Source organism: Maniola hyperantus, chromosome 17 (genome assembly GCF_902806685.2).
Source record: "Maniola hyperantus chromosome 17, iAphHyp1.2, whole genome shotgun sequence".
Taxonomy (NCBI): Eukaryota; Metazoa; Arthropoda; class Insecta; order Lepidoptera; family Nymphalidae; genus Maniola; species Maniola hyperantus.
In genome coordinates, this window is record NC_048552.1 from 11,638,445 (window position 1) to 11,926,802 (window position 288,358).

Sequence of the window (288,358 nt, forward strand, 5' to 3'; positions counted from 1 at the left end):
AAATCGAATTGAAACTACAGGTTTTTGTTTCAAAAATCAAGTATTATTAATTAAACAAGTCTTACATTATGTACGTATTATAACGCCACAGACCTTTACCAAGTTGATTGTCGTCGCCTTTATTCCCTTTCTCGGAATTCTCAGTTTCATTGGACTTGGACATGATTCATTTATTCGTTACCTGCAAGTATGTATTTAATGTGTACTTGTAAGCAAATGTTCACGCCACATTACGACATATTCCCATTTACGGGCATAATCAGCATATAAAATAGCACAAAACAAAAAATAAATAGAATACATTAATATACTTACGTTAAACGCCGGACGGTGAATACGAAAACACTCTGTCTGTCACATACAGAAACGACGCGCGAAGCGCACGGTGGTCATAATCTATGGTAGTCGGTGAGTCTATGTGTCACTGTGCGAAACGGCAACGTCGTGCTCGAGCCACTCGCTTTCTTACGCAAAACTTCACGAATGTTTTAGCGGTAAATTTAAATTTGCGGGATCCGCGGATCCGCGTTTTGAAGGTGCGGGATCCAGCAGATTAATAAGTGGAGCGGGATCCAGCAGATTAATAAGTGGAGCGGGATCCCGCGGGAATGCCGGATCCCGTTTTGCGGGATTGCAATCCCTAGAGCCACTGCACCTACGAGTGACTCCACAGACTGACCTTCTTCTTCTATGCAGGATGTAACGCTGGCAAAAATGAAGACAGGTGCTAGTACTGATGATTACCGATATGAAACCACAAAAAAAACGCGAAAAAATAAATAAAAAACCTTATATTTTGTAAAGTTTACGATATATTGCAAATAAAACATCTGACTGAAGCTAGAAGTCAAGGAACGTTGCGTAAATAGGCCACTCGGAGTCATTGCCGCGTCGTGGGTGGGGCATTGATTCAAGTTTTGCACGCTATATATTGCTGGTTTGAAAAATACGAAATCATTATAACTACGAAATGAGGTAAATGGTTATTGGTATTGAATTGTGTTTAGGTAGTATAACAATAGCGCTTAGTTTTTGACAGCGTTTTGGTTACTCCCTCTATATATAAAAGGATAAGCTGACTGACTGACTGACTGATTATCTATTTGGCGTGCAGATAGCTATTATGACGTAGACATCCGCTAAGGAATTGTTTTTGAAAATTCAACCCCCAAAGAGGTTAAACAGGAGTTTGAAATTTGTGTAGTCCACGCGTGATATTTTTTTTTTTTTTTTTTTTTATTGAAAAGGTTCGCTAGCGATTTTTACAAAAATGATCTTAAATTACATAAAGTTAAATTACATGACGTTGTATGTAAAATCATTTGAAAGCAAACACTACATGCACATTCACACACTTTACATGGAACAATTATTAATCATATAAGTAAAATAATACAAAAAGTAGCTAAAACTTTCCGAAATAGTGAAAACACAAAAAACAAAAATTATTCAAGGTGCAATGGTAATTGAATAAATCTAAAACTATAGTAAAGTTAACCTAGGAGTAAGAATAGTTAAAAATGTTGTGTAGAATCCATACTAATATTATAAATGCAAACGTGGTATGTATGTCTGTCTGTCTGATAAATCCGGGCTGTATTTTATTCCGAAAAATCAAAGCGTAATGGGCATTATCTAGTAGGTAATTAAATATGTAATTTTTCAGCAATATAGGTAGGTATATCCTGACTTGCTCTAGACAAAATTTTATAGTAGTTATATTGTAGGAGTCGTTAGTAATTTAGTCTATACTGTCCAAAAGATGTCATTTATCATCCTGAAAGTATGTTAGGCTATTGTTCACGAGTAATGGACGAAGTTCTCAAGTGATAAGTGGTCAGCACTTTATTGGATCTAATAATTTATTATGGTCTTTGTTACTATTGTAGAAAGTAGGTATATACCTAGGTGATTATAACTAAACAATGGACATTGCGACTGAGGTAATAGAATCAGGGAACCCATAGTCCGCGCCAGCGAGCGTTGCAATAGCATACCGCACCCTGTATTCACCATCTGCATTAGTGTGAGTGCTACATCCATGCACAGTACACGAGTGCGTGGTAGACTATGGCCAACACCCTCCTCACTCTGATAGGAGACCCATCCTCTGTAGTGAGCCAGCGATGGGTTGTTCATGATGATGATGATGAAACCGAAACGCGTCAGCGAATATCTAATATCTTTAAAATTCTTTACAAAAAGTCGATATTGCAACTTTAAACATTAATAATATTATCTAAACTTCTAAAACTGTTTCGTAAAGTTAGCGAGCCAACGGACTACTAAGACGTATGAGCAATACATTTATCAAGACTCTCACTTACTTTGGCACCAGCTGCGCTTCAGAAACGTTCTCAATTTTATAAAATAGCACACGCTCTCTGCGTCTGTGAGAGGAGTTTATTCGAAGCGCGCTCCAAACAAACAAAAGAACTATTCAACCTGGTTCGTCCTTCACCCTTCTACTATCGGACCGCAAGGCATCGCCAAGGTCTGCGCCCGTACGTAGTCGAAATACCACGGACACGTACGAAGCGATTTGCCTCCTCATTTCTAATTCGAACCTCTAAGATTTGCAACAAACTTCCAGCATCAGTTTTCCCCTCCAATTGTAATATGGGTACCTTCAAGACAAGAGTGAATAGGCATCTTCTAGGCAAGCATCTTAGGCTGCATCATCACTTGCCACCAGGTCTGATTGCAGCCAAGCGCTAGTTAGGCTAGCTAGGCTCATTACAGAGGGTCTCGCACGGGTCTCCTCTCAGAGTGACAAGGGTTTTGGCCATAGTCTACCACGCTGGCCATGTGCGGAGTGGTAGACTTCACACACCTTTGAGAACTTATGGAGAACTCTCAGGCATGCAGGTTCCTCACGATGTTTTCCTTCACCGTTAAAGCAAGTGATATTAATTAATTAATGAAATCGCACATAAATCCGAAAAGTTAGAGGTGCGTGCCCGAGATCGAACCCCTGATTAGAAGGCGGACATCCTAACCACTGGGCTATCACAGGTTTTTGTCTGAAACGTCTGATTACGTCATTAGTTTTGCTTCGATAGGTCTGATTCAGCTGAATTCTGCTAAAAGTACCTTCGACAAAGTTTGTATGCTATTAATAAGGGCAGATACAATTTTATGGCTCACTCTACTTTAAAGACTAACTGGACAACTTTATGGTTCTTTCTAAAATATCGTTCAAGCCTAAGTGTTCACCTGCGCCCAAAAACGAGTAGGCGGCGATATCTTATGCCAATTTTGTATTACGAACTCCGTACCTGTACAGTACCTACGCGGAAGAAAATAATTTACATCGGCCTTTAGAATGACATTTCGGCTTTGTAGAGCATTGTCTCTGTCACTCATACCTATATGACGTTTTGTTGGTTTCAACGACAGAGACAATGCTCTACAAATCCGCTATCTCCTTCTAAAGGTCGATGTACATTATTTTCTGCCGCGTACGTACTAAACGGTTCTAATTCGTGACCCGTGCCCAGTAAGTAGTGATGATGCTTTCCTAGTAAAATGACTAAATAGGTAAATAGTTATTATCATAAAAGCCAATTTATTTAAGCCGGAGTGGAATGAAAAGCACTAAAGCGAAAAGTGAAATGACGTCATTTATTACGCGCGTAGCTCGAAAGTGGACTCCACGATGTGATTTGTTTATTTTTAGTGCTACTAATTAATAATATGAATGTTTCACCTACTGCAACTTTATTTCCACTTACCAAAGGCAGTGGTAGCATGGTGGTTAAGACGTTCGCTTCCTATTCGGAGGGTCGGGGTTCGGCACAAGCAATTAAATTCTTTATTATCACTTAGAACGGTGAAGGAAAACATCGTGAGAAAACCTGCATCCATGAAAATTACTTGGCTTAAAATTACCCTCGACCCCCAAACTAGGTTAAAGTAAATGCTTAAGTATCATTTAGAACGGTGAAGGGAAACATCGTGAGAAAACCTGCAAGCATGAGAGTTCTCCATAATGTTCTCAAAGGTTTGTGAAGTCTGCTAATCCGCTCTTGGCTAGCGTGGTGAACTATGGCCTGAGTTGTTCTCATTTTGAGAGGAGACCCGTATTTAATAGCGGACCGGCTATGGGTTGAGTTGATAATAGTAAAACGACCAAATAAATAGTTATTATAATAAAAGCCAATTTATTGAAGCCGGAGAGGAATGAAAAGCACCGCAGCGTAAAGTGGCTATTTATTAAACTGGAGCGAAAAGTGAAATGGTGTCATTCATTACGCGCGCAGCTCGGAAGTGGACTCCAGGACGTGATTTGTTTATTTTTAGTGCTACAAATTAATAAAATGAATGTTTCACCTACTGCAACTTTATTTCCACTTAGCAAAGGCAGTGGTAGCATGGTGGTTAAGACGTTCGCTTCCTATTCGGAGGGTCGGGGTTCGGCACAAGCAATTAAATTCTTTATTATCACTTAGAACGGTGAAGGAAAACATCGTGAGAAAACCTGCATCCATGAAAATTTTCCATCTTAAAAGTGTGTGAAGTCTGCCAATCCTTACTTGGCCAGCAGTGTGGTGGACTATGACCTTGTGGAAGCTCTGTCAATTTTTTATATTTTCTTTGAATTAGTATTAGAAAATAGACTTTACACTTTGATGTAATTTTTTTTTTAATTTATTTATTCGTATTAATTGTACGGGTTTCTTACATATCTATCTCGCCAAACTGGTGGGCCAGTTTGTTGGCGAGGTGACGCTCTTAATACTATGTACATAACTTACTACTATATTTCCTTAATGCCTATGTCATAATAGCTCCAGAGTCAGTCAGTCACCTTTTCTTTTTATATATTTAAGAAGCTGGCTCTTAGTCCACTAGGTATATTTTATTCGGGTGAACCTGCGGGCGTCACTATTATTTCATATGAATTAATTAAGTACGCGCCATCCAAATCACAAAGATGGAGGAACTAAGATGGTTTCTCAATAAAATGTAAATCGATCGCCACCTATTCTAAAAGGACATTATTCAAATAGGCTTTCACAGGGCCCTTTTGAATTATCGAATGTCTATAGACATTAGACAAGGAGTCTAGCACCCTGTCGGAATGTTGATTATATTGACGAAATGAGCCTCGACGGCTTTGAACATCTTTTTAATTTAGTCGTATAATACACTAGGTGACCCGCCCCGGCTTTATCAGTCTTTATTCTTTGTTGATCAACACATACCACTTTATTTACACCACTACCTTTGATGACCTCCCTGGCGCAGTGGTAAGGACTGTTTTTTGGTAACTCCAAGCATACTCTTTTTATTGCCCGCTGAGTGACTCTGAGCTTTCTTATGAGATCCATAGCTAGCGACCATAATATCTGTAGGGTCCTTTAAGACCAATAAGATATTGTGAACATGCAATATCTTAACACAGGGTAGACTCATAACGTGGATCTACCTACTCACCCCAAAATCAAGTCTTCAGATTAGAGAGGATTAACGGCATAACTCGCAGTAAATTGTCGACTAAATGACTGTTATTCTTGTCTGTCTTATCCTGTTTAAAATAAGACGACTTAGTGCTTTCGCTGATAGAATTGGGAATTCTGGGATAGACTGACAGATTTAGGTTTTTAAAAAATCCCGTGGGAACTCTTTGATTTCCCGGGATAAAAGGTAGCCCATGTCACACTCCAGGTCTTTAACCCATGCAAAAAATCACGTCTATCCGTTGCTCTGTTGCGACGTTATTAAAGGACAAACCAACAAACCATCAAACCAACAAACTAATAAACCAACAAACCAAGAAACAAACACACTTTCGAATTTATAATAGGGGTAGGGATAATAGGGGTAGTGATAATAGGGGTAGTGATTTAGTTGACGGTTTGAAGTACGGTACAACGATAGTGTGGACGAAGCTCAAAACTCCAGAGTACCGGAAATATGCCAGCAAAGCATAAAGTCGAACATGTCAGGAACCACGTCCCGTTTGTCCTGTAATGATATAGATTCGATCCGGAAACGATATATTAGGCTGGACTCTTGCAATAAATCCGCTGACCGAGTCACACGGCCCGTAGCTAGGGGGTACCATGGTGGGGCAATACCCTACCTTAAAATATCAATCACTAGCTGATGCAAGCGATTTCTTACGGGTGGATTTAGGGTTTTAAAAAATCTAGCGAACTCTTTGATTTCCCGGAATAAAAGGTAGCCCATGTTACTCTCCAGGTCTTTAACTCTATTGCAAAAATCACGTCTATCTGTTGCTCCGTTGCAACGTGATTGAAGGACAAACCAACAAACAAACACACTTCCTCATTTATAATATGGGTAGTGATTATCATTAATAACTGATAGGACATAGGTCTCTTGTAGAGACTTCCACACACCATCTGAATCCAGCGGCTTCTTGTGACTCACGTGATGTCGTCCTTCCACCTAGTGGTCTTCCAATCCAACGCTGCGCTTTCCGCGGCGAGGTAGCTATTCGCGCACCTTGGGACTCTAACGTCTATTGGTTTTTCGAACTATGTGCTCTGCCCATTGCCACTTCAGCTTCGCCACCCGCTAAGCTATGTCGGTTGCTCTGGTTCTCCTTAAAATACCAATGTCCCTACCTTAAAAGTGACATAAATCAATATGCTAAGTAAACTGTTTGTTCAGAGTATGATATTATGATGGAAAAAAACCTGCAAAGTGCGAGTCAGACTCGCATACCGAAGGTACTACAGTCGTATTATTTTGACTTTTTACACGATAAATCCAAAAATAAATAAAAATCTGTTTTAGAATCAACAGGTAAAGTCCTTTCATATGATACTCCACTTGGTAGAGTAATCTTACTTTGAAAGTTCAAAATATTTGTTCATGAACACAATGAGTATTGCAATACGCGCAACGGACGTGGGACCAGAGAGACGAGGCGGGGAGGGGTAATGCGTTGCAGTATCATACTTCTACCGGAGCGGAAACGCAGTGCCCATATAGCATCCAATACTGAAATCTAAAGCGGTGCGGAGCCGCAACGCACCGAAAACGCATCGTGTGGCAATAGTCTTAAACTTAACTCTAGCTACGGCCCTGCCGAGTCAGCAAATTGAAATTTTATCTCTGTCCTTGGGGGGATAAATTGTTGAAAGGATATTTCTCATGGTGTATTTTCCTCTGCGGTTCCATAGATACTAATTTTCTTTTCCTGGTTTTTCGCCTGCGGCATACAAGGAGGCAGGGCAAATCCTTTGATTTATTTCATTTTGATACGAAGATTTAATACGTTTCCTGTCCCATAGATATTCGGAACACAGCCGAAAACCGGTTTCTATGGCTTATTATTATTATCAGAAATACACAGCATCTGTGTGAAATCTGTGATTATACGAGTACTATACTAGTTCATACCCGCGACTTCATCCGCGTGGACTTACAAAATTTCAAGCGCCTATTTTAACACTTTGTGGGGTGCATTTTCTAAAATCCTTTCTTAGGGGATGTCTACGTCATAACAGCTATCTGCATGGCACATTTCAGTCCGATCCGTCCAGTAGTTTGAGCTGTGCGTTGATCGATCAGTCAGCCAGTCAGTCAGTCAGTCACCGTTTCCTTTTATATATTCAGGCTATAGGTACGTCCACCCAAACATAAGATCTTTCCCCTTCGGTTTTAAAATTCTATAACGATATTTCAATAAAAGCGAATAAAGATCTTAAAGAGTACCTAAGTCAGCACAAGGCCTTAAATATATTACATTTATAATATAAAATCTTTTAATTATCTCGCCATTCTGATGCCTAATAATAAAAAAGTGTAATTTAGTTAAAAATCTAGTTAACTTATTTAACTATTCTTCGCGTTCTTTCCTCTCCTGTCTTCAAAGTATAATTAACTTAGACAAGCTGTGGGGTATGAAAGTGCAAGAAACTTTACTAAGTGTCATAATGCCTTTTTATTACGAAGGCTTTCTCTCAGCATTATTGCAGTCCCGTAGAATCATTTGGAGTTTCATGCAGTCCGTCTGTCCGTATTTTGTGTGTCACAGGCCACAGCCAATGTTTAAAAAACTCCGTGTGAACTGTGGATTTCTGCGAAATAAAAAATAGCCCATGTATTAATCCAAGGTGTAATCTATTTCCATTCTAAAATTCAGCCTAATCCATTCAGTAGCTTTTGCGTGAAAGAGTAATAAACATACACACACCAAAACATACACACATACAGTCTTGAACACTTAACTGGCATGTCACACAGAAAAAGACTAGGTAGGTACATAGGTATGTATTTTTTATTTAAAAGTTTTGTAAACTTGCTGTGGGTGTACCGAAATAAATAAATCTAAATATATAAAAGGAAAAGGTGACTGACTGACTGACTGACTGACTGAATGACTGACTGACTGACTGACTGATCTATCAACGCACAGCTCAAACTACTGGACGGATCGGGCTGAAATTTGGCATGCAGATAGCTATTATGACGTAGGCATCCGCTAAGAAAGGATTTTTGAAAATTCAACCCCTAAAGGGGTGAAACAGGGGTTTGAAATTTGTGTAGTCCACGCGGACGAAGTCGCGAGCATTAGCTAGTCTAAATATATAAAAGGAAAAGGTGACTGACTGACTGATCTATCAACGCACAGCCCAAACTACTGGATGGATCGGGCTGAAATTTGGTATGCAGATAGCTATTATGACGTAGGCATCCGCTAAGAAAGGATTTTTGAAAATTCAACCCCTAAGGGGGTGAAATAGAGGTTTGAAATTTGTGTAGTCCACGCGGACGAAGTCGCGGGCATAAGCTAGTACATAAATAAACACTTAAAAAGAGCAACCGCCGAGTTTCTTGCTGATTCATCTAGGTAGGAACGGCATTCAGTAAATTATTTTGACGATTCAAAAGCACTTGTACAAAAATACTTGAATTAAAATAATTTATTCTATTTTAATACTTATATAATATTTGTGTGATGTAGTGAAATTATTATTCTTTCACCGAGCACGTACCTACATCGTTTTCATCAGCTTAACAATTAACTACACCTTTATTCAACTTCAAAGAAAACACGACAGAGAAATGAGGTTTTACAAAAGAGCGCTAGGGTTCCATTCCTTTTGCTCTTTTGCAGTATAATTAGTTTTTACACTTGAGCGATTTCGTGTTCACTTTAAATTAATTTACACAGATTTCAATTTATTATAATTATTACTTATACACTTTATTTGTACCACCACAAGAAGGGAAATAACATTAAAAGAAAAAAAACTGAAGTGGAGAAAAAAGGCGACCTTATTGTTTATTAGCGTTTTCTACCAGGCAACGTTAGTGATAAGAAAATAAACGGAAAAATAGACTGCAGGTGGCGTCTAATTATAATATACTTACATACATTATCGGATTTAGCGTTCCGGTACGATGCCGTGTAGAAACCAAAGGGGTATGGGTTTAATAAAAACTGCCAGATCCCTTCCAGGTTAGCCCGCTATCATCTTAGACTGCATCATCACTTACCACGGTGAGATTGCAGTCAAGGGCTAACTTGTATCTGAATAAAATAAAAAATAAAAAATCATTTACATTACTACATATAAATACACAGTCCATACATCTGACCTCTTCTCGAAATTGGACCTACCCAACTGGATTGTGTGTTCTAGGTACCTATCGTCTACAATTTCGAGTGCAGAGTTCTCAACGATTACTGGGTATTTTCGTCTTACTCATGTTCATTTTTAGGCCTACCTGCTGATTAGCTCTACTAAGGTCATTGAGCATTATATTGAAGTCTTCCAGAGTCTCTGCAATAACGACTATGTCATCGGCAAATCGACTGTGAGTTATGTACTCGCCGTTGATGTTAATGCCAAGTCCGTTCTTATCCAGAAGCTTAAAGATGTCTTCCAAAGCTGCGGTAAAGAGCTTCGGGGAGATTACGTCTCCCTGTCGAACTCCCCGCTGCAATTGAATTGGTCTCGTAGTCTTGTCCTGTATACGGACTTACATGGTGACATGGTGGTGGATATAATCATAGCTATAAATAATAAATAATACTTCTAATTTATTATTACATCGATGTTTTACCACGTTATTTAATTTCATATCAGTATTGGGTACCTAAAATTTAATTCGCCAGGACATTTTACAGTTACAATGAAAAGATTCGATTCGGCTCACCGTTAGCTGAGAAATTAGTCTGCGATATTTAGATTTTAATTGTTGTTTTCCAAATAAAATACAATTACAATTTCAACACGGCTTCGTAATATAATCACATAAAATTTAAGACACAATTGTGAACGCTTTCATGGCATCAAACAAATATAATAATACAACGACAAGCTTTGTTTTTGAAGAGATCAAAGAGTGCTATCATTTTCACCTTTTGTACGAAATTAACGATGCAAAACGTTGGTGTTAACATAGAAATATCGAAATACAAATTGCGGCGACTACATTAATTTACGCACCCATAAGTTTTGGAGACACAACAAGAGATAGAAGGTGACTGACATCGCCCAAGCCTCAATAGCTCAATGGTTAAGGAGCGGACTGAATTCCGAAAGGTCGGAGGTTTAAACCTCACCCTAGCACTATTGTCGTACCTACTTCTAGCACAAGCTTTACGCTTAGTTGGAGGGGAAAGGGGAATATTGGTCATAATAAACCCATTCTGCCATCCTGTTGTAGGAGTGATATTTTCATAAGAATCAACAATTCTTGTCGTTGAAATGGACTAACACTGGAATCCAAAGTCATCATATAAGGGTTCCTTTTTTCTTTAGCGGTACGGAACCTTAAAAACTATCATATATCCCGGAAAATCTAAAAAAATCCAAGAGATTTAAAAAAAAACTAAATCCACTTGATATTACATGACAGCCAATCTAAAGCGTTCATAGTCATAAAACACAAAGATAAGTAGGATAAGTCGCGTGAACCCTGAAGGATGCTATATAGCGGCCAAGTTTCCGCGCCTGATCTTATTACATGCGCCCCCACTACTTGCGGCGGAAGACAAATCCCTGAATAATAAAAGGATTCTTCCAAACCTAATGTATGACTCTTTGTACGTAAAGAATGGATATTTATTTCTCTAGCCTCCAACGGGAAGTTTAAGGCGACGACTATAAAAGTCGTGATCTATATTATTTAATGAATATGGATTATTTAAAGTAGGAACTTAATCCAATTAATCATCCCCCTGTCCGGTAAATACTTCACGCAACGGAAGTCGAGCAAGCTCCTCTTAATTGCAGATTAATGCTTTTCCGCGGTAATTTTGATTTCCCTTCCGAGTTTTGACACTGACCTTGTACTGATGATTCATTACTCCTTGCGCTCGCTAATTGAAACTGAAAGTGACATCTTCTCTATATATAAAAACTAGAGGATGCCCGCGACTTCGTCCACGTGGATTTAGGTTTTTAAAATCCCGTGGGAACTCTGATTTTCCGGGATAAAAAGTAGCCTATGTCCTTCCACGGGACGTAAGCTGACTCTGTACCAAGTTTTATCAAAATCGGTTAAATCGCTGGACCGTGAAAAGCTAGCAGGCAGACAGACAGGCAGACAGACAGACAGACACACTTTCGCATTTATAATATTAGTATGGATGAATCGCTGAATGTGTTGATCATCGCAAATCTCGATCGAACAGCTGAACCGATTTCGCTAATTCTTTTTTATAATATTCCATGAAGTACGAGGATGGTTCTAACGGAGAGAAAAATTAAAAAAAATGTATAAAAAAAATTAAAAATTAAAGAATCGACTGTTAGGCGGTACGAAGTTCGCCAGGCCTCCCTGTGTTGGAATAGAATAGAATAGAATGTTTTTTTATTCATGTAAACTTTTTACAAGTACTTATGAATAGTCAGTACCCGTAGTACAAGATTTTACGTCTCACCAAACCAAACCAAATTCGAGAGTCGAAATACTTCCGCGTTACAGTAAACTGGATCTTAAGGGCCTTGTTTTAAAGCTCAAGTTTGTCTACACTTGTACAGCCAGCGCTCCAAGCGGAAACATTGCGAAATTAAAATCAGTGGCATTGAATATTTGACTTCAATTCAAGGCTGTTTAGGTCCATTTTACTGTACCGCGGAAGTATTTCGACTCTCGAATTTGGTTTGGTTTGGTGAGACGTAAAATCTTGTACTACGGGTACAGGTAGTTTTAATTTACCACTGGTTCGGAATGCCGACTGGTTGGGGACAATGCGCTGAGAAACTTTCAGCTTTTATACATATAATAACGAAGGCCTGGCCCTCACAGGCTCTTTCTCTAAAATGAACACTCGTGTCATGCCAAACACAGCCTTCAATAGTAAGTATACTACATAACAATAAAGGCAATGAAGTCTGAAATCAAATTCAATTTTACCGCACAAGTACGTTGATTTGATGGTACCTATCGTTCATACTTCATAGCACATTAAAGTCACGTATTCGATTCAGGAGTGAAACAATTATTTCCTTTAATGGCACATAAATACACTCACGCAGGCGTAAATTTTCCGCCAGACGGCACGCGTCCCGAATTTTCAGCAATTTGCCTTTTTTCGGTATGTTTGTCTGTTTGTGTATCACTTTCAGCCTGTCTGTTAAGAAACCTACAGGGTACTTCCCGTTGACCTAGAATCATGAAATTTGGCAGGTAGGCAGGTCTTATAGCTGACATTCGGGGGAAAATCTGAAAACCGTGAATTTGTGGTTACATCACACAAAAATAAATAAATTGTGGCCATCAACTAAAAATAATTAGTATTTTCAATTTTCGAAGTAAGATAACTAACTAATTGCAACGAAAATTTTACAAAAAAAATTTTTGCAACTGAAGACACGTCATAGAATACATTTTATCTTGGGTAAATGAAGAAAACAGGTTGTATAAAAGTCCCTTATTCTTCAAGATAGGTATAGGTAGGTATATCGTAATTTAAGAAGTGTCGTTTCGTATTCTAAAGTGTCTGGAAATGCATGACGTGATGTCTAATAGGTACCTAGGTCCTACCCTACATATTCCGAATAAATATTTACGAAAGATTTTATACGTCTTTGTCATCTATTATCTCCCAAAGCCACCATAATCTAAACTTCATAGTCGCTGATCGTTCCTCCCAGTGTTGCGGATAATTCGCAGAGAAACTTTCAGCGTTTATGAAATAACGAAGGTCTCGCCCTCACGGCTTCTTAGGCCATTACACAATATTGTGCGGATAAAAATGTTTTGATCATTTATACTGCATACTAATATTATAAATGTGTTCAGTAGTGGACTGGCGATGGGTTGGTCATGAATAGAATAGAATATGTTTTATTCAAGTAAACTTTTTACAAGTGCTTATTGAATAGTCAGGTAGTTTTAATTTACCACTGGTTCGGAATGCCGTCCCTACCGAGAAGAACCAGCAAGAAACTCGGCGGTTGCTCTTTTTAATTTATGATCATGATGTACTTACTACTACGTACAATAACACAAACAACTCATACAAACTACAGTAGTTGAAAACTTCGTGAAGTCTCGAAGGAAATTATGAAAAACGTTCCAATCCGATTAGAGTCGGTGTATCAAACTTCAAGTACGGGAACTCGGTTGGATTTGTTCGAGAGTTTAATCGACTACCAATCGTTCCCACCTGGCCAATTATACTGTTCATTCAACTTGTAGGTGCTGGTGGTTATTTTTTAAAGGAACTATTTTGCTTTGATACAGTTCTTTACCTTGCTCTTTTGTATTTTTCCAATTTATAGAGAAAACCAAACAACTTTTAGGGTTCCGTACCTCAAAAGGAAAAACGAAACCCTTATAGGATCACTTTGTTGTCTGTCCGTCAAGAAACCTACAGGGTACTTCCCGTTGACCTAGAATCATGAAATTTGGCAGGTAGGTAGATCTTATAGCTGACATTTTGGGAAAAATCTGAAAACCGTGAATTTAGGGTTAGATCACACATAAAAAAAAATTGTGGTCATGAACTAATAATTAGTATTTTCAATTTTCGAAGTAAGATAACTATATCAAGTGGGGTATCATATGAAAGGTCTTTACCTGTGCATTCTAAAACAGATTTTTATTTATTTTTATGTATCATAGTTTTTGAATTATCCTGCAAAATGTCAAAAAAATACGACTGTAGTACGGAACCCTCATTGCGCGAGCCTGACTCGCACTTGGCCGGTCCTTTTTTTAAATTTTTACACGACTTGCTAAAAAAAAGAGTGTAATATTTTCAGGATTAAAATGGATTCATGTCCACACATAATAAATTAATATGTGACTTGCGAGTTTCTTTATTTCAAGTCCAAAATAGAACATGAAAGACGTTAAAACTAGGTATTACAATAAAATAATTGAGATTTTCCTTAAATTGTTTAAGATCACATTTAATTCCCTTCAATATTAAAAACATATATAATAAATCTATTGAACTCGTAATAATCTAAGAAATAACCAGTTTTGAGAAGAAAATTAATTTAAAATTTTCTATTAATAAGGCTATAATTACAAAATGAAAAGGTCTTGAAATAAGTAGCAAGGGTGCGTCTCCACTTTCCAAAGATTTTTTTAATTTTACTGATATACTTTATAAATTTTTAAATTAATTTAAGTATTTATTGCTAGATGATGCCCGCGACTTCGTCCGCGTGGATTTAGGTTTTTGAAAATCCCGTGGGAACTCTTTAATTTTCTGCGATAAAAAGTAGCCTATGTTCCAGATCTCTGGAAAAACCCATGCAATAAATCATGTCTATCCGTTGCTCCGTTGTGACGTGATTAAAGGATAAAACAAAAAAACGCATTTAGCATCTATATTTTCATATATAAAAGAAAAAGATGACTGACTGACTGACTGATCTATCAACGCACAGCTTGAACTCTGGACGGATCGGGCTGAAATTTAGCATACAGATAGCTACTACGACTTACGCATCCGCTAAGAAAGGATTTTTCAGAATTCAACGCCTAAAAGGTTAAAATTTGTGTAGTCAACGCGGACGAAGTCGCGGGCATAAGCTAGTTTATAATATAAGTAATGTTACGTATAGTCTATCCATGGATGTATTTTAGACAGTAAGTAATTATTTTCCTCCGTGCTGAACTGTTTCTTTTGAATCCGATGTGGATTTTGAAAAAAAAATCTGATAGAAAGTTTTTTTTCCGTGCATGCTTACTTTATTTGGTATTCTTCGTCTCAGTGGAAACAGACCCTAAGCCTGAGTACCGAGGCCCAAGACTAAGTAAAGAGGGAACAAAATTACCTAAATAAACAAAAGCCCTTGTATATTTCATTTCGTAAAGTACACGGGTAAAGAGAACACGATGGGCGTATTATAATTAGATTCAAGAACAGCATTAATTAAAAATCCATACAGTTGGGTATACAAAATTCACGCACGATCCACGATACTAGTGGTCCCGACGTTTTGTATCATTCATCATTCTCCAAAAGTTTTTAGGGTTCCGTACCTCAAAAGGAAAAACGGAACCCTTATAGCATCACTTTGTTGTCTGTCTGTCTATCGTGTCGGTCAAGAAAACTACAGGGTAGGTACTTCCCGTTGACCTAGAATCATGGAATTTGCCAGGTAGGTAGGTGGGTCTTATAGCTGGTATTAAGGGAAAAATCTGAAAACTGTGAATTTGTGGTTACATCACACAAAAAAAATTTAATTGTGGTCATAAACTAATAATTAGTATTTTAAATTTTCGTAGTAACATAACTATATCAAGTGGTGTATCATATGAAAGGTCTTCACCTGTGCATTCTAAAACAGATTTTTATTTATTTTTATGTATCATAGTTTTTGAATTATCCTGCAAAATGTCGAAAAAATAAGACTGCAGTTTGCAACCCTCATTGCGCGAGCCTGACTCGCACTTGGCCGGTTTTTTTATTTCACTTCAATACTTGCAGTATTTGTCACGAATGAGGTCTCATCATTCACGCATCAGTTGAAACGATTAGCCGAATTCAGTTTTATTGGGATTACCAATAATTTCTTAAAAGGCATTTTAACTAAGAGCCCATACGTTGACAAACTAGATCGCATTCAGACTGGAGTGAGAGCGAGACGGACAGGTATGATAAACGACGCGCGATTGTGTACCAGTAGGGCGATTGTCTAAAACCTGCATCAATCATTATTACAATCTCAATTGTTCTGATTGGCTGAGTGTGAGCGAGCATTAACCAATCAGAGATGATTGCGATCGTGACATTGTAGCTTTCAAACAACCGCGGTAGGGCCACAGTGTCGCGCTATTGTCATGTCCGTCATCTATCATGGCTAACACCCACTTGTCGATTGACAAGGACTTTCATTGAATTCCCTCAGATAATTCCTCGACATCTAATGACTGTTTCGAAATAAAGGACATAGAAATACAGTTTCAAGAACTATACCTAATTGTCAATAGGCTACTTGACTCATTTTCTAACTTGACTAATTTCGTCCAATAAATGATTATTTATTATAGTATTTTGCTTAAGACAACGAAATATATCAATAACAATTATTAAAAACGCAGGATGGATATATAAATCCAATTTAAAAAAATACAGTTTTTATTTTTATTTGAAACTCAGAAAACGCTGTCAGCCATGATGTGACGTGTGTTAAATATGTAAACAAACAAATGTCATCCCTATTGACTAACGTAGTATCCATAGGTATATATAAAATTTCAAGTCCTGACTAACTTATATATCAACGCACAGCCTAAACATCTATACGGCTGGTTCTAGATACATGAAATTTGGTGGGTGTATTCTTTGTAGGTAAAGAGAAGGTATCCACTAGGAAAGGATTTTTTGAAATTCCACCCCTGAGTGGGTTAAATGGGGGTTTGAAATTTATGAAGTCCACGCGGGCGAAGTCACGAGCATAAGCTAGTTTTTATATATTTCTAAAAACTCATAGTAAACGTAAAAAATTATCGTTTTCTCTTTATAAAAGTTATTAAGTAAGACTTACAACAAAGTGATCTTTGCAAAAATAAATTTGGGTTGCAGTCGTTAGTGATATAGGATCCCTTTAAGCAAGTCTTCGCGTGTTACGTATATTTATTTCACTGGGCACTCTAATCCACAACTTTCCTGTGGTCTTTATCGATGCGTTTTTACATTCTCGGATGATACAATAACGATAATTACTATATTTTTCATGTAAACTAGTATAGAAGTCATGTTTATTAAACTTTGGTAGGTTATGCTGTTGTTTACAAATGCATGACGTCAGAGCACAGATAATCTATCGACCAAACATGGCCGACAGTGTTTTCACCTGTCTATGAAAAATATATTTTTAAATTAAAGTTTTACGGTTTTTAGGGCGCAAAAAAATATAGTGTTAATTTTTTTGATCTAATAGGACAAATATTAACCATTTAAGACCTACTTAAAAAAAGTGTCAACTAGCCTATTGAACCACATTTCATTTAAAGTTGATTTTAACTTACCCGACCGTTTTAGAAGATATCAACGAAACGCCGAAATGAGTATGGATTGTATAAGAAAGAAGTGTAATAAAGATTACCCTAGCAATCAACGCAATGCCTTCATCTCAGTTGGAATGATGAGATAAATTCGGCTTGATTGGGACTTCCAATAATTTCTTTAAAGAGCCCAGACAGTGACAAACTAGACCGCATTCAGACTGAAGTGAGAGCGAGATGGACAGGTTTGATAAACGACGCGCGATTGTGTACCAGTGTCCCGCTATTGTCGTGTCCGTCATCTATCATGGCTAACACCCTCTTGTCGATCGACAAGGACCTTCATGCAATTCCCTCGGACAAATCCTCGACATCTAATGACTGTTTCGAAATAAAGGACATAGAAATACAGTTTCAAGAACTATACCTACTTGTCGATTGAAACACATTTCATTTACCGTTGATTTTAACTTACCCGACCGTTTTAGAAGGTATCAACGAAACGCCGAAATGAGTATGGATTGTATAAGAAAGAAGTGTAACAAAGATTAACCTAGCAATCAGCGCAATACCTTCTCAGGTTTGATAAACGACGCGCGATTATTGTACCAGTGTCGCGCTATTTTCGTGTCCGTCATCTATCATGTTCATGGCTAACACCCTCTTGTGACAAATCTTCTATATCTTATGAATGCTTCGGAATAAAGGACGAAGTAAAACAAGTCAGACTCACCCACCGAGGGTTGCGTAGCTTGAAAAAAACCAAAGTATAAATAGTTATTTGGTTAAATTCATTGATGTATACCGTCCCAAAAACAAATCCCTTTTAGTTGGGATCGCAAAACTATATTTATTTGTAAAGGTTTATTGCTGATTCTTGAAAAACTATTCTAGTTTGTTTTATTTCTATATCAGGGTCTATCTATGTATATTATACAGGGTGTAACCAGAACGCTGGCAAAAACGAAGACAGGTGATAGTACCTACTGATGATTACTGATATGATACCACAAAAAAACGCGAAAAATCCTAGAACTTTGTAAAAGTTTACGATATAATATTAATGCAAATAAAACATCTGACTGACGCTTTGGGTCAACGAAGTTTGCGTAAGTGGGCCACTCGGAGTCAATACCGCAATACCGCGTCGTACTGTTATAAATTAATAATTTTAACATGACGTGTTAATTCGCTGCTTCAGCATTTCAATTTATATAAAGCGAACAATCCGCGAGGCGGCGAGGCAGTCCACATTTCCATATTGAATAGTTAACACTGAAACTACTGTATTCGCGTGAAGTAAAAGTTCCGTGTGTGTGAATTTCCAAATTAAATTCGTTGGACATTTCTTGTGGTTTTTTTTTCAAAAGACTGTCGAAGCGGACCTCCTAACAATTGGTGTCAGAAGTGGGATGCTAAGAAGGTTCACGCAAGAGGACCCTTAGCATCCAAAGAATCCTGAGGTCATCGCAGTCGTGATCGACGATAAGCCTCGCCCCCAGGGTTGAGCCCGCATCACAACCACTAAGCACCGGTTCTACTCAAGATCGACGATAAGTCTCAGCCTGCCAGACTGAGCCCGCATCTCACACGAAGAACGCGAATATCCTGGACTCACTTAAAAACATCAGTGAAATAAATTTTAAGCCTTCAAAATTACGAAATACAATTTCTTCAATATCTTCAGAAACCTACTCGATATCGTCGCCGCGTGAAATACGAGACGCATTCCGTACAGTTCAAAGCCTTCACGTGTCGCAAACGCATCGACCTAATTTAACTTTCAGTGCAGTGACATCAAAGTGAAAACCTTTTTGTGAAAAATAAATCGTGATGTTTGCCGTTATCCTGTAAGTAGTTTATATTAATTTTGTATAAAAAGCGTAAATTGTCTAAATTGTATATTTTCGTACTGTATTTTAAATTTAAATCCTTTTTTTTTTCTCTCCATATCTCAGTTTCAGTAATCAAAAATGAGTTTAAAGTCAGAAAGTTCGGACGCAAAAGTGACTCTCTCTATACTCACTAAATTCGTAAGGTCTTATGATGGGAATCGGGAAACTCTTGCCGCGTTCCTAACTAACTGCGATAACGCAATTAGTTTAGCTGCTCCCGACCAGCAAAATATCTTATGTAAATATATAATCTCCCAACTTGAGGGCAAAGCTCAATTAGCCTGCAGCCTTAAAAATTTCAATAATTGGGATGAATTAAAATCATATTTAAAAAGCACGTTTGGCGAGAAAAAACACTCGTCCCATCTGCTACTTGATCTCCAAAACTGTAAACAGGGCCAGTCCGAAAGTGTGACACAATATTCTATCAGACTCGAAGCATGCCTAACTCGACTTCAAGCTGATATTCAAAATTCATGCACTGATCGTAATCTCCTTCTAGGCAAAATCACAGCTATGGAAGAACTCGCCTTAAGCTTATTCCAATTAGGTCTTAACCCTAATATTTCTAATATTGTCCGCTGCAGAAACCCTTCGACACTTAATGAAGCAATTTCTCTAGCAGTCGAAGAAGAAAAAATTTTCAAACTTGTAAAAATTACTCAACCAAAACATCCAACTAAATTTTGTTCCTTATGTAAGAAGACCAATCATAGTTTCTCAGAGTGCTTTAAGAAAAAGCACGATTTCACACAGAGATCATCTTTCCATATTCCTCCCGCTAACCCTCAATATTCTGCAGAAACAAGTCAAAGTTCATCAAAGGACTCAAATTTCGTCAAAACCTGTGCCTATTGTAAACACAAAGGACATCTTATCTCAGAATGTCGTAAGCGCCAATATAATAATAATCAGCGTCGGATGAACTCTCACCCTCCGTCGGGTCCCTCTCATAGTAACAATGCTAATATCAACATGTATGAATACTCAGAATCCTTAAATGAAGTGACGAATAGTTACGTCCCTGAATCAAAAAACTTAAACTGATTTTGGATGCGTGCCTGCCGAAATCAACAATCCAAAATGGCACTCGAACTACTAAATCCTTTTATACTAATTCTCCCAAATCGTTTATATCTCGGCAATCGCTACATGACTGTCCGAGTCACACTGAATCTTATACCAAATCTTTTATATCCCGGCAATCACCAAAAGACTGCCAAAATATCGCTGAATCATATCCTAAATCCTCACTGATTCCTACAAAATCGAATACAAAGCATTCCAAAGAAGATTGCTCAAATAATACTATATCTCATTCTAATTCTTATACTAGCTCTTATACTACAAAATCCTTTAAATCTCAGTTTCCTTCAAAGGATCAACTGAGTCTTACAAACTCTAAAGTCATTCAAAATGACCCCCAAAGCAACGCAAGCAAAAGCTCATTGCCTCTTAAAGACGTCCCGATCTTCGAAACAAGCACCCTGAAAAAGTTGGTGTCCTTACCTCATGCATTTTTACAAATAGAATGTAATAAAAAACCTCTCTGTTTCTTAGTTGACACAGGCGCAAGTGTCAGCATTATTAAGCGCTCGTGTTTACCAGCAGAGCCCCAATTGTCTCAAGAAATTATAAAACTCAAAGGCATAAACGATAAGGATTCCTATAGCGAAACTTTAGGAACAGTTGTGCTTAACCTTATTATAAACGACCACACCATTTCTTTTAAATTCCACGTCATAACTGACGCTCTGAATCTGGAATCAGACGGTATCTTAGGTACCGATTTTCTACATTTTTTCCATACTAATATCGATTATAATACTAAATCCCTTACTATCTCAAATTACACTTTACCAATTCATTATTCGAGCCCTAGATATATAATACCGGCTCGCTCCGAAGCTATTGTTGAATGCACTGTCTCAAATGACAAGTTCGAGTTACGTCATTTAAAAGACGCACTCATATTAGATCACTCTATATCCGAAGGTGTATATATAGCAAACTGTATAGTAAGTTTGAAGCCTAATTATAAAGTCAATGTCTCTGTTTTAAATACCACTGAATCTCAAATAGAAATCCAAGACTTCAAGGTTCATTTAACTCCTATAGACTTCTCTGAACTACGCCAAGTGTCTCAATCCCCCGAAATTGTCAACCACGTTTCTAATTCTTCATCAAATCGACTCGATCGTGTTCTAAGTCTTATAAGACACTCACATCTTAACGATGAGGAGAGAAAAGTTCTCTTAGAGTGCTGTTCTGAATACTCTGATATATTTTATCTCGAAGGAGACACTCTAACTCATACTAACGCTATTCAACACTCTATTGACACGGGTAATAGCTCTCCTATTAATGTAAAATCTTACCGTTTTCCCGAATGTCATAAAAACGAAGTCGATTCCCAAATCCAGAAAATGCTACAACAGAAAATTATTAAACCGTCTATCTCTCCATGGAATGCTCCCGTTTGGGTGGTTCCCAAAAAAATGGACGCATCCGGGAAAAAGAAATGGCGAATAGTTATCGACTACCGCCGCCTCAATGACGTCACTGTATCCGAAGTATATCCTATTCCCTTGATCACAGATATCCTAGATCAACTAGGTCATTCCAAATATTTTAGCACACTGGACTTAGTCTCCGGTTTCCATCAAATTCCGCTGAATCCTTCAGATGCACCTAAAACTGGTTTTACTGTAGTCAACACAAATGGTTCAACAGGCCACTACGAATTCACTAGGATGCCGTTCGGACTTAAGAACGCTCCCAGTACTTTTCAACGTCTTATGAACACAGTGTTATCAGGTCTTCAAGGTTTACATTGCTATGTCTATTTAGATGACTGTATCATCTATAGTGCAGATCTCAAATCACATTGTGAAAAACTGAAAATGGTATTCAACCGTTTCAGAGATTATAATCTCAAATTACAACCGGATAAATGTGAATTCCTTAGAAAGGAAGTCACCTATCTAGGTCACATTATAACGGATAAAGGTGTCTCTCCAAACCCAGAAAAAATTAAATCAGTCTGTGATTTCCCAATTCCTAAAAAACCTAAAGAAGTAAAATCATTCCTCGGTCTCGTTGGTTATTACCGCCGATTTATTGACAATTTCTCCAAGATCACAAAACCTCTAACATCTTTACTCAAAAAGGATGTCACTTTTCATTGGTCTATAGAACAAGACCAAGCTTTTAACCTCCTGAAGGAAAAGTTAACCTCAGCTCCTCTTCTCCAATACCCTGATTTTTCTCAACCATTTATCGTTACCACAGACGCCAGCAACTACGCCGTTGGCGCAGTGCTATCTCAAGGCCCTGTCGGCAAGGACAAACCAATAGCCTATGCTTCTAGAACCTTAAACAAACAAGAAGGAAATTACTCGACCACAGAAAAGGAGTTAGTTTCTATTTTATTCGCCGTTAAAACTTTCCGACCATATCTCTACGGCACTAAATTCAAAATCGTAACAGATCATCGGCCCTTAGTATGGCTCTTCAACGTCAAAGATCCTGGTTCCAAACTCGTCCGTTGGCGCCTCAAACTTGAGGAATACGATTACGAGATTATTTACAAACCTGGAAAATTAAATTCAAATGCAGACGCTCTGTCTCGCATCCCAATTCATGCTATAAATACAGATAATCTTACTAAGCTTTCCTACGAGGCATATTTTAAGAAACAACTTACAAACTCTTTACCAGATTCTAACACAAAAATTGAAGAACACTCACAAGCTTTACATCTTTCCAAATGCAAAATTATTGCATGCCCCGTTTCTCTAGATTTCGACAACTCAATGCCACATTGTGAGGAATTATTATCTCAGATAACCGACACCGCTTCATTGTTAGAAGCCGAACGTGAACAATGTTCGGTAAGGTCAGTTACAAAAAATAATAAAACATATTATTTTCTTTTTACCAAGGTTCATCATTACGATGAGACAACTTTTCGCTCCATTTACGACACTTTGATGATGCTTCGTGATGAACTTATATCACATCACCCTAGCATTGATGAAATAGCTATCTCCGATTTCTCTGAACCTTTTACTAAATTATCCTATACCAAAATTTATAATATGATTTCCTACGTATTTCATAACACTGATATCAAAATACATATTTATAAAAATCAAATAATATTTCCAACTCCAGCTGAAGTTCCTACAATTCTCAAAGAGAATCACGACACTCCCATAGCAGGACATCCTGGTGTGAATAGGATGTATAGTCGAATTAAAGCCTCATACTACTGGAAAGGAATGAGAACTGACATAGAACGCTATGTGAAGTCTTGCAAACTATGCCAAGTTAACAAACCTTTACGAGCCTGCAATAAAGCTCCTATGGTTATTACATCCACGAGCACAAAGCCTTTTGAACGATTAGCTCTGGACATAGTTGGTGTCTTACCTGAAGCAGGTTTCCAAAAGTTCAAGTTCATTCTGACTCTGCAAGATGATCTTACCAAATTCCTATGTGTCTATCCTATGATTTCTTCAACAAGTGAAGAAGTAGCCCGTAATCTGGTCCACTTTATGTCCTTATTCGCTATTCCTAAAATGATCCTTACTGATCAAACCATGACTTTTACATCAGAACTGTTTAAACAAGTTACCGATATTTTCAAAATCAAACCCTTACTTTCTAGCCCTTACCATCCCCAAACTAACGGTGCGCTGGAACGCAGCCACGCTACTCTTAAAGAATACCTAAAATCCTTTGTAAACGAAAATCAAAATGATTGGCATTGCTACCTAGCAACAGCTGTTCTCGCGTATAATACAACTCCTCATACTACTACTCAATTTACTCCGTTTGAACTTCTGTTTGGACAGAAACCAACCCTTCCTAATTCTCTCTACGACACAGATAATAATGTTACATACCACGAGTATGTCCGTGCGCTTCAGTATAGAATGAAAGTAAGCCGCGAAAAAGCTTTAGAGTATATTAGATCAAGTAAAGAATCTTCAAAACAAATCTATGATTCAAGTTCTAATCCTAACATAGAATATAAAGTTGGTGACATGGTATATTTAAAATACCATCACAGACTTCGTAAAGCCTTATCTCCAATATGGAAAGGCCCTTACAAAATCGTTAAAATAAATGGAAAACATAATGTTACTTTATTAATAAATAGAAAACATGTTAAGTATCATACTAATTTAATTAAGCTCGCTGTAACTTAAGCTTATCATTCTTTTCAGATTTTTCTCCTACGTCTCGTCTGAGCCAATGATTACACCCATAACGCATAGCCCTGGAATATATTTCGACCCCATTACAAAAATTTATTTCTACAATGATTATTGGAGAGTAATCACGCATCTCAACACCGTCTCATTGGAACCACAGCTTGACAAAGTTGACCGGTTGATTGTTAAAACCTCTCTAGTTTGTGCTAAGTTGCAACCAGAAGAGTACTCTAGCTGCAAAAATGTTTTTAGTCCAATTGAAGTACTTCTAGAATCCAATTATCTCAAGGCTCAATCTCTATCTCATATTATCTCAAGCGAAAATCCTGCTAGATTCAAAAGATCTTTAGAATTTGGTGGTGAAATCCTTAAGTTTTTCTTTGGCACTTTAGATGCTGAAGATGCCCGAAAATATGATGCTGCAATTAGCTCTTGTCAGAGATCTGAATCTGAGATATTTCATTTAATGAAAGATAATATTCATATAGTTAAGTCGTCTATTAATACTTTTAATTTTACTATTTCTAGGTTAAATCAAAATGAGATAAAGTTAAACTCTCAGATTAATAAATTAAACGATATATTGTCTTATGTTACTAGTGATAATGAAAAATTAATGTATTTAACTAGATTTAATAGCTTAGTTAATATAATCGAAAGCTCTTTACTAGCTATCTCAAATTTTCTCGATACTTTAATAAACGCAATTTTGTTTTCAAAAGTTAATGTTCTACATCCTTCTGTTCTAAGTCCTGTAAAACTGTATGATGAACTGTCTAAACACAGAAACTCAATCAATAAAGGTTTAGATTTTCCTGTAGCACTAAGTATAGAAAATATACATACCATTATAGATATATCTAAGTTAGTCTCCTATTTCTATAACAATAAGATAGTATTTGTAATACAGATCCCTCTTGTCTCTCCCGTTAAGTATAACGTCTATAAAACAATCCCGCTCCCGACTCCTCATTACGAAGGACAATCCAAAAGTTTTGCCTTAATCAAACCTACTAAACCCTATTTAGCTATAACTGACGATAGATTAAATTACGTATTATTAGATACTTTAAGAGATTGTACTATTTTAAATAGTGAAAATTCCATCTGTAAATTAGAGTCAATTTATTCTGTAAATTCGAATCCTTCATGCGAGACAAAACTTTTAACTGAAGTGACTCTATCTTTACCAAGGGAATGTGAACCGAAAATCCTATATGGTCTTATTGACATATGGCATAAATTAAAAAATAATCAATGGATATTTGTACAGTCAAAAACAAGCAAACTAACTATCAATTGTAATGATAACTTTAAGGATTATTCTATATCTGGCACTGGAATATTAAAACTGAACAAAGGTTGCATTGGTTACTTTAAAACGATTCAATTTATACCTTCTACCATTTCAAATTTAACTATTGATAATAATAACTTTAATATTAATTTTGATATAACTAATGATAACTGCTGCAACCAAGAGATTGTTAACAAAACGATTCCTCTTCTATCACCTATTAACCTAAGTAATATTAATTTAGATTCCTTAAAAAATTCGATAAACCAATTCAACGATCTTGAGTTGCAAATCAACAGGATCCAAGAGGAATCTCATTTTATAAAATATAGCTCGTATTATTCTGCTTTTACTTATATAATTATTTCGTTAATTTTTCTATTTTTATGTTATAAGATTATCAGATGTTTTAAACAACGTAATTGTAACAAATTCTGCATTCAATTTTTTTTCCAATGTAATCGCAAAAAGATTTCGCATAAAGAAAACAAAGCCCAAAGTTCTATTGAAATGTCACAGATAACAGATGATGAAGATAACGCATCTGTAGACCTTCGAAATCGTAGTGCATCAGTGCAAAGAAATCTTTCAAATAATTAAATTATGTAGAATATTTTACCATTTCTCTCCTTTTCCTTTTCTTTTTTTTACTACGCTTTATTTTAAATTAAAGCTTCGTCTAAAGGGGGGAAATGTTATAAATTAATAATTTTAACATGACGTGTTAATTCGCTGCTTCAGCATTTCAATTTATATAAAGCGAACAATCCGCGAGGCGGCGAGGCAGTCCACATTTCCATATTGAATAGTTAACACTGAAACTACTGTATTCGCGTGAAGTAAAAGTTCCGTGTGTGTGAATTTCCAAATTAAATTCGTTGGACATTTCTTGTGGTTTTTTTTTCAAAAGACTGTCGAAGCGGACCTCCTAACAGTACGTGGGGCATTGATCCGAGTTTTGCACGCTATACATTGCGGGTTTGAAAAATGCTAAATTTTTAAAACTACATAATGAGGCAAATGGTTATTGGTATTGGATTGTGTTTAGGTAGTATAACAATAACGCTAAGTTTTTGCTAGAGTTCAGCCCCCCGAATAACCATTTCATCGCCATCGCAATCGTCAAGAAATTCTGCCCTTTGATTGGTTGATTCGCTGTTTACATTTTTTCACAGCCAATCAAAGGGCAGAATTTCTTGATGATTGCGATATTCTTACACAATTGGGGGGCTGATTACATCCTGTATACCTACCTACATCGATGATCAGATCGCGTTCCATTTCGAAACATATAATAAGTTTTTCCACATTTACTGTTCTGTGTGAAGCTTCTAGATAACATGGATATCAAAAGGAGGCTCAAAAGAACCAAGCCGTTCGAATTAGTGTTAAAAAGTACATAAGTGCAGCGTTTGTGTAATAGTGCTTGTGCTACTTTATTTTTCTAGGTCACAAGAACATAGTGAACTGTAAGTACGTGTTAGAATAAACTAAGGACAGTTATTGGACTGTAAATTAGATTTAAAAATTAATCATAAGTAGAAGTTTAAGCTAGAATAATATTACTTATTAGCCCATAGGCTAGATGGTAGTAGTAATAAAGCTGCCATTTTATAATGGTGCTTTGTGGTAGGAAAAAAAAAAAACATTTACTGTTCTTCGAAGTAACATTTTCCTTTTGCGATTAATTTCCCTAAATACGTAGCCCATGAAATCGGAACTCAGATTTAACTTACTAAATTCTTACTGAGTAGCATTTTAATTAGAGTGCCGCGTTTAGGATTTCGTTTCGAGAAAATAATTTACCTCTCTGATCTCTGTTTTAATTTGGGTTTAATTGAATTAAATGGTGTATTCATTATTATCTGTTTGATTATTAGGCTTTTATGATTAAAATTTACGAATAATTTAATTATTTATTAAGAACCTAGAGGTTTCTGTATTTACCACACAGAGATGATTACAATTATTATTTTAATAATTTACAATAATTTACGATTTTTCTTTTCGTGTTTCATTTTCTCCCTTTGTGATCTGCCTTAATTTTCTTAACTTTTTGATTTATGAGATACTAGCTGATGTCCGCGACTTCGCACGCGTGGATTTAGGTTAGGATCCCACGGGATTTTTAAAAACCTACATCCACGCGTACGAAGTCGCGAGGATCACCTAGTCTATAATATAAAAATGAATCACTAAATCTGTTGCTCATCGCTTATCTCGAGAACAGCTGAACCGATTTCGCTAATTCTTTTTTTATAATATTCCTTGAAGTACGAGGATGGTTCTTAAGAAGAGAAAAATTTAAAAAATTTGAATCGACTGTTAGGCGGAACGAAGTTCGCCGGGGCAGCTAGTAATAGAATAAAATAGAAAACAAGAGACCCAAAATTTTTTCGACAAACAAAACACGCTAGCGAACTGTTCAATAGCAACGAAGCATGAAATGGACGAATAAAATTTATCAAACACAATAGACCCATCCGACAATGGTCCGTATTGAACCCCCTACCCTTTCGGACACTTGACATACTCTGTAGAGCACTCGCGCATATCTAGTAAAGCTTGACACAAACACAACACTGGCCTGCAGCGTATTCAACGCGGTTTCGTTGTATTAATGTCATTAGAAGTTGTATCAAAATCCTCCCGACCAAATTTCAGCCACGGCGATCAACCTCCACAGATATTATATTTTATAGTGCACAAGTATGAGCGTAAACACAGGTAAAGCACGCAGCCGAAAGTCATGGGCCTTTAGAATGACATTTCATCTTTGTAGAGCGTTGTTGTCACTCATTCCCATATGACGCTTTATCGGTCTTAACGGCCGAGACAATGCTCTACAAATCTGCTGTCTCCTTCTAAAAATCGATGTTCATCACTTTTGGCCGCATACTGTACACTCTCTTTTCCTTCAATCTAATAGGGATGGCAATATTTCGATACAATCGGAAAGAGTTCAAGTGCAGGACTCAACTGCGGTATGAAACGCAGGACCTTGTCATCCGCAGTAGAATAGGCATACAACTACGTAACGTAAGGTAGAAGTCTGCCCATTCGCACTTGGCCAGCGTGGTAGACTGTGGCCAAACCCTTCTCACTCTGAGAGAAGACCCGTTCTCTGTAGTGAGCCGGCGATAGGTTGATCATGATGATGATGATAAAAGCCTGACCAGAAAAATAAAACACCTCGCCATATTGCGGAAAACTCGTGGAACTAATTTATACAAGACATTTACTTAGTGATCATAGACCATATACTAGATGGTGCCCCCAGAGTAAGGTTTTTATATTTCTGGCCAGGCTTTAAAAAGAGTTATGCGTATAGGTACTATACTTTCATACTGAACAGAACAAATGACAGGGGAAACAATCGCGTGATGGCAGTATTATGGTTATCTGCTCGTTTGCTCGCTATTTATATTTATAAAGCCATTGCCACCCTGCCGCGGTGCCGCTACGTGTTCTGTTTATTTCAGCCCTTATTGGTAAAAGCGCGCTAAAAGCTAGCGAAAGTTATTGAATTGAAATATCCCCTTTTGTTATGCTAATATAGAGTAAAATACTTTTAGCAAGCTTTTATGGGCTGTTTTATATAGCCAGAGGCTGTTTTGTCTGATTAATCGAAGTTTTTTTTAAGAAGTGGCAGAAATTCCAATTTATTGTCTCAACGGTAATATGTACGCTGATCAAAAACCGAAGAGGTTATATTTTATTTTTTTATAAAAGCTTTTTAGTAAAAAAATGGATCATCAATGGATCAATAGATGCGGGAGTTGGAAGATGAACGAACTCTCTAGAATAGAATAGAAATATTTTTTATTCAATTAAACTTTTACTTTTAAATCGTCACATGCATCTATCACAGTACTGGTTCGGAATGCCTTTCCTACCGCGAAGAACCAAGAAACTCTAATATTCAATAATGTTCAATTTAGTCTCTCTAATAATGTTCAATCTGGACTCATTTGGTTTGTTTTCATGAGTAAGATGCAATGACAATATGGCCTGATGGTGGAAATAGAAGGGTGCTGGAACTCTCTAACAAATACAAAGCATGCGTTACTTTGCGGAAGTCCATAATATACAATGAACCAAAAGCTTAATTTGCTATAATCCGCTGAAACAGGTCGAATCTGTATGGTACAACAGCTTGCGAAATGTACCGCCCGCCCTCCCACTGCTAAACATGCAGGAGGAAGCAGAGTTTATAATCCCCTGACTTTTGGTGATTGTTTAACCTATCTTTCCCGTTACAAATACTTCTGAGAGTATTATTTGTTCTGAAGGCTATTTATTTTCAGGAAGGAATATTTTATTTTCAAGAGTAAGTTTCAATCCTTTTTAGAATATTAAAAAAGGCTTTACTTTTGAACAGTTTTTTTTTCGATTTCGTAGGTAATAGTACATTACTGCACGAGACCGGGAACTATGCGTTTTCTGGTCGAGTGTGAGTTATACGGCCGAGCCTTGGCGAGGACGTCTATAACACGAGGCCAGAAAGGGGAGTGCCTTTCTGGCCTCGTGTTATAGACGTCCTCGCCATGTATAGTGCTTTTCTAAAAAATTAAACTAGTAATTTATTTTAAAAAGGTAGATATATGTACCCTACTACGTATTTTGTTAATTCGGCCTCCTCTCTCAAATTAGGTGTGCAATTAAATTCCATACTATCCTCACTTGAACTAATTTTATTTAAACGGTAACTTGCTTTTAATAAATAATTTAAAACGAACAGTCAATTCGCGCCTTTTAATAAGAAGACAAAAACAAATTCAAACTTTTTAAACTTTTGCTCCGAATGAATGACGCTTACAGCGCTCGCAGCGCAGTACAAAATCCGATACCGTGTTGTGAGCGCTGAAAACGCAATTCGGTAGAGTTCCGAATTCAAACTATTTAAGCTTACGAAAAAAATGAATATTAAAAGTATAATTACAAGATATTCAGGAAGAAATATTATTCCAAATTCAAACTTATCATAGTAACTTTTCTGAACAGTAAATAATTGTGAGGAACAAACATTATTCCAAATTCAAACTTACTTTCCTGGATCGCTATAGTAATACCTACTGTCCATAAAAGAAATTCCATACTTACTTTTCTGGACAGTACCTAGTGATACTGTCCGGGAAGTTTAACTTTCGAACCGATCTACAGGGTATGAAATGTGCACATTTCATATCATTTTTTAGAAAAGTGTATTAACTTCACGCGGACGAAGTCGTGGGTAAACATCACAACATTTTGGTACACAAATTCATATTTAGACACTTCGCCGCCCACGCGACGAAGCGCCAATGTGTTCTACTTGTACAGGTACACACCTGCGTACGCCGAGAAGATTCATTGGAAAAATTTAATGATTAATCACTTTTCTCCCTCTTTATAAAGTGGATCGTCGCGTAACAGTAGGTACGGAAAGTTTTTAGAGATATACACACATTGTATACAGGCTGTTAATAAAACGCTAGACGAAGACAGATGATAGATAACACCTACTTACTGATGATTACTGAAAAGATGCCACAAAAAAAAACACGAAAACAAATTAAAAGTCTGAACGCATTATTAAAAGAGAAAGGCCGCAAAGAACTCAAAGCAGTCCATTGTAGGATTGTTGACAATATGAAGCCTCACTTCGCGCCTTACTCGACAGGCTTTTACACTAAACAATAGAGCCACGGAATTACTTACACATACACACACACACACACACTTAGTTACACACTTTGTCTTATGAAGTTATGAACATGCAGGATTTTCTTTACGGGTTGTTTAACGCCACTTAGATGACGTCTGATGCTTGAAAGCTTGGCTCGCTGAATTTCTCAGGATTTTTAAAAACCTAATTCCACACGGACGAAATCGCGGGCATCAGCTAGTGTATAATAAAGGAAAAACTCATTGACTGAGTGACTGACTGACCTATAATCATAGCTCAAACTACTGGACGGATCAGGCTGAAAGGAATGAAGATAGCTATTATGACCTAGACATCCGCTAAGAAAGTATTTTTGAAAATTCATCCCTTAAGGGGGTAAAATAGTGGTTTGAAATTTTTTCAAAATTTTTGTCCTAGTATAAAGAGTTGAATGGGTTACCTAAATGAACAAGAAACCTACTTGTATGTCCGTGTAAAGCTGTTTATTTCCGTACCCTCGTCAAGCCCAGGCGCCCGTTAGGTCGTAGTCACGTGTTAAATTGGGGGATTTCTTTACTTTTTCTTGTTTACTTACAACTACTAAAGTCTGTGAGAGGTTGAGATGGCAATCTGGGTATGAGGCGGGAGGGATGCCCCGGACACCCGCATGTCACCCGCGCTCACCCGCAGCGGGTTAGCGCAGGGGCTGTGCGGGTGTGCAGGACGCTCTCTTCCCGATTGCCATGTTCACCTGTCGCGTACTACGTTTATTAAGATATAGCTGTAACACAGTATAAGGAGAGACACAGTAGTCCGACCCTTTGATCTCGTGGTAAACGACGCGACGAAACGGGGGTCGCTTCCCCCGCCCCGCTCAGGCTTTATCTCATGAACCGTGATAGTTAGACAGTTGAAATTTTCACAGATGGTGTATTTCTGTTGTTGCTATAACAAGAAACCCTCAAAACAGAATAAAATAAATACTTATTTAAGGGGGCTCCGACACAACAAACGTGATTTGTTTTGCTCGTTTTTGCTCGATAATGATAACGGCAACTAGAAGCTTGAAATATTCACAGAATATTTAATTATATATTCACTTTAAAATTAAACAAATATTTAAGTAATAATTTTAAAAAGTAAGTTTATTATACCTACAAGTGGGGTATCATAATTATGAAAGAGCTTAACCTGTACATTCAAAAACAGATTTTAATTTATTTTTATGCATAACAGCTTTTGATTTATCGTGCAAAATTTCGAAAATATTTGATTTTAGTACGGAACCTTCGGTGCGCGAGTCTGACTCGCACTTGGTCGGTTTTTACAACAACTTTACACTCCTTTATTTTGGGCAATTGTGTAAAAAGCCGTATTTCCTTCAGCCGTAGGTACCTTCAGCAAGTGCGAGTAAATTAACTTTCAAGACGCTTATCCAATTTCAGAGAAACAAATTAAATGTCTAACGTTTCAGATACCATAACTTCTGTTGGCAATAAATCTGAAGTTTAATTAAGCGGGGCTCCGCATTGTCGCTATCTCAACAACGAACACCCAACTGTGTCTGCGAAATGATCAATTTTAGGTAATCTTTTACGGTAGGGGTTCCTTGGTTATTATTAATGCATATGGCATACACGCTGTGTTTGATAAACACAGCTTCGGCCATGCGACTGTGCGTATGCACAACGGGGACAACGTGCCCAACAAAAAAAGCTAAACTAGGACAAAGACAAAAAACTGTGTTTTTGTCTCTATCACTCTTCAGAGCTCTTCTATACACCTAGCTTGCTCTAACAAGGTTTTATTATTTTAATGCCAAGTCTCCTTAATTTAGAGCCTCAATAGCTCAACCGGTAAAGGAGTGGACTGAAAACCGAAAAGCTCGACGGTTCAAACCCCGCCCGTTGCACTATTGTCCTACCTACTCCTAGCACAAGCCTGAATCTTAGTTGGAGAGGAAAGGAGATTATTAGTCATTTAACATGGCTAATATTCTTTTATAAAAAATAAAAAAAAATCTTAGTCTGAGTGTGAAAGATACATAATATGATACGATACACGAGTAAAATGAAATAGCGGGAAAAGTGAGTCCTCGACTTTCTTGACTCACTCTATAGTATAGGTACTCTGATTGCGGATCGCTCTTCATTCCAGACTTTCCCATTTTTTAGGGTTCCGTACCTCAAAAGGAAAAACGGAACCCTTATAGGATCACTTTGTTGTCTGTCTGTCTGTCTGTCTGTACCTACAGGGTACTTCCCGTTGACCTAGAATTATAAAATTTGGCAGATAGGTAGGTCTTATAGCAAACATTGGGGAAAAAATCTGAAAACCGTGAATTTGTGGTTACATCACACAAAAAAAAATTTGTGGTCATAATTAGTACATATTTTCAATTTTCGAAGTAAGATCTATATCAAGTGGGGTATCATATGAAAGGTCTTCACCTGTGCATTCTAAAATAGATTTTTATTTATTTTTATGCATCATAGTTTTTGGAAAAATGGAAAATACTCCATCACAATATAAAAATATACCTAAAAGTACAGTGTATCCGAAACATATATTAAACCTAATAACTGAAAAGAGAAGGGCAAGAAATAGATGGCATCAGACTAGATCTCCATTAGATAAAAGAATATTGAATAAACTTACAAAAAAAATCAAGCGCGAAATCAAAAAGTATGAACAAATAACTATGGACAATTACCTTCAAAATTTGACAAATGACCGGAGCACCAATTATTCACTCTGGAAAGCGACAAAGAATATGGACAAGTCACTAATGCATATTCCCCCAATTAAAAAAGAAAACAATGAGTGGGCGATAAATAACGACCAAAAGGCTAAACGATTTGCAGACCACTTAGAGAATATATTTCAGCCATACGAAGGAGAAGAAATTGATAAAGACTCTACTAGGGAAATCAAAGAAGATGTAGACATCAAACTAGTGACACCCAAAGAAATATGTAGAGAAATAAAGCTCAAATTGGGTCCCAAGAAAGCTCCTGGATATGATTTAATTACGAGAGAAATTTTATTAAACCTTCCAAGGAAAGCCATAGTTAAGCTCACCACAATAATAAACGCTGCATTTAGACTCAGGTACGTGCCTGATGTGTGGAAAGTGGCCGAGGTCATTATGATAGCTAAGCCAGGAAAACCACCTCCTGAAGCAACATCATATAGACCTATCTCATTGTTGCCTATTATGTCAAAACTATTCGAAAAGCTCCTACTGAAGAGGATGAAACCAATATTAGAAAACAAAAACCTGATACCAGATCATCAGTTTGGATTCAGAGAGAAACATTCAACTATTGATCAAGTACATAGAATTGTTAACACCATAGAAAAAACAATTGAAGAAAAGAAAGTTTGTTCCACGGTATTTCTTGATATTGAAAAAGCTTTTGATAAAGTTTGGCATGAAGGTCTTATTCATAAAATTAGAAACGAGCTACCCAAATCATTCGCAGATATCCTGGAATCATACATAACAGATAGAGCATTTAGAGTAAGACAAGAAGATGCCTACTCTGAGCTTAAATGTATAAAAGCTGGAGTTCCGCAAGGGAGTGTTTTAGGGCCGGTCCTGTACCTATTATATACCTGCGATATTCCAGACCTTGAAAACAATACTATTGCCACTTTTGCTGATGATACTGCCATTATGGCCGTAGGAGGCACACATGAAGAGGCAGTGGGTAACGTACAAATAGCGCTAAATAAAGTCTATAAATGGACTAAAAAGTGGAGAATAAAGCTAAATGAATCAAAGTCAGTTCATATAGATTTCACAAATAAAACAAAAAAGTATCACGCTGTCTTCATAAACGACCAAAAAATCTCCTACGTGGATACAGCTAAATACCTTGGTATGACACTTGATGTGAAGTTGCGCTGGAAAGCTCATGTCAAGAAAAAAAGGAAAGAACTTGATATAAAGTATAAACAGATGTATTGGCTACTTGGTAGATATTCCTCGCTGTCAATACACAACAAGATTCTTTTGTACAGACAAGTCCTGATGCCCATTTGGACTTATGGCATACAGCTGTGGGGCTGTACCAAAAAAAGTAACATCCAAATCATCCAACGGTTCCAAAACAAAGTACTCAGGAATATTGTAAATGCACCCTGGTACATCAGAAATGATGATATTCATAGGGACCTTCAAATTGAATACGTCCATAAAGTTATCACCAAATCTGCTAAAGCCCACGACTATAGGCTTCACCACCACGTTAACGTTGAAGCAATCCAGCTGCTTGACGTAACGGAGTCAGTGAGAAGACTAAAAAGGACCAAACCTTTTGAGTTAGTGTATAGTGATTAGTGATAGTGTACATAGTGTAAGTGCTGAAAGAACACGTGAACAAAGTGTCATATCTCAAATCAAGAAAGACTAAGATGCGTCAGTGGACAATTTCTTAGTATATAAGATAATTTATAAGTTTAGGTTAAAATAAAATTACTTATTAGTCATACATTAGGCTAGATCGTAATATAATTGAGTAGCTAATTGGCACTCAACAATAAGGAAAAAAAAAAAAAAAAAAAAAAAAAAAAAAATCATAGTTTTTGAATTATCGTGCAAAATATTGAAAAATACGACTGTAGTACGGAACCCTCGTTGCGCGGGCCTGACTCGCACTTCGCCAGTTTTTTTTACCATATCTCATTCCACTGATTGTTTTCCCAAAATATGATACACAACTTGAGAGCAATCGAATCGGACTCAAAATCTAAGCGTGAGTCTAGCGAAAAAATGTGGATCTTTTTCAAGCAACTTAGTTGTTTGAAAATTGGTTTGATATCGGCCATGGTTTCACTTCATCATCACCATGTTCAACCCATCGCTGGCCTACTAATGAGCATGCATCTCCTTTCACTTTTAGAATGAAAAGGGTTTGGGCCTTTACGGGGTCATTAGATAGTCCGCCATGCCTGGCCCAGTGCGGGTTGGCAGACATTAAACACCTCATGGAACGTTATGGAGAACTCTCGATGGAGGTTTCTCCATGATCTTTTCTTTCACCGTTAAAGCAAACTTAATGGTTCGACTTATCAATTAGAAATATGAAAGATATTCGCTAGCAATTTCTACTTTAGCAATTCCTAGGATGAAAAGATTTCGTTCGCAAGATTTTTAAAGAAAGTTTCGCAAATCCGTACCTATGCATGAGGCGTAGCATAAGCGAATATTCAAAAAGCCATTCGCTATAAACCTCCGTCAACGCAAAGTTGCTATAAAGTTAGCCATAACGCTTTGAAGATCAACTATTCTAAACTTCATGTCACACAGCATAGGCGAAAGCGTGAGTCATTGGGATATGTAAGTACCTACCTTTTTATTCAGCAACCCTCCACTTCCCATGGCCCCACCAACCTCTCGGTTATATGGGCCGAATCGCGGGAGGGCGCCCGTTCGGTACTTGCTCTTGGCATTTTTCCCGGGGCGCCTTCTTGACTCCCTACAAATTATTTTTGTCTCTTCCTTGTCCCTTATGCTCACTCTCCCCCCTTGGGGGCTAGACGTCACTAACACAGCTGTGATCTCCGCTGCTGCTCCTCCGTGGTGCCGGCCTGGCACCTGCACGCTCCGAGCTGCTTCGCCTCTTATGCCAATGGTGCGCGAATTCCCGTAGCCGGTTGTAGTTCCCCCAGTTTTTTATTCAGCAGTTTGAACTTTTAACTTTGCTGTAAGTCAGGCTCATTTGGTCATTCGAAAATACCCTTTATTGACACTTGTGTAACCCCTTAGGCGCCATGGCAGCGGGTCGTCGCGACTCGCAACAAAACGCCGCGAGACCGCAACGGATCGCCGCGTGACGTGACCGCAACGCCTCGTTGCGCTTCTCAACTGTGGCGTAACGTCGCGGTATCGCTGCGAGACTCGACAGTATCGTCACATGAGTAGATGTCCCATATCGTCGCGAGACTCAATGGTATCGCCGCGAGACACGACGGGTCCGTCACGCTATACCTAATCCAGAGTCATTCGTCGTATCCGCCGAGTTCGTATCAAATTTAGTCACACGGCGAGACTATCGCCGCGATTTTCTCGTCCGTGGAGGTGGCGCCTTCTTCCACGGGCATCTCCATGGTTTGTGCACAATTGAAAGTTCAGTCCGTTGTTTCCACGCAAGTTTGTCTAAAAACCGCTTCTCTGACACGTAAATGCACCACAACTTAGCAATGTAACGACATTCCAGCACGTGATCTCCTAATTTGGTTGAAAGAGAATTGACGCGAGGCTTCGGTAGCGGCTAGTTACCACCCCAGTAAAGCTATAGATTTACTACTTTTATTGTATACAATCGAGCGATTTAGAATTTGAGATGCTCATAGCAGTCTTAACAAAAAAAAAAGCATATATACGCAATAAGCGTAACATCGAGTATTTAAGCATTTTGACGCAGAGTAGTCAAAACTACAAAAAAACCGGCCAAGTGCGAGTCAGGCTCGCGCAATGAGGGTTCCGTACTACAGACGTATTTTTTCGACATTTTGCACGATAATTCAAAAACTATGATGCATAAAAATAAATAAAAATCAGTTTTAGAATGCACAGGTGAAGACCTTTCATATGATACCTACCCCACTAGATACATTTTACCCACTAGATTTTTTACACAATTTTTTTTTTTTTGTGTAATATAACCACAAATTCACGGTTTTCAGATTTTCCCCGGAATGTCAGCTATAAGATCTACCTACCTGCCAAATTTCATGATTCTAGGTCAACGGGAAGTACCCTGTAGGTTTCTTGACAGACCGACAGACATACAGACAGACAGACAGACAGATAGGCAACAAAGTGATCCTATAAGGATTTCGTTTGTCCTTTTGAGGTACGGAACCCTAACAACCTTTAAGTAGGTAACATCGAGCAATTAAGCATTTTGACGCAGAGTAGTCAAAACTACAAAAAACGCTTCATCGCTATCAAAATGCATCACACCTTAGCAATGTAATGACATTCCAGCACGCGCTCTCGGCTGAGCTCACGAACTAAATTGAGATAGCTATTGAACACGTCAAAAGAGCAGCCGCTCCAACGCTTCTAACGTATTCCAACAACTCTTGCATACAACTTTTATACAGCTTTTTCCTACGAACTGTGCGGTGAGAAGTCGTATTTGAATTTTGTTTTAAATATAGTTTTTCAAGTAAGTATTCAGTGGCCAATCAGTTATCAGTACCTATTATAAATGCGAAAGTGTGTTTGTTTGTTGGTTTGTCAAAGTCAAAGTCAAATGATTTATTCAAAATTGGTAATAAATTACTCTTATTGATGGTCTGGTATGGTGTTAGATTTGTAAGATAATATAGTGGTGATAATTATAACGCAAACTTAAAACTGCCGAACTGTAGAAGAGCCCACAACAAACTCAGTCTGTCTGTCCTTCAATCACGTCGCAACGGTGCAACGGATTGACGTGATTTTTTGCATGTGTATAGATAAAGGCCTGGAGAGTGACATAGGCTACTGTTTTTCCCGGAAAATCAAAGGGTTACCGCGGGATTTTTAAAAATCTAAGTCCACGTGGACGAAACCGCGGGCATCAGCTAGTTTTACATAAAAAAGATAACACTTGCTGACTCGCCACGGTTCACTCGGCTGAAATTTTGAAAAATCTATGAGAGGGTGGAATTTCTGAAAATTAGGAAATAACTACGTATTTCTTTCTCGAAATTTTTCTTTCTTAGTGAATGCCTACGTAATGACGTCATAAACCCAGTTGTTTTTCAGGCTGTACGTTGATAGATCATCAGTCAGTCAGTCAGGTCGTCTTTTTGTGGACAATATCAAAATATTCGTGCTATAAGTAATTCAGTTCCTCAGTTCTACACAAAACTTAAACTAATCGCAATACCTAGTTGTAAATTATTAACTACTAGCTGATGCCCGCGACTTCGTCTGCGTGGAATTAGGTTTTTTAAAAATCCCGTGGGAACTCTTTTATTTTCCGGGATAAAAAGTAGCCTATGTCACTCTCCAGGTCTTTATCTATACCCATGCAAAAAATCACGCCAATCCGTTGCACCGTTGCGACGTGATTGAAGGACAAACCAATAAACCAACAAACCAACAAACAAACACACTTTCGCATTTATAATAAGGGTATTATTAACTATTTATATTTTATGTTTGGGAAGGCACTGGCCCCTAAGACACGGGATTTCCTAGTTTAGGGGTCAGGATTCCACAGAGATGAACTGTACTGAGTTGTTAAAATAAATAAATTATCTTATCTTATCTTATCTTTAATCATGACCTTACCCATAGTACCCACGGTCACTACCTAATTAAGTTAGTAAATACTTAAAGCGCCTACTTATTTATTATTCTTTTACCTATATACTCAGCTGAAGTTAGTTAGAAGTCTGAGTTGATAAATAAATAAATCAGTGGGGAATGACTTCTATTTTTTCGTGAAATTTTTAAACAAGGTTGAAAGGTCGAACATGTTATTATTATTCAAATTTTTAAAACTAGTTTTTCAAATTACCCTAAGTAAGTAATTAGGTTTCCTTTGAACAATTTCATGCATCCAAAGTGTGAATGGAAGCGGCAAATTGAAGTTTTGTACCCAAAACAAAAACCGGTCAAGTGCGAACCGGAAGGGCACCAAGGGTTCCATACCATCGTACAAGATACAACGTTAGTTTTAGTTAAAACAAAAACCGAAACTAATCGAATATTTTAACATAAGGAATACCTAATTTCAAAAATATTTAATAAAAATTTACTGTTTTAGTTGTAAGCCTGTTGTTTTGAGTCGTTGATGTCGCAAAAACATGGTCACTCTAAGCGAGCGGCTGTGAGCGAACGGGACGGATAGCATCAATCATGCGCGCTCCCGCTTGGGCGGCTCGAATCAGCTGGTGCACGCGGTCATTCAACCACATAGGTGTCCAAACTTGCAAGATTTTAAAGTATTTTTTGATCAAAATATAACACGTTGTAAAAATGATTGCAGTCGATTCTGTTACTGATTCTGAAAAAACTATTTTCAGGTTTTGCGTATACTTAAACTCACGTTGTGTAATATAAATATAGTAAATAACATACTAAGTATGAACTTTAAAAAATTTGCATGGTTTTGAAATTCGCCGTCTTGAGTTTTCATTATTTGTAGTTACGAATATAGCGGCAATTGGAACATACTCTGTAAAAAATTCAACTCTCTACCATGAGATACAGCCCGCTGGCAGACAGACGGACGGACAGCGGTGACAGGCCGATGGCACCCTTCGGTAACGGAACCCTAAAAAAGGAGGTTTTAATGACCTTTGCCTGCTGCCTTGTATTATGCAAGTTTTAATTAGTTTAACCTCTTGGGAAATTTCGAAAAATCTTAGCGGAAATAAAATGTTAATTCACAAACTTTCACAGAAAAAGAAATGACTTTTTTATGAATTATATTAAGTTTTTTTTAATCAACTGCTGCGAATATTTCGCTAAGTTTTCTACTTATACTAACTTTGATAGCCTGGTGGTTAAAACGTCCGCCTCCTACTCCGGAGTTCAGGGGTTCGATCCGGGCACGCTCCTCTAACTTTTCAGAGTTATGTGCCTTTTAACTATATGAAGTAAAACATCGTGAAGAAACCTGCATGTCAGGCATGCAGGCAGGTTTCCTCACGATGTTTTCCATAATGTTCCCAAAGGTGTGTGAAGTCACTTATTATCCGTAGTTGACCATGTGGTGAACTATAGCCTAAACCCTGAGGAGATCCGCGATAGGTTGATCATGATGATTTACACTTTTAGGGGCTGAATTTTCAAAAATCTTTTCTTAGCGGCCGCCTACGCCTATATGCATGCTAAATTTCAGCCCGATCAACGATCCGTCCAGTGGTATGAGTTGTGCGTTGAGTGATCAGTCAGTCACTCAGTCAGGCAGTCAGTCACCTTGTGACAGTCCTTTTCCTTTTATTAGATTAAGCTTATACAAGTTCCTTGTTTTACAAGGTCGTTTTCGGCCTGCACACCCGCAAATGGGCCACTTTACCGTCATTTATCTGTGGTACATTTATCTGTGGTACATTTATCTGTGGTACATTTATCTGTGGTACATTTATCTGTCGTACATTTTGAACAGTTGCCGTGTTTCAAATTACGTGTGGAATTAATCAGAGTTTAAAGCGATTTGTTCAACAAGCTACCATTTGCATTGTCGGCGTGTAAAGAATGTGTTGTGCACGAATAAGGCTGTGCGCCCACTGGCTCTTTAGGTGAGAAAAGTGCTTTTTCACACCAATGCCTTATGATAGACCTGCTAGCTAAGGGTAAAGTACGTCATAACATTCCTATGACTTAGCTGGGTTATAATGTTTGAAATCCATTACGTGTAATTTGAATTTAGAACATCCCGCACGCGAAGCCAATTCTGTTCCTTACAAGCAATTTTAATTCAAGCTGCTACTGTTGTCTCGCTTCGACTTATGATGGTGTCCCTCTCACTCACCATGGTCTCCTAGATTCAAAAATCTATGAAGCTATGGTGAAGTGAGAAAGTCGCTCCAAAACTATCTCCGAAACGTTGTATTGTGGCCATACAAAATGACTGCTATTTTTTGTGCCGATTCGAAGTGCCCCACCGAGCGTACCGAAAATCTAAATTGACATTTGTGTCAAATGGTCTTCGTGTACAGTCCGTTCACTATAACTTTTTCCCTGCCGTCAATGTTGGCACCATTGCTTTGTTTGCTTTATTCCATAGAGCTTAGGGTTTATTATTGTCTTGATTAGATTAGATTAGATTTATTTATTTGCTTTCATGTACATTTACATTAATTGATGGTGGGTGCTGTATTGTATGGGGTGGGTTATGTAACTTTTGAGTCCACCAATCACAACAAAGCATTCTCCCCTGTCCCTCGCCAACATTTTACGATTTTGTTTTCATGCAAAACCTTGTATATGCTCATCACTAACATTTAGTTTCGAATACGCTCACATTACGCTTATACGCGGAAGAAAGTAATATAAGTACATCGGCCTTTAGAATGACTAGAGCGTTGTCTCTGTCACTTATACCTATATGACGTTTTGTCGGTCTCAACGACTGAGACAATGCTCTACAAATCTGTTATCTCCTTCTAACGGTCGATGTACATTACTTTCTGCCACGTACTGTACCTACTGCTGTAATCAGCGCCAAAATGGAAATATCAAGTATTTTCAAAAACAAGTTGGCAATAGCTGGTCCAGCGTACCTACTTGTATTAGTACAGGTCAGTGGCCTTTGATTGTTAAAAAGGTTAAGCTACCTACAAAAAATAAATAAGTACAAGTACCTAATAAAATTTTATTTTCAGGGCTAAAACAATATTAAGCAGAACGTGATTAAATACCGGGAGAATATTAAAATAGCCTATTGAATTTTCCTAATCTACTTTTTAATACAGTAGGGTTTACAACAAAGGCCATAATATTGTTTTTTCCTCAGTTAATTACGTTACGTGTTACATGTTTATCCTTTGATTAAAAAAAAAATTGGTTAAGGCCGAGTCGAATTCGCACACGAAGGGTTCCGTACCATCGTACAAGAAATAACCATTCTTATTTTTTTTTAAATTTCATGATGGCCATTTTGTAGTATTTATTACTAGATGATGGCCGCGACTTCGTCCGCGTGGATTTAGGTTTTTCAAAAATACCGTGAAAACTCTTTGATTTTTCGGGATAAATTGTCTATGCAAGCTACCTCTGTACCAAATTTCATGTAAATCGGTTAAACGGATGGGCCTTTAAGAAGCCCGTGGGAACTCTTTGATTTTCCGGGATAAAAAGTAGCCTATGTCCTTCCGCGGGATGTAAGCTAACTCTGTACCAAATTTCATCAAAATCGGTTAAGCCGTTGGGCCGTGAAAAGCTAGCGGACAGGCAGACAGACAAACACACTTTCGCATTTATAATATTAGTATGAATTTGTTGTTATAGCGGCAATAGAAAAACAAATTCTGTGAAAATTTCAAATCTCTACGTATTACGGTTTATGTGATGCAACCAGCTGACGAACAGACAGACGGACGAACGGAGAGCGGAGGTTTAGTAATAGGGTCCCGTAGGCACCCTTCGGGTACGGAACCCTTAAAACAATACTTACAGTAATTGGATAAAGACATCGTAAAAAATAATGGTTCAGTATAGGCCCGGGGCAAATCTACTGAAAATCGGCGACTCAATTTTTCTCTGGCATTTTGTTTGCGCAAAGATTGCTCCTCTCTAATTATTATTATGTTTCAAGAAGCGGTGATAGTCTAGTGGTTAAGACTTTAGCCTCATATTCGGAGGTCCAAGGTTCAACCCCGCATTATCACTTGCTTTAGCGGTGAAGAAAAACATTTTGAGGAAACCTGCACGGGCGGCGGTAATCACTTGTCATCAGGTGACACGCCTGCTCGTTAGCTCGTATTTTGTATAAAACTAGCTTATGCTTGCGACTTCGTCCGCATGGACTACACAAATTTCAAACCCCTATTTCACCACCTTAGGGGATGAATTTACAAAAATCCTTTCTTAGCGAATGCTTAAGTCATAATAGCTATCTGCATCCCAAATTTCAGCCCGATCCGTCCAGTAGTTTGAGCTGTGCGTTGATAGATCAGTCAGTAATTCAGTCAGTCACCTTTTGCTTTTATATATTTAGAAAAAATTAGTAACTCGATGCATTTGACTCGGTAGATTATGGCTAAGTCAGACACGATTTAAAAGATTTGGTAGCGAACCCTAAGAATAGGCACCACTTCATAAAATAACAGTCGGGGAGTTTTATCAACCCTTAATAAAGGCCGAAACAATACCCTCTTATTTAATTATAGTAATTACGTTTGAGATTTTCTTCAGGGAAATTTCTTTTCTTTCGACCCGTGACTTGTAATTTTGTAATTTCTCGTGGCTTTGGTTCAATCCGTTAATATTTAATAGGCTCTTAAATTAAGACTTGTTTGTACTAAATGGATTTGAATCACGATTTATTTGAGGGTCAGGGTTTTTTTCCGTACTTACCTACCGTGCCTAGGGTCGCGAGATTACGAAGGGGCGCGTGCGATCATGTAGAGTTAGGTTTCTATGCAAAATCTTCTTCTAATTCCTCTTCTTTAATGCAGCAAAGTGTGAAGTCTTCAGTCGTTCGCTTAGTATAATCACCAACTAAGTATCAGCTTTGCAATTATAGTATGTGACAGGTCGAGATGGCAATCGAGGAGGAAACGGCCCCACACCCACACATCCCCCGCGCTGACCCGTTGCGGGTGAGCATGGGATAACGTGCGTGTGGGCGGGGCGTCCCCCTGCCTCATACCCCGATTGCCATCTCAACATGTCGCGGAACATACACGATTCATCTTTCTTTCGAAGTTAGTTTTTTTTAAATGGCTGCTAGAGGGGCGCCTATGAGATGCTTGCCTAGGGCGCTTTCGACATTTGATCCGCCTCTGGTCCCTACTAATGTCAGACCTTCGAAAAAGCGGTGATAGCCTAATGGTTAAGACGTTGGATTGCTATTCAGGGGGTCTACGAGTTCGATCCCGGGCATGTACCTCGAAGTTTTTGGAGCACTTGTTTTACCGGTGAAGGAAAACATGAGGAAACTTTCATGTCTGAGAGTTCTTCATAATGTTAATAATATCAATGAAAGTATACCTTATAGGTACTTGTATTATGAGAAGATCCGTAGTGAGGATAGCTCAACGGGTTGCAAAGTTGAAGTAGCAATGGGCAGGGTACATAGTTCAAAAATCGATAGAGGTTGGGGTCCCGAGGTGCTAGAATGGCGACCTCGCACCGGATCGTGGATCTAAAACCTACTGTGTGCGTTGACGTAAGCGATATATTTTGACCCGTGATTTTGACAGACGAAAAAGTACCCCGAGGACTGTGCCTTGTCTATGCAGAATACCCACTATTACGTTACGTACCTACCATAACATGTATTGTCAATAATATTATCATAGTAGGCAAGTACTATGCCTTGGAATATTGAGGAACTGCCAATACCTGTCAGGTTTATATTAGTCAAGGGATTAAATCATATCTGAATCTATGTAACTGTCCGACCATACCTGCCAAGATCAATTATGTAGAGCCAAAGTAACTCACGTGTGAAGCCAAATCGGGATTTAACAGGATTTAACCTAAGTCGATACTACTAACTGAGACTGGGGGCACACGATGCGTTGCGGCGCCGCACCGCAAAGATTTCACCGTATCAGCGGGCACACGAGCGGTGCGGCGCCGCAACGTTATGTCGCAGCGGCGCCATAGCAGCGTTGGACAGTGTCCTTTCTTGTGACGCATAAACAACTGAGCGGTGCCGCTCCGACGTCGCAACGCATTCACCCCTCCCCGCCTCGTCTCGGTGGTTGCAAGTCCGGTGCGGCGGCGCCGGAGCGCATCGTGTGACATGCCACAGATATTTCTATGTAATACGACGCACCGCCACCGCAACGCATCGTGTGCCCGCGCTCTAACAGGGATGGTGCCTACTAGTCAAATTAGAAACTTTTTATGAAACGTCAAAACGCGCCCTTTCGCTCTATCGAATCTAGGAAGTGAATCGCTTCGTATAGCTACAAGTCCGTGGGATTTCAACCATGTAGGCGTGCACACCTTTGCGATGCTGAAAGAGACATTGCAACGCATGCGGGGCATTAACCAGTCTTATACCTAATACTATAAACATACCAGAAGTGAAATTAAATATTCACCACAACGCGCAGAGGCTTATCGAGAGTTTTACCGTAACTGCAATATTAACTTGATTAGGCCACAATAATTGCTATTCCAACCACTCAATCAAAATGGCGACCTAAACACAAAAAGCATTTAATAGTCGGTCGAGTCTCGAGTCGGAATGAGACTTAAAAACCAACCGCATTTATATACAATCGACTCAAGATGGCTTCCGCAACAGATCAAGTGACTTCTGTTTCAAAAGGCGGCAACTACAAGTGCGACAACAATACTTTGTGCAAAAAACGGTGTGCAAGTTATTTTATGAACTGCATGCATCGTTGCTGTTGAACCCAACCTTAAAATTGTATATGCAAAGAACGACATCTTTTATTAAGAAATTCTTGGAAATATTAAGTTTAAGTCATAAAATCTACACCAAAAACAAAAAGAAAATAGAATCCAACGCGAAATATAAGAAATCTACGAGATCTAAGGTATTTACGAACTACCTTTACTAGTGTACGACGCAGAGCAGATTTTTGACGTAAAAACTACCTTGACAGGTTGATTATAGAGTTTGAAATGGCCTGAGAATGTGTGAATGAGTACCGAGAGGAGATATTCTGAGATACCTAGCTTGTTTAGCGAGATACTCGTGGGTGCTGTTATGAAAATACCATTAAATGTGACGACACGACTACTATAAATTGTAAACTAAAATCATAGAGTGACAAATAAATCGTTTTGATAACTTCACATCACGTACGTACCAACGCTTTTTTTTCCGCGAGAAAGATGAGGCTCGAATTGGTTTGCTAAGCTGGTATCGGTTTATAGATTATAGCGTTACATCGCTTTTGCTTATCCACATAGGTTGGTCGCAAGTATGTCCATTACATAATTCTCAAACTCCCAAATGTATAAATTGAAAATATACTCTTTGGTAGTCCCTTGCCAGTTAACTATGGTATAATACTGTTGCTTCAAAGTAATAGAGAACAGGTATGATACATGATAGCACTTTCTATTGCTGTCCGTGATTCGTTATTGAAGTCAAGGAGCTGAGCCATCGTTGTGTCAAATATCACTGCGTGATTTTTTCCGCGGAATTCTGTGACATAACAATTGTATGAAGCTATTTGCACATATTTTTTTCGCAGTGCGTTTGATGAAATTTGTATGATATTTTGCACATGACCTACATATGCAACATCTACATAATAAGGGACACGCCGGGTACGGCCTTGACAAAATGGCAATTCACGATACCGTATGAATAGTTACGACATACGACATCCTAGATAAAGTCGTAGCTTGTAAAACCTTACGTTTGTTCTTTTAACCGTCGAGGGGAGTCTGGTGCGATGTAGGTACCTTTTCAACTTAGTGGCTGTCGGTATCAAGAAAATAGGAAGCCAAGGAAATACGTGACTAGAAGGCTTTTAAGGATACCTACTTATAAATCTTCCTTTATTGTTCTAATCTATAGCGGCTGCGATGGAGTAAAAGCTAATAGAGTTAGAGCATGTAGGTAACTAACTGGATTTAAGAAAACTGTTTTGTTTTATTTACTCGGTGAAGTTAGTCTTGATTGTAACCGCATATGTAAGTAACGATATTATAGTCTTGATGTCGTTTTTTATTAAGTCTTTGCCGGTAGAGTGTTAACTAGCCACGGCCGAAGCCTTCCACCAGACCAGACCAGAAACAATTTAGAAATTATAAAGTTACATTTATCTAAATATATAAAAGAGAAATACCACTCACTCACTGACTGACTGACTGACTAATCACGAAATCTCGGAAACTATAAAGCCTACAAACTTGAAATTTGGAAGGTAGGTTCTTTCTAGGACGTAGGTGTCAGCTAAGAAACGGTTTTGAAAAATACAAAAAGGTTGTATGAAAGTCCTATGTTTTTGGAGTTAGAGACGTGAAAATCGACATTTAGGTTACTAGCTTTAAATAATAAAAATCTGTATAATTCAATTTGGGAAATTCCCCCTTAAGGGTGGTAAAATAGGGGGGCAATGTTTTTATAGAAAAGTTTTAACAATTGTTATTTTTACTTGAAATTTGAAATGTAGGCTATTTCTGGGGGGTAGGTATCAGATAAGAAAGGATCTCACTAAATTCCCCCCCCCCTAAGGGAGTAAAATGGGGGTGGAAGGGTTATATGAAAATCCTACGTTTTTGAAGTTAGAAATATGAAAATTGGCATTTAGGTATTCTGGGTTCCGTGTCTTAAGGTGAGACTGAGCGAGTAGGTAAGTGAGGCCTATTGCAGCGGGAAATTTTCAGATCTCATGTGAATCCAGTACGCGGGCGAAGTCGCGGGCATCTGCTAGTTATTATAATAAACCCGGAGACTGCCACGTATAAGGTCGCAACGCTCACTAACGCGCCAGGGAGGCTAGGAATAGGTCTTTATTCCGTAGTAAAATATTATTTTGCAATCAATGAAGTTCGAAAAACAAATCCAGCCTACAATAAAAGAACTTAGTTTTCCCCCTAGTATCATTATACAAAGAGCTTTATGTGTGTGAGCCAACATATTTTCATATCGAATAACACGCCGGCCGGTCGCCCGTGAAACCTAGTATTATATGTATAAGCCCACTACAATCCAATATCACACATACCCACAATAGATTTCCAACAAAGCGGAATTGTATAAATAAGCCGATCCAATTTCTTGTATTGTATTTTTATTTGAAAATGCTTCAACGAAACGAAAAGATGGTACAGTTCTTGCAATTCACGAAGGCGAGTGGACTTTACTTGTGGCTGTGTGCATGTCGGACCAATCAGTCGCGAGCAAGCGCTCGCAAACGAACACATTCAGTGTACGTTACTTACCGATACGACTTAAACACAAGCATGAGCCACTGGCTGTCGTGAATTGCAATAAACTGTAGCTGGTTATGCCCGCGACTTCATCCGCGTGGACTACACATATTTCAAACCCCTATTTTACCTAGGGGTTGAATTTTCAAAAATACTTTCTTAGCGGATGTCTACTTCGAAATTTCAGCCTGATCCGTCCATCAGTTTTAGCTGTGCGTTGAAAGATACGAGTATGCCAGTCCATTTAGCTTTTCCTTTTATATGTAGGTACAGATTTTTATTTGATAGGAAGCCAACGGTATACAAAGAAATATTTTTTAATATCTAAATTAAACGGAACCCTTATATACGGAACCCTTTGTTCCCGAGTCAGATTCGAACTCCCACACGAAGGGTTCCGTACCACTGTAAAAGAAATAACACTTTTTATTTTATTTTTAATTTTCATGGTGGCCATTTTGAATTTTTTATTATTTTGTTGACAAAGCGGCAATAGAGAAAATAGTGAAAATACAAATTCTGTAAAAATTACAACTCTTCCTATGACGGTACGAGATACAGCCCGCAGACAGACGGACGGACGGATAGGGCAGGCATAGTATCCCGGGCTCCCGGCAATAGGATCCCATTAGTACCTTTGGGGTACGGAACCCTAAAAACACAATTTACTCAAAGTGAAGTTCCACAGAAAACTCAAAAGTGCTTGCTCCAAAGATTCCAAGTTTCCTTCGTGCGTCGCATTCTGACAGCTAAGCTCACATGGCGGTGACGATTTATTCAGTATTCCGAACATAAAATACAGATGTCGCTGTTTGGGGATGAGCGCACGACAATCCAATTTATTGCGCCCACTTCCCGTTTACAAGTCTGAACAAAGCAGTGCCACAATTTAGCTAACCTACAGTTCGGAACTTGAATATCAAGAGCAAGTAACAACGTATTTTGATAGCGAAACTCTTATAAAGCTGACTATTTAAGATCTTAGTTCATTAGAGTCAGCAAGCGAGGCGATCCGCTGACGCTACGGAGTTCGAAATCCTGAATTAATACAGATGAGATATCGCTGCGGGCTTTACTGTCACTTTTTACAAATCTGTACAAAACATTGCCACTGTAAATCGATCAATCAGTTTAAAACTGGGTGCTTTGTAATCTTTCAAATCGTGATACAATATTTCAAATTGCTATTAATTACGACCCATTTAGAAAGGTTTGAGTAAATTACTCTTATATGTTTTATGGGTAAAACGAAATGCAGCTCATTATGATGAAAGCACTGACTCAAAAGGGACATTAAATCTGTTTTGAATGCGGCATCGCACCGGCATACCAAACCGTTTGTGTGCTTTGTTATTAGGGTGGTAGCGGTTGATCAGCCACAGCCAAAGCCTTTCAAACATGACGACAGAAGGAAGTCGTCCGAAATATTATTACACTGACCTTTCCAGACTGTATGATAGCTAAACCATGTTAGTTTTGTATAAATTGACTGACTCGTAAGTCGTACAGCGTTACAAATACCTATTGTATTCGTGAAGTTACTTGAAGTACCTAACTAAAGTATAACGAATATGAAAATTCTGAAGAGACTTAAGTTGGTACTATAGCGTTATATTTAATTAGGTTTGTAATTTATTATTGTGTACCTATTGTTTCTAACTACTATCTCATTCAGTATAAGTAACTAGCTTATGCTCGTCTTCGTGGACTATTCAAATTTCAAACCCCTATATTACCCCTGGGTTGAATTTTCAAAAATCCTTTCATAGCGGATGCCTACGTCTTTTAATAGCTATTTGCATGCCACAGCCCGATCCGTCCAATAGTTTGAGCTGTGTGTTGATAGATCAGTCAGTCAGTCAGTCACCTTTCCCTTTTATATATTTAGATTAATAAGGATTTATTATATTATTAGGAATTGGGATCGCATAATTATACGATACTATGGCTGGTCAGCCCCGGATTCGCTCGGGTGGAAAATTTGTAAATTCTTTCTTGCACGTGCAATTAATGTAATATAATATTAATACATGATATATATGAGATAAACTGAATTCTTATATTAATTTATAATGCAATTAATTGGATATATACAAATTTTCCTTAGGTGTGGTTATTTCAGTACTTACAATATTCATAAAAGAATTTTGGTTATTTCAGTACAATTGCTCAATTGAAACATTGTAACGAAGTATTTACACAGAGTCGCTTTGTCTAGATTCTTTTGTTAAACGGAAATGCTTGCTATAAATTGGATTGCGGAGTGGCCACCTACATTCTCGCACTACAAAATGCCCGCAGGGTCTGCCACGACGTGGCCACTATATATGGGTTTTAGGCCACTTTTATGTCAAAACAATGGAATGCGAACTAGTAAAAAATCGGTCAAGTGTGAGTCGTACTCGTACACGAAGTGTTCCGTACCATCGTACAAGAAATACCACTTTTGGTTTGTTTTAATTTTCATAGCAGCCACTTTGAATTTTTTTATTATTTTTCGTTACAGCGGCAATTGTTTCACAGCCTTATTTCACAAACATGGATCATTCATCATCATCATCATCATCATCATCAACCAATAGACGTCCACTGCTGGACATAGGTCTCTTGTAGGGACTTCCACACGCCACGGTCTTGCGCCGCCTGAATCCAGCGGCTCCCTGCGACTCGTCTGATGTCGTCCGTCCACCTAGTGGACATGGATCATTGCAGAGCATAAACAGTCATTATATTCCTTAAGTACTGCTACTGACATTGAAGGATTTATATGTATTACTTTATCTCCTAGACAATAAATTAAACTCAAGTTTATTGGCGATATAAAGTTTATTGTTGCTGTGGGTTAATTTATAGGCTCGGTTAACATAGGAGTTAAGATAACAGTACGGTACAGATTTATATTTAAGCATGCTACTAGGTAAAAAGCACGTAAAAGTCCCGCAAATTGCTATTGCGCTGGAACCATGTCTCATTTTAACATCGAAATGACGTCATTTGACGTATATTTGAGTAAAATATACCATCAGCTCGAAACTTCAGTCTAGTGTGCTCACATCACAAAAATGGCGGCTACACGCATTAGCAATTTGCGGGACTTATATAATAATAACTGACTATTCTATTAAATAAACTGAAATCTAAATTAAAAGTAATAAAAAAACTTTAAATTAAAAGTAAAATAAATTAATTTAAATCTATAACTACCGTGAGTGATTTCCATTATAAATAATATCTATCCCGGCTGTACTCCGGGGCCCTTTTTCAAGGGAGTCAGTTCGCGCACGCGCCGAGGCTGTGACTGCGGGCCGCGCGCGCCGCCGCGCCGCCCCGGATATGTTCGAAACTAGTCGGGCTAACGTCGACTAGACACGTGAGTACAGCCGGGATAGATATTATTTATAAATCTAAAACGTCATCGAGACCACTGCGGCAGCGAGGCATTGATGCAAGAGGCAAGATGCTGCCAGCATTACCCCTTTGGATGGCCAAACTAATTCTTTGTTCAAGATAGTTGCCAGCTCTTGGGTCCCCGGTTTACTCGATAACCCTTTTCGCATTTCGAAATTTAAATTGCACCTAATAACTAACCATAGGTAGGTATAGCGCATACTTAACTGAGGAGGCTCCTGCGGTAGTGGAGCGGAGTGGAGCGGAGTGGAGCGGAGTGGAGCGGTGCGGGAGGGTGATAGTTGTCGACAACGATGACTGTCACAAATAGTTTTTAGCTCAGAACAAGGACTATTAGAAGTAGCCCTAAATTGTGACACTTACTGTTAGAGCGAGATAGCTAAATGCATTTAAGCTCTTGTTAGAAAGTGACAAAATGATTATGTTTTGTCCTTATCACCGCGGCCACTTTTTTTTGTTTGTCAAAATGTATTTGTACGTGAGTATTTGAAAAACAACGTGAAGTGTAGAAGGAATGACATTTCACAAGTAAGAAAATCTGCTTGAGCGAGAGGGACTGAGAGGGCCACGCTAGTTGCAAATCTGACATTTTTTTTTTTTTTTTTAAAGAATATTAGCCATTTTTTAAATGACTAATATTCCCCTTTCCTCTCCAATTAAGCGTCAAGCTTGTGCTAGGAGTAGGTACGACAATAGTGCAACGGGCGGGGTTTGAACCGTCGACCTTTCGGTTTTCAGTCCACTCCTATACCGGTTGAGCTATTGAGGCTCAACCGGTATAGGAGATATTATATCTGTGACACATGTCGTTTGAATCGGCCCCTAAAGAAGCCTCTATCTCTGTGAATTCCAGTGTTAATCACTTGACTATCATCGCTATCTAGTTATTCTCGTAATATTAAAGCTTGATAACAAATGATACGCACTTCGTTCCCGGGTTTCGGAATCTGGAGCGTTGGAGGATTTTCCGTAATTCCGGACAGTAATGAACGCTGCGTGGGTGGGAACTGAGATGCCGTGAGGGGCTGTCGTAATTTGACGCAGTCATTAATTAAATTTTTGTCTAATGCCCGGGAACCATAGATCGCTACCCCTATTATAAATGCGAAAGTGTGTTTGTTTGTTGGTTTATTGGTCTGTGGTTTATTGGTTTGATGGTCTGTTTTTTTGTCCTTCAATCTGGAGCGTTGGAGGATTTTTAGTAATTCCGGACAGTAATGAACGCTGCGTGGGTGGGAACTGAGATGCCGTGAGGGGCTGTCGTAATTTGACGCAGTTATTAATTAAATTTTTGTCTAATGCCCGGGCACCATAGATCACTACCCCTATTATAAATGCGAAAGTGTGTTTGTTTGTTGGTTTGTTGGTTTATTGGTTTGATGGTCTGTTTTTTTGTCCTTCAATCTGGAGCTTTGGAGGATTTTCCGTAATTCCGGACAGTAATGAACGCTGCGTGGGTTGGAACTGAGATGCCGTGAGGGGCTGTCGTAATTTGACGCAGTCATTAATTAAATTTTTGTCTAATGCCCGGGCACCATAGATCACTACCCCTATTATAAATGCGAAAGTGTGTTTGTTTGTTGGTTTGTTGGTTTATTGGTTTGATGGTCTGTTTTTTTGTCCTTCAATCTGGAGCTTTGGAGGATTTTCCGTAATTCCGGACAGTAATGAACGCTGCGTGGGTTGGAACTGAGATGCCGTGAGGGGCTGTCGTAATTTGACGCAGTCATTAATTAAATTTTTGTCTAATGCCCGGGCACCATAGATCACTACCCCTATTATAAATGCGAAAGTGTGTTTGTTTGTTGGTTTATTGGTTTGTTGGTTTATTGGTTTGATGGTCTGTTTTTTTGTCCTTCAATCTGGAGCTTTGGAGGATTTTCCGTAATTCCGGACAGTAATGAACGCTGCGTGGGTGGGAACTGAGATGCCGTGAGGGGCTGTCGTAATTTGACGCAGTCATTAATTAAATTTTTGTCTAATGCCCGGGACCCATAGATCACTACTCCTATTATAAATGCGAAAGTGTGTTTGTTTGTTGGTTTGTCCCTCAATCACGTCGCAACGGTGCAACGGATTGACGTGATTTTTTGCATGGGTATAGATAAAGACCTGGGAAGTGACATAGGTTAGTTTGCAGACTTGCGTACAGTGCCACTGAAATGTATGCGATGGCTTGGATCACCACTAATCCATCCATACTAATATTATAAATGCGAAAGTGTGTCTGTCTTCTAGCCTTTCAAGGCCCAACCGTTCAACCGATTTTGACGAAATTTGGTACCTACAGATATAGCTTGCATCCCGGGAAAGGACATAGGATACTTTTTATCCCGGAAAATCAAAGAGTTCTCACGGGATTTTCAAAAACGTAAATCCATGCGAACGAAGTCGAACAATAAAACTTTTTAATACTACGCTGAAATGAAAGGTTGATTGACGAACCAATAATGCAGCGGTACATAGACACCCTCATGTACTTAGTAATTCGTACTAGCAAATCTATCAATAAATAATCACCTGCGCAGATTTAGCCTAGATACACTTTGGATGCGTGTTCGTACGAATTTAATTCGTTCGAACACGCACGAACAATCCCTATCTACCAAGTAGACAGTACTGTAGGAGTGCGCAGACTGGGTGCGAGTTAGTCGTACCCAGTACCCACCCAGTGTTAGTTCCCATAGTTTATTATCCATATTATCCTATGGATTAGACAAAAATAGGTACCTACTTATCCGACATATTGATTTTCGTCGCAAACGTTTTGTAATTACGAATAGAATAGAATAGAATAGAATGTTTTTTTATTCATGTAAACTTTTTAAAAGTGCTTATGAATAGTCAGGTAGTTTTAATTTACCACTGGTTCGGAATGCCGTTCCTACCGAGAAGTGGTGTGGTTGTATTTGTGGTACGTCTAAACAGACTCTTACCGTTTGTAGAATTCATTCTACGTTCCAAATTTGAACATGATACGTTGAGTTCACAGATTAAATTGGGACCTTAACAAAACATTTCCTTCCGTATATACCTAATTACTGAAATCCTCCCCTTTGTTTTATAATGGAATCAAATTTCTTTGCACTCCCCTTGCCATTTGATAAAACACTTTATCTCTTGAAATAAAAAACCGGCCAAGTGCGAATCAGACTCGCGCACTGAGGGTTCCGTGCTACAATCGTATTTTATCGACATTTTGCAACTTACTAGATCTCGTTCAAACCAATTTTCGGTGGAATTTTTTTATTTAGTTTTATCATTCTCTTATTTTAGAAGTTACGGGGGGGGGGGGGGGCACACATTTTATTTATTATATTTTATTACCATTTGGCTACGGAACCCTAAAAACCGTTGTGATGTTAACGTCGTACGTCATTCTTTCAGCTACTTTCCTAAAGATACAAAAAGTGATAGATAGGACAAGCAAGTATTATAGGGCATGTGCTCAGGAACACAACAACCTTTTTACAGCGGTCGTGATTGCTGGCATTCTTATGTCATCAAACCAACTCGCAAAAAACGTTTCTAATATTATAAACTGCTAAGTGAGTAATGTTGTTTCGAAGTCCTAGTCACCTGCCACGGACCTATAAAACTGAATTGATGATTGAATGCCTTCAAGGCCAGACTAAAATAAATATAATAAAAGCACCTTCTAGGGAAGTGGTGCAAAAATTGCTATTATAACGCAAAAAATATTGTATTAAATACTAGATGATATCCACAAGTCCCACAACAACGTCCGCGTACATTTAAGATGCATTAAAAAATCCTGCAGAATTGTTTGATTCCCGGGATAAAACGTTTCCGGTATAGCACGATTCAGAGATAACAGCCTATATTTGTCTTTGGGATGCAAGCTATCTTTGTACCTACCAAATATCGTTACAATCGTTCAAATAATATTTATATTTTTTATGATAGTGTTTTTTTTCTTACACTTCCACTTCTACGGATTCCACAATTTTTGATATGTGTTTAAAAATCTAAATTTAAGACTGCCCGGCTACTAAATGCAAGCTACGAGTCTGCACAAAATTTTGACAAAACGGTTTAACGAATGAGCCGTGAAAAGGTAACAGAAATACGGTTTATTATATTTTTGTATCTATAATATAAGTATGGATTGCAGAAGTAATATTATGTAGTTCAACAGATGTACTAAGAAAACCTAGTTTTATGAGCCAAATGTCCTAATTTTATGAGCCAAATGTGGTTCACAGGACAGAAAATGTTCCCAATAGCCTCTCTATTGCAGGTAAATCTCATTGATGGTTAACCACATCACTGTTTAGGATTGCTTTGTCTGTTTTTGTCAAATATTGTGAGGGGGAGAGATGTAATGTTCATCTTCTCATCTTGCATATTATTTATGATAATAATATTCTTTCTTTTCATCTGACGTTTTTATTTTGTTTCTTTGGCGTGACGATGATGTACTGTTTTTTTATTAGGAATATTTTTTGTGTAGCGAAACTAGATTCCTATGTCTAGTTGCCTCAATTTGAGAAAATACATTTTCTTAATCTATCTCATATGTATAACACATATATAATACATTTTCTAATCTACATCTCTGGTATTTACTAGGTCATTCAATAAGTAAAAAGACAAATGGCTATAGCTCAAAAACGGTTTAAATTGTTCTGAATGACATAGTGAACAGTTCTTAATCTATCTCATATATAACACATATGTATATAATACATTTTCTAATCTACATCTCTGGTATTTACTAGGGTCATTCAATAAGTAAAAAGACAAATGGCTATAGCTCAAAAACGGTTTAAATTGTTCTGAATGACATAGTGAACAGTTCTTAATCTATCTCATATATAACACATATGTATATAATACATTTTCTAATCTACATCTCTGGTATTTACTAGGGTCATTCAATAAGTAAAAAGACAAATGGCTATAGCTCAAAAACGGTTTAAATTGTTCTGAATGACATAGTGAACAGTTCTTAATCTATCTCATATATAACACATATGTATATAATACATTTTCTAATCTACATCTCTGGTATTTACTAGGGTCATTCAATAAGTAAAGAGACAAATGGCTATAGCTCAAAAACGGTTTAAATTGTTCTGAATGACATTCTGAACAGTTTTAACACTTACTTGAACTTCCTCAGCTATCATTTCAACAGGAATTCTTCTGTTATCACGAATAAGTCCGTCGATCCTCGATTCCAACGAGGGATCAGAAACTTCCACTGGACGTCCACATCGGGTCCGGGTTCATCACCTACACTTGTTCGGCCACTTTTAACCAGTACCCACTTGTAAAAATTCGCACGGTTCATACAAATTTTACCGTACCTACTGTATCAACATTCTAGAAAAAAATTCACTTGGTTTTACACCTTCTGCGGCTAAAAATCTAATGACGGACCGCTGCTTTTTAAGGTGCAATCTTCTAGTGGACTTGCCATGGTGAACTAAAAAATTTGAGATTATGTTGACTTAAAATGATGAAATGCTGAGCAGAGCATATCCCAAGGTTGCCAACTAACACCCCTGAAAAGATTGTACACATTCATCGAATAGTTTTAAAATAATTATAGAATTTGTCTCTTTACTTATTGAATGACCCTCGTATATACGACTTGATTTTTCTAATATCGCATTTTATCATTTTATAGAAGCAGTAGATGATACCGCGACTCGGTTCGCGTGAGTTAAGGTTTTTTCAGGTTTAGGTCACGCACAACAGTCGTCTGTTCGGGACGTCATCGCCCCTCCCCGCCGAAGTCTTCACTCCAGCCATCCAAGCTCGCTCCAGAAACCGAGTAGACCGGCCAGGTTGCCGAGGGCTTCATAAAGTGAGGTTGGGGAACCCCAAAATGGCGTTCGCGTAGATGTTGCAATATCAATCGCTTCATTCATTTGCAATCAATTTTCTGAGCTGACGATAGTTTTACAAATCAAAACCCAAATACTTTATAATTAAACTTTATTTCCAATATAACTATAATAACTATATTTTTACACAATTAACACAAACCAGGATATAAAGTTTACTTGACGACTCGACTAGCGAGTAGCGAGAATAATCTTTCACCTTGCCTTTTTCACAAAGTGACTAGTTCCCCCCCCCCCCCCCCCCCCCACATAATCTAATCGTCTTAAATCAAAACGTTCTGATTGGCCAAAGGTCTGCGTGGCGAATGGAGTTATTTTCAAATTGGCCAATCACATACAAGTGTAGCATTGCTACGACAAGTACAAAATGCAAAATAACTCCTAATGAAATACCTGAAATATAAAACCAGAAAATTCATGACAATAGCAACGCCGTAGTAAGCCAGTATATTCCTACAGTAGAAATATTGGCAAGCAATTACATAGTGGCATATCTCGAGGGTACCTACGGCATGACTCACGGCATGCATATGTCGCACAGTGGGATTTAAGTACGATATTGTGCTACTTCAATAGACCCGAGTATTCATGGCAGGCACGCCAAACGTTCCATATTCAAGAAACACACGGTAGAACATTTAGTTCGTAAAAGCGCGTTAAAAAGTATTTAAAAATGCTAAAAATTACATTTTGACAGTTAATGCAGGCTAAAGCAGTGATACCCTAGCGGTTAGGTCATCTGCCTTCTAATCGGAGGTGAGGGGGGGGGGGGGGGTTCCAATCCCCGGCACACACCTCAAACTTTTCGGAGTTATGTTCGTTTTAAGTAATTAAATATCACTTGCTTTAACAGTGAAACATCGTGAAGAAACCTGCATGCCTGAGAGTCCAAAACCCTTCTCACTCTGAGAGGAGACCCGTGCTCTGTAGTGAGCCGGCGATGGGTTGATCATGTAGATGATGATGAATGCAGGCTAACAGATGAGCTAACTGTTCAACACTGATAATGATAGCCACCATACTCATTTGACATTTATTTCTAATCCTCAATGAAGTAGCAATGTAGAACCAATCAATGTCAAATGAGCTCAGTGGCTGTCATTTAGTGTTGAAAATTAAGTTAGCAAACCCGCTCAGACCTATCTAATGCAGAAAATCTAGACCCTTTTTGTACGTCAATGTAATTTGTAACATAACTAAGACACGGTATTGGTGCCTTCAGAAGGATTTCACGGTAACTCATTCGGTAAAGTTAAGATGCTACTGTCACGTCTATAATATACACCCGTATGTTTCCACGGCGCGTATACATGTGAAAGGAATGTGCTAAGGTAAACTTCACTCAACGCTTTGTACGGATGGAGTGCTTTGTCGAGAAATTTTGTCACGTTATTGTAAAACTAGGAGGTAAGAGTGACGCCATGTTAACAAACAAGTTGTGATATTAGTTTCGTAAAAAACTTCTCGAAAGCATCTCAAATTATTAACTTGTAATATTTATTTATTTATTTATTTTTATTTTTCATGTACCAAAATTATAGTTACAAAGTAATAATAAATTAAGTTACATTGGAAATGCTTATCTCTAAACAGAGATTTCTTCCAGCTTCCCATTCAAGGTTGTGAGTAAGGCGTATCAAGAAGTGGAATAGGTCTACGGTACTAGAATCTAATAAACTACATAAATATCTTATAATAAATACCCAAATCAACTTATATACAATAATAATACTTATAATAAATAATTATATACATAATATATGAAAAATATAAATACATATAATATATAAAATACTCTATTGTAATGATAGGTAATACTGCTTCACTCTGTATTTGAATGAGTGTACTGAGTGGCAGTTCTCATAAATCATTGTTTCAGAAATATTTTTCTGGTTGACACGTCTATAATATGCCCCCTTAATATATGTTTCCACTTATCACAACTCAACCTATCGCCTCCGGCCCACTACAAGCCCGGATTTACTCTCAGAATGAGAAGGGTTTCACAGTACCTCCTTCGGGTAAAGTTAAGACGCTACTGACACGTCTGTAATATGCACCCGCATGTTTCCACGGCGCGTACATGTGAAAGGAATGTGCTAAGGTAAACTTCACTCATACGCTTTGTACCCGCTTTTTAGCTACGGGGCGCTTTGTCGCGAAATTTGTCACGTTATTGTAAAACTATACGGAGGTAGGAATTACGCCATGTTTACACTGGCAAGCAAGTTGTGATATTAGTTTCGATATTGTAGAATTTTCTAGAAGATATTGAGAGTTCCGTACTACAGTCGTATTTTTTCAACATTTTGCAGGATAATTCAAAAACTATGATACATAAAAATAAATAAAAATCTGTTTTTGAATGCACAGGTGAATACCTTTCATATGATACCCCACTTGATATAGTTATCTTACTTAGAAAATTGAAAATACTAATTATTAGTTCATGACCACAATTTAATTTTTTTGTGTGATCTAATCTTAAATTCACTGTTTTCAGATTTTTCCCCAAATGTCAGCTATAAGATCTACCTACCTGCTAAATTTCATGATTCTAGGTCAACGGGAAGTACCCTGTAGGTTTCTTGACAGACCGACAGACAGACAGACAACAAAGTGATCCTATAAGGGTTCCGTTTTTGAGGTACGGAACCCTAAAAATCGGGCAAGTGCGAGTTAAACTCGCACACGTAGGGTTACGTACAATCCTACAAGATTCAATCGCACAAATATGAAGTAAATGAGTATTTTTGACCAAAGTTTTATGGAAAACATGTAGATGCATAAATGTTATGCGCGCAAAACTCATTACTATAAATAAGCCTTCGATGTATGATTAGTCTACTGTTTTCGAAAAACTAATTAAAATTTGAATTTTTGCGGCTGGATGTATCAAACCTTATCTTTCAATCAATCAATCAGCCTGTTTGTGTCCACTGCTGGACATAGGCCTTCCCTTTCTTTTTTTCTTTCTTTACTAATTCTAAAATTTCATTCAATTCTGTATCAAATTCAATACCCAGGTGTATGTTTATAAACTCTATAAAGCCGTCCTCCAAATTCCTTTATAATTGAAATTTTTTATCATAAAAATCTAATCAAAAATGAAAGCAATTTACAAGGTAGACCGTAATTATGTTGTAAACATACGGGTATCAAAATCCCTGCGAAATTCATCAAAACGGGATCCTGAAATTAGATAGACACTTTTTATCCATTAAGGGTAAGCTTAGGCCGAAGAGTGAAGGGAAACAGTAGACGGAGCTCTCATAGAGAAAAACGAGTCGTTTATGCACCCACACACATTAAATTAATATGACGTAAGTGTACAATAGGTACAATTACAAATGTCCAATTTGTAGCGTAGGTATGTCAAAAAGAAATTATTTCTTAGTGATGATTAAATAGAGGGTCTTCCAAAATATAGTTAAAAATTTTTTTCAAATCAGTCCAGAAACATACACAAAAAAAAACTGGCCAAATGCGAGTCAGGCTCGCGCACCGAGAGTTCCGTACTACAGTCGTATTTTTTCGACATTTTGCATTGCATTTTGCACGAAAATTGAAAACATATCATGTTAAAAAAAAAAACTGTTATAGAATGTTTTTCATTATGATACCCCACTTGGTATAGTTATCTTACTTTGTAGATTTGAACATTTTTTTTTGTGATGTAACCACAAATTCAGAGTTTACGGATTTTTTGCTTTAATTGTGCTATAAGTCCTACCTACCTGCCTTTCATGATTCTACCCGTACCCTATAGGTATTTTTTTACAGACACGACAGACGGATAGACAGACACAGAGAGACAACGAAGTGATCCTATAAGAGTTTTTTTTTCTTTTTAAGGTACGTAACCCTAATAAAACAACATCAAGTATACCTATTATTTTAATGTCAATCTTCAACTGAATTTCTTAGAGTTATTAAACCTTCAGTTTCGGCCAAAGGTTGTGGCGATAGCAGATTAATCAGCTTCGGGTTCAGCCTTGACTCTTTCTTTTTATATCGAACTTTTCCTTGTCTGTGGAAATGGCACGAACCCCTTAATAAAACCTTTCTGACACGACCCTTTCACGTTTCCTCTAATTGAGAGATTTGTCGCTAAAGGGACACCGGGTTTAGGAAGGTATAATTAATTTGTAGCTTCTGTCCTGGCAAAAAAAGAAAGAAAAGAAAAATAAAATCCGAATCTAGCTATTAACCAATTTATGGGAATTCTAGTGCTGCTATATTAGATTAGTCAATGCTATAATATTTAAGTGATCCGTAAACAAGGAATCCGTACACAAATCTCAGTGGACGCTAGCCATTTTGAGGCACCAACCAATCACAAACGAACTATGTTATCTAATTGAATTACGAATATTTTTTGAAAACATATTTTAGTTGAATTTTGAATGTTTTTGAAGACATGTTTGTGATTGGTTGGTGCCTCAAAATGGTTAACGCACACTGAGATTTTTGTATTCACTTCTTTTTGCGGATACTGTATAGACCTTTTGCTCTGTTACTCAGCCATAAACCTATATCACAAAAAAAACAGAGGAAACAATATTATGTAGGTTAGGTAAATCAATATTCGATGGCTGCCTCGTTTCACATAAAATCATCGCTTGTGTCAACTTCGTAACAGTTTGATGAGTTTGATAAATTGATTCACGTGCTTTATCTCGGTGAGGCGGTGAATTTGTATTCAGGGGAGGGCCAATGGTGACCTGAATATAACCAACCTACTAGCTAACCCGCCCCGGCTTTACTCTTGTGGATTTTTTTAATGAGGATAAGGGGGTGATCACACTCATATTATAAAGGCAAAAGTGTGTGTGTAGTGTGTATGTATACTTGTTACTCTTTCACGTAACAGCTTTTGACGACCTCCCTGGCGCAGTGGTGAGCGCTGTGGTCTTAATAGTGGGAGGTCCCGGGTTCGATTCCTGGCAGGGGTTTGGAATTTTATAATTTCTAAATTTCTGGTCTGATCTGGTGGGAGGCTTCGGCCGTGGCTAGTTACTACCCTACCGGCAAAGCCGTGCCGCCAAGCGATTTAGCGTTCCGGTACGATGCCGTGTAGAAACCAAAGGGGTATGGGTTTAATAAAAACTGCCATACCCCTTCCAGGTTAGCCCGCTATCATCTTAGACTGCATCATCACTTACCACCAGGTGAGATTGCAGTCAAGGGCTAACTTGTATCTGAATAAATAAATAAAGCTGCTGTAGGGATTTGGCTGAAATCTGGAATGGGGGTAGCTTACACCCTGACTTAACACATATGCTACTTTTTATCCCGGAAAATCAAAGAATTCGCGGATAAAAGCTGATGCCCGCGACTTCGTACGCGTGGATTTAGTTTTTAAAAAATCCTGTGGGAACTCTTTGATTTCCCGGTCTTTAACTATACCCATGCAAAAAATCACGTCTATCCATTGCTCCGTTGCGACGTGATTGAAGGACAAACCAACAAACCTACAAACAAACACACTTTCGCATTAATAATATGGGTAGATACTAGGTACTGATTTTGCAATATTTTCCTAACAAAACAGTATTACAGTGATTTTTTAAATATTATAGATGTATTGTGAATTAAGTAGGCCAATATGCACATTTTAGCCACATTAGAGCCTCAATAGCTCAACAGGTAAAAGAGTGGACTGAAAACCGAAAAAGGTCGACGGTTCAAACCCCGCCCGTTGCACTATAATGTCGTACCTACTCCTAGCACCAGCCTGACGCTTAGTTGGAGAGGAAAGGGGAATATTAGTCGTTTAACATGGCTAATATTCTTTAAAAAAAACATAAAAGCATTTAAAAATATGTGCTCAGATAAAATTTATTAAGGTTCTCTAAAGTTATTTTTAGTTAGAAGTTAGAACGTTATGTAACATAACGTTATGTTATATACCTACGGGTAACATAACATATCGGTAAAAATAATGTAACGGTAAAATCTCAGATTTTTAATACTTAGTTAATGTAACGAGTTAACCGTTAAGAAAGTTAGTAAAAGGAAATTATTATTATGTGCCTTTCTTGAAAATTACCGCGAGCTTTCACCGCGTTTCAAGTTATAAAATACGTCAACGAGGCAATCAACATAAACCTCTGTTTGTATTTCCAGATTGTAATAGTGGACTAAGAGCCAGCGCGTGCCAGACCTTCGTTATTTTATAAAAGCTGAAAGTTTCTCTAACAACACTCTGCCACACGCCATTAAGTTTAAAGGTGTCTGGCAGGGAGTTGCCACTATACTAAGTGTCTATCAATGCATAACGTGATTTCTAATACTGTAAAAATAGACTTTATACTTTGACCTAATTTTTTTAAATACCTTACCCGTTACAGTTCTTGCAATTCACGAAGGCGAGCAGACTTTACTTGAGGTTACGTTGGATACACAGGCATTGCGTAAGTGTGCGTGCATGTCAGACCAATCAGTCGCGAGCCAAGCGCTCACAAACGCACACATTCAATGTACCTTACTTATACCGATACGACTTGAACATAAGGATGAGCCACTCGCCTTCGTGAATTGGAAGAACTGTATCTCCCAAAGCCACCGTGATCCGAACTTCACAGTCGCTGAGCGTTCCTCCCTGTGTTGAAGATCCTCGTCTGAGGGGATATGCAGATGAACTTTCAGCTTTTATGAAATACCGAAGGTCTGGCACGCGCTGGCTCTTAGTCCACTCTGTTTGTATTTCCAGATTGTAATAACGTAACTACTATGTTATGCTCTTTTGACATTCAATTTTAATCCTTACATTCATAGTCGTAAGGTCTGACATTTTCATTATGAATGACAAGACGGAGCTATTTACAGTGCTGAAGATTTTCGCTTGACTCCTTTGCCTGCAGATTGTAGTGTCAGCAAATGTTTGCTTTAAGATATTAAAACGATAAAGCTAATTGCACACTATAAGATGATACGTTGAAGGCGCAAAAGTAAGGCGGAACGCACACCGGTAGAGCCAAGAAATGATCTCTTTATCGATAACAATTCAAATCAAACTAAGTAAGCTTTATCTCTACATGTGAAAGTGTATTTGTTTGTTAGTTTATCCTTCAATGATGTAACGGGTCGACATGACGTTTTCATGTTGGAAAGCGAAAGTATGTAAACAGAACGCTAGCAAAAACTTAGCGTTCATTTTCCCTCATTTTGTAGGTTAAGTGGGTTAAATGGGGGTTTGAAATGTATGTATTCCATGCGGACGAAGCCGCGAACATAAGCTAGTATTTATAATTTGTGCGTTATCTCTGCTCAAAACCTATTATTTAGTACCTACTAAGGTGCGCTTGGTAGTTACTAAATTTTTACGTTTAATTGATAAGAATTTTAAGATTATATAAGAAAAACAATATAATGGGTCTCATAAGAAAGCTCAGAGTCACTCAGCGGGCGATGGAGAGAGTTATAGTTAGATGCTTAGAGTTACTCCACGTGATCAAATCAGAAATGAAGAGATTCGTAGGAGAACTAGAGTAACCGACATAGCTCAACGAGTTGCGAAGCTGAAGTGGCAATGGGTAGGGAACATAGTTCGTACAACCGATAGACGTTGGGGTCCCAAGGTGCTGCAATGGCGACCTCGCACCGGAAGTCGCAGCGTTGGAAGACCCCCCACTAGGTGGATGGACGACATCAGACGAGTCGAAGGCGGCGCAAGACCGTGGCGTGTGGAAGTCCCTACAAGAGACCTATGTCCAGCAGTGGACGTCTATTGGTTGATGATGATGATGAAGAAAAACTATAAACCGTTGTTCAGGATTGCTTGTTTAATCATCATCATCATAAAAGATAAATATAAATTATATTACCAAAGAGTCCAAAAGTATAGAATCGCTATTGAAATCATGTTTTGATTTCCTAACTTTTTGTAACGACAACGGTATAGGACATAGGTATAAGTACGCGACAGGTCAAAATGGCAATCGGGGTGGGGACTTCCCGCACACCAACACAGCCCCGCGCTAACCCGGTACGAGATAGCGCGGGTGACGTGCGGGTGTGCGGGGCTTGCCCCCGCCTTATACCCCATCGACCTGTCGCGTACTATACCTACTTGAATTCAGTAACTATTTGTTTTAAAATTACTGCATAGGTACTTTTACAGCAGCAGTCTCACTAGGATCTTTGCAACGATTTATCTCTATCAGTTAAAAACCAAGCGCTAGAAAAAAAGATCTAGTAAGTAATTGCTAACATTTGATTTGACTCAACTTGCGTCAGGTATTTCATAAGCGGGTTACCAGCCAGGTAACCTCCCCGTGTGCCCGAGTGTTGCGAGTCCTTTCCGGGGGAAGAGCAGCGCTTGGGCCGGTGTACCCTGGCAACATGTTTAATAATTTCTCTCCATGGGATATTGTTAGCCATGGCTAATTGACCTGGCGAGGCGGGGGTGTTGTCCGCGCGTCCCTCTGAGTGAGCAGAGGGCGCAGTAGATGCAACCACGGGGAGGAGGGTGTGGCTATGGTGGGTGGTTGGTGATGAGTGTTTCATCACCCATTCAAACATTGGCTGCCCCACCGGTGTCTCGTCTGTCTAGTTTGGTGACGGGCGAGGAAGATGTTGAGGATAGGGAACGTGGAGAGGGAATGGCCCTCCCCGCAAGCAATAGCCCTCGTGAGGATCCGTGGATGATGGACACGGGGGGGTCCGTCGCTCACAATGTGGTCCTCGGGTTGGTTGGCGTGCTGTGGTTCCGGCATGCCTCTAACGGTGTTTGGGAGCACGTAGTGCCTCAGTGGTGTGTCTGCTGTGGCGGACATCCGCTGGCGGAGCAATGCAACGGGGCGTTGTTGGTCCCTTATGCTCCGTCGTTAGCGGTGGGGTGGAACTTCGTGAGGTTTTTAGTCGGTAGGAGTCCGACATAACCACTGTGTACCCCCGTGGCCGGTGGTATCCATGATGGATTTTCAACAGTATTTTAGCGTAACAAGTAGATATGCTTCCTTTTAACTTTAGGCACATTATCCTATCTGTAACTAATAAATATCTCCAAGTTTATGCTAATATCGCGTGGTGCGGCTCCATCCATTGCCTTTCCTGTGAGTCGCGAAATCATTAAGACGTTTCAGCTCATAAGTTATGCTTACAGTGAGTACATTAAGCTTAAAATATGCTCTGTATTTAACAAAGTGTACACGCCCTTAACAATGATCTAAGTTACAAGCGAAAGCGAGTAAATGCCGTTAAATATTATTTTGATTTGTTGAATTACTTGCTTATTCGTTGCTTTTACAGTGAGTCGCGAAATCATTAAGACGTTTCAGCTCATAAGTTATGCTTACAGTGAGTTAGTATGTTATGTTGCGTGTGTGTGTACCCGCCCTAGAAGCCAAAGCGATTTTTTTAAATTGAATTATTATCTGCAAAATCATAGGTAGGTACTGCTAAGGTACAGGTTTTTTTTTGTTTTTTATTTATCATCCGTCGCGAAACTTATAGGGTCATTCATAATAATATCATCTCTTATATTATTTTTACCTATAAAATATAAAAATTAATATTTATCTATCCGTCTGTTTTTCTGATCGCATGTACCGCGCGGGCTACGATCATCTTTTTCATTGCATACATCACACATAGACGTGGCGTGTTGGTGAGAGCTCGTGACTGAAACCTGACGATCACGGGTTCGAAGACTGGTGCGTCACTATATGTTTTGTTTTTTTGCCGTCCCTCGTAAAAATATAGTCATTCATAATTTATCATTTCTAATATTATTTTTACTTATGAAATAGGTATACAAATTAATGTTTCTGTCTGTCTGATTTTCTGATCGCATGTAACGCGCGGGTTACGATCATCTTTTTCATTGGCTACAGTACACATAGACGTGGCGTGTTGGTGAGAGCTCGTGACTGAAACCTGACGATCACGGGTTCGAAGACTAGTGCGTCACTATATGTTTTGTTTTTTTTTGCCGTCCCTCGTAAAAATATAGTCATTCATAATTTATCATTTCTAATATTATTTTTACTTATGAAATAGGTATACAAATTAATGTTTCTGTCTGTCTGATTTTCTGATCGCATGTAACGCGCGGGTTACGATCATCTTTTTCATTGGCTACATTACACATAGACGTGGCGTGTTGGTGAGAGCCCGTGACTGAAACCTGACGATAACGGGTTCGAAGACTGGTGCGTCACTATATGTTTTGTTTTTTTTTGCAGTCCCTCGCAAAAATATAGGGTCATACATAATGTATCATCTATAATATAAAAAATGAATCACTACATGTGTTGCTCATCGCAAATGTCGAGAACAGCTGAACCCATTTCGCTAATTCTTTTTTATAATATTCCTTGAAGTACGAGGATGGTTCTTACGGAGAGAAAAATTTACAAAATTTTCACTGACTGTTAGGCGGAACGAAGTTCGCCAGGGCAGCTAGTTTCTAATTTTATCCTTAGTTATAAAATATACAAATTAATGTTTCTTTCTGTTTTCTGAGCGCATGTACCGCGCGGGCTACGATCATCTTTTTCATTAGCTACAGTACACATAGACGTGGCGTGTTGGTGAGAGCTCGTGACTGAAACCTGACGATCACGGGTTCGAAGACTGGTGCGTCACTATATGTTTTGTTTTGTTTTTGTTTTTTTTTGCCGTCAGTCGCAATACTATAGGGTCATTCATGATTCATCTCTTTACTTCTTCTTACTTATCTATATGCGATTTTTTACTTTAAAATACTTCTATACGCACGTGTCGCGTACTATACTTAGGTACTATACTATACTAGAAATTAGTGGTGGGTATAGTACGCGAGGCCCATAGTTAGCGACCATGTCTCGGATCTATATGTCATCACTGGCAACACGCACTGTTCGAAGACTTTGGTCTTCAAGCACTGAAGAATTTTGGGCAAAAAGACATCTCGAAGCGCGGACGGACGACATCAGACGAGTCGCAGGAAGCCGCTGGATACAGGCGGCTCGGAGCATGAGGCGGGGGGAACGTCCCGTACACCCGCACGTTACCCACGCTATCCCGCATCGAGCCAGCGCCGCCGCCGGTGCTGTGTGGGTGTGCTGGGCGTCCCCACCCCACCTTAGGCAAACGCGTCCCATCTTAGTCCCACATCATCACTTCCCATCAGGAGTGATCGTAGTCAAGCGTGCGCTATTAATTAATAAAATAAAAAAACTCCGCTTGCCCTCTTGACCTGTCGCGTACTTATAGGTATATAACTAAATGATGACCTCGACTTTGTCCACGTGGATTTAGGTTTTTTTAAATCCCGTTTGAAATCTTTAATTTTCCGGGATGAAAAGTAGCCTATGTCCTTCCCCGGGATAATATAAGCTAACTGTACCAAATTTCATCAAAATCTGTTGCACTGTTGGGCCGTGAAAAGCTAACAGACAGACAGACACACTTTCGCATTATTAATATTATATGGATATGGATAGTGGTAGTGATATTAGTATGGATATGGATTGTATACTATAGATATACCTGGGCGCGTTTGGAACCCACGTAGCTTTAGTTTTAAGTTTGCGTTATAATTATCACCACTATATCTTACAAATCTAACACTATACCAGACAATCAATAAGAGTAATTTATTACCTACTAGCTTATGCTCGCGACTTCGTACGCGTGGACTACACAAATTTCAAACCCCTATTTCACACCCTTACGAGTTGAATTTTCAAAAATCCTTTCTTAGCGGATGCCTACGTCATAATAGCTATCTGCATGCCGAATTTCAGCCCGATCCGTCCAGTAGTTTGGGCTGTGCGTTGATAGATCAGTCAGTCAGTCAGTCAGTCAGTCAGTCAGTCAGTCAGTCAGTCAGTCGCCTTTTCCTTTTATATATATAGATTTTGAATAAATCATTTGACTTGACTTGACTTGATAGATGGATTAGTTAAAAGGGTAAAATTCGCTTATGTTTCTGAATTAAAGCAGATCACTTGAGCACAAACGGATTGCTTCCCCGCTCCGCTCATTGTTTGCGTGGTTCCTACTTCCGGGGAGTTATATTATATAATTTCCACAAGTAGGTACGAAATGACGACTCTGAATAAAACTTTCCTGAACGGAACCTGCAAATGCTGCTTTATTGTTTTAAAACGATATTTCTTGTGACTTTTTGTGCAGACAAAAACATATTTCAACCCGTATTTAATTAATTTAAGAGCCTCAATAGCTCAGCGGGTAAAGGAGTGAACTGAAACCCCCGAAAGGCCGAGCGACGGTTCAAACTAAGCCAGCGTGGCGGACTGTGGCCAAAACTCTTCTCATTCTGAGAGGAGACCCGTGCTCTGTAGTGAGCCAAAGATGGGTTGATCATGATGATAATGTTGATGAATATTATCGCAGTGAAAGCCTAACTTATCGTCAAATAAAAATATTAAATTTTTTTTTCAGTTAAGTTAATAAATCAGTACCCTTATTATAAATGCGAAAGTCTGTTTGTTTGTTGGTTTGTTGGTTTGTCAGTTTGTTGTCCTTCAATCACGTCGCAATGGTGCAACGGATTGATGTGAGTTTTTGCGTGGGTATAGATAAAGACCTGGAGAGTGACATAGGCTACTTTTTATCCTGGAAAATCAATGAGTTCCCACGGGATTTTTAAAAACCAAATTCCACGCGGACGAAGTCGTGGGCATCAGCTAGTAATTAATAAGGTAGCTTAGTAATAGGGTCTCGTTGGCACCCTTATAGTACAGAACCCTATAAACGTGTTAAAAAGGCTGATTACAAGTTCCAAATGCAGTTGCAGAGTTCCCCATAATATTCTCAAAGGTGTGTGAAGTCTGACAATTCGCACTAAGCCAGCGTGGCGGACTGTGGTCAAAACTCTTCTTATTCTGAGAGAAGAATTCCGTGCTCTGTAGTGAGCCTGCGAGGGGTTGATCATGATGATGATGTTGATGAATATCGCAGCGAAGAGTTTTTTATTTGATGACAAAATCATCAAAAAAATAGTAAAAAAGCTTTCGTGTAAAAGTTAATCATAATTAGGGAGCTAAGTACCTAATAAGGTCCCGCCGGCACACTTATGGTACTGAACCCTGTTTATGGGGTTCTGTACCGTGTTAGAAAGGCTGATTACAAGTTCCAAATGCAGTTACAAAGCTCAAAAACAACGCCAGTCAAAGCTTTGAAAGCCATGAATGTATTCAGCTATTAATGATTAGGGAGCTAAGTACCTAATAAGGTCCCGCCGGCACACTTATGGTACGGAACCCTGTTTATAGGGTTCTGTACCGTGTTAGAAAGGCTGATTACAAGTTCCAAATGCAGTTACAAAGCTCAAAAAACAACGCCAGTCAAAGCTTTGAAAGCCATGAATGTATTCAGCTATACAGCCGTTACGACGTCATCGACGCCGGTTAAACTGCACAAAAACTCGGCCAGGGCTAATGCCATTCGCTTGAATTGCTCCCAAATCGCTTTATATGAAGAAAAAAACATCGTGAGAAATTTGCATGCCTGGGAGTTCCCCATAATATTCTCAAAGGTGTGTGAAGTCTGACAATCCGCACTAAGCCAGCGTGGCGGACTGTGGTCAAAACTCTTCTTATTCTGAGAGAAGAATTCCGTGCTCTGTAGTGAGCCTGCGAGGGGTTGATCATGATGATGATGTTGATGAATATCGCAGCGAAGAGTTTTTTATTTGATGACAAAATCATCAAAAAAATAGTAAAAAAGCTTTCGTGTAAAAGTTAATCATAATTAGGGAGCTAAGTACCTAATAAGGTCCCGCCGGCACACTTATGGTACTGAACCCTGTTTATGGGGTTCTGTACCGTGTTAGAAAGGCTGATTACAAGTTCCAAATGCAGTTACAAAGCTCAAAAACAACGCCAGTCAAAGCTTTGAAAGCCATGAATGTATTCAGCTTTTAATGATTAGGGAGCTAAGTACCTAATAAGGTCCCGCCGGCACACTTATGGTACGGAACCCTGTTTATAGGGTTCTGTACCGTGTTAGAAAGGCTGATTACAAGTTCCAAATGCAGTTACAAAGCTCAAAAAACAACGCCAGTCAAAGCTTTGAAAGCCATGAATGTATTCAGCTATACAGCCGTTACGACGTCATCGACGCCGGCTAAACTGCACAAAAACTCGGCCAGGGCTAATGCCATTCGCTTGAATTGCTCCCAAATCGCGAATTGTACCGTGCAGTAGGACTTGTAGAATGTAGCTACAAAATAAACTTTTATGTAACGCCTCTCGTGGTATGGGTTGAATGTCAAATGTTATTTTTTAGGGTTCCGTACCTCAAAAGGAAAAACGGAACCCTTATGGGATCACTTTGTTGTCTGTCTGTCGGTCTGTCAAGAAACCTATAGGGTACTTCCCGTTAACCTAAAATCATGAAATTTGGCAGGTAGTTAGGTCTTACAGCTGACATTCGGGGAAAAATCTGAAAACCGTGAATTTGTGGTTACATCTTTTACAACTATTAATTAGTATTTTCAGTTTTCGAAGTAAGATAACTATATCAAGTGGGGTATCATATGAAAGGTCTTCACCTGTACATTCTAAAACAGATTTTTATTTATTTTATGCATCATAGTTTTTGAATTATCGAGCAAAATGTCGAAAAAATACGATTGTATTACGGAACCCACGTTGCGCGAGTCTGACTCGCACTTGGCGGGTTTTTTGTATATTATAATATACCTACATGTTATCTAAGGATTATTGTTTTCATTTAATACTATAGTACCATAAGACATAATTATTACACTTATTAATTTGCCTTATTTACGATCTTGAATGGGAAGCTGGAAGACATCTCTTGTTAGAGATAAGAATTTCCAATGTAACTAGATTTATTATTACTCTGTAACTACAATTTGCCGTGAATCTATGGTAGCCTAGTGGTCAGGGCGTCCGCCTTCTAATCGGAGGTCGGGGGTTCGATTCCGGGCACGCACCTCTAACTTTTCGGAGTTTGCGTTGCAATTAATTAAATATCACTTGCTTTAACGGCGAACGAAAACATCGTGAGGAAACCAGCACGACAGAGAGTTGTACTTCGTAATGTTTTAAAAAGTGTAAATTCTACCAATCCGCACATGGCCAGCGTGGTAGACTATGCCCAAAACCCTTCTCACTCTGATAGGAGATCCGTGCTCTGTAGTGAGCCGGCGTTGGGTTGATCATGATGTTGACGATGAACTACAATTTTCTTACATGAAAAATAAAAATAAATAAACTGCCTATCTCTCTCCCTATTCCTGCCTATTCTGCTCTATCAGAAGTGACCGACAGCTCAAAGGATTACCGTGATAAATTGTGAAAAATAATTCCGGTCAAAAAAGTGTTAAGGTACTGCACCTAATAGCAAGCGGTCGCGGTGAGTGAATAAGATGGTAACGATTGCAAGGGTTAACCGATTTTGATTAAATTTGGTACTGAAATAGATTGCAATATAAATGTCCCGGAACATGGAAGAGTTTTCAGATCAAAGTAATCATGGGCCATCAGGTAATTATTATTTTTATCTGATTGCTAAATTACCAACCAATTTTAATTGTTGGATTCATTAGGTAGCTCTGTAGATTTACTATAAGTATTCTGTAGAGGTTCGATAAGAAAAATAAGCTACGGAATTTAGATTTTTTTTTAAATTAAACAACACTAGTATTATAATGAAATTTTATTTCCAAGTAACTATAATATTATTATAATAATACGATAATATTTAAAAATATCTCTTTAAAATATTTAAACGATAATATCGTTGATAATATCGGTTGTGAAAATAACGTTTTAATAAATAACGTTACGATCGTCCTTAACGATGAGTGAACTGGTTTCGCCCTGACGTGATAGCTTGCATCCCGAACATACCGGAACAATGCAGAATTCCCAGATCAGAGAAATCACGGACATTATCTAGTTATTTATTTTATGGTTGCTAAATTACCAACCTACTCACAAAGTTGGGTTAGTTAGGAAGTAATGTAAACTTACTAAAATTACCCATTCTGTAAAGGTTCGAACTGTCAGAGCAATAAGCTACGAAATTAAGATTTCTTTAAAATAAAACAACACTCGGTATTATATAATGAAATTTTATTTCCAAGTAACTATAATATTATTATAATAATAATATGATAATATTTAATAATATCTCTTTAAAATATTTACACGTTATCACGTCGGTAACAACATAACGTTACAATTATAATTACAATGTTCTTTCGTTTGACCTTGGGCCCTAGTGCTACGTGCTAGACGCGCGAACGTAATCGCGGTTGATAATATCGGTTGTGAAAATAACGTTATAACAAATAACGTTACGATCGTCCTTAACGATGGGTGAACAGATTTCGCCCCGGCGTGCAGCTCGGCGAGGCTTTCTGCTGTAACAAATGGAAGGCATTAGTAGGTTAAATTATGACTGTACAGTAGTGGTTCTTTATCCTAGAGTGGAACACTGCAGTTACGATGTCGCACAGGTTATTAGGGGCATTTTGTTGTAGCCTAGTTGCAATGATGAGCTAGACCACACTATTAGAACTTAAGAAATATTTCATTTTATTTATTTGTTTTAGTAACGTGAAATCCTGGTTGAAATTAAATTATTTAAAATCTTTGTTTTTTTATTAAAATTCATTCTGCTAAACACTGTTTATTTTGTACCAAACTACATCTTTCAGGTGAAGTTGCAGTATCTGTATTTAAAAAATCCGATGAAAAAGAAAAAAAAATTGTTTTTAGATTCTGTTACAATGTTTAAACGAACCAGTGCTACCACTGAACTGGTTCGTTTAAACATTGCTGTTTAGTTTTGTTTATTTTTAGTCCGGTGTCGGGGCGAAACGTCCGTCGAGTGTGTTTTGGGATTTCTGTGGTGCTGCGTGGTGGTCGTGCATATTGCCTGCTTGGTGGCTGCGGCAGCGACCGTGGCGTGTGGAAGTGCCTACAAGAGACTTATGGCCCAGCAGTGGACGTCTATCGGTTGATGATGATGATGATTATGATTTCAAAATCTAGTGCAAGGTAGAAAGGTCCATGCTAATTTCCAATACTGTTATTAGTCGATGGTAATAATTTAATAGGGCATTTTGAACGGAACAATATTCCGATATTTCCCGGATATTACGGAGGCTTTCCGTCATGAGTACGAGCGTTGTTATGAGCGCTCACAGCTGATGACGTCATAACCTCTAATGCAGCTGTAGCTTACGATACTTGGCTTGGTGAAAATGTTGCCATAACTTGCTATGTAATTTCAAGTTGATTTTTTTAGTAGGTATCTAAGCGTATATAGGGACATTTTTGCAAATTGAACGAACAAGCTTATAACCATGAGTGGCAACAAAAAAAACCTGACAAGCACGAGTCGGACTTGCACACGAAGGGTTCCGTACCATCGTAGAAGATATACATAACACTTTTATGTAAGTATAACACCGCAAGTTAATGACGGACAGATCAATACTATGTGAATTTTAATAAATAAATTTTTTCGTGATCACATTTTTAAGGCATCCGCTAAGAAAGGGTTTTTCAAAATTCTACCCCTAAGATGCTGAAATAGTGGTTTGAAATTTGTGTAGTCCACGCGGACGAAGTTGCTAGCATAAGCTTGTAATTTTAATAAACCATAATAATATGATGCTTTAGGTAAGTAAGTTATGTTTTAACAAGAAAAAAAACTTAAATAAAGGAAAAGGCATCATACATGTTTCTCTGTAGTTTCGCTGCATTCACAAATCAAAAGTATTTCATACATTTGTACCTGTCAATTCAGAAATTTCATTTTGAAAGCTCTTCGCAAAATAGATTTGAAAGCCAGTTGAAAAATGGATACACAACTTCATATCGTTTGTAAAGAGCATACGTGACTTTCGAATGTTGAAGCGGATTCCAAGTTGAAATCCGAAATAAAATTCTCATTTTTCGCAAATTTGCGGTTACATGTATTTGACGGCTAGAGGCGCTACGTCATCTGCATATTCTACATGAACTCGGCTGGGAAAGGGTGACATCATAAAGTTATTAAAATAATCCTTTTTATTTATTACTAGCTTATGCTCGCGACTTTGTCCGCGTGGACTACATAAATTTTAAACCCCTATTTCACCTCCTTAGGGGTTACATTTTCAAAAATCCTTTTTTAGCGAATGCCTATGTCATAAGCTAGTAGGAATATACACGGAATTTTGTTTTATTTTCTAATTATTTTGGATGTATTATACTAGACTACGGCGAAGCGAGAGAAAGGTAATCTATATCTATATTATCTAAATATATAAAAGGAAAAGGTGACTGACTGAATGACTGACTGACTGATCTATCAACGCACAGCTCGAACTACTGGACGGATCGGGCTGAAATTTGGCATGCAGATAGCTATTATGACGTAGGCATCCGCTAAGAAAGGATTTTTGAAAATTCTAAGTAAAGCTAGTATTATATAAAATTCAAAGTCCTGACTCATTGACTGACATATATATCAACGCACAGCCTAAACCGCTGGTCCTAAAGACATATAATTTGGAGGGTCTATTCTTTGTAAAGAGTAAGTATCCACTAAGAAAGGATTTTTCGAAATTCCACCCCTAAGTGGGTTAAATGGGGGATGGAAGTTTGTATGAAAGTCCGTCATTTTTCAAGTTATTTGCATGAAAATTGGTATTTGGGTTCTCGGTTAGAAATTAAGAAATACGTGTTTCAGGATTTTTTGAAAATTCGCCCATAAGGGTGGTAAAATAGGGGATGAAAGTTTGTATGGGAGAGTTTTAATTATTGATATTATTAACTTGAAATTTGGAAAGTAGGTTTTTTCTTGAGGCTAGGTGTCAGCTAAGAAAATACCCCCCTAAAGGAATGAAATGGGGGTTGGAAGGTTACATTATCGATCCTGTCCTAATTTAAATAGTTATAGATTTTTTGCTAACAATTAGGTTTAAGTTTCGTGTAATTACTAACACCAATATGATCCTTGTTGGTCGAAATAAAAATATTTTATTTTTATTTTTATTTTTATTTATTTATTATGTGTTATTAAGTGCTGTTCAGGGTGCGCGTCCTGATGTTATAATGTTTGTTTCTGAAAAAAAATGCCATTTGTTTCCTGTAGGCCACGCGGGCGAAGCCGCGAACAGAAGCTAGTGTACTTATGTAATTTATACCGCCTAAAGTCCAAAAATATTGTAACCAAGTCCAAAGCCTATCATAAGTTCTAAAGCCAATTTTTTACTTTAACTTTGACAACTTTTTACTTTAGGTTGAACCTGTACCATATTATTCTGTGCTTGTACCCACAAAACAAAATGAAGCAAATATACAAAGAAACCCGGTTAGTTTCAGGAACACGAGTTGTTGACACAATTCCGAGGCTACTCTTTCTTTAGTTTCTTTACTTATTTCTTTTTGTACAGTACAGTAGGCTTATTCTACAACTCTTTGCTCCCCTCTAAGCTTTTATTAGCCGTGGTACTTTTGAAATCATTTTTACTTAGGTTTTTTTAATATTATAGACCAGCGCTTGGCAATCAGACCCGTGGCCCTACCGCGGTTGTTTGACAGCTACAATGTCACGATCGCAATCATCTGTGATTGGTTAATGCTCGCTCACTATTGGCCACAATGCATTGTTGCAACAAGAATCGCACAAATTCAGCCAATCAGAACAATTGAGATTGTAATAATGATTGATGCAGGTTTTAGACAATCCCCCTACTGGTGGCAAGTGATGATGCAGCGCGCTTGCCTAGAAGATGCTTATTCACTCTTGACTTGAAGGTACCCATATTATAATTGGAGGAGAAAACTGATGCTGGAAGGGGAAGGGCCAAATCTTAGCGGTTCGAATTAGAAATGAGGAGGCAAATCGCTTCGTATGTATCCGTGGAATTTTGACTACATACGGGTGCAGACGTTGGCGAAGCCTTGCGGTACATAAAAAGCGTGTTACTGGCCCAAAAAAGATGCGTGAGTCATTTGTAGGTTGTCCCAGCGAGATAGCTGCGTACCTTACTTCCAAAAACTTCGTTTATTAACAGTACCTTCATTATATATCTATGAAACCATTTTGTTTGTTGCTAATAATAAAAATATGTTTACAGAACTTAACAAAAGACAAAAACATAAATTAAAATTCCCATCACATAAAACCGCTCTCATCAATAATAGTTTTAACGTTATGGCAGTAAAAATTGTTAACGTTTACCTTTGGAAATAAGAGAACTTGTAAATATAAATAAAATAGAAAGCCTTAAAAAGAAGTTATTCGAATATTTAATTAAAAGCATTTTTTATAGTGTTGACGAATATCTAAGATGACATTTTTTCCTTTAGTGTGTATTTGGTTACCTTTTGACATATTTTGTATTAAGTACTATCTTGTTTTTTTATTCTTTTGTGACTAAGTATTAAATTTGGCAAATTTTATCAAAACTATGTACACGTTTGTTAGGAATATCATATTGCATGCTAATAGGCAGAATTTGGCTGTACCTTTTTGTTTTGTAACATCTCCACTGTTTACCCAGATTCGCAATAAAGAAATTTGTATTTGTATTTGTATTTGTATTTGTACGATAGTAGAGAGGTATGGTGGGTGGTTTTTTCTTGCGAGCACCAATTTTAGCTTTTTGGTAAACGAAGCTCTTCACCAAGGTTGGCGTAGGTCAGTCAGTTAAAAAAGTTAACTAGCGCTTCAAATAGTCTGGACAGAGGCATTGGCGCTTTTCTATACAATTAAGTAACGCACTGGCCCCACGTGCTCTCCGGAGCACGTAGCCTACACCGGTATTTATAAAATGTCCAATTATTATTAATAGTAGGTAAACTATTGTATCAGTAGCACTCGCTTTTTTACTTTACAAATTTAGTAGTAAATTGTTTTGATCGTGTATTAAAGTTAACGTCAATGCCCAACAACGCCTTAATCAACGCGATAATTCCACCGATAGTCAACGCGTTAAACCGAGTGGCCACACTTGAGCGGTTAACGTCTAATGCCAATTGAATTGGGGTTAAAATCGTTTAACTCCAAATGTCGTTGTTCAAATTATCGCGTTAACCGTGGCTACACCTACGGTTAACGGCCATTAACGAGTTTTTCTACGGCGTTTCCCGTTAATGTACACCTTCCACCTTCTTTGTAATGTTTGACGACCTCCCTGGAGCAGTGGTGAGCGCTGTGGTCTTAATAGTGGGAGGTCCCGGGTTCGATTCCCGGCAGGGGTTTGGAATTTTATATTTCTAAATTTCTGGTCTGCTCTGGTGGGAGGCTTCGGCCGTGGCTAGTTACCACCCTACCGGCAAAGCCGTGCCGCCAAGCGATTCAGCGTTCCGGTACGTTGCTGTGCAGAAACCAAAGGGGTATGGGTTTAATAAAAACTGCCATACCCCTTCCAGGTTAGCCCGCTATCATCTTAAATTGCATCATCACTTACCACCAGGTGAGATTGCAGTAAAGGGCTAACTTGTATCTGAATAAAATAAATAAATAAAAATGTAGCCGCGGCATTATAAACATATTACCGTTGAGCACATGAACGGAGACAGTGTGAGGGCGTGCTCCCCGCACAGCGCACGTGTAGTTCCCCGCGTCGCTGCTGTTCACACGTGCTAACCGGAGCACGCTGTCAGCACCGCCGGGCACTTGCTCCGTTTTCACACTGTAACAAAAATGTTCAGATACGTGCTTTAAGAGTAAGTAAGCCTACTTTTCCACCAGATATGTGCTATACTATATTTCGCGACAGGTTGAGATGGTAATCAGGGTGTGAGGCGAGGGGACGCCCCGCACAGCCGCACATCACCCGCACCGGGTTAGCACGGGGTTGTGCGGGGCCTTCCCTCCCCGATTGCCGTCTCAACCTGTGGCGTACCAGTAGGTACGCCCTAAAATTCGCCGCGAGCAAATCGGAACGAAAATATTTCAATTTTTCAGTAAAACCGCTGTGAAAGGCTAAATCTGTTTAGGCCGTGTTTCTGGATCAATGTATTTCAACGTTGATAAATGATGCCTTTCACTCCGCAAAAGAAGCTGAAATCATTTTGAATGCTCCACATAGGTTGCCACATGCATTGGTGGAAACGGGTTCAACGAAGCTATATCTAAATATATAAAAGGAAAAGGTGACTGACTGACTGACTGACTGAATGACTGACTGACTGACTGACTGATCTATCAACGCACAGCTTAAACTACTGGACGGATCGGGCTGAAATTTGGCATGCAGATAGCTATTATGATGTAGGCATCCGCTAAGAAAGGATTTTTGAAAATTCAACCCTTAAGGGGGTGAAATAGGGGTTTGAAATTTGTGTAGTCCACGCGGACGAAGTCGCAAGCATAAGCTAGTTTTTTATATTATGGAACGATGAGAGCTACGGATTGGAGCTACGGATAGGAGCTACGGTTGAGCGAGTGGTGTAGCTATGTACCGCCGCGCCCCGTGCTCTCCCAAACCGTCGATTTGCACATCTACCTCGCACAGCTATCTCGTGGCGGCGCATCTACATAGCACATACCCGCTCCACTACAAAACTTAGCATTAGTGGAAATGGTCACGTAGTCTTAGCTTTGACCTCCTCACAGTATAGCTGCATAAAACATCTCTGGTGGCAAAATAGCGTATCCGCAAAGAATCATCGCTTTAAAAAATCTAAAAAACGTACGCTCTAAAATTCGTTGCAAGCAAATCGGAACGAAAATATTTCAATTTTTCAGTAAAACCGCTGTGAAAGGCTAAATCTGTTTAGGCCGTGTTTCTGGATCAATGTGTTTCAACGTTGATAAATGATGCCTTTCACTCCGCAAAAGAAGCTGAAATACGTTACCATAATATTAAAAACTAGGTAATACGAAATGTGATGTGACATTGATAACGGTAAAACTATTCTATCCATATCCATAAATGCGAAAGTGTGTCTGTCCGAGTATCTGTCTCTCTGTTTGTCTGCTAGCTTTTCTCAGGCCATCCGTTTAACCGACTTTCATGAAATTTGGTACAGAGATAGCTTGCATCCCGGGGAAAGACTATCAGACTGTCAATTTTTTTAAAAATTTAGCTCAACGGACTGAAAATCAAAGGCTCGCCGGTTCAAATCCCACCCGTTGCACTATTCTCGTACCTACTCCTAGCACAAGCTTTACGCTTAATTGGAGGGGAAAGGGGAATATTAGTCAGCAATTAACTTGGCTAATATTCTTTAAAAAAAGACAAATTTATTACTTATTTTGATTAAATCATTTGACTTTGACTTTGACTTATTTACAACTAGATGATGCCCGCGATTTCGTCCGCGTGGATTTAAGTTTTTAAAAATCCTGTGGGAACTCTTCAATTTTCCGGGATAAAAAGTAGCATATGTCCTTCCACAGGATGTAAGCTATCTCTGTACCAAATTTCGTCTAAATCGATTAAACTGTTGAGCCGTGAAAAGCTAGCAGACAGACAGACACACTTTTATAATATTAGTATGGATGTTATATTCTGTGCACGCACAAAAAGGTTTAGCGGTGTCACACTACCGTATCACGTTTCACAGTACCTACTTACCTGGCAGGTAATATGAAAATGTATTTGAGCTCCTTTTGCCGTGAATGTGCCATCTATCAACGTTGGAACACAGTGAACCAGAAAGACGACGTGTTTAGATTAACGTATTACCGTTTTCATTGTGTTAACTATATATTTGTTTATATCGTTACTAGCGGTTGCCCGCATCTGCGTCCGCGTCCCGCGGGAACCGGTTTTCCCGTGGCTTTTCTCTTTTAGTTCTCTGCATATCAGGGCTAGTATTTACCCCGTTTCTTAGTATTCGGTCTGATATCACTGCTTCAAGTTGTCTATGTATAGGTGTTCTTACGTAATCCCTCTTTAGTGGTAGTGGCACATGCAAAGTTTGACTCCCTTTCGTTGTACCTACCTATTCGGTCACTCATGGGTCATGACTGCTTTTATCGCCGCCCTTACCTGATCCCTCCTCTAGTGGTGTCAGCATTCAACGCCCTCCCCTCGTGCAGCCAGGTCAGCACCACCGGCGTCCGCTTCGTAGTATTCGGTCACTCATGGGTCATGACTGCTTCTATAGCTGCTCTTACCTGATCCCTCCTCTAGTGGTGTCAGCATTCAACGCCCTCCCCTCGTGCAGCCAGGTCAGCACCACCGGCGTCTCCACGTGGCGCGCCCTGCACATCAGGGCAAGGGTTGACTCCGCTTCGTAGTATTTCTCTTGAAGAGGCCCACCAGCCTCGTCCACCACCCATACTTGTGGCGCTGTTAAAATATATACGAGTTTAAATTATATAGATACACCATTATATGCACTGGATGCATGTTCAACTGCAAATGACGACGGCCTGTGTTGGGACAAAAATACTTAGGTATTGGATTTTTCTGTTAAGAAAATCTGTTCAGCCTACGAGCCTGGAGTTAGGAAGTGCCCCTGTGCCTCGGAGAGCACGTAAAGCCGTCGGTCCTGCGCCTGATTTCTCTCGGGTCGTGTCGAATTTCCGTCCCATCGGGCTATGGGATTGAGGGTATAGAGAGTGCACCTGTGTTTGCGCATCAATAAAGCACCAATAAAACCTGCTTACTGTTTACATGTAGATAAGTTCTGCTAACTCTAGGGGGATGTGTTGATATCTGGCACTCGTATACTCCTTCGTCATCCGGCTTCACCTCCCTGACCAGTAGCCTCCAGTTCCCAGGGTACCGCTTCGCTACTGACACCCTGTTGTCAGCTGCGTAGGTTACTGCTCCCACTGTCAATAGCTCTGGTATGTCATCTCTGCCTCTACGACGGACCCAGGACACCTAGAAATGTTAAATGGCTTAAGCACAGACAATTATAATAGTCATCAGCTTACAGTACGCAGCAGAAAATAATGTACATCGACCTTTAGAATGAGATTTCGGCTTTGTAGAGCGTTGTCTCTGTCTCATACCTATGTGACATTCTGTCGGTCTCAACAACAGAGACAATGCTGAAGAGAGAAATAGCTATCCAGCTATTATGACGTAGACATCCGCTAAGAAAGGATTTTTGAAACTCAACCCCGGGTATAAAATTTTATTGGGGTCTGAAGTTTGTGTAGACCATGCAAAGTCGCGGATTTAGGCTAGTGGTACCTATTATATGTTGACCTAGCATATGTGATTTTTTTATGTGTATAATTCTGTTGGTGGTTCTATTAAAATTAGAATAAAATGTGAAAACACTATGATACAAATACGATACCTAAAAGGTGAAAACTAACACAACTTCTTTAAGTAAAAATAAAAACTACAAACAAAACGAACATAACTAACTTAAAACAAGGTATTTATGTTTGTGTATACTCCGTCTGCTTTAGCAAATACAAAGAAAATTTAAGTTTCTCAGTACGCTTAGTATAAGATTTTACGTCTCGCCAAACGTTGCTAGAATTCGAAAGTCGAAACACAATATGGTCAAAGTAAAATTGACCTAAAAGGCCTTGAATTGCAGTCAAAAATACAATGCCACTGATTTTAATTTCGCACGTTTCCGCTTGGAGCGCTGGCTGTAGATGTGCAGACAAACTTGAGCTTTAAAACAAGGCAGTTAAGATCCAGTTTACTATAATGCGGAAGGTTTTCGACACTCGAATACAATCAACGTTAGTGAGACATAAATTAATCTAGTACTAAGCGTACAGTCGGACAGTAAAGGTCGTTGTGTTAAACTTATTAAGACAAAGTTTAATTTGCTAGTTCCATGAAGTAAAATACAACAACGACGACGACAAATGTTTTTGTTAACTAACTGAAGGAGAACTACATGTTCTAACATTTGACTTGCCTCATAAGTACCTAAATTAGGTTTTATAAGTAGGTATACTAGCTGATGCCCGCGACTTTGTCCGCATGGAATAAGGTTTTTTAAAAATCTTGTAGGAACTCTTTGATTTCCCGGGATAAAAGGTAGCCTATGTCATTCTCCAGGTCTTTATCTATACCCATGCAAAAAATCAGTATGACTTGTAAATGATAAAAAAGCTTGGATTTGACTCGCTCCAGCAATGCACGGGGCTGCAATGGCTTGTATAGTACGGTATAATAACATTGTAAATTGAAAAATTAAAAGGAGCAACCGCCGAGTTTCTTGCTGGTTCTTCTTGGTGGGAACAGCATTCCGAACCAGTGGTAAATTAAAACTACCTGACTAATCATAAGCACTTGTAAAAAGTTTACTTGAATAAAACATATTCTGTTCTATTCTACTGTATTGACGTCAATTCGTTGCACCGTTGCGACGTGCTTGAAGGACAAACCAACAAACAAACACACTTTCGTATTTATAATATATTGAACATGTGGAAATGAAATGTTCTATAGAAGCAAGCGTTATTTTGCGGAAATCCAATGTATCCAATGAACCAAAAGCTTAATTTGCCATAATCCGCTGAGTCAAATCTGTATGCTGCAACATGCAGCATGATGCATCAGCAGTCAGTCAGTCAGTCATGCAGGTTTCCTCACGATGTATATTTAATTACATAAAATGCACATAACTCTGAAAAGTTAGAGGTGCGTGCCCGGGATCGAACCTCCGACCTCCGATTAGTAAGCGAACGTCCTAACCACTAGGCTATCACAGCTTCAACGTACATAATTTAAATTCGTTTAAATATCAATCTATCTAATGCTTGTTGAATAGAAGCAGCTGGTGTCTTAAATTCCGCCTTTATTTTCACATCATGTTTTCTTTTGCCACCCCAATAAATTTGGATTGGGAATTATTCAAGTCCGCTACGAAACCGTGTTGTACAGAAATAACATCTTTTTCTTATCTCAACAAGCACGGGGAGAATAAATTCAGGGAATCCTTTCGTAATTGGTGTTTGGGGAGTTTTAGCCAATTTTACACGAGGATCGGAACAATTTCAGTAATTATCTGGAACGCTCTGAATTAAATAATGAAGCCTCCTAACATTATTGCGGATTTTGGATTACCACATCTTCCGAATATAATTATAAGAACAATATCTAAATATATAAAAGGAAAAGGTGACTGACTGACTGACTGGCTGATCTATCAACGCACAGCTCAAACTACTAGACGGATCGGGCTGAAATTTAGCATGCAGATAGCTATTATGACGTAGGCATCTGCTAAGAAAGGATTTTTGAAAATTTAACCCCTAAGGAGGTAAAATATGGGTTTGTTTGTATAGTCCACGCGGACGAAGTCGCGAGCATAAGCTAGTTTAAAATATGAAATGGATAAGCAAAATAAACTACCTGGCTAACTATGGGCCTCATAAGAAAGCTCAGAGTCACTCAGCGGGCGATGGAGAGAGCTTGGAGTTTCTCTACGTGATCAAATCAGAAATAAGGAGATCCGTAGGAGAATTAGAGCAACCGACATAGCTCAACGGGTTGCGGAGCTGAAGTGACAATGGGCAGGTTTGTAAAACCCATGAACATTGGGGTCCAAGGTGCTGGAATGGCAACTTCGCACCGGAAGACGCAGCGTTGGAAGATCCCCCACTAGGTGGATGGACAACATCAGGCGAGTTGAAGGGAGCCGCTGGATTCAGGAGGCGCAAGACCGCGGCGTTGTGGAAGTCTCTTACGTAAATTTGTATGAACTTACCGTCTTATCTTGTAGCAGACTAATCCGACAGTTCAGCTGTGCGTCATCACCTAACTGTACAGTTATTTTCGTAATGTTCCCATCAGGCGTGTCTTCGAACGTCGGACCGTATCGTCGATCGTGATCGAAGTAAGTATTCTTGACTGAAATGACGTGTGGTACCTGTGAACAACATGCCAGCTATTATTTTCAACGTACCTATCAATACGCGTATATCAAATACGCGTATTGATGTACGCGACAAGTCGAGATTGCAATCGGGGTGGGAACGCCCCGTTTACCCGCACAGTCCCCGCGCTAAACCCGGTGCGGGATAATGCGGGTGACATGCGGAGGTGTGGGGCGTCCCCCCCGCCTGATACCCCGATTGCCATTTCGACCTGTCGCGGAATTATGTAGGTATAAATTGAGACATCCTCAAATATAAAATATATCACTCATCGCATATATTTCGATATCTCCCACGTAAGTTGTTGTATCCCAAAACCGAAAAGTCGAAACGATATTTTATGTCGTCCAGATGTGGTGAGAATTGAGATGAGATGAGGATAATGATGACTTACCATATCTAGGTTAGCATTAACTTGGTTAATTTGATTAGGTGGAACGGTTAACGTCCCCGTGTCGGGTTCTGTTGATGGTCGGGGTACTTGGGGCACTTTGAAGGACTTGGTGCTGTCGATTGTGGAGTTCCCTAGGCGCAGCATCACAGGGGCTGGTACGATGCCTGTGCTGAGCGCGTAGTAGGGTGTTACTGTTTGGTCCTCTTCTGTTGTTGATGTTAGGTTATCTGTAAAATAATTGTTCATTAGACATGCAAGTTCCATACATCTTCCAAGTTAGTCCACTTCCACCTTAGACTGCATCATCACTTAACACCAGGTGAATTCAAAAGCTAATTTGTAATAAGAATTAAAAAAAAAAAACAACTTTGACAATCTAAGAGTCATCATCATCATCATCATCATCATCGTCATCATCAACCCATTGCCAGCCCACTACCGAGCACAGGCTTCCTCTCAGAATGAGAAGGGTTTAGGCCGTAGCACCGCATTGGTAGACTTCACACACTGGTAGGCTATAGCCAAACTCTTCTCACTCTGAGAGGAGACCCGTGCTCTGTAGTGAGCCGGCGACGGGTTGATCATGTATGTATGTATGTATATACTTTATTGCACCACAGAAACACAAATGACAGGTTACAAAAAGAAATCTTAATAAGTAGGTACAAAAAGGCGGTCTTATCGCTAAATAGCGATCTCTTTCAGACAACCTTAACGCTAGGGAAAAAACGAACAAATGGACAATGGGAGGTGGTGTAAAATAAACCTAAATACCAATAGCTAAATAAACTAAACCATATAATAAGAATATAAAATACATATTGTTAATACACTAATACATGATGATGATGATGATTCTCACGGATGACGGATAGAACTCGGATGACGGAAATGCAGTAAAACGACAATTCTTGAAAATACCTTGTTTGTAGATACTATGTAGATATTCTGTGGTATTGTATAATGTTATGCAAAGTAATTGTACTCGTACCTGTGGTGAATTGGCAAACAGCTATCTGGGTGAGAAGAAACACGCCCACACTCCACATAGCGCCGGAACGAGGCCGCGCCCCACACGGCCCTTCATAATCTGGAACAAATCAAACACACTAACTGACTGACGTCTGTACCAGTAGGGCGATTGCCTAAAACCTGCATCAATCATTATTACAATCTCAATTGTTGTGATTGGCTGAATTTGTGCGTTTCTTGTTGCAACAATGCATTGTAGCCAATAGTAAGCGAGCGTCAACCAATCAGAGGTGATTGCGATCGTGACAGTGTAGCTGTCATTCTCCCGCAATCGCCCAGTGGCCCTACCGCGGTTGTTTGACAGCTACAATGTCACGATCGCAATCATCTCTGATTGGTTAATGCTCGCTCACTATTGGCCACAATGCATTGTTGCTCATTGTTGCAACAAGAATCGCACAAATTCAGCCAATCAGAACAATTGAGATTGTAATAATGATTGATGCAGGTTTTAGACAATCGCCCCGCAGCAGTACGCTTCGTACGAGATTTTATGTCTCACCAACGTTGACAGTATTCGAGTGTCGAAACACTTCCGCGTTATAGCAAACTGAATCTTAACTGCCTTATTTCAAAGCTCAAGTTTGTCTACACATCTAAGGCCAGCGCTCCAAGCGGAAACGTTGCGATTAAAATCAGTGGCATTGAATTTTGGACTTCAATTCAAGGTGCTTTAGGTCCATTTCACTTTGAAGTTATTGTGTTTCGACTCTCGAATTCTAGCAACGTTGGTGAAACGTAAAATAAGGTATGATTCCGAACCACGCTGCACGCAGCAGCGCTGCCGCAACAGTGCTGTCACCAGCTGTTACAGTGCTGTCGCGGCACTACTGGTCCCCATACAATCTCTATAAGCTTATAAGACATTACATTCCGAGCTAGGCAGCAATGTCGCGGCAGCAATGTAGCGGAACATTGCTACCTAGCAAAACTGCATATTTCACAGAGTTCCGCCGAGCAGCGGTTTAAAAGGCGAACCAATCTCTCAATTACACTTTCATGTCCAGTAGAAGTAAATTGTATGAAACCGAAACGGTTGGTGCTTTTTATCTTCCCTTTGCATTCCCACTTTTTCCTTTGCTGCGGAAATTCACTTGTGAACTCGGTGTTTTTCTACCTATATACAACGAAATCTCCGAGATTACTGATCCGACCGAACGCGATCCGACGAAGTCGCGGGCATCAGCTAGTTATATCACGAATCTTTCAGTATAGTACGGTATAATAACATTGTAAATTGAAAAATTAAAAAGAGCAACCGCCGAGTTTCTTGCTGGTTCTTCTCGGTAGGAACGGCATTCCGAACCAGTGGTAAATTAAAACTACCTGACTATTCATAAATACTTGTAAAAAGTTTACATGAATAAAAAACCTTCTATTCTATTCTTTCATATTGCATAGCTGCAGTTACGTACTACATACGTCAAAGCTACCTATATTAGTTGCATCGCGCTATATTCAGCCATCAATCATCATGGCTTCGTATTGAAAGCTCAGTCAGTCAGAGAATCCTTACGTGTTCATAATCCTTCAGTACACTATGTTCACTATATATGTAGGTTCACTAATAATATTGTAGCCAGCTACAATATTCATCATCATCATCATCAGCCTGTGGACGTCCACTGTTGGACATAGGCCTTCCCTAAAGAGCGCCACCACACCCGGTCCTCAGCCTTCCTCATCCAGCCACTTCCCGCCAGCCTCTTTATATCATCGGTCCATCGTGCTGGAGGGCGTCCAAGGACTTTCCGGCTCCAACGGCCATCGCCTCTACGACAGGCATGACCTGCCCACTGCCACCTCAGCTTGCTAATAGTTTGGGCTATGTCAGTGACCTTGGTTCTTCTGCGGATCTCCTCATTTCGGATCTTATCCCTCAAGGAAACTCCTAACATATCCCTCTCCATAGCTCGCTGAGCGACTTCGAATTTGTGAACAAGGCCGTTTGTCAGTGTCCACGTTTCAGCACGATAGGTGACGAAGGGAAGAACAACGGGACAATATTACCATTTCAATAATGGCGCCCACCATCTGGATTGTGTGTCCTAGGTATATATACTAGCACAACCTTGACGCTTAGTTGGAGAGGAAAGGGGAATATTAGTCATTTAATATGGCTAATATTCTTTTAAAAATAAAAAATAAAATACTCGTCTAATTATAGGTAGGTAGGTACCTACCTATAATTTTCTCACTCACAAACTTCCATCTAAGTTGATTGGATTAATACGCCATTCAGAGTTGTTAGTTTCGTGAGTTCGTAACACAATTAGAGATGGTATCTGACGATTTCAATTAACGTACATGGAAAGTTCGTATTAATTGTAAGGATAGGTAGATATTTCTGTACCCGTAGTACAAGATTTTACGTCTCACCAAACGAAAAAAAATACTTCTGCGTTACAGTAAACTGGGTCTTAAAAGCCTTGTTTTAAAGCTCAAGTTTGTCTACACTTCTACAGCCAGCGCTCCAAGCGGAAACATTGCGAAATTAAAATCAGTGGCATTGAATATTTGACTTCAATTCAAGGCTGTTTAGGTCCATTTTACTGTAACGCGGAAGTATTTCGACTCTCGAATTTGGTTTCGTTTGGTGAGACGTAAAATCTTGTACTACGGGTACTGAGGAGACATGGAGGTTATATTCGGAATACGTACGTGATTTGGTTAAGCAATAGTTAAGTGTTTAGCAAGATTGGGGTGAATTAGTGCGAACTTAAACAGAAATTTCTTTAAAATATACCTATTATATTTAAAAACCGGCCAAGTGCGAGTCAGGCTCGCGCAATGAGGGTTCCGTACTACAGTCATATTTTTTCGACATTTTGCACGATAATTCAAAAACTATGATGCATAAAAATAAATAAAAATCTGTTTTAGAATGTACAGGTGAAGACCTGTCATATGATACCCCACTTGATATAGTCACTCACTTCGAAAGTTGAAAATACTAATTATTAGTTCATGACCACAATTTAATTTTTTTTGTGTGATCTAACCCTAAATTCACGGTTTTCAGATTTTCCCCCAAATGTCAGCTATAAGATCTACCTACCTTTTTTTTTTTTTTTTTTTTTTTCCGCTGGTAAAAATGCTATTAGGCATGCCGCACAAGGGTGGGTATGTGGGACTCACTCGCGGTTTGTTTAACCGCCATCAGCATACCCACTAAAAAACCCAGCGGTGCCGTCCGCGTCAAGTATAAGACGTCTCAGGATCCCGGATATCGGATGCGACTGAGACGTCCATTTCATGATTCTAGGTCAACGGGAAGTACCCTGTAGGTTTCTTGACAGACAGACAACAAAGTGATCCTATAAGGGTTCCGTTTTTCTTTTGAGGTACGGAACCCTAAAAACTTAGCAAACACCCACATGTAAACGGCTCACCGGATTTTGACGACCTCCCTGGCGCAGTGGTCTTATTAGTGGGAGGTCCCTGGTTCGATTCCTGGCAGGGGTTTGGAATTTTATAATTTCTAAATTTCTGGTCTGGTCTGGTGGTAGGCTTCGGCCGTGGCTAGTTACCACCCTACCGGCAAAGCCGTGCCGCCAAGCGATTTAGCGTTCCGGTACGATGCCGTGTAGAAACCAAAGGGGTACGGGTTAAATAAAAACTGCCATACCCTTTCCAGGTTAGCCCGCTATCATCTTAGACTGCATCATCACTTACCATTAGGTGAGATTGCAGTCAAGGGCTAACTTGTATCTGGATAAAAAAAAGGATTTCAATAAAGGTTTCATATATTTGCAAACACACTATTTCGAAACAAAACACATTAGAAGCAGGTGCTCCGAAACGGAATACACTAAACTAAACTAAAACTAAAACAAACATCACGTCTATCGTATAAAAACTAACTTTTTGCGCCGCGGGGTGAAATGAAGTTAATATTGTTATTGTGAGATAAAAATAGCTATCATTTTGTTTGGAACTTTTAGTTGTGGTGTTACGTTCAAACTTCAAACCTAAGTAATAGATGTTGGTATCATCATCATCATCAACCGATAGATGTCCACTGCTGGACATAGGTCTCTTGTAGGGACTTCCACACGCCACGGTCTTGCACCGTCTGAATCCAGCGACTCGTCTGATGTCGTCCGTCCACCTAGTGGGAGGTCTTCCAACACTGCGTCTTCCGGTGCGAGGTCGCCATTCCAGCACCTTGGGACCCCAACGTCTATCGGTTGTACGAACTATGTGCCCTGCCCATTGCCACTTCAGCATGTTGTTAGTAATACCTACCTACCACCTAGTAGATACCTACTTACTTATTAGTGTATTCCATACAAAATGAGTTCTCACACAACTGTCATGTCAAAAGTACGGTTCACCTTCAAAATAAGGACTAAATTCGAACTTTTGACATGACAGATGACACACAAAGTAAAATGGCGCGTGTGAACTCATTTTGTACGCATTATAACACTTGATTACTTTGTCTTTAGTGTCTTTATGTCTTTAGTGCTAAAAAAATTTTACCAGACATTTCACCGCTAGCCTCATCTGGTGAAAGAAAGGCTGGCTAATTCTTTGCGCAAAGGCTGGCTGTCCAACGTGGAAATGCTGCCAGTATTCTTGGCACCATTGCACGTGGGCTTGATTTATACAATAGGTAATTAGATGCCTTATCTAATTACCTACTGTATAAATCAAGCCAAGCCCAAAAATCCTAGTAATATTATAAATCACGCAAAAGCTACGAGATGGCTTTGGCTGAAATTTGGAATGGAGATAGATAATACCCTGGATTAACACATAGGCTACTTTTTATCCCGGAAAATCAAAGAGTTCCCGCGGGATTTTGAAAAACGTAAATCAACGCGGACGAAGTCGCGGCCACCAGCTAATATTACAAAAAAGCTTTAAGATTTATTGTATTATTTTCAATAGAAGTAAAAATATTTACTTAACGAAGCCTTAACAAAGCTTCTTAGCGTTTACAAATCTCTTAGGAATAGTAGCGCCAAGTGGGAAATTTAATTTAAAACATAACCTGCTTTTATCTCGAATTTTCCACTCTCGGCACCATATCCACTGTGTGAAATGTTTTTAATTAACATTTACCTGGAATTTAATTTTAGATTTTGTATTTTAGAGTTGCCTCAAAAACTTTATCCCTCTGAGTAAGAGAGAATGAACTGGAAGGTGGCAACTGGCAACTAGCAAACGACTAAAACCTCCCACCAGACTAGACCAGAGACAATTTAGAAATCATAAATTCCGGAATCGCCAGTCAGTCAGTCGCCTTTTCCTTTTATAGATTAAGATTTCGGTATTTTTTCTGTCTATGTGACACGACTCACGAGTAACTCCCTGAAAATTAAATGCTTTAGGTAACGTTCTATGACGCTCTTAAAAATAAAACATTAAAAGGGACAAAATTAGAAATTTTCTTGTTACTTTGATTTAAAAATAAAAATAAACCCGTACTTGACATGAGATTAATTATTCATGTATTTATGTAAATTTATTCCAGCCTCGACACTTTTCCGCGCCGTCATCAAAGTTTAAGAGACGCGCCGGAATTATCTCATGGAACACGAGTGTCGCGTTGCGGATTACCTTTGATTACCGCTGATTACCGTTGATTACCGCAGGTTACCGTTGATTACCGCTCGTTTAATGTGGTAAGCGAAAATCGTGACATTGCTACACTGACCTATGGGGTATTAATATATAAGCGACTAGCGTTTTATTGCTGCCTTCACTTTAACTCGAGGATGCGATTTTAACAATTTCAAAGGTCTGTATCTGAAGTAAAACAAAACAAAGAGCATTTATTGTGGACCTTTTTATAATAATAATAATTTATTTATTTAAATAACTCAGTACAGTTATACTTTGTTTCCCCATTTTATTTCACCAGATTCAGGTTACCTTTATATTGACGACTTTTGTTCAATTTAAAACTTAGGTACATTCAAACTGCAAAAGAACGGCTAAGCTAGGAATTGGTTTAATACAATTATTTACCTATTTCTAGATTTTCTTTACCCTTTTATCTTAAACCTGCTTGATGCCCTAAATTTTTTTTTTTTTTTATTCGTTATAGGCGCACGCTTGACCACGATCACACCTGATGTAAAGTGATGATATGGCCTAAGATGGGACGCGTTTGCCTAGAAGGTGCCTATTCACTCTTGTTTTAAAGATACCCGGATTATAATTGACAGGAAACACTGATCTAGGAAGAGTATTCCAGACCCTAGCCATGCGTATAAGGAATGATGACGCAAAGCGTTTCGTACGCGAAGATGGAATGTTGACGACATAGGGGTGAAAACTCGCCCGGTGTCTTGCGGTACGGTGGTAGAAAGGTGAGGGAGGGACAAGATCGAACAGCTCCTGAGCACACTCTCCGAAATATATCCTGTAAAACACCGATAGGCCGGCAACTATAACATTAAATAACTGCCGCTGAAATTAAACGCTGTAAGCTTATCACTTTAATCTTTGATATAATTTATCTGTTTAGTTCCTTCACGAACCGTGACCGCGATTCTTTTGGTAATAATTTAAAATATTCCGGGCGGATAGTGAGATCTAAATTAACGAATTTCGCAAAAGTCACGAATTACGAAAGAAAAGAAAGCTGGCAACATTTGAAATTAAATTACATCGCATACTTTTCTCTCCGGAGACTTCTGGGTTCTACGGTTTATAAAATAACACGGTTAGTATTTTTGTTAATCCCCTTAAGAAATAAATTAATAGAGTAAATACTAGCTTCTTTGTACGACTTCGTACGTGTAGACTGTAAATTACCTTTTTTAGGGTTCAGCACCCAAAGGGTGCCTACGGGACCGTCCGTTCATCCGTCCGTCTGTCAGCGGGTTCTCGTGAACCATTAATATCTAGAAAGTTTTTTACTGAATGTAATGTATTTCTATTGACACTATAACAACAAATAATAGAAATTTCAAAATAATGAAAATTTAAAAATTGAAAGTGTTATTTAGTATGGAACCCTTCTTGAGCGAGTCCAACTCGCACTTTTCCGATTTTTATATTCATAGACTTGTACTTGGCTGTGATAGGCTTCCTTCGCTTCGAGAGGTCGGGGGTTCGATCCCGGGCACGCACCTAACTCTGACTTTCCAGAGTTATGTGCGTTTTAATATCATTTGCTTAGCTGTACAGAAAACATCGTGGGGAAACCTGCATACCTGTGAATTCTCCATAATTTTCTCAAAGGTGTGTGTGTGTGTGAAGTCTGCCCATCCGCACTTGGCCATCGTGGTAGACTATCGCCTAAGCCCTTCTTACTCTGAGAGGAGACCTGTACCTACTCAGTAGAGGGTCGGCGATTGGTTGATCATGATGATGATGAATATTAACTTTGTACCGCAATTTTCAATTTCGCAATTGGAATACTTCCCAAGCACAGAGTCACTCGAGTGATACGAACGCGCGCCCGCCCGCCCGCCCGCCCGCCCGCCCGCGCCGTTGCGGCTTTGAGCACATGGAGCGTTGGCAGAAAAAATAAAAATGGAACGAGCAACCGTCCCAATTATATCGGCTGCATAAAAGATCCAAAATGGAGTGCTATATCCCAATGTACAAGTATATTACACAATCAGCCACTTTTATCAGTTTTTTTTAATATAATGTAATATTGAGATAAAAAATGTTTTTTTTTTTAAATTTCAATTTTAATTAACAACTTACTTACCTACTCTTTCTTTCGTACAACAGCTTATCTACGTAATAAAATTTAAGTTAGATTTGGCAGACTAGTAAAAACTGGAAAGAGCAACCATGCCAATGCCAATTATGTTGGCTAAGCATTTGTTTAGCCAAATATTTACTACGTTTTAGTAAAAAAATAGACTCGTAACAGTATTTACTGTTAGTAGTTAGTAGTTTTTTTACTTTGTTTTTTACTAAAACATAGCAAATATTAAATACAAATTAAACTTCTTCACCTAAACACATCGCTGGCCTACTAAGACTAAAATTTTAATCTAGCCTCTTGCGTCCCTTGTATAAACAATTCACAGCCAGAATAGCGCTACACGAGAGCTGTCTACGAATATAATTCTTTCAGGGGTGCATTTTCGGAGTTTTTATTTTAATTTCTGTACACCGTTGAGCTGTTCACACAATGGAAACGCGGCTTAAAGAACAAAAGCATCTTACGCTTTCATATTTTTCTCCAAAACTAAGATATTTTATTGTGTTTTTGATCTTATAAATGTGATTATGTTACAAAAGCAACAACCTGTAACTTTTCGAAAGTCACAAAGCAAATAAGAAGAAGAAGAAAAAGAACTTTTCGGAGTTATGTGTGTTTTCTTGCTATAACAGTGAAGGGAAACATCGTGAGGAACCCTGCATGCCTGAGAGTGACCTCCATAATGTTCTCAACTGTGTGTGAAGTCTGCTAATCCGTACTCGGCCAGCATGGTAGACTATGGTCAATACCTTTCTCATTTTGAGAGGAGACCCGTACTTTGTACTGAGCCGAGATTATTATTTTTAAAGAATATTAGCCACGTTAAATGACAATGTAATTATTTTACAAATATAGCGGTTTCACTACTTCGGTTTCGTATTGGAGATTTGCTACAGAAGTACTCGGTCGAAAATCAATTTGGACGAATTTAATTTTATTTGTAGCTTTTAAAAAGTGAATCTACAGAAGATGTACTCGGTCGAGAATCAATTCGGTTTCGGATGAATTAAATTTTTATTTTTTACTTTTAAAAGTAAATCTACAAAAGATGTACTTGGTCGAGAATCAATTCGGTTTCGGATGAATTTAATTTTTATTTGCTGCTTTTAAAAGTGAATTCGATAAATTATAGTCGACTCAGCGAAATAAACGACTATTTGATGGCCGTTTTAAATCCGCTTAAATGTTTTAAATTTTCGATCTCGATGATTCATTTGGGCGATAACCGTCAGATAAAAATTTAACTACAAATGTTTTTACACTTCGTATTAAATTTATTTTGATACTTTATTTAGTTTTAATATTGTAAATTATGTTTCAAGTAAGAAAAGTACCGTTAACGTTGACTTCAAATTCAAATTTTATTTATTTATGTAGAAAACAAAACAAGAACCCTATAAGTAGTCTATGTTTTCTTCTTCTCCGGTTCAGAACAAAATCTATAAAAGGAAAAGGTGACTGGCTGACTGACTGACTGATCTATCAACGCACAACTCAAAGTACTGGACGGATCGTGCTGAAATTAGGCCTGCAGATAGCTATTATGAAGTAGACGTCCGCTAAGAAAGGATTTTAAAAATCAACCCCTAATGGGGTAAAACAGGGGTTTGAAATTTGCGTTGTCCACGCGGACGAAGTCGCGAGCATAAGCTAGTCGTTAATAAAATAATATTTCGTGCATAACGAGTAAAATAAACATCCGAAATGTGTAATTACGAGTTTAAAAAGTAGCACTAATCACATATTATTTAAAAGACTTAAAGAATAATTAGTAAAAAAAACAAAAATACAAAAATAATTTACCTAAGGAGTTTTTCAATAGTATGTAAAACTCATAAATTGACAATCATCCCATACTTATTTCATTTGAATTGGATTTAATTTTAACACATTTTGTTGTCTCATTTCACATCTCATAAGTAAACTATAAGTAATATAACTATAACTATAAGTATTTTATCGCTAAGTATCGATTGCACCACATCACTATTTAAGAGCCGTAAAAAGCAGGCAACACACGAAACGTCATTTTGGTCTGCGGAATTAAAAAATAGACTATAGCCGTCCATTTCGTCTGCGTATCACAACCATTTTGAAAAGAAATAATGACCGGCAAAGCTTTTAGCAACTATCATGGCTACGGAATCTAGCTTTACGTGAGTTTGGACTAGTTTTTGTCGTTCCTTTTTAAAATTAAAACAATACTGTTCTTAATCTTCTGAATAGCCTTCTTCTAGTAGGTACTACGACATCAATAAGTTATAGATAAGTATATTATCAAAATATAAATTGTACGCCTTTGATGAAGTTTTTAACAGGAATTGTTTAGAAAGAGGGATTATGAGTAGGAGAAGTAATGGGGTTTTATTTATTTAATATAGAACCATCTACAAACCTACATACGCATAACACACACATATTAGTATAACACATAATATGGTTTTAGGTTCTATGTTAACTTTATTTTATGGTCAGTTACACAGCGCATAAGACAAAAAAATCGTAGTAGACTTGTTTAAAGTTAAAACTAGATTAAAATTAAAATTTGAAAACCTAATATTAAAACAAGGGGGCTTAGTGTATATGCATATCTATATAGATAGGTACAGATGATAGAGTTTAATAAACTCTGCCTAAATATGCATACCTACTCTTCTAAACGAATTATTTATTTATGAATTCCCTTTTAATAATAGCCACCCTCAAGTGAAATAATTTAGGTACAATCTTCATTTTGAACAAAGCACGAACAACAAACTTTGCCTAACGGAACAACATTGTTGCCTTTATGAATTTCAGCCGATGTTTCACCAGAAAGTAATTTCTCAGCCCAGCTGAACCACTAAATTTAGAGGCTTTTAAATATTATCTTGCATTTACCTGCGACTTTGACCACGAGTAACTAATATTATAACCTTCTCACTCTGAGAGGAGACCCGTGCTCTGTAGTGAGCTGGCGATGGTTGATGATGAACTAATATTATAAAAAGAAAAGCTTGCCATTTGACAGTTGTTCTAATTGTCTGTTACAAAGTTAACGGACCTCTATACCTGTGATTAAATGTAATGCTTTGTTAGGGAAATAAACGCTCGCTAGTGCGTGGTAGAAGTTAGAACACTCAAGTCCATTAACAGTCTGTTAAACCATTTGACTGAATGTTAAATTAAGAAACAGGGTAGGTATGTCGATATTGGGTCTTAACCTAAAAACAACTAATAAACGAAACTTAAATCAAGGACTTATATCGCCATATTATGTATGATAATTGACGATATTTCTTAGCCCAAAGAAAAAGGCCAATACCTTATTATGCGGCCAATATTAATTTTGTGGAGGCCCATTCGAGTGCTCTCCAAGTCTTATTGTTGTCTGAAGTGTCGGTTTATTGTTGTATTTGACTTATTCTTTTCATATGCCTATTGACAGTGGGCCCATATTGTCCTAATAATATTCTTTGTTTTGGTTGAGGACTCGATATTAGGTACGTCATTTAGATTTCAGAACAAAAGTGGTTGACATAGCTCAAAGAATAGGAATGATGGCTACTAGTCAAATCAGCGACTTTTTATCAAACGTCAAAACGCTCGCTCAGTAAAGTAGCTTGTATGAAATAAACAGCTGATAATGAGAAACTTTTAAGGTCGACAATTGACATGTTAATGTTATTAGCTTTTAAAATTTGTGTCTTAACGTTACCTATTAATAAGGTTCAATTTTAATGAAAGTGTGAAGTATGATTAAGTTTTCACTTCTGTCAGCCGTCTCCGCACTGATTGCCATTTTTTTTGCAAATATAGAAAGTTTGCTTGTTTCATCAATGTAAAAAGTAAAGGAAAAAGTTAAATTGAGCCGTATCTTGATGACTTTTGAATAAATAAAGGTCTTTGTTAACGCAAACCTTTTTGTAAACTAATGTCAAGGGTAACTTTGAAAACAAAGTCACCAAAACTCTGCGTAGGGTGCAAAACTTTTCAGACTTCACTTATAACAATGTCCCAAACTTTACAGTTACAAGTTACAAAATAGTTAATGTGTAGAACTATTTTGGAGAAACTTTAACTCGGTAGCGTCTAATAAATTATTTTGTTGCGGATTCTTTTAGACATTTCCCTTGATGGTTAGTGAAGATGGAAGCGCGATACGGCATCATTCCAGAACGCGGAATCACTAGACGGTTTTATCTAGAGGTTTTACTTTTTATAATAACCTAACTGAAATATTAACTTGACTAGGGCACAATAATTGTTATTGCGACCAGTCAATCAAAATGGCGACCTAAACACAAAAGTATTTAACAGTCGGTCGAGTCTCGAGTCGGATCGAGACTGCCTTAAAAACCATCAACCATCCGTATTTATACAATCGACTCAAGATGGCTTTCTCGCGACAGATCACGTGACTTCCGTTTGAAAAGGCGGCAACTACAAATGCGACAACTCATACCACCATAAGATCAAATCAGATTGAAAAATCCTAATACAATGTAAAGGATTATTTGAATGATAAGAGAGCTTGGGAATAAGTTGCTTAACAGCTTTGTGTTAGTTCTAATAAGTTTAAGCAATTTTGAAAAGTGGTGATAATAAAAAGAATACCCAGATGAGTTTGTTGTGGGCTCTTCTCAGACCTGGGCGCGTTTGGAACCCTCGTAGCTTTAGTTTTAGTACGTATTAATAATCACCACTATATCATCTTACAAATCAAAATTCTGACCATCAGTAAGCGTAAAATTTTACCTGTTCTGAATAAATATAATTTTAGTTTTGAGTTGTTTTTTGAGATCACTTTTACGGGCTAATTTTCAATTTAAAAATAACTTAACAATAATAACGCACTGTAAAATTTAAAACGGAACGATACTTAATGTAACTTTGTGAAGCTAAAAGCATGGAGAGAAGAAGGAGATTGCATCTGGTTTCATCACGCGAGATGCTCGTTTAAGTCCACCAAACGAGCATTGCGATCAAGGGAACGTTGTTGCAATTTAGATTCACCTAAGGAATTTTTCAATAGTATGTAAAACTCATATTGAGAATCCATCATCATCATCATCATCAGCCAGTGGATATCCACTGTTGGACATAGGCCTTCCCAAAAGAGCGCCACCACACCCGGTCCTCAGCCTTCCTCATCCAGCCACTTCCCGCCAGCCTCTTTATATCGTCGGCCCATCGTGCTTATGCGTCCCACACCACGCTTGGTTAAACGCGGTCTCCACTCAAGGACTTTCCGGCTCCAACGGCCATCGCCTCTACGACTTGCTAATAGTTTGCTAATCAGCCCATACTTATTTCATTTGAATCGGATTTATTTTCAACACATTTTGTTGTCTCATTACACATCTCAAAAGAAAACCTATAAGTAGGTACCTAAGTATTTTATCGGTAAGTATCGATTGCACCCAGTGGCGTGCACAGTGTTTGAAGCCAGGGTAGGCATTAGTTAGGTAGGAACCTGTTTACTGGCAGATCATAATGAAAAATATGCATTGAGCTAAATAATATCTGTCCCGGCTGTACTCACGTGTGTAGTCAACGTTAGCCCGACTAGTTTCGAACCCATACGGGGTCCTTTTTCAAGGGAGTCCGTTCGCGCACGCGCCGCGGTTTGAGTTTAAATGCTAAAATGCATTGAGCTATTGCAACTGGGGTAAGCAGTGCATTTATGCCTCTATGACCTGCACGCCACTGATTGCACCACATCACTATTAAAGAGATGTACAAACAGGCGACACACGAAACGTCATTTTGGTCTCCGGGATTTAAAAAAAGACTACCTATAGGGATTACGGAACTTCTATCAAAACATCGAGGCTTCGACGTCACTGGCAGTCATCAATTAATGTTAGTATAGTACACAACAGATCGAGATGGCAATCGGGGAGGGAACGCCCCGCACACCCGCACAGCCGTCGCGCTAACCCGGTGCGAGCGAGCGCGGGTGACGTGTGGGTGTGCAGGCGTCCCCCCACCTATGAAAAAAAAAATGAAAATCTTTTTTTTTATTCGTATAAACTTTTACAAGTGCTTACGAATAGTCGGATGCATCTACCACTGGTTCGGAATGCCTTTCCAGCCGAGAAAAACCAGCAAGAAACTCGGCGGTTGCTCTTTTCAAATATTTGATATAGGTACAAGATTATGCCATGTATAAAATAGTATTTGCAGTCTTGTGCGTTGCTGGAACGAGCTGCAGGTCAAATCCACGCTCTTTTACCATTTAGATAATCTTCAATTGTGTAATATGCTTTTTTCAGGAGCATATTACCCTGATTGCCATCTCAACCTATCGCGGGCTATATATTTGACGCAGGTAATGTAGCCCTATTTTCCTCTAATTTCACGTCATCATAGACTAATTAATATAAATTGACATATCGTCGATTCAGGATCAAACCGAAAGTTCCCTCATTCTAGTTCACTCTCCAATGCTTTTCTTATTCCCCATCTACGAGTGTGCCTCTTACCATTTAAGTCAATTAAGGAATAATAGATTATACTTAGTTAATACAGCTTGCTGATTTATAGGGTCCCGTACCCCAAAAGGAAAAACGGAACCCTTATAGGATCACTTCGTTGTCTGTCTGTCTGTCGGTCTGTCCGTCTGTCCATCTGTCCGTCTGTCTGTCGTGTCTGTCACGAAACCCTATAGGATACTTCCCATTGACCCTAGAATCATGGCAGGTAGTTAGGTCTTATAGCACAAAGGAATAAATCTGAAAATCATGGATTTGTGGTTACATCACGCACAAAAAAAAAGTGTTATTGAACAAATAATTAGTATTTTCAATTTTCAAAGTAAGATAACTATACGAAGTGGGGTATTATAATATGAAAGGGCCTTACCTGTATATTCTAAAACAGATTTTTATTTATTTTTATGCACAATAGTTTTTGATTTATTGCAAAATGTCGAAAAAAAACCCGAGTACGGAACCATCGGTGCGCGATTCTGGCTCGCACTTGGACGGGTTTCCTCCCAATATCCCTCGCAAGTATCCCTCACTAATCAGCGCTAACTTAGTTCGATGTGGCCAATTGAATAAACCCTCGTGGAATACGCAAACTGTGTTACCAACTCACGTAATAATTTAGTTCTGGATATTTTCTGCGTAAGATTTTCCCTTTATACAACGCACACTAACTTCTGTACGTGTAAGGAAAATTACATTATCGGGGAGTTGTGGGGGAAATTATTTTCTGAAGGTCACTAAAAGTATGACTTTGGCGAAAGTATCGGCGTAAATCACTACATAATAAGAAAATCAACTTGTTCTAATAACTGTTACTATTGTGTATGTAAGCGGTAATAGCCTAGTGGTGAAGACGTTGGGGAGTCTGGGGTTCCATCCCGGGCACGTACCTCTAACTTTTCGGGGTGATATGTAGGTACGTTGAAATTAAAACACTTGCTTTAAAGCCGCGTTTCCATTGGACAAGTCTTGCATGCAACTTACATGCAAGTATGACGTCACACTTATGTGCAAGTGATTTGTGTTTGGCAACTTGTTTGCAAGCTGTGGTTTCCACTATACAAAAGGCATGCAACTTGCAACTTGTATGCAAGTCATTCGCTAATGGAAACGCGGCTTAACGGTGAAGGAAAACATCGTGAGGACACCTGTATGCCTGAGAGTTCTCCATAATGTTCTCAAAGGTGTGTGAAGTCTGCCTACGGTTCTCATTCTCCGTGAGAGCCCGTGCTCAGTAGTGAGCCGGCAAGGCTTGATCATGATGAAGAATGAATTCAGAGAAATTCGAAAGTAGTTTCTAAAAACCTAAAGCAACGCGAAGTTATGAGCATCAACTAGTAATTAAATACAAAATGTGTAAAGGTACAAAAAAACCAGACAAGTGCGAGTCGGACTCGCGCACTTAGGGTTCCGTACAATTATCTATAAAAACGAGCAAAAAAAGACACGAGCCCCCTATAATATTGATTGTATTCTGTTTTTTAGTATTTTTTGTGATAGCGGCAACAGAAATACATCATCTGTAAAAATGTTAACTGTCTAACTATCCTGGTGACAGACGGACATACAGACGGACGGACAACGGAGTATAGGGTCCCATTTTGCCCTTTAGGTACGGAACCCTAAAAATGCCGCAGTAGAACATTCTCCAAAATTTATTATAACACTGTAACCGGAAACACTTACCCGCATGAATTATTTTGATCGAGGGCAATAAAACAATATACTGATGCTTACGATCTCAATAAACTTCCTACAGCTCTCGGAGGGCATTCGCGGGATTAATATTGCTCTGGCTCTGGGTTAAATTTTGAGCATGGTAGGTACATGATTATGTCAGTCAGTCAATTTTTTGTCATTTCATGGTTCGTCACTAAGATTCATTATTAAGTCACTAGCTGCCCTAGCGAACTTCGTTCCGCCTAACAGTCGATTCAAGTTTTTTTAAATTTTTCTCTCCGTAAGAACTATCCTCGTACTTCAAGGAATAATATAAAAAAGAATTAGCGAAATCGGTTCAGCTGTTCTCGAGATTTGCGATGATCAACACATTTAGTGATTCATTTTTATATTATAGAGATTACAGGAAAAGTCAAGAAAAATGACAGAATGATTTTACCTTTAGAGGTACCTACGCAACCTTAAAAAAAACTGGCCAAGTGCGATTCAGACTCGCGCACCGACGGTTCCGTAATCCGTTATTTTTCGACATTTTGCACGATAGGTAAATCAAAAACTTTTATGCATAAAAAATAAATAAAAATATGTTTTAGAATGTACAGATAGGGCCCTTTCATATGATACCCCACTTGGTATCTTACTCTGAAAATTCAAAATACTAATTATTTATTCATGTTCATGAATTTTAATATTTCTTTTGTGATGTAACCACAAAGTAACGGTTGTTAGATTTTTTTCCTTTACTTGTGCTATAAGACCTACCTACCTGCCAAATTTCATGATTAGGTCAACGGGGAGTACCCTATAGGTTTTCTTGACGGACACGACAGACAGACAGACAACGAAGTGATATATTAAAAATATGTCCTGAAAAAAGCATATTACACAATTGAAGATTATCTAAATGATAAAAGAGCGTGGATTTGACCTGCAGCTCGTTCCAGCAACGCACAAGACTGCAAATACTATTTTATACATGGCATAATCTTGTACCTATATCAAATATTTGAAAAGAGCAACCGCCGAGTTTCTTGCTGGTTCTTCTTGGTAGGAAAGGCATTCCGAACCAGTGGTAGATGCATCCGACTATTCGTAAGTGCTTGTAAAAGTTTATGCGAATAAAAAAGATTTTTATTTTTATTTTATTTTATTTTATTTTAACGATTCCCTTTTTCCTTTTGAGGTACGGAACCCTAAAAACAAAGTAAAGACTGTTTTTCCATTTGGATCACGTATTGTATCGGCATTACAGCTATTAGGGCGTCCATTTGGACGAAACTGCTGGTTGAACCTCGGATACTTCCTACGCGATTACTTCAATTGGTACTAAATTGACTGACAGATAAGCTTGTATACTGTTAATAAATAATAATTGAGACAAAACTTATTTACTGCTTCTTCTCTATCTATCTCTAGTCTCTAGATAGTATAAAATAAAGTCGCTTCCCGCTGTCTGTATGTTTGAACGCGTAGATCTTTTAAGGCGAGTCATCGAGGCGGGCAGTGCGGCTTTGAAGTAAACCGCTTGGCAACGTTCAAATTCTGTGTTTCAAACGTTAAATTTGAATTTAATAAATTATAGAAGTCCTGTTAAAAAACCAAAATTTTGCAGGTTCTCTGTAGTACTTAAAGACAAATATTTCCATATAAAACTTATTTGCCAAGTCAGAAATTTTAGTATTAAATATTTCGTTTTAGACTTTTATTTCGGCTTATTTCAAGATTTTATTTGATCGAGTGAAGTACTTCCTATTGTGTATCAAAGTAGCACATTCTTTAGACAATGTCTTTAAGTATATTGTATATTTTTAGCAAGGCCATTATTTAATAGTAAATACCTAAAACATTTGATCTAGCAAACCAGTTTTTTCCGCTTAGCCTCGGTGACTCGCCTTAAACTACGCAACGGATTTTAATGCGGTTTTCACCAATAGATAGAGTGATTCAAAAGGAAGGTTTATAGGTATAGTTTAATATTGGTTTGTGTTAATTTGTTGAAATATGACGATATTTGCACAAAATATTGGAAGAAATCTCGAATCTCGAATCAGACTGCTCACTGACACGGGACACCACATTAGTATCTACATTGCACCCATGCGAAGCCGGGGCTGGTCGCTAGTTTATTATAAAACTAGCTTATGCACGCGACTTCGTCCTCGTGGACTACAACAAATTTCAAACCCCTATTTCAACCCCTTAGGGGTTGAATTTTCAAGAATCCTTTCTTAGCCGATGCCTACGTCAAAATAACTATCTGCATGCCAAATTTCAGCCCGATCCATCCAGTCCAAAAAAAAAAGTAGTTTGAGCTGTGCGTTGATAGATCAGTTAGTCAGTCAGTCGCCTTTTCCTTTTATATATTTAGACTAGCTTACGCCCACGACTTCGTCCGCGTGGACTACACAAATTTCAAACCCCTATTTCACCCCGTTAGGGGTTGAATTTTCATAAATTCTTTCTTAGCGGATGCCTACACCATAATAGCTATCTGCATGCCAAATTTCAGCCCGATCCGTCCAGTAGTTTGATCTGTGCGTTGATAGATCAGTCAGTCAGTCAGTCAGTTACCTTTTTCCTTTTATATATTTAGATTATTATCACTGTATAATACAGCGTGTAACCAGAACGCTGACTAAAACGAAGACAGGTGATAGTATTGATGATCACTGATCACCAAAATGAGCGCGTGCACGCGTGTTCGGTTTTAGAAGCGTGAAATATAGCACGCGTGAAAGCGCGAATGTCAAAACATGTTAGTCTGAAACCAGCCTTACTGTCGTCGTGATTTTTATTTAGTCTAGTCATATTTAGTCTTTATAAAATGTATTAAAGAAAGGCAACAGCAGGTCAAAAACATTTCTGGCGAATCTTTAACCTTCGTTATATTAGAAATCTGACACGTACTCTCATACAACCTTTTTGAAGAAATATAATATGACTTTTATCCTTTGTAATATTTTCACTCATCACTGGGTAGGTATAATTTTAACTTGCTTTTACCCGTGACTTCGTTGGATTGATACGCGACTACAGTACGCGCCAAAAAGTAATGTACATCGACGTTTAGAAGGAGATAGCATATTTGTAGAGCGTTGTCCTTGTCATTGAGACCGACACAACGACACATAGGTATGAGTCACAGATTATATTAACGCTCTATAAAGCCGAAATGTCATTCTAAAGGCCGATGTACATTACTTTTTGCCGCGTACTGTAGTCGCTTTGGTCGCACAGGTTTGGATAATGATTTACATAAGTTATCATCAAAACTGGTAAAGCAATGTTATGGTCGACCATACTAAACAATGTCGCAATAATTAACAACAACGTCATAAATTTACAAAATAACCTCTTAGCTATTTCCTTAATAAACAAACGTAATTTATCAATTATCTGTCGTACACAAGTGAATTGTTGTCGTATAACAAGTCTCATTTAGGTAATTCGACTTGGAACGAGATAATCACTTAATTCAGCCGCGGCTCCGAACGAAACATAACAATAAAACGTGTCCTTTGTAAAGAACATCATTAAATATTCTGAAGACGTCAAGGAGATTTCGCGCTTGCTGAATTTTAAACCTTGTTTTCAAAACGATCGGTTTGATGACGCGATTTTTAAAACTGTAATAAAAAGGCGTGAAAGGGTCTTTTATTTCGTTTTCAGTGCGTGATCCTTTAACATTTATTACTCAGTTCTATAAGGCTTTATTTCCTTTTTACAAAAATACGTCATTGTATTCTAAGTAACGTCATTATTTCAAACAACAATAAAGAACATCATTATTCTGAAGACGTCAAGTTAATTTCGCGCTTACTGAATTTAAACCTTGTTTCAAAACGATCGGTTTGATTACTCGTATTACGTAATTTTTAAAACTAAAAAGGCGCGAAAATGAGGAGGCGAAAGGGAAAGGGGAAGGAGCAATGGGAAGGGGAAAGGGAGGGAACTTTATTTTTATTGCGTGATCCCTGAACTAGATTAATTATTGTAAAATAAAGTTTTATTTCTTTCACACGCAAATACTTAGCTCATTCTATTGTAAATAACATCATGATTCACTTTGAAACAATAATAAAACGTCGTTTTGTAAATGACATTATTAATTTATTAATTTATCACTCTACTCTCACGTATATAAAAGTGAATTGTTGTCGTATAAAAACTCTGAACCCCTTGAACCACACGAATAGGAGGCTGAAATTTTGACCACTAGGCTATTGCCACTTTTCTGAATACATGACGTCATTCATCATCATCATCATCATCATCAACCAATAGACGTCCACTGCTGGACATAGGTCTCTTGTAGGGACTTCCACACGCCACGGTCTTGCGCCGCCAATTATTAATTTTTTTACCGCCTAAGCATGACGTCATTATTTAATTATAAAACGTGTCTTTTCTAACGGACGTAATAAAATTATTTTGCAGATTATATCTGTTGCATTTTAAACTTTATTTTCAAAACAAGCGGCGATTTCTACCCCGATTTTATTAATGTAATAAAAAGGTCTGTAACTTCATTTTTACTGAGAGTTCCCTGAACAAATTAACGTTATTTTAGGACGGCCATATTATTTACAGCCATGCAGCCTTCGCGGTCAAACTTTCTTTATTAAATTACCGCATTTTATGGTAATTCATGTCATCAATTTTATACCATGTCATTAATTTAGTACTAAACTTATTATTACAATTTTTTACCGCCTAGTAAAATTTAATACTAATCTGAACTGCATTTTTTAATATTCTCCAGCTGCTTGAGATTGTCCGTCCAGCTAGTGTGGGTCTTCCAACGCTACGCTTTCGGGTACGAGGTTTCCATTCAAGCATTTTGGGACCCCAACTCCTATTAGTTTTTTAAGTGGAAGGTCTCTGGTTCAATTCCCAGCAGGGTCAATTCAGAAATTAATATTGAAATTGAAATTTGTGTAGTCCACGCGGACGAAGACGCGAGCATAAGCTGGTTAAAATTACATAAGTATATGTTGTTAATTGATATAACACAAATATAGTTTAAGTTAATTTAGCTACTTCTTGTAGTCATAGCAACATGACGCAAAACTAGTCGTAGGAGCAGAAAATTTATATATTCCCGACGTCTTGAGATATGAAACTGCAATACAAAACTGCGGATGCATCAAGATATTTCAGTTCAAACAAGACCAACCACGATCGTGGAATGAGATTTACAAGACGCTAGAGATGGACTATTTCACATGTAGCATGTGAAAAATCACGTGAAAAGCCTTTTTATATTACACTGGCCGACCCGCCCCGGCTTCGCTCGGGTGGAATTTAGAAAATCAGTGTAGGGGTAGAATTTTTGAAAATCCTGAAATAAGATACCTATTTCAGGATTTTTAAAAATTCTACCCCCACACGATTTTTTTCTTTTGTAACCGAAAACCCAAATATCAATTTTCATGGAAATAACTTGAAAGATGACGGACTTTCATACAAATTTTGATCGTCAGCCAGGCTCTTAAATTGCGTATGACACGTATACAACGAATACTTTGTTAGAAGTTTCAGATAATGAAATAAATAAAACTGTAACTTATATCCAACTTATGTCAACCATAGTTACAGAATTACCTCGGAAATATCCGCGTTATTCACCTTTATCATAATTCCTAGTTAAATGAATGCAGCAATAATTAAAAATCACTTTCGGCGAAAAATCCCCAGTGAAATCACTGTGAATAATTTTTTTTTTTTTTAAATAGATATAGCGAGCAAACGAGCAGGCGGGTCACCTGATGTTAAGTGATTACCGCCGCCCATGAACATTTGCAGCATCAGAGGAGCCGCAGATGCGTTGCCGGCCTTTTAGGAATCTGTTGGTCCGCCCCTTGAATAACCCCATGTATATCTAAATATATAAAAGGAAAAGGTGACTGACTGATCTATCAACGCACAGCTCAAACCACTGGACGGATCGGTCTGAAATTTGGCACGCAGATAGCTATTATGACGTAGGCATCCGCTAAGAAAGGATTTTTGAAAATTCAACCCCTAAGGGGGTGAAAAAGGGGTTTGAAATTTGTGTAGTCCACGCGGACGAAGTCGCGAGCATAAGCTAGTCAAATATAATTAAATAATTAATAATTTAAATGATTTAAAAGTAGCAGTATTGCACATCCCTACAAGACGCTATTCCGATGGGATAACTAGATGTAAGTGGAGTGAATTTAAAATTCCGAACATCGACCGCGGCCATATTTGTTATTCATAGACGTGCTGGGGGAAAATTTATCACGCCCGGCTACCTCGTACGAAGTCGAATCAAACAATTTTTTGGACACGATTTTGGTAAATTTGAAGTTTTGGCGTAAGATTTAAAAGTCGCACGGATATTTAAAAAAAGCGGTGTTAGGAATGATTTTGGCCCGTGCCGTGCCACGTTCGAGGGACGTCCAACGCGCAGACGTCCACGGATAGCAATTTTGTATGAAGAAGCATAGCACTGTGATAGCCTAGTGGTTAGGACGTTCGCCTTCTAATCGGAGGTCGGGGGTTCGATCCCGGGCACGCACCTTTAACTTTTCGGAGTTATGTGCGTTTTAAGTAATTAAATATCACTTGCTTTAACGGTGAAAGAAGACATCGTGAGGAAACCTGCATGCCTGAGAGTTCTGCATAATGTTCTCAAAAATATGTGAAGAATACCAATCCAACATGGCGAGCGTGGTAGACTATGGCCAAAATCACAGATGAGTGATTCTCTAATCCGTGGCCAAAACCCTTCTCACTCTGAGAGGAGACCCGTGCTCTGTAGTAAGCCGGCGATGGGTTGATCATGAAGCGTAACACGGACGGGGCTCGGAAAACTCGGACATGGCATATAATATTTTCCGATCTGTCTGTTTCGGACATGGCACTGCTCAGCCCATCACGGTCTAGCATAAATCATCCTTTAAAAAAAAAAAAAAGAATATTAGCCATGTTAAATGACTAATATTCCCCTTTCCTCTCCAACTAAGCGTCAGGCTTGTGCTAGGAGTAGGTACGACAATAGTGCAACGGGCGGGGTTTGAACCGTCGACCTTTCGGTTTTCAGTCCACTCCTTTACCGGTTGAGCTATTGAGGCTTTAGTCTAGTGGTTAAGTTTTCGGTCTCCGATTTGGGAGATTTGTGGTTCGATCCCGGGCAGGCGCCTCGAACTTTTCGGAGCTTTCCTATGCCAAGGAAAACCTCGAGAGGAAAATGTCGAAGTTGAATCTTGAGAACACTCTATTTTAAGTTAGTTACTTTAGATATGAGGACGAATAAAGACGAGGTGAACTAAATGAACTTGTGTCTCCGAAAAATTTGAGACGACAAGGTAACCTCGGAGGATATTCTAAAGACACTTAATTTTAAGATCTGTCATTATCTATGAAGATCTAAATGAGATAAGGAGCGCGTGCTTGTGACAACACTGGGCAGACATCTTGGATCCAGGGGAGCGTAACATTTTAATATATTCCATTTTGGATGACAAACAATTTTTATTTGAACTAAAAGGCACTGAATTGAGAAATTTCTTTGAACTCGAAAAAATATAATTAATAGAACTGAATTTCGTAAGTAGCCTCGGTAATATCTTTGTAGCTACTTTAGCAGTTCACTTTATGAAAGTTCTAGTTAATAATATTCTAGAATATCTTTTGAGAAATTCGCAAAAGACTAGACTTTAGAGAACTCACTCTAAATTAAGTTAGGTACTAATGAGAAGAGCGCATATTGGCGTCAAGTAGACGGGTATTAAGTAAAGGCAAGGGTATGAAATGAATTTCAATTACTTGTAAAGCCAAAGTTTATTAAAAGGTTGATGACACAAGACAATTTGGAAACTTCAATATTGGATAAAGCTAATTGAATGGACGTTGTGCATACTGACGACATCTCTTTACTGCAATCTTGCAGTTTTTAGGGTTCCGTACCTCAAAAGGAAAAACGGAACCCTTACAGGATCACTTTGTTGTCTGTCTGTCTGTCTGTCTGTCTGTCTGTCAAGAAACCTACTGGGTACTTACCGTTGACCTAGAATCATGAAATTTGGCAGGTAGGTAGATCTTATAGCTGACATTTGGGGAAAAATCTGAAAACCGTGAATTTAGATCACACAAAAAAAAAAAAATATTGTCATGAACTAATAATTAGTATTTTCAACTTTAGGAGTGAGTGACTATATCAAGTGAGGTATCATATGAAAGGTCTTCACCTGTACATTCTAAAACAGATTTTTATTTATTTTTATTCATCATAGTTTTTGAATTATCGTGCAAAATGTCGAAAAAACACGACTGTTGTACGGAACCCTCATTGCGCGAGCCTGACTCGCACTTGGCCGGTTTTTTTACATTGCAAGCTGGCAAAATACTCTTCTGCTAGTAACTGGATTTAGATTTTTTTTTAAAGAATATTAGCTATGTTAAATGACTAACGTTCCCCATACCTCTCCAACTAAGCATCAAGCTTGTGCTAGGAATAGGTACGACAATAGTGCAACGGGCGGGGTTTGAACAGTCGACCTTTCGGTTTTAGTGCACTCCTACCCGTTGAGCTATTGAGGTTCTATAGATTATACAAAACGGGGGTGCGAAACCATTTCACTTATATTTATAATTTTTTTTATAATAGTGTATTACCTACACTTCGAGGATATTTCTAAATAATTTTAAATACATATCAGAAATTGCGTAACCAGTGGCCCTACCGCGGTTGTTTGACAGCTACAATGTCACGATCGCAATTATCTCTGATTGGTTAATGCTCGCTCACTATTGGCTACAATGCATTGTTGCAACAAGAATGGCACAAATTCAGCCAATCATAACAATTGAGATTGTAATAATGATTGATGCAGGTTTTAGACAATCGCCCTGCTGCATGATTCGAACCTGCATCTCCTGGGATCGCGCCCGACGCTCTGACCACTAAGCCACCACGGTTCGCTTACTACCAGTGGCGAAATTTGTTATACGTATGTTCACCCAGTACTGAAGCGACTATTAATGCCATCTAGTAGCGACTTTGCAGTTATCGAAACTATTTTCAAAGGCCCAAATCATTTCAATTATTTTTTAACCACTCGACAGTTGAATCAGACTAAACTCACTTAACGTGACCTGAGAAGTATAGGTAGAGTACGTGACAGGCCGAGATGTCTATTAGGGTATGAGGCGGGGGACGCCCCGAACTCCCGCACCGGGTTAGCGAGCGGACTGTGCGGGTGTGCGGGGCGCCCCCACACAGATTGGCATGTCGACCTGTCGCGAACTATACCTATCAATGGTGGCGTATTCATTCGACAGCTCTCGCTTAACTCTATCTCTTATGAGAGAGAGAGAGTGAGAGATAAGAGTAGGTATGGGCGATAGAAAGAGAGGCATTTATTAATTTCGATCCAACAAGAGTTGCTATTTATTCAGACATATTTACGGAGCGATCCAAATACAGACCGTCTAGGTCTGTATCTGTCTTATATCTACTAGGTTCTACTAGGTAAGTAGTAGCCATTGATGTTGAAGTTCATCCTTTGCTTAAGTTGTAGTCTTTTTGTCATTACAGAATATCGAGAGAGATGAAAAGTGACACAACTATGCAAAGCAGATGTTACACTGGGGGCTGCCATAAGTAAACTTGTCACGCGCTAACGTCTTTTGAACTATTAAGAATTTAATTTACGCTGACCTTCGTTTCGGTTACCAAGTTTCCAAGGCTTTATTATTTTAGGCTAGTGATCAAGGCGTTGGTCTTCTTCTCCGAGTTTCAAGCCTTTTTGAGTTGTGTGCGTTTTAAGCTATTAAATATCACTTGCTTTAATGGTGAACGAAAACATCGTGAGGAAACCTGCAAGCCCGAGGTTCTCGAAGGTGATTAATAATATGTTTAATTTGTTAAAAACGTGATCTCATTTCGTCAAGCTATTCGCAAAAAATATATCATGGTTAATGAAACACTTTTCACGAACTTTTTATGGACAAAGTTTTGTCATTTACACCTATAAAAATAATAATAAAGGATGTTTTTGAAAAAATATATTACATAAAACCGGCTTACAATTACTGTCAGTTTGTTTATTGTTGTTGTATTGTAGCGGCAATAGAAACACATCTCTGAAAATTTCAACTCTACCTATTACGGTTCATGAGATACAATCCACTGACAGATAGACGGACGGACGGACAGACGGAGGCTTAGTAATAGGACCCCGTTGCCACTTTTCAAATCAAATCTAATCTAATAATTTATTTTAAATAATCGGGTAAGAATAAAAAAAAAAACCCTAAAAAAGAAATTCTTCAGTGAAACTCTCATCTGGTGAAGTTAACCACGAAGGAGTAGATAGCTTTTAAACCATTTTTGAACCGTAAATCTTCCATTTATGAACTAAATCGTCTGAACGCTAAATTCTATATCAAACGGTACCGGATAATAAAAATCTCCTGAAAAATATTTCAAAAACACTTTAGAACTGTCGGTATCTGTAGAGATATAAATGAGCGGAGCACATGCTAGCGACAACTTAGGTCGGCCATTTTTTAGCCAGGGGTTGGAAACAGTTGAAATTAGAAAATACTTTTGTAATTAATTACGTCAAATATTTTAAATTACTGAACAAAGCTTTGTAACATTTTAAATGAGAACTTCCTTTTCATTTTTACATTAAAAAACCACGGGATATGAGGATCCACAGACTGTAGGTATAGCAAACCAAATTCCTGTATACCAAATTCCTTTTTCCATAGATTTACGATCAAAAACTAACCCCAACCACGATATTATAATGTTGAAATGTATGATTATCTCAAAATCCGCAATAAACAGTGGCTTCAAAAATGAGTACTTTGAGCTCGTAAAATCGTTTCCGGTGTAGATAATAGAGAAATCTGGAAAATATTTCCAAAGATTCCGACTATAAAATAATAATTTTCTGAAAAGATAAGATAAAACGTCGATTATGGATAGAGAGGTGAATTCATACAACTTTGCAGCGTCAGGGAAATACTTATTATCTATTTAAAATGTTCTGTGGTATATTTTATGACTTTGTATATAATATTATAGAGACATGGAGATGATTGAAACATACTTGTGACACGCTATCGATACCACGCTACATTTTTTGAGTCAAATAAATTAAGGTTTTCATTTTAATTACATGTACTAAGTTATACGTACTAACATAGTTTTAAGTCTTTAAATATTACTACTATTTACTAATACCATATGGACCATGGTCTGAAATAAAGTTTTTTTTTTTTAAACCATTTTTATTCTTGTCTAAGGCTACATAACCACAAAATTTGGAAAGATGAAGCTGAATGAAGGGAAGATGGAGTGAGCCTTCTTGCGTAGCTCATTAAAAAACATTTAGCCAGTTAGTAGCTAGACAGTCAGTTGACAAATTAGTTACATAATTAGATTAATATGATTGATTTAAATTCTAGTTTCTACTTGTTTACACTACTGTAACAAAGGATTTCAATAATAATTGTTATTAATCAATACCCATATAATATCAATACCCGTATTATAAATGCGAAAGTGTGTTTGTTTGTTGTTTTATTGGTTTGTTGGTTTGTCCTTCAATCACGTCGCAACGGAGCAACAGATCGACGTGATTTTTTGTTTGGGTATAGTTAAAGACCTGGAGAGTGACATAGGCTACTTTTTATCACGGGAAATCAAAGAGTTCACTCAGGATTTGTAAGAGCCTAAATCCACGCGTACGAAGTCGCGGGCACCAGCTAGTAAGGACTACTTTTCACAAGTAAACATTATTTTCAACTGAAAACAGGTTTTATCTGTAACTTGTGTTGCCGCTCACCGCCCCGATAGGTCGTAAATAGGCCTTTACAAGCTTTCCCATGTCCCTGATAATGTAGGTACAATTCTGTGAAAATAGACCTCAAAATGTCCTTTACCTTTCGGGCACTGAATAATTTCCATAATGTCGCCAATAAATTATTGTTTCTGAATATATGACTGACAAATAGGCCGGTTACACGAGGGATCCCGTGAGCTATTTACCGGGATAAGACCAGTGTTATATCACATTACGTATGTAACGTTTGGTGAATTTATTTCCAATTTGCTAAACTCCCCAGGCCCATCATACGACCCGTGAAATAGGAATGATTGTAGATAAAACACGTATTATGAATAAGAATATTATGATATTTAGGGTCTTGAGGGTAGGTATACATATGTAGTGTATACAGTGTGTTTGGTATGAGATTTTAACGCCTGACCTCACCAATGTTAGTAGAAGAGTTTGTATTATTAAAATATATAATGAATATGATTTTATGTCGTATTTTGATGATAATTTGATATTTTTATTTGTTGTCAGTGTATTTTGCCGGACAGCTCGTGAAGTTCCAGCGAAAAAAACAAGAAAGAGGGTAGTTCACTACTGCCCTTGACAGCTCGAACTTCATCTCTCGTAGCACCGCAGTCCCGTCGTGACCACGACCCGTGCAATTAGGTTGAAATATCGACAAATAAAAACATCAAATTAATCGTGGTATGTACCCGTTATCCATATTAAAATATGTCGTTAATCCACGCAATAGGTTTAAAATCATGATTTTATGAAATCGATAATATTAGGTATTTTTCCTCAATTATTCAAAAAAGAGGCGCTTTTCAATTCGACGTGCTTAATAAAGAAAATTAAAATAATATCCATTTTAAAACTATAAAGGACAATAGGGTAGGTACATAGTGTTGCCAAACCGCTGACCATTTTTCATGAAAGGCTTTGCGCTCTCGCGATATTTGTATCCGTTAACCAAAATAATAAGTATTTACAACAAAACTGGCTTACGCCCGTGACTTCACTCGTGTGGACTTCCTAAATGGGTATGAATATTAATAGGTTGGAACCTGGCCCACATACATATACGCCATTTTCTTTTTTTCAAAATAGTGGCGCTAAATAAATCGTCATCACAAAAATAAACCGAAGGTTGACGGTGACTGAATCAATTGTATGATATTGCCTTGGCTCAGTTTATACGAAACCGAATCTGCTGAAAGCATTTGTACGCTTTTGGCAACCTCAAAACTATAAACTATAGCTTTTAAAATATTGTTCATTCATTTCATTGGTTACACGCTAAAGCATTCATCATCATCTTCATGATCAACCCATTGCCGAGAAGGGTAGCCCATAGTCTACCACGCTGGCCATGTGCGGAATGGTAGTCTTCACACACCTTTTCGAACATTATGGAGAACTCTCGGGCATGCAGGTTTCCTCACGATGTTTTCCTTCACCGTTAAAGCAAGTGATATTTAATTACTTAAAACGCACATAACTCCGAAAAGTTAGAGGTCTGTCCCCAAGATCGAATCCCCGACCTCCGATTAGAAGGCGGACGTCTATCACTAGGCTATCACAGCTAAACCATTAATATATACGAAAAACACATTTTATATTTTTTTTGTTAAATAAATTCATGTCATAACAGACTCTTTGTTAAAACACAGACAACTAAAAATACGAAATAATGTACAAAATGGTTGATTCTAAAGACAACGATTTTCCAAGTAATATAAACCCAGTACAATAAGAGCCAGGTGTGGCGAACAATTGGTGCAAAAGTCATTAGCGGATACAATGTGGCTAATTCCATTGTACACAATCTCTTAATTAAACTAAAATGGCACGTCTAAATCTAATGCTATCCCTTTCATAATGTTGCTTGCGGAAAAGGATGGCACTAAATTTAGACCTGTTAATTTAGTTTAGTTTAGAGATTGTGTACAATAGAATCGGCCCCAATACCATGATTTATAGTTTATTGTTCCGTTCACCTTTGAAATCTATTTCCCCACTTTTCCCACTTTCGCCACTTGAAGCCTGTTGTGTCACTGTTATTATTCCGGATGATTTCCCTTGTTGCGAATGATTAATTTTGTTTGTGAGCTCTCGGGAAATTGTTTATTGCCGGTTTTATTGTTTTGTCGCCAAAATTGATTTTTTATTGCGACAGGTGATTCTTTTATTGACTCGATTGGGGTTTACGATCCCTGGCTTAAACGGGTTAGGGTGTTCTTATAAATTATGTTAGCGTTGTATCAAGAGGTATAAAAATTTCCTAACTATATTACGCGACAGGATGAGATGGCAATCGGGGTATGAGGCGGGGGGAAGCCCCGTACACCAACACGTCACAAACGCTCGCCCGCCCCGGGTTAGCGCGGGGGCTGTGCGGATGTGCGGGGCGTTCCCATCCCGATTGCCATCTCGACCTGTTGCGTACTGTAATAGTTTTTTAAATTCATTATAGGCAAACGCTTGACCACAATCACACCTGATGGAAAGTGATGATGTGGCCTAAGATGGGACGCGTTTACCTAGAAGATGCCTATTTACTCTTGTTTTAAAGATACCCGGGTTGGAATTGGTAGGAAATAGATATCGTGGAAGAGTATTCCAAACCTTAGCCATGCGTATGAATGATGACGCAAAACGTTTCGTGCGTGTAGATGGGATGTCGACGACATAAGGATGAAAACTCGCCCGTGAAAGTTCATAGATAAAAAGCAAGCTCTTTGATCAGTCAAAGACATTTTAGTATTTTAGGAAATATTTATGTACTTGAAATGATAGACTACACAATCCGGCTAAGTATTAGGTCCAATTTAGAAAAAGCGGTTATAGCCACTAAATTGAACTCGGCTCGGCATAAGGACAAAAAACCGGCCAAGTGCGAGTCAGGCTCGCGCAATGACGCGAATTTCGACGACCTCCCTGGCGCAGTGGTGAGCGCTGTGGTCTTAATAGTGGGAGGTCCCGGGTTCGATTCCTGGCAGGGGTTTGGAATTTTATAATTTCTAAATTTCTGGTCTGGTCTGGTAGGAGGCTTCGGCCGTGGCTAGTTACCACCCTACCGGCAAAGCCGTGCCGCCAAGCGATTTAGCGTTCCGGTACGATGCCGTGTAGAAACCAAAGGGGTATGGGTTTAATAAAAACTGCCATACCCCTTCCAGGTTAGCCCGCTATCATCTTAGACTGCATCATCACTTACCACCAGGTGAGATTGCGGTCAAGGGCTAACTTGTATCTGAATAAATAAATAAAAATGAGGGTTCCGTACTACCGTCGTATTTTTTCGATATTTTGCACGATAATTCAAAAACTATGATGCATAAAAATAAATAAAAATCTGTGTTAGAATGTACAGGTGAAGACCTTTCATAATATGATACCCCACTTGATATAGTCACTCACTTCGAAAGTTGAAAATACTAATTATTAGTTCATGACCACAATTTTTTTTGTGTGTGATCTAACCCTAAATTCACTGTTTTCAGATTTTTCCCCAAATGTCAGCTATAAGATCTACCTACCTGCCAAATTTCATGATTCTAGGTCAACAGGAAGTACCCTGTAGGTTTCTTGACAGACAGACAGACAGACAGACAGAAAACAAAGTGATCCTATAAGGGTTCCTTTTGAGGTACGGAACCCTAAAAATGATCATTTCGTTACGTTCGAGAAAGAGCTTAAATGCATTTAGCTATCTCGCTCTAACAGTAAGAGTCACAATAGGGCTACTTCCACAGGTGTTTGTTCTGTGGTTGATAATAATGATGATGATGGTCTGGAGACTGTCAGTTAAAATATTACCATGATAAAATAATGTTTAATAGAGAAAAACAAAATGGCCGCCTATCAGCAAAACCCATTGAGTAATGTCTGCTATAAATTGACGAGTCGAAAGCTTTTAATATTTAAATTTCACTATCTTACCATCCAAGGCGCCTCTAATTTCTTCACAAATGCGGGATAGTGAAATGCTGATGTGAGTTTCATTCCTTAAAGGGGCGAACTACACTTGTTCGTTAGCTAAGATGAAAGAATATTGATAATGACCCACAATTTTAAGTTTGCCTGTGACTATAATGTATCGTATGTAGGTATAGAGAGCCAGCGCGTGCCAGACCTTCGCCATTTTATAAAAGCTGAAAGTTTCTCTGCATACTGCCCCCAACACTGGGAAGAAAGTTTGTTTGGATATTTTTAGGGTTCCGAAAAGGAAAAAGGAACCCTTATAGGATCACTTTGTTGTCTGTCTGTCTGTCTGTCTGTCCGTTTGTCTGTCAAGAAACCTACAGGGTACTTCCCGTTGACCTAGAATCATGAAATTTGGCAGGTAGGTGGTTCTTATAGCTGGCTTTAGGGGCAAAATCTAAAAACCGTGAATTTGTGGTCACATCACACAAAACAAATTAAATTGTGGTCATGAACTAATAATCAGTATTTTCAACTTTCGAAGTGAGTGACTATATCAAGTGGGGTATCATATGAAAGGTTTTCACCTGTACATTCTAAAACAGATTTTTATTTATTTTTATGCATTATAGTTTTTGAATTATCGTGCAAATGTCGAAAAAATACGACTGTAGTACGGAACCCTCATTGCGCGAGCCTGACTCGCACTTGGCCGGTTTTTTTGGGTCATGGTGGCTTTCAGTTTTCATAAAATAAGGAAGGTCTAGCACGCGCTGGCTCTTAGGCTAGTACTATGTTAGGTATATGAAATATACCTACTTGTTTTCATGAAAATGTACTATTGGTTCTAAAAGAAAGGGTTTCGATAATAGATTGTTTTAGGTGAAATTATATAATTTGGTAATTATATTGGTCGTATAAAATTATATTGATATCGATTATGTCAATAATACTTATTAATTACTAGATATCCTTTCGTACATTATCCGTGTAATTGTTTTATGCCAAACTTAAACGATTTATTTGATCTGTATTTATGCATTGTTTTATCAGCTGTTACTTTGTATGAATATATTTTTTCTTTATTTACAATTTGAATATTTTTATAAAAGCAATAATTCCAGTCGAAACCACACTCGGTTATTTTGCTGGTAGTCGTTACCAGAGATTATTATGAAAATATTAATTTGTCAGTGCTACAAACAAATGCGAACAAGTGTATTTTCTCCCCAAACACTCAATCTACTCAGCTGTTTGAATAATATCTTAAATTCTGACTAGTCTGACGTTGTAATCACTCCAAGCCAAACAACGAGTAAGTACACCAGAATCTTGCGTGACATATCAAACAACGAGTAAATACACCAGAATCTTGCATGATATGCCAAACAACGAGTAATTACACCAGAATCTTGCATGATATGCCAAACAACGAGTAAGTACACCAGAATCTTGCATGACACGCCAAACAACGAGTAATTATACCGAAATCTTGCATGATACGCCAAACAACAAGTACACCAGAATCTTGCATGATTTGCCAAACAACGAGTAAATACACCAGAATCTTGCATGATATGCCAAACAACGAGTAAGTACACCGGAATCTTGCACAATACGCCAAACAACGAGTAATTATACCGGAATCTTGCATGATACGCCAAACAACGAGTAAGTACACCAGAATCTTTCATGATACGCCAAACAACGAGTAAGTACACCAGAATCTTTCATGATATGCCAAACAACGAGTAATTACACCAGAATCTTTCATGCTATGCCAAATAAGTCTAAGCAAAGTCAAAGTACGCTGTATACATTTCAGCATTAAGCAGGGTACTCACCTAGCCGTGTAGCATGTAACGTATCTGATACTGTATCAAGTGAGTAGGTACGTAGGCACGAGCCCGCTGCGAGCTGCTCGCTTGCGCGGCTCGCAGTGTGCGCGTGGACAACATCCGGGAGCTCGTAGCTGGATACGCGGTGACCGTGGACGAGCCGTACCCACTTGCAGGTTGATACAGTATCAGAGACGTTACATGTTACACGGCTAGGTGAGTACCCTGCTTAAGCATCCGAAACGCAGCGTACGGGGTGCGCGCTTCGGGCGCCTGTTATAACAGCTAGTCCTTGACACACACACTGAAGTTTTCTAATAGAATAATAATATGAGTGTTATTCCCATCTCATGAGTATGTATGAGATTGATAATGGAATGTCGTGTACGTAATATCTGTGGAGGAATATTACTGTTTTAAAAGTCGACAAGCGAGTCTGCGACTGTGACTAATGGCTTGATATTTTATGCTTCATTCGCTTCTCTGAAAGAAATACTTTTATTTTGGTTTGAATAGTAGCTGGCTACAAAATTGCATTTTGCTGTATATCCATAATCCATATTAAAGTTGCTATACTTTCTGACTAAGAATGTTTTAGGATTTTATGCTTATTTCGTGGTTTAACGACATATTTTAATGTAATTAACGGGTACATACCACGATTAAATATCGACAAATAAAAACGCCAAATTAATCTTGGTATGTACGAGTACCTGTTGTATGCGTATTACCTCATCATCATCATGATCAACCCATCACCGGCTCACTACAGAGCACAGGTCTCCTCTCAGAGTGAGAAGAGTTTTGGCCATAGTCTGCCAAGCTGGCCAAGTGCGGATTGGCAGACTTCACACACCTTTGAGAACATTGGTCAGATTCAAAAGCGTGATGAATAATATCTTCGATAGCTCCAGGACTGTAAGTGGAAGCTTCTAAGCAGTGGACTAAGGACAAAGAAAGGAAAAGTAAAGGAAAACTCACGTATGCGTGACAGTTCTTCGTAAATTCCTTTTCTGTTCACTTCACTTTCTTTTCGCGAGAGAATCGACCACAGCTGAGGCGTTCAGGCGATTAGCGACACGTTTACACACGTTTTTAACACAACACGGCGTCCGCCATTACGGGTTCTTGGAGCGGAGAAGCGAGCGCCCAGCACGATGTCTTTGTTGCGATTGATTTGCGCCGGCGCAGCGTGTTTTCGAGTTAAGTGAAAGGCGAATTGGTGCGAAGGAGAGATATAAATATATGGGTACAGGAGTGTGAAGGAGAGAGCTGGCTTTAAGAATTTTAATTCTTACCATTTCCCCCGCCTGTGAGCTGTCAAGCTCGCAATTAGAGAATAGAGAAAGGAGAAAAGAGATATAATTTATAAAAATAAAATACTTAAATATAGCTTTACTTACATATAAGTTTTTAAATTAAGCGGAAAATAATATTTAAAAGCGTAAAATATACTTAAAAACTAATCAACTATATTTAAGTTATTCTAGTGGATAGGCAAAGGACAAAGCTTTACCACTGGTCTAATAAAAGAACCATTTTTCGCTTCTATTTCAGCAACTCCGGTAGAGCCATGTCTACCAGAAAAAGTGCGAGTTTTAAGACCTAACGGCCGTTGCAAAGCGGAGCTAACTCTTTCATATAATATGTTTAGAAAGGAAGCAAAACTCAAATCAAGAGCAAGTTCGAAGTGAACTGCCTTAAATACTAAACGTATAAATACACGTAAACGTGCGTTTCGTTTGCGAACCCCTCGTCCTCTTATGAAAGTTAGGTACAGAGGGCCGGCATAGTCTACTACGGTATGCCTAAAAGCGTTAGCTTGGTGGCAAATCAGCCACTATAGGAATTGTAGGTTTTGGATTTAATCTATAACCGTTAATGCAAATTTTATGAATACGTTGTTTTATAGAGCGTTTGGCGGATAAAATCCAAAATTTCAGCCTAGTTACAGACAATAGGACCTGAGGTCCAGCGTGGAGATTTTCGCGGTGGTTATGATCAATTATTACATTTATTATGTGTCCTTTTTTAGGCATCAAAATCAGATGTTTGCGAAGAAAATCAAAAGAGTAATAGCTCAAGCGAGGTCTGACATGAATAATGTTATCACGAATAAAATTAATTAATTTTTGAATAGCGCGTGAACATGCAGTTCCATTTTTTAATTTTTTAATTTCTATAATATGCGTGAGGAGAGGTTCGTCCAAAGTCAATTGTAAAATCCATAATTCTTTCATAATCAATTTAGCGTAAAGAATTACGGGGCCTACGAGTTCTAAAACTTCGTAGAGTTGCGCAGTTGCGAAAAGAATAGAGCGTTTTGTCCAATTTAGCGAGGGTTGAGATACGAAAAACGTTAAATAATCTTGAGCGGGAAACCAAAGCAAGCCTAAAATCTTGAAGTTGTTTTTATTATCAAGCGGTATGTCTTCAGATTGTCTGTGCGTTTTAGGTATGTGACGTAGTAATTCGGGGGAATTACTAGTCCATTTAATTAAGTCAAATCCACCGGATTTAAGTATGTGGATCAGCTGCTCAGCTATCTCTACTGCCTCTGAAGTAGAAGAAGCAGAGGATGCGAGATCATCCATATGCACATCCCTTTCGATGATTGCAGCAGCGGGCCACTTCTCTCTCTCTTGCTTAACTACTTCGCGGAGAGCTCGAAGAGCTAAGAAGAGAGAGGAGCGCAATGAAAATATGACCCGATTGAGTTCGAACGTGTCTAGCGGGTCATCAATAGAGAATCTATATAAAATGCGTTGGTATTTTCGATGCGGAGGGTGAATTTCGATACACAAACACATTTGCCTTACATCGGCAAAAAATGCGATTTTGTAGAGACGAACATTTATTAAAATATTAAAGATTCCTGCTTGTAAATTGCAGCCTGTATGAAGAATATCATTTAGAGATATATCAGAGTCAGATTTCATAGAATCATCCAGGAAAATTCTGACACAAGTACTGATTTTATCATCCCGAATAACAGGTCTGTGAGGTAAGTAGAACACTGGCGAAGTGGATTCTTCAGGAGAAACTCTAGAATTAACTGCAGCAAAGCTTCCATCGCTGTTGCCTGTAGTTATGCTGACGTGAATATTCTTACAGTCTTGTTCTTCGGGACTCAAGAATTTCTGTTGCGGTACTTCTTCTACCTTCCAAAGTTTTTCTAAAAGATTATCAAGCGGTTCGGGACAAATAGAGCAAAAGGCAGAAGTGTGCGAAAATTGCGAAAGAATAGGCGCATGCCCTAGGATAACATACCCTAGAGATGTCTCTATGGCTGACGGAGAGCTATCGTTACCTGAGATTTTATTAAAAAGCAGAATATCACAATAAAGCTTTACTCCGATTAATATATCTATACAGCCTGGTTCAGAAAAACTATCATCAGCTAACGGAATATCTTTAATTAAATGGTCTAAAGCGGATACATCAACTCGTGTGTTCGGTAGCTGAGAAGTTATTTCTTCTACCACCAGAGGGCGTATATGATATTCTTTAGTGTCATCGAATCGAGAATTGAATTTAAAATCGGAAATCCCAAGTATCTTTTGAGAAGTTCCACCGATTCCCTGAACTTCAAAGAAACGGCTTTGCGTGTTAACAGGTAACGATAGTCTCTTGCAGCAAGACATAGAAATATAATCACTTTGTGAGCCGGGGTCAATGAGACAGCGCACCAAGTGAGAGCGATTGTACTTATCTAGTACTTTAATTTTAGCGGTGCCTAATAAAGCGATAGTAGCGGGGTGATTGCGATAATCGCGCGATATAGAACATAAAGAAGCGTGTCCATTAGCGGACGAGCTAATAGTAAGCTCAGACTTAGCGGTTTGCTCAGTCGATTTAGTGACTGGCAAATTAGCGTGCGGGTTGTAATCATTAGCGATTTTATTAGCGATAGGTTCCGCTTGAATAGCGGTTAGCGTTGAAGAATTATAGTGCGGTGCGTTTCGTGCCGTGGAATTATTAACCACAACACTACAATTAGATTTACTAGCGTTAGAAAAGCATAATAAAGAAGAATGCCTTAAATTACAATGGGCACAGTTGCGTGAAGAAGAACAAGAAGAACTTCTATGGAGAATACTTAAGCAATTTGTACAGTAAGAATTCTTCTTCACTACTTCGAATCTTTCGTGCGGAGACAATTTCATAAAGTGCGGACATTTATATAAATGGATATGTTGTGAATTTTTGCATAGAATGCATCTAATATCATTTGACTTTTCGTTATTTTCAGTGGTAACGAAAGTTTTAGTTAATTTAGAAATAGGTGAGCCCTTAGGTTGTGATTTATTAACAGCGTGAGAATCAGAAGATTTAAAATTATTAGTCCTAGATAGGACTTTACTTTGTTCTTTAACAAATTCAATTAAGTTTGCGTAAGAGGGCATCTTTTCTTTGCGATAAGTTATTTCAAAAAGCTTTACGGTATCTGCATCTAATTTTTGCAGTGCGAGATGTAACAAAATAAAATCAGTTAAATCTTTTAATTTTAATTGCTTAATTGCGTCTACAGCGGAATTAAAATTGTTTAAAAATGATTCAAGACCAGCGGCGCTATTATTATTTAACGATTTAAAATTTAATAACTGATTTAAATATGAGCTTGCTAACGAGCGATTATCATCATATTTTTCAATTAAAGCTTTCCAAATAATATGGTAATTTTCAGCACAAGTTGGCAACCCAGCACAAACAGAAGAAGCTTTATCTTTCAATTTACTTACCAAATAAAATACTTTTTCATTGTCGGTAAGATTAGGGTTGTCATGTATTAAGTTTTTAAACTGTTGGTAATAAGGGCCACTGTTTTATCTCTCCGAAGAATTCCATTAATTCAATAGGAGGTAGGCGAGATTTTATTTTAGGATAATTCGAGATTGACTGCATAGCAATATTCTCAGAGTTAGTATTTTTATTATTAGAATAAGTCTCTAACACTTGTTTCACGAAACAGTACATTTCTTCAAACGAAGTCCATGATTGGTAACTAATTGTAGATTTAGGATCGAATTTCATTAGTGCCAAATTAAATTGATCTAAATTTAATTCAAACTCTTTGCGCAAAGTATCAATATTAGACGCCTGTATCGATAATGATGATAATTTGGTGCGGTCAGAATCGACTTGCGACGCAGTATCATAAATTCTTTGTAAGCGCGCAAACATTGCGTCTCTTTTCGATTCCAATAATAGTAGTTGAGTTTCATCTTTATCATACGACGTAGCAGCGGTATTTTTACTCATTTTGAATGTTAAAAATTAAAGTTACCTAATCAAAACAAGTTCCTATTTTTAAAACGTTAGTATCACTTTAATTAATTAAGTGTAGCGTTTAGAATCACAATAAATAATTGTATATTGTTTTTACAACACAACAATACACAACTATCAATTTTATTAAGTCGGCAAAACGTTAAAATAATCGTAAACTGATAAGAAAGCGCGTGACCTTTAATGAGACACGCGTTTCGCGAGCGAATACAGTAGGTAAGCTAAGTACCAGCGAGCGGCCGGCACACCTACTTATTATAATAATTACCTACAGCCTACCAGAGCGACCTCTTCGGAGTGTTTCGAGTACGTAGCTATACAAGCGGTGCAGGCGCAGGGCGTTATATTTAGCGTATACTGGATAAGCAATTCGAAAGGCGTTGAAGAGAATACCTACTTATTTACAAATGGGTATTACTTATTACCACGAAATAAGGTTCAATATAATAGTTAGCGGGTGCGGTTAGCAGGAAAATAACTTATTCCTTTTTGCCTATTATTAAACGTCTTACTAACGTGACTTTAAACTTCAATAACATACAATTATTATGCGAAGTATAACGAAAAATGATTCTAGATTCGACTGTAAGCAGTTCTACTCAACCCAATAATTACCTATAGTTGATGTAGGTAGGTAGCAATTTTATTTAATAAATGAATATTATGTACAAATATCAAGTATTTATTTATTCTAGAGATATATTTATGCAAAAATATACACAAAATAACTTATTGCGTATACTTTACACAAAATAAGCGTTTATTTTAGCGAAAAATAGGTATCTAATATAATATGGCGGAAGTATTACGCAAAAATATACACAAAATAACTTATTATGTATATTTTACATAAAATAAGCGTTTATTTAACGATAAATATGTATATAATATATATTGTGGCGGGAATATTACGTAATAATATACACAAAATAACTTATTATGTATATCTTACATAAAATAAGCGTTTATTTAGCGATACATAGGTATCTAATATATTATGGCGGAAGTATTACGCAAAAATATACACAAAATAACTTATTATGTATATTTTACATAAAATAAGCGTTTATTTAACGATAAATAGGTATATAATATATATTGTGGCGGGAATATTACGTAATAATATACACAAAATAACTTATTATGTATATCTTACATAAAATAAGCGTTTATTTAGCGATACATAGGTATATGATATATATTATGGCGAAAGTTACGTAAAAATATACACAAAATAACTTATTATGCATATTTTACATACAATAAGCGTTTATTTAGCGATAAATAAGTAAAACATAATGATAGAATCGCAAACGTGACACGTCACAGGCGGGGCGTTATGAATATGCTGCGAGAAAATTATATTTTTATTTTATACGGAATCAAACTTCCGGTCGTAAGGATCCAAAAACTATGGTCAGATTCAAAAGCGTGATGAATAATATCTTCGATAGCTCCAGGACTGTAAGTGGAAGCTTCTAAGCAGTGGACTAAGGACAAAGAAAGGAAAAGTAAAGGAAAACTCACGTATGCGTGACAGTTCTTCGTAAATTCCTTTTCTGTTCACTTCACTTTCTTTTCGCGAGAGAATCGACCACAGCTGAGGCGTTCAGGCGATTAGCGACACGTTTACACACGTTTTTAACACAACACGGCGTCCGCCATTACGGGTTCTTGGAGCGGAGAAGCGAGCGCCCAGCACGATGTCTTTGTTGCGATTGATTTGCGCCGGCGCAGCGTGTTTTCGAGTTAAGTGAAAGGCGAATTGGTGCGAAGGAGAGATATAAATATATGGGTACAGGAGTGTGAAGGAGAGAGCTGGCTTTAAGAATTTTAATTCTTACCAAACATTATGGAGAACTCTCAGGCTTGCAGGTTTCCTCACGATGTTTTCCTTCACCGTTAAAGCAAGTGATATTTTAATTACTTAAAAACGCATATAACTCCGAAAAGTTAGAGATGCGTGCCCGGGATCGAACCCCCGACCTCTGATTAGAAGGCGGACGTCCTAACCACTAGGCTATCACAGCATCATCAGTCACTTTCGAGCAGCTGGTCGTTTCACTAGATGGTGACAGCGGTGGGATACCAGTCATCTAAATTAAAATAAGAATGTTTGCAGCCCGCGGCTTCGCACGGGTTGCTAGCTTATTACAATTTTCGTACGGATCTCTAATTTTTTGAAAATATAATATAACCTATGTTACTCAGGAATTATCTAGCTTTCTACTGGTGTAATAATGTTCAAAATCGATTCTGTAGTTCTAGAAATTACCTCCTACAATCAAACTTACAAACTTTACCTCATTAAAATATAGGTATAGACTAGCTTATGCTCGCGACTTCATCCGCGTGGACTAACCAAATTTCAACCCCCTATTTCACGCCCTTAGGGGTTGTATTTTCAAAAATCTTTTCTTATCGGATGCCTACGTCATAATAGCTATCTGCATGCCAAATTTCAGCCCGATCCGTCCAGTGGTTTCAGCTGTGCGTTGATAGATCAGTCAATCAGTCAGTCAGTCACCTTTTCCTTTTATATATTTAGACTAGCTTATGCTCGCGATTTCGTCTGCGTGGGCTACACAAAATTTCGAACCCCTATTTCACCCCCTCAAAATCCTTAGTGGATGCCTACGTAATAGTGGCTATCTGCATGCCAAATTTCAGCACGATCCGTCCAGTAGTTTGGCGTTGATAGATCAGTCAGTCAGTCAGTCAGTCAGTCAGTCAGTCAGTCAGTCAGTCATCTTTTCCTTTTATATATTTAGATTACATACATTCTAAAAAATGTATTACGGTTAAAGATTTTAGGATACTTAAGTAGGTAGGTATATAGTTTTGTTTAAGTTTTTATAACTCAAAGTTTCATCCAACCAACGCTTTGAAGTACCACTCGTGCGCAATAAGTTGAGACCCTGGGGGGCGGTGACGCCATAGACGCGGGGTTGTACTGTAGACAAAAATCGGAGCGCGTCGTCGTTGCGTGACGTAAGCAAGTACGAGACTAAGATGTTAAAAAAATGGCGTTGTCTACAGTACAACACGGGAGCTTGAGGGGAAGTTACAGGGGAAGCTGGCGGAGGGTTGCATTCCAGGTGAGTCTCAACTTATCGCGCACGGGTAGTAAGTGCAACGATCAGTTTCTAAGTTCCAATACTAGAAGTACTAACAATACCTAGCACCTAGAAAACTTTCATCTAACTACTTCTACAATAATATTGATACCTACTTTAATGCTTTCATAAACACTGTTAGAACCCATAACATTTTATTGACCAATAATAACACACCACTTGAACCCTTATGGACCAATAAGAACCCAGTATTTAATGGCTCTTCTTAGTAAAAATGGTCCAAGTTTAATGATCTCGTTACACTTCATAACGTGCTTTAAGGATGACAGGATATCTTTAGGGTACGCTTACACGAGCAATTGAATTCCGCAATAAATAAATAAATAAATAAATAATAAATTTATTCATAAGAATGCAGGTGACATAACATGGTTATAAAATTAGTTGGCGAGCCTTATGCATTCTACCTTAGAATATTGGTGTATGAATATTTAAGTATTACATTACAGTTAAATTTTTAAAAACATGTAAGTACATATAAATTACAAAATCTTTAAAATTATATAATATTCAGAAAGTAAATTAATTAAGTCATACAAAAACAAGAGAAAAAAAAAAAAAAAAAAAAAAAAATAGAAATAATAACAGTTATGAGCTAATAAAATGCTTGGCTCACATAAAATAAAAGTATATTACAAATAACAATCACTTGAATTACATAGGCACGAGGTAAATAATGTTAACGCGGCAGGGCTCGTGACGAGCTCGCTGTCTTGCGTGCGTGCACGTTGTCGAACATGGGAGTACTGAGGGGCAAACGCAGGGCCGGGACGCGCCTGCGGCGGTCACGGGGAAATGCTTGGCGGCACCCCCGCGCACCGCTGTCGTGTACAATGCCTACACGTTGCCTTACATCTCCCCCCTATAGTCCTGGTGGTAGCGTGGTACCAATAGGACTAGCACCTAACTTACGGGGTCGGCCCCGTTTACGCTTTTCCTGAAGCGGCGCTTGGATGTGACCAACGAAGGGAGTAAGATCAGACGAGTGGTACTTACCAATAACCTCCTGATCGCTGATTTTCTCCAGCTGGAAAGTAGCAGGACCGCACACCTGGCGCACGCGGTACGGGCCGTCGCGACGCGGCAGTAGTTTCGGCGTTTGCCCTCTGGCAGCGTCGTTGGAGCCGTGGGTCTTCAGCAGGACCAAATCACCCTCCTTATACAAAGGCGCCGGCCGTCGCCCATCATCTGCGTACTTCTTTGATTCCGCTTGCGCGCGTTCATGCACATCTCTGGCTTGGGCTAGTACATTAGCCATCTTTTTCAGGTAAGGCGTAAAGCTAGGGACGAAATTGTCTTCTTCTAAAATGGCGCGGACGTCGGTGGTGGCATCGCTAGGAGCTCGGAGTTCCCGCCCGAAGGTGAGATAAGCAGGTGAGAATCCGGTACTGGCAGTCACAGCTGAGTTCATCGCAAAGCGGATAGCGGCGAGGTGAGTATCCCACGAGGTGTGATCTCGGCCGACTAATATAGCGAGCTGTGGCTTGAGGTCTCGATTCTTCCTCTCAATTGGGTTACTTTGCGGGTGATAGAGTGGGGTGAGTGCCTGGGTGACTCCCATGGCGTGGCACGCCTGCTGCATCACGTCACTGATGAATTGGACTCCGTTATCGGAAATCACCCGGCGGCTCGTCCCGTACCTAAAGTAAATTTCGTTGATGAGAATTTTAGCACACTCTGCGCTCGTAGCAGCTTTAAGTGCGAACAGCTCGACCCACCGACTACATACATCTTCTACTATAAAGATCCAGCGATTCCCTTCTTGGGTCTCAGGGAGAGGACCAAACAAGTCGATAGATATGACTTCGAACCTTCTCGCCGTAGCTGGCGCCTGTACTAGGCCAGCTGGTTTCCGGGTATCCACTTTATATCTCTGACAGGGAACGCATCGCTTGATGTAGTCAGCTACTTGGGCTCTCATGCCTGGCCAGTAGTATCTGGCTCTCAGACGTTCCAAGGTGCGCTCGACACCAAAGTGACCAGCGGTCGGTGCGTCGTGCAGGTCGGCGAGGGCGCGCGCGCGCTCGTGCTGCGGCACCACGAGGCAGGGCTGCTCGACGTCCTCGTCGTCGGCTGAGCACCTGTACAGAATGCCGTCTGACATGACGTAGCCTTTATCGGACCACATTCGCGCTTTAAAGGGATCGTTCGATTCCATGTCGTCTATAACTTTCTTGACTTCAAGATCTTTCATCTGGTTCTCTCTGATATCTGCCGGGTTTCGCGTGGGCATATCCACGATAGTATAACAGAAATCGCACGCATCATCGTTAGCGCACGATGGACGCGATAGTGCATCGGCGATAACGTTCTTTTTACCTGGTGTATAATTTATCTCAAGATTATACTCTTGTAGCGACAGCGCCCAGCGTGCTAGACGACCACTCGGCGATTTCAAGCTCATGAGCCATTTCAGCGGTTGGTGGTCGGTCATCACACGTACTGTCGATCCTTCTATATATCCTCTAAATTTCTGCACCGCCCATACAACCGCGAGCGCTTCTCTCTCCGTCGTCGTGTAGTTTTTCTCGGCGCTATTGAGTAGGCGGCTGGCGTATTCGATTGGACGTTCGTCAGGCCCCTCCCCTTGCATCAAAGCAGCCCCGAGGGCGTAGCCACTACTATCAGTGTACAGCGAGTAGGGTTTTGTGCCATCAGCTTGTCGTAATATAGGTGCAGATGTAAGTTTTACCTTTAACTGTTCGAATGCATCTTGCTGGGGTTGCTCCCATCGCCAGGTGCTGGCCTTCTTCAGCAGATCCGTCAGCGGTTTGGCTGTAGCAGCAAAGTTAGGGATGAAACGCCGGAACCAACTTGCGGCTTGAATGAAGCTCTTGAGATGCTTAAGATTTAGTGGTGGGGTCATGGCTGCGATGGCGGTCACTTTCTGGCAGTCCGTGGACAAGCCGCCTGGCACTATCACATGCCCCAAAAATCTTATGGAGTCTCTAGCGAAACAGCTTTTCCCTCGATGGACGCGCAGCTTGAACATCCGCAGGCGTTGAAAAACAGCCTCCAGGTCTTCCAGGTGCTTCTCGTATGAGTCTGAAAGTAAGCACAAATCATCAAGGTAAGCCCATATATTGATATCCTGTAGGTTGGATTTAAAACGGTCCATCAACCTTTGAAAGGTAGCGCCCGAGTTCCTCAGACCCATCGGCATTCGTTTGAACCTATAAGTCCCTAACGGCGTGACAAACGCAGTCTTATCCCGATCTTCAGGCTGCACTAAAGCCTGAAAGTATCCCGAGCGAAGGTCAAGAGTTGACATGTAGTTGCTCGCCTTTGCCTCGTGAAGGATATCTTCCATCCGAGGAAGTGGATACCGGTCGGGTTCGGTGACTGAATTAAGCTTCCTATAGTCTACGCATAAGCGCACTCCTCCATCTTTCTTTCCTACTAAAACAACGTTTGCAGCCCATGGTGATTCGCATTCTTCTATTATGTCCTGCTCGAGTAACTTTTGCAGCTCCTTTTCTAATATCTCCTTCTTACCTGCAGACATTCTATAGGGTGGTGACGCAATAGGTTGTTGACCCTTCTTCACCTTAATGCAGTGCATAGCGTACTCGGTAGGCGGGCCGTCAGCTGCGAACACGTCGGCATACTTGGACAGCAGCTGATCCAGCTGGGACCTCTGGTCACTAGTAAGCTTAGTACCCTCTTCATCTCTAAGGTAGACAGACTGATCATTATTTAAAGCGAGAAGTTCATCATTTTGCGATGGTGAGTGGTCATCGTTTTTAGATGGTAAGTGGTATGTAACAAAATCATACTTGGTACTCGGAGAGTCACTAAAGTACCAGACTTGTTGAGGCGCATCAACTATTATGCCTGCCTGAGTAATAAAGTCAAGGCCGAGTAAAGTTCTAGCATCGGCAGCATCAGGTAGTACCATAAAGGTAATGGGCAAATCGCGGCCTCCCAATTCGAGTTCTGTGTCACCGGTGAAAATTCTACTCACCCGGCGAGTCCCATCAGCGAGTCTCACTGATCGTTGCGACTCGTAGAACTGCACCCCTGCATCCAGCAGGATGTGATGCAGTCCCGGGCTGGCGATGCAGTGCGTCGCTCCGGTATCCAGCATCGCGACGCCTGCTCGGCCCGCGGCGCTCACCCGCACCACGGGGCGAGCCGGTGCAGCAGTAGGTTCGTTGTCTTCTGAAAAGCTGTGAAAATCCACTTGTTTATCGCCTGCTTTATTATTGTTACTGGCAGCCCTGCAGGTAGTGCACCGCGATCTCACTACCCCTAGCTGGCCACATCCATAACACCGCAACGCACTACTATTGTCGCTCTTAGAGCTTGATTCAGATTTTTCTTTCTCTTTGTCTTTTAACCTACGGCATTCTGACACTACATGCCCAAAAATATGACAAAAGCTGCACTTGGGGCGACTTTGCCGTGGTTTAATAGTTACCTTGTCAGCGTGACTAGTACTAGGCAAACTTTCCATATTATTATTATGAGAAGAGTTCTTTGAAACAGGTTTACTACTTACGTTTACTAATTCTTCTATGTTTTCTTCGACTTCCCTAGCCCTACGTAACAACCCCTCAGCACTTACGCATTCCTCACGCTTCAACCGTTTACGCACGCGTTTATGTAAAAGTCCATAACACATGTCTACTTGGATGTGGTCCTCGAGGTTGTACGGAAGTTTCGAAAGCGCCGCACGAGTGCGCGCGACGAACACGTCGGCACGCTCGCTGTCCTGTTGCTCGGCGGCGAAAACGTCACGGAAGATCTTGTATGGAGCTCGTGGTGCGCCGAACATGCCTCGTAGACACTCTATCGCAGCGGCCCACGTGGTCGTTGTTGCCTTCACGCCTTGCCACCAGACAGCTGCCTCACCAGTGAGAAGCATGGGTAGGCCTCGCAGAGCGTGTTCATCGGAGACGTTAGTGCAGTCCTTATACACCTCGACTGCATCGATGAAAGCTTCTAGCACGTCGGGATCGCGCGGCAAACTCCCCGCGAAGCGAGCCGAACACTTCGCGAACGTCCCGCATGGCGGCGGCGCGGGCGGCGTGCTGATATTTCCACCCGAGATCCCTCGGATGAGTGCGGCGAGCTGGCTCTCCGTTATCATCAGTGCAGAAGGCGACTCCCGGGTCGCGCTTCCGATGAGATCTTCTACTTCTTGCTCCCGGTCATCCGGGCTGGCCATCCCTTCGTTTTTCGACTCCGTCCGGGTCTTGCTGCGCGTCGTCATCGCGTCGTAGTAGGGTTAGGTAGCGATGTGTCGCTTCACAATCACCCAAAATGGCCGTTGGCTTCCCAGAAGCGCGACGGACCTCTCGTACGCGATGTAATTAACTCGACGCGATAGGTATCCCCGTTCGTTACGTAAAACGTCTATTGAGTTGACCTCACTTTAGCACGGCAGTGTTCATGGATCGTAACAAAATGTCCGTTGACCGTTGGCCACAAGTAGCGCGACGGAAAAAATCGAACGAACGCGATTCCACGAAACCACACAAAGGTAGGTATGTACGTACTCCCGATTGAATGTTCTTTCCTCGTGCTCCACGTTTAGGCGCCACTATGAGCTAATAAAATGCTTGGCTCACATAAAATAAAAGTATATTACAAATAACAATCACTTGAATTACATAGGCACGAGGTAAATAATGTTAACGCGGCAGGGCTCGTGACGAGCTCGCTGTCTTGCGTGCGTGCACGTTGTCGAACATGGGAGTACTGAGGGGCAAACGCAGGGCCGGGACGCGCCTGCGGCGGTCACGGGGAAATGCTTGGCGGCACCCCCGCGCACCGCTGTCGTGTACAATGCCTACACGTTGCCTTACACAGTCATTTAAATTTTTACATGTCATACAGAGGGGATACCTAACTATTGCACTACAAAGACCATAATTTATTTCAGTCATCTAATCTAAGTCATCAGATTTACATTATTTAGATATTATTTTAGACAAATTATTTGAGCTCATCAATCAAAAATTCCGAGATGTTGTAATAACATTTATTTATAAGCAGCTCATGAGTTTTCCTCTTGAAATTATTTATAGTAGTGTTTTTGTAGTTGTCAGGAAGTTTATTGTACACAGTTATTGCCATATAGTGTGTACTCTTTTCAAACATCTGTAGTCTTTTAGGAGGCACAACTAGTTTGTTCCTTCTCTGAGCTCTACGAGATCTCACCTCACCCAACTCAGCATAAGTTTTAAAATAGTTTGGGTTTTTCTTTACTAGTAATAGCAATTCATATAAATATTGACAGGGTAAGGTAAGAATATGATGTTTCTTAAATAAAGGCTTACAGGTATCCAATGGTTGCAGTCCACATAATGCTCTCAGACATGCTTTTTGTTTTATAAAAACTTTATTAGCAAATACCGAATTTCCCCACAGGATAATCCCATATCTTAATAGTGATGAAACATACCCTTGGTAGGCTATTAATGCTGTTTTCATATCTGAAGTTTGGTGGAGCCGTCTGAGGACATAAACAAACTTATCCAATTTGCTGCATAGGTTTTCAACATGGGTTTTCCAATTAAAATGCCGATCGATTATGAAACCTAGAAACGATGTAGACTCTACATCTTCAACGGCAGATCCCATATAGTTTATTTTAAAATTTGATAACACATTATTATATGGTAAAAATTGGATAAATTTGGTTTTTTGCATATTTACAGAGAGGTTATTTAGTTCCAACCATTTTATTACATTAGACAACGCTTCGTTTGCATCAAATTCAATAGTTAATTTATTTTTGCTTTTTACTATGATAGTCGTGTCATCCGCATACATTATACACTGTTGATTAATAAAGTCGGGAAGGTCGTTGATGTAAAGGAGAAACAATAAGGGACCCAAAACACTGCCCTGTGGTACACCATACGGATGTTGGACTTTATATACAGAGCGATAAGCCTTACAGCATGAATTTGTTGTTTGAAGAATTTCTACACATTGCATTCTTTTGCTAAGATAACTTGTTAGCTATTCTAAACATTTTCCTCTAATTCCGTATTTTTCAAGTTTATCTAAGAGAGATTTATGACAAACTAGGTCAAATGCTCTAGTCATGTCAAGAAAGATTCCTATGACATTAAATTTATCATTTAGGCTTTCCGTAATAATTTTATTCAAGGCATAACAAGCTAAGGTGGTACTACTATTTTTTATGAAACCATATTGTTCATTTTTCAATAAATGATAAGATGATATAAAACTATATATTTTATTGTGCATTATTTTCTCCAAGACTTTCGAAAGAATTGGTATTAGTGTTATGGGGCGGTAGTTATTTATATCATTTTTATCACCCTTTTTGAAAATAGGCTTAATGATAGAAAGTTTAAGCCTGCCAGGAAAAACTCCTTCTGTAAAAGAAAGATTTACTATGTAACTTAGTGGCAACGCTACATAAGTGGCGCATATTTTTAGAATTTTTGTGCATAAATTATCGTAGCCAGTTGAGTTAGTATTCTTAAGTCCTAATATGGTTTTATGCACATCGTTTGCGATTACTGGTGTAAGGTATAAAGTCTTGTCATTAGTACTAATAAAGTTACTTATGTTATGCCTAGGGACAGTCGGGTAAGATTTTTTACTAATGTTTAAAAAGTAGTTATTGAATTCCTCAGCAATTTCATTTGGATTAGAGTAAGCAGTGCCCTGCGATTGAATGTTATTTATTTCTGTATACAATGTTTTCCGTTCAAAATTATTACTTATTACATCCCACGAAGCTTTACATTTGTTCTTTGATTTCATTATAAATTTTTTATTTGCAAGAGATTGTGATCTATCAATACATGCTTTTAGTAGTTTTGAATATTTAGTGTAATTCTTTTTATTTACGTGTTTATTGGATGGAGATAGTACATATTTCAGATAAAGACGACGCTTATGTATGCATGATCTTTTTAGGCCTTTGGATATCCACTTATTTTTTATTTCTTTGTTAACTTTTTTAATAGTGATAACTGGAAAACACAGTTCATAAAAAAGACTTAAAAGTTCATGAAAGCTATTTAACGCACTTTCTGTATCGTTTTGTGAAAATACTTCTTCAAAAGATAGCGCAGATATACATTGTTTAAACTTCCTAATATTATCTGGTGAATAGTCTCTCCGTTTTTCAAACCATACTTTTTTCTTGAAAGCCATACATTTTGGCTTCTCTTCTTTGAATGAAATAGTTTGTGCCGTTTCATGGTCCGAAAGACTAAGGTAATGTATGTCAGATTTTGCCTCTATAATATTACTCATTATAAGGTCAATACAGGATGCTTTCCTTGTTGGCTTTGTTATGTAATTAGTTAAGTTATAATTTGCAAGTAATGCATTTAGTTTGTCAAAAGATTTATTTTTGGTTAGTATATTTATATTCCAGTCACCACATAAGATTAATTTTTTTTTAGAGTTTGGATTTAATTTATATAGTAAGCTGTCTAATTTTTCAAAGAATAGCTCAATATCTGATGAAGGAGTCCTGTATAAGCAGACAACAATTAAATTTAGAGAGGTAATCTTTACGCCACAATATTCAAAATGATTTTCAATAGGTTGCACCACTTTGTATATTTCAGTTAGAGGAGTGTATTCTAAACCATTTTTTAATACAACACACGTACCTCCTCGCTTTTGCTTAGTTCTTGTGAACTGTGAGGCTACTGTATAGTTATTCAATTTAAGGTTTTTTTTCAGACCCCCGCTTTATAAATGTTTCAGTTAGGCATAATATGTCAATACTTTTAATATCATTATGACTAGATGTGAGGCTTTGAAGTGCAATTTCAAGAATATCCCGTTTGCTTAAAATTCCAGCTATATTTTGGTGCAAAAGAGTAAAATAATTAGTCTCGAAAAAGCGATTTGTCAGAGGATTTTACTTCAGTGCCTTTTCCAAAATTTGCCATACTATTTTTGGTTTTAATGATTGGGAAAAAGTAGGGAATAGTTCCTTTTTTAGCCGAGTTTATGTTTTGTTTGGGGTTTTCAGTTTGCAATGGTTTTTTAACAGTTGATAAATTTTCCGTATTTTGTTTGTTAAAATAATAAGGAATGGTCCCCTTTTTAAAGATTATTTTAGGTGCAGAGGAGTTTAATTTCAACCCAACCATATACTTTTTCCTGTAGTTGATATAATCTATCTCAATATTTAGCTTTTGACACAATTGCTGTATGTAGTTTTGATTTCTATATAATTTTGTATTTGGATTTAGTGATATAAAGGTACAATTTGCATAATTTTTGCAGAGTAAGTTTAACATATTATTTAACATATATGTATTCAAGAAAGGATTCTGGAGAATATTTACAACAAATACTTTATTATTTTTTAAGATATGCAATATATTACATAGATCTGAGTACAACTTATTGGGGTTTCTGTCATTGGACCCTATCCCTAAAATAATTATATCTTTCTCGCTTAAGGTTTTACGCAGATTTTCACAGTCACTTAATGTCTGGGTACAGGTAGCATTCGGCTTAATTAATCCATGGATAGCATAAATATCATTCCATTTATGTAACCGCGTGCAATACATTTCTATAGCTAAATTCCTCAGTTGCTGGTCACCGATAATGTAAACTCCAGGTTTTTTCAGACAGCCCTCATTTAGTTTTATTTGCTCCGCCGCTTGCGCCGGTGCTTGACCTCGTTTGTTTTGCTCGAGTGAATAGTTACTATTTAATTTTCCTCTTTTTACTGTTTCCGATAGTGAAGATGTTGGAGTCATGTTTCTGCATACTGTGCTATGATTATGTATTGGAGACGTTCTTGTGGTTTTGATATGTGCATTTGTTAGCCTCTGTGACAGTGGAATTATATTCGGAGTGAGTGGTTTTTGTGGAGAACTGCTTGACAATTGCTTAAATAGTGTAGTAGTTTTGTTTCTCTCTTGAAGTTGGCATTTTATATAGGATAGTTCAGTCTTTAGGTTTGAGATTTCTGCCTGAGCCAGCTGCAATTCCAGGCAATTTAGTCAATTATGACGTCACAGTTGGATCGATCTGGAGCAGTGAGTGTAGCCAATCTGAAGCAATTATTACGCATAACATTGCTAAAAATTTCAGGTATTGCAATAAATTGCTTCAAGTGGTCGTGACGTTATAATTGACTAAATTGCCTGGAATTTCGGAATTTCAATTGCCCGTGTAAGCGTACCTTAAAATGGGAAATTGTATGCAACACAAGCTCAGCAACACGTATGGATAAATTCTGGAGCAATTATTGTGCATAGCATTGCTGAAAATTTCAGGTATTGCTGGGTAATGCAGTAAATTGCTTCATGTGGTCGTGACGTCATAATTGACTAGATTAGCAGGCATTGCCATACCCCTTCCAGGTTAGCCCGCTTCCATCTTAGACTTACCACCAAGAGCAAGTCAAGTCAAGGGCTAACTTGTATCTGAATAAATAAATAATAAAATAAATTGCGCAATACCAATTGCCCGTGTAAGTGTTCTTTAAGGATGGGAGGATGTCTTTATGAAGGTATTTCTATGTCGCCTAGAACGTAAAACTTTGCCGCTTAAAGATCGTTAGTTCAAGGAAATCCACTGGAATTAAGATGAATCATAGTCAGCGGGCGATGGAGAGAGCTATGCTTAGAGTTTCTCTACGTGATCATATCAGAAATGAGGAGATCCGTAGGAGAACTAGAGTCATCGACATACCTCAAAGGGTTGCGAAGCTGAAATGGCAATGGGCAGGGCATAATAGTTCGTAAAACCGATAAACGTTGGGGCCCCAAGGTGCTGGAATGGCGACCTCGCACCGGAAGACGCAGCGTTGGAGGATAGGGCTAAAAATGGTACGAATGCCGGGAATATTATGTATAAATGAGTTGTGAAAAGTCCCCGTTGATTTATATTGACCCCAAAATTCGTACCAATTTTCAGCCCTATGCGTAGATATTATTGTAACCTTGAATGTCTATTTTGAACCGACTATAATATAATTTATATCCCGTAGTGTGAAAGAAGCTTAACAGATAACATTAGACTTAACAAAAAGAAATAATATTACCGACATCGAATATCGCTAGTCTATTAAAATAAAATCGATATCTCATTATGATTGTTCGCAAAGTTGTTTACTTATTCACAAGTCGGTGATTCTATTTATACTTCTTATTTATTGATCTACTATCTACGTCTGTCAATAACCCTGGGCGCGTTTGGAACCCTCGTAGCCTTAGTTTTAAGTTCGCGCAAAAAATATCAGCACTATATCTTTCAAATCCTACAACTAACAATCAAAAAGAGTAATAATTTATTACCTATTTTGAATAAATTATTTGATTTTGAATGTGATTTATATTTATTACAGTAAAAACTCTTATCCGTTAAAAAATTTTGACTACAAAAAACAGTCAAAAGTACTTTTGACCTATCATCATCATCATGATCAACCCATCGCCAGCTCACTACAGAGCACGGGTCTCCTCTCAGAGTGAGAAGGGTTTTGGCCATAGTCTACCACGCTGGCCATATGCGGATTGGTAGACTTCACACACCATTGAGAACATTATGGAGAACTCTCAGGCATGCAGGTTTCCTCAAGATGTTTTCCTTCACACACACATCTAAAATGCCGATACGCGGTCTTGGTGTTAGACTAGTGACAACTGATAGGTACCATTTCTATGGGGATGTTTCAGAGCAACGTTCGATAAAATTTTCATGGCGCCAAATACTACCACTACTAAAGATGAAAAATAATACCTATGATATGATATGATCTATGCTTTGATTTTTAAATTTAAATCGGATGCAAAATTAATTAATTACTTCTATTAAAGTGCACAGATTTTGTGGGAGAAACGTAAGGAAAATTGCAGTGCACGTTAGCTCTTACTCTTCATCTATGTCATTGATTTACACGACCTAAACATTAAAGCATAGATCATATAGATAAAGGTATAATTTTTCATCTTTAGTGGTGGTAATATTCAGCGCCATCTATGAAAATTTTATCGAACGTTGCCCTGAAACTTCCTCATTACCTTATCAAGGCTTCAATGTTCTAGACTCTATGGTACAGAGCACGTAGGTTACACTCGTGTCCATGCCAGCCTGGCACCGTCTTTATGAGTGTCGTAAATCTGAATAATGTCATCGACTCACGCACAAAAAATGTGGCACGATACGCTTATATGATTCGTATCTATTTCGTTTACGGTTAGAGTGTAGTTTTATTGTTCTTTTTTTCGAGTTTAATCGTAAAAATGGATAGTTATCATGATAGGCACTTAACGGGCACTGTTCTCTTTTTGTTAAAAAAACCGGCCAAGTGCGTGGCGGGCCACGCGCATTGTAGGGTTCCGTAGTCACAATCCTCGAAAAACAGATATAACTCCTTAACCTGTGAACTTTACATAGCCCTGATAGTTTTCCTTAAAAATTGGTTATATATACTACTCCTGTGAACTTTTTTCACGTTCCTATATACTACCATTTGACTGATAGAGGAGAGGGGGGGGAGGACACTTGCCTCTAACAAAAATTAGCACTTTAAAACATCACATTTTACAAACGAATCTAGAAATCGAAAAATGATGTTCCCACGCCCACAGTATTTTTAAAAGACCTATTCAACGATACCCCACGCTATGGGATAGACGAGAAAAAAAAATTCATCCCACTTTACATGTAAGGGGAGCTACCCTAAAAAAAATATTTATCAAAATTTTATTTCACCACTTTGTCGGCGTGATTAATATTTATACCCATGCCAAATTACAGATTTCTAGCACTAATAGTCTCTGAGATTAACCGAGGACGGACAGACAGACGGACGGACATGGCGAATATTTTTGAGTGACAATTTTTAAAATAATTAATAGTCAGTGAACAAAAAAGAAATTAAATTAAATAGTCAAAATACGTAATAATAGTTAGGTACAATTTTATAATGTCAAATTTGATTTATAAAAATAAAAAATAAAAAATTAGTATATCGACCAAAATCAGAAATTATACCATAGTATTAATTTATTATCTATAAGGGTTCCTTGTTTACTACGGAACCCTAAAAAGAGTTTTTGAGAGTCATTACGAATCGTCTCGCTCGTAGGTTTGATGACTTCCAGCCTCCCGAACAAGCCGGATTCCGAAAAGTACCATACTTTATACTTAGTACCACAATGCAGGACCATTATAGATCACATCCACACGCTTCTGTTATACACAAGACTGAAGAGTATAATCGGCCACTTTTCTTGACGTTTGTGGACTATGAGGACTATGAGGCCAGGCCGGTATGCAGGCCTTCGATTCGGTGGAAACTTGGGCTGTGGTCTTTACAGAGATGCCGGATCGACTACCGGCAAAAAAGAGGACGCGAGAGGAAAATTAAGAGCTGCAGGAGTCACCTGAGCTGAAAGGATAGCCATTCAGGTTAACATTTATTCAGGTTTTTAGAAATGGAGAAGGCGACCCACTGTAATACAGTGTTTACTAGTGCAGGGGTTGCCCATTCATACGTCTACTAGACCTAGGTCTACTTAATTATTACTTGTTTTTTATCTGTATTATAAGTATTTTTTTGTGTTCCTTATAATATATGTAATTTAATATGTAATAATATCCAATACATTTAATTTAATTAATTTAATTTAATTAATTTAATTTAATTAATTCGGGCTATTGATACTTTTTCGCCATACCTTTCTGTACTAGGTAACTGCTATCTACCACCGCTATAACAGCTCTAACCCGGGTCAGGGTTTGTTTTTGTGTTTTATGGTTTTATGTTACCATAATATTTCTAAAAAACTACGGGGCTGAAATATACAAATTTTTATTTTTAAACTTTTTGGGTTCCATCCTAACACAATTTAGGTACTGTCATTTCTAAGGGCATGTACACAAACAACACAAAAGTTTCGATATTGATCGCCTTTGATATCGTAAGGGTATGAAGGCTCGAGTCTCTTCCAGCCTGGCACCGCCTTTATGATGGCCATAAATCAGGCGATTCTGATCGGCTCCACGCAGGAAAAAATGGCCACGTCTATGATACGGTTATGTTGGGATTTATTTCGTTTATGGTTAAAGACAAAGAAAGGAAATTTCATTCTGCTCTAGCTTTTTCCGCAGCGTTTCGGCATGAATTTTAAAGATTCCTTTGAATTTTTCAAACTACCCGCTTTCTTAGTAGTGGCACGGAATGCTGAATAGTAAGTACCTATCTTACGGAATTTATCAAACCATCGCCGGCTCACTACTGAGCACGGGTCTCCTCTCAAAAAGAGCTGGGTTTAGCCCAGTGGCGTGCACAGGAGTTCAAGCCAGGGTATGCATTTAGGTATGAACTTATTTTACGGCAGGTTATAATGAAAAATAAGCATTGATTTATTACAATGAGGGTAAGCAGTGCGTTTATGCCTCTATAAGCTGCACGCCACTGGTTTGGCCATAACCCTCCATACTGACCAAGTGTGGATTGGAAAACTTCACATTCCTTTGAGAGATTCACGATTTCCTTGAGCGTTAAAGCAAGTGACATATTTATATTTCATAACTCCGAAAATTAAGAAGTGCGTTCCCGGGATCGAACCACCGACCCTCCGAATAGGAAGCCGACATCTTAATTCTTAACCGCTCTACAGCCGCTCGATTGACTGAGACTGCGATTTTTTTTTAATCCCCTGGTGGTAAGTGATGATGCCGTCTAAGATGGAAGCGAGCTAACCTGGAAGGGGTATGGCAGTTTGTATTAAACCCATACCACTTTGGTTTCTACAGGGTATTGTACCGAAACGCTAAATTGCTTGACGGCACTGCTTTACCAGTAGGGTGGTGGCCACGGCCGAAACCATCCACCAGAGAGACTAGAAATTTAGAAATTATAAAATCCCAGAACCCAGGACCTCCCACTTTTAAGTCCACAGCACTTACCACTGTGCCAGGATGGTCATTATGACCTTAAGTAAAATATAATATTTGAATTTATGTATAAATTTTATTTTAAAAGCCGTAAATATAAAGCTAACACTGAGGCGTTTACTTAATAAACGGTTCATTAAACTTCAGTAATTTACTCAGCTGAGTAATAATGGGTTCATATTGCACAATGAACTGAGTTATAGCCATTATCAGTCGGTGAAGGCGTTTAAGGGCTGTCACGAATTAATATTAACTACTAAAGTTTGATTGTTGTTCTTCCATAAAACGTCTAGAACTTATTATAATTTTTATAATAGGTAGTGTTTTTAGCTACACTTCAAGGAAATTTCTAAATATTGTTTTCCAGGTGCGATAAACCAAACACATCATCAAACCAATAAACCAACAAACAAACGCACTTTCGCTTTTATCATAATGGGTAGTGATAGGAAAAGCTTATGTTACTTCTGGATAAAGTAGTCTATGTCATTTTCCTAGTCTTGAACTAGATATATTCATGTAAAAAGTCACGTCGACCCGTCGTTTCGTCGGAGCATAAGGACAAAACAAACATGCAAACACACTTTAGCTTTTATAATAGGGGTGGTAATATAAAAAGCTTATGTTACTTCTGGATAAAGTAGCTTTCTAATGGTGAAAGAATTATTAAAATGAGTTCAGTAGTTTCTGTGTTTTCGACAAGCAAATACATCCCTCCTCTATAATATTAGTAGGTATACATAACACATCTAATCATGGCTAACAACCAGCCAATTTCGCAAACTATCGCCAAATTTGGAACAGCATTAATAAGCTGTGTGTTAGAGCTAACTTCTCAATTCCGGTTCTATACGTGAGTATGAACCACATGGGACCACGGTGTCGCAAGTTATAATAGGCTAAGAAACTTTGTGCACATATTTCTGAGTTAAGTAAAACGAGAATGCAGCCAAAGTAGCAATTTTGACGCGTAACCAAAGCAAAGTCTTGCCGCTAAGCGACTTTGTGTTTTGAAACATACCTAAGAAGAAATTAAAAGACGAAGTAGATATACCTTTCTATGATTGACTATAGTAAATTAAGTTTTATTAAATTAAAGCGAAAGCAGTGCACGATTTGGGAATCATATTTTTAACAAAGTCTAAATAATCTAAATCTATGAAAAAGGCGATTCAAATGATTAAATAAAATCTCTCTTATTTTCCCAACCACGTACAATATAACGTACCTATTACATATCGTGTAAGGGCACTGATAGATCGACCACTCAGATAGAAAGGGCCACGAAAGTGTGGAATTGATAGGGAACACGAAACGGGAAAATAATGATATTGGTTCTAGGAAGAACCTGTCTAATGCACTCCATAAAATATCACAGATTTACAAATACCCTTTCTTATGCTCACGGTATGTACAGGATGTAACCAGAAACTTACTACATAAACACAATCCAATACCAATAACCATTTGCCTAATTTTGTAGTTTTACTATTTTTCTAACCCGCAATGTATAGCGTACAAAACTCGGGTCAATGCCCCTCATACAACGCAGCATTGACTCCAAGTGGCCTATTTAGGCAACGTTCGTTGATATCTAGCGTCAGTCAGATGTTTTATTTGCAATACATCGTAAACTTTTAGATACAAAATTATAGGATTTTTTATGATTTTTATGGGACTTTTGTCTGACAAAAACATGCTAGCCCCATCGTAGGCTAACAGTTCCTATACTGAACTTAATCATTTCGTGCAACTTTTTTCTAATTTATAAATTAGAAAAAGTAAAATTTTAATATTTAAAAAAGCTTTGTTTTGCTACATAAAACCGCTACAATTGGTATGCAGCCTTAAGTTGATCATACTTGGAAGATAAATATAAGCGATTTTAAGTTGATAAGTGTAGCTTAACTTGAGAGCATCCCAGCTCATAATTATTGAGAAAAGCAAAGAATAAAACAATTTTTAAACACTTAACATCATCCAAAACAAGATTCGTAGACTTTACAGCAAAACCGAGTCAAAGCAAAACAAAGCTAACCATTTCAAGGGTAAATTCCCACTCAAAATACCTACAAAGTTTGTGCTCGAAATACGAGAGCTATTTCAAGAGATGTCCATATTAACACAATTGGACATCAAACGAAACATCAAGTTTTACGTTTTGCCTTACGACCCGTGATGAAACCTCAATGGTGACATATGGTGCTCAAATGCCATTCAATGTAGCGCTTGCTTAACAGCAAAACCCAGTCAAAGCAAAGCAAAGCTAAGCATACCCAGTCAAAGCAAGACTAAAAACTAAGCATTCCAAGGGTAAACTCCCTCTCAAAATACCTCAAAAACTCGTGCTTGAATTACGAGAGGTAGGTATTTCGAGAGGTGTCCATGTCAATACAAATCGACAACATCAACGTTTTGCCTTATGAGGCATAAACGTCTCAAATGTGACATATGGTGCTCAAGTGACATTCAATGTAGCGTTTGCCTTACAGCAAACCCCAATCAAAGTAAGGCAAAGCTAAATTTTTTAAGAGTACCCAGTCAAAGCAAGACAAAACTAAGCATTCCAAGGGTAAATTCCCTCTCAAAATACCTCCAAATGCTCGTGCTTGAATTACGAGATGTATTTCGAGAGATGTCCATATCAACACAAATATACAACATCAACGTTTTGTCTTATGAGGCGTAAAAGTCTCAACTGTGACATATGGTGCTCAAATGACATTCAATGTAGCGCTTGCCGCAAAACCTAGTCAAAGCAAGACAAGCTAAGCATTTCAAGGGTACCTTACAAAATACCTCCAAAACCCATGCTCGAAATACCTCTCAGAGATGTCCATGTCAACACAATTAGACAGCAAACGAAACATCAACGTTTTGCATTATGAGGCGTAATGAAGTCTCAAATGTGACATATGGTGCTCAAATATCATTCAATGTAGCGCTTACCTTACACCGAAATCGAGTCAAAACAGGACACAACCAAGCATTTGAAGGGTAAATTCCCTCTCAAAACACTTCCAAAGTTCGTGCTCGAAATACTTCTCAGAGATGTCCATGTCAACACAATTAGACATCAAACGAAACATCAAGTTTTACGTTTCGCCTTATGAGCCGTGATGAAGCCTCAACGGTGACATATGGTGCTCAAATGACATTCAATGTAGCGCTTGCAAGCGTAGGGCAGATAAGCAAATGGGGACGGAAACGTGTGGTACAAGTGATGAAGAGAAAGCGGGTAATCAGTCTTTACACATACGTGAATATTTGCATGATATTTTCTTAGAATAATCTTCTTTTTTCTAATGGTATTTTTCTTTTTTTCTTTATTATTCTAATATCTTTATTGCAGACAAAAGACAGAAGAAAACATGGAAAAATTATATCTAACTAACTTATGCTCGCTACGTCCGCGTGGACTACCTACACAAGTTTCAAACCCCTATTTCACCCCTATTTAGGGGTTGAATTTTCAAAAATCATTTCTTAGCGGATGCCTACATCATAAAAGCTATCTGCATGCTAAATTTCAGCCCGATCCGTCCAGTAGTTTGAGCTGTGCGTTGATAGATCAGTCAGTCACTTTTTCGTTTTGTATATTTAGATTACCAATATTTTTTTTGTCTTATACAAATTTTTCTTTAATAAAATCAAAAGTTCATGAAAGAGACATTCTTTGACAGGAAGGGCTGGCTAATTTTTTGCGTAAAAGATCAGCCTAGCTGTCCAGCGCGGAAATGCAGCCAGTATTCTTGGCACCATTCCACGCGGGCATGATTTGTTGATTAGATAAGGCGCGTGCATAAGCTAGTAATAAGTAATTTCTGATTACTCTCTCTTATAGCTTACACCACAAACACATTATAAAGTAATGGTGCAGGTACAACTATAGATGCCTACCCTACAGTTGTAATTGCGTATGCCATTGTGAAAAGTTCACAGTTCTGTGCACAAAACAATAAGTAGGTTTTCGAGTATGAATGGAAAATGTTTGTTTTTTAAGTGACGTCGTCGCTCTAATTGTATGGAGCTGTGCAAGCTCAATGTTAAGTGGTTTTGTGTTGTAATTCCGTTTTATGCGATGTAAGAACCCTTGCACACGGCGACATTATCACGTAGGTATAGATAGTTCCCGGCAGTTATTTAGTTGCGTCTAAGCTACGATGCAAGTGCGAGCTCGCGCAGGTATTGTTCCACGCGCTCGTGTACTGTGTACGGATATATTACTCACACTAATGCAGATGGCGAACGCGGGGTGTGCTCGGGGGTTCAATCCCGGGCACGCACCCGGTTTTGTGCGAGTTATGTGCGTTTTAATTAATTAAATATCACTTGCTTTAACAAAGCAAGCAAACCTGCATGCCTGAGAGTTTTTCATAATGTTCTCAAAGGTGTGTCAAGTCTACCAATCCGCACATGGCCATCGTGGTAGACTATGGCCAAACCCCTTCTCACTCTGAGAGGAGACCCGTGCTCTGTAGTGAGCCGATGATGGGTTGATCATGATGATGATGATGATGATACCTACAGTTAAGCCGCGTTTCATTGTGCAAGTGGATTGCATGTGAGTTGCAAGTTGCATGGAGCTTGAGTAGTGGAAAGTTTGAAACTACATCGGGTAATCAGCTGACATGCAGAACTTGTAATACTTCCTTCCCACGGTGCGTGATTGTGCAGATTATCACGCACGGCTGACGACCACGACAGCCACGCGCCTCGTACAGTACGTGGCCAAAAGTTATTAACATCGATCTTTAGAAGGACACACAGATTTGGAGAGCACTGTCTCGGTCGTTAAGACCGACAAAGCGTCATATGGGTATGAGTTACAGAGACAACGTTCTACAAGGTTGAAATGTCATTTTAAAGGCCGATGTTCATCACTTTTGGCCGCGTACTGTACAAGACGACGACAACGTGTTTGCGCTCCCACGGACGATACTCTTTCTATAGAGCGTCGGTGCAGGCTGGTCCACGCCCGTCCGGAATATCATGCACCGTGGGAAACCGGTATGAGCAAAACGTGCAACTGCAGCCTACATACAAGCATACAAGTGAAAAGTAAAATGGCGTACAAGCTCCGTGGTCCTACCGCGGTTGTTTGACAGCTATAATGTCACGATCGCAATCATCTCTGATTGGTTAATGCTCGCTCACTATTGGCCACAATGCATTGTTGCTCATTGTTGCAACAAGAATCGCACAAATTCAGCCAATCAGAACAATTGAGATTGTAATAATGATTGATGCAGGTTTTAGACAATCGCCCCGCTCTGGTTAAAAATTACTGGAAACCCTTGCATGCGAGGGCTAACTTTTTCAAAAAGGCCACGTTAATCAGAATAGAATAGAATAGAATAGAATGTTTTTTATTCATGTAAACTTTTTACAAGTATTTATGAATAGTCAGGTAGTTTTAATTTACCACTGGTTCGGAATGCCGTTCCTACCGAGAAGAACCAGCAGGAAACTCGGCAATTGCTCTTTTTAATTTTTCAATTTACAATGTTATTATACCGTAGTATACAAGCCATTGCAGCCCCGTGCATTGCTGGAGCGAGTCAAATCCAAGCTTTTTTATCGTTTGGTTTACATAGTCTGCGACTGTATAATATGCTTTTTTTAGGAGCATACTTTTTAACACATTTTTTAAACTTGTGTAAAGGCAAGTCTAAAATTGCTTGTGGAATTTTATTATAAAATATTACACTCATTCCCACAAATGACTTTCCCACCTTCCAGAGGCGGAGCGCAGGAGTAGCAAGCTTATTTCGGTTTCTAGTTTGCCTATCGTGAAAAATATCAAATCATGAGTAATATTCCTCGTTCCCCTCTAACTATGCGTAGAGCTTGTGTTAGGAGTAGGTACGACAATAGGCAACGGCTGGGGTTTGAACCACTGACGTTTCAGAATTCAGTTCGCTCCTAAAATCGTTCTGGCAAACAGTAGTTTGTATAAATAACTTGCATGCAAATGTAACGTCATACATTATCTTCTTAGAGTAAGCTGCTGTTTAATTTTTCATATTATATTAAGTTTTCCAAAATCCCGTGGGAACTCGTTAATTTTCCGGGATAAAAAGTAGCCTATGTGCTAACTACTAATCCAGGGTATAGTCTATCTCCATTCCAAATTTCAGCCAAATCCGTCCAGTAGTTTTTGCGTGAAGGAGTAACAAACATACACACACACACACGCATACAAACTTTCGCCTTTATAATATTAGTCGGGATAAATCCCAATTAACTGTTGTGTTTGCTATTACATCGCGATTTCGTGCCGTAGTGTGCAAAGAATCTTAGCGATTTAATTTCACCGTTTCTCGTTTTGTACGTGAATGCTTGGGGACATCGTGTTAATGATTTTACATAGATAAGTGTTGCAAGAACCTTTGTAACACTTAAGGGGACTCAGTTCGGTGCTTTCTTCATACAAACGTAGGAGGGAAATTACAACAATATTCGATATTGTACACACAAAACTAAGAATTATATCGATTTATCTCGTCATTATCTAGGTTTATTGATGTATAAAACATTGAAAAAAGTATTGATTTAAAAGTTACGAGGCTCAAAAGATTCCTATTTTAACACTAAATTAATGACAACTTTGGGCGTAAATAAAAAAGATTAGGGATATGAAAATTCTAAAACAATTTATCATTAGACGTAGTTTATTTATTCATTAGTTGAAATAATTTTACTTTGCAAACATAAATTCAGCAGTTTTTTCTCAAAAATACTTTTCCTGAACCCTTTTCGCGCGCTTGATTTCGGTGAAAATCATCGTGCCTCTCAACTTTCACATACAATGTCAAGTGAAAAGCAAACATGTTACCCACGTGCGCTGCCAATTTCGGTCGAGCGTCCTGCGTCACCTTAAGTGTTAATCTCGGTTCTTGAAACATCTCCTTTCAAATACTTAGCATGTTATTTCACTTTATAACTTCGTTAATAATGAACGAAAGTCAAACATTATGTTCGCGAAACGTTCTTACGTAACGATCTCGCAACTGAGGGGCGCAGATGTTTTTGCAACTACTCGCTCTAATCTAATAACTAACGACGTGAGTAAAGTGCGTTAATACATTGCTACAGTGTTGCGCTGAGAAAACCGTACTACTTAACTCGTAAAGTAAAAAAGTTAAAGTTTAAAAAGCTTGAATCCTTAGCTTAGAATCATTGCCGGTTTGATTTCTGAAGAGAAAAGGGCTTATTTAAGATTTACAAGACGATAGCTCCAGTCATCCAGGATGGAGCATAAGACCAACGTCTACATTTCAAATACATTGAAAATCAAGATGTGGCTATCCAACATCTATCTGCAGTAGATGCTCGACCACTTCGGCCACAATGCTAGGAAAAACGCGACTAGCATAGAGACACTGTAGGTCACTGGCAAGATCTGAAGAAAAAGACCCCACGGGCAAAGCGCGAGACTTTGGTCCGACAAGATGCGAGCGGTGGTCGACAGACCCTTCTGCAATGCCTTTCGTAAGGCCTCCAATAGGGAAAAATGTCGCAACATCGTGAAGAAGAGGTCATATCTCGAGGGAGCCACGATCCTCAAATTTGAGGGACCGCGAGTCGCAAGAAGAACTCTCTAGTCAAGTGATACTTTCGTAAACGGAAATCAATTAAAAAATTTGTTTTACTTTTGTGTGTTTTTATTCGATGGAACAGATATTATCCAAAGGATAAAAATCATTAAAAACACAGACGGACAGCGGAGGCTTAGTAATAGAGTCCCGTTGGCAGTCTTGGGGTTGCTTCGGGTACGGAACCCAAGTAAGTAGGTACGAGTAGGAAAGTATTAATTAACTCATTCAAAAGTTCATGGCCCAGTCAGGAAAAGTTGTGCAAACTAACCTTGAAGGAGATCACAAGTTACCGGAACAACTGTCATAACTCAATTCAGTTAAAGCATTCATCCACACTATACTTCCTAACTTTTTGGAGTTCAAGGTAATGGACAAACTCTTTACAGAAATCGAACAAAATTTTCACGGATTTGGAACCAAATAAATCAGCGCCACCTCTTAAATACTAATGAACGATCCGTTTGAAATCCAGACGTCACTGAGGTTGCATTGGTGCTAAAGCACCACTGAGTCGGTGTCATTTTGTTTGTTCAATAGCCCTGTCCATACGAAATAATCGTGCGAGAGAATAACTTTTGCTCTCTAAAATCTAAATTGAATAGTTTAGTGCTGTCAAATTCAATTTTTAATTAGACCTGTCATTTATCGTGCAAAATTCGAAAAATACGACTGTACTACGGAACCCTTGGTGCGCGAGTTTGACTCGCACTTGGCCGGTTTTATTTTGAATGGATATAGTTAAAGACCATAGGCTACTTTTTATCCCGGAAAATGAAAGAGGCTGCCACGGGATTTTGAAATACCTAAATTCACGCGGACAAGTAGAGGGCAACAACTGCTTTTAATAAAAGAACGCGAAAAATATTATAGTAACTGAGTTTTCTCAAAATTTACCCTCAAGGCTCTGCAAACCCTAATCTTCTAAATTACATCGAAGTGAGCCAGTTAGTAAAGTATATAAAGGGTATCTTAAATCTAACCCCAATCCGCTCTATGGCGAACCGTTCCGCGCGAATTATGACGGCATCCAGAATGACCAGTCATTGACTGATGGAACCTTCCTTCCGGCCCTTTCCATTAGGTTTGAGACACACTTGAATTTATCTTATCTATATCTATACTCTATACTATTATATAAAGAGGTAATGTCGTTAAGTTTGTTTGTAGGGGGTAATCTTTGGAACTACTGACATGATTTTAAAAAATTTTTCATTAGTAAAAAGCTACATTATTCCTGAGTGACATAGGCTACGGGATCTTTAAAAACCTAAATCTACGCGGGCGAAGCCGCGGGGATCAGCTAGTAAATATATAAAAAGAAAATGTGAATGACTGACTGACTGACTGGCTGATGTAGCAACGCACAGATCGCCGATAGTCGTTTTCTCGCCGGCGGCGGTCGGACCACTGCCTTACACTAGGCTAGGTCCAAAACCTCCCACTTAAAGGGGCCGCAATTACACAAGACCTCGAACGTCAGTTTAAAGTAACGACTGCGAAAGCGGCACTCCGGAATCAAATGGCCAATCTCCAAATAGGCCATACTGCTACTAGATTCGCCCATTTGTTCGCGATTGCGGCCAAATTATTTACGCACAATGTACGATGAAAATACTTTGCTTTTACAAAACCACGATTAGGGCCCCTAGCCAACTGCGAATTGGCAGACTTCACACACTTGAGAACATTGTGGAGAACTCTCAGGCATGCAGGTTTCCTCACGATGTGTCCGCTAAAGCAAGTGATATTTAATTGCTTGAAACACAACTTGGAAAAGTCAAAGGGGCGTGTCTGGGATCGAATCCCCTGAATAGAACGCCGACGCCTTGACCACTGGGTTATCACCACAAATTTTTCTCAACCACTTTTTTTTAAAAGCCGATACAAGTAAGCCCTTGACTATAATCTTACCTGGTGATAAAATGCAGTCTAATTATTACAACTAGTTGAATTCACGTGCACTAGCAACGTCGTATAGCTCTATACATTAAAACTTTCTAATAAATTAAACGATAAAGAGTCGTAGTGAATTGATTTTATGTCTCTTTCTCTCCCCCCCCCTCTCTCTCTCTCTCTCTCTCTATCTCTCCCTCTCCCTCTCTCTCTCTCTCTGCATAGTTTTCCTCATTGCTGAGGGTTATGACTCCATTCCAACAGTACCCATCACGACTCCCCATATTATTGTGTTTGTTTGTTGGTTTGTCCTTCAACCATGGTGCAACGGAGCGCCGTATGATTTATTTGTAATTTAATTAATATTAATGAAAGTCAAAGTGCACGTGATCCATCAATTAATTGCTTATCCGATCCTCTTGTAAAATGTATAATGAGTAGTTACAACCAATAATGCTGATAAATTGATGAGGGCAGCACTGCAGAGTCTGCGAGCCTTCAATTAAATTATTCTTATATTAATATTTTTTACTACCTTTACTCCCGCAATTATATCTGCATGTATTTAGATTTATTAAAAACTAGCTGATACACGCCACTTCGTTCGCGTGGAGTTAGGGTTTACAAAATGCTTAAGATTTAAATAACTCCTTGCACAGTTCTCTGCCTATAATTGTAGATAGTCCCTTTAAAATCGTTGCGGTTTATAAGATTAGCCTGGACCACCAAACAGCCAAATTTTTTGAATCTTCTGTATCCGTATGCGATAGCTCAACTTTAAATATACACGTGGTTAATTTTTGAAAAGAGCAACCACTGAGTTTCTTGATCGATACCTATTCTGAGATTTGTATAAGTTTATTGTAATAAAAAGCTTTTCTATGCTTTTCTTAACTAAAGTCCGTTTATTGTAGGTATTTTTTAAATAGAGAATAAAGACTGAAAAACCGTTTTTATGTGTCCCTAGCGAGCCAATATCACACTTGAGCGATTTATTTCTACAAGGGAGGTTCTTAAAGGGATTTTAAAGCAATGTCAGTTGCCTGATAACGCTCGCTCACGTCAGAGACATGAAAGTGTGCGAGGGACGTCCGTGTGATACTGATAACAAGGTTGTGACGAGATTAGAGGACTTTACTCACATTCCATACACTGTTAAACTATTTAACACATAAATAACGTCCCGAGAGGTTGCGAGAAACTGGGAAACTTTGAGGTACTTGACTTAAGGTCTGTACGCACCTGAGCTGCGCTGCGCGTCACTGCACGTCGCGGCACAGAGCGTCATAATATCATTTCTATCATTTTGTATGGCGCATATATATATATTTTTTAATAGACATAGCGAGCAAACGAGCAGGCGGGTCACCTGATGTTAAGTGATTACCGCGGCCCATGAACATTTGCAGCACCAGAGGAACCGCCGATCCGTTGCCGGCCTTTTAGGAATTTGTTGGTCCGCCCCTTGAATAACCCCATGTTATAATCTAGTGGGAACACCGCCGATGGGAGTTGGTTCCACAGTTTGAACGTGCGTGGAAAGAAGGATCTGGCGCAGCGGACGGTCGAAGTGCACCAGACACCCATGTGGTGAGAGTGAAATTCCTTAATATAACCAAAACCCTTTTCACTCTGAGAAGACATGATCATGATGATCATGATGATGATGATGAGACCTCTTGAACGTGGCTCAGATCCACAGCCTGATAGTCTAGTACTAGGCCAAGTTGTCACTAAATTCTATTCAATAATTACTAAGCCTCAATAGCTCAACGGTTGGGAGCGGACTGAATCCCGAAAAGTCAGCGGTTCAAAGCCCACCCGTTGCACTGGGTATTGTCGTACCTAATCCTAGCACAAGCTTTACGCATAGTTGGAGGGGAAAGGGGAATATTAGTAACTAGCTGATGCCCGCGACTTCGTACGCGTGGATATAGGTTTCAAAAATCCCGTGGGATTTCTTTGATTTTCCGGGATAAAAAGTAGCCTATGTCACTCTCCAGGTCTTAAACTATACATATGCAAAAAAATCACGTCAATCCCGTTGCTCCGTTGCAACGTGATTGAAGGGCAAACCAACAAACAAACACACTTTTGCATTTATAATAGGGTTACTGATGATTAACATGGCTAATATTCTTTAAAAAATCTAGAACTGAAAGATAATGTAGTGTAGAATATCGCAGTAGTAGTAGTCTAACACTTGATATCTCCCACAGCGAGGCCGACAGTCCGTGGGATCGATACGGCGATGTACGCCGCTCGTTTCATCACTTATTCACAAATCCTATCACACAGAACGAATGGGAGGAGCTGTGGTTTATTTGCACTATTATTCACTTGTGATGGTACACAAAGTTTTATTAATTTTTTTTATCTAGGTGGATATGTTGCATTTTTATTAACGTCATAAAAGTTGCCCATGTTGCATTTTTACTAACGTCATAGTTAATACTAGTTTTCCTGTAACTCCAACCCCATTGCTGATTTTTCAAAAATCCGGTTTCAAGTTTCTCAAAATCTTCTACGGTACCCGGCAGGAAATATTGTACCTCGACCTTTAGAAAGAGATTTCAGCTTCGTAGAACGTTGTCTCTGTCACTCAGACCTATGTGACGTTTTGCCGGTCTCAATGACAGAGAAAACGCTCTACGAAACCGCTATCTCTCTCTAAAAGTCGATGTACAATATTTCCTGCCGGGTACTGTACTATCTATAATGGGTCACAACATATACCACATAAAATCTCAATTTTCTGAGTGATTTGAATCGTGTTGATATTTCAGTCAGTGTATCCTTTTACTAGTATATAATACTAGTTATTCTAGGAGTAATGCATAATGTAAAGCGCAATATCACAGTCGTAGTTGCCTGACACTTGATATCTCCCACAGCGAGGCCGACAGTCCGTGGGATCGATACGGCGATGTACGCCGCTCGTTTCATCACTTATTCACAAATCCTATCACACAGAACGAATGGGAGGAGCTGTGGTTTATTTGCACTACTATTCAATTCCTTTCATATATAATTAGATATACGCACTCCACTAGTCAGTACCCATATCCTCCATACTAATATTATAAATGCGAAAGTGTGTCTGTTTGTCTGTCTGTCCGTCTGTCTGTCTGTCTGTCTGCTAGCTTTTCACGGCTCAACCGTTCAACCGATTTTGACGAAATTTGGCACAGAGGTAGCTTGCAACCCGGGGAAGAACATAGGCTACTTTTTATCCCGGAAAATTTAAGAGTTCCCACAGGATTTTTAAGAACCTAAAACCACGCGTACGAAGTCGCGGGCATCAGCTAGTTATAAATAAAGTGTTATGGTTTGTTGGTTTGTCCTTCAATCACGTCGCAACAGAGCAACGGATCAACGTGATTTTTTGCATGGGTATAGGTAGTTAAAAACCTGGAGAGTGACATAGGCTAGTTTTTATCCCGGGAAATCAAAGAGTTCCCACGGGTTTTAAAAATCTAAATTCACGCGTACGAAGTCGCATCATCATCATCTAGTAATACATAATGTAAAGCGCAATATCACAGTCGTAGTTGTCTAACACTTGATATCTCCCATCGCGAGGCCGACAGTCCGCGGGATCGATATGGCGATGTACGCCGCTCGTTTCATCACTTATTCACAAATCCTATCACACAGAACGAATGGGAGGAGCTTTGTTTTATCTGTACTAGTGTTCTCTTGTGATTTTATTCACATAATAGATGATGCTCGCAACTTCGTCAGCGTGGATTTAGGTTTATAAAAATCCCGTGGGAACCTTTTGATAAAAGTAGCCTATGTCCTTCCCTGGAATGAACGCTATATTTGTACCTTTTGTCAAATTTAATCTAAAAAAACTAGCGGACAAATAAACAGACGGACTGAAAGACAGGCAAACACACTTTCGCATTTACAATATTAGTATGCAATATGCAGTCCTCGGTGGCAATATGGAAAGATGGACGTAGGCAACTGTCAGACAACTGCGATGGTGGATTACTTCTAGAATTATAGAATAGAATTATTGGTGAAGTGGCTTGCTTATTTCGCTGCAGATCAAGGTTCTAGATTCAAATCCCGGTTGGGCCAAAAATTTGTTATTCTGTCGTCTATAATATTAATTTCATATAAGGCAATTTGTGCTTCTTATGATAATATGTACCACCCGGTTCGAAACATAAGCTGAATTTAAGTGATAAATCAAAGAAGAAGTATCTTGATTCAGCTCAGTCTGTGTGCGTTGCGCCTAACAGGCTTTGCGTCAAAATAAACATGCAAAAGTCGACAACACAATTGCGACAACAAAAAATTTTAATTAAAAATTCCATTTCACCGAATGCTGTGTTGGGGTCAAAATGGTTATTAACTTACGTAAAACGTGAAGTTGGTTTAACCATTAAAAGGACAACCGCAGTTATCTTTATTAGGTACTAGCTGATGCCCGCGACTTTGTCCGCGTGGATGTTCTAAAAATCCCGTGGGAACTCTTTAATTTTCCGGGATAAAAATTAGTCTATGTCACACTCCAGGTCTTCAACTATATCTATGCAAAACATCAGGTCAAACCGTTGCTCCGTTGCAGCGTGATTGAAGGACAAACCAGCAAAATGCAAATGAATGGAATAAATCCTCAATCAACTCATGCATTACACTACACACCTGTTTTACCCAAATTTTTAATGCTAACGTGCTACGTATAAGATAAAACATTTCGATAAACCTTGGTACTCGCAATCGGTGGCACTTGCTACGGTCTGTCTATTTTACTCTGGCCATTGAACTATCTAATTGATTCTAATTAATTAACTATCTAATTGAAATGTGACCAAAGTCTTCATGTGTGCACTACGGTTATCTTACCTTTAATATTCCTAGATATTTGTCAAACTCCTATAAGAGAATTCCTCCTAGTTTTCGGAATGAAAGTTAAACGTGAAATTCTCTACACCTTGACACTCGACACGGCCGCCTCACTTGGTGGAATTCACACGGGGACACATGAGCTCGATTTATTTCGCGCTGTGTCTCACGACCCTCTTGAGAGCGGAATGGAATAAATCTTAGCTTAAACAACTCATGCATTATATACCTGTTTTACCCAAAATTTTGATGCTAGAGTGCTACATATATACCTAAAACATTTTGATTAACCTTGGTACTCGCATTCGGCGGCACTTGATGCGGTCTATTTATTTTACTCTGGCCATTGAACTGTCTATAGTATAGGACATACTATTATCTAATTGACATGTGACTAAAGTCTTCGTGTATTCACCAAGGTTATATTCCTAGGTATTTGTCCAATTCTAACTCCCGTAAGCGAATTCCTTCTAGTTTTCGGAATGAAAGTTAAACGTGAAATTCTCTAGACCTTGACACTCGACACGGCCGCCTCACTCGGTGGAATTCACACGGGGACACATGAGCTCGATTTATTTCACGCTGTCTCACGGCCCTCTTGCGAGTGGAATGGAATAAATCTTAGCTTAAACAACCCATGCATTATACATCTTTTCACTTGTTTTACCCTAATTTTTTATAACTAGGTAATTAGGTAGGTAGCTACTCGTAAATGATAAAAACAACTGACTGACATGTCTACGGTTCAATTTTAGCTCAAACCAAACAACAAACTACCTACTTAATAACATTGCACGCCAAACTTGGAAATACACTGCTTCCAAAAAATATTGTAACACCACTTCACGTGTATTTTTTGCAATAAAGAATTATGAATGATGAACAAATAAGTTTACAGATTTGAGAAGTTTGAGATTTTGTATGTAGTAATCACGTGGACTCCCAATTTTTTTCATCGACTGCGTCAAGGAGGTCGTCAAAAGGAGGACTCATGGTTTAACGTGCTTTTCCAAGCACGAAGCCTCGAAGAAACGGAAAGGATGGTGAAATATTCAGTAAGCAATTTTATTAATTTTCCTTTGAACTTTGGTCTTTCAGCAATCCAAAAGTATCTTGCCAAACAAAATGATTTTATTTCTGCAAACAGCTTTTTCAGGTACTGAAAATGCTTTAGGGCTTCCTTTGCTGGTTCTTTATACGATAATGCCTGCAAGCTGTGGCTTTTCTCATTCCAAAATGTTACATAGTGGCTGCCATGACCCACATTCCTGTAAACAAGACTATAAGGGCTCATTCACATTACACTACGAGATTTTTTTAACCGTCCTTCTGATTTTCTCCTTCCAACGTCCTCCTCCCTCGGAAGACGTAGGTATAGGAAGGAATTTCGCTTGATTTTTAGGGTTTCGTACCTGAAAAGGAAAAAAAGGAACCCTTATAGGATCTCTTCGTTGTCTATCTGTCTGTCTGTCGAGTCCGTCAAGAAACCTATAGGGTACTTCCTGTTGTTGTTTTCTCTTCTTTCTTTGTCGTTGATGTCTTTCATATGATACCCCATTTGATATATAGTTATCTTACTTCGTAAATTGAAAATACTAATTTTTAGTTCATGACCACAATTTAATTTTTTTTGTGTGATGTAACCACAAATTCACGGTTTTACCTGCCAAATTTCATGATTCTAGGTCAACGGGAAGTACCCTGTAGGTTTCTTGACAGACAGACAGACAGACAATTAAGTGATCCTGTAACGGTTCCGTTTTTCCTTTTGAGGTACGGAAGCCTAAAAATTGCCTGTTAAGGTTCGTACGCACCTGAGCGGCGCGGCGCGGCGCTTCAGTCCGACTGCAGAACGCGTCACCTCAGGCCGCTCGACGGTGCCTACCGCACTACAACTTCAGTACGCGGCACCTCGCGTCACTTGCGCGTCACTTTTATACCCGTTCGCGTACGAGCGCGAAGCGCCGTGCCGCGCCGCTGGGTATGTCGCACTAGCGTCACTGCACTGCGCGTCGCTTCGCTGCGCTTCAAAATATTCTCTCCAGCCGTGCCGCGCGGCAACGCGCGGTGAAGCGCTGTGCAGCGCCGCTCTAGTGCGATATGCGCCATACAAAATGATAGAAATGATATTTTGACGCTCCGTGCCGCGACGTGCAGCTCGCTGAAGCGCCGCGCCGCGCCGCTCAGGTGCGTACGAACCTTTATGGAAAAAAATACAAATTAAATATATTTAAGTCCTTACTTTTAATTCCACTAATCGCTTCACGTCCCATGACTGTACGTAAAAGTGTAATTATCCCATCGCTCAACTCGATTTCTGCTCCCGAACTTTCAAAGTCACATGCCAAGCGATGAATAAGCGAAAATGGGGAAGAAAACTTGTCTATCATGCCACTTTTTCTCTCGTTAATCTAGTCGACATGTCTTCATTTATCGGTGATGTCAAATGGGACATCTCCATTACGATTTGTGTCCTGTACTGTACCAAGATACGTGTAAGAAAACGTGACATGTTGAATTTTCAAAAATCCTTTCTTAGCGGATGCCAGCCTGATCCGTCCAGTAGTTTGAGCTGTACGTTGGTAGATCAGTCAGTCAGTGAGTCACCTTTTACTTTTATATATTTAGATTCTAAGAAATTGTCCTTTGACGCATCTCAGTTTTTCTTGATTACAGATATACACACACTTTTAGCTGTTGTATATCGAAATAGATCTAATTGAAGCTCTCACTTATAAAATTCGGCATTGAATAGGTACATAAAAATCGTTAAAATTCGCCCTTCAACATTTATATTGTGAACTAGCGACCCGCCCCGGCTTCGCATGTGTGCTATGTAGATCGCCTCGGAAACTCTCAAATGAGAGGATTTTTTTCCCACCTAATTCACATTATTCCAATTTCTCTAGGGATCTCTAATTTTTTGAGAATAAAATGTAGCTCATTGCCTACTTGCTAATAATTTAACTTTCTATAGTTGAAAGAATTTTTAAAATCAGTTAAGTAGTTTTTGCGTTTATCCTACGTTTTTCTTATGATATTTGTTAATTTTCGATGGAAGCTTGATTTCTTCCGACATTTTGTTCAAATATCGTCATATTTTCATCTACTTAACACAAACCAATATAAAACTATACCTGTTAACCTTCCTCTTGAATCACATTATCTATTGGTGAAAACCGCATTAAAATCGGTTGCGTAGTTTAAAAGATCTACGCGTTCATACATACAGACAGACAGCGGGAAGCGACTCTATTTTATACTATGTAGAGATGCATAGATTCTCTGATAATAATAATAAGTTAAATTAGATTACAGCAAAATTACATTATCCAAATATTGTTCAACTAGAAATTTAATATCGCGATTTTGATTAAAACCAGCGACCGCCATCCGTTATAACGCTGTCGAATTATCAGCTGGGTCATTAATTAATTATGTATTTATTATTTGAACACTACGTACCTATAATAAATATTCATTTCGGCTGGTTGTTTTATCGGAATGTTGCTATTTATTTGCACAGCCAACATGTTTAAAAGTAATTAGCATATGAACGTGCTAATATTTATGGCGAATATTATCATTTAAATTATAATTTTAAAAAACATTGTAACATTATCATTTAAATTTGTATTTTTTTTGTGACTAAGTATTTAATGTGACTAATTTTATCAAAACTTTGTACACGTTGTTAGGTATATCATAAGTCATAACATATTGCATGCTAATAGGCAGAATTTGGCTGTACCGTTTTGTTTTGTAACATCTGCACTGTTTACCCTTATTCGCAATAAAGAAATTTGAATTGAATTGAATTGAATTGAATAAAATATTACTAGCAGTTGCCCGCGACTTTGTCCGCGTTAAATTTCTGGTTTCTCATGAGATCAGAAATTTTCCCGCTGCAAAAGGCCTCACTTACCTACTTACTCAGTCTTACCTTAAGGCACGGAACCAAGAATACCTAAATGCCAAATTTCGTATCTCTAACTTCAAAAACATAGGATTGTCATATAACCCTTCAACCCCCATTTTACCCCGTTAGGAGTGGATTTTCGCAAAATCTTTTTTAGCAGATACATACTTACTTACCCCTTAAAAAGAGCCTACCTTCCAAATGTCAAGTTAGTATAATTGAAATTTTCCCTCACAAACTTTCATCCCCTATTTTACCACCCTCAAGAGGGGATTTTCCAAAATAACTTAAGCTTAATGGCGGTTTTTACTTGTAACTTCAAAAACATAGGACTTTCATATAACCTTTCAACCCCCATTTTACCACTTTAGGTGGTAAAATTTTGTAAAAAATTCTTAACTGACACAGTACTAGTAGAAAGAAAAGAACCTGTGTTTCAAATTTTAAGTTAAAATGACAATAATTAAAACTTTCCATACAAACTTTTCTCTCCTATCTAATTTTTCTCTCCTATCTAACAAAATGACTTATACATATTTTCATTATTTTACTTTCAAAAAAATTAGTGATCTTTATGAAAATTGTAATAAGCTACCCGTGCGAAGCCGGGGCGGTTCACTAGTATATAATACAAACAGCAGTAATATTGTTCGTGATGATTGCTGGAAGCGCTCTTAAAAATTTAAAGCTCGATTTTGTTTTATAACCAACACAAGTGCTACAGTCAACGTGAAAATAATAGGCTTGGAGCACATTATTTTCGTCGAGAGAACCGACCAAGGTCACTTGCGAATGCGGCGCGAACATTTTTCATTAATATTTTTATTGCGTTCTTTCAGAGTGCCTATTCGGTTACATACATAAAAAGAAAAGGTGACTGAGTGACTGATTGACTGACTGTCTAATCTATCAACGCACACCTCAAACCACTGGACGGATTGGCATTTGGCTGAAATTTTGGCCTGCAGATAGCTATTATGACGTAGACGTCCGCTAAGATTTTTGAAAATTCATGCCAAAAGGAAAAGGTGACTGACTGATTGATGACTGATCTATCAACGCACAGCTCAACCACTGGATGCATTGAGCTGAAATTTGGCATGCAGATAGCTATTATGACGTAGACGTCCGTTAAGATTATTGAAAATTCAAGCCAAAAGGAAAAGGTGACTGATTGACTGATGACTGATCTATCAACGCACAGCTCAACCACTGGATGCATTGAGCTGAAATTTGGCATGCAGATAGCTATTATGACGTAGACGTCCGCTAAGATTTTTGAAAATTCAAGCCAAAAGGAAAAGGTGACTGACTGACTTATGACTGATGTATTACACACAGCACAGCACACACAGCACACACACACACACACACAGCACAGCTTAAACTACTGGGCGTATCGGGCTATTAAAACGAAGACATTCGCTAAGAAAGGATTTTTGAAAATTTAACCCCTAAGGGGGTAAAATAGGGGTTTGAAAGTGTAGTAAACGCAGACGAAGTCGCGGCCTTAAGCTAAGCTAGTTTCATTAATATTTTTATTGCGTTCTTTCAGAGTGCCTACTCGTTTACTGGAATAAAATGTGTGGACTTGGATCGCGTATTTTATGCTTTATTTTTATACTGATGCATAAAATATTTATTTTCTGGAAGCCTGTCACACGCAGCTATTAAAATAAGATTTTCAAATCTTATGCATGGCACAAGGGTGGCTTTTCTATCTTTTAAAGTTTCATACTTTGTACCAATTCCAAATAAGTATAATGTATAGGTACCTACCTACTTTGTTTTTAAAAAAAAAATCTAGAAAGAGCATAACTGTACATTTTTTATTTTTATTTTAATTCAGTAGATTTTTTTATTAAAATTCAGAAACAAGTTAGGCTTTGACTGCAATCTCACCTGGTGGTAAGTGATGATGCAATCTAAGATGGATCCGCATCCATCTTTGATTGCATGCAAGTTTAATAAAAAACTGCCTTATCCCTTCCAGGTTAGTCCGCAGTCCGCACTAACCTGGACGGGGTATGGCAGTTTTTATTAAACCCACAACCCTCGATGCCGATCGTACCGGAACGCTAAATCACTTGGCGGCATGGCTTCACCGATATAGTGGTAACTAGCCACGGCCGAAGCCTCCCACTAGACCAGACCAGAACTATGGAGATTATAAAATTCCAAGCCCCTGCCGGGAATCGAACGCGGGACCTCCGACTACTAAGACGACAGCGCTTACGACTGCGCCAGGGAGGAGGGAGGTGTAATGTAACTGTTGTGTGTCTGTTACTTTAGAACAGACTCACTCTTTAATTCATTCGTACCCATTTAGCCTAAAGTCTTCATTTTGGTGTCACGTAGTCTAAAATATATATAAAAGCAAAAGGTGACTGACTGACTGACTGATCTATCAACGCACAGCGCAAACTACTGGACGGATCGGGCTGAAATTTGGCATGCAGATAGCTATTATGACGTAGGCATCAGAAAGGATTTTTGAAAATTCAACCCTTAAGGGGGTGAAATAGGGGTATGAAATTTGTTTAGCCCACGCGGACGAAGTCGCGAGCATAAGCTAGTATAAAATATTCTGCATATATCGTGAAATTTAAACATATTACATATGTCATACAAGAAAACGATATCAAGTCACGTAGCCAGAATAAAACACGGCTTTGAAGATGCGCTGTTACAAAGATTACTTTTAGGACCACAACTCTTCTTGAATTTGTTGTGAGTTGAGACTTGAATAGTAATGGAGCATACGTTATGTCTTATTATGTTATAAGTCCCGAAAATTGCTATTGCGCTGGAACCATGTCTCATTAACATCGAAATGACGTCAGCCGAAATAAAAATATACCATCAGCTCGAAACTTCAGTCTAGTGCTGTCGTCACTAAAATGGCGGCCACACGCATCAGCAATTTGCTGGACTTATATGCACAATAGTGGGCCGGTTATATGCACAATAGAGGACCCTAAGGACTAAGGAAGGGTTTTGAAAAATCCAGTGGGATCCTTAACGTAGGTATATCCACGCGAAGTTATGGGAATAAACAAGTGATGATTCCACGCACAGCTGGGATCTCGTTCTCGGAATAGCAAAAAGAAACAAGGACCGTTTTTCGGAATCACTTTTGTTTAAGATTTCCCTACGTCCCAAACAAAAATAAAATATCCCGTTGGTACAAAAAAACGTAAAAAGCTAAAATATGATAACAATTTTTTGCGACAGAAGCCTACAGAAGCAGTTTTAACTCCCAAAGGAGTCTTATTTCCAAGTTTGGGAAGAAGTTTATATTCACCTCGGCAAAGCTGGCATGTGAAATACCGCTGATTCTTTGCAAAAAGATATCTCTCTTCCCTTGGGGGGAGGTGCTGTACGCAACTTTACCCTTTGCCAAAGAATCGGACCACTGGGTTCAATACAAGCAGGTTTTATCGAAACACCCATGACTTTCGCATTCGCGTGGATTTAGGATTTTAAACATATTATGATATACATATTTAAACTGGAAAGCCCATATTCTAAAAGTTAACAAAAAAATATCAAGTTATTGTTTCGCTCTATCGGTTTTATCAAATATTACATCCGAACAAATTACAAAAAATGGCTATTATGGTTATATATACCCTCTATTAACATACGGCGTTATATTCTGGGGAAACTCTGTAAAGGTACAGTCCACCTTTATTCTACAAAAAAAATGTTTAAGAATTATTTATAACATAAAATCTGATCAATCTGTTAGAAATGTATTTATAGATAAAAAGTATCTTACCTTATCTTGTATATATATTTTGGAACTATGCATATTTATTAGAAACAACACTGAGTATTTTGTGGGAAATAACACAAAAAGAGACAACTTGCGTACAAAATATAAATACAACATAATTGTACCCCAAAATAACTGCTACACTTTCTCAAAAAGCGCATTTGCATTTGGTGTTAAAATTTTTAATCATTTACCACTCAATATTAGAAAAACAGAAGGCAATATGTTTAAAAATAAATTAAGAAATTGGTTAATTAGTAAGGCCTTTTATAATATTAATGAGTATTTTTATGAAAATTATTGATGTAAGTATAGTATGTAAGTACCTAGGTAGTGTTTTTTAGTTTAGTAAACAAAATAGTTAAAAATTGTAATATTTAAAAAATATTGTATGTAACCAGTATTGCACGCCACAAAGTGGCAAACTGTTAGAACTTTATAACAAGTATAACACCTAATGTACCTACACAGTTAATGCAATAAAATTTATTCTATTCTATTCTATTCAAATCCCATGAGAACTCTTTGACTGTCCGGGATCGAAAGTAACACTTCTGTCCTTCTCTGGGATGCAAGCCATCAAATCCTTCAAAATAGAGACAGACACATTTCCGCATTTATAATATTAGTATGAAAAAAATTGTCTTTATAATAAAGGATTTATTAATTCGAGTATTTAAGTATATTTGTGTTAGGCGGTAGATTCACTTCACAATAAATCTTAAATAAGTATATTTGAGACAAATCGTCATCAAGATAATAATTGAATCTACTATGCCGGATTATTTAAAACAAACAAAATTAAACTTAATTTCACACGAGTTTAAGAATCTACTAGGCTATATCCTAAAAGGTTCCCTGTAGAAAACATACACAAATAAAGACTTCGGAAGATAGCTCATAATAATCTAAATATATACAAGGAAAAGCGCCTAGGTGACTGACTGACTGGCTGACTGATCTATCAACGCACTACTACTAGACGGATAGGGCTGAAATTTGGCATGCAGATATGACGCAAGCATCCGTTAAGAAAGGATTTTTGAAAATTCAATCCCTAAGGGGGTGAAATAGGGGTTTGAAATTTGTGTAGTCCACGCGGATGAAGTTGCGAGCATAAGCTAGTTGGTGATAATTTTGATTGGTTAAAACTCATTTTCAGGACGCTATGCCTTCTCTCATCCATATTGCTTGATGTGCTCTTCATAAGCCAAGGTTCACGACTGCCTAAAAACTATTTTTGAAGTTTTGTTCGCAATTTATCGCGAGTAACATTGTTGAAAGATTTATTTGCCTGGAGCCAGGAACTATCTGAACTAGGATAAAACTCTTTTTTCTTAGATACGCCGCAAAATAGAAGGAAGGTTTTATTGTGTTATCATAGCTAGATAGACGTCGGCCTCCTGCGGTCCAGGATTCGATCTCGGGCACGGACCTCTAACTTTTTGGAGTTAAATGCATGTTAAGCAAAACGGTATTTTCATCATGATCATGATCAACCCATCACCGGCTCACTACAGAGCGCGGGTCTCCTCTCAGAGTGAGAAGGGTTTTGGCCATAGTCTACCACGCTGGCCATGTGCGGATTGGTAGACTTCACATACCTTTGAGAACATTATGGAGAACTCTCAGGCATGCAGGTTTCCTCACGATGTTTTCCTTCACCGTTAAAGCAAGTGATATTAAATCAATTAAAACGCACATAACTCCGAAACGTTAGAGGTCCGGGATCGAACCCCCGACCTCCGATTAGAAGGCGGACGTCCTAACCACTAGGCTGTCACAGCTTTTTTACCTTAAGTACCTACTTTAGCAAAATATGATACAATTTTATGAAATTTCACCTGATATATCGAAGCAATAAGTAGCTACTTAAACCGATGGAGCTCGAATACTTGGCAGATCACATAGAGCACTCCACTCGCTATTATGTCGGTGCACGTACTCTCAGTAATATAGCGTATTATTATACTAATTATACGCTATAATTATACCTTTTTATACGCATCAGCTGCATAGCACTTCTCTCGCTTGTACATAAATAGCTTTTTATTATTTGTTGAATCAGTGCTCGCTTTAATAAATTTGTATAATAAATTATTATGTGCGTATTTTACTTTAATACCTACCTTGTTATATGGAGGAATAGAGGCATATCGATAAAGTAAAACAAAAAGTTAACTGGTCCGCCTTCTTGTCTGGCCGATATTTATGAATAGAGGCGAAACATGGACCATCAGAGGCATATCGATAAAGTAAAACAAAAAGTTAACTGGTCCGCCTTCTTGTCTGGCCGATATTTATGAATAGAGGCCAAACATGGACCATCAGAGACATATCGATAAAGTAAAACAAAAAGTTAACTGGTCCGCCTTCTTGTCTGGCCGATATTTATGAATAGACGCGAAAAATGGACCATCAGAGCTAGAGAAAGGCTAGACACATTCGAAAAAGGCCGGCAACGCATCGGCGGTTCCTCTGGTGCTGCAAATGTTCATGGGCGGCGGTAATCACTTAACATCAGGTGACCCGCCTGCTCGTTTGCTCGCTATATCTATTTAAAAAAAATGTGGTGCTGGAGGCAAAAGTACAAAAACATTATGATCCTCTTTTTTATTGAGATACAAGTTAGCCCTTGACTGCAGTCTCATTTGGTGGTAACTGATTATGCAGTTTAAAATAGAAGCGGGCTAATTAAGAATGGGTATGGCAGTTTTTTAGGGTTCCGTACCTCAAAAGGAAAAACGGAACCCTTATAGGATCACTTTGTTGTCTGTCTGTCTGTCTGTCTGTCTGTCCGTCTGTCTGTCAAGAAACCTACAGGGTACTTCCCGTTGACCTAGAATCATGAAATTTGGCAGGTAGGTAGATCTTATAGCTTACATTTGGGGAAAAATCTGAAAACCGTGAATTTAGGGTTAGATCACACAAAAAAAATTAAATTGTGTTCATGAACTAATAATTAGTATTTTCAACTTTTGAAGTGAGTGACTATATCAAGTGGGGTATCATATTATGACAGGTCTTCACCTGTACATTCTAAAACAGATTTTTATTTATTTTTATGCATCATAGTTTTTGAATTATCGTGCAAAATGGCGAAAAAGTACGACTGTAGTACGGAACCCTCGTCGCGCGAGCCTGACTCGCACTTGGCCAGTTTTTATTTATAAAAGCAATATCCCTTTGGTTTCTACACGGCATCGCGAAATCGTTCCGGAACGCTAAATCTAAATCCAGGATGTGAATAATTGCGTTTATATGGTATGGATTCTGTTTTAAATAAAAATAGTTTGCGATATAATATTATGTACAAACCTACTTCAATTTCAATACGGCTCTAGCGAGGTCGATGCGAGTAAATTCAGATTTTTGCCGCAACGGGGTTTAGCGCGATGGTCGAAGCGGGCTTTGCCGTGAGCCGGAGATTTAGAGTCGAGCTAACTGTATATTGAACTGTCGTGTACCCAACGCTCACAGATGAAACTAAAAGACATAACAGTTTATTCAGTAAATACCTTCTGTCGATCTTATGTTATAAACTTACATAATCTATATTAGACATGTTAATACACAACAAATCTATCGAAGGTATGCCCATACAAAAAAAAACCGGCCAAGTGCGAGTCAGACTCGCGCAATGAGGGTTTCGTACTACAGTCGTATTTTTTCGACATTTTGCACGATAATTCAAAAACTATGATGCATAAAAATAAATAAAAATCTGTTTTAGAATGTACAGGTGAAGACCTTTCATATTATGATACCCCACTTGATATAGTCACTCACTTCGAAAGTTAAAAATACTAATTATTAGTTCATGAGCACAATTTAATTTTTTTTGTGTGATCTAACCCTAAATTCGCGGTTTTCAGATTATTCCCCAAATGTCAGCTATAAGATCTACCTACCTGCCAAATTTCATGATTCTAGGTCAACGGGAAGTACCCTGTAGGTTTCTTGACAGACAGACAGACAGACAACAAATGATCCTATAAGGGTTCCGTTTTTCCTTTTTTTTTCATTTATTAGGATCACCAACAGCTAATCATCTACATCAAACACAAAATTAAAAATACAAAAGTTCTTAGATAAAATGACGGTACGGAACCCTAAAAAGGCAAACTATACAACGTTAGATTTAGTATACGCAAAATCTGAAACTAGTTTGTTCAGGATCAGTAACAGAATCGATTGCAATCATTTTTAAAACGGGTTATATTTGCCTGTAAGTTTGAACACCTAGTTGAATGACCGCATGCACCAGCTGACTCAAGCCGCGCAAGCGGGAACACGCACGCTAGCCGTCCCTTTCGCTCACAGTTGCTTGCTTGGGGTGACCATGTTTTTGCGGGACAACGACTCAACACAACAAGCTTATAACTTCGTAAGTTTTCACTAAATGTTAAATACCTATACTAAAACTACCGTTGTATATTCAAAGACTACATTCATGACTTGTTACATTTAAAAAAGTTGCAAACTTTACATGTTTGTAATATTAGTGAAGATCAGCGGCATATATTGGACACAGCGACATGTTATATTGTACCTACGGTATATCAAGTTATCTACATAGTAGCTGATGCCCGCGACTTCGTCCGCGTGGATTTACATTTTTCAAAATCCCGCGGGAACTCTTTCATTTTCCGGGATAAAAAGTAGCCCATTTGTTATCCAGGGTATAATCTATCTTCACTCCAAATTTCATCCAAATCCGTTCAGCCGTTTTTGCGTGATTGAGTAACAAACATCCAAACATCCACACTTTCACATTTACAATATTAGTAGGATTCATTGGTTTGAATTTGGCCATCATGAAAGCCAATCTCAAATACAAACAAGCTAATATTTATATTACTTAAATCATAACCTTCCCGCAATCCAGTAAAAGTAGTAAACAAATAGCATGATTAATAAAGCCGCTCCTATAAAAATTGATTTTATTTTATTTAATCAAACATTTACAAGTGCTTTTGAATCGTCAAATAAATCTACAACTGGTTTGAAATGCTCTTCGTAGCGAGAAGATCCAGCTAGAAACTCGGCGGTTTCTGTTTTCAAATAATATTATGTTATATTTTTTTTAAATATTCCTAAAATATGAAAGCTAGCCGTATCTAATTATTACTGTACTGCCGTATTGTATATTGCCATTAAGTAATTACAGTCTTATTGCTTGAGCGAGTCAATTCCACACTTTTTATTATTTAAGTGTTCGTTTGTATGATATTATGCTTTTCTACAAGAGCATACTTTAATTAGGTGTTTCAAACTTGTATAAAGGAAAGTCTAAAATTGATAGTGGATTTAATTTCCATCCAATCCAGCTCCTGATCGATTGTATAATTTCAATTTATAACTGGACTCACACAACTGAAGGTCATCTAATTAATACGAACTACGATCATTTGTTCAAATGCCAGATACAGAAATGAGATATTTAATCAAACTGGCAAACTTGGACCATCAATTACTTAGTAAGTTGCAAATATTCATGATCGGGCAAAATTTTTCATTTTCCTTTACCAATATTCAACGAAAACGTCTGTAATATTTCAAAGATTAGTTGGCTCAGAGTAAATATGTTAGTTTATAAGTTGGATGATTTTATACCCTTGAAAAGTACGATAATATATGTATGTAAGTTTAATGAAATGTTACAACGCAGACAGACAAGTCCGCCCACACATGGAGTACTGCTCTCACCTTTGGGCTGGAGCACCCCAGTACCTACTCTTTCCATTTGATCGGATCCAAAGGTGGGCTGTTCGACTTGTGGACGATCCCAAACTAACCGGCTCGCTAGATAGCTTAGAGCTCCGCAGAGACGTTAGCTCTCTATGCGTGGTTTATCGCCTTTATAATGGGGAGTGCTCTGAAGAGCTTTTTGATCTCATTCCACCCTCATTTTTCTACAACCGCACCGCGCGCCACCGTAAGGAATTTCGCCCTCACCACCTGGGTGTCTGGTGCACTTCGACCGTTCGCTGTGCCAAATCCTTCTTTCCACGCACATGCAAACTGTGGAACCAACTCCCATCGGCGGCGTTCCCATTAGATTACAACATGGGGTTATTCAAGGGGCGGACCAACAAATTCCTAAAAGGCCGGCAACGCATCGGCGGTTCCTCTGGTGCTGCAAATGTTCATGGGCGGCGGTAATCACCTAACATCAGGTGACCCGCCTGCTCGTTTGCTAGCTATCTCTATTTAAAAAAAAAGACTAAATCATACTGCAGCTGTTATGTGTAGCAATCTAATAAAAAATAATTAGTTTAGAGCAAAAAATAAAGGCAAAACATATCGATATGGAAACATTGTAAGCAATAACGCCAATATTATTATAGTGTCGACCACAGACCACCTATGCACGTCTAATAGCCGGACACACCCGATCGCCAAGCTAAGTTAGGGCGGTTTCAGACTAGCGTATTTTTTGCGCGTAGGTACGGTTTCAGCATACGCGCTTACACGCGCGCTACATTACGCGCTTCAAAAAACCGGACGCGCGTATACGGGCATATTTCGGCGTGTTCGCTCGAACCGGGTGGTCCGGTGGGTGGTGGTATCTCGCGGCTCGCGCTTATACGAGCTTAGAAGCGCGTCAACGCTCGTACGAGTTGAGCGTGTGCCAAAAGGCGTGCCTATACGCGCCTACATGCGCTTCCAAAAACGAGCTTATACGCGCGTATAATACGCTAGTCTGAAACCGCCCTTAGTTGCTTAGCATAGAAGTCCGCCCACGCCTGTTCGGTGCTTCGATTGTCTTGATTACATGACTTTTGAGTACACCAATCACAACAAAGCATTCTCCCCTGTCCCCCGCCAATATTTTACGATATTTTTTTTCATGCAAAACCTTGTAGGTACATGCGTACTCTTGAGGTTGAATTCTCTGTGGTGCCGACCTAAAACAGTTTCCCTATCGGTGAAAAAAAGGGAGGAAAAAACTATACGGTCAGCTAGCACTATTTAGGAATCCAAGCCAAGCTAATAATTTTCAATCTAAGTTCGGTCCCTAAATTGCGTTTTGGGCAAAGTTCTAAAGCTTAAGTATCAATAAGTTTACCAATTGATGATCCAAGTTTGCTAAATTGATTAAATATCCCACTTCTGTTCCTAACGTTTGAATAGTCCATAGTTAGGGCTTAAAAGGATCATTTAGGGCGTATTGTTATTAGATTTATGTTGATTGTTGCCCTATCTTCTTAATTATCTTTACTTTATCGTTGGGTGATTTAGTTTGATTCAGATTTATATCACTTTCCCAACAGTTTATATAGCAGGGCGTAAAATGTAAATGTCTCATCTATTTATTAACGAACTAGATTATAACCATGACTTCGTCCGCGTGGATGTAGGTTTTTAATCCCGCGGGAACTCTTTGATTTTCTGGGGTAAAAAGCAGCCTTTTACACACACACACACACACACACACACACACACACACACACACACACACACACGCACGCAGAGAGACATACCTACACAAACACGCACACACACACCCACACAAACTTTCGCCTTTGAAATAGTAAGTAGTGTGATTCATCATTTACAGATGATTTAGCTGTTTCTAAATAAAAATCGGTCATGGTCTCCTTTCAAGTATTCATTTGGTTAAAGACCTGAAGAGTGGCATAGGCTACCTTTTCCCCCCGAAAATCAAATAATCCCCATTGGTTTTCAAAACCCTGAATCATGCGAAGTCGCGAGCATGAAAATGAATATAGGTACATTTCGTCAGCAACATTAAACCCATGCTTAGTTAGTTAAAATTCCAACACCAAAACATTTAAACGTTTCAAAGAAAAAACATCGTCTGTAATCGTCAAATTCAATTTTAAAATGTAAAATTACTTATTCCTATTCAACACTGCTTTAAAAACATTCGCGTCGATTCTATCTCTTTTTCAAATCTCTCTGTTCCGTTAAACCGAGATTTTTCTGCGGTAAATAGTAGCTATGTCCCACTCAATAAATATAAATTATCTTTAAAGCAATAAATCTATTTATTCTATTCTATTTTATTTCATTCACTCGAAATAGGTACAATACGGTTTTTCAAATTTCAAATCTGGGCTTTCATCAGTTTAGAGATAAGCACGTGAAAATGTAACAGTGATATTTCATAACAAACGTCTAAACACACATATACACACATGCACACACACACACACACATCACACACACGCAAAAACACACACTACACATACACACAGCAGATTTTAACGTAAGTATCTACAATTCCTGCATTTAAAATAATAATCAAGCAGCCATAATAAAAAAACTTCGTTCCTACTGGGTGCTTAAAAATATCCTGCAGTTTTTCAAAAAAATAGGTATTCATGCTAGTAATTTTGGTCCTAACGTGAGATAAACGCTATAAATCAATAAATCTATATATTCTATGCAGTTTTTAAGATTAAAAGTCTAGGCTCTTATCAAGTCAATGATAAACCCGTGAAAATGAAAGAAAGTGATTAAATTTCACAAAATAAACACTCGTCACACACGTCTATGCACACACGCAACATACCCACGCACACACACACCATACACGCACAAACACACCACACATACACACAGCTGGCGGTTTTAACGTATCTAAAATTCCTACATTCAAAATACCCAAGCTTGAAACCATAATAAAAAAAACTTCGTTCATACAGGGTGCTAAAAATATCCCGCAGATTTTTCAAAAGAATTTGTATTCATGTCGGTAATTTTGGTCCTCCATTAAAGTTCGTCTAACGTGAGATAAAACTTTTAAGCCCAAAGTATAAAACCCGCGAACGTTTCTAACTTTAAAGTGTCTTACTCTAAACGACTTTTTAGTGCTACCTACACTTTCAAGTTACCGGAATAAAAATGTTTTAGTAGGTTAAGTTAAAGAATTTATTTCCCAGAAAGAATAAAATTTCGCTTAAATGAGAAACTTAGTCTAATAACACAATTGTTGTTTAGAGAATAATTTAGTTTACAGTGACTTTATGAAAATCTAAATATATGTAAAAGGAAAAACTGACTGACTAATCTATCAACGCACAGCTCAAACTACTGGATGGATCGAGCTGAAATTGTTCATGCAAATAGCTATTATGACGTAAGCATCCGCTAAGAAAGGATTTTTGGAAATTCAACACCGAAGAGGGTGAAATAGGGGTTTGAATTTGAAATGTGTAGTCCACGCGGACGAAGTCGCGAGCATAAACTAGTGGATTATAATCCATATCCATATTATTATAAATGCGAAAGTGTGTATGTCTATCTGTCTGCTAACTTTTCACGGCACAACAGTTTAACCGATGTCGATAAAATATGGTACAGAGTCAGCTTACATCCCGGGAAAGGACATAGGCTACTTTTTATCTCGGAAAATCATAGAGTTCCCACGGGATTCTTACAGGCCCATCCGTTTAATCGATTTACATGGGTACAGAGGTAGCTTCCATCCCGGAAATGGACATAGGCAACTTTTTATCCTGAAAAACCAAAAAGTTCCTACGGGATTTTTCAAAAATCTACATCCAATTTGGTTTTTTTAGTGTATCCTGCATTCTTACTGTCTGCAATAAAGTTTTTTTATTATTATCCACGCGGACGAAGTCGCGGGTATCATCTAGTCGTAAATAAAATTTCATTTGGATACACAGTTACAAAGGCCCAAAAGTAGTGCTCAGGCACAATATAATCAAATTACATTAATGAACTAAGTTAACGTTAACTTGACCCTAAACTTCGAATACATAGTTTAGTAAGCACATACAAGTTAGTAACTTAGTTATTGGTAACTAGAATTATGTTAGTTAATTATTGTAAAGGATCATTCATGGAATAGGCACATTATGTTGATATTTGCTTAGCAAATAATAAAATTTAGGGAGACCTTATATAGCAACACTAGCTGATGACCGCGACTTCATCCATGTGGGCTTAGGTTTTTAAAAACCCTTGGGAGCTCTTTTGTTGCCCGGGATAAATGTATGCTATGCCCCACGATGCAATCTATCTTTGTGAATTCAGGTTTTTTAAAACCCCGTGGGAACTCTTTGATTTTCCGGGATAAAAAGTAACCTATGTCAATCTCCAGTAGGGCGATTGTCTAAAACCTGCATCAATCATTATTACAATCTCAATTGTTCTGATTGGCTGAATTTGTGCCATTCTTGTTGCAACAATGCATTGTGGCCAATAGTGAGCGAGCATTAACCAATCAGAGATGATTGCGATCGTGACATTGTAGCTGTCAAACAACCGCGATAGAGCCACGGGTCTTTAACCCATGCAAAAAAATCATGTCGATCTATTGCTCCGTGATAATTTTATTATTAAAATTGTGTATTAATTTTAAGATAATAATATAATTTCAAATTTGCACGCCATGGTATGGCAGATTGTGGCATGAAACAAAAACAATTATTGTAACAACTAATTGCCTACCTGCAATCACCAAATAAATCATTTAATTTGATTTGATTTTGATTCCGTAGCGACATGATTGCAAGACAAACCAATAAAAATATATGTAGTCATATTATACAAAAATCGTCCAGATACAGGATTTTTTTTATTTGTAATGGAAGCGCCCACAGAATTACACACTTTAATTACATATTATAATGTGCCTTGAGTCCATATAATACTGTCTTGGTCTTGGTATAAATATAAGTATAAAAACCGGCCAAGTGCGAGTCAGGCTCGCGCAACGTGGGTTCCGTACTACAGTCGTATTTTTTCGACATTTTGCACACTAATTCAAAAACTATGATACATAAAAATAAATAAAAATGTGTTTTAGAATGTACAGGTGAAGCCCTTTCATATGATACCCCACTTGATATAGTTATCTTACTTTGAAAATTAAAAATACTAGTTATTAGTTTATGGCCACAATTTTTTTTTGTGTGATGTAACCACAAATTCACGATTTTAAGATTTTTCTCCAAATGTCAGCTATAAGACCTACCTACCTACCAAATTTCATGATTCTAGGTCAACGGGAAGTACCCTGTAGGTTTCTTGACAGACAGACAGACAACAAAGTGATCCTATAAGGGTTCCGTTTTTCCTTTTGAGGTACGGAACCCTAAAAAGAAGAAGCAAATCTAACCCTAAACTGAAACTGCTTCAAACCCCTCTTTATGTGCATCAAACGAATATCATGTTTGCAGTAAATTACCCGACCCATTAAATTAAATTCCAACTTCATTTCAGCAGTGTAACATTTCTACAAGTGCCCACTTTGCCACACTACACAAATATGCTACACAATCTACATTTTAAAGTGCTATGACACTAAAAGCAGTTTGGACTAAGACACTACGAAGTTTACACGTTCACAGGTTTAAAATTTCACGTTCATGAGCGGGAACGTTTTATCATAGTTAAGTAGTATGAGCACATTTTGAGTGAACTATTGGCACCGATTTTTATGTCTTTCTCTAAACTAAATTTAGAGTAACTGGATCTTTTTCTTTTTAGTATTGTTAAAAAAAAGACGGAACATGAATTTTACATTTAAAGACTAAATTTTAGTGCACGCTACAAATTCAAACAATAAATTCGCGACGAAGTCGCGGTAATAAGCTAGTCTATTCAAATAAAAATATAGTAAACTGGCTGATTGACATGTCAATGCCCAACTGAGGCTGAGGGATGGGTGGAAACTATATTTTTAACTAGGACTTATCACTGACATAGCCCAATCTATCAGCAAGCTGAATTTGGCAGTGGGCAGGTCATTCATGAAGTTGTCAAAATTAGTGACATTGGACCATTTGGACGATTTTGTTTTAAAATTACTACATAGAAGTCTAAAGATTAATTTTATTGGTCTCGCTACGCTCGGAAGTCGTTTGAGTTAACTAATGTACAAAAACACAAAGCGTAAGCTAAATTACAAACTAAAACACTCTGTGAAATCCCCGAACAGCATTTAATACTGTTACGAGTAATACTCCTATCTAAAACATTAATAACTAGACAACTAAACTAGTATCTCGGATAAAGTTGAACGGGTAGTCGTTCGAACTCGTGACAACTTAAACAAACCGCAGAGGTTAGTACAGGAAAGCCAAACATTTGGCAATCCAGTACACGCATTAGCTTAACGAGGTGGTCGAGAAACTTGCCGATAGCCAACTGTTACGTGTCCTGGCCATGTCGATGTGGACATTTCTTAATGTGTACAAACATTTGCCGATACCTAGTATTATTATGTGTTCTGTGTCAATACTGAGTTAAGTATGTACACGCATTTGCTTAACGAGTTGGTCTAGAGTCTTAGCGATATCCAGCCTTTACGTGCCCCTGGCCATGTCAACGTGGACCGCGAGTAATGTGTACAAACATTTCCCGATACGTAGTACTATTATGTATTCTGTGTAGATACTAAGTTAAGTCTGTACACGCATTAGCTTAACGAGGTGGTCCAGAAACTTGCCGATAGCCAACTGTTACGTGTCCTGGCCATGTCGATGTGGACATTTCTTAATGTGTACAAACATTTGCCGATACCTAGTATTATTATGTGTTCTGTGTCAATACTGAGTTAAGTATGTACACGCATTTGCTTAACGAGTTGGTCTAGAGTCTTAGCGATATCCAGCCTTTACGTGCCCCTGGCCATGTCAACGTGGACCGCGAGTAATGTGTACAAACATTTCCCGATACGTAGTACTATTATGTATTCTGTGTAGATACTAAGTTAAGTCTGTACACGCATTAGCTTAACGAGGTGGTCCAGAAACTTGCCGATAGCCAACTGTTACGTGTCCATCGATACGATGTTTTCCATCACAGTTAAAGCAAGATATAGATAACTATACCCATGCAAAAATCACGTCGATCTGTTGCTCCGTTGCGACGTGATTAAAGGGCAAACCAACAGGCAACAAACCAACAAACAAACACAATTTCGCATTTATAATAGAGGTAGTGATAGCTTTAGCCAATAGTGCTTTTGCCACTGACATTGCGTCAACAGAAAATTATAATATTATGGGTACCTTCAAGACAAGAGTGAATAGGCATCTTCTAGGCAAGCGCGCTCCATCTTGAGTCTGATTGCACCCAAGCCCTAGTCTATAAATTAAAAAAACCCCCTTTATCCTAACTGAGATTCAAACCTTCGCATAAACGCTGAAGTGCGCTCCACTAGGCTATAGAAGGCTATAGAAAACTTGCTTACCCCTTCGCTTTGATACCACACAGTTCCCTAAGTACACTGAAGTTGGTAACTTAGTTATCGTGAACCGCAGTCGGTTCCGAAGGTGCCTTCGCTAAGGATTTGTTATTGTTGGCTTGGTAAATATGGCATGACAGTTTGTGTTTACTATTAGAGGGCATGACCTACATATGTCAGCTTATATTAATAACTAGGTGATGCTCGCGATTTCGTCTTCGAGGATATACATATTATGTCTAAATAATCAGTTAGCTCAACGGTTGAAGGAGCGGACTGAAAACCGAAAAGTCCCCGGTTCAAACCCACCCCGTAGCACTATTGTCGTACCTACTTCTAGCACAAGCTTACGCTTAATTGGAGGGGTAAGGGGAATATTAGTCAGCATAATAAATTTGGCTTATATTCTTTAAAAAAAAAAAAAACTAGCTGCCCCGGCGAACTTCGTGCCGCCTAACAGTCGATTCTTTTTCAGGATTTTTTTTTTTAATTTCTTTCCGTAAGAACCATTCTCGTACTTCAAGGAATATTATAAAAAAGAATTAGCGAAATCGGTTCAGCTGTTCACGAGATTTGCGTTCAGCAACGCATTTAGCGATTCATTTTTATATATAGAAGATAAAAAAAGAGATGGGTAAAACTTACACTTATGAATTTAATAAGTACCTAATTAGAATAGTAGTGACGTAATGTTGATAATAAATCTACGTGAGTTCTAAACGCGCCTGTCTGAGAAAAAATACAAAAACTCCAAAAACTTGATGTGAGACAACTATTTTAAAGGGCTATTTTAATGTTGGGTCAATTCCAATCTCTCTGCCGTCGTAGTGACATGATTCACAATAGCATGGAATCAATTTGGTCTAGATTTATCGGGCTAGCACAATGTTGGCTAAGTGATCGATTGGCTTCGGACGACAGGTAGAGTGTGCGGTTTTGAAATTTGGCGTGCTATTTATGTTTTAATATAAACTGGATGAAATGGAGCAAACTTTAATAGCAAGGCTAGTTTTAGCATACGGCTAATGTGCAAAATGTAATGACGAATCCTTCAGAGCCTCGATAGCTCAACGGTTAAAGGAGCGGACTGAAAACCGAAAGGTTGCCAGTTCAAATCCCACCCGTTGCACTATTGCCGTACCAGTCCTACCACTTGGCTAATATTCTTTTAAAAAAAATCCCAACCCATATTATAAATGCAAAAGTGTGTTTTTTTGCTGGTTTGTCCTTCAATCACGGCGCAACAGAGCTATGGATCGACGTGACTTTTTGCATGGGTATATTCAAAGACCTGGAGAGTGACACAGGCTACTTTGTATCCCTGAAAATTAAAGAGTTCCCAGGGGATTTTTAAAAACCTAAATCCACTAATGACTAAGCTAAAACACTTGAGATAAGCCGGGCGTGAGATAAGTATAATGGAAACGCACAACAGACGCAAACGTTTAAGTGCGGAAACCAGCCCAGAGTGAAGAAAAGAAGACGTATAATGGAAATCACTCATGATAGTTTAAACGCTAAAATACCATACACAATTCTTAAAAAATATAAGTACTTACTTACTAAAATGAAAAATAAATTACATGATACAATTAGGAAAGCAAATTAAGTGAATGTAAAATTATCCGCACAATTCCTTTAAGCTTGGAAAATCTCGGAAAAGTGAAGGAATCAGTTTAATTCATGAACAAGCCGAGCTCTCTTCGAATTCCGCTTAATATTTAATGCTATGAATAATTTTCTCGCTTGCAACAAAGTTTGGATCCGTGGAATGTGTGTGGAATTAATTATTTTGGAAACCAGCGTTTGAGGCTCGGAGTAGAGTTTCTGGAATACCAATATTATTGTCTCTTTTATTGTTCGACGTTAGATAAGAATAGAATGGAATAGAATTTATTAGTATCCGTATTATAATTAATGTGTGTGTTTGTTGATTCTGACTGACCTGCCCCCTAATTGTGTAAGAATAACCATTTCATGGCTATCGCAATCGTCAAGAAATTCTGCCATTTAATTGGTTGATTCGCTGTTTACATTTTTTCACAGCCAATCAAAGGGCAGAATTCTTGACGATTGGGATAGCCATGAAATGGTTATTCTTACACAATTGGGGGGCTGATTCCACGCGGACGAAGTCGCGGGCATCAAGCTAGTAAAAAGAAATTAAGAAGCTATATATACGGTTCATGAGATATAGCCCGCTGACAGCCCGCAGACTAAAAATGGGGTAAACTTGGAGTTATAAGTAAATAGATACCTATTAACACTTAAGGCCACCCGTGAAGCCGGGACGAGGCGGAATAAATATTGATGCGAGCATAACGAGCCGTACCTAATGTGTTTTACATGACTTCATAAGTACATGAGTACGGACTAAACTTGGTTAACGAAGCGTAATACCGGCTTGTCTGCTAATTCCAGGGTAGCGGGTAATTTCAATACTTAACGAAAAATACTATATGTTTACTAGCTTATGCTCGCGACTTCGTCCACGAGGGCTGCACAAATTTCAAACCCCTATTTCACTAGAATTTCTTTCACCTAGAACTTTCACAAATTCCTTTCTTAGCGGATGCCTACATCATAATAGCTATGTGCATGTCAAATTTCAGCCCGATCCGTCCAGTAGTTTGAGCTGTGCGTTGATAGATCAGTCAGTCAGGCAGTCACCTTTTGCTTTTATATATATTGCTATTATATTACACTAGCTGATGCCCGCAACTTCATTCGCGTGGATTTAGGTTTTTAAAAATCCCGTGGAAACTTTTTGATTTCCCGGGATAAAAAGCAACCCATGTCACTCTCCAGGTCTTTAACTATACCCATGAAAAAAATCACGTGGATCCGTTGCGACGTGATTGAAGGACAAATCAACAAACCAATAAACCAACAAACAAACACACTTTCGCATTTATAATATAGGGTACTGATTACCTATGTATCAAGCCGTGATAGCCTAGTGGTCAGGACCTTCGCCTCCTAATCGGAGGTCGGGGGTTCGAGCACGTACCTCTAACTTTTCGGAGTTATGTGCGTTTTAAGTACTTAATTGAATATCACTTGCTTTAACGGTGAAGGAAAACATCGTGAGGAAACCTGCACGCCTAAGAGTTCTCCATAATGTTTTCAAAGGTATGTGAAGTCTGCCAATTCGCATGTAAAATATGTGCTTAATATGAACCGCCTTAATATGAACCAGCTTACTATAGTACGCGACAGGTCGAGATGGCAATCGGGGTGGGGACGCCCCGCACACCCGCACTGCCCCCGCGCTAATCAGGTGCGGGATAGCGCGGATGACGTGCGGGTGTGCAGGGCGTCCCTCCGCCTCATACCCCGATTGCCATCTGTTCCTGTCGCGTACTATACCTACCTACGGGCGATTAGTCGAGTTATGTTCAAAGAAGATTATTCGACAGTACGTGAAAGTTAGGCGGGTGGGCTTTGTACTGTGTACTGGGATACATATCCCAAAAGCCTACCATAGACTACCGAATATAATCGGTCCTAAAAAATTCGATGAGAATTGTCGTAATATTGTGTTGTACTCGTAGATCAACGCACAGCTCCAATTAGTGGACGGAAATTTGGCATGCAGATATCTATTATGACGTAGACATCCGTCAAGAAAGGATTTTTGAAAATTTAACGGCTAAGGGCGTAAAATAGAGGTTTGGAATTTGTGAAGTTTACTGGTCGTACATACCTACGGCTATTATCTTTTCTTTATGTTTTTGACATTGTATTCTTACCGAAATATATGAATTCATTTGATTGCTTATTACTTATTTTAACAAATTAATTTTATTTTATTTCATTTTACCGATTTAAAACGTTCAAAGTGTACTATGGCATTATCATCAATACTGTGTATGTAATAACTTTGAATTAAATATTTAACTTTGACTTTGACTTCTGAGAGAGAGAGAGAGAGAGAGAGAGAGAGAGAGAGAGAGAGAGAGAGAGAGATAAGAATTACCTACGCGTCCTAGTAGCAAGAAATTTCTGTACCTGGATGGTTAGGTACTATTAAGTATTCTATGGTTAAATTAGACAATACTATTCAAAAGTCACCGACTGATAAAAATCGGACGTCTGTGCTAGGTTGGGAGGAAAACTGTTTGGGACAGCACGTAGGCGTTATATTAAAAAGAATTGTATTTGTAAGCGTTGTACGCTCCGTAAAGCGTAGGCACAACATTTTTTTCTCTTTTTACATCCAAATAAAATAAAAAACCGGTCAAGTGCGAGTCAGACTCGCGCACTGAGGGTTCCGTACTACTATCGTATTTTGTCGACATTTTGCACGATAAATCAAAAACTAAAAATAAATAAAAATCTGTTTTAGAACGTATAAGTAAAGCCCTTTCATATGATACCCCACTTGGTATAGTAATCTTACTTTAAAATTAAAATAGCAATATTTGTTCATGAAAACATTTTAATTTTTTTCTTGTGGTGTAGCCAATAATTCACGGTTTACAGATTTTTCCTCTTATGTCTGCTATAAGGCCTGTTTCATGATTCTAGGTCAACGGGAAGTACCCTATAGGTTTTCTTGACAGACGGACAGACAAACAGACAGACAGACAACAAAGTGATCCCATAAAGGTTCCGTTTTTCCTTTTGAGTTACGGAACCTTAAAAATAGAGTGGATATAATATTGGTAGGCATTTTCTTTCCTGGGAATAATGTTTAAGGATCAAAGTAAACAATACATAATTGATGACCTGCATCGTATAAAAAACAATAATTTATCGTTACATGCTTGTTTACTTGGTAAAGCGAGTAGAACGAAACCTGTCCTATATTATTATAAGATAACCTAATTCAAAGTTATTAATAAGTCTATTACATTACCATACTTAAAATAATTAATTAATGCCTTAGACGGGTCAATTTACTATAGGTAGGTTTACAATTTACTATATTTTTAATAATAACTAAACACGTAAGTTAGTTACACGTTATATAAGTAAACAATAATAATTTTGACGATAAGTTACTAGTGATATTACAATAAGTTATGTTCTGTAATTACTTATTATGTCACTAGTTCCTAAAATACCGTAATATAAGGCTTAAAATAATAAATTATCTGGGTTCGTATCTTACGTTATTATGGAGTTTTACAAAACAAAAGTACATACTTATTCTAAATTTTTACTAAATCATGCCCGCGAGTTCATTCGGATAGCTATTATTATGTAGGCATCCGCTAAGAAAGAATTTTTCAAAATTCAACCCCTAAAGGGGTAAAATAGGATTTTTAAATTTGTGTAGTCCACGCGGACGAATTTACGGGAATCAGCTAGTGTTAATTATGTAGTAAACAAGCACAGAACTGGTTAGTTTAATTATTAGGAAGCACTAATTTAATTAAATGCTGAATTAGAAACACATAACACTAATGTAGGGTTTACTTAACCATTAGTATAAGGTTAAATTGTATATGTTAACGAATTAATTAGCGAGTTAAAGCTTCTTAGCATAAACTAAGTCTGATTCAATTAATGGATTCCATTTAATACGACCAGATTGAATTATATACTACAATTACCAAGCTAATGGGTAGTAGGTAGATATACAGTGGTTTTAGGGTTCCGTACCTCAAAAAGAAAAACGGAACCCTTATAGGAACCCTTTGTTGTCGAAAACGAAATGATCCTATAAGGGTTCCTTTATTCCTTTTGAGGTATGGAACCCTAAAAAACACACTGTATAGAAATTGTGATAGCCTAGTGGTTAGGACGTCCGCCTTCAATCGGAGGTCGGGGGTTCGATCCCGGGCACGCACCTCTAACTTTTCGGAGTTATGTGCGTTTTTTATAATTAAATATCACTTGCTTTAACAATGAAGGAAAACATCGTGAGGAAACCTGCAAGCCTAAGAGTTCTCCATAATATTCTCAAAGGTATGTGAAGTCTACCAATCCGAATATGGCCAGCGTGGTAGACCAAAACCCTTCTCACTCTGAGAGGAGACCCGTGCGGCCGTGTTCTGTAGTGAACCGGCGATAGGTTGATCATGATGATGATAGAAATTGTCGGTTTAAATAGAAATCGTCTGTTCAAGTCAGCCTTGTTTATTTAAATTGGCAACTATTGGCGACTGAAACTATTGAAAATCTTAAATCTCAGAGAAAGTCTCGTTTAAAAGAAATGCGACTACAATTATTCGATTCGAGCTGCTTCGCAATAGAAATTACTATTGCCCAATAAATTAGGACGCCTTTAAGATTTTCAGTTTCAGTCTAGGAAAATATATTTAAACTAGCTGATGTCCGCGACTTCGTCCGCGTGGATTTAGGTTTTTAAAAATACCGCGGAAACTCTTTGATTTTCCGGAATAAAAAGTAGCCTAAGTCACTCTCCATGTCTTTAACTATACCCATACAAAAAATCACGTTAATCGGTTGCTTCGTTGCGACGTGATTGAAGGACAAACCAACAAACCAACAAATAAACACACTTTCTCATGTATAATAAGGGTACTGATATCTAATACTCCAATGCCTTCAACATGATCTTTGGACCACGGAATTGTTCTAAGAAAAGCTTACCCGAATTTCACGCAGGCGAGACTGAACTGAACGGGTACTGATTTAAAATTTTCCAATTATTTCTGTGAGTTTAAAAGCAGTTAGTTGAGCAGTTACTTTAATTAAGTACTTCGTTGGTTTAATGGCTAGCATGTTGACTGCGTATGACGATATCGGGTAGGGTCAAAAATAGCTAGTTTAAGTATGGTTTTTTTTCCAGCGTATTTTCTCCTGACCCCTGGCAACGCAGGCCTCAGGTAGCACGTAAGCGTTCAGTTTGTGCCTGATCTCGCTCTGGTCGTGTCAGTTTGCCTTCCCATCGGATTAACCATCAGAACAAAAAGAATATAGATAGTGCACCTTTGTTTGCGCAAATAATTGTGCACTATATCTCTCGCATACATAGCTAATCTCTGTAGAGATTCGTCCGCCGCGCGCTGCGACCGACATTAAAACTTTTTGGTATACAACTTTCGGAACTATATTATTATTACAAAAGCGGAGATGGAGATGTACAGTAGCCGGCAAGAAATATTGTACGTCGACCTTTAGAATGAGATTTCGGCTTTGTAGAGCGTTGTCTCTGTCACTCATACCTTTGTGACATTTTGTCGGTCTCGGCGACAGAGACGACGCTCTCCAAAACAGCTACCTCTTTCTAAAGGTCGTTGTACAATATTCCTTGCCGGCTATTACTACGCAGAAGACATATACCTAGCGGTGTTACTAATTTATGACGGTTTCTACTACGAGTAGATAAGTCGATTTTGTGTTTCCCCTCTTTGTTTATAAAGATTATTAGTTTTGTCTTTAGACATTGACTTATAATACTAGGTATAGACAAGGGCTCACAAACGAATTGACATCTCTCAAGTGGCCTGGTTTGCACACATATACACATCTATGTTTCTTATTACGAAATGTAGATTAGTTACTAGTTAGTTACACAATAGTAGTGATACAGTATACACTAATTTTGACGAAAGTCATTGAAGGCTTGCATCCCGGAGACGGCCATACAGTAAGTAAGTACTTTTTATAATTTTTTAGTGTTTTACCTACACTTCAAGGAAATTACTAAATAATTTTAAATACATATCAAAAATTGCGTAACCGGCAGGAATCGACGACAGACGCTTCAGTACTGAGAGAACATACGTATCACAAATTTCGTCACTGGCGGTAAGCGAAACCGTGGCAGAGTTGGTCAAGGCATCGGGTGCGAACCCAGAAGATGCAGGTTCGATTCCTGCCGGTTACGCAATTTTTGATATGTATTTAAAATTATTTAGTAAGTAAGTACTTTTTATCCTGAAAAACAAAAAAGTTCCCACAGGATTTTGAAATAATAAATCCACGCACACGATGTCTAATAAAACAACTAATGTTGACTATCTACTGAAAGGCGAATAAGGGACAAAGGAGGAAATTATTGGTTTAGGAAATAAAACATTGATTATACTAACTCCAATATTATTAAAAGAGACAATAAGAGCCATGAATGAAATGTAATTGAATAAAAATAACATTGTTCAATATGATATACGGAGGACTATAGAAACTGTTATTCTTCCGAATTCATTCATTGGATAAAAAACCAGAGATTGAAGATATAATAGCGAACAACTTTTTTTTAAAGAATGTTAGCCAAGTTCATCATGATGACTAATATTCCCCCTTCCCCTCCAACTAAGCGTAAAGCTTGTGCTAGGAAAAGGTACGACAATATGGCAACGAGTGGGATTTGAACCGGTAATCTATCAGAATTCAGTCTGCTCCTTTAACCGTTGAGCTAATGAGGCTGAAATGAAATCATTTAATTTTGCTAAATGTGAGTAGTAAATGATCGTACATACATAGATGGTCCTGTAGCTTTCAGATTTTGCCATTTATGTATGGCGTGCAAAATATGTGGTACTTACAATAAAAAAAAATTTAAGAAAAAAACAAATAGAAATGACCACGACAGTAAAATTTTAAAAATGGTTACACTACTTCCTTAATTTATCAATTTGTCAATAAGATGAAATAAAAATCTATATTTAAGAAAAAAAAAAACAGCTAAAATTTCAAGTAGGTAATCTACAAGTTTCGATTATATTTGATTTGACCTGAGTTATTGGCATAATATAGCGAGTTTGTCCTTTCATACTTTACTACCTGATTTTTTTATCAATAATTATTACAGGTTAGCCCTTGACTGCGATCTCGTCTGGTCATAAGTGATGATGCCATCTAAGATGAACGCGGGCTGACATGGAAGAAGTATGGCAGTTTTATTAACCCTTATATGATTCCCGGCATACATTGCAATGTAGCTCATGCACCCTCTTACTATCCTATCTATAAAACTTTCCGCAAGTATCAACAACAATTACTATAATAATTTTAGCTCGATTAGATGAACAAAACTGATAGACAGACAAAATATACGGAATACGACAGAAAGGTACAAATTATAAACACGGTATCATGAAAATCATTTCGTGGATGGATATTTATAGCTTAAATCTTTTTGCCCAAAAAGAATCCCCAAATAGTGATAAATAGTCACAAAAATCATAGACAAAACATTTATTTCTTGTTACCCTAGTGACATAAAACCTTCCTTAGCCTACAATTCCTATTTTTGTCTCTATTTTTATGTCTTTAATCCTCTTAGCTTGGTAACATTTTTCTAAATCGGTTTAGCTTTCAAGAAAATGACGGGAACAATGTTACAACGGAGAATGTTGGAAAAAGTCCAATGCTAAAAAAATAAAAGAAGCGTTGACTACAACTTAGAAGAAATAGAAAGTTTTTACATTAACCGTATGGCTGGAAGAAAAGTTATTTTTATCTTTCTTAATATTCTTGCTGACAATTTTACTTTTAACAGAATTCTGAAAGAGTGATGTTCTTAATTCAACGTTAGTACTGAGGACTTGTTTTTTTTCATAATTATTCACCATCATCATCAACCGATAGTAAGTAAAGGCACATAGTTCGAAAAACCAATCGATGTTGGGGTCCCAAGATGCTGGAACAGCAATCTTGCACTGGAAAGCACAGCATTGGAAGACTTCCCAGTAGGTAGACAGATGACATCAAATGAGTCGCATAGAGCCGCTGAATCTAAGCGATGCAAGACCATACAAGAGACCTATGTCCAGCAGTGGACGTCTATCAGTTGATGATTATGAAAAAACTTTACACTGAAATTAGCAAATTGGAATGCAGTCATTGCAAATAGGGTATTTTATTAGTTTACATCTTAAATATATAAAAGAAAAAGGTAACAGTCTGATCTATCAACGCACAGCTCAAACTACTGGATGGATCGGGCTGAAATTTGGCAAGCACATAGCTATTATGACGTAGGCATCCGGCAAGAAAGGATTTTTGAAAATTCAACCCCTAAGGGGGTGAAATAGGGGTTTGAAATTTGTGTAGTCCACGCGAATGAATTCGCGAGCATAAGCTAGTTTCTACTATAATTACTATACCCCGATTAAAAATATCAAGCTACAATGATATCAGTTTATTTTTTTATTATTATAGTTTTAGAGATATTGCTTTAGTAAATATTAATATATTATAGGTATTGCGAAAAAGAGAATCATATTTCAATAGAGCGTATTTGTAGAAATATAAGTTTCTACGGTTGTATTTACATTATGAATTGAACAAACGTTATTCTAACTTGTTTTACAGAATATCTTTGCTGAAAATTTTAAATTATTGTATTATTTTAGGATACAGTCTTGTTTTTATTGAACAAATCAATGAATGCATGACGTGTATTATTATAGTTTAAAAAAATATACAAACAACCTTACTACTAAGGTTGTAGGTAGTTTATATATTTTTTTAAACTATAATAATATGTAAATGCATTCATTATTTCATAAATCTCAATAGAATAAAAAAATACAGATATATAATACATTATGTAGATTTAAGTTAATTCAGTGGAACATGATATCCTAATCTAAATTGACAGCTCCGGGTCTAAAAGTAGAACCAATCTACTTGCTTCGTCAATTTTCTACGAAAATGATATATAGGTATGACTTTCAGCCCCTGTCAATTCAGTTTAAGATTTGCATTCAACTGAAATAGCACTAATATAAATACTTTGGAATTCTATCAAATATATTTTGATCCAGCTTCAAAGGAATTATGGTCTATCATAACTATGTTGTAGCTAAATATAATTAAAAAAAACTAGTTCCCTTTTGCTTCATCTAAGTGAAGAGAATAGTAGAAAAATGTTGTTCAAATTGTTTGTATTGCTGTAGTATGGCCCTAAATAGTTTGTTTGCGAATAAAAAAAAGCATCTAAATTAAATTAGATAATTATGTAAAAAACCAAATAATTATTTTCATTCTTTTAGTATAAAAAACTACAATTAAAAAACTAAATTGTCTTGTAACAAGTTTTTATTTATAAAATGTGTATTATTTTTAAGTACTTACCTACTAGTTTTTTCAAGGTTTTTATAGACAAACGATACGTCACACACGTTACGACAAAAATTCGAAATAAAAACCAAAACCGTTGTCATATTATTACAAATACTAGGTATTTCTATCTACAAGTACAATTCGTCGTCCATTTTCATCCCTGTAGGTACCTAAAATATAATGAATATTCATTTCATCCGCACACAAAAAAACAAACAGCCAAACTCAGCATCCTAATTAAAAATACACAACTAACCTGTAAAATGGAAAGGTCATCGCCGGCTGCGGCAAATTTTACGAGAACAAAACATCATAATCAACATTGTAGCACTCGCACATTTTTTTTGCACCACTCAGAATTTTTAACACAATATTCACTGTTGTAATCACTCACTGGAATTATGATTCTGACAAAGTTCGATCGTAGACAGTTCGTAGCATCCGTAGCGGTACATAGCGTGCGTAGCGGTCGGCGTAGATCGAGTGACTGCTACGCCGGCATGGGAAACGCGCAAGTCCGAACCTAAGATCGGCAAACTTAATCTAGTAAAACCAAGAAAGTTTCACGTACTAATCACGATTTGTTTATATCAAGATGGTTACACTTTCATTGACTCAAGAATCACTTCAGTATTTAGATTTAATTTTTATTATGTCTTTCAACGTCTGCGATGACATATGGATCCGAGATATGGTCGCTAACTAAGAAAAATCAGAGTCACTCAGCGGGCGATGAAGGGAGATATGCTTGGAGTTACTCTACTCTACTCTACTCTGATCAAATCAGAAATGAAGAGATCCATAGATAGGAGACCCAGAATAACCAACATAACTCAACGCGTTGCGAAGCTGAAGTGGCAATGGGCAGGGCACATAGTTTGAAAAACCGATAGATATTGGGGTCCTAAGGTGCTGGAATGGTGACATCGCACCAGAAAACGCAGCGTTGGAAGACCCTTCACTAGGTTGGCAGATCGCATCAGCCGTCGAGAGAGAGAGCATCCAGAGAGCCTCTGGATTTGGAATCCAGTTATTTGAAAAGAAATGCTATCGCAAATTTTTATCGTATTTAGTTCAAAAACCAGCGCCGTTAATATTTCACGCAAAAAAGTTCGTGCCGGGATAAAATAACCGACAAATTATAAAAGCATCTCATCTTAATTGTCTCTTTTCTTTCGTTAAAAAACTTCCATAAGTTTCTTTCAGGATTTGACACGCTTCGTTACACAAAAAACTGAGATCAAGTGCGAGTGGGAGTCCCACTTTGAGAGAGTTCCGTACCTCATTGGCTTCAGTAGGTAATTCTTACATTAAAAATTGGTATGAATGTTGGGAATGCCAATATTGACTGGAGTCAGTACCCTTATTATAAATGCGAAATTGTGTTTGTTTGTTGGTTTGTTGGTTTGTCCTTCAATAACGTCGCAACGGTGCAACGTATTGACGTAATTTTTTGCATAGGTACCTATAGATAAAGACCTGGAGAGTGACATAGTCTACTTTTTATCCCAAAAAATCAAAGAGTTCCCACGGGATTTTTAAAAAACCTAATCCCACGCGAACGAAGTCATGGGCATCAGCTAGTATAATATAATTTATGTCCCATAGTATCAAATAAGCTTTATTGTGATTTATAGAGCAGCTTGCAACTATTTATTCGCTGTATAAAACATCTTGCTTAAAGCTATTTATAAAACAATTGGTCCTTGATGCACTGACAGACGTATATCAAAGTTATTCTATAACAGCCGTACTCAGAGTCGCTTAATCGTTACTTAACTTTAGTTAAAACGAGACAGATCTATATCTCTCACATAAATCTGTCTCGTTTTAACTAAATCTTAAGTAACGATTAGCGACTCTCAGTACAGATTTAACAGTTACATTTTTAAAGTATTAAGTAGAGAACCTTAAAAAACGAAAAATAAAGATCCTTAAAAATATTCGTTTAACGAGAATGGGGTGGGGCGTGAAATAGATTTATTAATACTTTGTGTTATTTATACCCCAACTTGCTGACACTGAATTATATTATGAAACCCTAATGGCCCGTTTTTGTTTTTGCAAAGTTTTCTAACGAGCAAGAGGAAGTATGAAAATGTTATTGCTGTTAAAAACTATCTTCGTACTTTTTGTCTGGTGGGAGGCTTCGGCCGTGGCTAGTTACCACTCTACTGGCAAAGCCGTGCCGCCAAGCGATTTAGCGTTCCGGTACGATGCCGTGTGCCAAAGGGGCATGGGTTTCATAAAAACTGCCATACCCCTTCCAGGTTAGCCAGCTTCCATCTTAGACTGCATCATCACTTACCACCAGGTGAGATTGCAGTCAAGGGCTAACTTGTATCTGAATAAAATAAAAAATAAACTAACATTCGTACTTCGTTTAACTAAGACTTAGTTCCAGGTGGGGGGTTTGTGGCCTAGTTGGGACAACGATTATGCTGGGTAAGCAACGTTGATCCAAGTCGATAACAGGATTTCCATTCCACTCCATCGGCTTGTATGCGTCCAAAGCTGGGCATTGGTTAAATATAAGGTAGCGACTCCCAACTATTATTAAGCCTCCAAGAAAGATTTTTTAAACATTAATTAATTATATATATAACTAGCTTCTGCTCGCGGCTTCGCCCGCGTGGCCTATAGGAAACAAATGGCGTTTCATCCCTTTGGGGTGGGGGGATTTTCTCATAGTAGATTGTTAGCTGACACCTAACCTCAAGAAAAAACCTACTTTACAAATTTCAAGTTACTAACTAACTTTCATCCCCTATTTTCCACCCTATATGGGCCAATTTTACAAAAATCCTGAAACACGTATTTCTTTATTTGTGACCGAAAACCCAAATACCAATTTTCATGCAAATAACTTGAATAATGGCGGACTTTCATACAAACTTCTATCCTCCATTTAACCCACTTAGGGGTGGAATTTCGAAAAATCCTCTCTCAGTGGATACCTACTCTTTACAAAGAATAGACCCTCCAAATTTCATGTCTTTAGGACCAGCGGTTTAGGCTGTGCGTTGATATCTATGTCAGTCAGTCAGTCAGGACTTTGAATTTTATATATTTATATTATAATAAAGTCTATTCTTACAAGTAGGCTAGTAGATTCTTAGTTATTATGAAAAAACTTAGATTGTTAAGTTGTTCGGATGTTTAAAAGGTTGTTTAGACTTCAGCTCAAGTTTACGACAGTCTTTGAAAGACGATTCTCCTTAAATTAGAAGTGCCAGCTGGCTTCCGCCAAAACAAGGGTGTCTTTGAGAAAGTTTATTTCAAAATAAACAAACTTATGGAGTTTTATGTTTTATTATTTCATAAGAAAACTTGCTTATGCTCGCGACTTCGTCCGCGTCGACTACACACGACAAAACCTAATTTATTCTTCCCTACATACACGCGAGCGAAGCCGCGGGTAATAGCTAGTCCAATATAATACGGTATTTGACAACTAGTCAAATCAGTAACTTTTTATTAAACGTCAAAACGCGCGCTTAGTATGCGAGATTCTATGAAATACCGGTGTGTGACGTCACAATCATTAATTGACGTGTTTTTTTAGTTTAATCGATAATTTAAAATAGTTATTACACTTAAAACCAACAAAAGACGTGGATTTTACGTATTTTGGAAAACCCTCTATTTAATAATCACTGAGAAATAATTTATTTTTGATGTAGTCAAACACCCAATTAAGGTGACGCAGGACGCTCGACCGAAATTGGCAGCGCACGTGGGTAACATGTTTGCTTTTCACTTGACATTGTATGAGAAAGTTGAGAGGCACGATGATTTTCATTGAAATCAAGCGCGCGAGCGAAAAGGGTTTAGGAAAAGTATTTTTGAGAAAAAACTGCTGAATTTATGTTTGCAAAGTAAAGTTATTTCAACTAATGAATAAATAAACAACGTCTAATGATAAATTGTTTTAGAATTTTCATATCCCTAATCTTATTTATTTACGCCCAAAGTTGTCATTAATTTAGTGTTAAAATAGGAATCTTTTGAGCCTCGTAACTTTTAAATCAATATTTTTTTTCAATGTTTTATTTATCAATAAACCTAGATAATGACGAGATAAATCGATATAATTCTTAGTTTTGTGCGTACATTGTGGCTAATTCCGTTGTACACAATCTCTAAACTAATCTAAAATGGCACGTCTAAATCTATTGCTATCCCTTTCATAATGTTGCTTGCGGAAAAGGATAGCACTAGATTTAGACCTGCAAATTTAGTTTAGTTTAGAGTTTGTGTACAAGAGAATCGGCCCCAATATCGAATATTGTTGTATTTTCCCTCCTACGTTTGTATGGAGAAAGCACCGAACTGAGCTACCTTAAGAGCCAGTTTTAGCAATTACTTAAGCATTTATAAACTCTGTGTGTAAGGAGTACTACACTAAATAAATCTATCTAAGTGAATGGTATCGCTCGGGAACATACCCGCTGACAGATCCAATTTCACAGTAATTGTCTGTCTCTTACTCTTTCAGTTACACTTGAGTGTCTACATATTAAATAGTAGATTAAAATTATATTCTATTACACCACCAGCTTATTCCTGCGACTTCGTCGGCGTGGACAAATTTCAAATCCCTATTTTACCCCTTTAGGAGTTGCATTTTGAGGCAAGCTATTTAATGCGGATGTATTAGGGCAGGTGAGTCTTAGAGTGCCGAACCGGTACGTGTGGCGGAGGCGCAGGCCGCCGCTGCTGGCGTTGCCGCAAGGGCGCACCAATTTGCTCAGAAAGGCGCCGCTGGCGCGCGCGCTTTGCACTCTAAACGTCGTGGCGGAGCGGATCGACCTGTTTTGTTGCACTCTGAGTGAACTCACAAGGACTGCGATGTGGTCTATATGTTATGATAGTAATAAATAATTATATTAGGTTCGTAAGTAATTCTTTTGAATGTTAGTTTAGGTTTATATGTATTTATTTTAAATTTCAGGTCAGTCTTCAGGCTGTGGTAGTAATTAATAATAAGTATATAGGTATTTTTCAAAATGTTACATTAGATATAATTTTTTTTAAGAAGTGCATATTATGTTACACTAGCGTATTAGGAATAAGCCTGTAAAGCTAGATGTAAGTGTTGCAAATAAAAAAAAAAAAAAAAAAAATTCAAAAATCCTTTTTAACGGATGTCTTCATCATACGGATGGCACAATTTTGCAATGGCTCGCCGTGGCTTCAATGTACGCGAGCCTTAATGGAGGACCAAGTAAGCTGCTGATGCAGTAATTCTAGGAACGGCTTAGAAAGCTTTGTCTTGTAGCATGTCAGGGAAAGCTGTGTGCTGAAGTTCTGACAGCCATAATTTCCCAGCAACCATTATGGTACGGAACATCTGCTGCTATTATCCTATTTGATATCATAGTACAGTACCCGGCAGGAAATATTGTACACTAGCTGATGCCCGCGGTTTCGTCCGCGTGGAATTAGGTTTTTTAAAAATACCGTGAGAACTCTTTGATTTTCCGGGATAAACAGAAGCCTATATGTCACTCTCCGTCTTTATCTATACCCATGCAAAAATCACGTCAATCCGTTGCACCGTTGCGACGTGATTGAAGGACAACCAACAAACAAACACACTTTCGCATTTATACTGTGTAATAAGGGTACTGATCGACCTTTAGAAAGAGCCTAGTGGTTTCGTAGAGCTTTGTCTCTGTCGCTGAGACCGACAAAATACTAATTGTATTTTGTTCATTAACACATTTAAAAATTGTGATGTAATTCACGGATTTCGGATTTTTCCCCTTACGTCTGCTATAAGACCTGCAAACATGATTCTAGGTCAACGGAAAGTACCCTCTAGGTTTCTTGACAGACACGACAGACAGACAGACAAAGAAGTGATCCCATAAGGGTCCCTTTTTTCCTTTTGAGGAACGGAGCCCCAAAAAATAAGATGAATTTCATGAAATATATTCTGTCAACGTAAAGTCGTAAACGCATAACAAGTTTCAACCGAGGCTAAAAATCCCGAAATAAGGCTAAACGTGACTTAAACACGGCCATTTCAGCAATAACAACACAACATACATACACACATACATACAATATGTATACCTACATACATACATACAGGCCGACAGACAGACAACGAAGTGATCTACTTAGCATTTCTTAGTTCCTTGCAAGTAACGGAGCCCTAAAAAATAAGATGAAATTCATGAAATATAATATCATGTCAACGTAAACCGAGTTTCGAGGTTAAAAATCCCGAAATAAGGCTAAACGTGACTTAAACACGGCCATTTTAGCAGCCGCAATATGTCACATCATTAAAATGTACTTATTCTCTTTTGTGTGAGCAAAAGCTGGAAAAATCCTAATGTATTTTGAAAATAAGCTCACCGGTTTTTTTATTCAAATTTTTGTTCTGCTTCAGGAAGGAAGTGCCCTTTGAAAATTTCAAAAGGCACCTCCTTGCCAAATTGTAAAGAAATTATTAAATTGTGTGTGTGCAAAATAAAGAAATTGTACAGAAATTAATATGTATATCTTTATAATATATAAGGAAAACGTGACTGACTGTCTGATCGATCAACGCACAGCTCTACTGGACGGATCGGGCTGAAAATTGGCATGCAGATAGCTATTATTAAGTGGGTAAAAGGGGTTTGAAATTTGTGTACTCCACGCGAAAGTCGCGGGCATAAGCTAGTTAAATAAATAATTAATGTAAACCAGAAACACACATACCTATAGGAATGTGTACTATTTTATTACACGACTGCCCAAAAAAGGAGTGAAATGTTTTCAGAATTCATGGAGGTATGTATTATACGGTGTGTTTTTTCAACAGGGACAGTACCTATGGGAAAATCCAAAACCATTGGATTTGTGCCCGACTAAGTAATTCGAATATGATATTTTAGTTCATTGCTTCCCCCTATTGTATGAAAAAAAATATTTACTTAAAACTGACCAACTTTTGCTGTCTCAATTTTTTCTTTCAACACAATGAAATGATTCTTACATAAAACTGAGTCTGTACATATGTCTGTATATAAAGGGCTTTACTTGTCCATTCTAAAACAGACTTTAATTTTTATGAGTTCGGGCCTTTTCGTTGGCACGACACATTGTAAACACTAGGTAGTAGGTACCTACAGTGGCGTGCAGGTCATAGAGGCATAAATGCACTGCTTACCCCAGTTGTAATAGCTCAATGCAAATTTAACATTATGACCTGCCAGTAAACAGGTTCCTACCTAACTAATGCCTACCCTGGCTTCAAACCATGTGCACGCCACTGGGTACCTATATGTTTTATTAGCTTTTAAGGTATGTTTTTTGTAAATATTTGTGTTTATCGTGTGTTGGATCAATCAATAAATGTATTTCTATTCTATTCTATTCTATTCATTATTGTTTTTGATTTATCGTGCAAAATGTCGGAAAAAATACGCGAGTGCGGAACCCTCGGTGCGTGAGTCTGACTTGCACTTGGCCGGTTTTTTGGTCAGTGGTGTCCAAGTCGTAATCCAACAATAATGTGTACCTTCCTGATCCCTTTCAGTTTCAGGTGAATCCCTAAACCCTGTTAAAATTAGTACAAAATGCAACAAAAAAACCGGCCAAGTGCGAGTCAGGCTCGCGCAATGAGGGTTCCGTACTACAGTCGTATTTTTTCGACATTTTGCACGATAATTCAAAAACTATGATGCATAAAAATAAATAAAAATCTGTTTTAGAATGTACAGGTGATGACCTTTCATAATGATACCCCACTTGATATAGTTATCTTACTTCGAAAATTGAAATTACTAATTATTAGTTCATGACCACAATTTGTTTTTTTTGTGTGATCTAACACTAAATTCACGGTTTTCAGATTTTTCCCCAAATGTCAGCTATAAGATCTACCTACCTGCCAAATTTCATGATTCTAGGTCAACGGGAAGTACCCTGTAGGTTTCTTGACAGACAGACAAACAACAAAGTGATCCTATAAGGGTTCCGTTTTTCCTTTTGAGGTACGGAACCCTAAAAACGGTCGAAAACATGCTAATTTCCATTTCGAACCTCCTAATGTACGACCACGTCCATACAACATATAGGGTAGATAAATAAAATTTACATTTACCCATACATCCGTGATTAATGGTGACATTGCAGGATGATAAGGGCCGTTGGATTTAATCCTATTCGTATTCGTATTTGTATTTATTATATGTGTATTTGTACGTCTCGCTTACGGGTCCTTTAAGGCTGTTTTACGCCAGAGCAACAACATGCGACAATTTGGGCAAAATGGAGACGTCAATTTTGTTTTATTTTATTTTTATTGATTAAAAGGAAAACTTACAACTAGTTACAACAAGTAGATAAATAAGTACAGAACAAAATGTATAGTTAATTACATGTGTTCAGTTCACTGATAGAAGTTACATCAGAAAGAAAAAAAAACTAAAGCGAAAAATTTAATTAGTCAAGCAAGTAATAGATAACATTGTGCTGTAGAATTGCAATAATATTTTAAAATCATCAGTTTTGCTATCAGCCTCAATAGCTCAACAGTTAAAGGAGCAGACTGAAATCCGAAAGGTTGGCAGTTCAAACCCCACCCTTTGCACTATTGTCGTTCCTACTCCTAGCACAAGCTTTACACTTAGTTGGAAGGGAAAAGTTAGTCATGATTAACATGACAAATATTCTTATTTAAAAAAAAATGGGCGCGAATGAAATTTTATCAAAAATAAAAGAAATAAGATGGTAATAGGATGCAGAACCTATCGTCTAATGGACGCTTTATTGATAGGTATATAACGGTAAACATTTGAAACAAAAACATTTTTTAAAATCTCATAACGTAACAAGCTTTTGCAATCCTTTCTTTTGCAATAAACACACCCTCCACATTTTATGTCTCTGGGACCTGCGGTTTAGGCTGGGCGTTGATAATTATATAAGTTAGTCAGTCAGTCAGGACTTTGAATTTTATATAATATACAGATAATGTAATTTGATCTTCTTTGTTGTAGCTACCTACTCGTATTCGTACTGCTTCTAGGTGGAAATAAAATGGTATGTAATTGGAGGAAGGTAATTCTTGTGAAATGTAAGTAATTGAATCCGACTCGTTAGGGTTTCGTGCCTCATATACTTACCTACTGGGAAAATCGAACTCTTATAGAATCACTTTGTTGTCCGTCCGTCTATCTCTATGCCCTATTTCTCAGAAATGGTCTGAAATATTTAATAAGGTGAAATTATGTAAATCTGTTAGCGGCAGTGAGTCGCTGGATTCAGGCGGCGCAACACCGTGGCGAGTGGAAGTCCTTACAAGAGACCTATGTCCAGCTGTGGACGTCTATCGGTTGATGATGATGATGATGATGTAAATCTAACACTATGAAGTCTATCTTTCTATAATATTATTATAAAAATCAATCACTAAATGTGATGCTCATCGCAAATGTCGAGAACAGCTGAACCGATTTCGCTAATTCTTTTTTTATCATATTCCTTGAAGTACGAGGATGGTTCTTAGGGAGAGAAAAATTTAAAAAAATTGAATCGACTGTTAGGCGGAAGTTCGCCAGGGTAGCTAGTAGCCTCATAAATCTGAAAAAAAAGTTTTGTGACCTAAATCTTATTACTTAGTATTGATGCAAAAGTGTACCTATTCTGTCTGTCTGTTAGCTTTTGCCTTATTTGGTACAGAGATAGCTTGCATTCTGAAGACGGACATAGACTACCTTTCTTCCCGAAAAATCAAAGAGTTGTCAGAAATTTTTGGAATGCCTTTTAAATCTACGCTGACGCAGTCGTGGGTATCATCTAATTAAAGAAAACCTCGAAAATAATAAATTAAAATTTTGTTTTTCCATGAAATTCAAGAAGGCCTGCAATTTAATATTTTGTAAATTAAAAAAGTTATGGCATGGAATTGCGGATATGAAAAAAGAAATTGGTAAAAAGGTGTTACCAAAGAATCAGTTAAATGTGAAAGTATTACTTATTCGAAAACGTTTTTTACTTTTATCATTTCGTGTCTGAAATACGAGTACCTTTTTTATAGTAGGACTAGCTTATGCTCGCGACTTTGTCCGCGTGGACTACACAAATTTCAAACCCCTATTTTACCCCCTTAGGGGTTGAATTTTCAAATATCCTTTCTTAGCGGATGCCTACGTCATAATAGCTATGTGTATGCTAAATTTCAGCCTGATCCGTCCAGTAGTTTGAGCTGTGCGTTGATAGATCAGTCAGTCAGTCAGTCACCTTTTCCTTTTATATATTTAGATTTTTTTTTCAATACAACTTTTCAATAAAAAACTGGAAGCGCTGGGGTAAAACATTTCCAATTTAAAAAGATTCCGACGAATTGAGAACCTCCTCCTTTTTTTGAAGTCGGTTAAAAAGTAGAACTCATTTCAAAGGATTTTATCTTGTTTTTAAATAAATTCATGTCCATATTATTATTACCTACAACGTTTAGGTGAAATCGTTTGCCATCAAAAAAGGTTATGCTTACCCTACCTATCATTTTAGGGATGATTTATGCTAACACGTGGGCCGTGGCGGGCGCGGGCTGTGCAAAGTACGAGGCGCGGACGAGGCACGGATACGGACGCCACACGGTGAAGTACAAACTGCTCCATATAAGATGTTCGTGATGTTTTGAATCCATGCCTCGTCCCCGCCTCGTACTTGACACGGCCCGCGCCCGCCACGTGTTAATATAAATCATCCTTTAATCGGAGCCTGTTTGACAAACGTTCAAACGGTCCTTCAAGTTCCCAGAAGTTTTTTGTTCATCCGCGATCAGCTGTTTGCAGGGTTGTCACACTGGAGTTTTAAACAAATTATTTAATTCATTCTTTCACTGTATGTACTTACGCTGTGCCAATACTTACTATAATATGACGACTTCCAAAAAGGAGGTGGTTTTCAATTCGGTCCCGTTTTTTTTCGTATGTACACCGATTTTTTCGAGGTTTCTGGACCGATTTGCAAAGTTTTTTTTGAATTAACAGAGGATTTTTCTGTGGTGGTCCCATAAAAATTTCTGGATCCAACTCCTGAATCCTGATGCTGCAGGGTTACTGCCCGCCTAAGTTATCAATATCTATGAAGTGTTAATAGTGAACTAATGTTGTAGGTACCAAGCAACGAGTTTATGCTTGGGCTCCAAGTCCCAAATCCTCAACCCTGATGATGTACTACGGCATTCCTAAACTAAAGAGATTCAGGAACTGGTCCTTGTGAAATATGTATGAAGCCGGAAAAGCATAATAAAAGAAACTAGAAATCAAAGCGTGAAGCTTGCCCGACTTCAACATAGGTACACGTGTAGAAACAAAAGTTATTTTTTACTTTGTATGTTTTTTTTAATATTTTTTTTATTATAAAACTCGATCCAATGTTATGAAGAATACTTACGCCAAAGGCTACAATATTTATATGATCATAGAAGACGAGTCAAACGATAAATCTAGCTAAAGAACATCGTCTCGGGGAAGGTCAAAGTTCTGTAATGTGAAAGGTTATGTAACATGGTTTGTTATACCCCTAACAATCTGGTGTCTAGTACGTAAACTCTCGATCTTATAAAACACTAGCGACACGCCCCGGCTTCGCACGGGTAGCTTATTACAATTTTCGAAGGGATTTCTAATTTTTTGAATATAAATTTTAGCTTATGGCACTCAGGATAAATGTAGCTTTCTACTAGTGGCCTTATTAGTGGGAGGTCCAGGATTCGATTCCCGGCAGGGATTTGGAATTTTATAATTTCTTAATTTCCAGGTTAGCCCACTTCCATCTTAGACTGCATCATCACTTACCACCAGGTGAGATTGCAGTCAAGAGCTAATTTGTATCTGAATTAAAAAAAAATTAAAGTTAAAAGTCTAAACACAATTTAATTTTAATTTTTATTATTTTTAATTTGATTTTTATTTTAATTGAGCCTAATAGCTCAACCGGTATAGGAGTGGACTGAAAAAACCGAAAGGTCGACGGTTCAAATCCCGCCCGTTGCACTATTGTCGTACCTACTCCTAGCACAAGCCTGACGCTTAATTGGAGAGGAAAGGGGAATATTAGTCATTTAATATGGCTAATATTCTTTAAAAAAAAAAAAAAAAATTAAATCGCTCCTCGCGTCAAAACGCTTACAAACAGCCCAATCCTTACCCCAAAGAATGCGTGTATCGCTTTTAGACATTGTACATACACTATCAACGAAACTGCTGTCAACTGAACACATACGAGCGTGAAAGCCTTTCGCTAATAAAATTAGGCAACGATCCAAATGTACTTTCATTATAACATAAAGTGTGTCGGGCCAGCGATATAAATCTACCACTAGATGCGGCACTTCACAGTAACAGCATGTTCCAACGAACATCGGCACAGTTCACGACAGTTACGGAACTTCTAACAAAATTTCGAGGTTTTGACGTCACTGGGAGGTGTCAAATGCTAGTAGATTTGACGCAGGTAGCCATAAGGTAGCCCTATTTTTCTATGATTTCACGTCACCATAGCCTAATATTTGACACTAGCTTATGCTCGCGACTTCATCCGCGTGGACTTCACAAATTTCAAACCCCTATTTTACCCCCTTAGGGGTTGAATTTTCAAAAATCCTTTCTTAGCGAATGCTTACGTTATAATAGCTATCTGCATACCAAATTTCAGCCCGATCCATTCAGTAGTTTGAGCTGTGCGTTGATAGACTCAGTCGAGTCAGTCAGTCAGTCAGTCAGTCAGTCAGTCAGTCAGTCAGTCAGTCAGTCAGTCAGTCACCTTTTCCTTTTATATATTTAGATATTGTCAATTCAGGATCAAACCGAGAATTCCCTCGCTCTAGTTTACTCTAACATCGGTGTCCGCAAGTCCACACTTCACGCCAGTTATGAAATCCGACAGGGAATCGAACCCGGAACCTCCCACTAATCCCCCTCAGCGCTTATCTCTGCGCTAGGGAGGTTACTATGAAGCGCCCCATCTAGAGGAATATTTATATCACTGGTTGCGCTTTCTTTTGCCAAATGTTGCTGCGCCAAATCCAGGCACATTTTTCACAATTTTTAGGTACATCGTAAACTCTGGATTGTACGGTCGAAAAACCTTTTAAAATATTGGTCTTCGGCACTTTATATAGGACCGCTTTCTTTCCGTTTGGTTTTAACTTTATAGCTGGTATAAATACATTATCTCTATGCTGGTCGCTAACTATGGGCCTCAGAGTCACTGATCAAATCAGAAATGAGGAGATCCGTAGGAGAACTAGAGTAACCGACATTTGCCACTTCAGCTCAACGGGTTGCGAAGCTGAAGTGGCAATGGGCAGGGCACATAGTTCGTACAACCGATAGACGTTGGGGTCCCAAGGTTCTGGAATGGCGACCTCGCACCGGAAGACGCAGCGTTGGAAAAACCCCACTAGGTGGACGGACGACATCAGACGAGTCGCAGGGAGCCGCTGGATCCAGGCGGCGCAAGAACGTGGCGTGTGGAAGTCCCTACAAGAGACCTATGTTTAGCAGTGGACGTCTATTGGTTGATGATGATGATGATGATGATGCTGGGGACATGAAAAGATCCTCCCCGCGTGGTTTATATTATTAAGTTTTATACCGATCATAAGCACCCGGCGTCCCTGGAAGCACTACTAAAAACAGATAAGTAGGCTGACTAATCTTTTCACCAGGACGGACGGCCACCTTTAAGACCGAGCTACCCGAGCGCCTTTTTGGGTTACCCGTGTTTGAGGTGACCGTCGACTCGAGAAGAAGAAGGTCTCTATGCTTACACTTTTATGAAACTGAAAACAAAGTGTTTGCCTGTCTTATTAAAGTTTATTTTTGAAATATATTCATGTATGCCTTTTTATTGCATGGTCCTTTCCACCAACCCCAAAAAATATTATTATACAAATACATTAGCTCTTGTACATATAATATTATATTCGGTTATAAATTAATAGTTTTTTTACTTTTTAGTGGTTGTGAGTTATTAAAGTCGGTACTTTTTTTTTGTACAAAATTATTTTTACCACCAGAAGAGTTCGCATTCAAAGTCAAGGGCTAAAAATAATAAGTAGGTACGTAATTTTAGAACGAAGTATCATTCGAAGGCTGATGGTTTAGCTTTCGGCAACAATCACGTTTCTTACCATAGATATGGAAACAACGGGATTCCAGTGGCAGTTCTTTAGAGATTTCGTGATGGAACAATTGATAAAACAACAGCGTTTTTTGTCGCATTTTCTTGTTTTTTTCATTATTCAAGTTAGCCCTTGAATGCAATCTCACCTGGTGGTAAGTGATGACTGATGATGCAGTCTAACCTAAGTGGTGAAGATGGAAGCGGGCTAACCTGGAAGGGGTATGACAGTTTTTATTAAACCCATACCCCTTTGGTTTCTACACGGCATCGTACCGGAACGCTGAATCGCACTCTCTCGCGCACCGAGGGTTCCGTACTAGTAGTCGTAGTCGTATTTTTCATCATTTTGCACGATAATTCAAAAACTTATTATGCGTAAAAATAAATAAAAATCTGTTTTAAAATCTACAAGTAAAGCCCTTTTATATGATATCCCACTTGGTATAGTAATCTTACTTTGAAAGTTGAAAATACTAATTATTTGTTCACGAACACATTTTAATTGTTTTTATGTGATGTAACCACAAATTCACGGTTTTTTTTCGTTTACTTGTGCCGACCGACCTACCTACCAAATTTTATGATTTTATGTCTACGGGAAGTACCCGGGTTTTCTTGACAGATACGACAGACAGACGGACAGACAGACAACAAAGTCCTAGATCCTATAAGGGTTCCGATTTTCCTTTTAAGGTACGGAACCCTAAAAAGTACGTAGGTATAGTGTTATATCTTGTACGATGGTACCTACGGAACCTTCGTGGGCGAGTCCCACTATCACAAATATAGTCACTGGCAGCAAGCGTGCCGTAGCTTAGTGGTCAGAGCGTCAGGCGCGATCCCAGGAGACGCGGGTTCGATTCCTGCCGGTCCGCAATTTTTGATATGTATTTTTCCAAATTTATTAATTAAACAACTAATAAAAGAGAAGTGTATATACTTATATATAGTTTTTTTTTATATGTATTTAAAAATGATTTTGAACAAACTTTGTCCCACACCCAATACCATTGGCGCGAAAACACCCCGCGGCTTTATTTCCGACATCCCATAAAGATGCCGCGAAGCCTAGAGCCGCGGAATGTGTACGAGCCTTGTTTATAACCTTGTCATTGACTGTACCACGCCACCACATGTGCACTTTCAGATTTAAGCCTTATGTGAATGCAAGACAGTTTATATTCGCACGCAGTTAAGTTATATTTTGAAGCAGAGTAGAGACTTCGTATTGAATGAATAGAATTGAATGTACGAATAATATTTCTTTACTTGTTTTATTTGGTGACAATATTTTGGATTTGTTGAATGCAAATTCCATTCTTTTTGTAGGTCAACAGTATCAAAGCTGTTTCTGATTAGGTAAGTTATAGGTACCGTAAGAACCTAGTAAAGGCATGCAGATAGCTATTATGACGTGGGCATCCGCTAAGAAAGGATTTTTAGAAATTCAACCTCTAAGGGGGTGAAATAGGGGTCTGAGAGTTGCGTAATCCACGCGGACGAAGTCGCGAGCACAAGCTTGTCTTGTATATTTTGTAAAAGTTCACGATGAAGCAATATAAGTTCGCAAATGAAACATCTGACTGACGTTAGAGGTCAACGTACGTTGTATTGCGGAAGTAGGTCACTCGGAGTCAATGCCGCGTCGTAGGTGGGGCATTGACCCGTGTTTTGCACGCTATACATTGCGGGTTTGAAAAATACTAAATCACTAAAACTACAAAATGAGGCAAATGGTTACTGATATTGGATTGTATTTAGGTATTATAACAAACGCTAAATTTTTGCTAGCGTTCCGATTACACGTGTATATTAGCGTATAGTTTTTTTTTTTTTTTTTTTAAAGAATATTAGCCATATCAAATGACTAATATTCCCCTTTCCTCTCCAACAAAGCGTCTAGCTTGTGCTACGAGTAGGTACGACAATAGTGCAACGGGCGGGGTTTGAACCGTCGACCTTTCGGTTCTCAGTCCGCTCCTTTACCCGTTGAGCTATCGAGGCTATAGTAGGTACTATAACAAAGGCCTTGTGTTTTCTGCGCAGTAGAGATGACGATGGCACTACATGTTTTGTGTATATCTATCGATTATATTTAGTTTCCCTCAGGAATCTGCAATCCGTCGGTCGACTGAACAGATAAGTCGAGTGAATGAAACAGTACCCCAGAGACTCGTAGTCGATACCCATTCGTTTGCTTCCTATTTATATCTCTGACGAGTCTGGCCTTATTTTGTTGGTTGGAAAATTGACAGCTACTTTTTATTTATTAAAGTTCTCTGTAGTGAACCAGTCATGAGTTGATCATGATTATGTAAATTATGTAACTTGAAAAGAGCAACCGCCGAGTTTCTTGCTGGTTCTTCTCGGTAGGAACGGCATTCCGAACCAGTGGTAAATTAAACTAGTTAACGATTCAAAAGCACTTGTAATAAGTCTACTTGAATAAAGATATATACTCTACTCCACTCCACTCCACTCCACTCCACTCCACCCCACTCCACTCCACTCCACTCCACTCCACTCCACTCCACTCCACTCCACTCCACTCCACTCCACTCCACTCCACTCCACTCAATTCCACTCCACTCCACTCCATTCCATTCTATTCTATTCTATTGCTAGCAAATCAGCAGGCGGGTCATCTACCGTAACAGGGGACTCTCCATAACTCGCTCCATACAATGTAGCAATTGCTATATTATAGTAACTAATGGATAATATGAAGAAAGTTGCGGGCATAAGCTAGTCTAAATAAAATATATAAAAGGAAAAGATGACTTTACTGATCTATCAACGCACGGCTCAAACTACTTACTGGACGGATCGGGCTGAGAATTGGCATGCAGATAGCTTTTATGACGTAGGCATCCGCTAAGAAAGCATTTTTGAAAATTCCACCCCATTAGGGGGGTTGAATTAGGGGTTTGTATGTCTGTAGTCCACGCGGACAAAGCTAGTTGTAATATAATAATAAGCTAGTTGTAATATAATAATATCACGTATAATAGACACGATGTCTCCATTAATTTTGAGTTTAAATCCGAATTTACAACGGCCCCATCCGTTGCACTTCCCCCGTACAGGCCACTGTGGTATGCCTAGATTATGCCATGGCTTCCGTATTGGCTGCAATTTTGCTGAATAAATCAGCGTGAACTTGTTTATGGCATCATTTAGCTGATGGTCAGATTGTGGGGTCAGATTTTATGGGAGTAGCCAACTATTCACGGTTATAATACGCGACAGGTCGAGATAGCAATCGGGGTATGAGGCGGGGGGAAGATCCGCACACCCGCACAGCGCCTGCACTCGCCCGCACCAGGTTAGCGGGTTAGGCCGTGCGCTGTGTGCGGGGCGTTCCCACCTCGACTGCCATCTCGACCTGGTGCGTGTTATTCTCGTTTTTTTATGGCTCCTTACCCGAAAAGTGCCATTGTGACCCTATTATTAAGTCTTCGCTGTCCGTCCGTCTGTCTATCTGTCAGCGGACTGTGTCTCGTGAACCGTATTAGGTAGAAAGTAGTAATTTTCACAATGAAAAACCAAGACAGCGGATTTCAAAATGGTCCGCCACATAAATTAAAAAAAACTAAAAAGTACGTAGGTACCTATAGTGTTATATCTTGTAGGATGGTACGGAACCTTCGTGGGCGAAACCCATTTCCACTTGACCGACTTTTGAAAGTACAGGTGGTGTATTTACAGTTTACTAACTAATATTATCATAAGCGCCATCGCTTGCATGGAGCGAGTTGATTTATTAAAGCAAATTGCAGCCAATAGGCGGAAGTGACGTCATAACGCCGACCCACCGTTGCGGCCTGTATTCTCTGATACGGCATACAGGCAGCTCTGGTAGGACTGCTATAAATTTTGTTTCAGAGTTTAAATAAACGTACAAGTACGTGATAACTCATTATGCAACTTTTTCAAATACCGTACCTATAGTACCTACGTAAGTAGGGCCATCTCGGAGTCAATGCCGCGTCGTAGGCGAGGCATTGACCCGAGTTTTGCACGCTAAACATTGTGGATTCGAAAAATACTAAATCGCTAAAACTACAAAGTGGTAAATGGTTATTTGTATTGGACATGAAATTGTTACTTTCACCTTTCGCGCAAGCTTATTAAAGACTAGCTGATGCCCGCGACTTCGTCCGCGTGGAATTAGGTTTTTGAAAATCCCGTGGGAACTCTTTGATTTTACGGGATAAAAAGTAGCCTATGTCACTCTCCACTTTATCTATACCCATGCAAAAAATCACGTCAATCCGTTGCACCGTTGCGACGTGACTGAAGGACAAACCAACACATTTCGCATTTATAATAAGGGTACTGAAAAGGGTATGTACTAGGGTTCATTCCCGGGAATTCTCGAGCCGAGAATTCCCGGGAAATCGTTGGGCTTTGTTCCCGGGAAATCAAGCTCGAGAAAACTCGAGAACTCGAGAAATCATATTTGAGTCTATGAAATTATAAAATAAAACGATTTGCGTTTGCCGTTTGTTTTAAATGCAAAAATTTCATTTGATTTTTTTTCTAATTAACATGCCAAAAATGGTGCTGTGATTGTAATTTAATTATAAGTTAGGATAAGGTTTAGTTTTCATGTTGAAATTTTTGTTTATTGTTTGTTTTGTTTAAAAGAAAGAAGCTAGAAGTTTTAAGTTGATTTTTTTTCTTTTTAATGCTGTGCTTGTGCTGTAATTGTATATATTATGTATAAGTCACAAATGTCAGAATAGCTTATTTTTTTTAGTTTTCTTTAAGAAAAAGAAGCTAATTATGTTGAAGACTGTCAATAAAAGTCTTATAATTATTTTGGTACTTTTATTTGAGAGGAAACCGATGAATTTGTTGATTAATCGCATTATTGGAACCGAAGAATATGCAAATCCGTACGTAAATGTAAATTTCTCGACAACCCGAGAAGACCCGAGAAATTAGCCTCGAGAATTCTCGAGACCCGAGAAATTGATAAGCTCGAGAAATCATGAACCCTAGTATGTACCTACTGATAACACCTTAAGCGTCATAATCCCTTTCTCACAATTTCAACAAATTGAATAGACCTCGTTGTTTCCACGTTGTTATAAAACACGATCAAGTCGCTTTGTGAATATTCATAAGCTCTTCCTGTAATACCTGCGCCTGCCGGAAGCTTACTGCCAATGTTACGAACATTTTTGACACGAATTTGTTACTTTTCACCTTTCGCCATAGACCTATAATACTCCCTTTCGCGTAAGCTTATTAAAGAGCATGGAATTAGGAAGTACATCGTAAAACAATATGTCACTGATTTGACAACTAGACAAATCAGTGACTTTTATCAAACGTCAAAACGCGCGCTTAGTATGCGAGATTCTATGAAGTACCGTGGCCCTACCGCGGTTGTTTGACAGCTACAATGTCACGATCGCAATCATCTCTGATTGGTTAATGCTAGCTCACTATTGGCCACAATGCATTGTTGCAACAAGAATCGCACAAATTCAGCCAATCAGAACAATTGAGATTGTAATAATGATTGATGCAGGTTTTAGACAATCGCCCTGCTGGTGTGTGATGTCATAATCATTTGACGTGCTTTTTTAGTTTAATCGATAATTTAAAATGGTTATTACACTTAAAACCAACAAAGGACGTGGATTTTACGTATTTTGGAAGACCCTCTATTTAATAATCACTGAGAAATAATTTATTTTTGATGTAGTCAAATATCCAATTATTACTAGATACTTCTTACATCTATGTTAAAGAGTTCTAACATTTCACAGATAGCATGCAAAACTAGCAATTTTAAATTATTTTCATGATCGTCATCATGATCAACCCATCGCCGGCGCACTACAGAGGACGGGTCTCCTTTCTTCCATGATGGCCAAGTGAAGATTGGCAGACTTCACACACCTTCGAGAACATTACGGTATGCAGGTTTGCGCACGATGTTTTCCTTCACCGTTAAGCAAAGTGATATTTAATTACTTAAAATGCACATAACTCCGAAAAGTTAGAGGTACGTGCCCGGAATCGAACCGCCGACCTATGATTAGGAGGCCGAAGTCCTAACCACTAGGCTATCACAGCTTATCACCAATATAATTTCACCAAATCATTTTAATTTGGTGAAGTAATTTTTTCTTCACAGTGATTTTACAGGCGAATAGCTTATGCCCCCAACTTCATCCACGTGGACTTCACAAATTTCAAACCCCTATTTCATCCCCTTCGGGGTTGAATTTTCAAATATCCTTTCTTAGCGGATGCCTACGTCATAATTGCTATCTGCATGCCAAATTTCAGCCCGATCCATCCAGTAGTTTGAGCTGTGCGTTGATAGACCAGTCAGTCAGGCAGTCACCTTTTCTTTTTATATATTTAGATTTTTCATGGGTATTCTATATCAAAGTCAAAGTCAAAGTCAAATGATTTATTCAAAATAGGTAATAAATTACTCTTATTGATTGTCTGGTATAGTGTTAGATTTGTAAGATAATATAGTGGTGATAATTATAACGCAAACTTAAAACTAAAGCTACGAGGGTTCCAAACGCGCCCAGGTCTGAGAAGAGCCCACAACAAACTCAGCCGGGTATTCTTTTTATTATCACCACTTTACAAAATTATTGAAACTTATTAGAACTATCACAAAGTCGTTAAGCAACTCATTCCCAAGCTTGCTTATCATTTAAATAATCCTTTACATTGTAATAGGATTTTTCAATTAGTTTACGTTATATGAAAACTTTGAACTTGTTGAGAGACATCTCCAATATGTCTTCTGGAAGCTTATTATAGAAACGTATGGAATTACGAGCAAATGAATTGCTAACTTTACTGAGCCTTGAGGCGGGAATTACAAGTTTATTTTTATTTCTAGTATTTATATTATGACAGTCACTTTTTTTCAAATTCAAATATCAAATATCAAATTAGCAACTCAATTTCCACGAGTTTTAGTGCAAAAAAACTCTTCGATGTATTTTGTCTGTCGCTCTATTTTATTCACTCATTCGAATCATTCGTCCAGTTTCATAGGTATCATCTACGAATATTTTGATTCAGGGTAAGTACTGCAGTGAAGTAGAATAACAGTGTAACTAAGCTCGGGTATAGGGTTCATTTTAAACATTGATTTTCGATTCAACCTGTTGAAGGGCGGTTTCAGACTAGGGTATTTTTTTGCGCGTATACGGTCGTTTCAGCATACGCGTTTACACGCGCGCTACATACGCGCTTCAAAAAACCGGACGCGCGTATACGGGCATATTTCGGCGTGTACGCTCGAACGATGGCCCGGTGGGTGGTGGTCTCTCGCGGCTCGCGCTTATACGAGCTTAGAAGCGCGCCAGCCGTCAACGCTCGTACGAGTTGAGCGTGTGCCAAAAGGCGCGCCTATACGCGCCTACATGCGCTTCCAAAAACGAGCTTATACGCGCGTATAATGCGCTAGTCTGAAACCGCCCGAACGCTAGCCTAGCCTTCTAGTTAATACACAGAATTCTAGACGTGAATTGCTTAGCCTTTTCACTGAAGGTAAAAGGTGTTCTCCTTGATAACAAGTAATTTAATAAGCCGGCTTGGATTTAATAAGTTTTGGAGTTTGTTGAGATTAGAATTTTGGAAAGGTACCAACTGATCAGTGGCGTAGCTACCTAGGGGCTAGGCGGGGCAGTGCCCTGGGGCCCTAAAACTCAGGGGGGCCTCGAGTCCTTACTAGAAAATCTCGATCGAACTCAAGTTTTGAAAATTTCTCCAATTTCCAAATAAATATGATAATTCGAAAGTTACTAGGAAATTCCCTTAAATTCTTTCTGTGAATGTATTTGTATATTTAATATTTTTACATGATAAAACCTAACCAGTTTAGATAGCAGCGGGGCCCCATTTTTGATTTGCCCCAGGGCCCTTGGTTACCTAGCTACGCCTCTGCAACTGATTCATAATTTATTACGTAAAGCATAAAATTAATCTTAAAATGTATAAAGTAGTCAAGTAAGTAATGAATTATTACGCTTAATTCTGTTTTCGAACAAGGTAGACATCTTAAGGGGACATTTTAAAGTTATTAACAGAAATGGATTATACTTCATTATTTTATGCGTACTTACCTATTTTTTCGAGTTAGCCTTTGACTGCAATCTCACCTGGTGGTAAGTGATGATGCAGTCTAAGATGGAAGTGGGCTAACTTGGAAGAGGTATGGTAATTTTTATTAAATCCATGCCCCTTTGGTACACGGCATCGTATCGAAATGCTAAATCGCTTGGCGGTAGGGTGGTAACTAGCCACGGCCGAAGCCTCTCATCAGACCAGACAGAACCGGGACCTCCGACTAATAAGACCACAGTGAATCAAGGAGGCCGTCAAATTTTATTTTTTATGATTTATCTACCGACTAGGTACCGAGCTAAATTACACTTTACTGCGTCGTAACAAGACTCAAGAGATTTCTTTCAACTTCACTGTATAGTGAACCTTCTATAACTGAAACTTAAAAAAAAAACCGTGGTTGTTTTTCTTTCAGCTTATTCAGATACCTAAACTCCAATTTTAACAATATACCCGCCTAAATCCGCATTCAACCATAAACGGTGATGGTTTAACAATTTTACTACCCCCTACAGATGAGCCTCATTTGTATGCCGAGCCCAAGCTCCCCCCATCGGTTCGGAAAGCGTTTTTATCAAAATACTTCCTTTTATCGTTCGTCGCGCCGATCTTAAGTGAGTTATATAAATTGCTACCAATTTTTGAACGGTTATCAGTGTGCTTAGTATGAAAGAAAGAAAAATAAAATTCTATCATTCTAAGAGGAGACCTGTGAGATTTTCGGGAAAAAAAACTTGCCTATATCCATCTCCGGGTTGCATGTATACCCAATTCCATAATGAACTGCATGATTTCTTACTATTTATTATTAAGTACTTACAGATCGCATTCAGTCGTTTTATCATAGAAAAAACCGGCCAAGTGCGTGTCAGGCTCGCGCAATGAGGGTTCCGTACTACAGTCGTATTTTTTCGACATTTTGCAGGATAATTCAAAAACTATGATACATAAAAATAAATAAAAATCTGTTTTAGAATGTACAGGTGAAGACCTTTCATATGATACCCCACTTGATATAGTTATCTTACTTCGAAATATGAAAATACTAATTATTAGTTCATGACAACAATTTAATTGTTTTTGTGTGATATAACCACAAATTCACGGTTTTCAGATTTTCCTCCTAATACCAGCTATAAGACCCATCTACCTACCAAATTTCATGATTGTAGGTCAACGGGAAGTACCCTGTAGGTTTCTTGACAGACAGACAACAAAGTGATCCTATAAGGGTTCCGTTTTTCCTTTTGAGGTAGGTACGGAACCCTAAAAACTAAACCACTTACTTTCACACACTACTTTCATAGCCTAATATTCTATTAGACATTTTCGATAATTGACCGCAATGAAACATAAACATTAATAGGTTAGTAATACGGTCCACTTCCCAAAGCCGCGGTGAAATCCCGACGTTTAATTCGCCTTTAATTCCATTGAACCACTGAAGCCTTTACGGGTCAAATAGTCAAAGAGTCATAACGCTCTATATCTATCCGTATGAATCACTAACGCGCGTCACAAGTCTCCGTCTAATTCTCAAAGGATTTTAGTTTCATATAATATAAATGCTAGCCCACACTGCGCTCTTTATCTTTAAGAGAAGTAGCCTTTAATTCCAATGAACCACTGAAGCCTTTGCGGGTCAAAGAGTCAAAGAGTCATAATGCTCTATATCTATCCATATGAATCACTAGCGCGCGTCACAAGTCTCCGTTTAATTCTCAAAGGATTTTAGTTTCATATAATATAAATGGTAGCCCACACTGCGCTCTTTATCTTTAAGAGAAGTAGCCTTTAATTCCAATGAACCACTGAAGCCTTTGCGGGTCAAAGAGTCAAAGAGTCATAATGCTCTATATCTATCCATATGAATCACTAGCGCGCGTCACAAGTCTCCGTTTAATTCTCAAAGGATTTTAGTTTCATATAATATAAATGGTAGCCCACACTGCGCTCTTTATCTTTAAGAGAAGTAGCCTTTAATTCCAATGAACCACTGAAGCCTTTGCGGGTCAAAGAGTCAAAGAGTCATAATGCTCTATATCTATCCATATGAATCACTAGCGCGCGTCACAAGTCTCCGTTTAATTCTCAAAGGATTTTAGTTTCATATAATATAAATGCTAGCCCACACTGCGCTCTTTATCTTTAAGAGAAGTAGCCTTTAATTCCAATGAACCACTGAAGCCTTTGCGGGTCAAAGAGTCAAAGAGTCATAACGCTCTCTCTATATCTATCCGTATGAATCACTAACGCGCATCACAAGTCTCCGTTTAATTCTCAAACGATTTTAGTTTCATATAATATAAAGGCTAGCGCACACTACGCTCTTTATCTTAAAGAGAAGTAGCCCTTAATTACATTGAACCATTGAAGCTTTTGCGGATCAAATAGTCAAAGAGTCATAACGCTCTATATCTATCCGTATGAATCACTAACGCGCCTCACAAGTCTCCGTCTAATTCTCAAAGGATTTTAGTTTCATATAATATAAATGCTAGCCCACACTGCGCTCTTTATCTTTAAGAGAAGTAGCCTTTAATTCCAATGAACCACTGAAGCCTTTGCGGGTCAAAGAGTCAAAGAGTCATAACGCTCTCTCTATATCTATCCGTATGAATCACTAACGCGCCTCACAAGTCTCCGTTTAATTCTCAAACGATTTTAGTTTCAAATAATATAAATGGTAGCCCACACTGCGCTCTTTATCTTTAAGAGAAGTAGCCTTTAATTCCAATGAACCACTGAAGCCTTTGCGGGTCAAAGAGTCAAAGAGTCATAACGCTCTATATCTATCCGTATGAATCACTAACGCGCATCACAAGTCTCCGTTTAATTCTCAAACGATTTAAGTTTCATATAAGAATAAAGGTTAGCGCATACTACGCTCTTTATCTTTAAGAGAAGCAGCCTTTCGGTGTAACTTCATTTATCTTTAAGTGACTTCATAGAATATAACTTGTGGCAATGAGGTATGCTGATGGATATGCTCAAACTATGGGGCTAAAATTCATTATTAAAGAGAATAATTTAAAAAAAAAACATGATTTTTCGTTATTTTTAACATAATTAATTATTACCTAATATCACGCTGTACGGAAAGCGATTAATGACGTCACAAGGCCTAAATATAATAATTTAAAAATATTTTTCACTTAACTCACTTTCACTAAACTCAACGAAAAAACCCACCTAGTGTTTATAAATTATAAAAGAAAAAGGGGGCTGACTGACTGACTGACTGAATGATCTATCAACGCACAGCTTGACTACTGGACGGATCGGGCTGAAATTTGGTATACAAATAGCTATTATGCCGTTGGCGTCCGCTAAGACAGAATTTTTGAAAATTCAACGCTGAGGTGGTGAAATAGGGGTTTGAAATTTGTGTAGTCCACGGGGACAAAGTCGCGAGCATAAGCTACTAAAATTGTAAATGTTTAATTTACCTGACGGTTTGCCTAAATCTGAATAGACACACCTAATAAAGTTATGCCTACCTAAAAATTTCTAATTGAAATTTCATAATCTTGAAACTTAATGCCAAAGAGTTCTACAGTAAGCGGCAGAAAGTAATGTACATGGACCTTTAGAAGGAGATAGCACATTTGTAGAGCATTGTCCCTGTCGCTGAGACCGACAAAACGTCATATAGGTATGAGTGACAGAGACAAGTTATCTATGGAGACAACGGTCTACAATGCCGAAATGTCATTCTAAAGGCTGATGTTCATTACTTTATGCCGCTAGCCTTTATCGCTTACTTGGCATGTTTCCAGTTCTACTACGGTCTCCGGACAATACTCATATATAAATTACTATTCCGAATGCAATGCTAGCGACGATGCCATCTATGTAACTCATAAAAATATTATTTTATAGGGGACCATTCAATGTCTTTGTGAGAGGCTATGGGGGTATTTGACGGGAAAGTCGAAAAAGAAAATTGAGGGCTTGTGATATTCTGAGATAGTCAGCCAATACACACTGGACCACCGTGGCAGACATGGCCTAAATACTTCTCTGAGAGATGAGACTAAAAACAACTTCTATCAGAAAACCAGCCTACGCTTGTAGACTAATCTAATAATAAACAAAAAAACTTCTTATAAGATGACGAAGAAAAGCAAAATGAAAGCTTGCGACAAAGTAAACAAAATATAGATAAATATTTAAAAGCAAAATACACAAAATACATACAAATTTTTGTTTTATCGTAAATATTATATTATAGCTAAATTGATATTCCAATCCTAAATAAATATTTGTAACTTAGGATAACTTCTCACGACTTGAGATTGCACGAACAGCGAAGCTTCGAGTATAATTGTGTGTCGTACTTTGTAGACACACGCCGTAAAAAACTAGCCAAGTACGAGTCAGACTCGCGCACCGAGCGTTCCGTACTACAGAAGAAGTAACGGACAGTGTGTGACAGACACATAGACGGATGGATGGACGGAGAAAGTTGCACCATATAAGGGTTAAATTTTTACCATTTTGATACGGAACTCAAAAATGGAGCATCGCGTATGTAGACTCGTACAGTACGATTCGAACGTAAATGCGCCCCTGAAGTTTGCGCACGACGTTGCGCAGAACACACATTTTGGGTGTCCGAGCTCGCCCGAGGTAGCGGGGAGGGTAACAGCGCACGTCTCGCTCCTATATTCCCGCTAGTTCCTTGATGCGTCTCTGTCTCGCTATACGTGTCTTGTTTGTTTGTACAGTCGAGTTGAAAAGTTACTTTATTTTGTTATAGTTATTGTTTGTTAAATTTTTGTTAAATGAGTTAGGTGATTTAGTTCTCGAGTGTACCATGCGCAAGATCGCAAAGCTAGCTTCACGCAGATGCATTTAAGTTCGTACTATACAGTCGATGGTCTGCGCGGCTCGCGATTTAGCGACCTATGAGAATACACCTTTTATTACGAGGGAGTACAGAAAGCAAGACGTAGCGTCGCCGCAGTTACAGAGTATTCCCAATAGTAAACACATACATGAAATATGTTCTGGTGCCAGGGACAGCGGCCAAGTACTCCAAACCAAATAAAGTGGAGGGGATATGTTTCGTTTGTAAAATCTGTTCGACAACCGCTCTGGCATAGTCGTAACTCGTGAGAATTAAAAATTAAGGACTAGCTTAATCTTTATTCTTAGATACTAGCTGACCCGGCGAACTTCGTACCGCCTAACAGTCGATTAATTTTTTTAAAATTTTTCTCTCCGTAAGAACCATCCTCGTACTTCAAGGAATATTATAAAAAAAGAATTAGCGAAATCGGTTCAGCTGTTCTCGAGATTTGCGATCAGCAACACATTCAGCGATTCCTTTTTATATATAGAGATAATATATTCTCATTCTGAGAGGAAACTCGTACTCGGTAGTGGGCCGGCTATGAGATGTTGATAATGATGATGGTGATGACGGATGTATGAAAAAATCTATCTACTTTGCTAATAACTTAAAGAAAAAACCGGCCAAGTGCGAGTCAGGCTCGCGCACCAAGGGTTCCGTAGTACAGTCGTATTTTTTCAACATTTTGCACGATAAATCAAAAACTATGATTCATAAAAATAAATAAAAATCTGTTTTAGAATCCACAGATGAAACCCTTTCATATGATACCCAACTTGATATAGTTATCTTACTTTGATAATTGAAAAATAATATCTTACTTTAGTAATAATATCTTACTTTGATAATTTTTTAGGTCATGACCTAAATTTAAATTTTTTTGTGTGATGTAACAACAAATTCACGGTTTTCAGATTTTTCCCCTAATGTCAGCTATAAAACCTACCTACCTGCCAAATTTCATGATTCTAGGTCGACGGGAAGTACCCTGTAGATTTCTTGACAGACAGACAGGCAGACAGACAGACAGACAGACAGACGAACAGACAAAGTGATCCTATAAGGGTTCCGTTTTTCCTTTTGAGGTACGGAACCCTAAAAAGATCAATCTCAGCCTAAGTGGGTTAGTACGGTATCGTAAAATTTTCTTCAGTCAAGGTACAGCTAGATTTACGAGGCCGAACAAGTGTTGCTGCAATAAATTCTAAATAATGCTCAGTACCGAAACGACCCAGAATTTATTGTTACAATTAAATTCACAAAATATTCGGATAAGATTTTAGCATTCAAAGGAAACAAACTTACCTTTTGTCGAAATTATTTTGAGGATTCTGCCTATTTTTTCTATATATAAAAATGAATCGCTAAATGTGTTGCTGATCGCAAATCTCGCGAACAGCTGAACCGATTTCGCTAATTCTTTTTATAATATTCCTTGAAGTACCAGTTCTTAGGGAGAGATTTTTTTTAAATAATTTGAATCGACTGTTAGGCGGTATGAAGCTCGGCGGGGCAGCTAGTAAATGATAATATCACACCCCTAGATGTTGTGATGAAACTGTTTCAACCCAAATAAACACTTTTTTAGACTAAGAAAAACTGATTTTTTATAATCTACAGAAGCTATTAAGTAAAATTAAAAAGTATTCAAAAGAAAGCGGTGACAGCCTAGTGGTTAAGACGTCAGCCTATATCGAGGGTATTCTGGGAGAACCGGATAAGTAGCGATACTGTTATATTGAGAAAAAGGCATTTAAAGTTTTGGATGATCATAGGTCCACGACGAAGCACAATTACAGAAAATTTTCACTACTTGTACTTAGATACATTATTTAAGATTATTTTCATACATTAATTTATGCAAAAATTGACATTAAAAGTTTAGAAAAGGGGAAAATTGGCGTGAAGGTATTGCAGTTATCTTGTTTTACCTGAAATACGTAAATACGCTGTAAATCTTTTAAACACACATTAATCTTTACATACTATACTAGGAACAGTTCACTGTCCCGTATTAAATAAGTTGATGTTAAAATAAATTGAAATAACATTCCAATTAAGGCGGTAACAATTTTTTTTTCTCAATTATCTGTTTCTACCTGTATTTTTTTTGGGAATCACTGCATTAGAAAAGCAAATAGGCGATATTTATTTAAATTAATGTAAGCTTTCTTAAGTTTGAACAAATTGACCCTGCAGATAAAATAGCACTTAAAAGTATTATCAAGGAAAAACCAAAACTAAACTAAAAACTATTACGTAATTTCCTTAAATCGTAGTTAAGGAAATTACGTAAGTAATAGTTTCCTCGCAAGACATCTCATCCTCCTCATCCTCCTCTTCAGCCTCTTCAGAACCACTTACTGTCTTTAGATTTTTGTACCAAGGTTCCAACTCCTCTGGTATTATATTTTTTTAAATTAAATTTAATAAATCTTTTTTTTTTGCTTCGGATATAGGTTGGATACAGGTATACATTTTGTTTTACTCAGATGGAAATTCATCATGACCCTTTCTTTTTGTTCTTGTACGAGTAACTCTAGTTTTTCCTTCTTTACCGGTAACGTCGAAGTAATTAAAAGTCTCACTCATATCATAATTGAAGTAAATTCTTTTGTCCCCCTTTACAAACTTCAGTCGTTTGATTTTAAGCCACTGCACTTTATTTCCTTTATTGTACTTATCTTTGTTATGAATAATCTTAGAAGCCAAATCTTTTAAATCATAAAACTCATGGTATTTAAACTATTTTGTTTTGTATGGCTCCTTTACTATCTTCTTCTGTTGAACAGTATGTATTTTCCTACGCCTTGCACGTTCGCATATTGAAATCCAGTATTGCATTGAATAAACTGATGTTTCCTTCTTTTATGATTCAATAGCACTGTGCATAGAATCGGCCTCCATGTATGTATGTCCGGATTCTAAAAAAATTTACTCCATAATCTGTAAATGATCAATATTCTGAACAGCCCACAAAAGAATTGCTGCCACATATTGATTCCTATTTTGACATGAACAAGTATCAGAAAAAAGGCTTATTTCAGTTACATTTGCTGGAATACATTTAGTTAAATAATGTAATTAAATTGTTCCAATTTCGCAGCTGCCTTTTTTACCGTTCAGTTCGGACCATAGAAAACAGTATGCATTATTGGGCAGACTTGCCTCATGAACAGTGAGATTAAGCACGCACAGTTTTCGAGAATAATACAACAGAGCCACTTTGCAATGAGGGATCTAAAGTACAGCCTGCAGATCAAATGAAACCGAAAGAAACTCAGGATCTTTGTTAGCTCTTTCCTTGTCTTTTTCCTTTTGCGCATTACAAACATTTTTCCTCTGTCACATGTGACATGTCACATGTCACAAGGACATCCTTTGGAATCTTTGTTGGCCGCTCTTTAGAGACTTATAGGGCAAACCATCAGCTTTTCTTCTTTTTGCTACGTTTACTGCCCAACATTCAGGATTAGATTTTCTCCACCTTTTCATAGGTTTAACTTTTTTCCACATATTATTTAAAATTTCCTGTAATATTGAATTAGCAATTTCTGATGACTCTTTTTGTCTTTTATTTTCTTCCCGTAGTAATTCAATATTATTATTTTCTAACAAACCATCGATTCCGTCATTATTTGGCTGTAACCTTCTCTTAGTAAATCTTGAAGGTAGGTAGGTAAGTAGTAAATCTTTAAGTCACCATCGTGATTTATGTCTGGGTTGGGAAGGGGAGGAAAATAGGTAGGATCTTCGATATCAGATACATCGCCAAATAAGCTTTCCATATCTATTTCGATTTCGTCACTGATATTATATTCATTCTGTAGAACTCTTGATACTGGTTGACAACCTGAAAAAATACCAGGCTTTGTAAAACTAGACAATAGACATGTTTATTTAATCATCGTAAAAATATGCTTACAGTTGGTAAAGTAAGAGTAATCTCTCGGCTTGTCTTTCATACCGATACATGACAATAGGTATGCATGACTATTGAGGAGACCTATTCCCAGCAGTGCTGATATTATGAATATCTATAAATTATCATAATAAAAGTATGTAGGTACTTATGCAGAAATACATACCTGAACGACGCCTGGAAAGTCCATCGTTGTTCGTTTGATGGATATCAGCTGCTACAACAGTATGATGGACATCAGCTGCTACTACTGTATCACTTTCAGAAGAAGAATGTTGCCCTAGAAACATAAACCAAGCATTTACTTAGCGCCTAAACAACATTACAATCTTTTATTGAATAAAACAAAAGTATTACCTCAAAATTACCTTGTGTTGCATTGTCATTGATTATCAACGATACAATCTTCTTTCCTCTGCAAACCATTTTACACTGATTCACATAATAAACACAGTAATTACTTGAATTAAGATCTCGATGAAGTAAACACGTACGCACGTGACGACTGTTAACTCACACTAATATATAAAAACGTTAGCAAGCAAAACAGTCTAAGTAAGCCTTACCTCTATAGAAGAGGATCACATTGCATTTCTTGTAGCATGTAAAACAAAACAAACTCGCTTATTCTGTTCTGCCTGTCAATAAAACAAAGAACTCAGTTCGTTTTACCAATGAGAAACAAATAAGTACCAATATTTTGTTTTACCTGTTAATATAAAATACCATTATCTACAAGTGTTTTTGTGGGTGAAGAAAGTAAATTGTTTTATTCCGTTCTCACTGTAATAACCATTTAATTTTGTTTTTTAAGAGTCCATATCGGTTTTTGCTTTTAAATTTATTCCAAAAATATGCTAGATATTTTGTTTACCCAGAAGAAAAAACGGTTGTAAAAGCTTCGGCAGTTATATGGTTTTGCCAGATAAAAAATGCAACGAAAACTAAGTATCCTATGTTTCTAACTAATTTTTTTAAATTTTTGCACTTATTTGGTTCTGCCAGAATACCCTTGATATATATATTTGTTGTACTTAACTATTAACATAATTAACAACAACAGCTGTGATAGCCTTGTGGTTAGGACGTCCGCCTTCTAATCGGAGCTCGGGGGTTCGATCCCGGGCACGCACCTCTAACTTTTCGGAGATATGTGCGTTTTAAGTAATTAAATATCACTTGCTTTAACGATGAAGGAAAACAACGTGAGATAACCTACATGCCTGAGAGATCTCCATAATGTTCTCAATGGTGTGTGAAGTTTACCAATCCGCGCATGGCCAGCGTGGTAGACTATAGCCAAAACCCTTCTTACTGAGAGGAGACCCGTGCTCTGTAGTGAGCGGCGATGGGTTGATAGAATAGAATAGAATAGAATGTTTTTTTTATTCATGTAAACTTTTTACAAGTACTTATGCATAGTCAGGTAGTTTTAATTTACCACCGGTTCGGAATGCCGTTCCTACCGAGAAGAACCAGCAAGAAACTCGGCGGTTGCTCTTTTTAATTTTTCTTTTGAATGATCATGATGATGACTTAGCTTACATTAAACATACTGACATATTAAAAAAGTAGTAGGTATGCACTTAATACTTTAGGAAATGAGGTGCCGAAAATGTATTGCCGCACGAAAAAATGAGAAACAAATATTTGGAAGCTCGCAAACTTGCATGGCAAAGTTTTCAGTCATAATATAAAAGCATTTATTATTATAAGAGAAGTTTTTCCATCAGAATATTAGTTTTAGAACACACTAGCGACATGTCGGACGGCAAAATGTTGCTGAAGACCATACATACATCTTGAGGTTAAAACATAAAGTTACCTTAATAGCACGCTTGAATTAACAGTGCGCCTGAAATGACGTCACAATGCAAGCAAGCGAGAAAATATGCATACGAGAGATCCAGTGAGAGAGCGGGAGGAACGCATATATTTCATTGAGTTGTTAATAATTAGACAGTGGTGGCGATTCTCTTGTCTTTCTCTAAACTAAATTTAGATTACCTATCTGCATCTTTTTATTTTTAATATTGCTAAAAAAGGACGGGACATGAATTTTACATTCAAAGGCGCTAAATTTTAGTGCACGCTACAAATTTAAACAATAGACTCGCGACTGCCAGCTAAAGTCACGAAATTTGACAGCTCTAAATTAAATTTAAAACTTTCAAACTGTATCTGACCTTTTCATATTACATTAGTAAGAAGAGGATGCGAATACTCTAAAATTTTGGTGTGCTCAGAATCAGTACCAGTGTTATATTATATGGCACATACACGTCGAAACAGTCAGACGGCGAACGGACATTGTTATTCTATCTGAGACATTTTTATTTATTGTTAAACTCAAGCAGGGATATCCAGTTTAAAATTATTTAACTATTTTTTGTCATGTTGTTAATAGTAGTTAGTAATTAGATAAGGCTAGTTTTAAGTTATACTGTAATATTTTCTATTAATAGTTAAATGATGTTTTACTAGTTAAATTGATAAGTTAAAAATTCCAGTAACTAGTTTTATTAACCTGAAAACGTATTAAGTCGTTGAGCCATTATAATGACAGGACAAAAAGTTGTACAACATAAAGTCGTGAATATGTTCAACCGCATTAGAAGAATATTTTGTGTTGTAAAATTTTACCCATTTACATATAGACGAATATATTACTTTGCTATTGGTAATATTACTCAGTTAGTCATCACAAATTTTTAGTTTTATTGAAACTGAAATCGTAAAATCGTATTATTTGTAATTTTGACGTGTCTAGACTTAAAAATGTCTAAGTATAGTCCACGACAGGGTGACATGGCAATCGGGGTATGAGGCGGGGGGACGCCCCGCACATCCGCACGTCATCCGCCTTCGCCCGCACCGGGTTAGCGCGAGGGTTGTGTGGGTGTGCGGGGCATTCCCTCCCCAATTACCATCTCGACCTGTGGCGGACTGTACCCACAACTTGTAACATTTCTTGTGCGTTTAAATTGATGGAAAATAGTCTTATTATATTTTTGCAGGTCTGTGCTTTATCCACAGACCACCATTCTCTGTGGCTTTATCAAAGTAAAAAACCGGGTAAGTGCGAGTCAGACTCGCGCACTGAGGGTTCCGTACTCCCGTCGTATTTTTTCGTCATTTTGCACGATAAATCAAAAACTATTATCCATAAAAATAAATAAAAATGTGTTTTAGAATGTACAGGTAAAGCCCTTTCATATGATACCTACAACGCTTGGTATAGTTATCTGATATCATACTCTGAAAATTGAAAATACTAATTATTTCTTCATTTGCTGTGCTAAGACCTAGCTACCTACCAAATTTAATGATCCTAGGTCTAGGAAATACCCTATAGGTTTTGTTGACAGACACGAGGGACAGAAAGACAGACAGACAACAAAGTGATTCTATAAGGGTTCCTTTTGAGGCACAAAACCCTGAAAAGGATATCTAGAATAATTTCCACCCAAATGAAGCCAGGGTGGGTCAGCTAGTCCATTTTTGAGCGGCGTCAGCGTTTGCCCTTGTGGCGATTCTTGGCACCATTCCTGAAGATGCAAGATATAATTGGGAATGGCATAGACCATAGAGACATAAATCCAGAGGCGACGCGCTATCTGGTAATGGCTTAGCATTAGTATTTAGAGCGTGAACTGTTGTGGCACAGCCTAAAGAAATACTTCATACAGTCGGTAATTGGTCTAGTTGTTAGCATGTTCTACTACGAATGACGAGGTCCTGGGTTCGATTCCCGGGTCAGGACAACCCTCCACCTCTCATGGCCCCAACCTCTAGGTTATATCTGCCGAGTCGCGAGCCCGTTCGGTAGGTACTTGCTCTTGGCGTTTTCCTGAGGCGCCTTCTTGACTCCCTACAAATTATTTTGTCTCTTCCTTGTCCCTTATGTCACGAGTCGGGACAAAAACTAGTATCTATTGAGTTTTTCTGTTAAAAAATTCTCGAATACTAGCCCGGAGTTAGGAAGTTGGCGGTGTGTCACCCCCGTACCTCGGAGAGCACGTAAAGCCATCGGTCCTGCGTGTGATCTCTCTCCAGTCGTGTCGGATTTCCATCTCATCGGGCTACGGCTACTAATTTTACCACTAAGGTTTGATAAATCTTAGGTTTTACTGTAGGTAATAAAGTTCTAGGATTTACCTTAGTTCGAGTTTTTCCAGTAGGTAGGTATAACATAATATACTCCACTCGTCCTCAAATATCAAAAATGTCGCCCTACTGTTGTATTTACACTGTGGTAGAGGCATGTCGCTTAGTTCAGCAGGCACACTAAATTCGTAATTTGGGGAAAGCAGTAAATCAATTTCATGCTGAGCGCTGAGAAGATATTTTTGCCATAAATTTTTTTTGTCATAGAAAAGACCTGGCTAATTTTTATCCCGCAAAATCAAAAAGTTCTCAGGAGATTTTAAAAACCTAAACCCACGTGAACGAAGTCGAGGGTATCAACTAGTTTTAAGTATAGGTACTCTTACTAATACGGTCTTAGACTGTAGTAATAAAATAATGTGATTTTTTGTATAGCGGTACTATATGGGGCTAGATTAATTATTAAATAGAATAATTTTAAAAAATCATGATTACCGATGACTCTCACTCACTCTCACTTTCTCTCTCACTCTCACTCTCTCTCAGACTCTCAGACACTCAGCTTGTCAAAATAATTTAAATAAAATCTATAGAGGTTCTAAAGTGGTGTCAGACAGAGAAACTAGCATAATATCTCTACATAGTATAAAATAAAGTCGCTTCCCGCGTCTGTATGTATGTATGAACGCGTAGATCTTTTGAACTACCCAACGGATTTTAATGCGGTTTTCACCAATAGATAGAGTGATTCAAAAGGAAGGTTTATAGTAAAGTAAAAGTAAAGTAAAATATGCTTTATTGTACACCAAAACAAAAACAATAGACAATATATAACAAATACAGCATGTACAATAGGCGGCCTTATCGCTAAAATAGCGATCTCTTCCAGGCAACCTTAGGGTAGAGGATATTATAAAAATTAAAGAAAGCGGAAGGGGTGTACTAATTAAATAAAGTAAATACACATAATATACGTATGTATAGCTATAGTTTAGTTCTCAAAAAATTAGAGATCCCTAGAGAAAATGAAATAATGTGAATGAGGTCGGAAAAAATCCTCTCATTTGAGAGTTTCCGAGGCAATGACACCTCAATGACAACACATTAGTATCTACGTTGCACCCATGCGAAGCCGGGGCGGGTCGTTAGTTAAAAATAAATTATATTTTATCCTTAGCATTGAAATTACTCTCTTAGTGAAAAAATATCTTTAATTAGCCATATTTCAATTTTGTATTATCTTTGTATTTAAATTTTAAAACCTGTTCAGAAAACCGTGAATAAGCTGTTAAATGACTGAAATAATGCACAAGAGAAAAATTATATATTTATGAGCGGTAATGGAATAAAGGAAATGCAGTGGGAACCTCCATTAGTATGCATTGTACGTCGCCCCCCTCTCTGGGATAACCGCGAGGAACAAAAACAAAACAAACTGCGAATGAAAACCGGAATCGGAAAAATTAACTCTGTGGAAATCCCGAACAAGACATCGATAAAAGTAGGATTGTGTTCGTCGTTGTACATGTATTGTACATGTAATACAGGGCAGGTCGAGATAGCAATAGGGGTGGGGACGCCCCGCACACCGGTACAGCCCCCGCGTTATCCAGTGCGGGTCCCCCGCCCCGTACCCCGATTGCCATCTCGATTTGTCGCGTACTACAAGTACTAACATTTGACGCCTGCAAGTGACGTCGAAGCCTCGACGTTTTGTTAGAAGTTCCCTAACTGTCGTGAACTGTGCTCCTAGTAGGTACACAATATTTTATCCATCAAAAACTGATTTTCCATCCTGAGGAAAAAAATTAACATTTTGCTAAAGCTGGTACTTATCAATTAGGAATGTTTACATTGAGAAAAGTGGACTTTCAGACGTGTCCTGTTTGCCCAGGCCCTAGCAGCCCCTAGCTCACTCGCTAGAGTCAACAGTACTAATTGACTCTCCCCACCCTCGGGGTCGATGACCTTGCATAGACAAAAATAGACGAAAGTAATAAGTAAGAATCATAGAGATAGTATACAATAGACAATGCCACAGATGTACAAAAGAAAGAAAAAGTTTTTCAATTCAAAATGTAGAACCATATTTCTGTTTTTAGGGATCCGTAGTAAAATAAGGAAAGCTCTTTTTCGCATTGTATCCGATCCGAATCTGAGTATCCATACTATTTATACGAGGAGTTGCCCACTAGATCCGAATTAGACAGACGGACAGATAGACAGACAATAAAGTGATTAAAGTTTCCTTTTTTCTTTTTGAGGTACGGAACCCTAAAAATTACGGAACCTTATGCGTGCTCTGATACGCACTTGGCTGATTTTTAGGGTTCCGTATCCCAAAAGGAAAAACAGAACCCTTATAGATCCACTTTGTTGTCTGTCTGTCTGTCTGTCTGTCGGTCTGTTAAGAAACCTACAGGGACTTCCCGTTGAACTAGAATCATGGACAGGTAGGTTGGTCTTATAGCAGACAGGGGAAAAATCTGAAAACCGTGAATTTAGGTTTACATCACACAAAACAAAAATTAATTGTGGTCATGAACTAATATTAGTATTTTCAATTTTCGAAGTAATTTAACTATATCAAGTGGGGTATCATATGAAAGGTCTTCATCTGTGCATTCTAAAACAGATTTTTATTTATTTTTATGTATCATAGTTTTTGAATTATCGTGCAAAGTGTCGAAAAAATACGACTGTAGGACGGAACCCTCATTGCGCGAGCCTGACTCGCACTTGGCCGGTTTTTAATAACGATTAGCCGTAGATATACTTGAAGGAAAAGTGCTCCTGTGAGACGTATCTAAAGTAATTGGACTGAGATCAAACAATTTCAAGCTCATTGTTAAAATCCTTCAGATAATTACTCCAGCGTTGAAGGAATCCACTCAATAAGCGACAAGAGAACGTCGAAAAGTTACAATTTAATTGTAGGTATCTACTAACTTGTAGGTGTCTGTCTGGTGTTACTAGAAGAGAGATAGCCATCGATATATAAATTACTATACATGCTTCGTTCGCAGAGGCGTCTTTACCTATGGTGCAGGGTGTGCGGCGCACACGGGCGCCGGGTCTAAGGGGGCGCCGAGCGCCCTCTAATGCGACACCTCCAAAGATGCGTCGATGCCGGCGCTCTCAAAGACCCTGCGCTCGTGTTATGGCCGACACCCTCATCATTTAAAACTGCACCATTTGCATCCGAATTTCCGTTTGAAAATATAACTGGCAGTATTCCATTTTGACCCTGCTCCTACTAGACTAGAGGGCGCCAGGGTACTGGTTGCACACGGGCGCCACAAGGGCTAGATACGCCTCTGTTCGTTCGAAGATATTTTTTAAAGGTACACGTGTAGTTTCACTACCAGACTTGCCTCCAACTCAAGTGCTATACGAGATGGCAAGTCTGGTAGTGAAACTACATATTGTGTATAATAAATATCTTCGAACGAAGCCCTTCAAGTAATTATGATTGAACTCCACGTACAGATAAGACGTTTATTTAATCATTAATGACACGATATGATCAATCGCGGTTTTGGAAACAAATAAATCAGCGCCACCTCTTAGATACTAATGAACGACCCGTTTGAAATCCAGACGTCACTGAGGTTGCATTGGTGCTAAAGCACCACTGAGTCTGTGCAATTTTGTTTGTTCAATAGCCCTGTCCAAACGAAGTAATATACAAGTCAATGGAGATAGCTATTTTTTTTAAATCAAGTCAGTAAGTAATATTGTATATTTATAAATTATGTGCGTTTTCAGCAATTAAGATGTAGCTTATTTACTTTAACTGTGAAGGAAAACATTCAGTAATACCTAGGTAAAGAAATAAACATGCAATTGACATCTAATTCGATATGTCAAATAGACTGGATCTAGCCGAAGCAAAGAATTTGTATGTGTTACTAGTTACTACGTAGAGCCGAAGTAATCAAGTAAAGTCAACGTCGCATTAACGTTGCGGTATAATTAATCAGGGCTAAGTGATTTGTCTCGGTGTGATTAATTCCAATTGAGTTAACCGCTTACCAGATACCAACAGCTTGTGTATTGTTTTGAACGCATGTTGCTTCAAAAGCCGTGATAGCCTAGTGGTTAGGACGTCCGCCTCCTATTCGGGAGGTCGAGGGTTCGACCCGTGCACGCACCTATAACTATTCGTGATCGTGAGGAAACCTGCATACCTGAGAGTTCTCCATAATGTTCTCAAAGATGTGTGAAGTCCGCCGTCCAATCCGCCAGCCAACGTGGTAGACTATGGCCAAACCCCTCCTACTCTGAGAGGAAACCCGTGATCAGTAGTGAGCCGTGATGGGTTGATCATGAAGATGAATAACGGCCATCTCTGAACAGAACCCTGTCTATGAATATTTGCAATCAAATTCAAACAAAGCTCCACTGCATTCTGGAACCATGGAACGGACTTGCCAGTCCAATATTTGCCATGTAATAGTATGAAAATATTTTGTACGACACCGAAGTGGTAGACAGTGTCCAAACCCCTCCTACTCTGAGAGGAAACCCGTGCTCAGTAGTGAGCCGGTGATGGGTTGATCATGATGATGAATGATGCCTACTCTGAACAGAACCTTGTCTATGAATATTTGCAATCAAATTCAAACGCAGCTTCACTGGAACCATGGAATGGTCTTGCCAGTCCAATATTTGCCATGTACTCGTATGTAAATATTTTATGCGACAGCGAAGTGGTAGACTATGGCCAAACCCCTCCTACTCTGAGAGGAGTACCCGTGCTCAGTAGTGAGCCGGCGATGGATTCATCATGATGATGAATAATGCCCATCTCTGAACATAACCTCTGAACAGAAGATATAGCTTCGATAGATGTGGTCCCTTCTGATCTGCGCACATTCGCCTTTTCTGTGCGTTGTGATGTCTGTTCTGCGCGTAGGGGCACACCCATTTCCTTCTTGGACCTGGTGAGATCATGTCTCTAGGTCCCGTTTCGTAGCTTCACATTCAGAAATATTCAACTTCCAGTTCTAGGAATCCATATTCGGGAATCCGGCTCGTATGAATATTTGCAATCAAATTCAAACACAGCTTCACTGGAACCATGGAACGGTCTTGCCAGTCCAATATTTGCCATGTACTCGTATGTAAATATTTTATACGACAGCGAATAAATTCCTGTTCTATTTCATTTGATGTGGACAATTTGGCCGTCGTCCCGTTTAGGAACATATTTCATGTTATATAGATTTGTTAGCAGAGTTTAGTTTAACTGTGGCGACGCTGTGGCGACTCTGTCAATATAATATTTTTATATAAAAGAAGAATAATAAATGTTCCTCTCAAATCTCTTAACTAAATTTTTTTTTACGCATTTATGACAAAAAGAGCTGCATCTGTGATAAGCAGAGTGCGCGGGAGCTCCAACAGTATTCTGAGAACATTGGCTGCAAAGTGGGAAAACTCTTTTATGAAGCACTGGGTGTACATACACATGAACACCAAGTGGTCAAGGGGGTATATGAATTAATTATAATTTAAATAAATTAATAATAACTGTACTCTAATTCAGTTACTAACATAGTTAATAAGGTCTACTGTTACTAACACATTATGAATGAAATATCTGAAATAAAAATATTATAATTAAAATTCGTCCATGGCGCCCAATCTCAATGGAGACAAAGTGAACTAGAGTGAGGGAACTCTCGGTTTGATCCTGAATCGACGTCTACTGCCTAGCGTCAAATGTATACTAACATTTGACGCATGCCAGTGTCGTCGAATCCTAGACGTTTTCTTAGAAGTTCCCTAACTGTCGTGAACTGTGACGGAGACTAACCCATTATGCATAAGTTATTATGTACCTACCTACAGGGCACAAGTGTGTGTGTGTGTGTGTGTGCGTGTGTGCACGTGTGTGTTTCTCTATTCCCACTCATAGACTGAGATCTACATACTTAGAGCGTAATTTGACTTTGCTCAGTTTTAAAAGACAGCGTTAAAAAAAGCATAAATCTGTCTCATTTTAATTCGAAGTAAAATCTGAGCAAAGTCCACGTATACTAATTATATTATGGGTCTTATTACGTGGACGAAATCGCGGGCGAAAGCTGGTTTCTCATAAACACGATTACAAAATTAGTATGCAGCTTAGTCACTCCAATCCACTTACATTGTCACAAAAACTCGTGAAACTCCGTTACCTCATAAAAGAACAAGCCGTTTTACAGGTGGGTATTATAAGTTCCCTCATGCATATTTATCAGAGGGCTTTACAATGCTTCTTTATTACAAAATCGCTTTTAACAAGGACTATTTAACGTCTTTAGGGATTTGATACTTACGGGTTTTAATAAAGTGTGCTCGTAGAGCGTTTCTATGATGGGGTTAAGAAAGAAAGAAAAGAAAGAAAGAAAAAACTTATTTTAATGTAGATGTACATACCACGATTAACGGATACATACCACGATTAACGGATACATACCACGATTAACGGATACATACCACGATTAACGGATACATACCACAATAGCTGGAACTTCATCTCTCGCAGCACCGCAGTCCCGTCGTGACCACGAATTATGGAGAACTCTCAGGTACAGGTTTCCTCACAATGTTTTCCTTCACCATTAAAACAAATCATATTTAATTGCTCAAAACCCAGATAAGTAACTGCAAAATGTTAGAAGTGCGTGCCCGGGATCGAACTCCTGATCCCCAAATAGGAGGTCGACCTTATCCACTAGGCTACCACCGCTTAAAACGAATAAAATACTTATCGATAATTTGGTCCTGGTAGTTCTTTTTTTTAATATGTTTTACTTTCCCCTCCAATTAAGCGTAAAGCTTGTGCTAGGAGTAGGTACGACAACAGTGCAACGGGTGGGGTTAGAACCGGCGACCTTTCAGTTTTCAGTCCGCTCCTTTAACCGTTGGGCTATCGAGGCTCAAGCTAGCATACTATACAAGTATGGCATGACGAATAGGGGAAGTTAAAGCAGAAATATTTAGTAACTATTCTGTAAACTCGGCAGTAGTTAGCGGTAAGGTATTCAACTTTGTCAAAGAAATGTCGGAGCTCGACTTCAAGATCTTGAATAGAAATTAGGATTAGAATTTCCATCGTTAGCAGAATTCTGTTAGAACTCTCCTTTGAGGTTTCTAACTAGCAAAAGTTAAATAGAGATCTAGATAGGAATGAACGACTACTATAGACGGAAGCCGTGATAGTTTAATGGTTAAGACGTCAGCTTTATATTCGAAAGGTCAAGGGTCGGCGTTTGATACGACCCTTGATGTTTTTCGACTTTTCTCTATTTTATGTCGCATGGATTGGATCGCAATGGGGTCTTGGACTGTAGTAATAAAAAGATATTTTGTATAGCGGTATTTTTGGGGCAACTTAGAATTAATTATTAAAGAAAATAATTAAAAAATACACGATTTTTATTTATTTTCATGGTTCCGTACCTCAAAAGGAAAAACGGAACCCTTATAGGATCACTTTGTTGTCTGTCTGTCTGTCTGTATGTATGTCTGTCTGTCTGTTGGTCTGTCAAGACACCTACAGGGTACTTCCCGTTGACCTAGAAGCATGAAATTTGGCAGGTAGGTAGATCTTATAGCTGACATTTGGGGAAAAATCTAAAAACCGCGAATTTAGGGTTAGATCACACAAAAAAAATTAAATTGTGGTCATGAACTAATAATTAGTATTTTCAACTTTCGAAATGAGTGACTATATCAAGTGGGATATCATATGAAAGGGCTTCACCTGTGCATTCTAAAACAGATATTTATTTATTTTTATGCATCATAGTTTTTGAATTATCGTGCTTTTGCGTTTCGAAGAAATACGACTGTAGTACGGAACCCTCGTTGCGCAAGCCTGACTCGCACTTGGCCGGTTTTTAACATGAACGTAACGCTGTACGGAAGGTGAATAAGACCACAGCGCTTACCACTGCGCCAGGGAGGTCGTCAAAAAATAGAGCGCTACGGCTAGCGACTAGATATAAAGAGACCAAAGGGCAGCCGGGTTTTATTGCAAAGCCGTCAGTTGAAATACGAATACCCAACATGCCTAACTGCATTTACATTAGGGTAAAACCAGTGCGCTAATTGCAATAGACCGTTGAAGTTCTGCCCGATAATTTCAGAGCAAACTCTCAACTATGATAACAGCGCTCTATTTTAGTTCAGAATCCTATTTCAATATTAGGAACAACTTGCTAACTGTGATACTTAAGTAATATTCACGGCTCTGACTTAAAAAAAGTAGGCATGTAGATAATTCTAGCAGGGTCCCCAACGCTTTCCATATAAACGAGTACGCGTCAAGTCGAGATGGCAATCGGGGTATGACGCGGGGTAGCGCAAGGGCTGTGCGGATGTGCGGGACGTCCCCCCGATAACCATCTCGACCTGTCGCGTACTATAGTTTGGTTCTCATTTGAATATTAAAATCTTGGAGCCCTTGTTATGGATGGATTAGTGTAGTTACTAGTGATTTTCTTACCGTTAAAAGGCCAGTATGTATCTTCTATATATTATCTAATAAAACGAAAAGGTGACTGACTGGCTGACTGACTGACTGATCTATCAACGCAAAGCTCAAACTACTGGACAGATCGGGATGTTTGGCACGCAGGTAGCTATAATGACGTAGACACCCGCTAAGAAAGGATTTTTGAGACTTCACCCCCTAGGGATAAAATAGGGGTTTGAAATTTGTGTATTCCACGCGGACGAAGTCGCGAGCATAAACTAGTTTTTTTTATAAAGTATGCCACCAGAAAACATAACAAAATTAACAGCTAATTATCTGAATGCAAATAGAAAAGCCAAGATCGCACAATATCTAGGGCACACAGGCGGCGCAGAATCCAATTTCCTCTTGATTTTTCCGTAAGCAAGATGTCGGGACAAACGGCAAAGTTCAGATCGACTCCGATAAATCAGGACATCCAATACGATTAAATTTCAACGTACTTCGTGCCCTATTACAGTAGCCGCCAGGAAATAATGTACATCGACCTTTAGAAAGATATTTCGACTTCGTAGATCGTTGTCTCTCTCATTCATACCTATATTTTGTATAAAATCACGATATATTACAAATAAAACGTAGGTTACTTTGTATTCCGGAAAATCAAAGAGTTCTCACGGGATTTTTAGAAACCTAAATCCACGAGGACGGAGTCGTGGGCATCAGCTAGTTAGACAATATATTTGATTGTATGTAGCCTGCCTAAGAATCCAGCAAGAACAATATTAGGTACTTAATGACAAAACAAAATTGGTATTTAATAAATAAATTGTTTATTTATACAAGATCGTATTTTCCAGACAGGCTCGCAGTCTTAATATTTAATTAATATCAGAGACAATCAACGTTCAGACCCTTCTCAAAGTGAATTAATAAGTCTGACAATAAATATTATGATCATAAAGGTGATCGCACACTCCCGGGATGTCCTCAAAGCTTACAAAACTCAAAAGGCGCAAACGTCACCGGAACCGTACAAAGCGTAAAAGCCACATTTGGAAGAAATTCCTAGTACAATAGTGAGCGCTGTGGTATATAAGTGGTAGGTTCCGGCATGGTTTTTTAATTGGGTTAGCTCTAGGTTAGCTCTGGTCTAGTATGAAGCTTTGGTAGCTGTGGTAACTACCACCCAGAGACTGTTCCCTCGGTGCTACCACCCTACCTGTAAAGTCGTGCTAACCAAACGATTTAACATTTCGGTACAATAAGCCAGAGATAAATTATTACACAGTATACTAAATTATCTCTGCTAGGGGTAGGTATGGGTTTAATAAAACTATATTACCATTTCCAGGTTTTTTTTTCACCAGAAAACTCCCTGATATTTTGTTCCAGATTAGACTGGATTTGTCACATTTTACAGTAAGGACGCATTCAAGGATTTATCATAGAAAAAAAACCTTTACTCGCAGTTGAACTTCCCAATACTTAACACGCGCGGAATTATACGAGTATTTCGATAAAATAAAAAAATTAACATGTTTTATGTGAAAAATAGAGTCTTTAATCTATGACATTAACTATGTGGTAGTATTTAAAATACTTCGATAAAAGATGGCGGCCATAGTATTGAACGATATGTTGCATGCAGCCTCTTAATTATTTTACGACTTTTGCGGATTTTTAGACTCCTGCACCTTTTACGGACTCTTGCGGTCTTCCCGTGGTGTAAGATCACCTCTATAGAGGTATGAAACAGAGGACTGGAAAGAAATGTCGCAGATAAGTAACGGAGAGAACAGCTGTCGGCTTCGAACAACACGTACTCGAAAAGGAACGTTTTATGTCCAATTTACTTGCTAATAATATAACATCCTAAGAGGTGCTTCATACAGTCGGTCTAAGGAGACAACCTGACAAAGATATCCTGCGAGGTCACATGAGAGTAGCAATTTTAGGCTTTGGACCCATCAGGCTACGGCTGACTGACAGCTAGCTTAGTTGCTCAAACTCTTGAGTAGAAAAAAAAACATGTTTCTATCTCCCCCCCCTCTCTCCCTCTCTCTCTCCCCTCTCTCTCTCTCTCTCTTTGCGTCTTAATTTTCTTTGCTGGGAGTCTTGAACATACCTAAAATGTATGTACATTGTACAATCATAGTGATTTTCTTGAGGGACTTAACAAATTTTGAACCCCTAATTTACCCCCTTAGGTGTTGAAATTTCAAAAATCCTTTCTTAACGGATGCCTAACGTCATAATAGCTATCTGCATGCCTAATTTTAGCCCGATCCGTCCAGTAGTTTGAGCTGTGCGTTGATAGATCAGTCAGTCAATCAATCAGTCTCCTTTTCCTTTTATATATTTACATATTTCAAATAACATTTCAATCCCATTAAAAATAGGGTTCTTTTTAAATAGTAAAATTATTCATTTCAATAAATTTTGGAGGCAGGATTTTCCTCAATTAAGTATTGTGAAATTCATAATATTTTAATGGGAGCAGCAAAAAGGAGTTCCTTCCCTTTCAGAACACTGTTGATTGATCATTAAAAAATATTGCTGATTTTAATTCGTAAGGAATTTAGTATCGAATAAAATAAGCTTTTCATTATATGTTCATTTTTTTATCATTTAATATGATGATTAGGAATACTTATCTTAAAATTCACTGAGAAGCAATTTCAGAAGAAAGAGGAATATTACTAGGGTGGATTGCGTACCTTTTAAAGGTCGGTTGAAAATTCAAAGGATTTAGAAACTTTCCTAGAACACTTTCCTTCAGAAAACCACTACACTTCGGTGGCATAAAAGTCACATATTACATAGAAATGTTCGCGAAACCATTAGTCGCAGAAAATCGCACAATTCGCACTAACTTGCTGTAACAGCTAGAACTTTCACATTTTCACACTATTTCAAATGTTACTGGAAATAAATTAGACCGTTTGGTTGAATAGTAAGGAAAGATAGAAGAAAAAAAGTATTTCGTTTCCAACATTTATTTTATCTTATTTTGGATTTGGATGATGAATGAGATGGAGATGGATTTTTTCAACTTAACTTCTTTTTTAGGACTCCGTAGTCCCTACCCAAAGGGTGCCAATGGGACCCTATTACTAAGCCTCCGTGGTCAATCCATCCGTCCGTCTGTCTGTCATCGGGTTGTGTGTGTATCTCGTGAAACGTAAGTAGATAAAAATAATTAAATTAAAAAAAGTGTTATTTCTTATAGGTGGTACGGAATCCTTCGTGTGTGAGTCTGACTCACACTTGACCGATTTTTTTAGGGTTCTGTAGTAAAACAGGGAGCCCTTATAGTTTTGTCTGCCCTTGAAGTATGCTAGACCCAGGCCCCAATATTAGGTTTCTTTGACAATTTAGAAAACATATTTTTTAAATGACAATCATGACGAATTTCCCCCCCCCCCCTTTCCCCTCCAACAAAGCTTGTGCTAGGAGTAGGTACGACAACAATAGAACATTTTCCTTAGCGGCTCTACAAAAAATCAAAACTCTCCACAGTAGGTATATGCATGAGATAGAAATTCGTACCACTCATGGATGCCGGAAGCAAAAATTCTAATTGGTACAACTAGACAAGAGAGTACTTACGTCAAAACTCGAAACACTAACTCGTTATGATGCAGTCTAAACTTCTATCCGAAGTACTTCAATCTGTACCCTGATGCTTGCCCCGCGCGGCACACCCGTCGGCCAAAGTTGCTGAATTCTCATAAACTACGCCAAGTTCGCCGAATAGTTTACTAACTGCACATCTGTTTTATTCTACAACTCTCTATTCACTGACGGAACGTGAATTTTACATTTAAAGACTCTAAATTTTAGTGCACGCTACAAATTTAAACAATATGCTCGCGACTGGCAGCTAAAGTCACGAGGTTTAAGAGTTCTAAATTAAATTTAAAACTGTCAAACTGTGTCTGTCCTATTCATAATGCATTAGTAAGAAGAGGATGCAACTACTCTAAAATTTAGGTGTGCTCAGATACAGTACCATTGTATGTGCATCTGAAATAGAAATCCGTACCACTCATGGATGCCGGAAGCAATAATTCTAATTGGTACAAATAGACAAGAGTCTCGAAACTCGAAACACTAACTCGTTATGATGCAGTCTAAACTTCTATGCGAAGTAGGTACTTCAATCTGTACACTGATGCTTGCCCCGCGCGGCGCACCCGTCGACCAAAGTTGCTGAATTCTCATAAACTACTCCAAGTTCGCCGAATAGTTCACTAACTGGTACATCTGTTTTATTCTACAACTCTCTATTCACTGGGTCATAATAACGATATCACTTCCTCTGTAAGGTAACTTTATTTATTTAAGTAGGACCTAATAGGTATGCTACTTACTCCTTTTTTTAAGAAAATCTAGTGTTTAACTATTATTATTAAGAGGGTTTACAAATTTACGCTCGGCCATACGAACGAAGCCATTGCGTGGCTATTTATAGTAATTTAGAGTGATGTTTATATTTTTTTAAGCTTGATAAAATAAATGGATTGTTACCAAAACTATACAAATAGATTTGTTAAAGAACATAGTTTATTTTGATATAAATTTTTGGTTGAATTTATGTTTTATTCAATACAAAAAGTTGTCTTAAACTAGCCATATAATTTGTGAAAATGGGCTACAGTTCTTTTTTTTAGCCAGTAGTGTGATTTAAAATCCATATTCTAATACATTATAAGTCAATAAGACTATATTTCTAATATTCAAGTATTTTTTTTCAGTAAATTTATAAATTGGCATACAGGCTTTAGGGTTAATAATAAAAAATATGTATTTCACGATATTTGAAAAGCCAAGGGGGTTAATTAAATAAGACATGAAACTTTGTTTGAAAGTCCGTCATTTTTCAAGTTATTTCCGTGAAAATTGATATTTGGGTTTTCGGTTACAAAAGAAAACGCCACGATTTTCTGAATTCCACCCGAGCGAAGCCGGGGCGGGTCAGCTAGTTTAACATATTATACTGCTATCTTGCTAATTATATTGACGTGCAAAGTTGTCCGTATTTCAATCTCAATTTTCATCTGCCTCCGGCGGAACTTAGCGAGTGCGAAACTTTAAACTAGCTACTTAAAGTTGCCCGAATAGTTGCTGAACTCTCGCATCTGTTTGCCCCACAATTTTGGCCACTGTCCGGTTAACAGCTACTGGACAAACTTCTTAAAATATAACGTTATTCTATTTTGATTTTTAAAAAAATCCTATTATAATGTAAAAGATTTATTATCACCTTTAAATATAATATCAATTATCTTAAAAATCCAATAGTTTAGGCATTGGTCCGACCGCCGCCGGCGAGAAAACGACTAACTATCTGCGATTTTATCTCTCAAGAAACGCACAATAAATGTACATTCCGTGTAAACGATAGAGATGCATATAATATATCAAAAGTTGATCTCTGACTGTTCACACTGCCGGCGACGACTCGCTTTACTAGCTTTGTCGCTGAGCGACGAGCTTTTAAAAATAAACTCGCTCGCTTGAACGCGTGAATAGGATAATAGATGGCGCTAGTGGTATTTGTAATCGCGCAATCATTTAGAGACTTAGAAGACTTCATATTAACAAAAATTTCTTAACTTAATGCTTTTATAAAAAACGAAAGGTTATTTTTGAAAAGTAATTACCAATAATGTGGTCCCAATTACTTGCTCGAATAAAAACGATAATATGATTTCATTAATGTTGATTCTTGACTTTATAAAACATAATAATTATCTTCAGCATGATCGGCACAGGTGACAGATACGTAGATATTACTAATATGACAAAAAATTGGCCAACTGCGAGTTGGACTCGCACAGGAAGGGTTCCGTAACATTCTAATTATAATTAATTTTCATGGCGATCATTTTGCAATTCTAATTATTTTTTTGAAATAGCGGCAATAGAAATACACATTCTATGAAAAGTTCAACTCACTACATAGTACGGTTCACAAGATAAAGCCCGCTGACAGACAGACGGACTGACAGCGGAGTCTTAGTAATAGGGTCCCGATGGCACCCTTCGGGTACGGAACCCTGAATATTTAAAATTTGTTTATTTCTGAAATTACTAAACCGATTTTAATAATTCTTTCACTATTAGAAAGCTAATTTATCCAGAAGTAATTTAATTACTATATTAGACTAGCTTAACCTCGCAACTTCGTGCGCGTGGACCACACAAATTTCAAACCCCTATTTCACCCCCATTTAGGGGTTTGATTTTCAAAAATCCTTTCTTAGCGGATGCCTACGTCATAATAGCTATCTGCATGCCTCAGCCCGATCCGTCCGGTAGTTTGAGCTGTGCGCTGTGCGACAGTCAGTCAGTCAGTCAGCCACCTTTTCGTTTTATATATTCAGACTATATATTGTGTACATAATATAGGTATATTATTATCTATTTTTTTTTAAAGAATATTACCCATGTTAAATGACTAATATTCCCCTTTCCTCTCCAACTAAGCGTCAAGCTTGTGCTAGGAGTAGGTACGACAATAGTGCAACGGGCGGGGTTTGAACCGTCGACCTTGCGGTTTTCAGTCCACTCCTTTACCGGTTGAGCTATTGAGGCTCTATCTAATATGAATCGCGGACTAAGTCGCGGATAAAAGCTAGTGTATTATAGACATACCACTCTAGTCATTACACTGACACAACCCAATATACAGCGTTGGAAGAGCCCCCACTAGGTGGACGGACGACATCAGACGAGTCGCAGGGAGCCGCTGGATGGCGGCGGCGCAAGACCGTGGCGTGTGGAAGTCCCTACAAGAGACCTATGTCCAGCAGTGGACGTCTATTGGTTGATGATGATGATGATGATGAACCCAATATAAGAAGAACTTTAGCATGAGAACTGAAAACATGTTTTTGAAGGTAGCTTTCAAAAATCTATTGCCTATACATGCTAGTCTCCAGGTATATTGTAAACAGAAACAATAACACAGACGTCTGTATTGTCCGTATGTTGAATACAAGCATTGGGTTTGTATTCCACACACACTCCGCGGGGCTTACGGCCACGATGGATTGGGTCTATTATACCCCACAAACCCCACAATGTACCCGTCCCTGAGAAATTGTGGCCCAATGTACGCAGGTTGCGACGGTGCGGAAATCTGATTTCGTACATCAGTACTTTGAGTTTTACAAGTTTATTCGCGTTTTTGTGAACATTATTTGTATGAAAATAAAGCAGCTTAGATAAATTGGGGGCTATTATACCCTACAATTTTAGGGTCGCACCAAAATAGGTAGTATGTATGGAATCGTTTTGAAATATTATTCCATACATTAGTATACTTTGTGTTGTACAAATACATTCGGTTTTTCTGCGTACAGTATTTGTATAAAAATAAAGCAGCTTAAATATTATATTGGGGTCTATTATACCCCTAATTTTAGGGTCGCACGAAAATAGTATGCCAATAATTATTAATGTAGGTTGAAATGGTTAGGAACTATTCCATACATCAATAGGATTACTTTGAGTTGTACAAACAAACGTTCAGTCGCTTTTTCTGCGTACAGAGTATTTGTATGAAAATAAAGCAGCTTAAATATATTGGGGTCTATTATACCCCCAATTTTAGAGTCGCACGAAAATAGTAGGCCAATGGATATAGGCTGAAATGGTTTGGAAATAATATTATTCCATACATCAATAGGATTACTTTGAGTTTTGCAAACGTTTGTTCGAGGTAAAGTATGTGCATGAAAAAACATAGTTATTTTCATTACATACCGCTAGGCTGTAACGCTGTAATTGATTATGATTGATGGGGTTCATAATACCCCTTTTTTTATTCAGAATTCTTGACTGCAATCTCACCTGGTGGTAAGGGATGATGCAGTCTAAAATAGAAGCGAGCTTACGAAGGGGTATGGCAGTTTTTATTAAAGTCATTCCCCCTTTGGTTTCCACACGGCATCGCACCGGAACTCTAAATCGCTTGGCGGCACAGCTTTACCGGTAGGGTGGTAACTAGCCACGGCCGAAGCCTCCTACCAGACAAGCCTCCCATCCCACGAGCGGTTAGCGGTAAAAGGTAACAGCTTAGGAGTTTTAAAGACTTCAGCTTCTTATTCAGAATTTACATTAAACTAGCTAATGCTCGCGTCTTCATCCGCGTGTATTTAGGTTTTTAATAATCCCGTGAGAACTCTATGATATTCCCGGTTAAAAAGTAGCCTTTGTCACTCTCCAAGTCTTTAATTATACCCATGCAAAAAATCACGTTTATCCGTTGCTCCGTTGCGACGTGATTGAAGGACAAACCAACAAACAAACACACTTCATATGGGTAGTGATGAGTACTGATATTACTCGCGATAGTTTAACCCCTATAGGAAAAAAAACTTAGGTATTATTAGTTGAGTTAAGGTAAGATTAGATTATTATAAATTAGAGTTAAAGATGTTGCAATGTAAATAGCAACAGGTAAAAATGTAATTTAAAAAAGCCCTATATGAATTCTTCACGCACTAAAAATTTCCGTCTTAACCTACATTTAGTATTCAACACACGCTCTTTACAAGGTGAAAGCTAACAGCAGATTGGGTCTTTTATACCCCACAATATTGGGTCTATTATACCCCACAATATTGGGGTCGCCGCGAAATTCTATGGCAGTAGACGCGGGTTGAAAAGGTTCGGAATTGTCACCTCATCTGAGGGGTGGGCACTTTAAGAAAATGGTACATCTTATCGATATTTCGAGGTCTATTGTGTACTTGCTGTGATAGCCTAGTGGTTAGAACGTCCGCCTCCTGATCAGAGGTCGGGGGTTCGATCCCGGCCACGCATCTCTAACTTTTCGGAGTTATGTTTTAAAAAATTAACACTTGCTTTAACGGTGAAGGACAACATCGTGAGGAAACCTGCATGCCTCAGAGTTCCCCATAATGTTCTCAAAGGTGTGTGAAGTCTGCTAAAACTCACTTGGCTAGCGTGGTGGACTGTAGCCAAAATCTTTCTCACTCTGATAGCTCTGTAGTGAGCCGGCGATGGGTGGATAATGATGATGATGATGTGCCTTATACTTTAGATAGTTCAATGGCCAGAGTTAAATAGACAGACCGCAGCAAGTGCCATCGATTGCGAGCACCAAGGTTTATTAAAAACTAGCTGACCCGCCCCGGCTTCGCTCGGGTGGAATTTAGAAAATCGAGTATTTAGAAATTGAATTTCTAAATACCCTGGAACACGTGTTTCTTCATTTGTGACCGAAAAGCCAAATACCAATTTTCGTGCAAACAACTTGAAAAATGACTTTCATACAATCTTTTATCCTCTATTTAACCCACTTAGGGGTGGAATTTCAAAAAATCCTTTTTTAGTGGACACTTACTCTTTACAAAGAATATACCCTCAAAATTTTATGTCTCTAGGACCAGCGGTTTAGACTGTGCGTTGATGTATAAGTCAGTCAGTCAGGACTTTGAATTTTATATATAACTAGCTTATGCTCGCGACTTCGTCCGCGTGGAGTACACAAATTTCAAACCCCTATTTCACCCCCTTACGGGTTGAATTTTCAAAAATCCTTTCTTAACGGATGCCTACGTCATAATAGCTGTCTGAATTCCAAATTTTAGCCTGATCCGTCTAGTAGTTTGAGCTGTGCGTTGATAGATCAGTCAGTCAGTCAGTCAGTCACCTTTTCTTTTTATATATTTAGAAGAAGTAGCACGTTAGCATTACAAATTTATGGACATGGAAACCTTATTGTGAGCTATGAAATTTCCCTTAATTTGTAATACCTCAGCTAGGGGTCAGAGGTACAAAAGACCCCATATTTTGTTTGCGTGGGTATGCATAAAATTCAGAGAGGATAAGCCTTTATTATAACGTTTTTGTTCACGATATGGTACGAGAGACCTTAAATCGTCCGATTAATTTCAGAAACCTGCAATAGCCCTTAAATTAAGGAAACACGCCAGTACGCTTAGTACGAGATTTCATGTCTCGCCAACGTTGATAGTATTCGAGTGTCGAAACATTTCCGCTTTTTATAGTAAACTGGATCTTAACCGCCTTGTTTGTCTACACATCTGTGGTCTTGATAATGGAAGGTCCCGGGTTCGATTCCCGGCTGGGGTTTGGAAAATAAATTCTAAATTTTCGATCTGGTCTGGTGGGAGGCTTTGGACGTGGCTATAGTTACCACCCTACCGGCAAAGCCCTACAGCCAAGCGATTAAGCGTTCCGATACGATGCCGTGTAGAAACCAAAGCTCAAAGGGGCATGGGTTTATTAAAAACTGCCATACCCCTTCCAGGTTAGTCCGCATTTATCTTAGACTGCACCATCACTTACCACCAGGTGAGATTGCCGTCAAGGACTAACTTGTAACTGAATTTAAAAAAAAGACAACTCGGGTCAAAGTTGCTTAACTAGATTAACTATAAGCCGGTTTAGCAATGGCACCGATTCTCTTCTCTTTCTCTAAACTAAATTTAGACTATCTGCATCGTTTTCTTTTTAATATTGCTAAAAAGGGATGGAACATGAATTTTACATTTAAGGACTCTAAATTTTAGTGTACGCTACAAAACAATAGGCTCGCGACTGGCAGCTAAAGTTTGACAGCTCTAAATTGAATTTAAAACTGTCAAACTGTATCTGTCCTTTTCTAAATGCATAAATAAGAAGAGGATGCGAAAACTCTAAAATTTAGGTATGCACACAATCAGTACCAATGGTACCTACTGATTCTGAGCACAACCTAATTTTAGAGTATTCGCACCCTCTTCTTACTAATGTAATATGAAAAGGACAGACGCAGTTTGACAGTTTTAAAATTTAATTTTTAGATGGTAAAACCCGTGATTTTAGCGCACAGTCGCGAGCCTACTGTTTAAATTTGTAGCGTGCACTAAAATTTTGTCTTTAAATGTAAAGTTCATGTTCTGTCCCTTTTTAGCATTGTTAATAAGAAAAGGATGTAGATACTCTAAATTTAGTTTAGAGAAAGACAACAGAATCGGTGCCTAGAAGTAAAAATTAGGTCACATAACCCCTTGAATATCAAACCCCCGACCAAAACATACCCCGGAAAATATATTTTTACGAGTGTAAAAGTATTTTTTGTACCTTTAAAAAATGCTCCATCTTTCTTGTATTGATATCTCGAGGGTTATTGTGTGCTCTGATATAAAAAAGATGATTGATAATACCGGATACATTTCGCACATCGGCAACGAGAGTGTCGTAAGACAAGAAATGATGTTTTTGGGAAATCATTTTTTCTTTTAAAATTCAATTTATACTTCTTTGAGAGAACATAATATTACATAACGGAGAACTTAAGATATACTTCGAAATTCGAAAGTGTGTTTGTTTATTGGTTTGTTGGTTTGTCCTTCAATCACGTTGCAACGGAGCAACGGATTGACGTGATTATTTGCAAGGGTATAGTTTAAGACCTGGAGAGTGACATAGGCTACTTTTTATCCCGGAAAATTAAAGAGTTCCCACGGGATTTTTAAAAACCTAAATCCACGCGTACGAAGTCGCGGGCATCAGCTAGTAATTACAATATTTTTTTAACAGATAAAGTTTGAAATTGTCGTGGTACCTATATTTAACTCAAATACGTATTTTTCTGTGTTGTGACACTCTCTTTCCCGATGTGCGATTTCCCTTTAATGTCAAAATGGGAATCGGATGATATAAAGGATCAAGGTCTATTGAGTTTTTGTTGAAAAGGTTTGTTTTGAATTTAGGCTAATCGTAAATAACACCATCGAACAAAATATTTTAGGGTTCCGTACTGAAGGGTGCCCATGGGACTCTATTACTAAGCCTCCGCTGTCCGTCTGTCCGGCCGTCCGTCTGTCTGTCAGCGCCATAGACGTTTATCCAGCTGTATCTTGTGAACCGTAATAGGTAGAGAGTTGAAATTTTCACCGAACGTCTATTGCCTATATTATAGCATTTATTTAAAAAAAAATCTAAATGGCTGCCATGAAAGTTGCCGCTGACGGCCAGCGGAGGTTTAGTAATAGGGTCCCTTAGCACATTTTGGGTACGGAACCCTAAAAACAGATTGGCTCACAGTTAATATTAACTTGAAAAGGTCTCAAAATACCCCGTAAGCGTAGCCGAGGTCAGAAGCGACTATAAATAGGATGGACGTCTAGACTTTTAATAGTTACAATTTTGGGACCACAATATTAGAAAGCAACCCTGTCCTATTTAGGATCCACACGCACGTTCCAAAAGGCTATACCAACGAGATATTGGGTCAATATGACCCCACACTGCGTTCTTGGCGAAATTGAATACTAGTGGATTGAAAAGGTTCGGAAATGTCATCTCATATGTCCACAGCTTGAGGGGCACCCTTTATAGTGTAGGAGCTGCTGTCACTTTATATAGAACTGGAATAAAAATATAAAACTAGAATAGAATAAGCTAAACTAGAGTTATTGAGTTCTCGGTTTCATCCTGTGACCCTACCGCGGTTGTTTGACAGCTACAATGTCACGATCGCAATCATCTCTAATTGGTTAATGCTCGCTGACCATTGGCCACAATTCATTGTTGCAACAAGAATCGCACAAATTCAGCCAATCAGAACAATTGAGAATGTAATAATGATTGATGCAGGTTTTAGACAATCGCCCTACAGAATCGACATCTGTCAATTAATATTTGAGCACTAAGGGGTGGCGTGAAATCAAAGATTTAAAAAATATATAATAATATGTAAAACATATTGTGTAAAACTCTTTCTCATGCTGCTTTGCGACGGCCCATTTATCACATATACTTAGTCGTGTCATAGGTTACAATAGACGCCTGTGATGTAGGTGAAGCCTAAAGGTTTTGTTACAAGTTTCATTACTGTCGTGAACTGTGAATATGCCACCGAGGAGAAATCCAATAGTCTCTGGAATATGCCCTGTTCATCGAAATGAGCTAATAGGGAACACGTACGTTTCTGCAATCTCACTCACCTGGTGGTAAGTGATAATGCAGTCTAAGATGGAAGCGGGCTAACCTGGAATGGGTATTGCAGTTTTTATTAAGTAAACTCATACCCCTTTGGTTTCTACACGACATCGTACTGGAACGCTAAATCGCTTGGCGGCACGGCTTTGCCGGTAGGGTGGTAACTAGCCGCGGCCGAAGCCTCCCACCAAACTCCTGAACAAACCATTCACCAGCTCTTATACTATTAAGAATGGCCCTTTCCTGCGGTATCGATATCTCGCGTGGGATATTGTACACGCAGATATATTATAATGATGATTGATAGCATGGCCGTTATCTTTTGCCTCTCAAGCGAAATAAATAGACAGAGATGCTGAAAAAAAGGTCTTGAAGGTATTAGGATTATTTATGTCTACAGAACGCCAAAAATTTAGCTTTATTGTTATACTACCTAAACACAATCCAATACCAATAATTTGCCTCATTTTCTAGTTTTAGTGATTTAGTGATTTTCAAACCCGCAATGTATAGCGTGCAAAACTCGGGTCAAAGCCCCGCCTACGACGCAGCATTAACTCCGAGTGGCCTACTTCCAGAACGTTCGTTGTCCTCTAGCGTCCGTCAGATGTTTTATTTGCAATATATCGTGAAAATATAAGAATTTTTAGCGTTTTTTCGCGTTTTTTTTTTGTGGTACCTATCATACTATCATTGATCATCATTACTATCACCTGTCTTCTTTCTTACTAGCATTCTGCTTACACCCTGTATAAATATGAAAGGTTTTGTTCTCTAAAAGCTGATGCCCACAAATTCATACGTGTGGATTTAGGTTTTAAAAATCCCATAGGAAAGCTTTGATTTTCCGGGATAAAAATTGTTTATGTCACTCTCCAAGTATTCAACTATATCCATGAAAAAAACCACGCCAATCCGTTGCTCCGTTGCAGCGTGATTGAAGGATTAACCAACAAACAAACATTCCCATCTATAATGTGGATAGTGATAAAAGCACCTACTGTCTAAAGTTATACTTAAATGTAGGACAACCTTCAGCCTGGTGGACTAAAGACCATAAGACCCAGTTGGTGTACGCTCTCGGGAAATATTAGGTACACCTACAACCGAAATCCACGCTAACTATGGGCCTCATAAGAAAGCTCAGAGTCACTCAGCGGGCGATGGAGAGAGCTATGCTTGGAGTTTCTCTACGTGATCAAATCAGAAATGAGGAGATCCCTAGGAGAACTAGAGTAACCGACATAGCTCAACGGGTTGCGAAGCTGAAGTGGCAATGTGCAGGACACATAGTTCGCAAAACCGATAGACGTTGGGGTCTCAAGGTGCTGAAAAGGCGACCTCGCATCGGAAGACGCAGCGTTGAAAGACCCTCACTAGGCGGATGGACGACATCAGACGAGTCGCAGAGAGCCGCTGGACTCAGGCAGCGCAAGACTGTGGCGTGTGGAAGTCCCTACAAGATAACTATGTCCAGCAGTAGACGACTATCGGTTGATGATGATGATGATGGATGATAATATCCACGTGAAAAAAGTCGCGGGCATCATCTAGTAACATTATAATTGAGTTATAATAAAGTCGGTTCATTTTAAAAAGCGTAATCGTTTGAGTTTATAAAAAAGGCTAAAGAGCGATTATTTTCACAAATTGACGCATATAAAGAGCTTTTTGTCGAACCATTGGCTGTGTACGAAATGCGAGCCCCAATTTGCATTAGGGGCGTGTTACACTTAGACGCACCTATACGCTTTCATGTGTGAAAAAGTGGAAGGTTCTGGGTTCGATTCCCAGCAGGTGGAATTTGGAATTTTATAATTCCTAAATATCCTCTGGTCTGGTCTCGTGGGAGGCTTCGCCAGTGGCTTGTTACAACAGGTAGGTACAACTCTAACGGCAAAGCCATGCCACCAAACGATTTAGCGTTCCGGTACGATGCCGCGTAGAAACCAAAGGGGTATGGGTTTAATAAAAACTGCCATTGCTACCCCCTCAAGGTTAGCCCGCTTCCATCTTTCACTGCATGCATCACTTACCACCAGGTGAGATTGCAGTAAAGGGCCAACTTGTATCCGAATAAAAAACTTTCTATTTCTAATAATAGTATACCTAGGTAGCAAATTAGTAAAGTGGTCCGAATGCGTGTATCGAGTCCCCGAAACCGTTCAGTTTTCAGTAAATAAGAGCATGTAAATGGGTCGTTCGTTTCCCATCGAATTATGTGTACCTATTGTTGACGCCCGCCACGACATTGTAACGCTATCTCAATTGTACTATTGAAAATGAAGATTATTATTTTGTCAGTACTCATATTAAAGCATCATCCAAACCTGCGCGACCAACGCCACAACAAAGCGGGTAAGTGATAACAAAAGAATTTGATAAATTCCAACGAGACTTTAATATCCCTAAATCCATGTGAACAGGGTCGCAGAAAAAGATAGTTATTGATTATTAAAATATAATTATCTTTTTCTGCCCAATTACCCAATTAACTTTCCTCACTACAGAATACTGACAGTTCCCGGTAATGACGTGACGTGTCGGCGGACATGTCGGCTATTTCGGGCTATCCGGACTATTACCGGGCGCTGTTAGACCTGTCCGTCAATTAGTTACATCGCTCGGCCTCGCGGGGCCACTAAACACCCATGTTAAAAAGAACAGATAAAAAATCATTTATACAATCATCATTAACATCTCAACCTATCGCTGGCCTACTACTGAGCACGAGTCTCTTCTCAAAATGAAAAGGGCTTAAGCCATATTCCACCACACTGGCCAAGTGTAGATTGACAGACTTTACACGCCTTTAAGAACATTATGGAGAACTCCCAAGCATTCAGTTTTAAATTTTTTTAAGTTAAAAGTTAAAACACATAACTCTGAAAAGTTAGAGGTACTGAAAGTTCCCGAGAATGACATGACGTGTCGGCGGACATGTCGGCTATTTCGGGCTATTCGGGCTATTACCGGCCGCTGTTAGACCTGCCCGTCAATTAGTTACATCGCTCGGCCTCGCGGGGCCACTAAAAACTCATGTAAAAAAGAACGGATGAAAAGTTATTTATACAGTCTTCATTAACTTCTCAACTTATCGTTGGCCTACTACTGAGCACGAGTCTCTTCTCAGAATGAAAGGGTTTAATTATTCCACAACACTGACCAAGTGTTGATTGGCAGATTTTGACTTTACACACCTTTGAGAACATTATGGAGAACTCTCAAGCATGTGTGAGATTTTGTATAAAGAAGAGAAGTTAAGACAGTGGGTTTTAATAGTGATGATAAATTAAATCCAATGATTACTAATGAAAGTTATCATTTATCAATTATTTGTCAGGTAAGGCCAAATACTAAGTAATTAAAAATCAAGCAAAGCATCTGCCGTATTATTTCAAAGTAAGAATCCTAATCATCTAAACATGCTTCTATAATAATTAGAAGCTAACAACCTAGTGTTTACTTTTATCTCAATGTATAAAATAAATAGCACAAGAGGGTAGGTGATAAATACAGAAGTAAAACCAACCAAGTCGAATAATAATTGAATTGTATTGTTCAGCATTGATCTATTTATATTAAAATGAATCTACCACCCGTTTCGCTAAGGTGTTTATTCATGGAGAAGAAAGGGCAAAGAAACTCCATAACACACATCTTTTAAAACATTAGAACGTTGAGTAAAGTAGTAGGTACATATTTGGTACACAGTTACAACAGGTAACCTATAAAAGGCAAATGATTACATTACATTATAATAAAATATAAGAATACTTAACTTCAGTAAGGTCCGCTGTGTTTGCTCTGGGCTGTCGATACAAGACTGTCCCCTCTCTGTCGAGGTAGGGTACTTTTATAACACTGCCATCGCAAACAGGGCGGATGTCGACCATCACATGATCTTAATATTAATCATTATTTATTTTAGGTTTGTTGACAAAAGGTATGTCGACACACCCAATTTACAATAATAAAATCAGTAACATTGATGGTCTACGTATTAATAATTTACAATAATAATAAGCAACTTAAATTGACAGTTTACACAACATTATTATTTCATATAATAGCTATTGCCAACTGTATGTTGACAATAGCTTAAATAGTATAATGTCACTCTTAGTACATTGACAGTATTTAATTTACGATGAATAATTAGTTATCAGTATTGACAATTCACATAATATTATTTATCGTATTGTCACATTCCTAAATATTAAATTAAACAACATACAAGAAAGATACTATTTAAATCATACCCTTTCCGTACATTGACATTGAATCCGGAAACGGAATAACGATTTTGTTTTAAATATCACAACAAATATTTATTTCGGACTCCCAAGTTTATGATTAGATGAATTTTAGCATAATAATTATGTATCCAATTTTATCGTAATATAACACATGCAGCTTTCCTCAACTATAAAACAAGTGATATTTAATCGCTTAAAACACGTAACTCAGAAAAGTTAAAGGTAAGTATTTGAGATAGCAGTCCTACCCTCCTCTGGATATAGAAGACGCTTGGGATTTATCCCGGCGCCCGTTACGTTAGACTAATAATCAAATCAAATCAAATGAAATGGTTTATTCAAAATAGGTAATAAATTACACTTAGTGAAAATCAGTTGTTGCATTTGTAAGATGATATAGTGGTGATAATTTTTGCGCGTTTTTATTTATTTTTATGTATCAAAAGTTTGAAGTTAAAAATCTTAAAAACTACAGCTACGAGGGGTCCAAACGCGTCCAGGTCTGAGAAGAGCCCACAAAAAACTCAGCCGCGTAATACTGTCTCAACACCTGAAAACTGCTCGTTTCCTGGCTTGTAACTATCAAGCAAGTGATAAGCTCACACGACCAGGCCCATATCTCTCGCCATCAAATAGGCGTCTATCTTTACCTTGCTATTAATGTGGCTCACGTCAAATAAAGTTTTTTTTTTAATTTATAGACAGCGCTTAACTGCAATCAGACCCGCTCGCAAGGGATGATGCAGCCTAAGATGGAGCGCACTTGTCTATAAGATGTCTTTTCACTCTTGACTTGAAGGTATCCATACTAAAATTGGAGGGGAAACCTATGCTGAAAGCACATTCCAAATCCTACCAGTTCCAGTCAAAAAAGAGGAGGCAAATCGCTTCGTACGTACGTGCAATGTATATCGTGCACAAATCGGGTCAATGCCCCACCTACGACGCGGCATTGACTTCTAGTGGCCTACATTCGTAACTTTCATTGACCTCTAGCATTAGTCAGATGTTTTATTTGCAACATATGGTAAATTTTTACAAAACATAGGTTTTTTTTGCGTTTTTTTGTGGTATCATATCAGTACTCATCAGTAATATGTATAGTCCGTATAGTATCCGTATAGTCGAAATTCCACGGATACGTATCCGTGGATCCAGACCTTGGCGATGAGTTGCTGTACGATAGTAGGAAGATAAAGGAGGTGGTTTTCTCGTTTATAAGCTTTTTACTAGTTTCACATGTTCGTATGTTGTATAAGTACATGAATCTCAAGCTACCTATCAAGGCTATCAAGCACCTATTAGTATCAATATGCTCCTAATAAAGTTCAGCCAACAACCCATTTCGGACCTTATTCGATGTTTTTCGAATCATTCCCTATTCCATAGGGCATGTAATAAACTATGTTACAAACAACGCCGGCTAGACGAATATAGACCTTATTGCATAAGTATTAAAATACAATATGTGTGCAATAAAAGTGTTTGTAACGAAATAAACTTGCACGTACGTGCCCAGTGCCCTTAACAACAACAAATATTTCGGAAATAAGGGCTGCCACCTAGTTTCTAGCCAACTACTCATACGAGAATGTATTGAATAATGAAGTTAAACTACCATTGCACTGGTCTGGAATGAGAAAGTGAAGAATTCTCCCATTGAGAAGAACTCGGTGATTGCTCTTTGTGAATTTTAAAAACGAACGATTTTGCACGATAAATCAAAAACTATTACCTATGCATAAAAATAAATAAAAGTCCGTTTTAGAATGTACAGGTAAAGCCCTTTCATATAATACCCCACTTGGTATAGTAATCTTACTTTGAAAATACTAATTATTTATTTGCTCAAAACACATGTTAATTTTTTTTATTGTGATGTGACCACAAATTCACGGTTTTCAGATTTTTCCCCTAATGTCTGATATAATACCTTCCTTCCTGCCAAACTTCATGATTCTAGGTCAACGGGAAGTACCCTGTAGGTTTTTCGACAGACAACAAAGTGATCCTATAAGGGAATTCCGTTTTTCCTTTCGAGGTACTTACGGAACCCTAAAAACACGTTATAATTTTTTTATTTTTTTTAAAGAATATTAGCCATGTTAAAATGACTAATATTCCCCTTTCCTCTCCAACTAAGCGTCAGGCTTGTGCTAGGAGTAGGTACGACAATAGTGCAACGGGCGGGATTTGAACCGTCGACCTTTCAGTTTTCAGTCCACTCCTATACCGGTTGAGCTATTGAGGCTCATAAATAAACATAATATATAAAAGCCTTATGTATAATCTTAGATAGGTTTAGCAAAGTGATTGGAAAAAAACTGGCAACCCTATGGAAAACCACAATCATAGCCTCTTATTCATCCGGCATTCAATTCCACTGCGAAATTGTGTGTATTTTCTCTGATACTTTACGCGTTATAAATATAATATTTTTTAATACTTACAATATTCTGTTTTCGACAAGGTAGGTATAAATGCGCAATTTGTATTGACACTTGCACGTAATATTTACCACTTACTGGTATAAGTATGGTTTTACCAATTTACTTGTTTACTTGGCACTTATTTATATTTATTTGTCCTAACGCTATAAGACTTTTTAAGGAAATAGCAAAAAGGTTAGTCGACATCACAGGAGACCGAAGAGCTGGCAGCTACCTCGGGCAAAGAATTAGCCTAGCTATTCAAAGGGGGAACGCTGCCAGTATCTTCGGAACCTTGCCTAAAGGGACTCCTTTTAATAATATATTTTAGTTATAATATTATATTTTTTAAGGTTTTAGTTTTAGTTTAAACCTCCTCATACTTGTCATACATGTATTGTAAGTTTGGATTTTCTTTATGTAAATATATATTGGAGGGTCGATATTGAAAGAGTTCTTACTGTCTGTAGACACCGTGAAAAGAAACGTATGAGCTTTACTCTACGGAAGGTAGCCATCTTTATTTTAGTTGTCAGAGTTGGACTTTGACACGCACGCATTTGTTGTGGTTCACAATTTTCTCTCGCATTAAATTAATTAAGTAGGTATCAGATTGTAGCTTAGCTAATTATTATTCTTTGAGATAGGTAGGTAGTTTCTTAATCGTGATATTTAATTCGGTGATTGTGATATAGTTAGAACAGTAATTGTTCGATGCTAATGTACATTGTGTTAAATCGTAACATCTAGTGCCATCCGGTGACTTTGTCTGCAAAGCACTATTAATAATGTTCGCGTAGTTGTTTGACGAATATGGAATACTAATTATTGGTGAATATTAGAGTAATTCGTGAGTTAACGTTTGGCTCAGTGGATAGATTATTATAAGGACATCCGTTAAGGTTATTTCTGCAGACGCTAGTGATTTAGAGTGTAATTGGAGATATACCGGCAGTTGAGATAATGATTAGTTTGAAGTGATAGTTTAGTGCGATAGTAACTTGAAGTTAACTTTGATAGTAGGTACCCGCTTTAGAATCGTATAACCCGGTTGGTAAAGGATCATTGATGACTCTCGTGTAATGTTGAAATGGATTAGACAATGAGTTGCCCATGAGATCGAATAGCTTACATTCTACCTGGTTTCTGTTGTGATCGCTTATTTGGGTGGATAGTAGTGGTGGCGCACGATGCTATGGTGTTCTGTATGCAGATGTGCACAGAGTGGAGAAGGTAGAGCTATTGCGATATTCTGAATTAGTAATGAGAAGTCAATTATAAGATCTGGTTTAGATCGTAAGAGAGTCGATGCAATGATCCTTTTAAGAGCGTTCATGAAGTTGTGATTGATTACCTTGAGATGATTAGATAACGGAATAGGTCGTGACTTGATTGAGAGGTTGCAATAGCAATTGCGCCCTAATCACACGATGTAATGTTTAGCTTAGGTTAGCTAGTTTAGAGTGAGGTGAGGGGTCGCTGTGAGGGGTGGTTGGAGGCGACCATAGGTAGGGTTAGGTTAGGGTGATCTGGTTGTGTTACGTTGATGGTTTCCATGTGCGATACGTTACTGAGAACTATTTGTAAAGAACATGGATTAAAGTACCTACTTATTAATTACTACCTCCTGATGTCGGCTAAAGATGAATAATAATTGTCAGCCATCCTCCTGTTCTCCGACATCAGAAGTGGGATACACGATTTATGCCCACATTTTCGAAAATCATTGCAACACTAGCTTTGTTTAAAAAAAAAAAAAAAAAAGTTACAAGATTTTTTTTTTTTTTTTTTTATTTGTGCAAGACATGTTTTCAATTTTAATACCCACACGTGGTCTTTCTTGAAAAGCTTGATTTACTTTTGTGTATTTTGAATAAAAAGAGAAATAAAAAAGGATTATTTTGTGTAGAGATGCGCTAAGGAGTGGTGAAAGTGGCCGTGATTTAATGGAGTTAAACTCAAACTCGAATCATTTATTCAAAATAGTTAAGTTTAGTTAATTTACAATTTTGACTGTCAGTTGTAGGAGTTATGTGGTATGGTGGTGATGGTGAATTGCGTAAGCTTGGAGCTAAAGCTACGAGGGTTCCAAACTACTTGGTTTCCTTACTAAATGGTTATAGCATTGGGAGTGTGATGTCCCAGCACGGTTGTCATCTAATTTAATAGCTAGTGGTCTGATGTTTTCAGCTGCTGAGATTGACTATCTAGCACTCTCAGATCATGATGCTACTTGGGCTTTGGCAGTAAGGGTTGAAAAAAAAAGTGCGATATAGGTCTGCATGGTCTTAATATGGGAGGGACTACAACGGGGATAATGCGAAATAATTTTATTCATGAAATTTATCTTGTCCCTTACATTTTCGAATATTCGGAAAGCGTCGGCGAGGCATTTGATTCCTTTCATGATGTTGTATAACTTTTCTATGTGCTGTGTTTACCCTCTAACAAGGTGATAATGGATAATTGTAATAATAAAACGGTATGGTTGACTGAAGGGATTTTTGGTATAATAGAGTCACGGAGTGACACTGAAGCTGGGCTAAGATGAGATGAGGACTGGCTCTGTAGAGGAGTGCGCTATTCGCCTATGCAGTGTATTTGCAGACAGAGTGAATCAGTCGTTTGAATAAGGGGTTTTCCCTAGCAACTTAAAAATTTCTATAGTTACCATTCCTGTAGCCCGTGTTCAAAAAAAAAAGGCGATTGATGTGGCACCGTCCTATAACATTGGTGCCAATATTAGCGGGAATGATTGGAAAGGTAATGGTGAAACGTCTCAAAAAAATTCAATGCCAATGGTGTGCTCGTGGATGAACGATTTGGTTTTTGCAATGACAGCTCCACTGTCGAGGATTGTTTCTGTTTAAGTGGAATAGATAATGATAGCCTGAATGACAGGGTACCTATTGCTATTATTTTTCTGGATGTGACTAAGGCTTTTGACTTTGTGAATCATAAAATATTATTGGATAAATTAGATGGATATGGTGTTGCAAGAAGAGCTTATGAATGGATAGAGTCGTATTTGAATGGACTGAAAATGTGCGCTGGGATTGCTAGAATGAAAAATAATACCAAAGGGTGTACGAATCTCTACTGGAATGTGATAAGCGGGGGGTACCTCAGAGTGTATGGTATGTGTGGTGTATTAGAATCCTTCCGTTTGAACTGACTTCAAAAACGGAGGAGGTTTTTAAATTCGCCGGAATATTTGTTTTCTTTTTGTAACTTGTATTGGTGACATTACGATAGCGACCATTGTTCGTTGTGTATTGTTTGCAGATGATAGAATAATGTTGAAGGAACGTAGGAATGGGAATTGAACGGCGCTTTGGAGGATAATTAATTGAATTAGTAATAATGACTTGGAAGTGCGCTTAAATAAAACTAAAATGATGCAGTTCATGATCATGCGACGATGGAGAGGGTTGATGAGTTAAAGTTTTTGGGAATAATTTGCGACAAGAACTCTAATTTGAGGGTGCAAGGTGTGTGTGCTGAATTGGACGAATTTGTGTATGCGTGGGGGTCCTTCCACTGCGATGTATGAGCATAGAGGATATGGGCGTATTTATTAGGAGATGTCAAAAATATTTCCAACGAGATTATGAGGTAAGGATGAGTGGGTCGGTTGGATGCACGCACGAGCTATGCATTTCAGAATGTCACAGTGGTACATGCATTAAAAGCGTTTGCGCTATGGCTGTAAAAAAAAAATGAACAATAAGCTGCCGATTGACCTCAAAAGGATGAGTTTGGATGTGTATAAGGAAGAGCTTAGTGAATTGCTTTTGGAAAAGTGCTATTGCGACGTTAAAGAATATTTGATTTATAAAAATGGGTTGTCTAAACGGCGAGGTGGCCATTTAGATGATAAACGGCGAGGTGGCTGTTTTGAAAAAAAAAGGGGGTTGTCTAAAAGGCGAGGTGGCCATTTAGATGATAAACGGCGAGGTGGCTGTTTTGAAAAAAAAAGGGGGTTATCTAAAAGGCGAGGTGGCCATTTAGATGATAAACGGCGAGGTGGCTGTTCCGATAATGGATGGACGGCGGCGTGGCCGTTTCAGCTGAGGGGAGTTAGCTTGGTGTATAGTGTGGTGGGTATTTGGAACAGGTGATAGGATCAGTAGCGGGGTACTGCTGGAGTTCGGGTTTTATGAGACATAATTATGAGCGGTGAGTCTATTATGGCAAATGGTGCAGTGTGTACAGTTACAGTTACAACAACAACAATACAGTTGGGCTATGCTTTGGTTGTGTCATGCTTGTTTTATTTGTAATGGTTGTGATATGCATGCTACAGAATATGTGGTTTGTGTGCTTGTGCTGATTGTCAGGATGAACGAGCGGATGTTCTGACGTTTATAAAATGTTTGTGCTTGATACATACTAGCGCCCGAGGACGGTCGCATGTCAGAATGGCCGTATTGGAGGGTCGATATTGAAAGAGTTCTTACTGTCTGTAGACACCGTGAAAAGAAACGTATGAGCTTTACTCTACGGAAGGTAGCCATCTTTATTTTAGTTGTCAGAGTTGGACTTTGACACGCACGCATTTGTTGTGGTTCACAATTTTCTCTCGCATTAAATTAATTAAGTAGGTATCAGATTGTAGCTTAGCTAATTATTATTCTTTGAGATAGGTAGGTAGTTTCTTAATCGTGATATTTAATTCGGTGATTGTGATATAGTTAGAACAGTAATTGTTCGATGCTAATGTACATTGTGTTAAATCGTAACATCTAGTGCCATCCGGTGACTTTGTCTGCAAAGCACTATTAATAATGTTCGCGTAGTTGTTTGACGAATATGGAATACTAATTATTGGTGAATATTAGAGTAATTCGTGAGTTAACGTTTGGCTCAGTGGATAGATTATTATAAGGACATCCGTTAAGGTTATTTCTGCAGACGCTAGTGATTTAGAGTGTAATTGGAGATATACCGGCAGTTGAGATAATGATTAGTTTGAAGTGATAGTTTAGTGCGATAGTAACTTGAAGTTAACTTTGATAGTAGGTACCCGCTTTAGAATCGTATAACCCGGTTGGTAAAGGATCATTGATGACTCTCGTGTAATGTTGAAATGGATTAGACAATGAGTTGCCCATGAGATCGAATAGCTTACATTCTACCTGGTTTCTGTTGTGATCGCTTATTTGGGTGGATAGTAGTGGTGGCGCACGATGCTATGGTGTTCTGTATGCAGATGTGCACAGAGTGGAGAAGGTAGAGCTATTGCGATATTCTGAATTAGTAATGAGAAGTCAATTATAAGATCTGGTTTAGATCGTAAGAGAGTCGATGCAATGATCCTTTTAAGAGCGTTCATGAAGTTGTGATTGATTACCTTGAGATGATTAGATAACGGAATAGGTCGTGACTTGATTGAGAGGTTGCAATAGCAATTGCGCCCTAATCACACGATGTAATGTTTAGCTTAGGTTAGCTAGTTTAGAGTGAGGTGAGGGGTCGCTGTGAGGGGTGGTTGGAGGCGACCATAGGTAGGGTTAGGTTAGGGTGATCTGGTTGTGTTACGTTGATGGTTTCCATGTGCGATACGTTACTGAGAACTATTTGTAAAGAACATGGATTAAAGTACCTACTTATTAATTACTACCTCCTGATGTCGGCTAAAGATGAATAATAATTGTCAGCCATCCTCCTGTTCTCCGACATATATATAAATATTCATACTAATATTATAAATGCGAAAGTGTGTCTGTCTGTCTGTCTGTCCGTCCCATCCGTCCGTCGTTCACGGCCCATCCGTTTAACCGATTTCGATGAAATTTGGTACAAAGATAGCTTACACCCCGAGGAAGGACATAGGTTACTTTTGATCCCGGAAAATCAGAGTTCCCACGGGATTTCTAAAGACCTAAATCCATGCGCACGAAGTCGTGGGCATCGGCTAGTTTTACAGAGTTTAGTTTATAACGTGTTTTACGGAGTTATGCTCCGTTGCGATGTGATTGAAGGACAAACCAACACACGTTCTCGTTTTAATACTAGCTGATGCCCGCGACTTCGTCCGCGTGAACTACACAACTTTCAAACCCCTATTTCACCCCCTTAGGGGTTGAATTTTCTACCTACCTATCTCTGCCTACGTTTTAATAGCATGCCAAATTTCAGCCCGTTCCGGCCAGCAGTTTGAGCTGCTGTGCGTTGATCGATCAGTCAGTCAGTCAGTCACCTTTTTCTTTTATATAATATTTAGACAACTAAAAAATACACGGTACAATCGATAACTGAAGAAAAGGACTTTAGGTATAAAGCATAGCATTATGTCAACCTAAGTATTTAAAAGGTTTCCAGAGATCGGTTCAGGGCTCGCCGGGTCCCGCGCCCCTATAAAACGTCCTTCAGTCGAGATCTTTACTATTATGTGAAAATTCTATAGAATTTTTATACGGGCGACCCGCACGTGCATAGTCCTTTGATGTGCCGACGATACGACGTAGTCAAGCAACCGTACAGTTTGTAAATTTTTAAGAAATTAAAAAAAATCAGGAAACACCAGTCAATACAAATTTTTTTTTTAAATTCAGATACAAGTTAGCCCTTGACTGCAATCTCACCTGGTGGTAAGTGATGATGCAGTCTAAGATGATAGCGGGCTAACCTGGAAGGGGTATGGCAGTTTTTATTAAACCCATACCCCTTTGGTTTCTACACGGCATCGTACCGGAACGCTAAATCGCTTGGCGGCACGGCTTTGCCGGTAGGGTGGTAACTAGCCACGGCCGAAGCCTCCCACCAGACCAGACCAGAAATTTAGAAATTATAAAATTCCAAACCCCTGCCAGGAATCGAACCCGGGACCTCCCACTATTAAGACCACAGCGCTCACCACTGCGCCAGGGAGGACGTCAAATACAATACAATAAATCAAGTAGGTAATCAGTACAATAAATTTTATTGTACGCAAGACTGGAGTTTCCTTTATCTGTATCATTTACTTATTATAATATTATGGAGACACTAATAATTATAATAAAATCACTACCCATACCTATTAATAAAAACCGGCCAAGTGCGATTTAAACTCCGCACAGAGGGTTCCGTACTACAATCGTATTTTTTTACAATTTGCACGATAAATCAATAACTATTACGCATAAAAATAAATAAAAATCTGTTTTAGAATGTACATACAGGTAAAGCCCACTTGGTATAGCAATTTTCCTATGAAAGTTGAAAATACTAATTATTTTATTTTATTTATTAAATTAACTAACGGCTACTTACACTAATACATTTTAAAAAAAAACTTAATTCTGAAAATATTACTTACTATATTTATTCAAGAACACATTTAAATATTTTTTTGTGATGTAACCACAAATTCACGGTTTTCGGATTTTTCGTTTTACGTGTGCTGTAAGACCTACCTACCTACCAAATTTCACGATTCTAGGTCAACGAGAAGTACCCTATAGGTTTCTTGACAGACAACGAATATAATTGATCTTATCAGGGTTCCTTTTTTTATTTTATTTTTGAGGTACGAAACCCTAAAAAACTCCAAAATTCTCTAATCTAGATTACACTATGTAAATTATTAAAAGTAATCAATTTAATTTATTGGATATCGGATATTATTACATATTAAATTACATATAAAATACAGATAAAAAACAAGTAATAATTAAGTAGACCTAGGTTTAGTAGACGTATGAATGGGCAACCCCTGCACTAGTAAACACTGTATTACAGTGGGTTGCCTTCTCCATTTCTAAAAACTTGAATAAATGTTATTACGCTCTAAGGTCGGACATTTTATACCGGTGTCTATCACAAGTGATAGTGGTGTGCATGTATGCGAGTGCGTGTGTGCGTGTGTGCGTGTGTTAAGGTGTGTATGTGTGTGTGTTTGTGTGGGTGCGTGTGTGTGTATGTGTATTATTTGTTGTTTATATTAGCTAGTTTGTTTCAATCATATTATTTTAATCAGAAGATCCTCAGTTTCGTTATAATTTAGAGCATTGAGATATTTTATTATTTGCGTTTTCAGTTTAGTACTTGTAAAATGTTTTAGCATTATCTTTCTGCATATTGCATTGTATAGTTTAGGACCGAGATAATTTATAAATTTCTGAGCAGAGATTGTTTTAAGTTGAGGGATTTTGTATACTATGTCTATTCTACGCTTTGTTGTAGAAACTGGTTGAGTTTTGTGTTGTGTAATAATCGCATGTTTGATAAATAATTTACGTACAATAAAACCTATCTAGTTTATTTATCAAAACAAGTTGATCCACACACGAGGCCTACGTAATTATTATTGTAGGCAAAGTAAACATTTCAACTAGAGTTCTATTCCACGCCACACCCCAATTAATGCGCCAATCATAAATGGATTTTGAAGCTTAGCTATCGTGTACGAGGACCATTTACGCTATGCGATACGATGTTGATCATCATCATCATCATCACCAACCCATCGCCGGCTCACTACAGAGCACGGCAGGGTGATTACGTAAAACGTTGCAGTAGTGACAGCAACGCGACAGCAGTAGCAATGCGACAGAAGCTGGAGTTTTATAATATTTTAAAATATTAAATTTAATAATATTTTAAAATATTACAAAACTCAAATCAAACTCAGGAGGCAGGTCTCACACTGAAGCTTATCAATAACTACATGTTTATTAAGATAATAATAGTTATTTATGCAACTGTTGTATAAAGAGGGGCATTAAAACACGAAGCATGGTAGATAAAGCTTTTTATTTATTTTGTCGTAAGCAAGTATTGTGTAATGTAGTCTTCAAGTGTAAATGCATAAAGTTATGTTTGGTATAACGTAAATTATTTGTGAGTAGATAACTAGTATATATAACTAGTGATACGTAAACATTGGTTTTGAATATAACTTCAATTTTGGTTATATTACTTGACTAGCTGATCCCCGCGGCTTCGCCCGCGTAGATTTAGGTTTTTAAAGATCCCGTATAGCCTATGTCACTCAGGAATAATGTAGCTTTCTACTGGTGAAAGAATTTTTAAAATCGGTTCAGTAGTTCTAAAGATTACCCCCTACAAACAAACTTAACGACATTACCTCTTTATATAATATTAAAGATCCCGTATAGCCTATGTCACTCAGGAATAATGTAGCTTTCTACTGGTAAAAGAATTTTTAAAATCGGTTCAGTAGTTCTAAAGATTACCCCCTACAAACAAACTTAACGACATTACCTCTTTATATAATATAGCTGATCCCCGCGGCTTCGCCCGCGTAGATTTAGGTTTTTAAAGATCCCGTATAGCCTATGTCACTCAGGAATAATGTAGCTTTCTACTGGTGAAAGAATTTTTAAAATCGGTTCAGTAGTTCTAAAGATTACCCCCTACAAACAAACTTAACGACATTACCTCTTTATATAATATAATATCGGTCCAGTAGTTTTTGAGCCTATTCAGTACAAACAAACAAACAAACAAACAAACAAAGTTTTCCTCTTTATAATATTAGTGTAGATAATACAACGGGCCGTGCAGCAGAAATCGTAATATTTTAATTTCGCCATAACTTCAAAACCAAACGTCCAATTTTAATCATTCAAAGACCAAATATTATCTCCATAAACTGTTCTTAGTGATGAAATCATTTATTTTGATAAGGATTAATAGCATGAGTAAAATAAACGCGTTTAAATGTAGTCCAAAAAAATTTCAAGATTTTTAAATAAAAAAATGGTTGCTGTGCCTCACTCGACATAGATGGGTATAGTGTGTCGCGGACTTTTTTGTAGATATTTATAAGATCTACAATTAATTAGAACGTTTTATGGTTCTATCTTTTATAGTTTAGGCAGCGTACGCAAAATAAGTAACTTTTCTGGTTGATTTTTTACACCTTGTGTCCGAAAAAACCCAAATATCTTACGGAACCCTATTTTTTTCCAAAATAAAATATAGCCTATGTTACTCGTGGATAATGTAGCTTTCGAATGGTGAAAGAATTTTTAAAATCGGTCCAGTAGTTTTTGAGCCTATTCAGTACAAACAAACAAACAAACAAACAAACAAACAAACAAAGTTTTCCTCTTTATAATATTATTAGTGTAGATAATACAACGGGCCGTGCAGCAGAAATCGTAATATTTTAATTTCGCCATAACTTCAAAACCAAACGTCCAATTTTAATCATTCAAAGACCAAATATTATCTCCATAAACTGTTCTTAGTGATGAAATCATTTATTTTGATAAGGATTAATAGCATGAGTAAAATAAACGCGTTTAAATGTAGTCCAAAAAAAATTCAAGATTTTTATATAAAAAAATGGTTGCTGTGCCTCACTCGACATAGATGGGTATAGTGTGTCGCGGACTTTTTTGTAGATATTTATAAGATCTACAATTAATTAGAACGTTTTATGGTTCTATCTTTTATAGTTTAGGCAGCGTACGCAAAATAAGTAACTTTTCTGGTTGATTTTTTACACCTTGTGTCCGAAAAACCCAAATATCTTACGGAACCCTATTTTTTTCCAAAATAAAATATAGCCTATGTTACTCGTGGATAATGTAGCTTTCGAATGGTGAAAGAATTTTTAAAATCGGTCCAGTAGTTTTTGAGCCTATTCAGTACAAACAAACAAACAAACAAACAAACAAACAAACAAACAAACAAACAAAGTTTTCCTCTTTATAATATTAGTGTAGATAGTGTAGATGAGGAGGGATAGCGTTAAACGCGTTAAACTAATATCTTTATATTAACGGAACCCTAAAAATAAAAGAGGGTAGGTACTGTAGCGTTCGTAATATTTTTAATTGAAAAACTTTACAAACTTTCACACCTCGATTATCTCAAACGTAATCTATAACACATTTTGAAATTCATTTCTTTAATTTTATACTTTCGAAACTATACCCAGTTTCAATAAAACTTTAAATTCAAAAGAGGATTCACTGAAAAGGTCCTGAAAGTTTGCGCTGAGAATTAATGTAAAATATGAAATACATTTTTGATATTTATGAAAGTAATTTATATGGACAAGGTATCGCAAGAAATGCTCTTTTTTAGGGTTCCGTACCTCAAAAGGAAAAACGGAACCCTCATAGGATCACTTTGTCGTCTGTCTGTCTGTCTGTCCGTCGGTCTGTCAAGAAACCTACAGGGTACTTCCCGTTGACCTAAAATCATGAAATTTGGCAGGTAGGTAGGTCTTATAGCTGACATTAGGGGAAAAATCTGAAACTGTGAATTTGTGGTTACATCACACAAAAAAAATTAAATTGTGGTCATAAACTAATAATTAGAATTTTCAATTTTCGAAGTAAGATAACTATATCAATTGGGGTATCATATGAAAGAACTTCACTGGTACATTCTAAAACAGATTTTTATTTATTTTTATACATCATAGTTTTTGAATCATCGTGCGAAATTTCAAAAAATGCGAATGTAGTACGGAACCCTCGTTGCGCGAGCCTGACTCGCACTTGGCCGGTTTTTGATTATTTAAGGACTTTAAATTTATGGACAAAGTATAAAGTTATGCGCAAGCACAAAAATAATAACTCAATTTCACTACTTTAACTAAGCACTATAGTATAAAATTATCGTATCGCGACGGAACATACAGCAAGTACATTTACTTACGACACCCATTTGTCACTGCAAGCGCTTGCTTAAACACCTAAGTATAGTCTAAGAGTCAAATGAATATTTTTATAAAGGACTAAAACATTGTAAAAACATCGGTATCGTGTCGGAACGTAACACAAAATCACGAATTACGACATCAAATCAGTTTTCTTGAAACATAAAATTTGAATTTATTTTCACTCGTTTAAATACATGGCTGTGTAACGAGTATCCGAACGTGATAGACCACCACTCTTGCTTCTCACAGCTCGAGTTGTCTATATACAACTCTCTCTCTCTCTCTCAAAAAAAATTAAAGACTCCCACTTTTTGGATGTAACATCCGTCAGATCAATTTTGTTCGTATAAAATGTAGCCTATGTCACTCAGACCATAATTACGAATTAATTGACACCTCATTCATCAAAATAGTAGTTTAGTCGCTACAGTGAAACACACATATATACAAACATACATAAATACATAGACTGCCAAAAGTATAACCCTTCCGTTTGGCTTTGCCGTTCTCGAGTAAAAATAGAGTCGATGATGATTCTGAACGAAAAATTTCAGATGAGGTACGCATTAACAAAAAATAACGTGGTATCTAGAGATGTATTCGATGTAATGGAAATGTAATCAGCATCTCTCAGATTATAACTAGTTCGTAATAAATCTAGACTCTTGAAACTGTTGCAAGGTGAAGTGAATAGCGCTAATTTTGGCGGTCAGCCAGAACTGCGCTGTGGTTTAGAATTTACTCAGTGGGCTGTGATAAATGTTGGATAGAGGTTTTATTTAGTGTTTATTGAGTTACAAGAGATCGGTGATAGCCTAGTGGTTAAGACGTCTGCCTTCTATTCAGAAGGTCAGGGGTTCGATCCCGGGCACGTGTCTCTAACTTTTCGGAGCTAATGTGCGTTTTAAGCAATTAAATATTACTTACCCCTTCCGCTTTCTTTAATTTTTATACTATCCTCTACCATTCAAAAAAAAGCTCTTATCATTTTACGGTGGGTTCATCTCCTAAGTAACTTAATTATTAATTGTTTAGTTAAGTAGTTAGTTAAGTTCTTTTTATTTGTCTAGATATTTTGCAAATGCTGTGTACACATTTTATAGATACATTTATCAGCCTGTGTTTGTCTATAAGTGTCGTAGTTTGTGTTAAATTAATGTATTGTGTGTGTTCCTAATAAATAAAATAAATAAAAAAATACCCTGCAGTTGCCTGGAAGAGATCGCTATATTAGCGATAAGGCCGCCTATTGTACATGCTATCTTTGTTATATTTCTATTGTTTTGGTTTTTGTGTACAATAAAGCACATTTTACTTTACTTTTACTTACTTGTTGTAACGGTGAAGGAAAACGTAGTGAAGAAACCTGCATGCCTGAGAGTTCTCTATAATGTTCTCAAGAGTGTTTGAAGTCATGCCATTGCTGGTCCACTAATAAGAACGGGTCTCCTGTCAGACTGAGAAGTGCTTAGGCCATAGTCCGACACACTGGCCAAGTGCGGATTGGCAGACTTCACACCCACCTTTGAGAACATTATAGAGAACAGCTCTCAAACTTACAAGTTTCCTCACAACGTTTTCCTTTAACCGTAAAATCAAGTGATAATGGCCCCGATTCTCTAGTCTCTCTCTAAACTAAATTTAGAGTATCTGCATCCTTTTCTTTTTACTAATGCTAAAAAAGGAACGGAACATGACTTTCACATTTAAAGACTCTAAATTTTAGTGCACAATACTTTAAACAGTAGGTTCGCGAGTGCGTGCTAAAACCACGGGTTTTACCATCTAAAAATTTAATTAAGAAATGTCAAACTGCTTCTGTCCTTTTCATATTACAATAGTAAGAAGAGGGTGCGAATACTCTAAAATTAAGTTGTGCTTAGAAATCAAAAATTGTTTTAACATAAGTACTCTTATTATATTATTGCCTATTATTTAAACATGCCTCAGACAGGAGAAAAACTAATAAGTCATCGACTCCCGCCGCGAGGCTAGCAGCTATGTAGCAGGCTAGCTCCACAGTAACGAGCTCTCGGCAGACGGTGTTATAAAAAATGAATATTTTTAATAAAATGTTGCGCTCCTTTATAATGATTTGAATACCTAATATAATTTCCTGGTATCAACTTAGCAGAGAAAACATTAATTTAACTAGGTTTTTAGGGATCCGTACCCGAAGTGTACCAACGGGACCCTAAAAAGCTAATTGCCTGCCTATTACTTAGCCTAATACTAAGCCTAGACAGCTATTACTAAGCTGTGATAGCCTAGTATGTATGTATGTATATACTTTATTGCACCACAGAAACACAAATGACAGGTTACAAAAAGAAATCTTAATGAGTAGGTACAAAAAGGCGGTGTTATCGCTAAATAGCGATCTCTTCCAGACAACCTTAACGCTAGGGAGAAAACGAACAAATGGACAATGGGAGGTGGTGTAAAATAAACCTAAATACCAATAGGTAAATAAACTAAACCATATAATAAGAATATAAAATATATATTATTAATACACTAATACATACAGATAAAATATAATAGACATACATAAGACTACATAGATATATATACACATATAGATTTAAATAATAAACTATGCCGTTACTGATGATAGCAAAGAGATAGGTAATGATCTTTGACGTCAATTTTAAATTAGTTAAGGGATTCAGCACGATGGATTTGCGAGGGAAGCTCGTTCCATAAACAGATAGCAGTGACCGTGAAGGAATTCCTAAAGTATTTTGTCCGATGTGTAGGTGGCCTAGTGGTTAGGACGTCCGCCTTCTAATCGGAGGTTGGGGGTTCGATCCCAGGCACGCACCTCTAACTTTTCGGAGTAACGTGCGTTTTAATTAATTAAATATCACTTGCTATAACGGTGAAGGAAAATATCGTGAGGAAACCTGCATGCCTGAAAGTTCTCCATAATGTTCTCAAATGTGTGTGAAGTCTACCAATCCGCACATGACCAGCGTGGTAGACTATGGCCAAAACCCTTCACACTCTGAGAGGAGACCCGTTCTCTGTAGTGAGCCGGTGATGGGTTGATCATGTGTGTGTTCTTGCGGAATTTCCCGCAGGTTTTTCCGTTTCCAATTTTCCGCGTTTCATTTTCTTGAAAGCAACGGCTTATGTCGTTCGGTCGAGATCCTATAATAGTATTTTCTACGTTAAAGAATAACTTCAGCTTCAAACAGGAGTTCTAAGACTCGCTACATAGTTCGGATTACTGAATAATTCAGCAGATAAGCCTTACTGCGAGGTGCTGCTTGCCGCGGGAGTACGCGACAGGTCGAGATGGCAATCGGGGAATGAACGCGTCGCACACCCGCACAGTCCCCGCGCTAACCCGATGCGGGCGAGCGCAGATTATGATGGTGGGGCCGGGGGCGTCCTCCCGCCTCATACCTCGATTGCCATCTCAAACTGTCGCCGACTATAGGTACAGTACGCGGCAGAAAGTAATGTACATCGACCTTTAGAAGGATATAGCGGATTTGTAGAGCATTGTCTCCGTCGTTGAGACCGACAAAACGTCACATAGGTATGAGTGACAGAGACAACGCATCATCCTCATCAACCGATAGACGTCCACTGCTGGACTAAGTCCCGTGTAGGTATTTCCACACGCCACGGTCTTGCGCCCGTTGAATCCAATGGCTCCCTGCGACTCGCCTGATGTCTTCCGTTCACCTAGTGGTGGGTTACTTTTTGGCTAAAATATTAATACAACTTTTATCTCCATCCAGCTTCACGACTGCTGTAGAATGACAGCTACAATGTCACGATCGCAATCACCTCTGATTGTTTGACGCTCGCTCACTATTGGCTACAATGCATTGTTGCAACAAGAATAGCACAAATTCAGCCAATCACAACAATTGCGATTGTAATAATTATTGATGCAGATTTTACGAAATCGCCCGACAGATACCTATTACTAATGCAACTATGTAGTCCACTACTTGTACCAGGAATAGAACTAGTATGGGGTGCCAGCCAGGTCACCTCCCAGTGTGCCTGGGTGCTGCTGGTCCCTTTTGGATGCATCGGGCATCCGAGGGGTAGAGCAGTATTCGGGCCGGTGCACCCCGGTAACATGGCTAATTATCTCTCTTCGGGGATATTGTTAGCCATGGATAATGACCTGGCAGGGGGAAGGTTTCTCCGCGTGTCCCTCTGACTAGCAGAGGGCACAGCGGACGAGGCGGAGGATGGGACGCGGGCGACGTGCACGGAGTGTGCAGTTGTCGCCCGTTGAGTCCCCGGGACGGGAGGCGCACGCACTTGGTCGGTGCGCCTCGGACGTGCGGTGTGGGGACCTCGTGAGCGGGGTCCCCGGTGGAGGGTCCGCCTCGGCGGATGTCGCTGACTGGGTCGCGGTGGTTTGCTTCGGCGTTCCCGTGACCCAGTCGCCAGGCGACGCGCAGGAGCGCCGCTGGGTTTTAGTGGGTATTCCGGTCGCCTCTCGGCCGGTGAGTCCCACATACCTTCCCTCCAGTTGGTTGGCTGGCTGGTTAGCTGGTTGGCTTCCAGGAGGGGGGATGCGTAAACGCATTTCCCCAGCGTTAAAAAAAGGAATAGGACTACGTGCATTGTACAACATAAATTGCTCGAACCCAACTCAATTATCGATGGAACGTCGTACAATATTTCAAGCAATGCCCGTACTTCATTTAAATGAGAAAAGTTGGAACAATTTGACTCGGAACCGCTTTAATGGCCACGACTTTTAATTTCACGCAAATTTCTCCGCAATAAAAGCATTTTGTTGTGAGTAGTTGCTAACTTACTGCGTTGTAAAGTAATTGGTTTGTGTTGGAACTTTGTATTATGGTCGGAAAGTTTGCCCATCCAACCCAACTCGACATAATACCCCACTGACTGCCTCGTTGGTCCAGTGACTCATCATCATCATCATCATTTTACCGTAGGTGTGTGTTGTTGGCCTATAGGTATTTCTTCTAGAGAATATCTTGCCAATAGATAGCGCCGTGTTCTTCCAGTCTATCGGGTTCAAATAACACCAAGTTCACCAATTAATTACGGATTTATTACAGTTACATAAAATAGAATAAATACTGTGACAAACTAATAAGAAAGGACCAGTTACTTCGACGAGCAGGGAACAACTGACTGCTCACGCTATTTTCTACAATATATGCCCCGTGTGGCGAAATTCTAGCGTCAGCAGTACCCTACAATCATCAACCAATAGACGTCCACTGCTGGACATAGGTCTCTTGTAGGGACTCACACATGCCACGGACTTGCGCCGCCTGAATCCAACGGCTCTATGCGACTCGTCTGATGTCGTCCGTCTACCTAGTAAGGGTTCTTCCAAGGGGGGTCCAGTGACTACAAGCAAAAAATATTTTGAGTGGATAGTGGTAGAGCTGTGAAAGCTTAGTGGTTAGAACGTCCGCCTTCTAATCGGAGGTCGGGGGTTCGATCCTGGGCACTCACCTTTTCGGAATTATGTGCGTTTTTAAGCAATTAAATATCATTTTCTTTAAAGGTTAAGGAAAACATCGTGAGGAAACCTGCATGCCTGAGAGTTCTTCCTAATGTTCTCAAAGGTGTGTAAAGTCTACCAATCCGCACATGGCCAGCGTGGTAGACTATGGCCAAACCCTTCTTACTCTGAGAGAAGACCCGTGCTCTGTAGTGAGCCGGCGATGGGTTGATCATGATGATGTCTACTCATCTGTTTATACCTAAGCTGATCCTAATGTTCATGGATATTAAAGCAGTCTGTGGTGGACCATAGATCATCGATATCTACCGTTGATACTTACTAAACGAGTTATTACACCCATAAAACACAATTTGGCCATATATTCAATAAAATCCGTGCTCTCTGAGCCACCATTATTCTCCATTTCGTGATTTGTAAACTTTTTATACAATTTTAATACTTTTTGCCTAACCATCAATTATATAATTTTAATTGATCCTGACAAAGATAAATATGCAACGGATTGCACTTGGACTCGGATCTGTATGATTAAAACAATTTGCTAGACTGGTGTAAAGCCAGGGTAGTATACTACCAGCTTAAGAAAGAAGAAACAAAGAAAAAGGGAATATATTTGGAGCCACAGATAGTATAGATAAAAACTGTGTGATACTAAAATGGAATCCACTCAGCATCTGCATTTTTACGAAGTACGCCTTACATAGGCATGAAATAGTGTGACATAAAAATTGTAGTGGACATCTTACATAATATACCTATTTCAACAAATAAATCCAAATAATAACAAAATTGATTTTTTGATTTTGATTTTGATTTTTTTGCTGCATCTGTGGCGATAACATAGGCGCCGCGCTGGTCTTCCGTGGAGCCAGAAGTTTCGGACAGTATAAATGATAAGGTAGAATAGAATGAAGTATAAAGAATGTGGTTAATAAATTAGGTTAGTATAAGTATTTAATAAATGATAATAAAAAGTCATCTTTCCCTGAGCAGGTATTTACAAAAACACCTCCGCCTAGTGACAGTAAATGGGCCATAACGTCATTATTACCTGAATGTGTTCGCTCTAACGGAGGATGAATCCTATATCTTCATGGTCATTTACAAACTACGACGTGAGGTGTTCAGGCCAGTAAAGCTGACGTGAAAATCAAGGATAATGTGTTTTTTCGGCTTTCTCGCACCCAATTTCCGTTATGACACGCATATTACTTTTATCTACTGTAGAAATCTACATACAGGCTTTTTAGGTGCTATTATTTTCGAAGCTTATGCCCTGCAGGTGATGACTTATCATCTTCATCATTATCAACCGACAGACGTCCACCGCTGGGTCTTCCACAGTGGTGGGTAATGACAGTGACAGTTCGCCTCATCCGCACAAATTAAAAGGTGCTAAAAGGTGCTGTGGCGCTAGCTATAATGGGCATGGCATTCTCGTTCAAAGAGCTGCATTGTAATATGGGCCTTTGAAAGTATTTTCGACAACTGCAGTGTCGCTACATACAGACAGATTTCATTGAAATCGGTTGAGTACTTTAGTCATAATAAGAAACTAGCTTATGCCCGCGACGTCCGCGTGGACTACACAAATTACTAACCCCTATTTCAACCTTTAGGGGTTGAATTTTTAAAAATCGTTTCTTAGCGGATGCCTACGTCATAATAGCATCTGCATGCCATATTTCAGTCCGATCCGTCCAGTAGTTTGAGCTGTGCGTTGATAGATCAGTCAGTCACTCAGTCGGTCACCTTTTCCTTTTATTAATTATATTTAGACAAATAAAGAGACATGCTTCCGGATGAATATATTAATAAACTACCTAATATTCAGATTGGAGGAGACTATAATAATAATACCTAGGTACGTCCTATATTATTTGACTAGGGAGAGGGTAAGTTAGTACCTAAGTAATACTAGCTCACATAATGCTAATTTTGGATATCTCTATCTATAGTTTGTCCATTATGTGTCTACGTACAATTTACTGACACATATTACGTTATTAGTTTAATCGAGTGAGGAGTACACAAGTATACTATCGATTTTACAGCCAATGAGCAGTGTCGATGCGTGACGAGGTATACGTTTAGTGCGTACAATGTAGGTTCTATGCTCGAGGGGAAAACGGGCCTAACCTTATAGATATCTGAATATATAAATGGAAAAGGTGATTGACTGACTGACTGATCTATCAACGCACAGTTCAAACTACTGGATGGATCTGGCTGAAATTTGGCATGCAGATAGCTATTATGACGTAGTCATCCGCTAAGAAAAGATTTTTTTCAAAATTCATCCCCCTAGGGGGGGTAAAATATGGGTTTGAAATTTGTGTCTACGCCGACGAAGTCACGAGTATAAGCTAGTATTGTATATTTGTTCTACAAAGAGTAGATATCAGTATGAGATCTGTAGACATGGTTTCCTATAAGTAGAGAGCAGTTGTGGCATGTTTTGCCATGTCGGCACTTTATAGTTGGCCATTTCTGAGGAAAGTACGATTCAGACTAAGCGCAATCCTCGAACCGCAGCGACGCGGATGTAAGCGCAATGCAACGGATTCACTTGTATGCCGATTGCCGCGAATTCGTCGTGCTGCAAAAGCGCACTGTAATCCTTGAGCGTTCCGCGAGATTGTCAATAGCAACTGGTGACATAAACATTGGCGCTGATTCTGTTGTTTTTCGCTAAACTAAATTTAAAAAAAGGACGGAACATGAATTTTACATTTAAAGACTAAACTTTAGTGCACGCTTCAAATTTAAACAATACGCTCGCGACTGGCTGCGAAAGTCACAAGGTTTGACAGCTCAAAATTAAACTTAAAACTGTCAAACTATGTCTGTCCTTTTCATATTATACTAGTAAGAAGAGTATGCGAATGCTCTAAAATTTTGTTGTGCTCAGAATCAGTACCAATGTTGTGGTACTTTGGCTTATTATTGACACGTGAAAGTACCTACGCAGTGCCATCCGGCCGTACGTGGTATTACCCTAGCGCACGCGACTGCATCCGCGCGCACACGGCAGCACCCAACCGGCCGTTGCGTCTAAATCTAAACCGCATTCCGCAGAATGCACAAGCAGCCATTATATCTTATGCAAATATAAACTCTATCAAATTATAATTAGATTTCAATTTCCTTTCATGCATTGTCAGTTGCACTCCAAAGCGCGGCAATGCGGTGCGTTCAGTCTGAATCGTACTTTACGCTCTCGCCTAGAAACGTTTTCACGAAATTCTTGTTACCGTGAAAATCCTGAACAACTGCTGACCAGTATTTCCTTGAACGATAACGCTTTGTGAGTGAATGGGTCGGATCCATCGAATCATAAATAAGGTGAAATACGAGGGACAGTTTGTCGCCGAATCTAAGCTCAACCGATCAGAAATCGGTTGAATAGTGTGTCTACATAAAAGGGTAAACTGACTGACTAATTTTTTTTTAAGCTGATCGACTCAATTTCATGTAAAGATCACTTTGTAGCGAAAGAAAAAAACGGGACAGCAGAAGTTGGTCTTTAAGTAAATGTAAATACTCAATTTCTTGTTGGTTTTAGGGTTCCGGAAAAACGGAACCCTTATAGGATCACTTTGTTGTCTGTCTGTCTGTCTGTCAAAAAACCTATAGGGTACATCCCGTTGACCTAGAATCATGAAATTTGGCAGGAAGGCAGGTATTATAGCAGATATGAAAACCGTGAATTTGTTGTTACATCACTAGAAAAAATTAAATTTGTTCATGAACAAATATTGCTATTTTCAATTTTCAAAGTAAGATTACTATACCAAGTGGGTTATCATATTATGAAAGGGTTTTACTTATACATTCTTTTACAGATTTTATTTATTTTAGGCATAATAGTTTTTGATTTATCGTGCAAAATGTCAATAAAATACGATTGTAGTACGCGAGTCTGACTCGCACTTGGCCGGTTTTTCCTTTTAAGATTTCTTCTTCAACCACCTAAAAACTTCCGGAAAAAAACATTATTTTCCACTGTTTGTAGTTTGCCAAATCTTTAAAAATTAACGTAATTTACCGTTACCATAAACAATGTTACCTATTTATTGTTTCAATGCCACAAACTTCTATGGCTCTGGCAAAGGAAACAGCAAGTATGAAATTTGAAGAAACACTACCGAAATAAGCTTATTTAAATTATTTTGCCGAATTGGCTTGAACCTTTCCAAATAGCTTTCGGGCCTGGGCAAACAAACTTGGACTCGTTTTATAGATTTTATAATCGGTCAATGCTGGAGCGACTCCAAGCAAACCGTTGTGGCGTGTGGTACAAGTCATGAGATATGTTTTAAACCATTTTTGATTCTTTTTAACGTTTTTAATCTGTCTTCATCATCGTCAGCCGACAGACGTCCACTACTGGGGATAGCTTACAAGGGAGTAGGGACTTTCACCCACCACGGTCATGCACTTCTTGAATCCAGTGGCTCATTGCCACTCGTCTGATGTCGTCTGTCTACCTAATGGGGATCTGCCCCTATGTTTTCCGATGCGAGGTCGCCAATCTAGGGACCCCAACGTCTATTAATTTTTCGAACTATATTCCCTGCCTTTGCTAGCTTCGTAACGTTTAGAGTCGCATAGAGCCGCAGGATTCAGGCGGCGCAAGACCATGGCGTGTGGAAGTCACTACAAGAAACAGTCCAGCGTACAAGTCCAGCAGTGGTCGTCCATCGGTTGAAATAGTAAAACTAAAGGCCTTTACTGACAGGAAGACAATTAAGTGCGTATTGGCAGGTAGCGCTGCAAACTGAATTTTGCGCAAGGTTGCATGTTTGAATTGCGCGTGAAAAACGCGACAACATTATTGATTCTATAAAGCTAACTAGCTAGCTTATATCGTTTCACATTCAGCCTGATTTTCACCTATGCGGAGCAGAGAGGAGATTTGTTTGGTCGACCAATAAAATTAAAAGAAATATATATATTAACTATCCGATTGATCGGCTGAACTCATCTCCTCTGCGCTCCGCTTAGGTGAAAACCAGACCCGTATTATTATTCGTATGGTCAGTAGGTATGCAGCGAGCCAAGCTGCTCGACGCGAGATCCACGTTACATTCAACACCCTTATCAACAAGCCTTATTATAAATGCGAAAGTATGTTTGTTTGTTGGTTTGTTGGTTTGTTCTCCAATCACGTCGCAACGGTGCAACGGATTGACGTGATTTTTTGCATGGGTATAGGTAAACTTTTTGTCCCGGAAAATCAAAGAGTTCCCAGGGGATTTTTAAAAAACCTATTCCACGCGGACGAAGTCGCGGGCATCAGCTAGTACCTACATTATAATTGTAGGTCAGTCGCCACCTCTAACTTGGGCCACACACCCATTCAACGTTTTCTTTTGCCAAGAGGGTGAAAACTTTAGTCAGGGTTCCTGCGAGAGGTTGTATATTTTGTTTCTCGCATTCTGACGCGAATTTAATTTTTGTATTGCTTTTATTACTCGTACCTTTAAGTTTATCCGATGTCGTCTTTTAAAGTTAAGGTATCTATTTTATACAGTTTTATTAGAACAGTGCTTTTATTAAGGCGATTTCGTAAAACCTGCGTCAATAATTATTACAATCTCAATTGTTGCGATTGGCTGAATTTGTGCTATTCTTGTTGCAACAATGCATTGTAGCCAATAGTGAGCGAGCGTCAATCAATCAGAGGTGATTACGATCGTGACATTGTACCTGTCATTCATCTCATCTCGACCTGTCGCGTACTATACTTTCAGTACTTTGTTTTATTGGCACGAATCGGAAACCTTGACATGAAAATGACCTTGGCCTTTTGAACCTGAATTTAATTCTGTCATACCTAATACACACGGTCGTGTTTAAAATATGCAACATTCATCTGTCATAAGAGCCTCAATAGCTCAACGGTTAAAATATGCAACATTCATCTGTCATAAGAGCCTCAATAGCTCAACGGTTAAAATATGCAACATTCATCTGTCATAAGAGCCTCAATAGCTCAACGGTTAAAATATGCAACATTCATCTGTCATAAGAGCCTCAATAGCTCAACGGTTAAAATATGCAACATTCATCTGTCATAAGAGCCTCAATAGCTCAACGGTTAAAATATGCAACATTCATCTGTCATAAGAGCCTCAATAGCTCAACGGTTAAAATATGCAACATTCATCTGTCATAAGAGCCTCAATAGCTCAACGGTTAAAGGGGTGGACTGAAATCCGAAAGGTCGCCGAATCAAACCTGAAAACGGTTGGAATCTATCAAAATCTCAAGTTTATTTGCCAGATTCAGCATTTCAAAAATTTGTCCCAATTGAATGTCTTGTCTTACGTGACTGTGACTTACATAATGTAATAAAAGTCGTCTACGAAGTACAATGAAGTATCCGACGTGTTTCTGCCCTGATGAGGCAATTAATCAAGCCAAGGACAAGCAACACACTAACGAGCACTGGGAAACGTTACTAGACCAAGAGTTCGCCACTACAAGTACTCTATGCTGAATACACGACTTAACTCAAGTATCTGCCAGTTACTATAATATAACAACAATAAAGTATCCGACGTGTTTCTGCCTTGATGAGGCAATGCTAGACCAAGAGACCACCGCAAAAACTACTGCATGCTGAACACAAGACGTTACATCAAGTACAAATTACAAGAACAATAAACACTGAAAAAAATAAAAATAAAAAATAACCTAACTCAATTCGTCCAATCCACGCGGAGTGCGCGGTCTCTACTCCAGACCACGTCTACCCCATTGGTAGTCAGTTCTGTGCAAACATAACCTGCCCACTGCCACTTCAGCTTGCTAATTTTACTCCAGAGCAACAGCATGCAACAATGCAGCATGTTACAAATGGAAGCATGAATTTTGTGGCCTAAGCTAGCTAGCTAGCTTAGGCCACAAACCCTAGCTACATGCATGAAGTAGAAGACGATATGAAAGTCTGTCTGTCTGTTCATTATTGTAGCATGTATCTAGTAGTAGACAAGCATCATGATCAACCCATCGCCGGCAGACTTCTGAGCACTGTCTTCTCTCATAATGAAAAGGTTTTACACGGTGGCCTAGAGCGGATTAGCAGCCCTTTGGCATGCCTTAATTATATACTGTGTTGCTCTAGCGTGAAACGGCTTTTTGTGTATATTTTCGGTGGATTTTTGGTCGCTGTCTCTTAAACTATATTTATCTACGTCCTTTAGTATAGCTACGGAGAGATTTAATAAGAGACGATGCCAGTCTTCCTTATAAGTTGCGGTATCTAAAGCTGCAACATGAATAGTAAACAAAGAACTGACTAAGTTGATAATATTTTGATATTTCGCCAACATATTTTGTATGAAAAAACCGACCAAGTGCGAGTCAGGCTCGCGCAACGAGGGTTCCGTACTACGTCGTATTTTTTCGATATTTTGCACTATAATTCAAAAACTATATGATGCATAAAAATAAATAAAAATCTGTTTTAGAATGCACAGATACTCCACTTGATATAGTTATCTTACTTCAAAAGTTGAAAATCGTAATTATTAGTTTATGACCACAATTAATTTTTTTTGTGTGCTATAACCACAAATTCACGGGTTTTAGATTTTTCCACTAATGTCAGCTACAAGACCTACCTACATGCCAAATTTCATGAGTCTAGGTCAACAGGAATATTACCCTGTAAGTTTCTTGACAGACCGACAGACAGACAGACAACAAAGTGATCCTATATGGGTTCCGTTTTTCCTTTTGAGGTACGGAACCCTAAAAATTACATTCACTAGTCATATGCGCTAGATACTTTTTCGCATGGATTTGTTTTGAAAAACCCCGTCCGAAATCTTTGATTTTTCGATATAATAATTTTCCAGGATACCATTTCTAGATGGATCTATCTCTGCGCAGAATTTTATCAAGATCGGTTCAATTGTTGAGCCCTAAAAACATAACTCATTTGACCCTCTACTAAGCACAAGTCACCTTTCAGAATAAGAATGGTTTAGGCCATAGTCCAACACGCTGGCCAAGTACGGCCATCGTACAAGATTACGCACTTTTAGGGTTCCGTACCTCAAAAGGAAAAACGGAACCCCTATAGGATCACTTTGTTATGTGTCTGTCTGTCACACATTTTATGAAAATTTCAACTCTCTACCTAATACAGTTCATGAGATACAGCCCGCTGACAGACAGACAGACGGATGGACAGACGGAGGGACAGAGGAGGCCGCTTAGAATAATGTCCCGCTGGCACCTTTTGGCTACGGAACCCTGAAAAGCAGTGTACTTAAATATTCTAGTCCCAAGCAAATAAGCAACGCCAAAAACAAAAGTAAAATGCTCATAAAACCAAAAACTCAACTAAAGTGCAATGATTCATAGATAGGTACAGCTTTACGACCGCAGCGCGGTGTATGAATGAAAACTCAGGAATTAAAAGAGATAAAGTGCTTTTAAAAAGTTCGTTACATTCCACATTTTCACCTGAAAACAAACCAGCAAAAAAGTTTACCACTTTTCTTATTTTAATTCCACATTTTACCTTTTACCAGAATTTTTTCAAAAGCTTTTAACGCGTTTTCACTTATTTCTTTATTGTTTCGATACCAATAAGTACCGGTATTATATCGATATAAACGCCAATATTGAGACCGATATTATCGTTACCGATATATACTTACGTACCTACTTAATATTTTAGTTAGGTATTTTACACAGGAAGAAATAAGCTTGTAATCACATTAGCGTTTTTCAACCACATACAAAATTCCTGATTTGACAATCATCATCATAATCTCTCTCGCATAACTCTCTCTCTCTCTGAGAGATGAGAGAAAAAAAGATTGTCAATCTTCATAATATGTAATCTTTCTCGCATTACTCTATCTCTTATAAGAAAAAAAATAGAAGAATTTACGCTATTTTAGGCCGATAATTGAAGCTGAATTGCACTTATTTGCATCGTAACACGAGTCCTTAGCTATTAATTTTTATTTAAATGTATTTGAAGAGTGATTCTTCTTACCTGGATGGTACTTTTAGTGGTTATTTATACCAATATAAAAATAAAAAAAGATTCCGACGAATTGAGAACCCCCTCCTTTTTTGAAGTCGGTTAAAAATGGTGTATAAAGTCGGCATAATTGTTGTGTAAAGTCGCTCAAGCTAATGGCATGTATTGTCTATTGTCTTTGGTCTTGGTCTTGCAAACGAAATTAAACATGGTGTCTGGTGTGGGGTTATTTTCTTGCAGCTTGAAAAATAGGTGCTTTTCATCCTTTTCAATAGATACAAAAACACCTCGGAATGAAAATCGACTAAGTTGGAAAATAAAGTTGTATGTCGATTTTACCAATAATTAGCAAAATGACTAAACCACACAATATTTTTACTTTTTCAGGTGGTAAAGACTACACACCTACTTTTACACCCACAGTTAGTTAATTGCTACCGAATTGTAACTCCCAAAGCCACATCGACTAATTAGCTACGTGTCAAATAAGATACTTAATTGCCTTTATTTCAGGAACAAAGAGATTTGTAATTGCTTTTCGAAAATGGCGGACAATTAGTGGGAAGGTTGTACCGGGGAATTGTGTAATAAAGCAGTGGGAACGAACTTTCCTATTATTCCTAAATGTGTCCATTAAGAAAACTTTTAGAATATCCGATCCGATTATATGACATCGGAAACTGAAATCAGAATCATGAAAGCGATTGATTTGAACTTAGAAGGTAGATTATAAGTTACAGTAATGTGTACAGTACGTTACAATGCCCGTTTCTGGATTGTGGCATCTCTTACCACCAGTGAGATCACAATCAAGAGCTAACTTGTTTCCAAATAATAAGTCATTTTATAACAAACCTTTTGCAGCAAAAGGAGCTTCCATAGACGTTAGCATCAGAGACTACGACAGACATGGCGGCCGGTAATGGCGGCAGTAAATTATCCGCGCGTAATGGATGCAAGCACATTGCACGTGTCAGCGTGTTCAAATTACGTAGATTTTTCTTCTCCACACATAGTAGGTAAGTAGAGTGTGTTACAGTTGGCGTCATGAAAGAAAAGCTCTGATCTTTAACCTGAGATTTAACCTCATGCATGAGCATGAACATAACTCTGAGTCTGAGGAGACCCGTGCTCAAAAGGTAATAGGTTGTTTAGGGTTCTGTACCTCAAAAGGAAAAACGGAACACTTATAGGATCACTTTGGTGTCTGTCTGTCGGTCTGTCAAGAAACCTACAGGGTACTTCCCGTTGACCTAGAATCATGAAATTTGGCAGGTAGGTAGATCTTATAGCTGACATTTGGGGGAAAATCTGAAAACCGTGAATTTGTGGTTACACCGCACAAAACAATTAAATTGTGGTCATGAACCAATAATTAGTATTTTCAATTTTCGAAGTACGATAACTATATCAAGTAGGGTATCATGTGAAAGGTCTTCACCTGTGTATTCTAAAACAGATTTTTATTTATTTTTATGTATCATAGTTTTTGAATTATCTTGCAAAATGTCGAAAAAATACGAATGTATTGGCCTGTTTTTTGATTCTGATACAAGTTTGAACTTGACTGCAATCTCATCGTATGATACAGTCTAAGATAGAAGCGGGCTAACCTGGAAGGGGTACGGCAGCTTTTATTAAACCCACACCCCTTTATTTTCTATAGGGCATCGTATCGGAATGCTTAATCGCTTGGCGGCACGGCTGAAGCCTCCCACCAGAACAGACCAGAAATTTAGAAATTGTAAAATTCCAAACCCCTGACAGGAATCGAATCCGGGACCTCCCGCTAATAAGACCACAACGCTTACCACTGCGCCAGGGTAGTCGTCAAACTCTGAGGTGACCCGTGCTCTGAACTGGACCGCAATAGGTTGAAATGATGCTGATATGATGATAATGTTTATGTCATTAAAGGAAGGTCATGACCCACAATTATAGAAATTCGACTCATAAATAAAGATATCAAAAAATTCTACCTAAATAGGCTATACTTAAATAAAAGTGAACTGCTATAAGTGTTATTTAGATGTTACATGTTTTAAATAGGCCGTTTCAAATAGCCCTGTCCTACTTTACAGAACTGCCCCTCTGTACTTAGCAAGTAAATGGCAAAGGCACAGTATTGCAGTTGCCAAAAAGCTCCGCCGAAAGGCTGACAAGATTGCTCTCGATACCTAAATACCGTAGACTCACGCAGTCGTCCTAAAAAACGGGACCAGCCATCGCAATTGGGTATTTGACACCAATTTTTTTATTACTTTATTATAAACTAGGACAAAAATAAACTACGTTAACTGAAAAAACTAATTAAATCGATCAAATAACAAAAAGATATTTAACTAGTTGTTTTCGGTAGAAAACGCATTCCGAACCAGTGGTAGATTCACTTCGAAAGTACTTGTAAAAGTTTTTTGAATAAAAATGGTTATATTTCTATTTGAGAGTCTATATCGCCACGCCATCATATAGTTTATTTTACTCATTTCCTCAATTTCCATACAAGAATCTTAAGCAAATTGAAATTCAGTAGGCATAAACAACAAAACATAATATAAATTATTTTATTCAAAGAATTTCATAGTTATTATATTTTTCTAGTTATCACATTATTATCACCAACTCATCGCCGGCATGAGCATGTGTCTCCTTTCAGAAAGAGAGAGGACTAAGAAAGACAGATTACGTCATAGTGACTCCTTATTTTTCTGTCAGTGTGCATGTGGCAGAGTGACCTCAAATTTTGGCAGAACTTTTTGTATGTATGTCACAACCGTGAACTCGCACATCTAGGCGGGTTGAGCCACCGTTTTGGTGCTTAAAGCTAAATAGTGACATTGAATATTTGGCTCAGCGCCAGTATCAATGCAATTGCAAAAGTTTGACAAACTCTCTTCTGTCGGAGGCCTGGATTCGAATCCCGGTTGATTTATTTAGGAAATTATGGAGCTATAGCGTAAGTAATCGTCCTAATGCTTTTAATGGAAGGGGTTTTGTTTTTGTTTTCGGTAAGATGTTTTATTTAGTTTCTAGCTCAGAATACAGATTGTTCTGTATTCTGAGGTTCCTAGGGTAACAAGGGTAGGGAACCCTACCTTAAGCGCGTGCTACTCTAACTTATACCACTTAATTAAGCTAAACTGATCCGTTGCGCAAAAATTAGCCAGAAGGGCTCGCTCATTTTTGCGCAACGGATCAGCCTAGCTGTCCAGTGCGGAAATTCAGACAGTACCTATTCTTGGCACCATTCCACGCGGGCTTGATTTGTATAGTAATTAGATAAGGGTAGATTTAAGTTTTATTTATTATCATTAATAAAAATTTGCATAGGTACCTATTAATATTATGGTAAGTTTACTTTAGTTACAATTTTTTTTTTGTGTTTTTTTAGTTCATAGATTCAACCAATAGTCGGCTCATTGAGCACAAAAATAAAAGAGTTTTGTATTTCTTTGAGGGCCTACTATAAAGAGGTAAAAAACTCGAGAGGAAAGTGATATAACTCGGATCAAAGGATCTTCATAAATTATTTATGAATATAACAAATTGAGTGGCGCCAAATTCGATGTTACAAAGGAGAATTGAGTTGAATAATATTTGTAAGTGTGCTCTAAAAGTTATTATTAAGGCTTTAGGTATTCTAATTCATCACTTGGTATAATGGTGAACGTGATGAAACCTGAGTCTGAGAGTTCTCCATAATGTTCTCAAAGGTGTGTAAAGTCTGCCAATCAGCACTTGGCCAGAGTGGTGGACTATGGCCTAAGCCCTTCTCATTCTGAGAGTAGCCCCGTGCCCAGTAATTGGCCGGCGATGAGTTAATTGCGATGATGATGATGATAATTCTAAAGCCATTTTAACAGTTTTCTGTATTTTAGGCATTTTTAGGGTTGACCTAGAATCATGAAATTTGGCAGGAAAGTAGGTCTTATAGCAGACATAAGGAGAAACATCTAAAAATCGTGAATTTATGGTTACATCACAAGAAAAAATAAATTAAAATGTGTTCATGAACAAATATTGCTATTTTTAGGGTACCGTACCTCAAAAGGAAAAACGGAACCCTTATAGGATCACTTTGTTGTCTGTCTGTCAAGAAACCTACAGGGTATTTCCCGTTGACCTAGAATCATGAAATTTGGCAGGTAGATAGATCTTATAGCTGACATTTTGGGAAAAATCTGAAAACCGCGAATTTGTGGTTACATCACACAAAAAAATTAAATTGTGGTCATGAAATAATAATTAGTATTTTCAATTTTCTAAGTATGATAACAATATCAAGTGGGTATCATATGAAAGGTCTTCACCTGTGCATTCTAAAACAGATTTTTATTTATTTTTATGTATCATAGTTTTTGAATTATCCTGCAAAATGTCGAAAAAATACGACTGTATTACGGAACCCTCGTTGCGCGAGCCTGACTCGCACTTGGCCGGTTTTTTTAACTTCAAAGTAAGATATACCAAGTGGGGTATCACATGAAAGAGCTTTACTTGTACATTCTATAACAGATTTTTATTTATTTTTAGGCATAATAGTTTTTTATTTATCGTGCAAAATGTCGATTGTAGCACGGAATCCTCAGTGCGCGAGTCTGACTCGCACTTGGCCGGTTTTTTTAATTTTCCAATGCATGGAAAGCTTTGACTCATACCTTAAATAGTTACAATAAAAGAAAAGTCCTAACCAGAGAATTCAGCTTAGCAGTTTAGCATATCTCTGGTGGAATGGTAATCTTTCATAGTAATTTTAAGTTAACTCAAGATATCAACTACACCCGAGGGAGAGTTCAAGAAACAAAAGTATACGAAGACTTTAATAAAATACATTTTACTATTCGTACAAACTACAATATCAAATTTCATATGTAGTTCTTCGCGGAAACGGTCAAAAGGGACTTCTCTGAGTTCGAGACATAGGCGATATTGCTTTTCCGCTATTTTGACTTTATAAAACTTTCGTGAAGTTTACGAAGCAAACAAAAAGAAATATGTCTCAAGAAAACTAGCTTATTCCCACGTGCACTAAACAAATTTCAAACTCCTATATTTTTACCTCTGTAGGGGTTGAATTTTTAAAAATCCTTTCTTTGCGGATGTCATGTCGTCATAATAGCTATCTGCATGCCCCATCCATCCAGTAGTTTTTTTTTTTTTTTTTTTTTTTTTGAGTTTTTTTGTTTTGTTTAGTTTGAGCTAAGCGTTGATAAATCAGTCCGTCTGTCACCTTTTCTTTTTATATATTTAAGACTAGTTTAGGCTCGCGACTTAGGGGTTGAATTTTCAAAAATCCTTTCTTAGCGTAGATATCTACGTCATAATAGCTATCTGCATGCCAAATTTCAGCCCGATCCGTCCAGTAGGTTGAGCTGTGCTGTGATAGATCAGTCAGTTAGTCACCTTTTCCTTTTATATATTTAGATATTTATAGATGTGGTATAGCACCGTGATTAAATGACAAACCACACACCAAGAAATAAACACACTATTAGATTTGTAATATGGGTAGTGATTTCATCAGTTTGTGGTCAATTAAACTATTCAGTATCGACTTAACGGTTTAATTCAACCATGTATAAACTACCTCAACCAACTCAAACTATAAATTCAACTAAATTATCACAACAATCCAGCTTAGAGCCTACGAACGATATAATGCATTCGTGTTTGATTTATTCAGTAAATCTGGTGTAATCCTATTTTAGGATCAAACGCTCAGTGCGGTCTCGACCTAAGCCAGTATTACAGCGGCCTCGATTACCGGTAAAGCTAGGCTAGGGTGCCCCAACAGACGAGAAACTTCTGGACATGTCCAGCATGCTGATTCCCTAACTCGGTGTTCAACGATGAATGATAGCCACCGAGCTCATTTGACATAGGTTGGTTCTACATTGCTGCTTCAGAGTGATATTAAAATGATTTTTCGTACAAAACCTTCAATGGATTAAAAATAAATGTCAAATGAGTTCGATGACTATCATTCATTGTTGAACACTGAGTTAGCGAATAACCCCGCAGATATTAAATTACTAGCTGATGCCCGCGACTTCGTCCGCGTGGAATTAGGTTTTTTAAAAATCCCGTGGGAACTCTTTCATTTTCCGGGATGAAAAGTAGCCTATGTCACTCTCCAGGTCTTTAACTATACCCATGCAAAAAATCACGTCAATCCATTGCACCGTTGCGACGTGATTGAAAGACAAACCAACAAACTAACTCACTTTCGCATTTATAATAAGGGTACTGATTCTCTTTAATAATAATGAATTCTAGCCCCATAAACTACCGCTATTCAAAAATCACGTCAATTTATTACTACAGTCCAAGTCCCTAATTGCTTACAAAGCATTAAACTTCAAAAAGTAAGAAGTGTTTGGGATTCAAACCCTTCCCGATAAAGTCTAACCATTACGTTATCGCTGCTTAATTAAAGAAATTTGGGTTGGGTATGAAGGGCCTAAAAGATTCGGTCCGGAATTTTCATATTAAGATCTGGTAACCCCGGGCTAGGCTGATTCTAGGTGCTACCTGAGAATTTATTAGGTACATTTTGCACCTCCTTGATATATTGAGCTTAATGTCATGTAATAACTCAGGGCTCAAGGCAGTTGTGCCAACGTCGCCCAGTTTCAGCTGGATCTTGCGTTTTTTCACTGACACTTCTTGTGACACTAAGTACAGGGTGGAGATATGAGGTCTTGAAAACAGAATTTTGTGACCTAAATATTCAAGCTCTATGTAGGTATACTCATACTAAGTCTATTATCATTAAGCAGTGACAGCCTAGTGGTTAGGACGTCCGTCTTCTAATCGGAGGTCGGGGGTTCGATCCCGGGCACGTACCTCTAACTTTTCGGAGTTATGTGCGTTTTGATTAGTTAAATATCACTTGCTTTAACGGTGAAGGAAAACATCGTGAGGAAACTTGCATGCCTGAGAGTTCTCCATAATTTTATCAAAGGTGTGAACTCTACCAATCCGCACATGGCCAGCGTAGCAGACTATGGCCAAAACCCTTCTCACTCTGAGAGGAGACCCGTGCTCTGTAGTGAGCCGGTGATGGGTTAATCATAATGATATTATTATCATTAAAGTTTTCTGAGTAATACATCGAACCAACTCCCTTCGTTCCCACTAGATTTCAACATGGGGTTATTCATAATGGGCACGACATCATCCGTGTGAATAACTGTTTTTTCCCCGGAATAAGAAGTAGCCTACGTCACTCTCCAAAAGTCACGTCAATACGTTGTTCCGTTTTGTGACGTTGTAAATTTTGAACTACTAATTAGCGTTTCGCTTTTAATTAAAATCTATTTTGTTCAAAGTATGTTGGTGCCACCTAGCATCAAGGTGCAGAACTACGCGTGGGTCGATGTTCAGAGTTCATTCGAGCCACAATAGATGGCGTTTGCTTCGTTGTCAATTGTCGTAAAAATAAAACAAAATAATTAAATAAAACCATAATATCATTTGTTTATTGTTAAGTCATTAACAAAACGGTTCTTATAATATATCCTTAGGTTCCGCAAATATTCAAAAATGAATTGGCTTCATGATCAAACTAAATGAGAGCGGCCACACTCGGGTTGCGTCGGGCAACACCGATTGGTGAGATTTAGAATTTTTCTGGAGTCAACATGTGAAGACGAATTTTTTCGTTCCAGGAAAATCTCACTCCTTTTCGCCCATGGCTTCGCCTGGGAAAATGCAATAGTTATAAATTTAGTCATCCTAACGTATTTCAATGTTTCATCAATTATGGTGAGTGAAAAATCAAGTAATGTGGATTCGACAAAATGGCGGTTTGGTTAGAGAAAATCCTAATTTCATGATTTCCCTTTCAGTTCCAGTTATTTTTACCTTCCCAAATAAATGAGGATAATGGGTTGTGGGTGGACTCCTGAAAACCATTGGTGGCCAGGAGTTCAATAGGGTTTTCCGTTTGCGTTTCCGTTTTTAGTTTTCGGTTTTCGTATTTCGCTTTCGTTTTCCGTATTTATTTCTTTTGCACATTCACGTTGGCAACTTAATTCTATGGATAAGACTTGGTGAAAATCTTTGTAATGAAACATTTCGGTTGTGAAGAATCAAGTTAAATCGAGTTTTGGGAGCTTGGCCGATGCCGTCCAGCTACCTTGCAGTCTTCGCACCTACAAGTAAGCAAATGTTTGTATCCTGGAACAGTTTAGTGAACCTTCTTAGTGTATGTGTACAGTAAGAACCCTGTCTTTACTACTGAGCTTTTATTTTGAAACAATTTTATGAATTTTACTGTGTCATTGTCTATTCCATGCCAATGGCATCTTAAATTTAAAACATAGATTTTATGTACTATCTACCTAAGGCATTCTAATGTATCTAAATTAAGTCTTGGCATTAAGCTAGAATAACTAAGCATTATTAGCCATCATTATGTATTAAGCGACCCCGGTAAAAGTTACATTAAAAACAATTTTGCCTAACATCTAGCAAATTTCATTTATAACACCTCATATACATTACAAGGGAGTCGAC

At 38.3% G+C, this 288,358-nt stretch overlaps 1 protein-coding gene across 1 annotated transcript; it reads right to left on the reverse strand.

Moving 5' to 3' along the window:
* Nucleotides 1–74,349: 74,349 nt before the first annotated feature.
* Nucleotides 74,350–190,916, reverse strand: LOC117989982 (zwei Ig domain protein zig-8-like). Its single transcript, XM_034977398.2, has 8 exons — nt 190,679–190,916; nt 87,432–87,530; nt 86,441–86,667; nt 85,878–86,039; nt 82,855–83,074; nt 82,360–82,534; nt 79,788–79,924; nt 74,350–74,647 (listed from the first exon to the last, which is right to left on the reverse strand). Exons 2-8 carry the CDS (start codon nt 87,487–87,489, stop codon nt 74,442–74,444), a joined length of 1,185 nt encoding a protein of 394 aa, XP_034833289.1. The 5' UTR covers nt 87,490–87,530; nt 190,679–190,916; the 3' UTR covers nt 74,350–74,441.
* Nucleotides 190,917–288,358: the final 97,442 nt, after the last annotated feature.

Coding starts and splice junctions, on each gene's coding strand:
- LOC117989982 (XM_034977398.2), bottom strand. CDS start 87,489: ATGTGGAGTGTGGGCGTGTTTCTTCTCACCCAGATAGCTGTTTGCCAA. Junction 86,040..86,440: donor TTAATGCTAACCTAGATATG/GTAAGTCATCAT, acceptor TGTTGTTCACAG/GTACCACACGTCATTTCAGT. Junction 82,535..82,854: donor AACTTATCTACATGTAAACA/GTAAGCAGGTTT, acceptor ATATTTTAACAG/CGCCACAAGTATGGGTGGTG.